Genomic DNA, 288,358 nt, shown 5'->3' on the forward strand with positions numbered 1-288,358 from the left:
ACACTCTGCTTCTGGCTTGGGATTTGCATAGAACCACACTCTGCCACAGACCCAGGAGGACTTTCAGGAGCCAATCTGGGTCTTAGCTGGTCTGCCCAAGGGATGGGGGAGGGGTCAATGTTGAGAAGTGACTGTGTCCACCTGGGCACTCTGCACAGCGCAAGAGCCCTGTGCCCTGAACAGGCTGGTAAATGTGATTCAGGTGTGTCAGATGTCCACCTTTCTCAAGAGAGGAAACCTAGGCTTTCGCATGAAATCTACAGGCCACTAGTTTGCAAGCCCTGTGCTAGACTCCACAAATATCATTCCGGTCTTTCATGGTTTTTAAATAATTAAGAACATACCATGGTAAAAATAAACATTAGTGGGAGTTCTGCTTCCATTTAGGTTTTAGAAAACTATAAAGAATATCACTCTTATCCTAAGATGGTGAAAAAAAAATCTACAGTCATAGGTTTTCTTAAGTCCTTCAGAGGATTAAGGAAACCTCTTAACCAAATTCTAAAAAGTGACATACCAAGAAGAGAAAGGACATGCAAACTGCTTCACCTTTGGCAGAGCACTGGAGAAAAGGTGCCTGCCACAGAGTGGATGAGAAGAAATCAGCTAAGTGTTCCACTAATTCCTAAAGGTTGAGTTGGGGCTCATTGATCAGTTTAGAGTAACTGGGAGGCTGTGATGGTTAATTTTATGTGTCAGCTGAACTAGGCACAATATCCAGGTCAACTAATATTCTGGGTGTTTCTGTGAAGGCAATTTTCAGATGAGATTAACTTTAAAAATTAGTAGACTTTGAGGAAGGGAGATTACCCTCCATCAAGTGGGTGGGCCTTATCCAACTTGTTGAAGACCTTAAGAAAAAAAGACAGACTTCCTTTGAGGAAGAGGAGGTTCTCTGCCAGCAGACTGCCAACTGTAGACTAGCTGCTTAAGTCTTAAAAGATCAATGATTTAGATACACGCATTTCTCTGGAGAACCCTGACTAATACAGAGCCCCCAATTCAAGGGGAGTTTGCATTCCCTTGCAAGATCTCCATGGGTGCCCACTGGGTGCTCAAAGAAATATTGGGGACAGGACAGCATCCCGGAAAAAGCCCCCGGTGGTCGTGGTACATTGTAGGGAGTGACGGACTGCTGCTGGTCTCCATCAACTGACTCTTCTCTCATTAAAGCACAAAGGCATTAAGCCTGGGGGTGGAGGGGGGCATCAGATTCTCCTACACCAATGGTGAGAAGAGCAGTAGAAGCCAAACCTATTTGCATCTGGGGCCAGGCAAGGACCTATCCTGCTCACCCTCAGATCCCAGCAAACCTCTGTGGCTTCAGGGGCAAGTGTAGAAGCAAAAGCTGTTAGTCCTGGGGATGGGTAAGGTGAGGGTGAGACTGGGTTCTTGGGTTCAAGAACCTGCACCAACGTAAAGCAGAGGTGGACAGCCACTGGGAGGGAATCAGGAAACTCTCGCCTGCCCGGGGCCACTGTAGGGTAGGAGGGCATTTTTACACCCTCCAGCTGCTAGTGTGGATGCCTAGGCCTGAGGGGTGTGGTGTGGGGCATGAGAGCTTTGATTATGGACACCTGGGCCCAAAGAGCACAGGCTCATACCTGTGCCTAGAGGAGGGGATAAAGGCAGCAGGGGCAGCGTGGCGAGGAGCGCCACTCTGAGGCGAGACCAGGAGACAGAAAGCTAGAGAAAAGCTAGAATAAGAGAACAAAGATTCATGGGGGTTGGGGAGTTTGGTTGCTGCCAGGAGGCCCTTGCCTGCCTGGTCTGGCTGCTGCTCGGCCTGGCTCTCCGGGCCGCCAAAGATACAGGTAGTTTGGCTACCATGGCGGAGAGCAGAGGAGAAGGCAAGGAACGCTGAAAGGGTCCGACCCTGGGAGCAGACACACAGATGGTGGCTGATACTGGACCAGAGGATCAAGGGCTACCTCTCCCTCCACCACAGGCCAGCGATTACAGAAAGGTAAGAGCTGGAGAGAAACTTCTTGGTATTGCAAATGGGCCAGGGCTGTTGAAAACCAATGGTAGAGCAGGAATCCTGAGAAAAGCTCTCCAGGAACCCACTCCCCATGTTAACCACAAAGTAATGGCACTGTCTGGTGCACTGCAGATAGTGCTAGCAACAGTTAAACCAGCTCAACTATTGATTAGCTGAACTCAACTTCCCATAAGAATAGCCTAATAGTAGCCTAGTAGAAGCAGAGGCATAACTGTTTCCAGGCATAAGTACTATTTACTCCAGTCTCTACTGGCTTCTACACATAATGTCCCACATTCAATAACAAATTATGACAACTGAAAAAGAAGAGACAAATGAGAGATGAGAAAGGCTTTTCATTAAGATAAAGCATGACAGAACCAGATCTGAGAAATAAAGATCTACAAGACAGACACTTCTGGGTAACAGGTTAAAGATATTGTGGAAAAGGTATAAAACATATATGAAAGTATGGGAAATTTTGGCAGATGGATGGGAAACAGTAAAAAGGAAATATGAGAGATTGAAAAAATGCATTGTCAAAGATGAAGAATTCTTGTTATAGGATCATTTGGTCAAAATTAATAAAGATAACAAACTACAGATCCAAGAAGCTCAGAGAACCTCAAGCAGCATAAATACAGCCAACACACACACACAAAATCAAATAAAATCCCCCTTTCTATTTATCAGAACCAATCTGCTAAAAATCAGAGTTTCTTTCAAGAGAACATCTGAAAGGCAGCCCGAGGAAAGAAGGAAATATTTACTAGCTAGAAGAAGAAAGGGGTGACAGCAAATGTCTTATCAATAAGTATAGAACAATGGGGGGATTTTTTTTTTAAGTGCGGGAGGGGAAAAAGACTCAACTAGAATTCTAGATTAGGTGCAAATATCTTTTAAAAATTGAGATGACGTAGACTTTTTCAGACTAATAGAAACCAAATGAGTTCAATCTCTGTAAACCATATTAAATGAAATGTAAAGGAATTTCTTTGGCAGGGAAAGTAGGATACGAGTGGAAATTTGGACATATGCAAAGGAAGGAAGAGCAATAAAGTGATAAAAATGAGAGTAAATACAAAAGACATTTTCCTTTTTATTTTTATTTCAAAGGAAAATTATAAAAAGTAGCAATGTATTATGGGATTTATAATACATAAAATGAAAATGTATGACAATAGTACCACAGAGATTGTGAGAAGTAGAGATGTACTATTGTCAAGTTCTCAAACTATATATCAACATTATATAATTTCAAGGTACACTATAATAAGTTCAGGATCTATATAGCAAACCATAGAGCAACCACTTAAAAAAGTCATAACTAATAAGCCAATAATGGGGATAAAATAGATTGATAAAAATAGTTAATCTAAAGATGGCTGGAAAAAAAAGAATAAGGACTAAGTGGGACAAATAGAAAATGAATAGTAAGACATTAGGTTTATATCCAACCATATCAATAATTAAATATAAATGATTCAATATATAATTAAATATAAATGATTAAATATATAATTAAATATAAATGTTTAAATATAATTGATTGAATAATTAAATATAAATGATCTAATTTACTGACCTCAGCTCAAATCTTGCCTGCTGCCTGTTTTGGTAAAATAAGTTTTATTGGAATAAGTCACGCCCATTAATGTATATAATGTCTATGGTTTCTTTCTCAGTGCAATGGTAGAGTTGAGCAGTTGCAAGGAAGGCTTGCAAAGACTAAAATAATTTCTATTTGGTCCTTTATAGCAAAAGTTTGCCAACCTTTTGTATAAACAACCAAATTAAAAGGCAATGATTGTCAGATTGGTCAAAGAAAGTCAATTTTTTGTTATCTATAAGAAATATACTTTCAGTATAAAAATACCAATTGATTAAAAATAAATGGATGATTAAAAATAAATGGATTAAAAAATGACACCAAGCAAACAGTAATCAAAAGAAAGCAGTCCTAGGAGAGGAAAGTCTTATGGAAACTGGATATCCACAGACAAAACAATGACTATGAATCTCTCACCAAATACAAAATGAACTCAAAATAAACAAAAACCTAAGTATAAACTCTAAAATTCCTAAACGTATTAAGTGAAATGTAAAGTGTATCTTGGAGACAATGGAATTGGCAGTGATTTCTTAAATACGACACCAAAAGCTTAGGCAACAAATGAAAAAAATAATAAATTGCACTTTATCAAAATTAAAAACATTTGTGCTTTCAAGGACACTATCAAGAGAATGAAAAGATAGCTCATGCACTGGGGAAAATCCTATGCAAATCATATATCTCATATAAAATTTTTTAAACCACATCTGCAAACCACATATCTGATAAGGGGTTAGTATTTAGAATATGGGAAGAACTTCTAAAATTCTGCAACCACCACCAAAAAAACACAATTCAAAAATAAGCAAAGGATTTGAATTGTTCTTTTTGCCAAAGAAGATATAAAAAAGGTCAGTAAGCACATGGAAATATGCTCCATAACATTAGTCTTCAGAGAAATGAAAATCAAAACTACAATGAGATAACGATTTATACCCAATAGGATGGCTATTATTAAATAAGTAGGGCCTCCCCGGTGGTGCAACGGGTTAAGACAAAACCTATGAAGCTGTCCACAGCCACTGCAGCATGAGTTTGAACCCCAGCCAGGGAGCTACCCACATGGCACAGCAGACCTCTCCTGACTCGCTCGCTGCTCCCCTCAGCGGTGTGCTTCGGTCAGTCTGCCTGTTCTGTTCCCCACTCTGTCTCTGGTGAATTCTCTCACCCTCCACATCTCTGGTCTGTACCCCAGCTCTTGTATGCATAAAAAAATAAATCTTTAAAAAAAGTAAAAATAAATAAGTAAATAAATAACAGAAAGCAAGTGTTGGTGAGGATATGGAGAAACTGAAACGCTGTGCTTTGCTGTTGGGAATGTAAAATGTGCAATTCCTATGCAAAAACAGTTTGGTGGTTCCACAAATACATAAACATAGAATTACTATGTGACTCAGCAACCTACTCCTAGATATACACTCAAAAGAACTGAAAACAGGGACTCAAACAGATCCTTATGCCCCAATTTTTATAGAATATTATTCACACTAACTAAAAGGTGGAAACAACCCAAGTGTCCCTAGACTGATGAATGGATAAACAAAATATGGTATGTACTTTAAAATATTTAAAATGGTAAACTTCATGTTATGTGTATTTTACCACCATGAAAATAAAACAAAAGCTGAACTGGCTATATATATTAATTTTAGATGAAGTAGACTTCAGTACACTTAAGCGATCCCTTCCTGCCCCCCCTCCCAACAGCTTATGGTCAAAGTTCATATCCAGACACACAAGACCCTTGAAAGTCGGTCCTTGCCAACCATTCCAGCAGCATCTCTTACCAGAGTAAGGGATTAGCCATTCTGAAATACAGAATGGTGTCAACTATGTTATGTTGTGTCTTGCCTCTGACTTTTTTGAGCCTGCTGGTTCTTCTGCTTGGGAAGTCCTTTACTCACTCTTCACTTTTCCTTAGGGATAAAGATGGAAATTACTTCTTTCTCGGACCCTTCCCTAACTAGTCCCAACCCCCATCCCAGACTTCAAGGAGCTGCTCTTTCCTCCACAGCTCCTTGGGTCTTCCATGCTGTGTTGTGACAAGTGATTTCCTTTCCTGCCTCCTCCACTATTCCCGAGTTCCTTGAGATCCAGGATACTAGATCTCATGCTTTATATGCCTAGTGCCTGGTATGGTGGCTGGCATAGTACACAATAAATATTTGTCCAGTGAGTGGAATTCTGTAACAGTGCTCATGAAAGCACTTAGAAGAACCCAAAGACGGATGTCTCCCTCTTTATCACACTGGTCATTTTCAACTTTTTCCCCTATTGTCTGGTTTATCTGTACACGAGGCACCATGTTAAAGCATCCCCCTAACTGATAAATAATATTATCCTGTGAGTGTTAAACTAGTGAAAGCCACACTCAAGGGATGTGAATAAATGTCTGCAAATGTCATCCTAGGAAACAGGATGTAGCAGCGCCTGGAAATCTAATCAAGGCATGACGGAATGCGGAGGAGAGCTGTAACCTAATCAATGGCCTTAACAGCTGAAGAAAGAATATGTGAGCAGAAGGGGGGTGGTCTGTAGGGAGTGCTGAAAAGTAGAGCCAAGGAACAAACATTTGTCATTATGTCTCCAGCCCTGTCAAGGGAAAGAGTTGTTTTTTGACCATTAGACACAAATATGCAGTCCACCGTTCATCCCTATGGATACTAAGAACTCATCCAATTCCTTTCCTTTGTTCTGATTTCATGCTCACAAACAACCTCTTGATTGTAATTTGGCTTTCCATGTAGATTTTCCAACGGGAGAGAATGCGCTGACCAGTCAACATGAACATCTGGTCCACTTGGCAACGAGTGTCCTCTTTGTATATGAATGTATTGGTGTTCTGGTTTATACATCAGTCAGTTCCTACACCCCAGGGGCAGCAGAGGTGCTCATTCTCCCAGCCCTCACTGAGACAGCCAGCGAGGTCCCGTTCCCTTTGTTTGCACCCTCACTCCAGCCGAGGACAAAGTGTCACGAGTCAGCCATAGCTCCTCTAGGTTTGAGCACATCTTGCTTTGGACTTTTATCTTCCTTGTGGAGGAAAAGGGTTTTCGACCCACATTGGTGCTGATGGGCAGGGTCTTGCCTCCAACTTTCTCTCCTCTTCAGAAATCTGTTCCCTGCTAATGATACAGTTCTCATCTTCCTATACTGCATTTCCTTGTGTTTATTTACTTTAGTAATCATTTCCAAAGGTTAGGTTTAAGAAAAATACTCAGAGAATATGGTTAGAGACTAGATGGGTCTGACCAGAGCTCGGAAAGGAATGGAAGAAGGAAGAGACCAGCATTTACCTGGTTGAGCTAGTCTTGCTCAAACGGATACTTGGATAGTTTCAATAGGCCCTAAGACCTCAGCTAATGACTTTGGTAGTCCAATGGGTGTTCTGTGGGGTGCTCTGTCTCAAAGATTGCTTTGAGTTCTGGGGAGCATTAGGGGCTACATTGATGGGATTGCTGATAGGCAATGCCAAATGGACCTTGAGTATTTTGGAGAGAGGCCTTGAGTATGTTTTCAGACTAAAAGGAAGATTTACAGAACGGAGAGGGAAAAAAGATGGTGTTGGTGAACTCTAAGACAAAAAAAAAAAAAAAAACCCACACAAATGTGTAATTAAATGGAATTGTTTCCTAAATTTTGAGTTGTTTACTGCTGGCTGACTGCTAGTGCATAGAAATATAACTGATTTAGGAATAGAAATTCAACTGATCTTGTAGCCTGCAATCTTGCTGAACTCACATTTGTTAGAGCTAATAGTATGTGTGTGTGTGTGTGTGTGTGTGTTTATTCTTTAGAATTTGCTATATACAACATCATGACATCTACAAATATAGTGTTTTTTTTTTAATTTTTTCCTTTCCAATCTAGATATCTTTTTTTTTTCTTGTTTAATCTCCCTGGCTAGAACCGCCAATACAATATTGAATAGAAATATCAAGAGCAGAAAACTTTGTCTTGTTCCTGAACTTAGGCAGGGAAGCTTTCAGTCATTCACTATTACTTTGTCAGCTGTGGGGTTTTGTAGCTACACATGTCAAATTGAAGACTTTCCTTCTATTTATAGCTTCTTGAGGTTTCTTTTTTTTTTTAAATAGGGGTGTTTGTCAAATGCTTTTTTTTTGTCTATTGACATGATAAGTGGTATTGTGATTTATTCTATTAACATTACTACTTTGATTTTCATATGTTGAACCAACCATGCATTCTAGTCATAGTATATACTCCTCATATGTTGCTAGATTCAGTTTCTGATATTTTATTGAGGATTTTGTGTCTATATTCATAAGCAATATTGGTATTAGTTTTAATTTCTTGTAATATTTGGTTTTGGTGTCAGAAATAGCTGCCTTGTAGAATGAAGTGGGAAATATACCTTTTTCATCTGTCTTTTGCCACAGTTTGTGAATTATAGTAATTAAAAAAAAATATTTGGTAGAATTCACTGGGGAGCCATCTTATTCTGGCTTTTTTGTGCAGGATGTTTGATTATTTCAAAGTCGTGATTAACTCAATCAAGGTTTTGATTAATTCACTCTCTTTGGTATAGGTCTATTCAATTATTTTTTCTTGAGTCAGTTTGATAATTTATGTCTTTCTAGTAATTTGTGCCTTTCATCAAATGTATTGGCCTCTGATTGTTCACAGACTTTCCTTACCAACCTTTTTTGTTTCTATTAGATCACAAGTGCGATCCCCTCTTTCGTTCCTGATTTTAATAATTTGAATATTCTTTATTTTCTTTATCAGTCTAGTTAACATTTTGTCAATTTTTTTGAACTTCTCAAATAATCAGCTTTTTTAAAAAGATTTATTTATTTGTTTGTTTGTTTGTTTATTTTATTTATACAAGCACTGGGTACAGTCAGAAGCATGGCAGGGTGAGAGAATTCACCAGAGCCAGAGCGGGGAGCAGAGCAGGCAGAAGGACCAAAGTACACTGCTGAGGGGAGCAGCGGGTGGCAGGAGAGGTCTGCGCGCCATGTGGGACCCTCCTCTGGTGGCCTGGGAGCAGCCGGGGATCGAACCGGTGCTACAGAGGGTGCGGGCTTCGCAGCCCAGCGCTCAACTGCTGCGCCACTGGGGAGGTCGACAAAGAATCAACTTCTAGTTTCACAATTTTCTCTATTGTTTTTTATTCTCTGTTTCATTTATTTCAGCTTTACTCTTTACTACTTTTGCTTTGTGTTTGTTTTGGGTTAAGATTGTTCTTCTTTGCTAGTTTCTTAATATAGGAGTTACATTATTGAAATGAAAACTTTCTTTCTAAATACCACTATTTACAGCTATACATTTTCACAAGAGCACTGCATTCATTGCATCCCATAAGGTTTGGTATATTGTGTTTTTATTTTCCTTCATTTTAAAGTATTTGTTAAGTTCTCATGTGACATTTTCTTTGCCTGGTGGATATTTAAGAATGTGTCATTTAATTTCTGAGGATTTGTTAATTCTCCAAATCTTCTTTGCTTAGCAATTCCTAATTTCAGTCTATTTTGGTCTGGGAACACAATTTGTATGATTTCAGTCTTTTAAAATTTATTAAGATTTGTTCTATGATATAACTTATAGTCTATCTTGGGGAAAGTTCCATGTACACTTAAAAGGATGTATATTCTGATATTGTTGGATAGTGTGTTCTATAGCTGTCATATTAAGTTGGTAAATAGTGTTAAGTCTTCTATTTCCTTGCTTAATCTATTTGTTTTGCCCATTATTGAAAGTGGGTTAGTGAAGTTTCCAACTACTATTGTTGGTTGATGGTATCTCTGAGATTCTTTAAATTTTCCTTCATTCTTTTGTCTTCCTGTCCCTCAGACTGAATAATTCAACTAAACTATTTCAAGTTTGCAAATTATTTCTTCTGCCTACTCAAATCTGTTTTAGAGTCCCTCTAGTGATTTTTTAAAATTTCTATAATTTCCAACTACATAATTTCTGTTTTTTAAAAATACATAGTATCTATCTTTTTACTGATATTTTATATTTGACAAGACATTATTATCATACTTTAGTTTTTTAGACATGGTTCCCTTTCATTCTTTGAACATTTTTATAGTAGTGAATTTAAATCTTTTTCCTTTCAATCCAATGTCTGGGCTTTCTCAGGGAGTTTCCACTGATTGTTTTTTCTCCCTGTGTATTAACCATATGTTCTTATTTTCACGTCTCATAATTTTTGTTGAAATTGATCATTTAAAATAATTAACTATGGTAATCTGAAATTCATACTGGCAATCTGGCTCTCCCCTCCTCAGGGTGTGCTGTTGTTTTCTGGCTTAGTGACTTTTCTGAACAAATTCAAAGTTTGTGCTTTTTGTTACATATAATCTTTGAAGTCTCTGCTCTGCTAGCTTCGTGGCCAGCTATAATAGGACAGATATTTCCTGAAATTATTGGAACCAATAAGACATCTCCCAGTCCTTGTAAGGGAGTTCAGTGTGTTTTGGGGAACTTTTGCAACACTCAGCTAAACGGCTGAAAATTCTTCCCTAACCCTCACTTCCTGCTTGCACAGAAGCTCAAGGTTAGTACAAGTGAGTTCTTAAGGTCTTTGCTGACTCTGCACATACCCTTTGACATGAATGAAGTCCCACATACACATGTGGCCTTCTAGATTCCCACAAATATGTAAATATTTTAAAAGTCCCTAGGGAAATTTCATTCCCAGATTTTCCCCTGAAGCTTTTTGGTTAGTCTATTATGTGCCCTGATTATTAACCACTGACTCAGGTGTGAGTTTAAACAATTATCTCTAATTGTTTTTGACAAATGTCCTGGGGTAAGTGTGTTTGTGTTTTTTTTTTTTTTTTTTGCACTGGATGAATCCTGAGCCAGTCAAATAAAGCCAGTTTGCAAGTGGAGTTTTCTAGCAAGTAGGGGCTTCCCGATAGGTCAGATAATGATGATTCTTTATGAATAGGGCTTTGAAGGAGCTCCAACTCTATTCTACCCCTCTGTGGCTGCCAGGATGCTGGTTTTCACTGTAATTGTGGGTTGTTGGTTTTCGAGACTACTATGAAGTCGGAAAGGGGTGCATGGGAATAAGGCAAGTTAAATTGTCACAAAACATAGGTCTTACTGAGATTCCACTGTTTTGGGGTGTTTGGTTGTTTTTTTTTTTTTTTTAAACAAGTGCTCTTCAGATTTCTATAAGCCTTTGTGTAAACTCTGGGAAAAGTTGGTTCTGATTTTTGCCAGTTTTTTCATTGCTTTTATGGAAGAGAGGATTTGGAGGTTCTTAGTTTACTATTTTTGCTAACATAATTCAATAGTAGTAATTTCTTGGTAATGGGTATGTAGTGTTTTATTTTGTAGTTTGGTTTGTCTGTACTTTCTAATTTTCCATAATATGTATGTGATAGGGCTGCACTAAGTTGTTTATATAAAGAAAAAGAAATCTAAAGCCCATGAAGATTTAGTTGCCAACTCAGTGAATTTGGTTATTTAGATTAGGGATCATAAGTTAAGAACTTTATGTTCATTTAACTCTTCCTTATTGTTTTGGTCAGTTATCATTGTCAATTTACCTCTAATACTAGAAATAAAGTCTTTAAAAGGAGTCTGCCCCAGAGAATGGTGTGGTGATTGTAGCTCTCCTGTTTGTTTTGAGAGAGAGAACTCCTTGGGACAGAGAGTCATTGTTAGAGTGATCACATGTCCTCCTTTTCTTTGGATAATCCCAGTTTATACCTGTTGTCAAAGTGTAATAATTAATAGCACCCACTTGTTGCACTCTCAAAAGTGTTCTAGTTTGGATGATACATTTTATGACCACCCCAATAATTGACTGCAGCAGGAGAAAAAGCCAGCAGATGACTCTGAATACTGCCAGGACAGAAAACATGGGGAGCCAATCTGGTACCAAAAATGGAACTGGGGATAAACAACTGAAAGATTTGTGTGTGACTCGCCAACATAAGCATAGAGATTTCCACACAGTTTTTCAGATATCTCTTGGATCCCCATCTTAAGTGACTTCTTAATTCAAGCTGATTCCTACTGAGTTACAAAGCATTCACTAGATCCTTCTCTCACCTGTTTCTAGCTAGTAGAGCAATTCAGGCCCACTTTCTGCAGACATTTCTTATTTGGGGAGAGTCCCTGGGGAGAGCAGTCATTCTCTGTTTGCGCTTCTTGAGCCAACATATAGCTTGGGGTTCGTGGTGCCCAGCTAGTTGGTGAAGGAAATCTTGTACCATGGCCCTCCTGGTGTGGGTAGCCTGGCTGAAGCTTCTTTGGAAGTGCAGGAAAAGAGACGCAAGTTGAACAGCAAAAACCTAGGTAAGTAATCAGGTTTGGAAGCACAGAAGCTGAATTCTACTGCCTAGAAAGCAAGAGCAGGTTCCTGGGATTCAGAGTGGCTGTTAATTACAAAAGCTGGCTGTGGCGAAGAGCCACCTCTGGATGCCTTTGATTTAAGGGTACACAGTGCCTTTCACAGATTCTTGAGTTTTTTGGCGAGGTGTATCAGTCAGGAATTCTCCTTGTTTGGGGCAAATACCTGGTTGTCGCTCATTGAGAAAATACAAGAAATCCCAGAATTCATTGTGATTGCCACTGCAATGTAAACCCTTTCTACGAAAGGAATCTTGTCAACAAAGTAGTCAGGAAGCAACAGTGCTGACGTCATCCAAATGTCCACTCTGACGATCACAACAATCGCCAGGGCATGGCCTAAGGTGTTGATAAAGCAGAGCTGGTGATTAGGCGTGGGGCAAGTTGGCAGGTGGGGCTAAACCATTTGCATAATGTTAACTCATCTGGACAAGATTCAGCTGGAGGGAGAATTGTTTAAAAGGTATTCTTAGAGGGGGGCCTCCCCGGTGGCGCAGCGGTTGAGCGCTGGGTTGCGAAGCTGCCGGCGGCCTCTGCAGTGCCGGTTCGATCCCCGGCTGCTCCCCGGCCACCGGAGGAGGGTCCCACATGGCGCGCAGACCTCCCCTGCCGCCCGCTGCTCCCCTCAGCAGTGTACTTCGGTCCTTCTGCCTGCTCTGCTCCCCGCTCTGGCTCTGGTGAATTCTCTCACCCTCCCGTGCTTCTGACTGTACCCAGTGCATGTATAAACAAAGAAACAAACAAATAAATAAATAAAAAAACATGCCTCTATAAAAAAAAAAAAAGGTATTCTTAGAGTAGCTACAAAATTGTCTGCCTCATGCTTTTTTCTCATATGTTCCGTTACTATATTGTATATCATCAGTTGATTTTCATGTCAGCCAATCTCTGTTATTGGGATAAACTCCTCTTGGTCATGATGGTTTATCACTTTTATGTATTGCTGCATTCAATTTATTAACATTTTGTCTGTTTATATATATCTATGTTTGTGTTTATATATATATATATATTTTTTTTTTTTTTTCTCCCTCAGGAGGGATAGTGGCCTAGAGTTTTTCTTGTAATGTATTTGGTTTCAGTATCAGGGTATTTCTGGTCTCATAAAATGAGTTGGAAAGTGTTCCCTCTATTTTCTGAACATTTATGGAAGCTTGGTATGATTTCTTTCTTAAATGTTTAACACAAACCACTGGAAACCATCTGGACCTCTAGTTTTCCTTGTGGGAATTTTTTCTTATATTCCACTTTTACTGAGTTGTAGTGTACATACAGTAAAATGCCTCAATTTTAAGCATACAATTTCATGAATTTTGACAAATGTATGTATTCATGTAGCCATACCTATGATCAAGTTCGTTACCCTTAAATGCCTCCCTATACCCCAGTCCAAGTAATACACATTTTCCTTGTCCTAGGCTATCCCTGATCTGCTTTCGGTCCCTATAGATTAGATTGACATTTTCTAGAATGTCATTTAAATAAAATCTTAGGGCACAGCTGTTATTCATCATTCTGCTTTTTGAGATTTATTTCATTTTTATTGCTGAGTATGGATATACCATAATTTATGTATCTATTCACCTGTCATTGACATTTGGGTTGTTTTTAGATTTTAACTATTATGAGAAAAGCTGCTGTGAATATTCATGTACAAACGTGTATATACAATTGCTAGGTCATAGAATAAGGGTATTTTCAACTTTTTAACGAATTGCCAAACTTTTTAAAAATGGTTGTCCGTTTCACATTCCTACCCACAATTTAGGAGCTCCAGTTTCTCCACATTTTCTCCAGCACTTAGAACTATGAATTTTTAAAATTGTAATCCAGTGGGTCTGTAGTGGTAAATTATTGTACTTTTAGTATGCCTTTCCCTGATGAGTAATTATATTGTATATCTTTTCATATGCTGATTGGCTAATTATATATCTTATTTTGTGAAGATGTTTTCAAATCCTTGGTTCAGTTTAAAATTGGGTAGTTTGTTTTCTTGAGTTGTAAGGAAGTTGTATGCTTTGTAGAAAATCTCTATTCTGGATACAAAGCCTTTGGTATTTGTGTTGTGAATATTTGCTTTTGGGGGTTGTCAATTGTTGTAAATTATATTTTTCAAGTATTTTTCCCCATTTCATCTGGGTTGTGAAATTTATTACATAAAATTCCTCATAATATTATTTTATCTTTTTAATGTCTATAGAATCTGTGGTGATTAAACCTTTCCATTCTTGGTAGAGATGTGTGTTCTTTACTCATGGAATAATCTAAGTAAGGGTTTCTCAGTTTTGTTGATCCTTTCTAAGAAGATATCCTTTAACTTTGTTAATTACTTGATTATCTCTTTTCTCTTTTGTTACTTTATGAGCTTTCATTTTCTCATTCTAGTTTAAGATGGAAGCTTCAATCCTTGGCTTCAAATATTTCTCTTTTCCACAGGGTATACATTTCCCTATAAGCACCACCTTGGCTACAACCAAGAAATTGTAACATTTTGTTACCATTCACTTGAAAATATTTACTCATTCCCTTGTCATTTTAACTTTGATCCATGTATGATTTATGTTTGTTGTTTAATTTCCCTATCTTTGGGGTTATAGACATGACCATATGGGAAGAAAGTTAAACTCCCCCCATTGATATTTGATTTAGTGTTAAATATCTTTGCTCCTTATTTACTGCCAGCCTGTGTTTGTTCCTCCTGCAGCATCCTCATAAAGGTCACCATCCTCGGGCCCTGAAGCTCATGCGCTCTCTTGCTGTCTTTTTTTTTTTTTAATGACACTTTAATGAAAAGGAGCTTTAATACAATTAGTAAACAACACAGGAAAGGGAAAGAATATAGTTTCTAAATCAAAAAAGGACCCAAAGTTACCCATCCCCTTGGGTAAAAGTCTACCCAAACAGGATTGGCCCAAAGCAAGGGCCCCCAAGCCTGCCACAAGTCTAAAGCACCTTCCAGTGGGGACCCACAGAAAAGGATCAGAAACAACCAGACAAGTCTGGAAGGAAAAGAGCAAAATCAAAATCCAGATAAGAGCTGCCATTGTCACCTCCCCACATGTCTCTCACCCACATCTGTTTCAACCAGTCCTCAACCGAAAGGCAAGTGCAGTTTCTAAGGTCTCTCTGCTCCATGTGCCTCCTCCAGGTCTTCTTCTGGCTCTCCATCCTGCTTCCTTCCTTCTCCAGTCTCTTCTGCAGCTTCTTCTCTTCTCTTTAGCTCCGCCCTCCTTTGGGTGGTACAGGAAACCTGGAACCTCCCCCTTTCCTGGGGATCACCCTATTTCATATGTACATCAACAGGATGTGTGTAGGTCATCAGCATTTACCTGAGAAACATAGACTAGTGACTTAACAACCAGTGGTAATAAGCTAAGCTAATAGGTCAAGGTCGTTGTTTCTGTTTAAAGCGGGATGGACTGTCACCCTCACTTTCATTTTAAATTGATGCTGCATAAACCCTCAACATTGTCATCATTCTTTTCCTAAGTAAAAGAATGTTTGTTTCTTTTTTAATTGCAGATTATAAATCCAGAAGTCTTATTTAGGAAAGTGGAAAAATAATATTTCCGTTTAGAAGGAAGAAAGGAAAAGAGAATGAAACCTAAAATCTAGAAATTAAGGCAAGCATGCCTGTGCTTAACTCCAGAAAACATGCAAAATATACATTCTTTTTTTTTTTTTTTGGTGTGTAAAAGCTTTTTATTTATTTATTCATTTTATTATTTAAATTTTATTTTTATATTCTATGTGGGAACCTCTTTCAACTCTTACCCTTTTTAAATGATTGTACACTCACTATTCATTCTCTTTTTATTCTGGACTTTCTCCCAGAGAGAGCAATCCTCCCCAGCACTCACTTTGGGACTACTGCTTCTATGTGAGTAATTAATGTGACTTCTACCAAAGGGTTCCTGTCATATTGATATCCAAACATAAAACTGGAGCATCTCCATACCATGATGGAATTCCTATAACAGGGGTTTTACTGAGTTTTAATTTATTGCCTTTGCAGTCAGGTAATATACTTTGTATGATTTCCATCCTTTTACATTTATTGAAATCGTTCTATGGCCCAATATATAGTTTATGGTGAGGAAAATTCAACTTAACTGATACCTAGATTTCAGCCCATGATACCCTGACTACACAACCCATTAAGGTTCCTATGTTAACCATGTTAGCCTGCGAAGCCAAGCCAGACTTCTAATGTACAGAATGTGAACTAATACAGGGATGCTATTTTAAGTCACCACAAAGCTAGATAAAGAAGAAATAGAACACCTAAACAGACCAATTACAAGCATTGAAATTGAAATAGCAACCAAAATCCTCCCCCAAAATAAAAGCCCTGAACCAGATGGCTTCACAAATGAATTCTACCAAAGGTTCAGAAATGAACTAGTGCCTATCCTACACAAACTCAAAAATTTGAGAAAGAAGGAATACTGCAAAGTACATTTTATGAAGCCAACATAATACTAATACCAAAACCAAAAAAAGATAACACAAAAGAGAAAACTATAAAAAAAAATCAAATGCCTAGGAATAAATCTAACAAAGGAGGTTTCTTTCTTATACAAAGAAAATTATAAAACATTGTTAAAAGAAATAGAAGACACAAAGAAATGGAAAGACATCCCCTGTTCATGGATTAGAAGAACTAACATTATTAAAATGGTCATCCTACTGAAAGCAATTTATAGATTCAATGCAATCCCAATAAAAATCTCAATGGCATTCTTCAAACAAATATAACAAATATTGATGAAATTCATATGGAGGCAAAAAAAACATCAAAAAGCCAAAACTCACCTGATTGAAAAGGAGAATGGAGTCATCACTCTCCCAGACTTCAAACTATACTACAAAGCCATATTAAATATAACAGTATGGTACTGGAACAAAAACAGACACACAGACTAATGGAATCAAATAGAAAACCCAGAAATAAAGCCACAAATATATGAATAACTAATCTTTGACAAAGGAGCAAAGAATATGCAATGGAACAAGGACAGTTTGTTCAATAAATGATGCTGAGAAAAACTGGACCACCACATGCAAAAAAAATGAAACTAGATTACTACTTTACATCACGCACAAAAAAACCCCTCAAAATGGATAAAAGAATTGAATGTAAGACCTGAAACCATAAAATATATAGAATAAAATATAGGCAAAACATCTCATGACATATAACTTAGTAACATCTTCAAAGACTCATCCCCCAAAGCAAAGAAAATGAAGGAAAAGACAAACAGCTGGGATTACATCAAACTAAACAGCTTCTGTACAGCAAAAGAGACATTAACTAAAACAAAGAGACAGCCTACTGACTGGGAGAAAATTTTTGCACTCCATACAATTGATAAGGGGCTGATCACAGATATCTACAAAGAGCTCACACATTTCAACAAAAACAAAGTAAACAATCCAGTCAAAAATGGGCAGAAGAAGAGACACTTCTCCAAAGAGGAAATGCAATTGGCCAATAGGTATATAAAAAATGCTCAACATCATTTATAATTGGAAATACAAATCAAAATCACAAAGAGATACCACATCACACCAGTGAGAATGGCACATATTAAACTAGCAACAACAAATGTTGGAGAGGATGTGGAGAAAAAGGAACTCTTCTACACTGCTGGTAGGAATGCAAATTGGTCCAATCACTATGGAAAGTTGTGTGGAGGTTTCTGAAACTACTAAAAAATAGAGTTACCATATGACCCATATATAGAAGAAAATATAGGCACTCTATCCAAAGGACACAAAAACATTAGTTCAGAAGGATACCTGCACCCCTTTATTGCAGCACTATTTACAATAGGTAAGATATGGAAACAACCCAAATGCCCAAAAATAGATGACTAGATCAAGGAGATGTGTTATATATACACAGTGGACTACTATTCAGTAATCAAAAAAGATAAATTCATGCCATTTGCAGCCACTTGGATGGAGCTGGAAGGGATTATGATCAGTGAAATAAGTCAGAAGGAAAAAAAAATATCGGATGGTTTCACTTATAGGAAGAATATAGGGGAAACAAATAGGGATCAGGAAAAAATTAATAAATAAAAACCAACAATTAACAGGTAACTATAAATTAAGAGACATTCCGCATGGAGGAGGGAGGGAGAGGGATTAAAACAGGGAAGGGAAGAGCACAAGGAACTATGGGTGACCCGAGAACAATGGGGTTCACCTCTGTGCAGGCAAAAATCCATATATAACTTTTGACTATTTCAAAGATAAACTACTAATAGCTAGTCTTACTAATAACATAAAGAGTCAACACTATTTTGTATATTTTGTGTATTATATACTGTATTCTTCTAATAAAAGAAGAAAGCCAATTATAAGGAGGAAGGGAAAATACATTTATAGTATTGAACTACTTATTGACACCACAAATGTACATCATCTGTTTACAAGAAAATTACTGCATAAGTGGACCCATGTGATTCAAACCCATGTTCTTCAAGGGTCAGCTATAGATTCTTTTCTTTGGCCTTAAGTTAGCTTCCAATCAAAATGAACTTTCTAGGGCCTCCCGGGTGGCGCAGCGGTTGAGCGCTGGGCTGCAAAGCTGCCCGCAGCCTCTGCAGCGCCAGTTCAATCCCCGGCTGCCAGCGAGGGTCCCACATGGCGTGCAGACCTCTCCTGCCGCGCCCACTGCTCCCCTCAGCAGTGTACTTCGGTCCTTCTGCCTGTTCTGCTCCCCGCTCTGGCTCTGGTGAATTCTCTCACCCTCTCATGCTTTTGACTACCCAGTGCTTGTATAAATAAAATAAAAATAAATCTTAAAAAAAAATGAACTTTCCAAAGCTACTTAGGTCAGTTCCTTTTCTCCCCACAAACTTAATTGTGTTTATATCACACAGTTATAATCCAGTTAGATTTATTGTTACTCTTACATTCCATCCTAGGATTCCTCCAACATCCTTGTTAATCTACATCTATAATTACCTTATAACTATTATTGTCTTATAGTAGTAAATCTTGAAATCAGATCATGTGTTCTTTCAAATTGTTTGACTATTCTGGGCCTCCCTGGTGGCGCAGCGGTTGAGCCCTGGGTTGCAAAGCTGCCCGGCAACCTCTGCAACGCAGGTTCGATCCCCATCCCAGGTGAGGGTCCCACATGGCGCGAAGACCTCTCCTGCTACCTGCTGCTCCCCTCAGCAGTGTACTTTGTCACTATGCCTATTCTACTCTCCGCTCTGGCTCTGGTGAATTCTCACCCTCTGATGTACCCGCGCCTCTGACTGTACCTGTATAAATAAATAAATCTTTAAAAAAAGCATTGTTTGACTATTCTAATTCTTTTTGACTTCACATGTGAGTTTTAGAATAAGCTAATTGAAATCTACAAAAAAAGTTAACTGAGATCTTGATTGAGGTTGCACTAAGTCTACAGACCATATTTTGTAGAATAAACGTCTTTATAGTCTTGCATCTTCCAATCCATAAGCATGTTATCTTTCTATTTGTTTAGATTAAAAAAAAAACTTTCATCAACATTTTTAGGTTTCCACATACAGATCTTACACATATGTTGTTAGATTTATACCTAAGTGCTTTTGGGAGGGTTGCTGATGTTTTGAATTACATTGTTCTGTTTTAATTTCAGGTTCTAATTGTTCATTTATTGCACAGAAACATAATTGACTTCTGTATACCAGCGGTGTATCTTGTAACCTTGCTAAACCCATGTATTAGTTCTTAAAATGTTCAAGAACAATATTGAATATAAATAGTAAAGAGGATACCCTTGACTTGTTCCAGATTTTAGAAGGAACACATTCAATTTCTCACACTTAGGTATATGATGTTAGGGGGCCTTGTAGATACTGTTCATTAGGTCTAAGAAGCTTCCTTCTATTTCTGGTTTCTTGAGGATTTTTTATTGTGAATCAGTGTTGAATGTGGTTACAACTTTTTCTGTGTCTACTAATAGTCATGATTTATTCATTTAGTCTATTAATAGGGTGAATCATACTGATTTTTCCCCAACTTTATTGAGATGTTATTGACCTAATATTTTCAAGTTTAAGTGTGATGGTTAGATACATTGTAAAATAGTTGCCACAATGGTGAGGTAACATCTCCATCCCTTCACATAATTATAACTCATGTGTGTGTCTAATCCCTTAAAACTTCAAATGTATGACACAGTATTGATAATTATAGCCACCATTATATTGATTATTGAATGTTGATCCAGTCTTGCAGTCATAAAATGAGCCCACTTAGTACTTATCTTTTTTTACATATTGATGAATTCAACTTGCTAATATTTTCATTGGGATTTTTGTGCCTAATTCATGAGAGAGATTAGTCTATAATTTTCTTTTCTTGTGATGCCTTTGTCTGGTAGTGTGGTGTCAAAAAATAAGTTGCAAAGTGTTCCTTTTGTATTTTGTGTAATAGAGTATACAGAGTATTATTTCCTGCTTAAATATTTAATAGAAATCACAGTGAAGTCCTCTTTACATAGACTTTTGGGGGGATTTTTAATTATAAATTTAATTTCTTTAGTAGAGATAGGATTATCAGAACTATTCTTTCCTTCTACAGTGAGTTTTGATAATGGGGGGTTAGAGATCTGTTATTGTTATTCTTTTAATATCAATGAGAGCTCTTCTTTTATTCCTACTATTAGTAATTTTCATCTTTTCTCTTTTTTCTTGATCCATCATACTAATGTTTCATTCTTAAGAGAGGGAGTATTCAGGGATCACCAGTGTGCCTAAAAAAAATCATGGTGGTCAATGAACTAAGCACTGGCCCAGAGATATATGAGTTTTGTTTTTTTTTTTTAAATGATTTTTATTTTTATTTATACAGGAGCTGGGGTACAGCCCAGAGTTGCAGGAGGGTGAGAGGATTCACCAGAGACAGAGTGGGGAACAGAACAGGCAGATGGACCAAAGGCACTGCTGAGGGGAGCAGCGGGCGAGACAGGAGAGGTCTGCTGCGCCATGTGGGTATCTCCCTGGCCAGCCGGGAATCGAACCGGCGCTGCAGAGTCTGTGGACAGCTTCACAGCGTGATGCTCAACCCACTGCGCCATCGGGGAGGCCCGATATATGAGATTTTTGACTCAATGAAAACTGAATTTCTTGGTATCAGGAAGACTAGTTCTATTGATCCTCTAGGGATGTCTATAGCCAGGTGGCTGGTCAATTTATGTTCAAGCATCATTCCTTGACAACCTGAGATACTTTAGTTGCACCAAAAGGCACATCTCTTTACACATAGGTCTGGAATACTTGCATAGTAAGGGATTAATTAATGATTCAAGGTCCTGGGATCTTGCTTAAAAGCTCATTCTTCGAGATAGTTTTTAAAAATTGGTTCTTAGGGAACATTGATAAATAAATCTGTAGCCATAGTTATCAGGAGAAAAAGACAAATTACCAATATCAGGAATGAAAGAAAGGATGTCATTACAACTCCCACAGACATTAAAAGGATAATAACATGTAAGGGGGGAAAAAAAGCTTGCCAATGAATTTGAAAATGATACAGAAAAGCAAAGCTCACTCAAGGGGAAATAGGTAACCTGAATAGTTCTATTTCTATAAAAACAACTGAATATATAGGTTAAAAATCTCTCTCCCTCACAAAATAAATTAACCAACAATGAGTCTCACCAACTCAAGATAGTTTCACTGATGAATTCCACCAACAATTTAAGGGAGAAAAATACTAATTCTCTATAAATTTTGCCAGAAAATAGAAGAGAAAGAAACACTTCCCAACTGACCTGGTAAAGTCTTCATTATTTTGATAACAGAACTGGACAAAGACATAATAAGAAAAGAAAACCAATATTTTTCATGAACATAGTCACAACAATTCTTAACAGAAGTTTAGCAAATCAAACCCAAATCAGATCATATATTCTCAGTATTTACTTGAGACCCATGTCTGCCCAAACCCTTGTATTTGAAACAACCCGAATGTCCATCTACAGATGACTAGATCAAAGGATAATGAATATAGTGGAGTCTACATAATGGGATACTATTCAATAAAAAAGGAACAAAGTATCAAAACACAGGACTGGATCTCAAAATCATCATATTGAGTGAAAGAGGTCATTCAAAAAGAGTGCATGTTGCACAGCTCCACGTATATAAACTTCTAGAAAAGTCTAACCTATAGTGAGTGAAACTTGATCAGTGATTGCTCAGGATGGCTAGGAGGAGCTGGGGGAAGGGAAAGATAAACAGATTACAAAGCAGTGGGAGGAAATTTGGGGGGTGATGGATTATGGTGATATTTCATTTCAGGGGTCTATCACATGACAAAATTTGTGAAATGATATACTTTAAATATTTGTAGCTTATTGTACATCAGTAATATCCCCAATGAAGCTGTTTAAAACTCACACACAAAAGAAGAGAAAAATAGAAAAGAAAAAAAGAGGGAGGGTGAGGAAAACCTTGAACTACACTTGATCTCTGGCAGTCCTCTACCTCTGGCTCACCCACTTGCCTCGTTATTCTTGAATTTCTTAGTGCCTTAATCCTCCCTCATTTTGACTCTATCTTGGCTTTTATTTCCTATCGCTGTGTCAGCAGTTCAAGGGGGACAAACTTGGAGTATTTTCCCTTCTTAAGCCCCTGTTTTGTTCTTAGTTTGTCTTCCGTCATTTGCAAAACTAAGACCATTTCTGGAGCAACAGTTTTTGTTCCCTTTATGGTCCTGTACATATAGCCACTGTCCCCATAGACTGAGGCCCTTGCACTGCTGCTCTACAAAATCAAAAACTTGATGGTAGCAAGAATTGGCAATCTGTTTATATTTTTGTGTCTCCTTGAGTTTTTAGCCTCAAAAGTCCATCCTTGGATTACAGAAACAAGAAGACAGTCTCACCTCTGAAGATGGTCCAAACTCTTACATCCAAGACTTTGGACACCATCTCTTTTTTTGGGGGGGGGGGGTGTAGAGAAAAGGAGGGAGAAGACCTCTTGTCCTTCCTATTCAATTTTCTTTCTTTTTCCAGGAATCATTTTAACCAATTCCACAGCCTCCAGCTGCTTCATCTTGAGAGCAGAGTGCTACACTAATAGCAGGCAGTCCTCCCAATGCAATTTATGGCTTCACAGCTCTGAAAATTACAGTCATTTACAGTTTCTCCATTAGTGCCCTGACCCCATCCAGCTATGTCTGCATGTTTTTGGTTCCTGATGTCTAAAGCTTCTTGTTGCTTTACTACCTGATCTCTCCGAGCTGAAAATGTTCCTTTTCCATTTCCTGGGAGCCTTCTGATCTACATGCCTGCTCAATATTAAAAGCTTAGGGTCACCTTTGTTGTTGTTTTCTGTTCTTGCATTTGCTAATTCTTCCATTACAAACTTGTAGTTTTCCTGAGTTCTTTCTCCACTAGGGAGAGATGATCAGTGAATTCTTACTCATCCCAAAGTCCTGTTACTTAAACTATTCTGTCCACCTCTCTTTTATGAACTGGGTCATTTGGCTTGGGGGGTTGATTTACTTACTTTATTGGTTTGCTTATTATTTACATAACTATATAGTTTTGGGAGGACAACTTCACCCCTCCATATCTGCATATGCTACACTTACCCTGCACCAAAGCTCCAGTGCACATACCCTTCCCTCCCCCAACCCCGCCACCCTCCCAGAGCTGGATAACTGTTTAAAATCTCTCCCACCATCAGTCCAAGACTAATGTCAAATCCAGGCATGGCTTCTGGGACTGCCTTTCTGAAAGTCTTACCCATTTATCTACTGGTCTCTAGCAGGCTTAAACTCAGCAGTCACTCAAGGCAAGTCAGGGACACTTTAGTAGGGTTGTTCTTAAACTTTAGTGTGCACAGTGATCACGTGGAGGGTTTGTTGAAGTGTAAATTGCTGGACTCCATCTCCAGAGTTGTAATTCTAAGAGTACAGGGATTGACCAGGTGATGCTGGTCATGGGACCGGCATGAGAAATACTGATTCAGTCCATTGTGAGCAAGTGTTTATGGGCCTCCTGGTATATTATCCCACTGCCCCTATTCTACTTCCCCTTGTTGGCTACAATTGTTAGCTCCCTAGCTCTCTGTCATGTGCATCCCGGGTTGTGTTCCCCAATTTCCCATTACTTTAAGCCTATTTGACTTATCTTGTTGGCTCTTGTTCCAGGAAACCCCTCCTTTGGCTCCAGCCTCCTGGGGTTCTATGTTGAGTACCAAAACCCTTAGCCACTTTGCAGGGCATGTCCTTACCCACTTTTACCAAGTCCTAACGTGGCCTCTTTGTTGTCATTGGCCAAAGCGTTTCTCTTCACTCATTGCCTTGCCTTGAAACTAGCCAATATCTGTGAGTTTTGTGCCATAAGCTTTGGACTTCTCTCTCTCAAATCAGCCACCTTAAGTTAATATCAGAGGCACCAAGGAGAATCCCTGAACTTATTTTGATTATTATTTCTCTATCAGAGACTCTCTGAGAGCACCCTATGGGACAGGGTGTAGGAAAAAAGACAAGCATATCCCAGTTTCTGCCCCAAACAAATTTCTGGTCCCCCTCTATTAAATCTCTTGAGTGAGCGATCACCCATCCGCACCTAGAAACAATAAAGTAATGTCCTTTTTTCCTGTTTTCATTTTTCAAAGCTGTTAAATCCATATTTGTCCTGTTAAGTACATTTCTTTTACATAGTCTAGTCTGGTTTCTAAGATTTCAACTAAGGAGTACCTTTTTCCTTCTGTCTCCCTTAAGCCCCTGTTATTTTCCTATTTGCCATTTCTAAACTAAGACTGTCTCCAGGGCAACAGTCTGCTGCTTACCAGTGTGTCCTCAGCTCTTGCCCCCCTTGGTGAAGGCCCCACCATTCTCTATGTGCAAATTGGATTTCTAGAACCTAGTGCTCCAGGTACAGGTTGATAGGTTTGTTTTTCCTTTTTCTTTTTTTGGCCTTTGGGTTTGTAATTATTTAATTTCTTTATCCACCTCAGACCAAAAATCTATAGTGCCAATTTAATTCTCCCATTCCACTCCACCCCCACCCCCCCGCTTGTTTCTTGTCATCTAAATCCACCATGATAGTCAACATTATTGATTTAGACTTCCGGAAGCCCCCGGCCTAGGAGAGGCTGGAGTGGCAGTGTCCTCAGATAGCCTGTGGTCAGGCTATTGAAGTCCTGCTGATTATCCTGAGCTGGTCTTTTTTAAAAATTGAGATATAATTGACATATAATATTGAGTAAGTTTAAGGCACACTTGTAGGTTTGATCCATTTCTATATGATTACGCAGTAGCACTAGCTAATCCCTCTATCTTTCATGTCGTCCCAGAATGTATGAAGGGAGGGACCCATCCTGTCCGTCACCGGTTCCCAGTTCCTCAGAATGACGTGCTGGGTGCTAATGTTTTTTTCTGCCTTGTGATGAAAAAAAAAGAAATAATAAGAACAAGTGCCAGCTAATGGTCTTTTCTGGGAAAGGGCTGTCATTTCCATTTTGTCTTTCTCACTTTTCTGGTGTTAAAATGTCTTTTTATTTTTATGACCCTTTGTTGATCTTCTACATTTTATTAAACCTGTGAACTCAAAACCACTAGGCTCTATCTCTCTTCTCCACCAATTTTCAAACTAAAAGCTGGCTTGCAAGAGCTCGTTATTTGGAGATGAACTTCCCCTGACCCCAGAAATGAATCTGCCTCTCCGAGAACACTAGTTTTCTTCTCCTACCAAGAGACACTAATTTAGACCCCGAGCCAGGGCAGGATCCCATACTTTCCACATGAGATGTTACCGAGGAATGCAGCTGTTCTTAGGGTTTGTGTGAACCTTGGTCCCTAATGCATATACTTACAGCAATCCTGCCAACCCCTCCAGATGTTAGCCCTGTTCTCAAACCCCAAATCCTTCAATTCTGAATCCTTGCCTGGTTTCCTCTTCTGGCAAAGTGTCTGGATACTGTAAAAATCCCAAGAATATCCCTTATCCCCAGCCCTTATTCCTTAAGGAAATACTTCTCAAAATTTCCCACCAAAGCATTTCTAATGGCAAAGAAGATTGAATTCACATGAGTGAGAGGCAGCCTCAAAAAATAGTTGCAAGCAAGAAATTTGCATTGTATCTCCAAAATTTAAACAATCTTTGCATTCTACGTCATGATACATTCCTACTTGTAGTAATATAAAAGTGTTTGTCATTACTGACCATCTAGCAAATTGACCTGGTCCTACAAAAGTGCAGGTGCTGCTTGGATTCAGTGCCATGAGGGTTTCAGTCACCCGAGTGCCCCAGGGCCAGCAGGGAAAGGTCTAACCCACCCACAGCTTGATCTGAAAAGCCCTTCTCGTCCTTGTCAATATCCTATGCCATTCCCCTCAAGGCACTACACAAATCCCCTACAAGCCTGATCTTACCTCTATCTTTTTTCTACAAATGATCTTCTATTTTGACAATGAAAGGATCCTCTTTGGATGGCATCTTCCTTAGCTCCTCACCATCCATCTCAGACAATGTTGGTGTGTGCATGTGCCTTAGCTTGTGCTGCCATAACCAATATCACAGACTGGGTGGCTTAACAGCAGTTTATTCTTGTGGTTCTGAAGGGTGGGAATTCCAAGATGAAGGTGCAGGCAGACCTAATATCTGGTGAGGGCCTCTTTCTTGTGTAAATACCCAGTATCAGAGTAATTGATTCAGATAGTAAGAATACATGCATAAGAAATAGCTTAACTGTTTTCCAAAGAGGTTATTTCACTTTGCATTCTCATCAACAATGTGTGAGTGTTTCAGTTGTTCTATATCCTTGCTGACACTTGGTAATATCAATATTTTGACTTTTAGTCACTTTATTGGGTCCGAATAGTATTTCATGAATTTTACTTTATTTCCCTAATGATGAATGATGTTAAGTGTTTTTTCGTGTGCTTGTCTGCCATTCATATCTTCTTTGGTGAAGATATATGTGTGTTCAAATCTCTTGTGCATTTTGAATTTTTTTTTTGTCTACTTATTGAGTTGTAGGATTCTTTATATGTAGTAGATGTATACGTATGGTACATATACATTGCAGATATGCCATATATAGGATATATGTTATATGTTTTTAGGTTACATGTATAGTATGAATACTTTTAAGTCTGTGACTATCCTTTTAATTTTGAATACAATGTGTTTTGAGAAAAAAAGGTTTTGATTTTGATGAAGTGCAATTTCATCATTTTTCTGGTTATATTTTATATTTCTAGGTCCTAGTTAAGAAATCTTTGCCTAACCAAAGCCCACAAGGACTTTTCTTCTAGAACTATTATAATTAGAGCACTTAACAGCATAGTCAAGATGTTCTTTAATGTTTTTAATGTAGCCTATGATTCATTTTGAATTACATTTTGTAAATAATGTGAGGTAACAATCCAGGTCCTCCCTCACCCCCACCCCTACGTGTGTGTGTGTGTGTGTGTGTGTGTGTGTATGTGTATGAATCTCCAATAGTTCCAGGACTATTTTCCAAAAATATTATCCTTTCACTACTGAATTGTCCTGGCAAATTTGTTGAAAATCACATGGTGATACATGTGGTCTATTTCTAGACTCTCTACTCTGTTACATTGCTCTACATACCTATTTTTACACCTACATCATCTTGAGTAATCATTATATAGCTTTATGGTAAGTCCTGAAATAAGATAGTCTCATTCTCTGCCTTGTTCCTTATTTAAAAATTGTTTTGGGGCCTTCCCAGTGGCGCAGCGGTTGAGAGCTGGGTTGCGAAGCTGCCCGCAGACTCTGCAGCACTGGTTCGATCCCCAGCTGCTCCCCAGCCACCGGAGGGGGGTCCCACATGGTGCGCAGACCTCTCCTGCCGCCTGCTGCTCCCTCAGCGGTGTACTTCGGTCCTTCTGCCTGCTCTGCTCCCCGCTCTGGCTCTGGTGAATTCTCTCACCGCCCCCCACATTTCTGACTGTACCCAGTGCTTGTATAAATAAATAAATCTTTAAAAAAAATAAAAATTGTTTTGGCTATTCTAAGTCCTTTGCATTTGCGTATAAACTTTGGAGTGAACTTGCTATTTTCTATAAAATGTCTGCTCAGATTTTCATTTTGATTGCATCAAATCTATAAATCAATTTGGAGAGAACTATTTTAACAAAATCGCGTCTTCTAATCCATGAATATAGCTATTTAACTCTTTAATCTTTCTCAGTAATAACTTTCAATGTACACGTCTTGTAATATTTTAACTTATTCCCAAGTAGTTCATGTTTTTGGATGTTGCTAATATTATTTAAAAATTCAATTTCTTATTGTTCATTGATAGTAGATACACATCGATTTTGTGTATTAGCCTTGTAATTTATAATCTTACTGAACTCACTTCTTGGTACTGGTAGTTTTATGTAGATTCTTTAGGATTCTCAACATACACAATGATGTTGTATATTAAAAGAGGCAGTTTTAATCACTTCTTTTTAATATGTATGACATTTATTTTCTTGCATTATTTTGTTGAATAGGATCTCCAGGAGGATGCTAAATAGAAATGTAGACAGCAGACCTCTTTGCCTATTCCATATATTAGGAGGGAGGGGAATAAGAATAATGTTAGTTGGAAGTTTTTCATAGATGTCCTTTTTTGGGTTGAGGCAGTTTCCTTCTACTCTTGGTTTGCTGAATTTTTTAAGAATGGGGTTTAAGGGCCTCCCCGGTGGTACAGTGGTTGAGCGCTGGGTTGCGAAGCTGCCCACAGACTCTGAAGCACTGGTTCCATCCCCGGTCACCGGGTAAGGGTCCCACATGGCTCGCAGACCTCTCCTGCCGCCCACTGTTCCCCTTGGCAATGTACTTCGTCAGTCTGCCTGCTGTGCTCCCCGCTGTGACTCTGGTGAATTTTCTCACCCACCCGCGCTTCTGACTGTACACAGTGCTTGTATAAATAAACAAATAAATCTTAAAAAAAAAAAAAAGAATGGGGTTTGAATTTTGCCAAATGCTTTTTGCATTTATTGAGGTATTTGTTAAAGTTTGTTAATGTGGTGAGTTACATTGATTTTTGAGTGTTAAAACATTTTTACATTCCTGGGATAAACCCCAGTTATTCATGATGTGTCATTCTCTTATATACTGTTAGATTCAATTTACAAAAAATTTGTTCAGAATTTCTGCATCTATGTTCATGAGGATTTTGATATATAGTTTTTGGTTAATGTCTTTGTCTGGTTTTAGCAACAAAATAATGACTTCTTAAAGGGACTTCCAAAATGTCCCCTTCTCTTATATTTCTATAATCTTTTATAAAACTATGATTATTTTTTCTTGAACCAGTGAAGTTACCTAGACTTGAAATTTCCTTTGTGAGAAGATTTTTTAAAATAAAGAGTCTAATGTATTTGGTAGATGTAGAGATATTCAGTTTCTTTTTTAAGTGAGCTTTGGTCATTTTTATTTTTCAAGGAATTTATTTCATTGAAATTGTTGGATTTATTGGCAAAACATTGTCCATAATATTCCCCCTTTATCCATTTAATATCTAATATCCATTTAATATCTCCTTTTTTATTTCTGATATTATAAATTTCACATTCTTCTTCTTTTCCTTGATTACTCTGACTAGAGCTTTATTAACTTTATTGATCCTTTCAAAGAATTAGCTTTTATTTTTATTGATTTTCTCTATTTTCTGTTTTCTATTTCATTGATTTTGTGATTTATTATTTTGCACTGTATTTATTTTGGATTTACTCTGGTTTTTGTTTTTAGTTTCTTAAGGTGAAAAATTAGATTTTTGATCGAGACATTTCTACTTGTTTAATAAAATCATTTATTGTTAAACATTTCCTTCTAAGCACAGTTTTGGCTATATTCCAGAAATTTTGATATGTTTTCTTTTTATTTCCATTCAGTTAAAATATTTAATAATTTCTCTTGTGACATGTTATTTGAACTATGGACTATTTAAAAGTATTCTGTTTAATTTCTGAATATTTGGGGATTTTCATGTCTTTTTGTTATTGCCTTATTAATTCCATTGTGGTTAGAGAGTATATGTCATATGAATTCAATCCTTTTATATTAGTGAGACCTGTTTTGTGATCTAGAATATGATCCATTTTGGCGAACTTTCCATGTTCAGTTGAAAGACTATGAATTCTACTTTCATTATGTGGCATTACTTTAAATGACAATTAGTTCAAGTTGATTGATAGTGTTCAAAGGTTTCATATTCTGATTTTGCCTATTTCTTGTATAAATTATTGAGGGAGAAGTATTAAAATCCCCAGTTATAATGAATTGCCCCTTTTTTCATTGTGAAATTCTTTATCTATGATAATATTGCTTATATAAAAAGTCTTACGTAAAAATTGGCGTATACATAAGACAACTTCATTTTTATATGAAACTTTCTTGGTATACATATTTTTAAATAAATAACCAAGAGACATACTTTGCATGCCATATAATTCACTTATTTAAAATATACATCAGTTGCTCCTAGTTTATCCAGAGTTGTGTAATCATCATCATCACAATCAATATTTCCCACCCAAAATCCTATACTCATTAGCAGTCACACCTATTCCTTCCTTAACTTTTTCCTCAACCCTAGACAACCAGAATATGTACTCTACTTAGCACAGAGAGTACTTTACTTTCTGTCTCTATAGGATTTGCTTATTCTGGACAGTCTGTAGAAATAGAATCATGTGGTTTGTGAGCTCTGGTTCTGGTTTATTTCACTTACCATAATGTTTTCAAGTTGATTCATGTTATATCACATGATAGTATTTCAATCCTTTTTATTGCTGAATAATGTTTCATTGTATGCATATGCTACATTTTATTTAACCACCCATCAGTTAATGGACATTTGGGATACTTGTGTGAAGTCAGTGGATTTGTATTGAAGGTCTTGGCACTATGTTTTGGGATAGAGACAGTAGGAATGAGGTAGAGTGGATACGAAAGGAAAGCAAATCCTTCTATGGTTCTTGAACCACTATCTTTTTCTTCCTTTTTTGAAAATGAACCAGCTAAAAATGATGAGTAAATCAAGGATCTGACTTTATTCATAGCCCAGTCTCCCCAATTTAATACCTTGTTACATTCCCTACTGTTCAGACCACAGAAGGGAAAGTCTCTGAAATATCAGCATAAGTTCAATGAAAACTTTTCAAATAAATAATTTCATTCAACTGAAGAATTTCCAGCAGATGAAAGAGCATAGTTTGGCATCCAGGACACCCGCACCAGTCTGTCTTTTAGCTGCTACCAAAAACAAGGGAATGTTTCATTTGGAAGTGTTCCTAGTTCTTATTTTAAGGTAAAACTTTACTCTTATGCAAACTTTAGGGTTTCTAATATTATCTCAAAGTTAACTGTGGAAACCACTGATCCTACAATGTAGAAAACAAGGGCCAGCACAGTGCTATCTGGTAGACCCAGACCAGGGACATCTGAATTTGATTTTTACTGTACCTTTGGTGCTAAAGACTCCTGCTTCCTATACAGCTGGTGCCGACACAGTGAAGAAAGAGAAATTATCTCACAGGCCTGGGAGAATGAGACTCTCCAGGAGAGCTATGAGTAGAGTTGGAGTCCCACAGAGCACAACAGAGCCTTGCCCAGCAGCCCTTGTGATAAACCAAAGACTGCAATTTCCCATGGTGGAGAAAGGAGGAAGGGGGGGGAGGGGCTGTGCATTCTTTCAACAGCAGCAGCTGATAAGGGGTATAATAAGAAGTTTTAAATCCGGGTTTTACAACTCATCCTTGCTCTTCTTGGCTGGTTCAGACTCACTCTCTTCGCCCCTTATCTGGACTATACCAATAGCTTCCAAAACCAATGCCGCCTCTTTCCAGGGCCTTATTTTCCTCCAGTCCTTCTCCCCAATATGGAAAGACATCACTTTATACCCTACTCTCCCTTAAGTCATAAACGCCATGTTTACTTATAGTGGTGGGAAATATAAACTGAAAATATCCCTCCGGCTACCCCTCCACTTTCTCTCCCTCGTTGCTTGCATTTGTGGCCAGACAGGAAACAAGTGAGGGAATCTAAGGATTTAAGGGAATAGAGATTAAAGATAACTTTTTCCTAAAGGCATTCAACTTTTAATTTAAAACAAAAGACAATCAAAAAGCCTCCAATAAATCTCCCTGCAGGCCAAAGTTTTCTTTTGGCTGTCAACTTCCCACACCTGGATCTTTCCTGGCATTTTTCACACATATACAAATATATCAGCAGTGCAAATACACATATAGATATTTAGATATGTGGTACATGGATGTTTTTATGTAATTAGCATTATATATGTAGCTATGAATTTTGCTTTTTCATATACAGTGAGAAGCTTTACATGTGATATGGCCTCATAACCAATACTCTGTAGATGGACATATGTAGCTTGTTTTCAATTAAAACATTTTCCCCAAACAATGCAGCATTGTTTATTCCTGGATACATGTAAGGGAGTATACACATAGGATAAATTTGCCAAAATGGAATCTGGGGGTCAATTTTGATAGCTGTTGCCAAAATGCCCTCCAAAAAAAGTTGTATCTATTTAACTCTAGCAACAGTGTTCCTCTGTTTCATTTTCAACTTTTTTTTTTTCCTGCATATGTCTCATTAGTTATTCCCATCAGAATAGCTGCCCTCATTTCACTGGTCCAGAGTGGACTACCCACAGAAAGTTTCTCTACTCTGTTTATTGAAGAGCGGGAGGAACATAAATATGTTTTGCCTACATATAAACTTAATGGCCTGTGGCAAAGAATGTAGACTTTTAAGCAGCGTTCCATGTCGTTTGGCTTGAGAAACACTGTGTTAGTGTGCTAGACTGCTGGCATGGGTTTGGAGGGAAAAGGTGGGCCTTCTTGGGCTAAGTCTGCCAAGTTGGACAACAGCCTCGGCTGCCTAGCCCTTCCCTCTTGCTCAATGCACCTATCTTCAAGTCTGTGCCCAAATGCTTCTCTTCTCTAGGGAGGGACCGGAGTCTGGGGGATGGAAATATGCCTTCCCCTCCTGGAGTCTTGATTACCCCAGTTCCACTCCTGGGTGAGGCTGGGTCACCCCACCATAAACTTCAGTCACCTCTTCCCCACTCCTCCATGCTCTCATATCATCTTAGTGAAAGTCTTGCTCTTTTGCCCAATGTCCGAGGCCCCCATTTTTGTGCCAGAAACAGAAGAATGCTTGAAATTATGAGGAAACTCGAACTATCAGTGGTTCTAAGAAATAGAGATTTCAGCAGTGAAAGATTTGCTGACAAAATATTTATACAGAAATTAGGTAATTTTTGCTCTGGTTCTAGCAACTCGTTCTTGCCTCTGTCATCTGACCTCTAATGCCATCTTGTTTTCCTAGATCTCTGGGGACTCCCATAGACCTTTGTTCACAGCTGCATTGTTCCTCTATCACATTGCTTGCTATCAGTTTATGTGTTACCTCTGCACTGGATTGAGGCTATTGAAGTTCTTAACAACAAGAACAATAGCAGTAATCTAGTGCTTCCTATGTGCCAGGTACTCTTCTAGATGCTTTACCCATAGTAACTCATTTAGACCACTCACACCTTTTGCAATTTCTTGGTATCGGCACCCTTTGAACATTCTGTAGGGACACTTTTAATTTCTATTTCTTTTCCCATATATCCAGAAAGGGTTTTTAAAAATCTTATTATTGGTTTACATCAGTCCCTTAGCATAACTATTCATAACATACAATAAGAACAGATTATAAGAATAGATTATACAGAATAATTGCAGGATTGTCTTCTCATTCAAGGCAGTTATTTGACCTTCTATATCATTCATTTAAATTAGAACACTATTTCTATCCACTAAAGTCAAAGAGCTATGTGTTTTCTCTTAAAAAAATAAATTAACCCTGTAAAAATGAATTGTTCTTAAAAATGATCTGTGATTTTTTCAAATATTACTTTATTTCAATAAACCTTTTCAATGAATGAACTTGAACAGATAAACCTGGGTTCAAATCCTGGTTCCCAACGTACCCACTCTGCAGCTTTGGGCAAGCTCCATCCTGGACAGCCTCAGTTTTCTCATTGGTAACATTAGGATAGTAATAGTTCTTTTACAAGTAGATCTAGCATCAGAATTAATATGATGCAGGAGTCTGACCTAGAGTCTGGCACATAGTGAGCAACAAATGTGTGCTTCATTCATTCTTATCATCATTATAAAACACTAGATTGGCACAAGGGACTCAGAAATGAGTAAGAATCTGTCCCTGTCCTCAAGGAATTCAGTAATGTGGTAGGAGAGACAAGATTAATAGCAAACATCATCAAAGTAACGATGATAAGGGCAACTGTTGAAGTGTGTAAAAGGGCTGAGATGGCCCAGAGGAGGGAGTGATTATTCCTGTAGGAAGGCTTCAGGGAAGGTTTGCAAGAGGATATAATAACTAAGTTGAGTCTTGAGAAATTATTTTCTTAGGAAGCCAAGTGGGGAAGAATATAGGTAGGAGGAGAAAAGAATGTAGCAAAAGGGAAGAGGGACGTGGTGTTTCAGGGGTAATTACAAGGAGTTAATGTTTGGTCAGATTATGTAGTTTTGAGGGTGGTAAGGGAGAAAATTCTAGAGGAAAGCAAGGACCAGCTTTTGAATTGTTTTTCATGCCAAGCCAAAAAAGTTGAATTTAGCATTGCCAACATCGAGTCAGCAAAGAGTTCTAAAAAGCAAAGAGAAGTAATCATATTGGCATTTTAGAAAAAAATCACCTTGGCAGGTGTGTGAGTGATGGGTGAGACAGATGTGATGGTGGGAGCTGGACACCAATTAGGAGGTAGTAGTCCACGTGAGAAATAGTGAGGCCTACACCAGGGAGTGAGAATGAAAGGGGGCAAGATGAATGCTAGAGTCACTTGGGAGGTAACTTGACAAGGAGAGGGAACTAGGGCCCTTGTTGGGATCTGCAGCCGAGACTGCTGGATCCTTAGCCTCATTCCTTTATGCCACACGCGTTAGTGACTGTGCACGGGAGCCTGGAGCACATGGCAATGCTATTAACCAGACAGAATATAGGAGGAAGCACACTCTCTGGGAAAGACACGTCAGTTTCTAGCGCGGACAGGAGATAGAAAAAGAGTAGTGAATTAAATTTAGCCCTTGCTGAGTAAGAAATGTGTGTGGGCCTTCATGTCAAGGTGAACTGAAGACAGGTGAATATGTGGTCCTGGAGTTTGGAGTAGAGGCTTGGGGGGGAGATAGAGATTTGGGGGCCTTTAGGGTACCTATGAATTTCAGACAATGGCTCAACTAGGAAGAATCACTAAAGATTTCTCTATAGTTAAAAACATCAAAACATCCCTACTTTTCCTTTAGTTTCCTCACATGGAAGTACTCCGATTAGACGGTATACAATTAATTGTATTCTTCATTCCATTGCTCGCCCTTCGCGAAGACGCGGCCTGCCATTTCACACCCTTTGCGATAGGTGGCGCTGACGCCCGGCAGGGAGAAGGCGGCAGCACATGTTGGGCGAGGCGCAGAGGTGGCGACGCTCTAGCCCAAAGCTGGGTAGTCGGTGGCTCCGTCGGGTCGTCCCTGGGGACTGGGGTCAGGCCAGAAGAAGCGCATGCGCCCCTGGTTTCCCCCAACATGGAGTCTTGTACCCCTGGTCTTACCTGAACCAGGTAAGAGGCGGCTCCTCACCCTTCCAGCCCAGCTGAAGGATGGGTCTGGCCGCCTGGACGTGTCCGGATAGTGGGTGTGCGCCTCGCGCCAATCCTGGGGGCCAAGCCTGGAGTGCTGGTGGCCCGGGAGGGCGTGAGGTGATGCTGAGGCGTTCAGGGGTACGCTGGGGTTTGTGGGTGGCCACACGCGGTGTGTGCGCCCCTGGCGGGCCACTTGGGTGAGACTGTCACTCACCACCTCCCAGAACCTTGGGGTCAGTGGAGAACCCCCAAGTCACCCAACCTTCGCAGCAGGCTTGACTCCCCTCTCGCCCCGACCCCACAATGTTCAGCGTGCAGCTGGCCAGGAGCCCCGGCAGGGAGTCCAGAGGCTGCGCGGTCCCTCTGGGGGGAAGCGTGGTGGTGAGGACCGAGGGCCTCAGGGCCCTAATGTGGTGGGGTGGGGCAGCGGGTGGCACGTGGGGCGCTGCTGGGGTTCATTCAGTGGGAGCTGAAACAGCAAGTTGGGGGTGACGCCAAGCAAATGCTGTGGGACCCGCTTTGGGGTGTGGGCGCTGGAGGCCCTGGGTGGGGGTGGGGGGAGGCCAGCTGAAGAAGGTGTGAGGTGATGATAACCATCAAGGAAAAGCGAAACACCTGCTCGTTGGTTGCCTCACCCAGGCTGGAAGAATGATGTGGAAAGTAGTTTGGAAAAAAAAAAAAAAAGGATTGAGTCGTGTGCGGTCGTCCTTTCTTCCCCAGGCGCCTAGGAAATTGCTTGTCTGTCTGAAAGAAAGTAACTGTTTCCTTAGAAAATCGTGGTGAGCGAAAGATGAGATAATAAAACCTGAAAGGGTAAAGGGCTAGAAAATGTGAGATGTGACTTTGTTTCCAATCCTTCAACGTAATTATCTGTGTAAGTGGAGGAGATGCTCTCGGTGTGCAACTGTGGGATTAATACCAGTGTAATGAAGGCTCCGTGGGGTGTGGCCAGTAATGCAGAGGGTGACTTGATGGAGACAGTCATCTCTCCATCGTGTAGGTTCATTTAATCTAGTTAGTGTCTTATCCCACCTGGACTTTTTGCAATGGGAAACTTACCCAAAAATGAACCTGAGGAAGAAAGATACCAGTCACTTTTGGAATATGTTGGTTACATTTGGATGAGAGGGAAGTTGATGTGATTGTATTGACAGTTTCTTCCATTTGTCTTGCCCTTCACATAAAGCAGCATGTTGGACAAAGACCTCTGAGACCAACCTGGGGGTGTATTTCACCCCGCAATAGAGGCGTTGCCTTGACCAAGTCCCAGTACCGCTCTGAGCCATAGTTTCTATGAGATGGAAAATGACCTTGAAGGTTATTCTGCAGTCACATATCCAGAGCTTGCATACCTGCCACTGAGTTACCCAGCCCCTGGTGACAGGGAACTTATCACATCCCAAAATGACTGAGCCACCCAGTCTTGAGACAGCCCCGACCCTTAGAAAGTTCTTTATGTTGAATCGACATCTGTTTCTCTACAACTTGCACTCGTTGGAGCCATACAGAACAAAATGTCTAATGCTGCTTCCACAAATATTTGAGGACTGCTAACACATTTCCTTCTTCCACTCACTCCACAAGGCTTCTTTTCTTCCAACTAAACATGCTCCGTTATTTTAAACAGGGAGGCAGTGTGGGGTAGTGGAAAGAACGCCAGCTTTGGAGCCAGACACATCTGCGTTCAGTTCCCAGCCCCTTCACATACTAATACTTCATGCTCTGAGCTGCTGTATCTTTCTCTGAAAAATGTCGATGGAAGTACTCATCTAGTTGAGTTATTATGAGGATTAGGGATAAATTGGGTGAAGATCCATGCTACAGTAGGAGCTTAAACATGAGAGCTGTTGTACCTTCAAGTGACATAATTTGCAATGCAGTCTGGTTGATGTTCTCTGAACAAGTTCCTGTTTGTTGATAGGTCTCTTAATTTCTGCTCTGTAGAACAGATAAAAATGCCTTTGCTGAGGTCTAACTAACAGAATCGAGTAGAATTAGCTTATTCTGGGTGTTTTTCTAATTACAATCTCCTATGGCTTTGGGAGCATTATCGCAATGACTCACTGTCAACTTTTAAAAACCAAAAACTGCATTGCAGATTATGTCAAATCTCTAACACACATTGCCATTCAATCAGCTTTCTCCCAATTTGAACTTTTTAGTTTATTTGAATCTATATTTATGGCTTTTGAAAGTGGCATTCCCAGATCTGTACTAGTGTCTCCATAAATACCCGTGTATTTCTCACATTCTGGGTCTCAAATCGCGGTTATAAAAATACGATTATTGAACTCATGGTTCCAGCCCTGTGGGTCTCATCTTGCTGTTGTACATCATCTAGCTAATAAATGCAGAGCGCTCTATGCAAATTTTTGCACAAATCTGAGGTCTTATTATGTGGGACTATCTTAGAATTGGAATGTGACAGGAATGTGTGATAAGCTACCCGTTGAGGAAATACACTGCTGCATGCGATGTCGGTCAAGTGTGCAGCCTGTATCCGAGAGCTGAAAGGGTGTACTGAGAGCAAGCCAGAGGCAGACTTTAGATTTATGTACGGTTACATGTTTTCTCAGGCGTTCCAAGTGTTTTATACCTTGGACCAGATTCTCCCCCGGTGGAGGAAGCTGCTATGTGGAAGAAAGTCAGGCACATTTAGAAAATCCATTAACTCTTTGGCTCCTGGGGCATTATCCACTAGCATTTTCTCCCTCGACTGTTGAAAGCAAATACCTGGCTCTAGCTAAGCTGACCCCTCGTAGTATCCTCTGTGTTTTTCAAACTGTTTCTGGGCTGGAGGGTCCTCTAAACGAAGCCGTTCTCTGCTAACCCAGTTCTTGGTTTCAAATCTATCTCAACCTCAATCCCTTCTCCAAGGAGATTTTTCCTAGTGGCTCTGTCAAGGAGGGTTTCTCTCGAGTGTTAGTATTCCTCAGGTCTTCAAGAGCTCCCCTTGGACACTGCCTCCCCCCTCGCAAGGGCCTCTGGTCCTGCCTGCCCATTTGTTTCATGTGGGCCGACATGTCCATGGCTTTCAGAACCAGATCCTTTGCGCACACACAGTCCGTTACGTACAAAATCGCTTTCACCTTAGATGCTGGTGCCTCAGGCCTAGTGAGTGCAGAGCTGTTTGCAAGACTCATAGGTTCCATTGACAATAAATGTGAAAATACGTATAACGCAAAGGTTGTTCTTGTCGTTAGTTGAAATAGAAATGTCTTTACTTCATTGAAAGGACCTATTTAAGTTTTTGCTAATTTATTCAGTTCTTGAAAGGTGGCAGTGGTTAGTTTAAATAGGTAATCCTCCACTTATAAAAAGACTCATTAAAATTTTGTGAAGTAACCAATTTAGGCCATAAAGAATTTAATTCCATCCGTGGCTTCTCGTTTTCTTTAGGAAAAATTCCAAACTCCTTAGGATGAAATAGGCTTTCTAGCCTTTTTTTTTTTTGCCTGTCTGCACCCCAGCCCAAAAGACTTGCAGCTTCGCCCAAGGTTGTGCGGTCCTGAGCCTCTAGTGCTTTGCAAGTGCCCTCGCCTCTGGTTGGAATGCGCTTTGTCTCTCTGGTAAATGTCTATTCATCATTCAAGACAACCCTTCCCCCCTCCCCTTAATTACTTCCTCCCCTGTGTGCCCTCAAATTCTTGTACTTATTCATGCAGTATTTATTAGGGGCCAGCTTTGTGGCCGGCACGGTGGCGGGCTCTGGGGACACAAAAGGTGAATAATACTTGGGCCCGGTCTTTGAGGTCCTTACACACTAGGGCGGTGGGGGTGGGGGGAGCCTACCGATCATAAGAAATTAAAGGGAAATTTGGAGCAGCGTCAGTTTTTGTCTGTCTTTCCCACCCTATGACCAGCATCTTTCTGTAAGGCGGGTACCTTCCCCATTCGCTGTCAGAACACTGTAGGTGCCAATAGGTGCTAAATAAACATTTGTTTCGTGGCTCCACGTATCGGACCAGTAGAAGTTACCCTGGATCGTGCCACCTGCTTTGATGACACACCTGTTTTCCAAAGTCTGGTCGGCGATCCTCGGCTCCCGGCCGCGGTGTGCGATGCCGGGCGGGTGCGGCTGAACCCGCTTTTTGCGAACCGTGCCGGCCTGCGCGGGGCTGCGGCCGTAGGCGAGGCCTGCAGCGCCCCCGCTGGACGCGGCCGGCACTGCTTGGGCTGCCTGGGCGGCCGCGCGTTCCTCCGAATTTCGATTCCAAGCCAGAAAAAGGAGCGATTCTCTACACTTTTCTTGTCAAAGGCACGATGGATGTCTCGGAAAGGACGGTGGAGGAAGAAATCCCTTCCCCTTCCCAGTACTCCCGGGGTCCTTGCACTGTGGTTCACGCCTGCATGAATGCAGGGGGGGTGTCGTCTCTCCTTGGGGTGCGGGTTCCCCCCTGCGCGGGTGGGCTCTTGGCCCCGCGCGGGCCCGGGCGTGCGGCCCGCGCCTGCTGCCGCGCAGGGGCCGTGCTCGTGCCGCGCGGCCGGCCGGCGGGAGCCCAGACTTCCCAAAAGTTTTGCCTTTTTGGCCTCACGACGGCGGCCCCACGACGCTGCGGGTCAGCCTGGGGGTCTGACCGGCCGGGCGCCGCGTTCCCGGGCGCTTAGTTGTGGCTCTGGGGGTTCGGCTGTGGCGGCCGGGGTGCGGGCGTGCGGGACCGCGGTCCGAGGCGCGCTCCGCTCAGACCCCGCGCCCACTGCTCGGGGTCCGGCCGCCGCCTCGGGCTGGGGTGGGGAGGCCGTGGAAAGTCTGGGGGTGTGCTGGGACCTCACGGGGCGGCCGTGGGCAGTCTGGGGGTGTGCTGGGACCTCACGGGGCGGCCGTGGGCAGTCTGGGGGTGTGCTGGGACCTCGCGGGGCGGCCGTGGGCAGTCTGGGGGTGTGCTGGGACCTCGCGGGGCGGCCGTGGGCAGTCAGGGGGTGTGCTGGGACCTCGCGGGGAGGCCGTGGGCAGTCAGGGGGTGTGCTGGGACCTCGCGGGGAGGCCGTGGGCAGTCTGGGGGTGTGCTGGGACCTCGCGGGGAGGCCGTGGGCAGTCAGGGGGTGTGCTGGGACCTCGGGGAGGCCGTGGGCAGTCTGGGGGTGTGCTGGGACCTCGCGGGGCGGCCGTGGGCAGTCTGGGGGTGTGCTGGGACCTCGCGGGGCGGCCGTGGGCAATCTGGGGGTGTGCTGGGACCTCGCGGGGAGGCCATGGGCAATCTGGGGGTGTGCTGGGACCTCAGGGGGAGGCCGTGGGCATTTTGGGGGGATGTGCTGGGACCTCGCGGGGCGGCCGTGGGCATTCTGGGGGGATGTGCTGGGACCTCAGGGGGAGGCCGTGGGCAGTCTGGGGGGTGTGCTGGGACCTCAGGGGGAGGCCGTGGGCAGTCTGGGGGGTGTGCTGGGACCTCAGGGGGTCTGGCTTTTTTCCTGCGGCAACTCGCCAGGGCAGGGTTTCTGCAGCACCTGGGCCTCGGAGTTGGGGGGGGGTCCCGAGTTGGGCAGCTGTGTGCTGGTGGGCATGGACACCCCTGAAGGTGCCCGCTGGAGGAGTTGCGGCAAAGAGGGGCGCCCCTGCCCCACAGCGGCTGCAGGGCTGCAGGGCTGCAGGGGGGGGGTGCGGGGAGGGGTGGCGACTGCGGCAGGAGGGGCACTGCGGCGAGGTGGGCGGGTCAGGGGCGGGGCCCGGGTGGGCTCTAAAAGTCGGTGCCCACTGGCTCTGCGCTGCCGCGGCGACGAGCATCCTCGCGCACCTCCGCCGGCGGCGCCTCCTCTGCGGCAGCCGCGCCTCGGCCGTGCCGCAGCGCCCGCCCGCCCGCCCGCCGCTCTCTGCTGCCGCGGCCGGCGCCCTCGCGGCCGCCCCGTGCTGCGCTGCCCGGCCTCGCGCCGCGGGCCCGTGCTCGGTGCGTGCGGACGGCATGGGATAGGACCCGCCATGGTGCGCCGAGATCGCCTCCGCAGGTGGGTGCGCGGCCGCGCGGGGGTGTGGCAGCCGGGGCGGCTCCGCGCTGGGCGCGGGCTCGGCGGCCGCGGTGCCCCGGCGGGAGCTCGGACTCCGCCGCGGAGGAGACCCCCGCGGGGTGGGGGTGCCGTCTCGGGGAGGTGTGCAGTAAAATGGTCAGAACTCGGGGTCTCCCGGACTCGGAATTTCCAGACCCAGGTATTGTTTGGATAGGATTTAGGATTTTTAGACCCCGGCGTCGTCCTGCCACAATTTAGGAATTACGGAGCCGAGTTTCACCTTGGTGTGATTTAGGATCTTCATGCCCAAATATCTCCCTGGCGCGATACAGGTTTCTAGACCCCGCATCGCATTGGTGCAATTTAGGGTTTCAAGACCTGGGTATTGCGGGGCGGTGGCGCAGATTTAGGATTTCTAGATCCGGGGATTGCCCTGCAGCAATTTAGGGTTTGAAGACCCTTGAATCACCGTGGCGTGAGTTACCTATCGCGAAGGTGTAACTAGAGCCCGCAGTCCCCTATTGCCGAGGCTTAAGTATTTTTGAGATTTCAGTAGCAATCCAAGCGAGAATGGCATTGTGACCAGACTGTCATAATGTTACACATGAATTGATTGTATTGGTGTATGACTAGTTTTTAGTCTCGTGGCGATACCGTAAAGTGGATTGGTTCGGTGGTATAAAAAAGTGTTTTTCTTTCCTATTTACAAGACGAAGAAATCAAGGCTCAGAAAGGTTGATTGATTTCCAGAAGCTTTGTTACTGGGGTTTGCTAAATTTACTCGACTCATGGCTCATCAAATAATGGAGATTTTGGTAAAAAATATTTAATCTGTTTGCCTACTGATTGCCAGATTGCTGCCTTATTAAAAAAAAAAACCTTAAATGTCATTAGGGACATTTTTAATGAGGTAATTAGGACAGAAAACGGTTTCCTGAGGGATTGCCGCCTTGCTTTCTTAGAGTAAAAGAGAAGGAAGACGCGGAGGGTGGGGTGTCTCCGAGCAGAGTGTGTACGCTGTTCCCCAGCCTGGAAGGGTGGGGGGAGCCACTTTTGCTTGCTCCTTTACTGGCCCCTCCCTGGCTCTCTGCTGAGTCATTGCAGATACCCCGCCGCTGGAGCCCGCGAATGAATGAGAAGCCTGGGGAGCACGGAGTGATGAAATGGCATGGTGAAAATGTGTGAGCTGACATACAGCACAGAGCTCTGAGAAAATAATGCGTTTTTCATCCCATTTTACAGAGATACTGGGGTGTAGCCAGCTACGGTTGTGGGGTAACAATTTTGATAATATGATCATGTCGGGGTACTTTTTAAAATCATTTTTGATATCTTGAAGGTAGAGCCAAATCATCTGGTCTGTCTTATGGAGGCGTACTTTGGAGGAAGGAAAAAAGACTGCGGTAGAAAAAAAATAGGCAAGGCTGCTGAGATTCCTTAAGGGATATTGTTATCTTAACACTGTGGGGGTGTGGGTTTGAGAGTTATAAGAAATTTTTTGTGTGTGTGTGACTTGTGTTAATTTGTGATGGGTAGGATTGTGGCCAGGTTATGGAGAGAACTTCCATCTTTCCCTGGTGACCATCAGGACTCATAAGCTAGAAAGAAGGAACTGTTTCTAATTCTTATTTAGCACTTGACTTTGTGGATAAATTTGACCTGGACCTTTGAAGTCCTGGACAAGGGAGGGTTGGGTGTGCAAACACGTTTTTCCTAAAGACACAATTCCCAGATGGTGGGTATGAGATCTGCCTTATTTTTGGGGGGTGTAGGGGGAGTCCTAAGAAATTAAATAAATGGGCAGAGTCTGCTAAGAGAAGCAGAAATACAATCTGTTGCCCTAACCCCTCAAGAAATTAGAAATTCAGGGTCACGACAAAGCTTCCTATGTGGAAAATACATTGTACTTGCTTCTTTTACAGACTCCGCCCTGAGCAGTTTCTCAGCAAAATGCAGATAGTGGTACAACATGGGACTTCACTTGGGCCAGAGGGTTGATAAATATTTTAAAAATCAAGAGCAGCATTCTGCTTAAGGGCATGTTACTAAATAAATATGGTCTTAAAAAAATTCCTGGTTAAAGAAAAATTTATAAATATTTTACTGATGGGGACTGGCAAGTAGGTGATAAAAGTTTTTAGAGTGAAGATGAAGTAATTTTCTTCCTTAGGAAAACCTTGCTGAAAGTCCCGAGAAGGTACATAATACTTCAGTAACTTTCCTTTGACTTTTCGTAAAAACCTCTTTAGCACATGGGGAGGGGGCTGAGCAGTTAAAGTGGGATAAGCGAGGGGAAGTTTACAGATTAACATATTTTTTTCTCTTAAAATTAGAATGGCAAGCAGGTATGGTGTTGCCGTAGCAGGCAGAGGCGCACTGTCTTCTTTCATGTTCATTTCGAGGGCAAGGTAGTGGCCACATGGCATGGAAACTGCTACCCTAGGATACCAGTGAGGGACTCAAGGAAGTATGGACAGTGTCACCTGATGGCTTACCCTAGTCTCTGATTTTCCCACAGGATGAGGGAGTGGTGGGTCCAGGTGGGGTTACTGGCTGTGCCCCTGCTTGCGGCCTACCTGCACATCCCACCCCCCCAGCTTTCCCCTGCTCTTCACTCCTGGAAGTCGTCAGGCAAATTTTTCACCTACAAGGGACTGCGCATCTTCTACCAAGGTAAGAGCGGGAACTTCCTGTGCATATAGGTCTTAACAGTTCCACTGAGGCTCTTGTTTTGTGTCCATTGGGCTCTGTTGCCTCTCAGCGATGGAGGGGAGAAACCACATTTTCTATACCACGTGCTTGATAGCACAGAAATTTAAAGAAAACTTCTGGAAGGGTGGGGGTGGTAGAATTGAGATTCTAGTCTCTATGGAACGCTCGTATTATTTTTCCCTCTAGACTGATCTTACTGATACTGGTTTCCTCTTTTGAGCGCCTCTAGTGTCAGGAAACAGAAACACTGGATAGAGCTGTTGTGTCACACACACACACACACACACACACCCATCCCTGATTTCATTTTACTGTTTAATATAAAATTTGTTATTTGTATAACTTTATGTGCTCAAAACTTTATACCTTTGTATGCATTAATTTGCTAATGATAAGTACTGTTCTGATTGTTACTTATTAATTACCATGTGCTAGGCATTGAATTATATTTTCAGCTTTCGTTATTTCATTTACTTTTTACAACAGTGCTTGGAGATAGGTGCCACTGACCTTCTTTTATAGGTGAAACTGAGAAACAAGATTGAAAGAGTTCTTTTGAGCGGGGGTCAAGAGCAATAACGAAAAATGTTTGTCATAAACCGTTTTTCATTATTGCTCCTGACCGCCTCTCATTTGCTATATTCAATTAGGTAAGTATACGGCTTTATTTATATTGGTCATTTAGATTGTCTCTAATTTTTCAGTGTTTATCAAAGGGAAATTTTGATGCATGTGTTAATTTTTTCCTTGTGTTTTCAAGCTATACTTTTAGTTAACAGAATTTTATTTGCATGACTTCTCAACTGAGACTTCTAGGCTTAAGTATATTACATATTACTAGAATTGCTTCTAATTATAAACTATTTTTACAAGACATTCAAATTCTCACACCACTGGCAGTATATGAATGTGTTAGCTTTAATTTACTACTATTAACAAGGCATTTTACTGTTTAAATACTATATATAAAAGATGTTTATGCATTAAGAAATGTCCATGTTGATATTAACTTTTTTATAGTTGCTAGAATTTTACAATAGTTTGAGTATCATGCTTGTGATAGTGGATTGGGTATCCTGCGGGAATAGGTGCTAAACAAATAGTATCAAGTAAGGTGCTCATCAGTTAATATTTAGAGAGTTTTGTGAGGCCATTAACAATGAGATACATGGAAGGGATGACGCCAAGAGAAATAAATTAGGAGAAAGACAAATGCAGGATGGTCTCACGCGTGGGATACAGAGAAACCAAACAAAGGGACATTGAAAAGCAAACCAGTGATAAACCTTTGACATCTGACTGCAGAACTGAGGCAACCAGAGGGGAGGAGGGTGCAGGGGTGAAGATGGAGGAGGAAGGGGCCCAGTGGAACATGGTGGAGGATTATTGGGGAACTGGGGACGTGCAGGGTGTGAAAACATACATTTGTAGAGGTTTAAAACGAATCCTCAAAGCAGATATGATGTAAACTAAACTTCAATAAACATAATTTTAGGGGGGAAAGCAGTAAGATATAAATAATTTGATGCTTGTGACTATATTTTTTACTATAAAAATTTGCATATTAATACAGAACAAAGGAAGAATTGGGGAAATACTTTTTAAAGACCTAGGTCAAATACTTGAAAGGGCATTCAGGTATTTTCACATCAAGTGTGCTATTTACAATTTTCTAATATACAGATTAAAAGGGGAAAATACCTATTTTTACCTATAGCAATAAGCTTGCATTTTTAAAAAGATATATTTTAATTAGTTTGGGCATGGTTTCTTATTCTTTATATCAGGTTACTTAATTTTAATGTCATGTTATAGGGAGCTTAACTGAGCCTTCTGCTTCTTCCCAGACTCCGTGGGTGTGGTTGGAAGTCCGGAGATAGTTGTGCTCCTACATGGGTTTCCGACATCCAGCTATGATTGGTACAAGGTAATGAAATCGGATTTCTGAGTCCTACTAGGTTTTTAAAAGTCCCAAATCAAGGATTTTGTTATTAGCACTGGAAGGCTTCAGCGTATTTGGATTGCTTAATAAAATAAGATTAAATATAGAACTGTTTCTCATTTACTCTGAGGAAGTAAAAAAAAACTCTGGCAGTATGGGAAGGCTCATTGCCAAGTTAAAAATGCTGGAGTTCCTCCCTCAAGAGAGATTGTTAGAAATGAAGCACTTTCCAAGAGGATCGTCTGAGGGCCTGTGGTAGTATCATCAAGTTTTCCCTCTATTGACATCTGTTAAGCCGAGATAGGGATGAAACTCCTGTACTGCTGGAGGTCAGAAAGGGAGGGGCAGGATCAGAAAGTCCAAATCATACCTTTCTTTCTTATAGATTTGGGAAGGTCTGACCCTGAGATTTCACCGAGTGATTGCCCTCGACTTTTTAGGCTTTGGCTTCAGTGACAAACCGGTAAGCAGCGTGTTGAGGGGCGGGAGTGCACTAGGACGGAAAGGTCAGTGACAGATCTGCACTCACGACTTCACTCTGGGCGCTCTTTCTCTTAGAGACCTCATCACTACTCCATATTCGAGCAGGCCAGCATCGTGGAGGCACTTTTGCGGCATCTGGGGCTCCAGAACCGCAGGATCAACCTTTTGTCTCACGACTATGGCGATATCGTTGCCCAGGAGCTGCTCTATAGGTCAGTGGAGACACAGACTTCTGTACTTTCCCAGTGTCACTAGGTTTCAGACTCTGGGAAAAGTTCTTTTTCTGGGTTCTTTCTAACCCTTTCCCTCCTGGGAATTTGTCGTCAGCTGCTACATTAAGTCCGCTCAGTTAGATGTATTTTCCTCCCATTTCTAGGTTCAAGCAGAATCGATCTGGTCGGCTTACCATAAAGAGTCTCTGTCTGTCTAATGGAGGTAATTGCTTTGGCGGTGGGTGGAAAGTGAGGTGTGGCCTGGCAGGGCTGTGTTTAGATATCACAGTGACATCTAAATGGTAATCTGATGTTATGGCAAGCTGACACAATTAAATGAGGGATCTTTACCTTTTTTGTGCCAAGAACGACTTTGGTGGTTTGATGCGATTTATTGACCCTTTCTCAGAATGTTTTTAAATATAGAAAAAGAAATAGGATTACAAAGCAATTTAATTATATTGACTATAGTTAATAAAAAGCATTTACAGTAATATGTGCTGGGTTTTTTAATGCATCACATAGCAAGATCTAGTGGTGGGTCTAGTAACAACTAGGATGAGGAGCAGTGAGGAGTGTACATGCTATTTCTCAGTACCTGCAACAGCTGCAGAGGGTCATTACTGCAAGTAGGTGCTGTGAAGCCACAGGTGCTTCTAATACTATTGTGATTTGTTTTTTAAACTTGTAATTGAGGTAGAACCAAGTCTCAATTAGAAATTAATAGCCTTGATTAGACTTTTTGGAGAGACATGTGTCTTTTCCTTTGTGTGCCACTGGGCCTGGTTTCTAAGTCCACGATTATCCAACTGTCCCCTGAATACCTTAAGGGCAGATCAGGAGAAGAATCTGTTCATCTATTACTAATGCTCATGGCTCTCTCTCATGGACCCCAGAGAAAAGGGAAATCTCTAGGGTTGTTTGTGTTGTTTTTTTTTTTTTTTTTTTAAAAACCTACACTTAAATCTCTGGTTTCTTTTGCCACCTGAATCATAACAACACTTTGTGTTCTAAGGAATGGGAGGAAATGCTCAGGGGACCGATCTATCGCCTAGTCGTCAGCATTATGGACAGCCAAGCATATTATCAGGAAAGCAGGTCCCAGTGGGATGTAATTTGACCTGTTAAATACAGAATTCCCTAGAGACACAATTAGATGACTCTACTAAGTTTCTCTAATTCTGATTTTGGCAGTAAAGGCCCCAAAGTGATAGTGAATAGGATGAAAAATTTCTGATAATCGGCCCGTTTGGTCTAACTTGTTGACAAATGTATAACGTAAATCTCTTCTCCTACAGGGATATTTCCTGAGACTCACCGTCCTCTCCTTCTCCAAAAGGTTGGCTACTCCACTGACTAGGTCTTTCATTTCTAAGATTAATACATAAATATTGCTGGGACCTTTACATAAAGGCCATATCATCTATAATGGACCTCTCATAAATTTAAAGCAGTTAATTTTTCCCCTCTTATGAAAATAAAGCCATAGAGATGGCACCCTAGATATACCCTTATTTCTGACAAGAGATCAATAGATATCTGGAGAAATAGTTTTGTGTCATCAGCAGGGTTTTTGAACAAACTGGGACCCTAAAGTTGAATATCTCAGTTAAAAGTCTTAAGAGGTTTAGTAAAATGTAAAAATGTAATCTTACTGCCAGTTAAAATAGGTGTGTGTCTTCCATGAGAGAAGAATGTGGGAAGGTAGAACAGAACTAGAAGTGAAGTCAGCGACCAAACCAATTTTGTAGAAGATTTGGCTAAACTCCATTTTTAGTTGCTAGTATAAAATATTTGGTCCTGGTTAGTTTCTTCGTTCTCTGGATTGATTTTTACTTATTTGCCCACAGCTTCTCAAAGATGGAGGCGTGCTGTCACCCATCCTCACTCGATTGATGAATTTCTTTGTATTCTCTCGAGGGTAAGTCATTATCAAAAACTAATTCACCATATCCTGGTGACAAAGTCTTAAAAACAAAAAAAGTTCCTGCCATTAAAATTCATAGTCAAATCCTAGGGTTTGAAGCAAAGGTGTTGGCCATTTGCCAGGGAAGTAGTAGAAGGAATTCAAGAATCAGTTATGGGTCAGACTGCATGACCTCTGAGGTTCCAGTCATATTTGACATTCTGAATTCTTCTCACACTTATCTTTCTGCTTTTTTGGACTTTCAGTCTCACCCCAGTCTTTGGGCCATACACCCGGCCCTCTGAGAGTGAGCTGTGGGACATGTGGGCAGGGATACGCAACAATGATGGGAACTTAGTCATCGACAGGTAAGAAATAATCCTTTGATTTGGTTTTCAGAGAGGCTCTTTTTGAAAAGTGGGCAAAGATGTGCGATTTCTTGTTCTATTCCTTCCTGACATGCCAAAAAAATCATGCTCTACACTTTCTAAGGAGCTGGAAATCATTTTGCTTTGACATATGTTGCAAAATTATATTTTCAAGTTGTTATATTTTTAAGTTGACTGTTGAACGTTTAAAAACTAGCCTGTATCTGTCATAAATGGAACTGGCAAGTTCTACCTTCCCACTTCTAACTCCTTATTCCCCTCAAGATACATTATTTAAAAAAAAAACACTTTTTTGGGGGCCTCCCTGGTGGCATAGGGGGTTAATAAGTCTCAGCACAATGAAGCTATTGGCAGCTACTGCAGCACAAGTTCTATCCCCGGCCAGGGAGCTAACCCACATATGGCACAGCAGACCTCTCCTGTCTCACCCGCTGCTACCCTCAGTATATCTCAGTAGATCCTCCTGTTCTGCTCCTCTCTCTCTGGTGAATCTTCTCACACACACCCACTTCCCGCCACACCTCTGTCCTATACCCCAGTTCTTAGATGCATAGATAAATCTTTTAAAAAAAAAAATTTCTCTTTAAAACTGTAAATAATCATTTCAAAGAGGTTCACAAAAAATAACTGTCCTGGAGATGTCAGGCAGAATTATTAGGACATCTCTAAAGTCCTAAATGTGGGTTTAAGTTCTAAAATGTGGGTATCTTTCACTGTAGGAAAAGGAATTTTCCATTTTATCTGTGGTCAGATGAAATAGAGAGAATGGAGTTTTGTGCTTATAAACCTCTACACTGAGAATATGTATTACACCTTTTCAGCCTCAGATCTAGTTAGCAGGTGGAGCCACAGTTGGAACCTTAGACCCCGGCTTTAGTCACCTACAATTCAAACTAACTACCAGCCTTCTAGATCTTATTCCTTGCTTAACAAGCACAAAGCAGCATCAATTATTAGGCTGATAGCAGGCATGATCACTGCCATAACTACATGATGGGGGTCAACAGAAATGGGTAAGTGGGCCATTTCCAGTAATATCTAGATTAAGAAAACATACTGTGCTCTTATGGCTCCTTCAGGGTTTAGTATCCCTGTAACAATAAAAGAAGTTTTTCTTCTGCTGACTATGTGTCCCTCATAGTCTCTTACAGTACATCAATCAAAGGAAGAAGTTTAGAAGACGCTGGGTGGGAGCTCTTGCCTCTGTAACTATTCCCAGTGAGTATTTTTATGTTACATCTTGATTAAGGGAAAACAGAGGGACTATGGGGTTAAAATAATTGTCAGATTTAGCAAAGAAAAAAAAGGATACCCAGCTAAAGTTGAATTTTAAGGAATAAGTGTGTAATATTTGGGACATAATTGTAATCATCTGAAATTCAAGTTTAACTGGGTGTCCTTTAGTTAATCTGGAAACCCTGTTTACAACATCTGGAACACCAGTGATATGTGTTGCAAAGTATACAGAATATTGAGAGATTATTGCAAGGGTAGTTGGTATCACTCACTCTGAGGGGCTGCCACATTAAATGCTGAATTTCTGGATCAAAAGGCTTTTCAGATTACTAATCAAGAGGCTGCCCATTTGTCTCTTCATTCTCATGGTTTTGAAAAAATCAGTGCAGTACTCTCACACATAATAGTTAATGCTCAGGAAATTACTGGTTGATTTTAAAATGCCAAGGGTCAATTATAACTGAAGAAAGAGACTTTTAAAATGACATCCTGAATTTAGAGGAAGCGGTGCTTAGTCCTTTTGGTCCAGGGCACAAAAGACCTGGGAGGGACTGAAGGGTTATATATAGGAGAAAATGACCCAAATGGATTACATTTTTTACTTATTCCTGGACCTTCCTTATAACCTACTTACTGAAAGAAGCTAGGTTGTCTGTCATTAAAAAATCCTTCTTTTGGGAAGGGTTGAATAGGTATGAGAGCTAGTAGTAATTCATTCCTCTCTATTTCCTAGTTCATTTTATCTATGGGCCCTTGGATCCCGTGAATCCCTATCCAGAGTTTTTGGAGCTGTACAGGTGAGTCTCCCTTGGGGGGGGGGGGTCTTTGTTTCGTTAGTGGTGAACAACACTGTTGTTCTAGCCACTGTATCTGACCTCACTGATGTTCATCCAGGCAACATAATAAGTTGAATCGGGGAATCTTACGCTTATGTAATATCAAGATAGTCAGTTATACACTATCTTGATTCGTATAACCTGTTTTCACTGTTGTAGCTACTACATATTCCTAGGTGTACAGGTAAGAAAAAGATACCATGTGAACCAAGGAATGGAGGTGGATGTATTTTAAGAAATGCTTGCTTTAATCTGATTGTAACATGCCAACTCATTGACCTCAGTTGAGCAGACTGCAAGGAGAGACTGAGAAAAGCTCACTGTGGAAAAGTGCCTTCTCTTGGTGATTATTTTCTCTAGGTACTCGGAAGGTGTCGGAATATGAAATCTTGACTGTCACGTAAGAATGTTCCATACCTTCACATGGCCTAGCAGAAACAACCCAGTAGTCACTAGCTTACATTTTAAACAGAATACCCTTTCTCATCTTCTCAGGTTAAGGAAGGTCTTTTCTTAACTTGCTTTGACAGTGAGTTGTTCGATGCTTCATGTTACTCTAAGGAGCTGGAAATCATTTTGCTTTGACATATGTTGCAAAATTATATTTTCAAGTTGTTATATTTTTAAGTTGACTGTTGAATTATGAACGTTTAAAAACTAGCCTATATCTGTCATAAATGGAACTGGCAAGTTTATCTGCCTAAGATACAATTCCATGGTAGAAGGTGAATAAGGTCTTTGTTGGTTCCTTCCAGTGTGGTATGTCTACAGGGGCATTTACTGGGGCTGCCCACTGGCTTACATCCCTCCCCCTCCCTCCAGCCTCAAGTTCACCTCCATGCTGTTCTCTTCCACTAGGAAAACGCTGCCGCGGTCCACAGTGTCGATTCTGGATGACCACATTAGCCACTATCCACAGCTAGAGGATCCCATGGGCTTCTTGAATGCATATATGGGCTTCATCAACTCCTTCTGAGCTGGAAAGAGTAGTTTCCCTGTATTACCTCCCCTACTCCCTTATCTGTTGTATATTCCACTTAGGAAGAAATGCCCAAGAGAGGTCCTGGCCCCAAACACTATTCTCTCACAAGTCCACCTGACTTATATTGGTGAACATGTAGTTAAAAAAAAGCCAGCAAAGCTCCGACAAAGGGTGACCTAATAGTCTACACCCCATTCCTTTGACATCTGATCAAGCATATAGACTTGCCTTTGTCTTTGTGTTATTAGGAAATTCTGATGGGCACGTTACTGATGCAGAAAGGTAGACATTCTTTTGCATAAAAGATTTTTAACATTTCTATGGGCCTTTCTGAAATATTTAAAAATGCTGATTTCTGGCCCATCCCAAATTGGAATCACATAAAGAATGAGGAAAGGGTGCCTCCTTACCTCTCCTTTGATTGGCTCCAAGGGCACATGCTGCTTTTTAAAGTTCTTTAATACAGCTTCAAGTGAGAGTCTCCCTTGTCATAATTTTGGATTTAGTTTCATCAGCTGCTTCTAACTATAGACATTTTGTTAGTTTAAATAATGTAGTATTCTGAGTATGCTTTAAGGCTATTAACCTACAACATTATATATATTTTTTATAAGGCTACTAAACCAGCAGACACTTATTCTGGCAGAACAGTGAACTTTCTTAAACATGCTAAATTTCTGAATAAATCAAACTAAATCCAAATTATTTGCAGAATTTCCTAAAATCACAGGACATTAAGGACCAATAGTATCTGTGCCAGAGATTTACTGTTATTAGCTGGGAAGACCAATTCTAACAGCAAATAACAGTCTGACTTCTTCATACCTCAGTGCTTAGAAGCATGTCCCTCCTGAGCTGGAGGGGAGGGGATCGTTGTATAGTCCAAGTTTCCATGCTGAATGTACATTGACTCCTTTTATGATGACTGCTTAATTTCTCATTGGTTAACCCAAAGAGGCTTCCTGTAGCTCAGCAATTCCTGTACTTCACAGACAGGAAAGTTCCAGAAACTTTTTAGAAAAAAATTCTGAAAGATCTATAAGCATATGGTGCTGAATACTTTTTTTTAAGCCACAATTTCATTGTCTTAGTCAAAACAGGATTATTAAGTGATTATTTTAAATTCTTTTTTTTATTAGCAACTTCAACAACTGAAACTGGAATAAGTGTTTATTTTCTATTAATAAAAATGAATTTTCACAAAAGTGGACTCTGGCTTCCCCTCCCCCACCACCCCTCTGGGATAAAACTTTTCCAACATTGCTAGGAGCTTTCAGAGACACATAAAATTAAAGCATGTAATGAAGTTAAGCAGCTGGGGTATAGAATAGTATTTGCTTTTCAAGAGCACTCAAAGCTGTACTATCATACCAATGATGACCAAGTGTAATTAAAAGAAAAAAAGGGAGGGGGAAGAGACATGCAGAAGGACAGACATTTGCTTGATCTGCTGGCTCAGGGCCAAACATTTAATTTGCTTCTCCAAAGTCATTAATCTTTAAAAGTATGATTCTGGGAAATTCATGCCACTAGCCTAAAAGCCCACTGATAGTGACGTGTACACCAACTTCACCTTGCCCAGTAAAAACTTAACCAACAGAAGCCAAGATAACATCTACAGGTGTTCCCTCTTTGCTTCTGACAGTCACTTGCATGGTCACTCCATCTGCTAAGGCCAGCCTGGACCTCACCAATAAATCATAGCCACCTCTGTATACACCTGAGGAAAAAGTGACGAAAGCCATATTAAGAATTCAAAACATGCGCTGAATAACGAGATTTATCATACTCCACCTGCATCTCCTTTCTGTGACCATAGAGATTTGTATTTATAGTAGGAGTTGAATCCTACATATAAAGTCTAAATAAGCTTTGATTTTCCATGCTATCAGGGGTATAAAAGGTAATACTGATTTGGAGTACTCAAATTGGGGATGTAATCGCAGAGATTTAGTTAAGTTTTTTTTTTAGGCCAAATATATACCTAAAAGAGCAAATTTTAAAAGCCAAAGCAAATTTTGACAGTGATTAAGATTATAACCAATGTAAATGGGACAGTGGGACAGGAGCAGGGCACTAAATTTTGCAACAAAATAAAGGGGAAATCTGATGGAAGTTGCTTACCTGCAAGATAGAGGGAATGGGAATTCTTGTTCTCAGGTACTTTGTCTGACCTCTCACATGGTTGCATGCCCAGAAATGTGATGATGTTGTTGACAGCTTCTGTGTTGAGAAGATTGATATACATATCAGAAAAGGTCAGTGTAGGGATATGCCTCTGCTGGGAGTGGAGGTGGCTAGTGTGGGAGTGAGGGAGGTTACTGGACTAGAACTAGTCCAATTGGATGATGAGGACAAGGGTGTTAGTCTTTTAAGTGAAATGATTTATAAAGTACTTAAAAGAACAGGACATTTTTCTGGAATAACAGATACGCCTATTAGCTTTTATACTGCTGCTAGGCAATACATTGATAGTAAAATTGTTCTCACCTTCAAGAGTTTTGGTGGAACTGAGGGCAAAGGTCTCTTCTTTCTCAAAGGTATCTCCCACCTCTTCCCAAGCAGCAGCAAAGTTAGGCTTCAGTACTTTCTGAATGTGATCAGACACAGTCACTTCAAGATCTTCCAGCTAGTGGGTAACAAGCAGGGGTAAGTAAATGAAAGTTCTTTTAGTATAGAACAAAGGAGTTAATTAGTGTGATGATCATTAAGTGCTTTTGCAAGCACTTAGGAAAAACTACCAAACCACAAAACTTATACTACTATTAAGTTCTGTGGTCTGGATAAATTTAATGATGCAGGCCTTAGCAAAAACCTAGGAAAATAGGGCATCTGGCAAGAGCCAATTTCAGGTAACATATATAGCCCTGGGGTACAAAGTAGTCACGTGGTCATACCTCACCACCTAATTCAAGCCATACAGGGCTTATTTAGCATTCCCTAATGGGTTGATACAAATCAACCTGTTTTTTAACTTCCCTATATTCTGTGAAGGTTTTTCAACCCATAATATGGCTTTAGCCATATTATTTTAGCTAACTAAAAACTGAACAAAACCCCCCCAGACCCAATACTTAAATTGACCCATCTTAATGAAAATCATGTAGATATTTTTCTTTCTTAATTATCCCTATAATAAAGACATTAAAAAGGGTGAGTTTTGACCTCAACTCTTTTTAGCATGACATAGGCCCAATACTGAGGAAGATTTGTTCAGGTCCTCAGTTGTAATCTGCTTGAGAAGCATAATGCCCCCATGAGTTCATGTCAGATGTCCTAAAAAAAAGTTCTCTCCATGAAAAAGTCACTCAATGGTGTAAGAGTATCAAAGTGAGTCTCTGTGCAGGGGAGACTTACCACGTATTCATCATCATAACCCTCCTCAGCTGGAACCCCAGTGTCAGGGTCGCAGTCCCGAACAGTAAACTTCATAGTGCAGCTAAATGTGCTTGCAACTAGAAGAGAGAGCAGACAAGCCTGTGTCAGTGGGCAGTGCAAGCAGAGTTTCCATCAGTAATGCAGGAGATCCACTCTGCACTTGGCACTGTGTTCAATATTGTCAAATGAAACGCAGAGGCTCTGGTTTCTAGGGTAATGCTTCTCAAAGCACTCGCTAAGTATGATTGTAAAAGTAATCGCCACTGTGGATTAGACTAGTACAGAAAAGATAGCATGGGCACAACTCTGTTTTTGTATTCATATAAAGCAAACAGAGGAAATGCTTTTGGCAGTTTTTTTCCTATGCCTGTGAAATGAGTTTATGTATTGAAAAATGTAAGAAACACTACTTTAGGAGCTGACAAGCAAAAAATCCATCAGCAAATACAATCTTTAGATTGTGGGCTGACAGCGGGTGTTCAGATCACCAAAAGAAACTTAGTTAACTTGCAACCTACAGTGAGTAGGTCAGTAATGAGATTCTAGTATTGGTTGAGTCAGTGTCATAAAGTGGAAAAAATGGGCAATTATGTTTTAAGATGACTGGTAGAAATGAAATGGAAAGAAGGGGCACATTTTGGAATGTGAAGTCTTCATGACAATAGCATCTTCTGAACTCTCTGAAGAGGATTTATTAAGCATGGATGAGGAAAAGAAATTTAGGCTCTAATCCATGGTCTTAAAAGGCCTATATGCTCAAAAAATAATAAAAATGAGGGAACTGAGTTATTAAGGAGGATAAAAAAGCTGAGGTAAGGATAGATTCAGATGTAAAGCCATATATGATGGTTTGGGTTCTAAGACTGTTCACTCTTAACTTTATATTCCCTCTATCCATCTAAACATGTAAAAGGTGTTAATACCTGTTGACATTACATGTAAAGGTGTAAACTAATGTGCCAGATCCTTAGATATAAAAAGATGGCTGGCACATAACTGTATTTCCAAGAGCTGGCTGTCTAGCAGCTAAGTAAGAGTGAGTGTGCATGACCTACCTATATACTTACATTAAAGAACCTATGGCACTGCCATAGGCTTAATAGAGGCCACAGTTTTAATAGGGGCCTGTGTGGGGGTGCACACTTAACAGCACGGGACCATCTTAAAACTTTAAAAAAGGATGTAATAGTTTATTTGGATCTCAAACAATGTGAAAGAACTTTATAGCAAGCAGAAGCGAACAAGCCAAAGGAAGAGGACAGAAAGGCCAAAGGGGGAGCTGGAAACAGTAAGAGTTACATGCCCATGTGCAAGTAATAAGAGAATTTATTTAGGAACAAATTGAAATACTTTGTATTTCAAATGAAGAAGACTAGATATTTTCCAGAAGTTTCTGGAAATGAGACAGTCAAGAGACTGAACCATGGGACTGATAAGACCACCTAGTGAAAGCCAACATGGGGGAATCCTATGAAGAACAGCTCAGAACTTAGAGCAAATGAGCTGAATGGAGTGTGCTGAAAACAGATGAGGGTTCACCTATTTAGGAAAATGTACTTACCAAGACTGCAATATCTGTTTCAGTGCTATAGGGGGTATGGCTAAATTAAGATAGGGTTTCCTGCAGGAGAAAGGGAGAAGAAAGAAGGAAGTGAAAGTTAATACAATCCCAGAATGGGTCAGTTGAGGTGTTTTGGTTTGTTTAATGAAGAGAAATGGCATTTAGTAGGGAGAGTGGTCATGATCAAATAAGAATGGAGAGGCAGGATAGATATTAAGTGATAGATTATATGAACCCGAGTTTGGTTTTGACTAAGCAGAAGGACATAGGCAAGTGGGAAGAAAAATGAGGAGAAATAATGAGGAGCAATCGTAGATGTCACAGACTAGGGCAAACTGATTGAATTTAATGTATAAAACAGGTACTTGAGTGTAAACGTGATACAGATTAAGGAAACAGGAATGATATTAGTAGAAATTTTGGGGGCAAATTTTTAACTGAATAGTTTGGTTGATGAGACAAGAGGTTACAGGGAATCTGCAGTAGCACCAGTAGGGGAGGGCTATTCATGGTATCCGAGAGAAAACGGCTAGCTTGGGCAATGAGAAAACCTGGTAAAAGGGGCCTTTTCATGGCAAGAGAACAAAACTGAATCCATTGCCATGATATAAAAATGAGAGCTTCATGACATAGCATGGTAAAAAACCAAAGGAAGTAAGAGGAGAATGCCCTGAACATTAACAGTGTTCTTAGAAATGAGGCTTATTTTGTATTAACTGAAAATGAGAATGGTGCTGGAACTAGATAAGGAGAGAGATGTGTGAATCAGACTGGCATGCAGGATGCACAGCGTAGAAGATGGCAGGATGGGAAATTAGGTAGCTCTCACCCACTGGAGGGGAGGCTATGACTAAATAAGAAATAGGCTTATTAGGAGCTTCCAGAAAGTGTTGTTGGAATAAAGAACTGGACATGGTCAATAGGGCAAAGATTAGAAAGAGGGTAAAAGGGGTGAATCTGAAACATCAGCTGATGTTGCAGCAGTCCATACAGGTCTGGACCCAGCGGAGAAGGAGTGGATCCAGTGCAGGGTGGAGGAAATCCAGGAATAAGACAGCCGTGAGTGCCAAAAAGTGAGGAGTGTGTGCTTACCAGGAAAGAGGGTTAAAGCAATGGGAGAGCTTGGCCTGTGGCAAGAGGGATACTGAAGAACAGGTGGTTTTCTAGGACTGATGTGTGTTAGGGGAGGGGAGGGGTAAACTAGGTGGGAAAGGAAAAAAGGTACAGAAAAACAAGATTAAAATTGTCCTGAGATGAAAAGGAGTCACTAAGGAATGACAGACAGGAACTGACAGGATAAGATGCATTCCTGGGCCATCCTACTCATGATGGAGTAAGAAAGAAAAGAGACTAAAGGCAAAGAACAGGAAATGACCTTAGGATGGACGGCTATAAAGCGGGGCAGGTGTGGAATCAGATCTAGAATGGGAATCCTATCAGAGCTCAAAGCGGATCTATTTGGTCACATGTTATATATAAAGACTTGCAATGAGGATTATATAGAAATGGGAGGAGCAAGGATTCAAGTACAAATTGTCAGTACACTAGCTCTTGATGCAATAATTTGGGTGACAGGAAAGTTTATGAGGAATCCTATTATGAATGCTGATAAAAAGCTATTGCTCACATCTTTTGAGATAAGACTTGGCTTACTAGAGGGTGTTTGTCCAGAGAGTAGAATATTTTATTAGATGGGTAATGGGTGAAGATGATGAGGAAAGTACATCTGAAGAGAAGTTTCTGCACCTTTCTGTTGATATCACAGGTGAAAGAATGCCTGACAAGGAGGGATATAGGTTATTGCATAGTGGCCCATCAAAGCTGGCTGCCCTTAGAAGTTATCGGCTATGTGAAGGTTGGCTGAAAGTGGCATTTTCTAGGGCAAATGGTATGAAGATATCATGGAGGGAGAAAGAAAAGAAGATGGATGCTAAACCTGAAAGTGGAGAGATGGCAGGATGGATTTAAGCTGGTGTGCAGACTAGAAAGTGTGGGTAGGGAAGGGCATCAGAGAGGCCAGGATGAGGAACAGTGGGAAACAGCAGGTGCATATTAAGTGGAGAGAGATGAGTTAAGCTAGGTTACACCTGAAGGAGGACAGAGAATGGCAAGAGGAAGGGGCTAAATAAGAATCGGTGTTATGAGGAGTGTCCTGGGGGAGGTCCACGTGAATGATATGTGAAACAAGTATGACCAATAGAAGGAAAGGTTAAAAAGTCAAATAAACAGGATGGATCTGAGCCATGGTCAGTGATGAGATTCCTATGAAAACCTGGAGTGATTGAGAGTGCAGTTGTATTTAGAGTGAAGGAGACAAGATGAAAAAAATATACTGAGTCCATGAGAAATGGTCTAAAGGATGGTAGCTGGAAAAAACAACTGTGTGTATAACACCGATGTTTTTCTAGGATCAACCAAGGAAAGAGTGGGAAAGCCCAGTGAGGAGATGGGGCTGTTTCAAGATTGGCAGGTACTGACTGGCAGGAGGAAGGTGGCACCACACTTGTGCCAGGTATGGTGGTTAGAGGAGAGATGATGCAGTGGAGTATGACAGTGGAGCAGCATGGGCTGCTGGGATGAGGACTGGAGCTTCTCAGAATGGGAATCCTCTAAGGCCTTGGAGATGGGTCTATATGGTCAAATGGCCTTAATGCAGGATTTTGAAAAAGCAGTAGATGCAATGGGAGAAGAACAGGGCCTGAAAAATAAAGACAAGTTTTGGTGGGAAGTGTTAATTGGAGAGTTAAAAGGGGTTGGACTAGATGAACACTGAATAAAGCCAGGGCAGCAATCTTAAAGACACGAGGATTAATTTTTGAGCTCTTGTAGCACGGCTGATGTAGGAAAGGAGTGACTAGAGGTCATGGTGGGAACCCAAATCTAGAGTAAAACTTCATTTGGTATTTCCATGTACAGACGGTTGATGAAATTATAGGATAATTAAGCCATGGGAGGGCAAACCACCAATGAGAGGAAGTGCACACCACGCAGTGTCTCATTAAGGTCACTTGTAGAATTTACTCTGTCATGTGAAGATTTTCTGGAAATGAGAAACAGCAACTGGGGAGAGAATCTGGCTAAGAAGTGTTGCTCAGAGGAGACCAAGTCCACTGGAGAAGAGTGTAGACAACACCTGAAAGGGAGGCTGAAGAAAGGTAGCATTTTGGGGAGCAGGGGGCAAGACAGGTAACAAGGGAAGAGCAACACTGCAGCCAACCCTAGATTAAAAGGTCATTTGAGAATGGCAGGTATTAACTGCAGGGAGAAGGCCAAAAAAGTGGAAGATGAGCTAGAGCTAAGGACACCGTCTAGACTAGAGGCTCTGAGTAGGAGCACGCTGATAACACAACCACACACAGAGCAAAGATCCCCAGAATGGGAGAGCCTGTCAGAGGTAGGAATGAGTCTAAACTGGTAAAATTTGTTGGGCCTGAGTCAAGACTGCAGTGAATAGTAGGGAAAGAAAGACAGGCCTGGGAAGGAATGGTAGTCAAAAGTAGATTCACTCTTGATGCCTTGCTTGGAAAATTTTAAAGGGCTTTGATGGAGGGGTACATTTAGAGCAATGCTTCCATAAAGGTCCCTATCAGCAGCACCTAGGAATTTGTTAGAAATATAAATTTTTGAGCCCCACCAGACCTACTGCATCAGAAATGTGGGGTGTGACCCAGCAGTTTGCATTCTAACAAAATGCAGTTTGAAAACTGCTTTAGACAAAGGTAGATTTAGAGTGATTCTGATGAAAAGCCTTTGCTAGCAGCTTCTTGTATTAGGACTAACTGAAAATTTGAAGTAGTTGAGTCGACTTGTGTGGAAGGGTAGCAGATGAGGAGGGACAGGCTAGTCAGGGAAGGGCACACGAGTCAGGCAAGAGCAGGGAACCCATGGGTGGCAAATGCAAGAATGCTGGGGCAGGGACACAGGACCTTTGGGCAGGAGAGTGATTTTATGTTGATTCAGGTCACAACCACTGGAAGAGAGGAGAGAGAAAGTGGCTAAATAATGACCGAAGTTATAAGGGGGACTGTTCACGGAGCTTGGTGGAGGGAATTGGAGTGAGAGGCTCTGTAGGATGAACCTGAAATCTGTCCACAAAGTCTGGACAGTGAGTGCTGAATATGAGGTGTTTGTGACAGTCTGGAAGTGTTTACTGAATCTGTAGGAATCTCTAAAGTGATGGAGGAATGCTGAATATTAGTTTTTATAATGCAAAATAAGAAAAATGAGTAAAATAGCAAAGTTAAAATTGCTGCCAGATAAGAAGGTATTTAATATCAACATAGTAACGGGAGGAGTATGGCATCAAACGTGGGCCAGAGGTTATGATGGAAAAGTAAAAAGACAGGTTGGATGCTATGGAAGGTAACAGCCTGTGTAAAGAGCAGGAAAATGGTCTTGAGGGAGGTGAGGAGTGGAGCAAACCTCACAAAGGCCACGCATTCATCACGATGGAAGGTTAAGATAGACCAGTCGTGTCCAAAGGGCAGTTATAAAGAAAGCCATGTTAGAGGGATGTTAAAGATATATTCAGGGATTAAGGAAACAAGTAAGGAATGTGTAAGAAACATTAGCAAGGAAGAAAGCAAAAGGTGGAGGTTAGAAACAAAATAAGGAGAGGGGCTGTGTGAACGAGGCTAGGGTGCAGAACATACCATGTAGAAAAACAATATGGAGGCATTTTAAAGAGGGCTAAATGGGAACATTAGAAAGTGGGATTTGAAGATTTGTCAGAGTTGTATATCAACAAAGGGAGAGTGGGCATAAATGAAATGAAGAACTGGGGTTTGAGGTTTCTCTGTTGGAAACAATGTGAGGGAGTATGGACAATACAGTGAAAGGAAAGAGACAGGATAAGTGGGATGGATAGGAAAGACAGGCCAGCGGCAGGAATCCTGACAGTCTGCGCTGCGCCTGGTGCAAATGGACAGCAGTGAATGTTGGGCCCAGGGGAGATGGCGGTGGGCTGAGCAGTGAGTACCAGTGTGGGCGCCTGGGTAAGCCAGGCACCCGGATAAGAGTGTGAAGTAGATAAGCAGAATTAGTAGACTGGCTCTTAATGGCATGGATAGAAATTTAATTAGAAACTTGGTTAATAGGACAGTTTAAGGGAGTTTGATTAAGATGAATTCTCCTGAAATAATACTGCTACTAACCTTAAAATACACCAGTATTGAAAAAGGTAGGGAACCCGGGCTAGTGGTTTGTCTGTAAAGATTATTTGTATTCTTTCAGAGTTACTGGGGATCATGAGAAAGTAATAAACCTCAGGAGAAAAAGGCTTTCTCCATTGCTATGATTTAGTGACGGTGGCTGAAATGGCTACTTAGTATATGGCGGAGCATAATGAAGTAAGAAAGAAGGGATGGGAGCACTGCATGGATCAGAGAAGGGTTCTGAGTAGCCAGAATGGTAAAAAGACAAAGTATGGCTTAAAAAGACCTGAAAGGGGGAATTGGTCAGGTCTCTATAGACCCTAAATGGTTAAAATGTTTGGTTGTTAGAGATTGTAATGAGTGGTGTCTACAATGAAATAGAAAAGGCCTGCATATGATTAGAAGTCAGAGTAAACTAGGTCTTGAAGTCTTGATGGGGGAGAAATTAGGAATATTATATGTATATTTTAAACCCTCAAAGATGGAATTACATGTTATTTATGGATATATATTAAAATTATAAAAATACATATGAGATTATGTGCCAAAATGATGTAGTGATTTTCTTTTAGGGCAGAGTAGGTAAATGATTCTAAAGTAGCACAAAGAAGTCTCAGTCATATGTGCCACACTTTAGTTCTTTTAAAAATATCAAATACAGATACAGTTAATATATGAGGAAGTGGAGTAGTGGGTATATGACTTTGGGGGGTGGATGGAAAAACTGAATTACTTAGTTGATATGAAAGATTAGAGAGGAAGATTAGGATGAATCTTGATAAAGTCATTAACAGCACTCCAAAAGACATTGGTTGTCCAACTGGAGCGTGTGGGTGGGTAGTTTATCTGGTAAGAGGATGATCTCTATTTGATAAGAAGAGAGTATCATTGAGGGCATATACCTCAAGAGAAGAATGTACCCATCACCAGATTAAAGAATCTAAACATATTGTAGATGTTAATACTAATGACAGCAAATAATCAAAGGAAATCAGGAAGAACTTGCTGGAATATGTTAAAGTTTGCTCAGAAATTAAAGTATCATGTTAGAACTGGCTGCAAATGACAGGAACTGTTGAGGTATGTATTTTTAAAAAAGAGAGAGAAAAGGGAAAATTTGAGAAAATTTGAGGCTGAAATCCCAGTAAGGAGAGGGAGTATCGAATCGAGGCTGTGTTGCAGAATATGCAGTTTGCAAAATATTCAACAAGGAAAGGGCATCCGGGGCCCAGGGAGAACACCGAAAGAAGCCAGAAGTGGAAGCTCAGGGAAGAGTTGTGTGTTAAGCCAGATACCATCAGTGGAGGAGAGAGGCAAGAATGTGGCCAAATTTTAGAATAGGGAGTATGTTGTGTATGTTGTGTTGTTGCCAAGAAAGCTATGTTGCAAGGATCTGAAGCAGTCGGTGCAGGCTGACCTAGAGGTTAGAGAGGGGATACACGCGATGGACTTAAAATGGGTCACAGCAGAAATCCTAAGCAAGTCCAGACTGAATGGAGGGTGGAGACGGATTTACTACAAAGGGTAGAATACAGAAAGACAGAAAGTAGAAGAAGGCAGGCTTGTAATGTTGAATGTCCAAATGTACATATCCAGAAGAGACTATTACAGTCCCGGGAATGATACAGCTTAAAGAAGGGATGTTGGAGGAAATGTAGGAAGATTGCAGTAAGAGGAGAAAGGGGGTAAAAAGGGGGACTAGAAGAGCAATATTCAAGTTGCTAGCAGGTAGAAAGACATTTGAATTGTCAACAGACACTGGTGGGAGAAATGGCTGTTGTTCCACACTGGGACAAAGATCATGGTGGAATAAAATGGAAATAGGGTGGCCAGCAGCAACAAGGCATTGCGTGAAGTAGATAGCCGTTCTGAGTAGATGGAATGGCAACGCCTGATGGATCAGGTGTGAATGAAAGAAACACAGCAGTGTCACATGTCAGAATGTGTGTACAACTGGGGAGGATCCAGGGCCTGAAAAAGAATAGGAGTTGGGAAGGCTGGCTCTTGTAGTCTGAGTGAGAAATTTATAACTAAAGTGACTGCTTCCTATGGAAGGGTAAAAGGTAATTAAACTCTGATATCAAGCCATTGGTGGAAACCTTAAAAACATCACCACTCAACTTTTCGAAGGTGTAGGTGCTTTTTCTGTTGAACAAATGAGTGTATTTGAAGAGTGGTTGGGATCACGGTGAGGTAAACCTTAAAAGAACAGTTCTACAGTCTTCGATAATAATGGAGTCAGTGGGTGTAAGAATGTTTAAGATCTGGCAAGGCGAATATTTAAAGAGGATTATGGCCCATAAGTATAGTGTTATATTTTCTGAGAAGTTAAGGAATCGTGTTAAGACTGGATGAATGTAACAGAGCAACTGAAAAGAGCACTTTAAAAAAAAAAAGGCAGAAAGGGGACGGGAGAAGGTGCTGGACGGAGAGGGGATGCAGGATCTAGCTGGGTTTGGATATGGAGGTGGCAGGTATCACTGAGACCAGCCATGTGCTCACATTATTTAAATACTGATTACCATAAATGTTTTTATCTATATATCACCATGTGTTTTGGAAACTTGGTATAGTAAGTCAGCATTTTTGTGCTAGCAAAAGCAGGCTGCACACAAATCTGTTTGGGTAGTGTATGCTTGCTGTAGTCACAGCTCTTCTACAGATAGGTCTGCTTCCTGTGTGCAAGGCTTTAAAACGTGGGCGTTACTCCTGTTACCTTCTCTACAAAATGTGTGGAACAACTCAAGCAACTCACCAATTGGTAAGTAAAAGTTTCCAAAAAGTTCCTTATTTATACACGTTATTTAAGAAATGTATATGCATTTCTTATTTATCTTGATCACAGTTACTGTCCCTTGCAGTGTGAGAGGAGAATGCAGCCACAGAATTATGGCATGGGACCATTTTCTACTATATGTGAACATGAACACTAAGGAATTATATGTTTGAAATGATGTAATTCTTGAAAATGATTACGTTATCAGAAATACTAAAAAGGATTTATGACTGTTTTTGTAATGGCTGAGAAAAAATGTGGGATTTTTTTTAAAGGGAGATGAGTAGGAAAGCAAAATTTACTTGTAGATGGCAAAAAGAGATTTGGAACTATAATTTTATCTAGTGGCATATAGAAAACTATAGATTATATAAAGAAGTTAAAAAGTGCTGTATGGAGTAGATATTTCAGAGTAACTAGAGTGAAAACTGAGTGAAATAGCTTTAGGGTGAGGAGACACACAAATACAAGGGTAGGAGAAGTAGTTCATGTATCAAGGAAATGGACATCGGACCGAACACGGCAAGAGTGAGGCAGGACGGACGCAGGTCAGGAGACCGCTGTTGCCACAGACGGGATGTTACAGAGTCCAGTGGACAGATTCAGTTGTGCATTTAATACAGTTCCAGACAAAGGATAGAAAAAGGTTAAGAAGTAGAGAGGAATTCAGGGGCCATGAAATGGAACTGAGTAGTACATATCTGATCTGTAGGCTTCTCACGTCCTTAGAGGATGGTGCTGGAAAAATTATGGATGGGAGCCAGAAGCAATAAGGGGTTTTAATATGGCAGAGAGAAAGATGGGTAGGAGTGGTATGGTCAACTTACGGCAGTATGTAAATCTGACAAAAATAAAATATTAAAAAAAAAAAGAAATATTGATGAAATGAGATAGAAACAAAGCTAAGAAGGAGGGGGTTCAGAGTATGTACATTTTTTCATAGCTGAGTTCATGATGGTTAGGCTTCCACACAGTGATTCTTCCCGGGGTGGGGGGGGGGTGGTTTTCACCCGAGGGGGGGCTGTGGGCATGGGCCCCAGGGAGGCCTGTCAGCACATCTGAGGGAGGAGCAGTGCTCTGCTCAGGACAAAACCAAACCAAAAAACCTCAAAAAGAAAACACAAAAACACGCCTGAAAGATGCTGCTGACAGGCCGCCCTGGGGGTCATGCACCTCGGGGGAGAATCACTGGGTGGAAGGGGGGTTCAGGTGGGCAGAGGGAGGGGCGAAGCAAGAGCGATGAGCTGAGCTGGGGCGGATGGAGGATGAGAGTCGAGACTGTGAGACGTGGGGACCCAGGACCAGGCAGACAGCGAGCAAATGGATGTAGCCGAGAAGGCAGGGGCGGGGTGGGGGTGGGGCGCAGCATCATTGGGTGGGAGTGGAGTCCACTTGGTGGTCCAGGAGCAGAGGACGCTTCAGGAGGGAGGCTGAGGTGGGAGAGCTGGGTGAAAAGAAGATGGGCTGTGAAGGCTGTGAGCACAGAGCAGAGAGGGGTGTCCGTGTCTTGGAAGGAAGTTCGGAGGGGGTGAGACGACACTCAAGAGGAGCGTCTGGGAGAAAGGACTGCAAGGAGGGAGGAGAAAATAATGTGCAAAAAGCATACCCAGAGCTCTGTGCAGGTAGAGACTGCAGGTGAGGGGTCTAGGTGCGGGCAGAAGGCACGTGGGCTGTGGTGAAAGGAAAAAAGGAAGAGGAAGAGGCTCCCAAGTGCTGTGTCATAGGGTGTGATACAAAAGGGTCTGAATGTAACATGAAAGTCTCAGGGAGTGACGCTGTCAAGGCGAGAAGGAGCCACAACCTGGGTCCACAAAGGCAAGAATATGGGTGTTGCGTGGGTAGTGCAGATTCAGTACAGTAAGTCTGAGGCAAAGATGACTGCGCTGGGTTAAGGGGTACGTGGGGATCAAGAGGGGAGCTTGAAGCAGAGAAGACGGCTAAGTCCAGGGAATGACATGGTGCCGGCTGAAAGCCTGCTGCCTGACTCAAGGAGGACAGTCTTTCCTGCGTGCACTGTGGATTAGCAGGGGAGGAGAGACTGAAATCAAGTCCAGAAGGTGGGAGAGTAGATGAGTGAGGGGTGGGGTGGATTACCAGGCCCCAGGAAGGAGAAACAGAAGTGATGGAGACCAGGGAAAGAGGCGAGGAGGAAATGATGGGCATGGGTACTCTGGGCAGAGACTCCACTTAAAGGAAGGTCAGCAGGGCAAAGCTGAGGAAGAGAACTTAGGAGGGAGGGGGCGGTCAGTGTCAGCAGGAGGATCAGATCAGCAGGAGCCAATGGTTTGGGAGAGAACTTGGCAGGAGAGAAGATGAACAGAGCTTGAGCTGAGAGGTCATAGGAGGGAGCACACACCTGTGGAGCAGGGGCGGGAACAGGATGAGGGAGAGGGAGTGGCAGACATAAAGAAGGGGCAGAGCAGGGCCATAGATATTGCCACAGTGTCAGAATCATAACTTGTGGGGTGCAAGAGTGATTTGGAGGGGGACATGAGCAGAATGATATAGTGAGTTTGGGAGTTGGGCCATGTGGAGTGTCAAAGTAAATAAACATGGGGGGCAGTGTGGTGGTTCCCAGAGGAGAGGGCCGGGCCATGCAGAGCGGGTGTGCCGCGATCCAGGGGGAAGTGTGGGGGCAAGCAGAGGAAGGCTTGAGGGGAGAGCGAGGCCAGGGGGTCAGGCTGGGCTTCCACACAGTGATTCTCCCCGGGGTGGGGGGGGGTGGTTTTCACCCGAGGGGGGGCTGTGGGCATGGGCCCCAGGGAGGCCTGTCAGCACATCTGAGGGAGGAGCAGTGCTCTGCTCAGGACAAAACCAAACCAAAAAACCTCAAAAAGAAAACACAAAAACACGCCTGAAAGATGCTGCTGACAGGCCGCCCTGGGGGTCATGCACCTCGGGGGAGAATCACTGGGTGGAAGGGGGTTCAGTTGGGCAGAGGGAGGGGAGAAGCAAGAGCGATGAGCTGAGCTGGGGCGGATGGAGGATGAGAGTCGAGACTGTGAGACGTGGGGACCCAGGACCAGGCAGACAGCGAGCAAATGGATGTAGCCGAGAAGGCGGGGGGCGGGGTGGGGGTGGAGTCCACTTGGTGGCCCTGGAGCGGAGGACACTTTAGGAGGGAGGCTGAGGTGGCAGCAAGAGCGAAAGGAAGTTGTGCGCCTGTGAGCAGAGAGCAGCGCTAGGACATCCACGCCAGGAGGAGGGCGCTGGGCAGGGAGGACACTGAGCGGCCGTGCCGGAAGGAGGCGAGAGCCGGAGGGGGCGGCGGTGGACGGCAGCCCCTGGGCTCCATGCAGCTGGGAATGGATGGTTTAAGGAGAGGGGTTGCCAGTGTGGGGACACAGGGGTGACAGGGCAAACACGCCGCAGTGAAAGCAAGAAGGTAGGAGGCCCAGAGGAAGAGGGTCCCCAAGCGGGTGTCAGAAGGGGACCCAAGGGATGTGAACGTGAAGGCTCGCAGGGGCGATGTTGGCAGGGGCCGGGGAGCCAGAGTCTGGGTCATGAGCAGGGCGGCGGGGCAGCTTGTGCAGGTCGGCACAGCAAGTGAAGGCGAGGGTGAGGGGCTGAGCGGTGCGGGGGCATCAGGAAGGGAGTGCAGGCAGAACAGCTGCTGGGGCCTGCTGGACGATTAAGACGGTGGCCGAAGGAATATGAGTTAGGACGGTTCCTTTGCTCTCTAGGCTGTAGTCAGCACTGTAGGAGAGGTGGTGAGAACAGGTGAGAAGTATCCAACAGGTAGAGAAGTCTGGCGAGGAGAAGGTGGTACAGTAGGGAGGAGGCCATGGACCCGCTGGCTGAGCAGCTCTTTGTGAAGAGCCGGAATGTAGCTGCCTACTGGAGGCAGCAATAGAGGGAGTGGACTTGGGTAATCCAGGAACTTTGCTCTCAAATGCGGGCTGAAGGCATCAGAAGCCCCACCATGGGGAAAGAGGCATCATGGGTAAGGCAAGTGAGAAATGGGAGGGGTGGCCCAGGTGAGGAAGGAGAGGAGGGGCAGCTCGCAACCTGGAGTTGGCCCTGTCCGGGAAGAGTCTGGGAAGAATGTCACTGCAAAACAATGAAAGGTCAGAGGGAAGCCCTGTCTTCTTTGAAACAGAGGCCCCAGAACAGTGGGGTCCTTATGACTGCACCGTGGTAACAGTGTACTTCAGTGCAGGGTGCGGATGGAAGGTGGCAGGCTGGGAAGGCAACGTGAAGCAGAAGGCAAGATGGTACCCGAAGTGGGTCCCAGGGCACCAGGTGGTTGGAGTCGGATGGGATTGAATGAGGACGCAGAGGGAGTCTGGGAGATGAGATCAGGAGAAAAGAGAGCAGGGGTTACCCTGATTGAATCCACAACCACTGTGGAAAGACAGCTGGGGCAGCCCTGAAAAGGGGGTACTCGGGGTATGAATGTGGCCCGGTGGCCTGCAAATGGACAGAAGCACTGAGGAGGGGGGAAGCTTCTAAGCTAGTGAGAGTCTCGTGTGGGTGGCCCAGGGCGCCACGCACAGCAGAGGAGAGGCCGGCAGCCCTTCCGCCTGGGGACGCGGCAGGCCTTGGGGCAGGTGGGATGGCAGGCAGTGTGGAGGCCTGTGGTCAAGGCAGAGCACAGCTGAACAGAGATGCCATGATGAGGGCATGTGAAGTCCTGGGGCCTCAGGCAAAAGTAGAGAAAAGGGCAGTGTTGCATGTTACCCCCGCCGGGACTCAGGAGGGACTCGTGTGGATGGAGTCTGGGGCATGAGAGCAGATATACACAGAAATGGTGGTGATGGGACTGGGAACTGTGGTAGAGGTGACATTTTGTAAGGATCGGGGATCACAGCTTCTGGTTTTTCAGGGGGACTGAAAGGGAGGGGGAGGCTCAAGTACCCTGGGGCTATGTCACAGGGAGGGAAGGGAGCTCTAAAGCCAGCAACTGTCTAGTACAAGACGTCGGTGGGCAGAAAAGGAGTACACAGGAGAGCGCAAGGCCAGGGTGGTGGGACGGGAGGGGAGGGAGCTCTTGTTGTGGAGGCGTGGATGCTGTAGACACAGAGGAGGCAGAGCAGAAAGGGAGACAGTGAGGCAGTCTCAACTCTGTGCTTGTCATGAGGGTTGTGGGACTAAGCGGGGTGGGGGCAAAGTGGGGATCTAGACGGTCTCAGCCAGAGATGGGAGAAGGGAAGGGTCATGGCCAAGGGAGACGCAAGGAGCAAGAGCAGAAGGAATGACAGCAAGAGCAGCTTTCAGGAAAGGCAGTGGCAGAACTGTGGCGGGACCAGATGAGTGAGGGCCAGCGGTTTTGGGAGAGAACTCGGCAGGGTAAGGAGCTGGACAGAGCATGAGCTGAGAGACAGGAGGGAGCACACACCTGTGCAGCAGGGATGACCACTAGGAGCATGGAGAGGCGGGGGGCCCAGCAAAGAGGCACTTTCCCTGGGCCCAGAAGGAGAGGGAGAGGTGTGCCTGAGAAAGGTCACAGGAGGGCTGTCAAGATGGGGCCTTGATGCAGCTGATGGCTGGCAGGCTGTGTTCTAGAGACTGACAGGGTGATGGGAGGTAATCGGGGAAGGGCTCTGCGGGGACCGTGTGTCACTGTCTGGGGGGGGGAAGCTAGGGAGAGGGACAGTGACAGGCGCTAAGGAGGACAGAGGAGGACCAAATGTTGTCACCACGCCTGAAAGTCATACAGTGGGAGGAGGAGTTTGGGTGGGAGTTTGAAAGAACAGGCTCTAGTGCACAGAGGGTTTGGGGCACGTGGGGTGGAAAGGGTATACACGTGGGGGGCAGTGTGGTGGTTCCCAGAGGAGAGGGCCGGGCCATGCAGAGCGGGTGTGCCGCGATCCAGGGGGAAGTGTGGGGGCAAGCAGAGGAAGGCTAGAGGCCTGAGGGGAGAGCGAGGCCAGGGGGTCAGGCTGGGCTTCCACACAGTGATTCTCTCCGGGGTGGGGGGGGGTGGTTTTCACCCAAGGGGGGGCTGTGGGCATGGGCCCCAGGGAGGCCTGTCAGCACATCTGAGGGAGGAGCAGTGCTCTGCTCAGGACAAAACCAAACCAAAAAAACCTTAAAAAGAAAACACAAAAACACGCCTGAAAGATGCTGCTGACAGGCCGCCCTGGGGGTCATGCACCTCGGGGGAGAATCACTGGGTGGAAGGGGGTTCAGCTGGGCAGAGGGAGGGGAGAAGCAAGAGCGATGAGCTGAGCTGGGGCGGATGGACGATGAGAGTCGAGACTGTGAGACGTGGGGACCCAGGACCAGGTAGACAGCGAGCAAATGGATGTAGCCGAGAAGGCGGGGGGTGGGGCAGGGTGGGGTGGGGCGCAGCATCATTGGGTGGGAGTGGAGTCCACTTGGTGGTCCAGGAGCAGAGGACGCTTGAGGAGGGAGGCTGAGGTGGGAGAGCTGGGTGAAAAGAACATGGGCTGTAAGGATGTGAGCACAGAGCAGAGAGGGGTGTCCGTGTCTTGGAAGGAAGGGTGGAGGGGGTGAGACGAGGCTCAAGGGGAGCATCTGGGAGAGAGGACGGCAAGGAGGAGCAGAAACTGGGGAAGTATGGTGAAGAATGCTAAGGAAGAAGTGAATGTGGAACACCCCGTCACTTTGCCCTGAAAAGTAAGCCAAGGGAGTGTGGATGCTCACCCCGGAAGAGGTACATAGTGTGGGCAAGGCTAACAGGTAACTTGGGACAGGTGATCTGAATCCCAGAAAGGATGAGGTTGTAGGGGAACAGCCCCTTGAAACAACCCTATCTTTGAAAAAGGGCATGGCAAGACAATGAAAAGTCAGAGAAATAAAAGCTGTCTCCAAAACGGTAGGGTGCTGACAGTCGATTCAGTCCACGGATTTAGTGCTATGGGCAGGTCAAAGGGCAGAGGTCAAGAACCACACCACCGATAGTCCCAGGGCTCCAGGTGGCAGAGGAAGTTGGACAGGATTTTTAAGGAGAAGCAGAGGGTGTCCAGAAGATGAGCGTGGGAGAAAAGAGGGAAAACGGGCCAAGCCAGCCTGACCCAGTGGGGAGAGAAACGGTGCTCAGACAACCCTGAGAAGAGGGTCCCCGGGGTGCAAGTTGGGTCATGGGAGTTGATGGGGAAAGCAAGGGACAGGTAGCAACCAAGGGGAGTGAGCCCTGGGGTAGTGAAGGCCCCGCTGTGGATGTGTAAAGGGAGCATCACGGAAAAGCGGCAGTGGCCGAGGAGCTCCCTATCTGGGGACACCGGCAGACCCTCAGTGGGAGGGTAGGTGGCATGAGGGGTGTAAAGGTGACAAGGTACAGCCAAAATGCTCTTGTAGGGCATCTGAAGACCCGAGGTCTTGGAGAAAGAAAGGAAATGGGCCACAGTGACGGAGGTCACAGCAAGGACGTGGGCAGCGTTGCTCATCAGCACTGGCCTGCAGAGAGACCACGGTGGTCACTCAGGGACTGGATGGGCGCGTGTGGAGGGAGTCCAGGGTGTGCCCAGCAAGTATGCTTAGAAGCGGTGGAGCAGCAGGCAGGACGAAAGGCAGAGGTAACATTCTGCAACTATCAGAAAGGGTGTCTTGACTTAAAGTTAGAGTGAAGAGGACGGGAGGTCAGACATACAAGGCTAACGTGAAGGGAGCCTACAGGGAAGGCAGTGGCAGGTCCTAAAGATTGACAACTCATGCTTTCAGGAAAGAACGTGGCCTAGCCAGGGAGACAGAGCAGGAGCTGAGACAGGTCACAGGAGGGAGCACACACCTGTGGAGCAGGGGTGACCGTGGGACTCAGTCCCAGTTAGGAGCGTGGAGCAGTGTAGGCCAGAAGAGGCAGGAGGGAGAGGTGTGCCTGAAGGAGGGTCACAGGAGGGCCGTCAAGACGGGGCCTTGATGCACCTGATGGCTGGCAGGGTGTGTTCCAGAGACTGGCAGGGTGAAGGGGGCACCTGGGGAGGACGGAGAGGAGTGTGGCAGGGACAGGCTGGACTTGAGCAAAAGGAGCGCACGGAAGCAGCAAGCGGCACCGCGGGAACACTGGCAATCTCGGGGGTGCCGACGTGGCAGGGCAGGTGGCCGGGGCCAGCAGCCTAGAGGAGCAGCAGGGGGAGGGAAGGAGAGCAGGAGGGATGGCAGGGAAGAGGCGGTGTCCTACACCTTGACTGCGGTGGCCGGGCTGTGGCAGCACTTTGGATCCGCCAGGCGGGGAGGGGGCGGAAGAGGCGGGCCAGGTGGGGGACTGGGGGGAGCGGCCGACTGGGAGAACAGGAGGGGAGGGCTGGGTCGGGAACGGTGGGCAGGGGCGGGGTGGGGAGAGATGAGCGGGCTGGGATGAGATGGCCGAGAACCCTCTCCTTTACCTGAGCATGAACTGAACTCGTACAAGTCCCCTGTGGGGGTGATGGCGACAGGCTGAGGAGAGGGTCGGGAGGACCAGAGTCCACCCCAATGAGGCGGCGAGAGTAGCTGTGGGAAGGGTCTGCTTGGCAGCAATGCAGAGGGCCCTGAGGACCACATGGGCGGGGCTCTACGGTGGGGTGGGGGTGGGGGGCGGACCCAGGAGAGGGACTAGGCAGCGCCAGAAAGACCACAGTAGGAACAGGGATAGTGTCACAATGTCTGAGAGTCAGAGAGAGTGGGGGTGGGGGTTTGGGTTCTAATGCTGAGAGGGTTTGGGGCCTAATGCAGAGAGGGTCTGGGGCATGTGGGGTGGAAAGGGTATACACGTGGGGGGCAGCGTGGTGGTTCCCAGAGGAGAGGGCCGGGCCATGCAGAGCGGGTGTGCCGCGATCCAGGGGGAAGTGTGGGGGCAAGCAGAGGAAGGCTAGAGGCCTGAGGGGAGAGCGAGGCCAGGGGGTCAGCTGGGCTTCCACACAGTGATTCTCCCCGGGGTGGGGGGGGTGGTTTTCACCCAAGGGGGGGCTGTGGGCATGGGCCCCAGGGAGGCCTGTCAGCACATCTGAGGGAGGAGCAGTGCTCTGCTCAGGACAAAACCAAACCAAAAAACCTCAAAAAGAAAACACAAAAACACGCCTGAAAGATGCTGCTGACAGGCCGCCCTGGGGGTCATGCACCTTGGGGGAGAATCACTGGGTGGAAGGGGGTTCAGCTGGGCAGAGGGAGGGGAGAAGCAAGAGCGATGAGCTGAGCTGGGGCGGATGGACGATGAGAGTCGAGACTGTGAGACGTGGGGACCCAGGACCAGGCAGACAGCGAGCAAATGGATGTAGCCGAGAAGGCAGGGGCGGGGTGGGCGTGGGGCGCAGCATCATTGGGTGGGAGTGGAGTCCACTAGGTGGCCCTGAGCAGTGGACAATTGAGGAAAGAGGCAGAGATGGGAGAGGTTGGCGCGGCAAACAAAAGGAAAATGGTCGCATGATGTGAGCCCAGAATGGGTGATGGGGAGAGACCTGGCCGAAAGGAAGGAAGCGGAGCGAAGGTGGGCAGGTGGCAGGACGGCGCTCTGCAGGGGAAGCTGGGTGTTATGGTCTCAGGGGAGGGGTTAGCAGCAAGTTGATCAAAGAGATGGCAGAGAGGAATGTGATTTTCTTAAAGGAAAAATGTAGGAGAACCGACAAATAAGCTCCCTGAGAGCTTTGCCAGAATAACATGAAACCGAAAGGTACAAATGGAAGAAAGTTCACAGGAAGCAGTGTGGGAAGCCGGGAGGAAGCCACAGCCTGGCAGCATGGGACGGAGCAGGGTAGGTAGAGCAGATTCAATATTCTGTGTCTGAAACAACCAGGACGTTGTTGGCTAAACTAGGGCTCAGTATGAGGAAGGGCACAGACATCTAGAAGGCCACGCATTCCAGCCATATGTTTGAGATTGTAGTTGAAACACTGTCAGGAGGCTCTGGGAGGACATGTTCTCTGCTATGACAGCAGGAAAGAAGGCAGCTGGAGAGAAGGTGAAATGATGCCCAAGGGGTAGATCACACGAGAAGTGCTGGCCAGGTGGAGAGAACAGACAAAAACATCGGCTAGGTAGAGAGAGCAGCTCAGGCACTTCCAGCTCAGGAGGGCTTGTGGGGAAGATGGGAAATTGCATCAAGACAAGTTGGCAAGGACTGGGGAAGGAATGGATTTGGGAATTCGCAAAAGCAGGCCAAAGGTGTGAGGACACCTGCTGTGGAGAAAGAGCACACCCAAGGGTAAAGCAACCTCGGGATTTGGGGGAAGGTAGGTGGAGGCCAGGATGATGAGGTGGCTGGGGCGGGGCGTGGTGGCAGCTCTGGCAGCACTGCTAAGAAAGTCATGGCAAGATGATGAAGGTCTAGACAGAAGAAAATGGTATCTCCAAAATGGTGAACCCAGAAAGGTGGGGTGCCCAGGGAAGACTCAGACAACAGAGATTCCGTGGGGCAGGCTGTGTGTGGAGGGCGGACAGAGGTACGTAGGCGCAGGGTGAAGAACCAGACCACCGAGTCTTCCCCAGGGGAAGGCAGGATGGAGGGAGAGGAGGCAGAGGCCTCTGGAAGTTCAGAGCAGCGAAGAGCAGAGGACAGGCCAGCCCTGGTCCAGCCACATGGTGGAGAGACAGTGGGGCGGCAGGCAGCCCAGAGGGGTCGTCGGGGTTGAGGTGGTCAGGGGAGGAGGTGGGAAGAGGAAGAACAGGCAGCACGAGAGAGGGATGGAGCCTGTAGGGCTCAGCACCAGCGGGTGAGGGGTGCCACTGGCAAGTGGGATGGCCCGCAGAGCATGTCTGCGATTCGAGGAGGCAATAGAGGCGGCGGGTGCGGCGTGGAGGCAGGTGGCAGCGGGCGAGCACAGCAGAGGCCAGGGCAGCTGTAGCGCAGGCCTCATGAGGAAGGGGGGCAAGCGCCACAGTGCCGGGCAGCGCTGCACATTGCCGTGGAATCTCAGGGACTGCGTGCAGGCAGCGGACACGCTGAGGAGTGGTCAGCGTGCGTAGGGACCAGAGCAGAGGTGACGTTTCTCAAGGGGCAAGAATGTGAGCTGCTGCCGTCCGCGGGTTGGAGAGAGGCTGCGTGGGGGGCTCCGGGGTGGGGCGGGCATGTGCACGGTGCAGCAGGGTCATAGGTGGGATGCGTGCCACAGGCCCAGTGCAGAGCAGTGTGAGCAGGAGAGGGGAAGAGGGGGAGGGGCAGAGGGGGAAAGGCAGGGGGGAAGGCGGGGTGGGGAGGGTGGTTGTTCCAGTGGTCACCAGGCGAGGCCGAAAAGGAGGTGAAGGAAGGGGACTAAATCTGCTTGTAGGTGCCGTGAGGGAAAGTGACCAAGAGGGCAAGAAGGCAAAGGGGGAGTGTGGATGGTCTCAGCCAGGAGCGGAAAGGTAAGACCACAGGCAGGGCCTCAGATGCATCCCAGGGCTCAGCGAGGGGAAGGAAAGGCGTGGCGACCAGTGAGGAGGAAGAGGCAGTGGAGGGGAACTGGGTATTAAGTCCTGTGGAGAAATACTGGACTTATAGGTGACAGGAAGGTCAGATGGGACAGGGTTAAAAAAAAAGGGGGGGGGGAGCCTAAAGGGAAGTCAGTGGCCATCATCAGTGGCAGGACCTGATCTGTGGTTTCGGGAAGGAAGCGGCGCGGCGAGGTGGCGGACAGAGCGCGCGCGGTGAGAGCAGGTCCCCGGAGGAAGCAGCTCTTATGGAAAAGGACCACCCCGGGCGGCAGTCACAGGCATCAGGGAGGCTGGCGACGCTGGACCCTAGAGAGGGGCAGGCCCTCTTCCTGGCCAGAGGAGGAAAGAAGGAAAAGGAGCAGCGGGACTGGAGTCCTGGGGGAGGATGCCAAAAGGCGCCTGGTCCAGGAGGATGGGGGGGCACTTCCCAGAGCCAGGCGCGGTGCCGGCAGACACACAGGGCAGGATGGGGAGGACCACGGGCTCAGGAGACAGGCTGGACGGCAGTAGGGTGGCATGGAGGGGGGGGGGCGGAGTGAGGATACCAGAAGTGCCAGGAAGAAGCACATCCTAGAGTCCAGGCCCACTGCCTGGAGCAGCAAGCCCGTGAGAAGGGAGAAAGACCAGGAAAGGGGACAAGCAGCGGGCAGGGAGCAGCGGCACTTCATGGTAGTGTGTAGCAAGGGTGGAACTTTTTGGCCAGGCTCTTTACTACGGATCCGGCGGGTTTAGGGTGGGAGGCGGGGATTGGGTGGGGGTTGGGCATGGGTTGGGGGTGGGGGTCGGGTTTAACTGGGAGAATGGGAGGGTAGGGTTGGGATCCATGGGTTGGGGATGGGGTGGGGTGGGGGGAGATGAGCCAAGCTCCAGGCACTGAAAACGATCTTTTCTAACTGATGTTGTAGACGGAGACACACGCTGTGGGGTGATGGCCCAGGTTAAGGAGCGGGAGGGGAGGACCACTGAATCCACCCAGAGGTGCTACAGGAAAGGTAGACGGAACGCGGAGGGCCTGGAGGCCATGTAGGCAAGGCTCCGGGGGTGACGGTGTCTCAGATCTGGCAGCAGAAGTGGTACCTAAGGGAGGAAGACTGCGGCAAGCGCGAGAAAGACCATAGCAGGACCACGGATAGTGTGATGATGCCTGAGAGTTAGAGGGCGGGGGCAGGAGGGGCTTTTAAGGGGGACGGAGAAGAACAATAGTCTAATGCAGAGGGGGGGTTGGGGCATGTGGGGTGGAAAGGGTATACACGTGGGGGGCAGCGTGGTGGTTCCCAGAGGAGAGGGCCGGGCCATGCAGAGCGGGTGTGCCGCGATCCAGGGGGAAGTGTGGGGGCAAGCAGAGGAAGGCTAGAGGCCTGAGGGGAGAGCGAGGCCAGGGGGTCAGCTGGGCTTCCACACAGTGATTCTCCCCGGGGTGGGGGGGGTGGTTTTCACCCGAGGGGGGCTGTGGGCATGGGCCCCAGGGAGGCCTGTCAGCACATCTGAGGGAGGAGCAGTGCTCTGCTCAGGACAAAACCAAACCAAAAAACCTCAAAAAGAAAACACAAAAACACGCCTGAAAGATGCTGCTGACAGGCCGCCCTGGGGGTCATGCACCTCGGGGGAGAATCACTGGGTGGAAGGGGGTTCAGCTGGGCAGAGGGAGGGGAGAAGCAAGAGCTGTGAGCTGAGTTGGGGCGGATGGAGGATGAGAGTCGAGACTGTGAGACGTGGGGACCCAGGACCAGGCAGACAGCGAGCAAATGGATGTAGCCGAGAAGGCGGGGGGCGGGGCGGGGCGGGGTGGGGCGCAGCATCATTGGGTGGGAGTGGAGTCCACTTGGTGGTCCAGGAGCAGAGGACGCTTGAGGAGGGAGGCTGAGGTGGGAGAGCTGGGTGAAAAGAACATGGGCTGTAAGGATGTGAGCACAGAGCAGAGAGGGGTGTCCATGTCTTGGAAGGAGGGCGGAGGGGGTGAGACGAGGCTCAAGGGGAGCGTCTGGGAGAGAGGACGGCAAGGAGGGAGAAGGAGGTGCAAAAGGCAGCACCAAGAGCTCTGGGCAGGTGGAGACTGAGTGTGTGGCAGGGTCATGGTGCCGGGTCCAGAGGGACGGCACAAGGCAAGAGTGCTGTGGAGAAGGGAAACACTTGAAGAATCAGAGGAAGAGGCTCCTGAGAAGTGTGTCAGAGAAGTGCTCCACCCAGGGGCCTGAATGGAAACAGACTCACAGGGGCAGTGATGGTGGGGACCAGGAGGAGACCACAGCAGAGACGGGCGGGTAGAGCGCAGATTCAGCACAGTGTGTCTGAAGCAGAGATGGCTGAATTAGATCGAGTTCTTGGTGCGACTCAAGAAGGGAGCTCGCAGCAGAGATGACTACCGAGCCCCGCTCGGTGAGCACGGACAGTAGCTGGAAGCACAGCAGGTGACTGAGGAGGACAGTGGAGAAGCAGAGCAGGAGAGATGAAGGGAAGTGTCCCAGGAGATGGGGGATCAGGAGAGCAATGCTGACTAGGTAAGGGGGTGGGGTCAAAAAGCTGGTTGGGGGTGTACGAGAGGGTGCTGGCGCAGAAGCAGGGTCTTAGAGCTGAGAATGGGGAGAAAAGACAGAGGGAGGGGTCAAGCCAGGTTCATTCTGCTTGGTGTGGACAGAATGAAAGAGGGTGTCTGGCTGACATGAGTAGGTAGTCCTCAGGGTTTTTGCTGGTCAGGAGAGGCATGGGAAAAGCAGGGATAGGGGCATGGACAGCAGAAGAGAGGTTCATAAAGCAAGTGGCTCAGAAAAGCAGAGGAGATGCGCAGAGCCGCCACCCCGGGAACATTACAGATCTAGGGACCAGGAGGGTGCAGTGTGGAGAACAGACAAGAGAGGCTGCTCGGGGCAGAGCAGAGTGTTTGAAGTCCCAGGGCCTCCGGAGGTGAAAGAAGGGTCACGGTGCCTGGGGCGAGAGAGGGAATGGGGCAGCGCTGCGCACGGATGCAGACCCCATACAGAGACCGCTGACGTCTCCACAGGGACCTGGGATGACTCGTCATCATGTGGATGGGGTCCAGTGAGTGGGTGGAAATATGCTTAGAAATGGGGGTCAGCAGGCAGGAATGACATTGACAACCATCGGGGATGAAGTTTCTGCTCTTCCAGGGGGACTGGAAAGGATGGTCCCAAGTGCAGCAGTAAAATTCCACACAGGGAGCGAGTTGGGACTCCCAGACCAGTAGGATTTCATAGGTTTAGTCTGAGATGTAGGATGGGCAGCCAGGACCACGGAGGAGATCAAAAGGTGGGTGGCAGGCCTGTTTGGTGGGCTAATTTCAGGGAGACTTGATGTGGTGGACTGCAGAGGAAACGGGGTGGGCGGCTCGGAGAGTGAGAGCACGGGTTACGGGTGCTGCTGGTGCAGTGCAGGTGTGGCCAAGAGGGAAGGAGCGCAAAGGTTGGGTCTGACCAGGAGGGGGGTGGGGGTGGGGCAAGTCACAGCTCTCTGGGCAGAAATGCAAGCAGTGGAGGTCAGGGCAGGAAGGACGAGGTGGGACTGACTGAAGTCCTGTGGGCAGAGTCTTGATTTAAAGAAGGGCTGAGGAAGGAAGATGAGACCAGGCAAGACCAAAGGAAAGTTAGTAAAGAGAAGGCAGTAGCTAGAGTTAGCACAAGGACGGAACGAGTGACAGCAGAGTGTTTCTGGAGAGAATGTGGCACAGCCAGGCAGTGGAAGAGCATGCGCTGTGAGACCAGGAGGAGCACATCCCCTGTGGAGAAGGGATGATGGTATGTGACTGCATGACAGGCATGAGGATGCTTGGAGGTGACTGGGCCCTAGAGAAGAGGCGGCACTCACGGAGAAAGGGAAGTAAGGCTCTGAGAGAGGGAAAGTCATGTGAGGGACTGTGAAAATGGCGCCTTGATGCAGCATGATGGTGGGGCCACCTCCCAGAGTCAAACAAGGTGATGGAGGAGCCCCGGCAGGGATGGAGGTGGCTGCACTGTGGAAGGGGGATGAGATGGTCACCTATGGGGTAGCAGAGTGGGAATTCGAGCAGGTGTCAGAGGCGCCAGCAGGGAGAGAAGCGAGAGCAGCGGGAGCCTGGGGGAGGCACGGGGGGCAGGAAGCGGCTAGCAGTGTGGCAGGGAGTAGTGGGACTTTCACCTCTTTGAGTGTTTTGACAAGAACAGAACTTCATTCAGGCTCGTTACTGTGGATCTGGCTGGATGGGGCAGGGGTGGAGACTTCGTGAGTTGGTTTGACTGGGAGAGCAGGAGGGCGAGGTTAGGGTCAGTGGTGGGCGTGGAGTGGGGGAGATGAGCCGGCTGACCATCACCGACAGACTGAGTTTGTGGAACAGTTAATGCACGTCTGCTGCTGGCGTACTGGCTACAGATTGAGGAGAGGGTGGGGAACCACTGAATTTACCCAAAGCATGCAAAAAGAATAGCTGCAGAAAAGGTGGGGTGCAGAGGTCTGGTTGGCAGGAAGGCAGAGGGCAGTGAGGATCATAACTGTGAGGCTCGGGAGGCAGCTGGAGTCACTCTCTGAGAGGCAGGGTGACTAGAGAACGGGCACGGGCAGGCACTGGGAGTTATCACAGTGCATGACAGCCCCAGGGTGGGGCAGGAGGGTCTGGGTGGCGCTGAAGGAACAGTGCTCTAGGAGAGGTGTTCCGCCGGGGAAGAGCAGGCCATGGCATCTGGAAATGTGGGCAAGATCAAAGAGTCGAGAGGCTCGGGAAATGCACCACACCAAGAAAGGGATGGCAGAGAGCACAAAGGAGTTGTGGATGTGAGGAATTCAGTAACTTTACCTCCATAGTGGGTCAGGGGTGTGAGGAAGCCCACCCTAAAGAAATAACGTGGTGTAGGTAAGGCAAGCAAGGCTCGAGGAGAGGTGATGTGAGCTCCAAGGAGCACGAAGTATCAGAGAGCAGACCCTTGAAAGTGTGGGGGACAACTTTGTCATTGAAGGAAGGTGGTAGGAAGATAAAATGTCAGAAAGAAGCAAAGACAGCCTAAAAAACTAGGGTACTTAGGGGTGAGTTCAGAGGGAGATGGAGCCAGTGGAGCGCATTGGGGATGAAAAGCTGGCCTGGCAGGGGCATAAGGGACAGGAGGCAAGGACACGTGGGTCACATGGCTCCAGAAGGCCTGGGAAGTAGTACAGGGTGCTGAAGAGGAAGCAGGGGTATATGGAGGATGAGCACATAGGAGATGGGGGTGGGGCTGAGCTGGGTTCATTTGCACTCAGCATGGACAGAGAGAAACTGGGACCCACGTCAGCTCTGAGAAGGTAGGCCTCGGGGTGGTGTTGGATCAGGGGAGTCCGCAGCAGTGGGCATGAAGAGGTGAGAGAAGTTCAACTATGTGGGTGTCAAGGTGGGTGGTTAAAGAGGGGCACTGCTTGCCGACTTCCAAAGGGGAGAAGTTGCCGGATCCTAGGGCGTAGGAGGCGTTGCTATGTGTGGTGTAGCGGTCAGGTGGGAGAGGCAGAGCATAGCAGACAAAGCAGAGCTGATATGCAATAGCCTGAATGTTTAAGGGCTCAAGGGTAGGATAAGGTGAGCCCGAAATGGCTGAGGAGATACACAAGGAACAGGGCGGTCTTGCTCATGAGCAGAGAACCATGGGCAAGTCACCTCTGGGACTCAGGGGGACTCGTGGATGGAGTCCAAGGCGTGGGCGCAGATATGCTTAGACATGGCGGTGGGGAGGCAGGAGCCAACGCGGAGGTGTCATTTTGTGACTATTAGGGAGTGGATACTCTGGTCTTTCAGCGGGGCTGGAAAGGCTGAGGGTGTCTATCAGGGGTGGAGAAACTGCACAAAGGAAAGGCGGGAGGGAAGTAGCTTCTCCCGACACAGTGGAGTGTGCTGTGTCTAATCCGGCGATTACATAGGCAGAAAAAGGTGACAGGAGGAAAGATCAAGAGGTGGTGGGGCAGATGTGGGCGGCTCCAGGTCAGGGAGGCCTGATCTGGTGGGCATCAGGAGAGGGAAGGCAGAACGAGGTTTAGAACGAGTGAGGGGTATTAAATCCCAAGTGGGTGTTGTGAGGAGCAAGTGACCGAGAGGGTAGAGATCCAAGGGCAGACTTGGATGGTTTCAACTAGGAGCTGGAAGGCACAGGGCAGAGGTCGCAGGTAGAGGTGTCAAATGGGGCCTTGATTCAACATGATGGTGGGGTTGCCTCCTAGCCAGAGGGGGCAGGGTGCATCCCAGGGCTTGTGGAAGGAGACCTGGAGGGAGGGGATGCCGGGGGAGGAGAAGAGCAGCAGTAGGATGGGCTATAACTCCCACAGATAGAGTCCTACGGGAAGGGCAGAGAGGAAGGTCAGTTGGGGCAGGCCAAGGGGAAGGGATCTAAAGCGGAGGCTAGACAGTCAGCCAAGGGCTGAACGAGTGGCAGGACTGTGTAAGGAGAGGTGTGGCATAGTGAGGGGATAGAAAGAGCTTGAGCTATGAGAGGTCGTCACAGGAGGGCGCCCATCGATGGACGTGATGACTGCACATAACTCAGTGGCAGGCAGGACGGAGCTCTGAGATGCTTGGGTCCTGGCGACGGCACTGGATCTCCTTGGGGGAAGGAGAAGATGGGAAGAAAAGGTATCCCCTGAGGAAAGGTCACAGGTAGAGACGTCAAATGGGGCTTTGATTCGACATGATGGTGGGGTCGCCCCCCAGACAGGCGAGGTAATGGGAGGCAACCAGGGGAAAACGGAGAGTGGAACATTGTGGAAGGAGAGAGTCTGGAAATCAGCAGGGAACCCGGAGAAGAAGAAGGTGGCGGAAGGAGAATCCTGAAAAAGAGCAGAAGTGCTGCCTGCCAGGAGGGTGTGCAGCGCGTCTGGGCCAGCCCCATAACTGGGCTTTGGGACAGGGAGCATGAACAGAAAGGGCAGCTTGCAGTGGGAGAGGGGGGTTGTGCCCCACAGCCTTGAATGTTGCAGCAAGGGTAGCCTCGTTGCTGTGGTTCGGATGGCTGGAGAACAAGGTTGCCAGACAGGTGTGGGTCTGGTTGGACAGGCTGTAGAGAAGGACGGGTGAGGGCAGCGGGTTGGGGACAGTGTGCAGACATGAACCAAGCTCCGGGCACACAGAAAACCATCTTTGAGCACAGAGACTGATTCCAGACATCCAGGGTCAAGGGTGAGGACAGGGTGGGAGGACCACTGACTCCACCTAGAGAGGACAGGAGGGCAGTCACAGGAAAAGTGGACCAAAAAAAATCTGGTTGGCAGGAATGCAGGGGGCCTGGGGGGGCCCGTGTCACTGTCTGAGAGGAGGGGGGGTAGCCTAGGGAGAGGGAGAGTGACAGGCGCTAAGGAGGACAGAGGAGGACCAAATGTCGTCACCATGTCTGAAAGTCATACAGTGGGAGGAGGGGTTTGGGTGGGAGTTTGAAAGAACAGGCTCTAGTGCAGAGAGGGTCTGGGGCACGTGGGGTGGAAAGGGTATACACGTGGGGGCAGTGTGGTGGTTCGCGAGAAAGACCATAGCAGGACCATAGATAGTGTGATGATGCCTGAGAGTTAGAGGGCGGGGGCAGGAGGGGCTTTTAAGGGGGACGGAGAAGATCAATACTCTAATGCAGAGTGGGGGTTGGGGCATGTGGGGTGGAAAGGGTATACACGTGGGGGGCAGTGTGGTGGTTCCCAGAGGAGAGGGCCAGGCCATGCAGAGCGGGTGTGCCGCGATCCAGGGGGAAGTGTGGGGGCAAGCAGAGGAAGGCTAGAGGCTTGAGGGGAGAGCGAGGCCAGGGGGTCAGCTGGGCTTCCACACAGTGATTCTCCCCGGGGTGGGGGGGGGTGGTTTTCACCCGAGGGGGGCTGTGGGCATGGGCCCCAGGGAGGCCTGTCAGCACATCTGAGGGAGGAGCAGTGCTCTGCTCAGGACAAAACCAAACCAAAAAACCTCAAAAAGAAAACACAAAAACACGCCTGAAAGATGCTGCTGACAGGCCGCCCTGGGGGTCATGCACCTCGGGGGAGAATCACTGGGTGGAAGGGGGTTCAGCTGGGCGGGGAGGGGGAGAAGCAAGAGCTGTGAGCTGAGTTGGGGCGGATGGAGGATGAGAGTCGAGACTGTGAGACGTGGGGACCCAGGACCAGGCAGACAGCGAGCAAATGGATGTAGCCGAGAAGGCGGGGGGCGGGGTGGGGGTGGGGCGCAGCATCATTGGGTGGGAGTGGAGTCCACTTGGTGGTCCAGGAGCAGAGGACGCTTGAGGAGGGAGGCTGAGGTGGGAGAGCTGGGTGAAAAGAACATGGGCTGTAAGGATGTGAGCACAGAGCAGAGGGGGTGTCCGTGTCTTGGAAGGAGGGCGGAGGGGGTGAGATGAGGCTCAAGGGGAGCGTCTGGCAAAGTGTGGATCACGAAGGAGGGAGAAGCAGCGAAGAAAGCAGGATTCAGGCTTTATGTAGGTGGAGACGGAGTATGATATTCTCCTGTGTGTGACTGGCAGGCTGGGGACAAGTGGGAGGGCAGAAGAGCTGTCGTGAAAGGAAAAAGTGGGAGTCCTAGAGGAAGCCGCCACCTGAGAAGTGAGTCGGAGCAGGTGTGCTCAGGGGAGGCGCAGAGGCTCTCGGGGAGCGGCAGTGGCAGGGGCGAGGAAACTTAGGCTGAGTTCACAGACAGGAGGGTGCAGTACAGAGTGTGAAGGAGAGAGGGCCGTAACGGGTGCGCCTCGGCTGGGGGAGCAAGCAGGGAGCACGCACCAAAGACGACAGACGGCAGAACCCAGCAGGGTGATCACAAATGGTAGCTGAGAGAGGTCCCGGGGTCACATAGGTCAGCTCCTTGCTCTGTGTGCAGCAGAGACTCGGCAGAGGAGAAGATGAAATGGAAGGCAGTGGGGAGTGTGGTAGGAGAGGAGGGCCAGTGGGCAACGGGCAGAAAATGACGTCTTACGGTTCGACCAGATCTACTTATGGAGAGGACAGGGAGCTGCAGCAGGGCAAGCCAGGGATAGCAAAGCAGGCCCAACCTGGAGCAGGTGCGCCTAAGTCAGGAGCTTTGCCCCTAAGTGGGCTAAGGTCACGACGAAGGCAGGGAGGGTGCAGGTCAGGCAAGCCAGGCAGGAGGCGGCCAGAGGGAAGGTGTTAGAGGAAATGCCCCTTTCGACACTGGATGCAGCCTTGTCAGTCAAGAAGGGCCTGGCAAATGAAAGATCTAAAAGCTGCAAAGAGAATCTTTGGCAGACTCGTGAGCCGTGAAAGGTAGGGTGCATCAGGGTGGACACGGACAGGGGATGGACAGTGTAGCATGCTGGGGATGAAGCTGGCAATAGGGGGAGGAGAAAGGCATAAGGAGCATGAGGGAAGGCCATCGCTGTCGTGGCCCGTGGCTCCAGGTGGCAGGGGAAGGAGAACAGGATATGGGAGAGGAGGCAGAGGGTCTCTGGACGATGAGTGGAGAAAAGACAGGGTGGGCCAAGTCAGTTCTCTGGTGTCGTGTGCACAAAGACAGGGAGCAGCCTTGAGAAAGTGGTGCGCAGAGCTGGTGAGTCAGGGAGCCAATGGGACAAGGGACAGCGGGCACTGAAAAGGAGAGACGCTTCTGAAGCAGCACTGGGCTCAGGAGGGTGGGCGCCAGCAACAGCTGAGGCTGTGCGCGGAATTCCCTGGGGATGGTGGCAGATGGAGAGGCAGGGCAGCATTTGTGCTGGGGTGGAGGGTCCGGGGGTAGAGGTAGAGCAGCTGAGAAGAGCAAAGTGGAGATGGGATAACCTGGACATAAAGACCTGGAGCCTCAGGAGAAAGTGGGGGAAGAGCCACAGTGACTGGGGAGAGAGGGGCAAAGGGGGTGACACACAGACATGGACTCCACACAGAAGCCACAGGCAGGTCACCCTAGCCACTGGGGACCACTCATGTGGATGGAGTCCAGATGTGGGTAGCAGATATGCTTGGAAGAGGTGCAGTCAGAAGGTCCAAACATCGTGGTACACGGACTTCAGTTCTTCCAGGGAGGCTGGAGAGGGTGGGGGCCTAGCGTGCAGTGAAGAAGAGGAAGCAGGGGCTCAAGGGTCTAGACTGAATACAGCACTGAGTAAAGGCGCACAGAAGCAGCAAGGGCTGGAGGGAGGACATGCTCTGGGGAGGTACAGCAGCTCTCGTTTGGGGAGGCTTGTCCCAGCGGACAACAGAGGAGACGAGGCGGAATGGGATGGAGAGAAGGGCGCTGTGCGGGCCCAGGAGGGAAGGGAAGGGCGTGCGTGTCCAGTGCAGCCTGCGGGTACAGTCACCTTCCAAGATGGGCAGGGCGATGGGGAGCACTCAGGGAAGATGGAGCGTGGAATCTGGGGGTCGACAGACAGGCTGGACAGCTATAGGGGGAGCATGGAGAAGACGCAGGTGGCAGCACAGGAGTCCTGACAGATCTCAGAGCCGGTGAGGGAAGGTGAGGGAAGGCCAGAGCGTTAGGGCCAGCCACCGCGGGCAGCGGGGGCCGGGGCGGCGGGGGGGGGGGGGGAGGAAGGAAAGAGGGTGGTTACCAGTGGGTGGGAAATGGTTGTGCAGCGTTGAATGCTGTGACTAGGGGAGAGCTTTTGAGTCAGGCTCTTTACCACAGATGCAGGGGGAAGCATGGAAGCAGGGGCAGGGTTGGAATAGGGTGTGGGGTAGGGTGGGGTTGGATTGGATGGTTTGCATAGGAGGGTTGGGTTGTACCTGTTAGGGGTAGGGTGGGGAAACATGAGTCAGTTCATCATCGCCAAGAGAAAACCCTTTCCTTTACCAGAGCATAGGGAGCAAATACACACACCTAGGGACGGGTGACGACTACCGGCTGGGGAGAGGGCGGAGCACCGATTCCACGCAGAACAGATGGAGAGTAGCTGCAGGACAAGTAGATAATGATGGTCTGGTTGGCAGGAATGCAGAGGGCCTTGGGGGACCCGTGTCCCTGTCTGAGAGGAGGGGGGGTAGCCTAGGGAGAGGGAGAGTGACAGGCGCTAAGGAGGACAGAGGAGGACCAAATGTCGTCACCATGTCTGAAAGTCATACAGTGGGAGGAGGGGTTTGGGTGGGAGTTTGAAAGAACAGGCTCTAGTGCAGAGAGGGTCTGGGGCACGTGGGTGGAAAGGGTATACACGTGGGGGCAGTGTGGTGGTTCGCGAGAAAGACCATAGCAGGACCACGGATAGTGTGATGATGCCTGAGAGTTAGAGGGCGGGGGCAGGAGGGGCTTTTAAGGGGGACGGAGAAGAACAATACTCTAATGCAGAGTGGGGGTTGGGGCATGTGGGGTATCCAAGGGTATACACGTGGGGGGCAGTGTGGTGGTTCCCAGAGGAGAGGGCCGGGCCATGCAGAGCGGGTGTGCCGCGATCCAGGGGGAAGTGTGGGGGCAAGCAGAGGAAGGCTAGAGGCCTGAGGGGAGAGCAGGCCAGGGGGTCAGCTGGGCTTCCACACAGTGATTCTCCCCGGGGTGGGGGGGGGGTGGTTTTCACCCGAGGGGGGGCTGTGGGCATGGGCCCCAGGGAGGCCTGTCAGCACATCTGAGGGAGGAGCAGTGCTCTGCTCAGGACAAAACCAAACCAAAAAACCTCAAAAAGAAAACACAAAAACACGCCTGAAAGATGCTGCTGACAGGCCGCCCTGGGGGTCATGCACCTCGGGGGAGAATCACTGGGTGGAAGGGGGGTTCAGCTGGGCAGAGGGAGGGGGGGAAGCAAGAGCTGTGAGCTGAGCTGGGGCGGATGGAGGATGAGAGTCGAGACTGTGAGACGTGGGGACCCAGGACCAGGCAGACAGCGAGCAAATGGATGTAGCCGAGAAGGCGGGGGGGCGGGGTGGGGGTGGAGTCCACTTGGTGGCCCTGGAGCGGAGGACACTTTAGGAGGGAGGCTGAGGTGGCAGCAAGAGCGAAAGGAAGTTGTGCGCCTGTGAGCAGAGAGCAGCGCTAGGACATCCACGCCAGGAGGAGGGCGCTGGGCAGGGAGGACACTGAGCGGCCGTGCCGGAAGGAGGCGAGGGCCGGAGGGGGCGGCGGTGGACGGCAGCCCCTGGGCTCCATGCAGCTGGGAATGGATGGTTTAAGGAGAGGGGTTGCCAGTGTGGGGACACAGGGGTGACAGGGCAAACACGCCGCAGTGAAAGCAAGAAGGTAGGAGGCCCAGAGGAAGAGGGTCCCCAAGCGGGTGTCAGAAGGGGACCCAAGGGATGTGAACGTGAAGGCTCGCAGGGGCGATGTTGGCAGGGGCCGGGGAGCCAGAGTCTGGGTCATGAGCAGGGCGGCGGGGCAGCGTGTGAAGGGGAGGACGAGGGGCTGAGCAGTGCAGGGGCATCAGGATGGAGCGCAGGCAGGATGGCTGCTGGGGCCTGCTGGATGAGCGCAGCTAGAAGGTGACAGTATGGGGGGGCTCAGGTGGGACAGCGGAGCAGCAGCAGCACAGGTGAGAAGTGAAGGGGCCCGGGGCAGGTCAGGTGGCAGCTGGCACCGCCAGGAGCCTATGGTAGTAGGATGGGATGCTGCAGAGAAGGCAGAGGGTGTCGGGGAGAGATGAGCAAGGGAAAAGAGGATGGACTGAGCCAGTGGCCATCTGTACCCATGTGGGGAAGGAAGAATGACCCCAGGCCACCCTGTGAAAGGGGTTCTGGGGCTGAAGGTGGGTCAGAGGAATTTTGGGGACAAAAAATGAGTGCAGGAGGCACGGGCAAGAAGCGAGAAGCTCAAGAACTAGCAACCGTCTCAGGGTGGGTGGGTGAAGGGGACCTGGCAGGGCAGAGGGGAGAGTCCTGGTGTGGGGACGCGAGAGCTTAGCGGGAGGAGGGCTGGCGCGTGTCGTGTGCGGGTCAGCCGTAGAGGCAGAGCAGCGCTGAACAGAGCTGACGCCCAGGCCCGAGGCGAGTGGGGCGAGGGCCACGGTGACTGGGGCGAGGGGGAGGAAGTGGGCGGCACTGCACATTGACACGGGTGGTCACATGGACGGAGTCTTGGGGGTGGGTAGCAGGTATGCTTAGAAAGGGCGAGGAACCTCCCAGAAAAAATGCAGAGCTGTTGTTTCATGAGGATCAAGGATGTGTATTTCTATTCCTTCGGGGGGCTGGAAAAGGGAGGGAGTCCCGCATCCAGGCAAAGTGCGCGGGTGATGGGAAGAAAGGGCAACTCCCAGGCTGCGGTGTCACGGGTCTAGTGCAAGAGTCACAGACGGAGAGATCAAGTGGGGGTGGCCAGGCACGCAGGGGGGTGGCGGGAAGATCCAGTTCACCGGGTGGACCTCACAGGTGGCAACACAGAGGATGGCAAGAGTGATGTCAGACTGCAAGCGGTGCTGCCAAGAGGGACAGCGTAAACATGGGGTTGGGGCAGTCTCAGCCAGGGGCAGAGGGCAGTGGGAAGGAGAAATGGGAGCACCGTGGACGAGGAGAAGGAAGAGGCAGGACTGGCTGTAGGTCAGTGGGCAGGATGTTGATTTAAAGTGAGGGCAAAGAGGAGGAAAGGCAGTGGACAGAGTCATGGAAGGACGAGAGGAGAGCCAGCCGCAGTCAGGGGAGACAACTGGCCTGGGAAGGAAATGGACAGAGCAGGAGCTGAGACAGGTCACAGGAGGGAGCACACACCTGTGGAGCAGGGGTGACCGTGGGACTCAGTCCCAGTTAGGAGCGTGGAGCAGTGTAGGCCAGAAGAGGCAGGAGGGAGAGGTGTGCCTGAAGGAGGGTCACAGGAGGGCCGTCAAGACGGGGCCTTGATGCACCTGATGGCTGGCAGGGTGTGTTCCAGAGACTGGCAGGGTGAAGGGGGCACCTGGGGAGGACGGAGAGGAGTGTGGCAGGGACGGCTGGACTTGAGCAAAAGGAGCGCACGGAAGCAGCAAGCGGCACCGCGGGAACACTGGCAATCTCGGGGGTGCCGACGTGGCAGGGCAGGTGGCCGGGGCCAGCAGCCTAGAGGAGCAGCAGGGGGAGGGAAGGAGAGCAGGAGGGATGGCAGGGAAGAGGCGGTGTCCTACACCTTGACTGCGGTGGCCGGGCTGTGGCAGCACTTTGGATCCGCCAGGCGGGGAGGGGGCGGAAGAGGCGGGCCAGGTGGGGGACTGGGGGGAGCGGCCGACTGGGAGAACAGGAGGGGAGGGCTGGGTCGGGAACGGTGGGCAGGGGCGGGGTGGGGAGAGATGAGCGGGCTGGGATGAGATGGCCGAGAACCCTCTCCTTTACCTGAGCATGAACTGAACTCGTACAAGTCCCCTGTGGGGGTGATGGCGACAGGCTGAGGAGAGGGTCGGGAGGACCAGAGTCCACCCCAATGAGGCGGCGAGAGTAGCTGTGGGAAGGGTCTGCTTGGCAGCAATGCAGAGGGCCCTGAGGACCACATGGGCGGGGCTCTACGGTGGGGTGGGGGTGGGGGGCGGACCCAGGAGAGGGACTAGGCAGCGCCAGAAAGACCACAGTAGGAACAGGGATAGTGTCACAATGTCTGAGAGTCAGAGAGAGTGGGGGTGGGGGTTTGGGTTCTAATGCAGAGAGGGTCTGGGGCATGTGGGGTGGAAAGGGTATACACGTGGGGGGCAGCGTGGTGGTTCCCAGAGGAGAGGGCCGGGCCATGCAGAGCGGGTGTGCCGCGATCCAGGGGCAAGTGTGGGGGCAAGCAGAGGAAGGCTAGAGGCTTGAGGGGAGAGCGAGGCCAGGGGGTCAGCTGGGCTTCCACACAGTGATTCTCCCCGGGGTGGGGGGGGGTGGTTTTCACCCAAGGGGGGGCTGTGGGCATGGGCCCCAGGGAGGCCTGTCAGCACATCTGAGGGAGGAGCAGTGCTCTGCTCAGGACAAAACCAAACCAAAAAACCTCAAAAAGAAAACACAAAAACACGCCTGAAAGATGCTGCTGACAGGCCGCCCTGGGGGTCATGCACCTCGGGGGAGAATCACTGGGTGGAAGGGGGTTCAGCTGGGCGGGGAGGGGGAGAAGCAAGAGCTGTGAGCTGAGTTGGGGCGGATGGAGGATGAGAGTCGAGACTGTGAGACGTGGGGACCCAGGACCAGGCAGACAGCGAGCAAATGGATGTAGCCGAGAAGGCGGGGGGCGGGGTGGGGGTGGGGCGCAGCATCATTGGGTGGGAGTGGAGTCCACTTGGTGGTCCAGGAGCAGAGGACACTTGAGGAGGGAGAAGTCAGTTTGGCATGCAGGTGAAAGGTGGTTTGGGGTGTGGTAACAGAAAGCAGGGAGAGAGTATCTTCCCTGAAAGGAAGGGCCAGATGTGATGGAGGGGACAGGCTAGGTCATCTCGGAGAGCGCGGACACCAGGGTGGGAGGAAAAGCAGTAATGGGGTGGGCCGTGTCTGAGTGTGATGGGGAGAGGGTGGGGTGGGGAGGCTCAGGATGTGAGGGTGGGCAAAAAACACCAGCGCCCAGTGCAAGGAAGAAGGTAGGAGTGTCAGAGCCAGATGGTCCAGAAGGGATGCATCAGAACAGGGTAAGAAGGAACGTGAATGAACATGAAAGCTCACGGGGTGACCCTGGCCGGGGTTAGGCGGAAACCGTAGTCTAAGTCCCAGGGACATGACAGGGTGGGTGCACAGTGTGTGTGGATGCAAGACAGTGTGTGAGGTGATCATGGAAGTGGTTTGAGCAATGAGGGGGATGGGGAGGGCGGGGAGGGCAGAGCAATGCGGACTGCCGAGTCCAGCTGGACCGTCACAGACAGACGGTGAAAGCGTGGCCGGTGGCTCAGGCAGGACAGTTCTTTGCTATTCACACAGCAGAGCATAGCACAGCTGAGAAGGGGCCCAGAGGCAAATGATGTAGCAGTGTGGGATGGCTGGGAGCCTGTGGCAGAGGAGGTGGTGGGGAGGTAGGATGTGGTGGTAAGGAGGAAGCGGAGGGTGTCTGGAAGAGGTGAGTGGGAGGAAAGATGGAGGATGAACTGCAACCACTGTGGAAAGACAGTGTCTTAGGCTACCCTAAGAAGGTTGTCCGACGGGCGTGAGTTCGTTTAGGGGAGTCCATGGGAAGAGAGGCACAGGGGCACAAAGTGGGGAGCTAAGTTTGTGATCTTGCAAGTGTTCACCAGAGAAAAGTCAGTATGGCCTCATGCTCCCAGTTTGGCAGGTCAGCAGATCCTAGGCAACGTGAGGGGGTAACATTTGTGATGGAGGTGAGAGGTGAGGAACAGAGAGAACAGTAGAAAGTGTGTTGTGTCTATATGGGAAGCACACTCTTCTATGTGGAGATAAGCTGTCCAATATTTGTGAGGAGAGACCACTGAATAGCCAGTTATTAATTATGGGCAGTACATTCAATCAGTTGCATCTGAATGAAATGTATTTAGTTCCGGCCTATCTGCAAACTACAGAGAGTGACATAGTGTTTATGTGTTTAATGTTTTTCCAATGGAAATGAGCAGAGAAAAAATGGAAGAAGTATTGAAAATGAAAATGGAATCAAGGTACCTGTACAGGTATTAAATCACTCACAGAATTATTGAAGAATGTCATTGTGATTACAATCCCTAGATGTGTTAAACTTGATCACGGTAATGAAATCAAGTGGGAGAAGTATATTTACAAGATCGTCAGGGAAATTGGTAGCTGCCTAAAGACTCATTTTCAGGTAATCACTTCAAAATGGGTAGATTCAGGAGAATAAATTGCAATGCAGAGATAAATTCATAAAATGTGGCCTAAAGGGAGAGCACAGGCCATACTCCTTGAGACACCTGTACTTCGGTGAGCAGCGGTGCCAGTGTGCCGAGAGGACGGGGGTTCTGAGTAGTGAGCAGTCAAGGAAGAAGGTCACGCATGCTGACAGCTGAATCCATCTAAAGGTCAGACACAATGTAAAACAAGCCTGGGTAGTACAGACAACGTGGTTTTTCTAAGATGGAAAGAGGAAATGAGTAGATATACCATGTTTACACTGTGGAAATAAAGGTGGAAATAAAGATACCCACAATCTTTATGGTATGGATGAAGGTGTGAAAAGAGCACATCAAAGAGGATAAAAAGACAGGTTAAAATAAAAGACAGGTTAAAATAAGTATAAAGAGAATGTTATAAATTTTAGTACGCTTAAGGAAAAGGCAGATTGGTTACAAAATGAATGAGCAAGTCAAAAAGAAGGTGTCAAATTAGAAATCTTGGTTAATGTTGTAATGGGTCAGATGGAGGAGGAGTGATTTAAGGCTAGACTGATTCAAATTCTGGTATAAAAGCAGGGGAGCTGGGGGTTAAATAGTTATGTTCTACCAGTCCTGCTTGTTTTGGTATTTGAATAAATTTCAGATTATGTGCTCATTAGCTTAGAAGAATTCGAGTTTTATCAAGGGTCATTAATATGGATCCCACTGAGTGGCTCCAGTAAGTCAAAGTAAAAAACTCTGAGATCAATTCTACTTAACTGAAGTTTATATATAGAATGATTTAATGTAGAATGGCAGGTGCTAATATGGTTTATATTGCACGACAACAGAATAGCTACAGAGAAGAGTTCAGTCCATCAGAAGCCAATGGTAACTTAAGATGGAACTAAGGAAGTATAGATAACAAGCTGAGAAATGAAGTCCTCATGAAAGAATTATGAAGAGTTATATGGGGCAGCAGCCCTAATGAAAAACAGAAAAGAAACTCATTACAATATATGTGCTATTAAACTTGATCATAGTATGGATATTTTCCTTTGAAGACTTTTTGAGTGAGTACCTTAAATTTGTTGAAGTGGTTTGAGATAAGAAATAATGATGCACTAAGGCCTGATAGTCCAGTAATGAAGCAGTAGAGGGATTAGAGTGATCCTGAATAGGTCATTGAACAAAAAGGATTACAGAGTAAAACGGATTACAGAGTTCCAAAGTGGAAAAATTTGGTAAATGTTGCATATATAATATACATCATTACTAGTGCAACAAATATTCAGCGGAAAGAAAGCTGTGGAATGAGAAAGGATGCCAAGAAAGAATATGGCCTAGAAGGCTTTTCTAAAGATGTTTGAGTATAGGAGTAATTATCAAAGGACAGAAGATAGTAAGTGGAACTAACTGGATTGAGCCTTATGAGGGTCACTTACTACTCTTTCCACAAATTGTCCGTGATTTGAAGGGAGGAGTTAAGGTAATGTCTTGATGTTGTCTCAAAGGAATGTTTTTTCAGATGATTTTGTACACTTACAAGAGTGAGTGGGGAAGTTAAAGATACAAGAAAGTTATGTTAATTGCTAGAACAACTTGTTGGAGGAGGATGGAGGATGTGTCTTCTAAACGGTAGAAGACTTGATTTTAAAGAGGACAAAAAGAAAGTCGGTAGTTTCAAAATGGAAATAGTAATAGCTTCCATCTATTGAGTATTTCCTACGTGTCTGGCACCATTTCATTACATGCTAAGAAATTCAAAAAGGCTTATGGAAATCAAATAATTTGTCCAAGATTACAAAGTCAATATGTAGCAAGTTAAAATCCAAATCCCAATTTGTCTTCAAAACCTGTATTCCTTTCTTTCATGCTATACAGTTTTCACGTTGAAGACACAATCTATCATTTTTATATTCTTCTGTGATTATAAGGAAAATTTATTTTCTGAGATAAGTAGAGGTGATGTATAGATCTTCAAGTGATTGGTAGAAGTTGAAATACTTGTGATGGGAAAAAGGAGGGGTGAATACAGAATTCCTACCCCGAACTCTGCCCTGGTACTTTACGCTGGTCACTGTACAGCTGAGACAGTGAATTGGCCATGCATTTAAAATTTCAGAATTTCTGACAAAGACTAAAGAATAGAAAGGAGTTTTTAAGCAGGTAGAGGATGAATCAAATATAAATTGGCTACTAACAAAATTTTAAAAGTCTTAAATGTTGAGACAAAATTCCCTTTCTTTTCTCCAAGACACAGTCACAAGAATTTATAACTAAGTTTTTAGCACCAATCAGCAAATCGTTTAACAGAAAACTCTTCAGATGCCAATTTAATCAAGAGTCCGTAGCCAGCAGACCAAAGGGTAGAACCTCTGGGCTAATTTGTAAGATCTATGTTTTTAAAAGAAATTAACTCCTTAGTCAAGAAAACCTCCCTCTACTTCCTCCCTTGGTAGAAATGTTGTTTTCTGTTGTTTTCTCTTGTACTGTATGTAATTTCTGTAATTTCAATATTGTTGGTTTATGTATTTTGATGTTGTAAAATTGTATTCAGTGTATTCTGGTAAGACCACTCCCTGGGGTGTGAGGCACCTGAGTTACCAGTTATCCAAGTGAATCTGGGAAAATGGGAGGAGCTAGTATTCTCAATTGGGAAGAGCTTGATATTTCAATGGGTTCAGCATTTTGCTTCCCTCTAAAATTAAGTGCTGAAGTCATGGCATCTCTTAAAAAAATAGAAGCTTACTAAGAAGTACAATAGGGAGGGGAATTTTGAAACAAAAAGATTTGGCTACTGGGTTAAAAATGACAAAGTGCAGAGTACCCAAGAATGAGGATAGAAGCCACGGCTAGATTAAGACTGGGCCCACATACTGGTTTAGAACAAGGGTGGGGGGAAAACGAGCATATTTTAAGAGTATATAGCCCACTTAATTATTGGCTGGTGGACTTAATACAGATCCAACCAGAGGGAAACAGACCAGGAAAGAACGTGAAGCTAAAAGTAAATGGAAATTAGAAACCTCATAAAAGGGTAAAGGGGGTAATTAAAGATTGAAGGCGAGGGCCTAATGCTATGAGAAAAATTGGAGGTCACATAGGAAAGTGCCTTCCTACCCAGGGAGTCATGGGCCCAGGGTGGCTGCAGAATAGAAGCGCAGGTCCACCCAGGGCCAGAGGGAACAACCTGGGATTCAGACCCAGCACCGGTGCCAACTTGAATCTACCTCGTGCTAGAGTGAGTAGCCTGGTCTATCATCCAACACAGGTTGAGCTTGGGCAGGAACTCCCCAAACCAACATCTCAAAGGGGAGTTAGGAGAGGGGCAAAAAGAAGGCATGTTAAGCCCCAAATGTAACTGAATGATGACCAGGGATAACTATTTTACTAGTACTTTTACGATTTCTTGTAACTCTGTAACTTCCCCAATATTTGTTAAGTTTGTTAACGCTCATCTGTTTTCTCCTGTACTAGTAGTAAAAATTGTTTTTCCTGTACTGGTAATAAAATTGTTCAGAATATAAATATTCTACGTGTGCTTATTTTTGTAAACCCCTGGCAACAGTTGTGAATACTCTGCAGAGAATATGGGAAGAGAACTCAGGTGAGAAAATGGGGAAAAGAAATCAAGTACAAGTACTTGACATTCACAAGCTACATGTCAGAAAGCCTCAAATGCAGCTATTGTGCTAGGCACTGATACTCCCTCACAGGGCTCCCACAAACCCTGCCCTCACAAAGACCGCCCAGGTAAAGAAGCAAATCAACAAGCAACTATAAATCAGAGACACTATGGGGGGGGGGTGCAACTGTATGGGGAATATAACCAAAATGAAAATGCATACATTGTGCGAAAATGAAAAATGATGTAAGAATTATATAAAATAAAATATTAAAAAAAAAAGAAGCAAATTACAAAGCCTTTCTCAACTGTGGGTATACAAATGTTGAGTAAGCCACTCATCACGCTGAGACATATGCTCTGCTCGTGCTATAGAAATGTCAAAAATGGTATTTTTTAAGTGCCATGGATCTACTAAATAAAATACCTTTAAAATGCCCTGGAAAAAAAACATCAGGAAGAAAGAGACCATGATCATTACAGGAAATACAAGTATACGACCTCTCACTCTGGCAACACAAAGCCTTAGTTCCTTTTGAGCTACTACTGTATACTTTCACTTTCTCTTTTAAGATAATGTCCAGTGAATTTTACTCAGATTTAGTTATAAAATTAACATTTCTGTAATAACTAATTTTATAAATATAAATGAAAATATAAATAGAGCATCATTATCATGACATTCAATTTTAGAAAAGAACCATATTCCTGAACCCCAAACATTTGTTCCAGTACTTTTAAGATCTCAAGTGATAATGCATTCTTAACTGTGTAAGTTAACTCTTCCCTCCTCTGGGTTAGTACCTGCTGTCGCATCATCATCAGGCAAACGAACAAGAGTGTAACATATTCCTGGTTGATTGTAAGTCAGGCTGGGGATGGGGATACAACACAGCACTTCATAGGAATCAGATGGTTCCACCTGCACTGTCACTTTCTCCAGCAGCTGGTCGTTGAGAGTATTGGTACAGTCAAACTGAAAAAAGTCAGCAAGCAGAAAAATCAGGAAGGAAAAGAACTGTTTTCTAGTAGGTGCTTCTTTCTATTCATAACCCACAATTCAGTTCTGGAGCCTCCTGTAACTTCCCTCTATAAAACAGCACTGCCAGTCTCCTAAGTCTGTCATTGAGGCAACAGTGATACAGTGAGATCTTTTTGTTATATTTTTCATCAATTATTTTCTCTTTCCTGAGATCTAGTTCTACCAAACAAGATGGTAGAAGTCTGATAGTTGTCGAGAATCAAATGGAAATCCAAGTTCTTGGAACAACCTACTTAATTTATCCTGATGTTAAGTGATGATTATTTTTATATCCTTTCAGAATTAGTTTTATATCCTCCAATATTTTAACCATCAAAAGCTACCAATCATATGAAGACATCGCTATAGCTACAGAGTTAGGAAAAAACCAAAATGCTGCTAAGTTAGTTCCCTATAAAGGGATGAGAAGCACAAGCTAAAAGGTAATCAAATCACTGACTCCCATTATATGAAGGCCCTGCAGGAGCCAGTGACGGCACATCTCTCACCTGGAACACAATGTGATTTGTAAACATATGCTTGACACAACGCACAAAATACTCTGTCTCTGCTTCTGTAAGTTGAACAGGCTCAGAAGACTTGAACAAGGGTCCTAGATTCATAAACTCAGGAATGGCGGCCAATTGTTCTATCAAGGAAAAAGGAAAGAAGTTAGAAAGTAAAATAAGAAAAACATTTCTCTGGATGTTTAAAATGTTTTAAGATTCCGTAGCCTTACTAATAGTTGAACATGCAATCAATGTGTCCCTGAGTTTTAGTAAAATCATCTTTAAAGTAAGAGTCTATATATGGGATTACTAAAAATAAATAAGAAAATTAATTCCTAATTTCTTAGAGATTGCAGAACTTGTTAAACAAGAATCAGAGTAAGAACAACATCCCAGTTAGTAAGTCAGCAATCAGAAAGACCCATGGACTCTGCAGAGAGGAGGTGATAAGTATTGGATGGTCTCACATATGTGGAATATAGAGAAACAGAACAAAGGGTCGAGAAAAAGTTAAGACTCGCAGGCTGACCATAGATCGCAGCGAGGAAGGGGGATTGAGGGGGTCACATCAGGGGAGGGAAGAACACAAGGGAATATGGTGATGGTTCTTGGGTGATTTGGTGGTGGGAGAACTATGAGGACTACAACAATAAAAAATAAAAAATTTCAAAAAAAAAAAAAAAGACACATGGACTCTAGACAGCCCCTGCAAGGGGTAACCTATGACAATACATTGTATATAGTAACAATATAATGACAATATCATGTATATAAGCCAAACAGATTTCATGTACTGAGAATCAAATGGAATAAAAGCAGTGAAACACATTTACACTTATAATGCCTACAGCACAAGACTATTACACCTGCCCATCAAAACATACCTTGGAAAATGTCTTGCCTGGAAGGAGCCAACTTCTCAGGCTTAGTAGTCACAAGTGTGATTTCTACAAAGACAGATGTGAGCAATCAAGTGAGCTTCCCTTCTACTATTTTATTTTTATTATTATTTTTTATTTATACAAGAGCTGGGGTAAAGGCCAGATGTGTGGGAGGGTGACAGGATCCACCAGAGATACAGCGGGGAGTAGAACAGGCAGACTGATGAATACACCGCTGAGGGGAGCAGAGGGCGAGACAGTAGAGGTCTGCTGCGCCATGTGGGACCCTTGCTGGCCAGCCGGGATTGAACCTGCACTGCAGAGACTGTGAACAGCTTCAAAGTGCAGGACTCAACCACCTGCACCAGCAGGGAGGCCCTCCCTTCCACTATTAAGCTAAAAATGCAGACGGAAAGGGATACGTGCCAAAACTCCTAGCAGATATATGTGGAGTAATCGCTGTATCATACCAACAGGTTTTCTGTCACATATTTGGGAGGGGACTCAAAATGCATCAACTGAGCATAAAGTTTGTGAGATTATAACGCCCTCCCAATTATAGAATTCGCTTTAAATGGACCAGGACATATTAAAAAAAGAATTACTCGTAATTGGAAGAACAACTCATGGAACAAATCTGATGATTCAAATAGGAAAAATTACTTGTATCAACAGAAAAACTAAAAATGTTGAAAGTTAGGGCCTCCCCGGTGGCGCAGCGGTTGAGCGCTGGGCTGTGAAGCTGCCGGCAGGCTCTGCAGCGCTGGTTCGATCCCCAGCCACCAGCGAGGGTCCCACATGGCACGCAGACCTCTCCTGCCGCGCCCACTGCTCCCCTCAGCAGTGTACTTCATCAGTCTACCTGTTCTGCTCCCCACTCTGGCTCTACTGGATTCTCTCACCCTCCCACACTTCTGACTGTACCCAGTGCTTGTATAAATAAATAAAATCTTTTAAAAAAAATGTTGAAAGTTAAGCATGTTGAATGTTGAAATTTTCATTCACAGTTCTAACCATTAAACACTGATTCCTTTTTTTAAAGTTAGATATTCTTTCGGAATATGTTTTATGACCTTGTCCCATACATTCTTTCAAGAAAACTCCAATAGCAAAATTAACTAAGAACTTGCCAATTTCAAAAAAATAAAAAAAGGAGGTGACTGTACAACTACAACTACAAATGCTGCAACACTTAGCACACAAAAAACAATAAATTTCAATCTAGGTCACATTCTATAGTCTTGCTTTTGTACCAAAAGTAGGGAAAAAGTTTAAGCCCAAATATAAAAATAGCATCCATTTTAGTTTTAAGAGACATAGACATAAGGGGTGACAAACAAAAACATTAGCGAAAATATGCTAGGTAGTGTATTTCACTGGTATAAAACTACTCATGAATAAACAAGAGATAAACATTCCCATTACCTGCTTTCTGTTCAAAGACAGGCGCCATAGCAAGAGGAACTGATTTCATGTCAAAGGGTTTTTCTGAAGGCTCCAGTGTGTACTGGTGTAAGGCTTTTTCCATGCCTGGTACCGAGACTGTCAGACCTATAAAACAGGGAAATCTTGGTATTGTAACTTCCTGTCAATCCTAGGATTCAGGTAGGACTTGATCTGTAATATTGACCTAGGCTTTTTGAAGGAAGAGAAAAACATAACCACAGGCCTTATAACCTAACTAATTAAAAACAGGTTTTATTTTATAAAACTGCCTTATGTTTTCATCCAAGGAAGCATGGGAGCAGAGCATAAAAATTTTCAACAAAGTGGAAGTACCTTGCAGAGAAGAAAGCAACTTAGCCATGTGGGAACAATGATAACTTAAGAAGGGGGAAAAGGGAAACTATGCAGAGGAGCTCACGGACAATGAAGAACAGGCAGTATATTTTGGCCCTTACATACTTTTGAACTGAAGTGCATTCAAAAACAAAAACCAAGTAAATATTCTGCTTATGAGTTCAGTTCGTATTCAAAACATCACAAGATAGGCTACCAAGACCCCATGTGAGGAACATAAGTGTATCTCTCTACGTTCTGTGCTGTCACTGACCATTGAAGATATATGTAGCATTCAGGGCCATCTGCCTCTGCTGTAGCACATTCAGATAGAAGGTAGCTCTGTCCCGCACCTCATCATCAGTATCCATCATACACCTGTCCGGGACAGAGATCAGGTATGTCACAGCAGCCTAGAGATTTCCAACAGACTAGCCAGCCTACCTAAAGGACCAATTCAGGCTATCTGACCCGACTCCACCTTTATAAAACTATCAATAGCTTAAAATTTCCACAAATCTTGGGTTTGTTTTGAATTAGTAAAGAAGCAGTATTATAATTCAGAAGTACTATGTAAATAAGCATTAACATAATGAGGAAGAACACAGTAACATGAGAGAGGAGTTTGGAGTCTGCAATCTGTAAACACATGACCCTGGTAAAGGCTCAGACTTCTTCATAATTAAGAAATAGAAATATTTTGCTTTCCAAGGATACTGAAGCATTCAGAATTCAGACACTGTAACTACTCAGTCGGCAATCTGTTTTATTTAAACCAGCCACCCTTGGGCTTGTCATTTTTCTGCTTCAGTTACAAGAGGTAATCACAGAGTGTTTGCTAAGGCGAGTCTCCTCATCAAGTCGGGAGAAATGGAGACCGTGAAAAGCTGATACACAGTGACTACATGCTCCAGTGACTTACGGTGACACTGGCCCCTCTTATACAAACTGAGGCAAATGTGTTTAACTCCCTTTCTCAAAGTCATACAAGAAAAACTCAAAGTCAAATTTTACATATAGTTGGCACACACACAATTACTGCAAAGAGGTAAAAAATGCCATTTGCCTCTGACTTGCTCCAGCAGCTCTACTGTTAGACCCTGGAGTGCATTTTGATATGGACAATGAAGAATTTCCTATTCAGCCATATGGAGTTTTTATTTTAAAATAAGAAGAAAGAGAGGAAAGAAAAAGACATTACCTCTGTAAGAGTACAAGGATGCTTGGGAGGAGATTCTCATTCTGAGCCCCAAATTTAGCCAAAGCACTCACAGCAGCTATAATGAAACATCAAATGAGACAACATATAAATAGTGATTTCTCGGAGTTAAACAATAATCACCTCCCCTCCCCAAAATCAGAGTGGCTTCCCCACATTAGTGGGAAGAAGCGCTCTTTTTTTTTTTTTTCCATTGTGTTTCCTGATCTAGCTTTGATCCGTGTAAGCATAACCAGAATTCTTTAGGCCCAACAGAAAATCCTCTTTGCATTAAGGGGAAAAATCAAGTATCTCCTCATGTCTTCCATGAGCTCTCCTCCACCCTAACCATACGGATTGGATATATAACCAACCTCTAATCTCAAATGACCAGCCCAACTATTAAAAAGAAACTCCATTATTAAAATTCACTTCATTCAATAAAGATTTACTGCTCACCTAACTTTTGTCAGGAATTCTGCTAGCTGCTGTGGTTAAAAAGTTAAAACACAAAGCCCTAGATCCCAACGAGTTGTACTGTAGTGGGGAAGACATGCAAGAGGTAATTACGACATAGCCTAGTCTGTAATGGTCTTCTATAACCAGGACTACATGTGAATAGAGAGAAAATAACTTAAATCAGAATTAGTAGAGAAGACACTTATAGCTTGAGGTAAAGTTTGAAGAATAAGCTGGGCTACCCAGAGGGAATGGGCAGGAAGAGAGAGTAACAAGTCCAGAAAAGAGAGCACAGTCAAGCACTGGACCCAGACACAGCTGAGTGCATATGAAGCTCATGACTTGTGCTGGAGACGCAGAGGAGATAACATGGTAATGGTTTAATCTCAAAATTATTAAAGGATGTTAAATACAGGATAAGTCTGTGTATTTGAAAGGCCATTTTTATGGCAGAGTGTGAAGAACAGACTGAAGATACCGGATACGACTAGAGTCAGATGAGCCGGGCATCTGAAATGGATGAGAGCTTCAAGTAGCACCATGAAAAGAGAAAAAAGAATGAAGAATATTAAGGAAACAGAATTGCTAGAACATTGCCAAAGGACAGATGGGGGTTATTAAGCTGCATGTTTGTCCTCACAACTGATTGGATGATAAAGGTGAGGACTTCAGTGTGGGTTAGCTTGAATTCCTCACTGAACATGCAGTGCCTCAGCCATATATGCTGGGCACACAAGTGCAGAAAGGGACGTGTCTGCAAGGTCACAGCATGTCAATGGAGCCTTGAAAATGACCACCAGGAAGAAAACAACTCCCTAGGGAAAACTTATTTTTAAGGACTGGGGTAGGAAAAGGAGTTCTATAAATGAGGCAGAGAAGTGATGAAAACATGCAGGCTTCTGTGTACACTGAGGTGAGAGAGTTTCATGAAGGGTTTTGTGAACAGGACATCAAACTGACTGAGTGGTGAATAAAGATAAAAACATTAAAAGTGTCTAACTTGATTTTCTAACTAGCCTACAGGTAATTTAAAAAATAGTATCAGAACATTTTAAAGAGAGCACTAGATTGTAGAGAAAATGGAAAATAAATTCGTGGAGGCAGCTAGCTGGTAACTGGCTACTTGGAGTTTATCTAACAGGGAAAACATAACTAGTAGCTAGTGAGAGACAATGAAGCAAAGGAGGCTCACACAGGTGAGATCACCTAACTTGTTAAGGGCGAGGAATGATTACAGACAAGTGAAAACAAATTCCTAAAACCTGGTTAAAAGGTCACTTAAAAACATATGGACAGATGCACACACACAAATGCCCCCTGCATTATGGCTGTAGCTGATGATGTCACCAGGTGTTCCTGTCACCTCAAAGCAAGGGGCATTTGCCTCTAACACATGGCAGGAGTCAGGGTAGAAGAGTCCACAAGCAAACCTCACAACTTCACTTTTCCATTTCATTGCTAGCCCCTGGAGTCAAGTATGCAAGAGACCAGCAGTCACAGCATGACCAGCGCGCCCTCCACTCACCAGCCCTCACAGCCTCATTCTCCAACACGACCCTATTAAAAATGAAGCGGATGTATTTGGAGGGGACAGGTGTCCTCGGGCCCTCTTTGCCCAGCAAGTGTAGAATCTTAGTAGCCAGAACAGTGTGTTCACAGTCCTCGATGAATTCACACAGGTGGGCGAGGCCCGCTTCCTTGCTCTCGGGGTTCTCCTCCACAATGCTGATGATGCAGTCCACGATGGCCCGCTTGTATTCGAAGCCTCCCTGAGAAAGAGGAGACTGCTGTTCACTCTGAGGACACTTCTGAAGGAGGTGTTTACACACCAAGTTGCATGCTTATGGTATTCAGATTTCATTTCCCACCTCTTAAAGAGATAAAAGGTTTTTTTTCCCCTCCAAAGTGGGAAAGCCGATGCAACTGCATGTTTAGAAATGGTAAGACAGCAACTAGAATGAAGCATACTATCTGACAACCATCCTGAGAAAATCTGCTTAAAATACCATGGTACTTATTGAGAACCACAGGCGTTTAGGACAACTTCTGTGATTAACAAGCAGTCTACCTACATCGTCTCGGAGCATGTTGGAGAGGAAGGCCATCATGACGCCGTGCTTCCGGGGGTATTTCTGGCAGAGAGCACTGATTGCCTGTACGACCACCACCTGTAAAAAAACGCAGAGAGACCATGCATCTTTATAACGTTAGCTGCTGAAGCATGCTTTCCCTCTCATTTGCCACCAATGAAGAAGGTGCTGATATAGTCACCTAAGATGACAAAATGGTACTTTATGAAAGATAAGCAAGGCTAGCTCAGGGAAAATTTATAAAACCAATGTACAATCAAGTTCATTCAAGAGACCCTATTCCTTTGCTCCAAGCAAATAAGCACATAAATTTCTTAAACTGAACATTAAAGATAGCAAGTTGTAACAGACTGATTTCTACAGGACTTACTTCACAAAATGGTTTCTAAGGGAATTTGACCACAACTCTAAAGACAGGGTGAAGAAGTGAGGCAGGTGCGAGATTGTACCATACTTGCAAGCGAACAAGCAAGCCTTTCACAATTCCATGGATGCCAGTAGAAAACATGAGATTTGAGATCAGAGATGAAAACGTAAATTGTTCACAGTAATAGCAGTAGCTTGAGTATCAGTATTTGGAAGCCAGATTCCTGAGCCCCAAATCCCACAGGGCAATGTGAAAGGGCCAGGAAGGCGGCATCATAGAAGAATCCTGAGGTGTAGAATATTTTACAACTTGAATATTTTACAATGGTCAGTGAACACGATTGTCCTCTGTTCTAAGGGAAGCATTATCTTTACTAGAGGGACAGTAAGCAGATTTACTGTGTTCTCTAGAGGGAGCACTAGTTGTATTTCCAGGGCTGTATAGAAACCTGCTCTTTAGAGGGAGACACTATCTTTTAAGCCTGGAAGATCCCGTAGTTTGCAAAGGGCGCAAAGATCCTGTAGTTTGCAAAGGGATAGTGGGAAACCAAAGGCAGTTAGTGCAGCATTTGCCAGATGTGCAGAAATGCAAGCAGCTCATGGAGAATTGGGAATTCTATCCCAACAGCCAGACAGTTCCAAATCTATGCACATCATTTCACAGCACAGAATACACAGGAAGAGGGCCAGGTGTTTTTTTTAATGCAGCAATGATACCCAAACCTGACAAAGATACACAAATAGAGTATTTACAACAATAAATTTGTGAATATGAGAAAGGAAAAAGACAAATATCAGATGGTCTCATTCAGATGTGGAACAGAGAGAAACAATACAAAGAGCCAGACAACACCAAACCACAATAAGCCCTAGAAATGACTGCAGAACTAAGAGTACCAAATGGGAGGAGAAGGTGAGGAAATTAGGCAGGAGGGGGCACAATGGACTATGGTGGAAGAACATACATCTGAAGAGGTGTGAGCCCGTATTTCTGAATCAACTGGTCTTGTAAACTATTATTACCTCCAAAATATCATAAAATAAAAAATTCTAAGTAATAAGTAACAGATGCCAATGCTACTATAGTAAGAAAACACACCATTGATGAAATGGAATTTATACCAAGAATGCAAGAATGGTTCAACATTAGAAAATTAATACAATTTGTAATATTAAAGATTCTAAGGAGAATGATGACTGCATCCATTAAGTGCTGGAAAAAGGTTTTGATAAATGCCAATATTTATTTCTAACTAAAATTCATAAAGAAGTAAAATAGGAATGAATACTTCCATTTTACACACATCCCTCAATCTTACTGCCAGCATATTATTTAATGGGGAATTCCAAGACGTTCTCACTAAGGTCAGAAACAATATAAGAATACCACTACCTCTACCATTATTTAACATTCCCAATGCAAACAGACAGAAAATAGAGGAATAACAATTGGAAAATAAATTACAAAACTCTTTATTTACAAAGGATGTGACAGTATACCTGGAAACCACCGTGAACCAATAATAAAACTGAAAACAATGTTACCAGGTAGAAGATATAAAGATAACATGCACAAATAATACTATTCTTATGCATGATTGATGACTAGTTAGAGGATATAGTGGGTGAAAAAAATCATTAAGGAAAAGCATTTAAAAACCATTCAAAACTAATATAATACAAAGTATTATTGAAAAGCACAAAAGTGACTTGAACAAATTAAAAGGCTTCCCTTGTTTTTCGTTAGGATGTCTCAACATCATTCATATACCTGTTCTCCCCTAAATAAACATAAATTTTATGTGACCCCAATAAAAATGCCAACACAATCTTTTCTTCTTTCACTTAAATTACTTGCAAGTCAATGAGATTTTTTAACGAAGCTGACCAAGTTAATACAAAAAAATTAATGAAGAAAAATAAATATGTAGAATTATCTAGGAAGACAATAATAAAAAGCAATGAAAGGGGACTAACAGATTTTAATACATGCTACAAAGCTTCTATCTTTAAAATACTGTGGATTGGGGCCTCCCTGGTAGTGCCAGCGCTTAAGACACAATCTATGAAGCTATTCTCAGCCACTGCAGCACGAGTTCAATCCCCGGCCAGGGAGCTACCTACATGGCACAGCAGACCTCTCCTGATTCACCCGCTCCTCCCCTCAGCAGTGTATTTCACTCAGTCTTCCTGTTCAGTCCCCCATTCTGTCCCTGGTGAATCCTCCCACCCCCATACCTCTGTCTCTAAATCCACCTGTACCCCAGTTCTTGTATGCATAAATAAATAAATCTTAAAAAATATATAAAATAAAATACTGTGGATTGATGTAAGAATAAAGACAATAATAGAACAGAAGGTTCAGAAATAGACCCAAGTCCTTACGAATCTTCAGTACATAAAGATGACACTACATAAAGATGACATCTCAACTCACTGGGGCAAAAAAAAAAAATCATTTTAAATAAAAATTTCAGAGGCAACTGGATAGTCATTGTAAAAGGATAAAATTATATCTATTTCTCGCACCATACATAACAATAAAACCCGATGGATCAGAGGTCTAAATGTAAAACACGGAACTGCACATGTAATAGAAGAAAAGAGGAATGAATTCTTATTCATGATTTGGATTCAATAATCTGAAGGGAAAGACTTTCTAACTCTTACTTAAAAGTAATAAAACTGTAATAAAACAAGATTAACCAACTTGGCTACATAAAAATAAACTTTGGCATGACAAAGACTTAGTCAAGAGACAAAAAACAAACTGGGAAATTTATTGTAATATATTTTACTAACACCCCGAACATACAAAAATCTTTCAATTACTGAGTAAACAAAAGACCAACAATCCTATAGAAAATAGGAAAAAGACATTAATAAAGGTACTAAATGACCCTTAAAAGATTAAAATATGCTTAAGTATCCTCATAATAAGAAAAACACAAAACTAAAAACTACGTTGAGATACCCTTTCTCACCTACCATGGGCAAAACTTCAAAATACAATATAAATTCTATTGGGGAGACTATGAGGAAACTGTCACTCTTATACACTGCTAGTAAAATTTGGTATTCTCCTCAAAACTACATATTTATTTACTCTTCAACCAGGCATATAGACTTGTAGGAATTTACCGAGGGTATACCTCCAAGATACACAAAACATATGCACAAGATTATCTACTGTAGCAGGATTGGTAAATGCAAAATATTGCAAGCAGCTGAAATGTCCACGCACAGATCTGTTCAATAAAATATACTACAAAATGACCTTCATAAATCTCGCATAGTGTTTCAAAAGATTCAAAATATCCACTTGAATGTACAGGCTAAGTTTGTTTTAAAAGTCTAGATATACATTAAGTAAACAGTAAGTAATATTTCTTAACTGAGAAATAAAAAGGAATAAGATCTACTTTAATTTCTCTAAAATTTATTGATCTTTTGCTTTTTGCTGTCACATTCTCACCAGTTCTATTTAACTCTGTACTGAAGTCCTAGCCATTTTAATAAGACAAGAAAAAAAAAAGGCATTGGATAGGAAATCAGCAATTAAAACTGTCTATTCACTGATATGATAGATCATCCTAAGGAACATATACAACAACTATTAGAATGAGCTACAAATCATGGGAAAGCTTTTAAGAAGTATTTTTAACATACTAGTAGCAAACAATGAAATAGAAATTTTAATGAAAGAATTTTTAGAAGTATAAAATATTTAGATAGAAATTTAACAAGAAGACATGCAAGACATCTAGACTGAACGCCACAAAACATTATTCAGAGAAATTAAAGATGACCTAAATAAAAGGAGAGGTATGCCGAATTCATGGCGAAAATGTCATGTATCCCCAAACTAATTTGGGAAGATTCAACCCCACTCATAATCCTAGTAGGCTTTGTTTTATAAAAATTATTACTTGGTTCTAAACTTTATATGGAAATGCAAAGAAATCAGAATATTCAAAATGAAGGACAATGATGGAAACCACCCTACTTGACATTTAAGAGGGACCATAAAGCTACATCAATCAATAGTGTGGTATTGGCATAGGACTGACAAATTGATCAGTGGAATATAAGGAGCCCAGAAACACCCTACAATTATATTGTTATCTGTTTTTCAGACAATGCCAAAGCACTCCAATGATGAAAGGAAGTCTTTTCAAGAAATTGTGGTGGGATGACTGAACATCACTATGAAAAGAGACAACTTATTGCATACAAATAATTCAAATTGAATCATAGACCAAAATGTGAAAACTAAATTCATAAAATATTTAGAATAAAACAGGAAAATATATTTATGACTTGGAGGTAGACAAAAATTTCTTAGACAAGGACACAGAAAGTGCTAATAGAGAAAGAAAAAAATTGATAAATTAGACTTACTAAAAAATGTAAAGCTTCTGCTCATGAAAAGACACTGTTAAGAGGCAAGCCACAGACTTGATCATATTTCAACTCTCACCTTGAACTCATCTGAAATTTCAGACACAAAAGAAGATATCTGCTTCATGAGCCTGTCCACGCTGCTCTCACTGCCTGTCTTGAGGAGTGTAGTAATGGCCAAGGTGGCAATGCTCCTGTTTGAGTCGGTGATCAAGTTTTCTAAGTCCAGATTGCAGGCAGTGACAGCAGAAGGGTGTTTCATAGCCACCTGGTGGGAGGACAAGGAAAAAAAATTAAGCAAATTGCTACTGATGAAGGACAGGACTTTAAAAAACAAAGTAGAAATTGGAAATTTTAATTAAGGTTAGTAACTTTTTAAATTCTAAATGGGACAACACAGGTTAAAACTAATTGTTTCAAGAACATTCCAATTAACAAAATACAATGTATCTCATTTGATAAATGATTACCTGCCTTAGTATAGCACAGCACTTTCTCTTCTAGGTTTCTATAACTTTGAGAACAATATCACAGTCTGTATTTTATTACAGTTGACCTCTTTTTCCAGTAGTTCATGGGTACGAGTGTATCTATTCTACTACATGTTAGGATCTCTAATAATGGGATTTAGCGTGGCAAACATTGCTCAACAAAGATTAGTAACTTGACACTTAAACACTTATGTAAATACAAATTTCATCAAGCAAACACAAACCAAACTGGATTACTCATGGTTACTAAAACGTGTCTGTCATTCTCCAGCTTCTTTGCTTTTAATTTTTTTCATGTCTTTGATATCCCAGTATTTAGATTATAGAACCCTTATCCACAATTTAAAATATCTGAAAACTCAGCAAAGTACACAATTATAATGAAGGAAGTATAAATGAAGGAATAAAATACAATTCAAATTGTTCTTCTATGACTTCTAATCTTTCCTCTAATTATTCATACAATTTATAATTGATCACATACTGTTTTATGACAAGTATCCTATACATTAAACTTGTATAATTTTTAAGATTTATTCTGTTTTTGTATGATAGACCTATGCTGTTAACTGATAGCCACATGTGACTAAATATTTGAAATGTGGATAGTCCAAATTATGATATTCTGTAAATATATATACTGGATGCCACACAGTATGAAAAATATATATTTAATAGTTTTATATTGATGTAACATTTCATATATACCAGGGCAAATAAAATTTGTTAGAATTAATTTCACCTTAAAATATTGTAAACATAATTACCTTAAAATTTGAAATTACATATACAACACACGTTGTCAGCACTGCTCAAAGTGATAGTCACTAAACATGTATGACTACTGAACACAGGAAATGTGACTGAGGAGCTGAATTTTAATTTTAGTATATTTTTAAATTGAGGTTCAATTGATATATAACACATTAGTTTTAGGTGTACAACATAATGATTCATGATTTGTATATATTGTAAATGATCACCATATGTAGAAACACCATATGTGTCACCATACACGGTCACAAGACATTTTTCTGTTGTGATGAGAACTTTTTAAGATCTACTCTCTTAACTTCTCTGAAGAGGAAATGCAAATGGCCAACAGGCATATGAAAAAATGTTCAACATCACTTGTAATCAGGGAAATGCAAATCAAAACTACCATGAGATACCATCTCACACCAGTGAGAATGGCACATATTAAAAAAACTAGCAACAACATATGTTGGCGAGGGTGTGGAGAAAAAAGAACTCTTCTGCACTGTTGGTAGGAGTGCAAACTGGTCCAACCACTATGGAGAGCTGTGTGGAGATTTCTGGACCTACTAAACAAAGAGCTCCCATATGATCCAGCAATTCCACTCCTAGGTATTTACCCAAAGGACACAGAAACATCAATTCCAAAGAGCACCTGCACCCCTATGTTTATAGCAGCACTATTTACAATAGCTAAGCTTTGGAAACAGCCCAAATGCCCAAAAATAGATGACTGGATCAAGAAGATGTGGTACATATACACCATGGAATATTACTCAGCATTCAAAAAAGATAAACACATGCAATTTGCAGCAACATGGATGGCGCTGGAAGGGATCATGCTCAGCGAAATAAGCCAGAAAGAAAAAGAAAAATACCGGATGGTCTCACTCATAGCAGGAATCTAGAAAACTTAAATAAGGGACCAGGAAAATGAATAACTGTAAGAAAGTGAAAATCAGGCCTCCCCGGTGGCACACCGGTTGAGCGCTGGGTTGCGAAGCTGCCCACAGCCTCTGCAGCGGCGGTTCGATCCCCGGCTGCTCCCTGGCCACCGGAGGAGGGTCCCACATGGCGCACAGACCTCTCCTGCCGCCCGCTGCTCCCCTCAGCAGTGTATTTCATCAGTCTGCCTGTTCTGTTCCCCGCTCTGGCTCTGGTGAATCCTCTCACCCTCCCGCGCTTCTGACTGTACCCAGTGCTTGTATAAATAAATAAACAAATCTTTAAAAAAAAAAAAAAAGTGAAAATCAAAATCAACAAAAAACTATGAACCAGAGACACTTTTTGGGGTGTGGGGGGCGGGAGGGGAGGGATTGGGGTCAGAATGGGGGTGTTGCAATTTTATGGGGATATTAAAAAAAAAGATCTACTCTCTTAGCAAGTTTCAAATACACAATATAGTATTATTATTATTATTATTTTTAGATTTATTTATACATACAAGCACTGGGTACAGTCAGAAGCGCGGGAGGGTGAGAGAATTCACCAGAGCCAGAGCGGGGAGCAGAGCAGGCAGAAGGACCGAAGTACACTGCTGAGGGGAGCAGCGGGCGGCAGGAGAGGTCTGCGCACCACGTGGGACCCTCCTCTGGTGGCCGGGGAGCAGCTGGGGATCGAACCGGCGCTGCAGAGGCTGCAGGCAGCTTCGCAACCCGGCGCTCAACCGCTGCACCACCAGGGAGGCCCAGAAATTTAACATTTTATTTATTTATTTATTTATTTATTTATTTATTTATTTATTTATTTTATAGTTCTCTATTTTTTTTTTAAAGATTTATTTATTTGTTTATGCAAGCACTGGGGTACAGTCAGAAGCACGGGAGGGTGAGAGAATTCACCAGAGCCAGAGTGGGGAACAGAACAGACAGACTGACGAAGTATACTGCTGAGGGGAGCAGCGGGCGGCAGGAGAGGTCTGCGTGCCATGTGGGACCCTCGTCCGGCGGCAGGGGATCGAACCAGCGCTGCAGAGGCTGCGGGCAGCTTCGCAACCCAGCGTTCAACCGCTGCACCACGGGGGAGGCCCCATAATATAGTATTATTAACTACAGCCCCCCCCCATAGTTGTACATGACTGTACATTACCTCCCCACAGCATATTTTTGTAACAAAAAGTCTGTACCTTTTGACTCCCTTCACCCATTTGCTAACCCCTCCACCTCCAGCAACTACACGTTATCTATGAGCTTGCTTTTTCAGGGGAGTCTTTTTTTTTTTAAGCTTCCACATGTGGGATTGTATGGTATTTGTCTTTCTCTGTCTGACTTATTTCACTTAGCATAATGCCCTCAATATCCATCCATGTTGTTGCAAATGGTAAGGTTTAGCTTTTTTATAGCTGAATATTCTACTGCATGTATACCACCTTTTCTTTATTCATCAATGGACACTTAGATTGTTTCCATTTCTTAGCTACTATAAATAATGCTTCAGTGAACATGGGTGAGCATGAGTTTTTTCAAGCTATTGTTTTTTTTTTTCTCCCTGCCAGAAATACCCAGAAATGGAATTGCTGGGTTATATGGTAATTCCATTTTTAACTTTTTGCGGAACCTCCATACTGATTTTCCATAGTGGTTGTACCAATTTACATTCCCATCAACAGGGCACAAGGGTTCCCATTTCTCCACATCCTTGCCAACACTTGTTATTTCTTGCATTTTTTGGTAATAGCCATTCTAACAGATCTCATTGTGATTTTGATTTGCATTTTCCTGATGATTAGTGTAGTGATACTGAGCATTTTTTCCTACCTGTTGGCCACCTATATATCTTATTTGGGACAAGGTCTCTATTCAGATCCTCTGCCCTTTTTCAACCAGATTGTTTTTTATCCATTAAGGTGTGTGAGTTCTTTATATAATTTTTAGTATTAACACCCTTATCAGATATATGATTGGCAAATTTCTTTCATTCTGTAGGCTGCCTTTTCATTGTGTTGATAGTTCCTGTCCTGGGTAGAAACTTTTTAGTTTGATACAGTCAAACTTTTGTTCTTGCTGCTTTTGTTTTTGGTGTCAAATCCATAAAACCTTTTCCCAGACCAATATCAAGGAGCTAACTGCCTTATGTCTTAAGGCTTTGGGTCTTATATTCAAGTCTTTAATTCATTTTGAATTAATTTTTGTGCATGGTGTTAAAACAGTAGTCCAGTTTTACCAATACTGTTTGCTGAGGAGTCTGTCCTCTCCTCATTGTATATTCTTGGTTCCTTTGTTATGAATTAATTGACCATATGTGTGGGGTTATGTGTGGACTCGCTATTCTGTTCCATTGACCTGTGTGTCTGTTTTTATACCAGTGCTTTACTGTGTTGGTTACTATCGTTCTGTAATATAGTTTGAAATTAAAGTAAATAATCCAGCTTTATTTGTTCTCAAAATTGCTTTGGCAGTTCCTTTGTGGTTCCATACAAAGTTTAGGGTTATTTCTTCTTAATTTTAATTAACTTAAATAGAAATAGACACTTATGAGGAATGGCCATCATACTGGACAGTGTAGCTCTTGACTTAAAAGTGCTTACAAGTTAGAAATGAAGTTGAATAATAGTAAAAATGACCACAACTAAGACCACAAATACAAGAGAGGTATTACAGAAATGAAGCCCATAAATTGTATCTACTAACCTTAGTGATAAAGTCAAATACTCCAAATTTAATGTTTCATATCTAAACACTGTTATAAGTCAATACTTAGAAATGGATACCTACCTTGTTCAAAGTTCTCACAGCTGCATATCTCAGAGCTGGCTTAGGAGAGCTACAGAAAAGTTGAAGAACTAGGAAAGAAAATAGATCACTGCCTATAACTCATTTCATTAAATAGTAAATACATGAAAACATAGTATACATAAAAGAATTATATTTAAAATATGCATTCGATCACAGCATCAAAAATTCGCATGAAAAATGTATCTTCAAAAAATAGAAATGCACTTTTTGTTGAGCTATAAAAATTTTCAATAAAGCAGTTTATTATTTTTTCTTAATGATTATACCACTAATACTTAAATATAAATGGTAGAAATATTTATACTTATAAGAGCAAATGGGCTTTGTAAACATTAGGAACCAGAGGCATTAAAGTTACTTGTCTTGTAAGTAAAAAAATTTTAATGTTTTATATGGGGAAATGGTAACCAGAAAAAAAAATTTTAAAAAGCTAAAGTAAATCTACATTATCAGAATGCAAAGTCTATCTATACACAGAGCTAAGGTTCAAAAATCACTCTTGCTATCTATGCTGCAGACCTACGGAATTTAAACAAAAACATAAGAATATAAGCAAAAGCCAGATCTCAAATAAACAACGAACCTGAAACAGCAGGTGCCAGCTCCCTTGCAGTACAGTTAGGAAGATGGATGATAGCTGAAGCAGCTTCATAAATAACCATTTCATGTTTATTTCTCAAGCAGCTTTCAATGAAATCAAAGAGTGGACTTTCATGGCTGCCAATAAATATACATAGGCCATCACTTAGATATCAGGAAAAAAACAGACGCAATGTGTACAGTGGTTAAAACCACAGACAGATTGAGAAGCTCTTTTGGAATTATGGATGAATGTCTTCTGAAAAATCCACTCCTCCATAATAGCAATGTGAACACCAGAAAAAATTGTCAGAATCAACTTTTTCATCACTTTAGGAGTTAAAGGCTTGCAACAATCCTATGAATGTTTATTCAAGAAAAAGAGCTGAATCTTTCTAAAGACTGTAAGCTTTCTGATGTTTTAACTTGCTCTTTTACCATCCCTCTTCCCAGTTTCATGGTAGACTTGGAAACCAGCATTCTCAGAACCACAGTAGCTTGGAAAGCCAGCAAGCGAACAGCCAGGGAGCAGGCAGAAGGGTGTAGAGCTCCCTAAAAGTTTTACCCTAAGAGAATTATCACCATTTGACCTTACTGGTGCTTTCTAGACAAGTCCCATTCATGAAACTAATTTTTATTTCATCTGACTTAAAGATTCAAAATGAAGAAAGCCCTAGCCCCAGGGAGTTTGTTCCTCCAAATCAGTGGCAATTATTTAAAGGTGCAGTCACCAGAGGCAATAATTCCAGTTGCAGCAAACAAGAGGCTGGCTCAAAAACGTAAAAGGAAAATCTGAGGACTAAGATGTCTATAGGCAACTTTGACTACTTCTGACTTATTCCTGGGGATCTTTTAAACTATCATGAGCGTGTAAAAAGTCTGTGCAAGTGCCAGGAAAGACCAGACAGAGCACAATTTTTTGGCTATGTTTGACTTCCAGAGTCTGCCCAAACAGCAAGTGAAGTGTAAGGCAGATTGCAAACCACCAGAACACGGAAAGCATGACCCAACTCACAAAAAAACGCTGCAAAAGCATGGAAGACATATTAGTTTAAAGCATTTAAGAAAATTTATTATTTAACAATTCAGCTAACCAAGCAGACTTCAGGGGTCACACATGACAATGACTAACAACTAAAGAATTAGTCCCAGAAAGTCACCAAACAAATGACAACAAATAGCAACAGTAACAAATTCTGAGAATGCGGGAGGGGAAATCTGATTACCAGAATTACCAGATCTTATTAAATAACCATTTTGACAAAAAATTATGACACACAAGTACTATAGCCCAGACTTAGGGGGAAAAAAGGAGTCCACAGAAATTATTCCTGAGGAAGCCCAGATGTTTTCAAAGACAAAAATCAACTAATATAAATATGGTCAAAGAAAAGGAAACCATGTATAAAGAATTAAAGCAAAGTATAACAATCATGCCTCACCAAGCAGAAACTGTCAATAAAGTGACAGAAATGTTTTTTTAAAAAGAACAAAATAGAGGGCCTCCCCGGTGGCGCAGCGGTTGAGCGCTGGGTTGCGAAGCTGCCCGCGGCCTCTGCGGCGCCGGTTCGATCCCTGGCTGCTCCCCGGCCACCAGAGGAGGGTCCCACATGGCGCGCAGACCTCTCCTGCCGCCCGCTGCTCCCCTCAGCAGTGTACTTCGGTCCTTCTGCCTGCTCTGCTCCCCGCTCTGGCTCTGGTGATTCTCTCACCCTCCCGCGCTTCTGACTGTACCCAGTGCATGTATAAACCAAACAAACAAATAATAAATAAATAAATAAATAAGACAAGACATGCCTCTAGAAAATTTAAAAAAAAAAAAAAAAAAAAAAATGTTAAAAAAAAAAAGAACAAAATAGAGGGGACTCCCTAGTGGTGCAAGGAGTTAATAAGCACAGCACTATGAAGCAACCCGTAGCCTCTGCAGCACAAGTTCGATCCCCAGCCGGCCAGGGAGAAACCCACATGGCGCAGCAGACCTCTCCTGACTCGCCGGCTGCTCCCCTCAGCAGTGTACCTCAGTCAATCTGTCTGTTTTGTTCCCCACTCTGTCTCTGGTGACTCCTCTCAGCCCCCTGCACCTCTGGCCTGTACCCCCCTGCTCCTGTATGCATAAATAAATAAATCTTTTTTTTAAAAAAGGGAACAAAATAGAATTCTAGATTTGAAAAGCAGTGTAACTGGAATGAAAAATTCACAAGAGTACTTCAAAAGCAGATTTGCATTAGCAGCAGAAAGGACAAGGCCTTGGAGATCTGCAGAATATAATCAAATGTACCAACATTTGTATAATAGGAGCCCCGGAAGGAAAAGTGAGAGAGAGAAGACAAAGGGGCAAAGGGAATATTTAAAGAAACACAGTCAGGCTTTGCTTAATGACAGGTGCCTCTTCCGAGAACTGTGTTATCAGGCAATTTCACTGTTGCGCAGATGTCAGAGAGTGCGATTACACAAACCTAGAGGGAACTGCCCATGACACACTCAGTCTACACAGTATGCCCTACTGGGATCATAGGTGGTATGTCCTTGACAAAAATTTTGCTGATTGACACATGACTGTCATGGCCAAAAACCTCCCAAATTTGATGAAAAATATTAATCCAGGCACCCAAGAAGCTCAACTAATCCCAAGCAAGATACCACAGTCAAACCGCTGAAAACATAAGACAGAGAGAAAATCTTAACAGCAGTTAGATGAAAAACCACTTGTTTTCCAGGGGAGCGTCAATACAATGAATGACTAACTGCAGGTGAAACAATGGGAGAGAGAAGGCCCTAGAATGCCAGATTCAAGATGCTGAAATAAAAAGTCAAGAACTCTTTATCCCAGCAAAACTAGACTTCAAAAATGAAGGTTTAAATTCATTCCCAGATAAGCAGTGACTAAGAGAATGCATTGCAAATGATGCAATTTACAAAAAAATATTAAAGGATGTTCTTTAGAGAGAAAGATTGGCTTCCCACAGTAACATGAATAACTAAGGAGAAATAAAAAACATTATAAATGGCTAAATATGTGAGCTGATGTAAAAGAGTATGTCGATTTTTTCCTCTTAATTACTTTAAAGGACATAAAATTATAACACTATATTACTGGATTTATAACATATGTAATATACATGAAAATAATAGACCAAATAAACATGTGACTGCTTAACAATATTGAAATTTCAAAGAACATGATATATATGCATTTATTTAGATCATACTATAACATTTCATAACTTTCTGTGTAAAGATGTACATAATTGTTGGTAGATTTATTCCTAAGGCTTTGATTATAATACAATAATAGATGGAAGCATTTTTTCCAAATTTGTAGCTTTGATGGGCTGCTGGAATATGGACATAAAATTGATTTTGGATATTAACCTATCTAGCAACCTTGGTAAATTCACATTTTTGTTCTAATATATAATTTTAACATCTTCTATATACACAATCATGTCCTCTGCAAAGATAGTTTTATATCCTCTTTCAAATCTTTAGATATTTTTTCCTGACTTACTGCACCAAGCTGGACATACAGTAATGTTACTAAAAAGGATGATTAGCAGACATCCTGGTCTTATTACTATCTCAGGGGAAAACCACTTACAGTTCACTGTAAGTATAAAGTTTACTGGAGATTTTCTTGCACATTACCAGAATATTAATGTACCTTTATACTCCTGCTTTAAAAGAATTTAATCATGAATTGCCATTGAAATTTTATCAACTGCTTTTTTCTTGTATCCATTAAGGCATTAAGTATTTTATGCTTTAAGGCCTCCCTGGTGGCACAAGGGGTTAAGCACCCCACTATGAAGCAATCCACAGCCTCTGAGTTTGATCCCCAGCCAGCCAGAGAGTGCCCCACATGGCGAAGCAGACCTCTCCTGTCTCACCTGCTGCTCTCCTCAGCAGTGTATGTCAGTCAGTCTGCCTGTTCTGTTCCCCACTCTGTCTCTGGTGAATCCTCACCCCCCGCATCTCTGGCCTGTACCTCAGATCTTGTATGCATAAATAAAACAAATCTTAAAAAAAAAATTTCATGCTTTAGTTCTCAAATGAGGTATGGTTTTTTGAATGGTAGATTAATCTTGCACTGGTAGAATATGCACTGATAAATACTTGCTCACTATTTCTTCATGTCTTTTTTTGTTTCTATCTCTCATGACTGTCTATAAATTCAATGATGTGTCAAGTGACAGTTTACTTAATATTTATCTATAGTTCTTTGAGACTTTTTTCTTTAATTTGGTCTCTGTGTTCTTTAAATTGTTTTCTTTTAGTTTATCTTCAAATTTACTGACTCTAAATTTACTGACTCTAAATTTACAGCCATCTCCAATCTGTGGCTAAGCCCATCCAGCAAATTATCCAATTCAGTTAATTATTATACATGGGGCAGGTAGAATGTGTCCCTGCTCAAAAATTTTTTCCATGCCTTTATCCATGGAAGCATAGAATGAGTATGTTACACTATGTGACACAGATCAACCCCAGCCTGGATGTTGGGACTTTATTAGCAAGCCTCCAAAATTGCATATGCCAATTCTTTGTATTAAGTGTCTTTAAATATCTGTCTCTTGGGTTATGCTTATCTGGCTGGATTTTGACTGATATAAAACTTTTAAACTCAAGAGTTTTTCTTCTGTTCCTTTCTATACTTTCCATTTCTCCTATTCATTAACAATTTTTCATTAAAGTCTAACAAATTTATAACAGATGCTTTGGAAACTTTTGACAATTTTGATGTCATGGTCAGTTTCTACTGATTGCTTTTTCTCTTAACTACTGATCATATTTCTTTGCACTTCTAGCAAATCTCACCCAGTATAGCTTCTGTCTGGTAGATATCAACTTTTTTCCTTTTTCTGTCTGCTTTTTACCACTCACCATACTTTAAAATAGCTGTGAGTTTTTTCTTGTTTGGGAAGGCCAAGTTTTCCACTAATGGTATAATCATTATTTGTAGGAAGGCTAATTTGACCAAACTACTCCACCAGTACTAGGTAGGAAACTCACCTAAATGTTTACTATTTCATTTTACCTTTCCATTGACACTATTTTCCCTAGGTTTTTTTTTTTTTTTAGTAGTTACTGAAGATATTACAATATTCACCTTTATATTATCAAAGTCTATGATAAATAATGTAATGCTACTTTACAAATTTGTGGTTCTATTATCTCCCTAATGCATTTTTTTTTAAGATTTATTTTATTTATTTATACAAGCACTGGGTACAGTCAGAAGCGCGGGAGGGTGAGAGAATTCACCAGAGCCAGAGTGGGGAACAGAACAGGCAGACTTGACGAAACACACTGCTGAGGGGAGCAGCGGGCGCAGCAGGAGAGGTCTGTCGCGCCATGTGGGACCCACGCTGGCGGCCAGGGATTGAACCGGCGCTGCAGAGGCTGCAGGCAGCTTTGCAGCCCAGCACTCAACCACTGCGCCACCAGGGGAGGCCCTCCCTAATGCACTTTAAATAAAGAAATCATTGAATGCAGTACTTCAGCATTCTTTTTTTATTTTTATTTTTTAAGATTTATTTATTTATTTATACAAGCACTGGGTACAGTCAGAAGCCGCAGGAGGGTGAGAGAATTCACCAGAGCCAGAGCAGGGAACAGAACAGGCAGAAGAACTGAAGCACACTGCTGAGGGGAGCAGCGGGCAGCAGGAGAGGTCTGGGCACCATGTGGGACCCTTGCCCAGCGGCCGGGGATCAAACCGCCGCTGCAAGGGCTGCAGGCAGCTTCGCAGCCCAGTGCTCAACCACTGCACCACCAGGGGAGGCCCAGCATTCTTTTTTTAAATAGAAAAGATTATTAGTGCCATGTCTAGCATTCACATTTAATTATTATATATCCTGTGACCTGTAAGTATTTTCTGTTCAATTAGCAGTTTGTTATTGGATTATTGCCAATAATAATCTATCAGACATATACCAGAGCATACATTAGAGTTTTAAAAAGTAAGTGTGTTACTTGGAATCCAATGTTTGTTTTAATTGTGAAAACATCAAATCCATGTCAAATCAGCTCTACCCAAAAAATATTCATAAAGAAAATAAACTCTGCAGTGTATTAACCAGCAAATGGAAAAATTCTTGGGATTAGGTCAAGACACTTACCCCTCTTCGTTTTCTTTTAGTAAGCGACTGGCAATTCGGATCAGCATGCAGTAGGCAAATTGTGATTTCAGACCAGATTTAGTAAATTTATTCAGCATCTTAGACACAGCAAGGCGATCATTCTTTTTAAGATGATATAGGACTCCCAATGCATGGTACTAAAGAACATGAAAAAGAAGGCAATATACAGAACGCTGAGTAGAAGGCAGACAAAATGTACAGCAAAACAGAACTGCATAGATTTCTAATAAAAAGATACCATGTCAAATGTATACAAACATAAGTATTTTTTCACATACAGCCAAGACTCTTTAAGGATGAGTTTCTAATTGACCCCTAAATGTTGTAAATTCAGATTGGACAAGTATCAAAGAGGTGACAACCAATCTGCATATGATTCTAGCAGGTTCAACATCACTTGCTACAACCTTAATTCAAAGGCTCTCAGTCCAAAGCTTCACCAGAGCTAAAGGTCTGTTTTAGTGGCTTTAAGTCAACTCCAGCCATGTTAGTTGTTACAGGATTAATCCGCTAAAGTAGGCTTAAGGAGTATAATTATCATGGCACTTTGTGCAGAAACACAATGATCGGAGTTAGGAGGGTGAGAATATTTCCCAAGGGAAAAATTACTACTCTATTTCTTCATAACAGAATATGTTACCACAAGCAGCTATAAACACTGAGAGGGGAAAAATAAGTACCCTCTCAAATACAAATGGGGTACTTTATATAAAATTGCCAGTTAAGAAATTAATCTTGTTCCTTTTAATAAGGAATCGGCTAATGAATATCCAAAGATCTCTCCAACAAAATGATTTTAAAGGTCACAAAGTAAAAATTACTTTTCAGTTTTTATGTCTAGTATAATCAAGACTGTAAATGTGGAATTGGACCTCTTTCACAAATTATTTTTCAAATAAATGGCTAAATGCATTGTGAAAACTTCTGGAATAAACATCTCAAACTGCCACTGAATAGAACAATCTTTCCCAAATATTCTTAGAGGGGATCATCTAGATTCTACAGACACTAGTAGGCCTGTGACAGTAATCATAATTAGTGGGGTAATAGGCACTAGTAGGTTGCTCAATATGCCAAAGAATTTTCCTTAATTAATGCTGATCTGGGAATCAATAAATAAATTGACCCTAAAACATTGACTTAAAGATTATCATAAGAACATAACCTTGTGTGAAAAAAATGACAGTACCTGGACCATAATATTATCACTTGAAGCAGCTTCTTGGGCCTCATTGACCCATCGCTTAACCACATCATAGCTTATCTTCATCATGTGCTAAATACAGAAAAAATTGAGAACAGATAATGCATGGTCACCAGAAGTTTAGAAACATTAGTTTTATTGAAACCCACTAACAGATATTTGCAAAAGAAACAACTAATGCTGTGGCTTTATAAGTTTATTTCACATCTGAGGCAACTAATAAACCAGAAATACTTTCTCCAAGATCCCTTTGCAAATGTAAATACCTGTTTGGGGGGAGGTATGTAAAGAAGTAGTGAGAAGGAAAAGACAGGAAGACAGGGATGGAGAGTTAATAGACTGGTATCTAAATAATGTTAACATTATAGGTCTTCCAGGAAACTCACCTGGAAGAAAAAAAAAAAGAGTACCAATATATATATATATACACACCCAGCTGTAAAACTGGACCAATTATACTCCAGAACCAAGAACTCTAATAATTTAGATTATCTACCCCAGTCACACATTAACAATCAATTTTAATCAAATACATTGTGATACACTGTAATGAATAAATTTTAGTTTGGTGGAAAACATATTACTAAAAGAAAGACCACTTCTGGGGAGGAAATTTAAAAGTAGGACAAGAGACTTTTAATTGAAGGACACAACTATAGACACAGGGCATCAGTAAAAAGCAGAGGACAAAGAGCAAGAGATAGAAACCTAGGTCATACAGGAAGATTTAAAGAAAAAGCTCAACCCTCAGTTTCTTCCCTGTCCCCCACCCCTACTGTGTGTACAACAGAATATTCTGATTACCAAATCTTTTCAAACATGAAAATGTCACGATTTTAACTTCCTGTTCAGATAAAGTAATACAGATGTATACATTTTTTAAATGTCTCAAGTATGAGTAGAAAAACAGTGATTGTTTTTCCGACTAGAAACTGTATCATGCACAGGAGCCAGCTACTTGATCACTTACTAAGGAAGAGACCAGGGCTGAACTGGATACACTGGACACTTTATCCACAATGGCCTGCTTCATGTATCTTTCAATGGCCTGCAACATTGTTCCCTAGAAATATCCATAAAGAAAAAAGCTATTGAAGCAACATTTTCATGCAAAATGACCATTTCAAAATAATTTACATAAAGTCTTATTTGTTTCAGTGCAAATATTTACAATGCATTAAAAAGACTATCATATAATAATCACATCCCATAAGGCAAAACCACGACGACAACCAAGCACAAGCTTCAAGGAAGAACACACAAGAGTTTATGTAAGAAAGAAAAATAACTGTTAAAATAAATTGTCTCAACATAGAGAATCCCCATCTGGGGGAAATAAACAGTATAGACAACCAATCAGGGATGTTATAAAAGAAACCACTACACAGGGATAGAAGCAGATTTTGAAGTCCTGAAGTTACTTCTACATGAAGGGCATGTATTTTATGTTTCCCAGAGAGTCCCGTAAATCAAATATAATCCGATTATTTTAGAAATATTAGAAATCAAATGTGGAATAACATACTCAGCCCTCAATATAAAATTCTCTGAAAATAAAGTTCCTTTTCACTTGAGATGGAAAAGTCCAGCAATGGGAAGGTGATATCAGATGTGTAAACAGACCAAGATCAAAGGACGAAGTCTTATTGCCAGCCATGGCATCGTCCATTCTTAAGCTATCAATTAAATGTTAAACGCATAACAAAATAGATGAGCAGCAAAAAATATGAAACCATTTTTAAATTATTATTAAACCATTTCTATTACTCCTTTTAGGATCCAGATTTACACTGTTCAATCTTCAAAACGATAAAATTACAAATATATACATAAAACATATCCAAGCATAAATAGAACTAAAATATGATTCAATTTGCTTGGCAATGCAAATGTCCTTGGTTTTTAAATGCCATTCATTTTAACCTTTCCTACTCAAGAGTCCTGAGAAAGGGACAGCCTCACATATAGTACAGCCTCACCCCTTCGGATGCAGCAGACTAAGTCAAGGTTAAATACATGACTCAGACCTAGGTTGCTGGGTAACAGCTAACCAGATTCTCTCTTAAATATTTGAGGAAGGGGACTTGAGTCCGGTAAGTAACGGATCGTAATAATGAATATCTGAGAAATCTTGCCACTGAGTTCCACAGAGGTGCTCTATTGCATGGTCTGGCACCTGCTTTTAAGCTGTACATCAAATTTTGAAAAATCTACATCCTGTAAAAGTTATTTTTAAAGCTAAATTTGAATGGGCTTTTGTTCCTGCAAGCAATGAGCCCTGGCTATGACGAAAGTCCATGGGGTGAACACAGAAAAATAGACTAATTAAAATACACAAAAGGACGCAATAATCTGAAGGAAAAAAGCCTGGAGCCATAAAGTGGTCACGTGGTCACGTTTCTCTCCTGTTGAAGAGTCACAAGGTTAGACCAGGGAATCCTGCAAGTTTTACATGGCCACTACAACGTCCCCTTTGAGATCCCACAGTAAAACAAAAACAACTTACATCAGTGATTCTGCAGAGCGCCCTTATGGCTGGGCCTCGGTACACGTCTTCCTTTCCAGTCATGTCCTTAGTCAGACTAAGAAAAAGCAAATCAGTTAATGTGAGAGCAGTTAGAGTAAATCTTATCCCCTGTCAAGGCCACCCCTAGCTAATTCCAACTGTCCCATTATCTTTTTTTTTAAGATTTATTTATTTTATACAAGCACTTGGTATAGTCAGAAGCGCAGGAGGGTGAGAGAATTCACCAGAGCCAGAGCGGGGAACAGAAAAGACAGACTGACGAAATACACTGCTGAGGGGAGCAGCGGGCACAGCAGGAGAGGTCTGCGCGCCATGTGGGACCCTTGCTGGCAGCCGGGAATCAAACCAGCGCAGCAGAGGCTGCGGGCAGCTTCGCAGCCCAGAGCTCAACCGCTGCGCCACCAGGGGAGGCCCCCCATAATTATCTTAATGCAGCTATTGATCAATGAACATCTACTATCTTCTTTGTATAAATATTAAAACTATAGGGCAAAAGACCATCCCGATTCTAAAGATATAACAATGAGCAGAACAAAGTCTTTGCTTCCAAGAAGCTTATATTCTAGTAGAGTTAATTGTCACCAGAATAAAATATATAATTTCAAAAACTTAATTGATACAAAAATAGACAATGATAGAGCCCTAGACCCTAATTTAAAAAACTCATCAGACTAAACATATCCTAAAAGAAACAGGCGAAAATGACAAACTCATGAGCTCTCTCTCAGGTATGGCTTCCTAAAATGACAACTGTCAATGCCTTCATATCCTATGAACTTCAAAAATAGGCAGAGGGATGTGTAATGGGCAACAGAATTTCCTGTTCATACTTTAAAGAGTTTTTATTTTATTCACCCTTTTGCCCTCTCTTGTCATCTGTGCATTTATACTACCCCCAAACTATTTCTATTTTGTCAATTTTAAAAATAATTCATTCACATGAGTACATTTTAAGAATATTACAAAATGTAAAGTGTAAGTCTCCTCTTACGTAACTTAGTATGTAGTGTCACTCAACTAAAGACAACCATTGTAGATAGATAGCATCACTTAAATTTTCTTAAGGAATTTTAACACATATTTACAACCAGAGACTTATTAAAAGGCAAGTCAATGGCTCTCTAGTCTTGTGGCACCTTTCTTTTTACTTCATTTGAGAATCTTTCCATATCTGCAGATAGTCTTAAAATTTTTAGATATTTATCTATATATTCTTATATATCTAAAATAGCTTTTTAATATTGGCACCAGTTTCCACTGTTAGGGTGTACATAATTTATTATGCAGGTTCTTTCACAAATATTTGCATTTATCCCATAAGATAAAAAATTGAAGCCTGACAAGTTTTGTTCTTATAAGGCCTCTCCTGTAGGTTCATAGATGGCATGCAGGCAGTCATGGACAATATATAAGCAAAGAGATGTGGCTCTGTTCCAATAAAACTTTATTTACAAAATGAGGCAGCAGTTTTTTGGCCACGGGTCAGTTTGGCAACTGCTCAGTACTGTACTTCTGTCTTAGCTTGTGCTGCCCTGACACTATGTATAGGAATGTCAAGGAATGTGCTTGGGGGTGTCCCTCTGCGAGGGGATAGGGAAATGAATAGAGAAAATTAACACACAGAATTTTCCTGGAGTGGGTTACTGCCATAGGCAACTGCTTATTTAATGCCTGTGGCAGTTAAATGAGGAGCCCTATGACATACATCTCAGAGCCAGAGTAAAAAACTTAACTCTTAGCCCCTGCCTGAGAATTAACCCTCCAGTATGAACGCCCCCGTTTTTTTAAACCGAGTGGTAATTTATATACAATAAAAATGCATAGCTTAAGTGTTCAGTTGGGTGAGTTCGGTAACTGCGATCACCTCTGTAATCTCCACCCATAGTAAAATACTAAATGTCTCCATCACCTCAAAAAATTCCTTTGTGCCCACTTTCAAACAGTTTCCTCACCCATTAGACTTCAGTTTTCTCTCACCTTAGATAAGTCTGGGCAAGTTTTAGCATGTATATGAAAAGAATCATCCCGAATGTCTTCTTTTGTGTCAGCTTTCTGTTATTCCAACATAATGTTTAAGAAGTTTATCCCTGTTGTTATCTGAGTCAGCACTGTTCCTTTTTATTGCCGAGTAGTAGTCCACAGATTTGTTTTTCTACTTTGTTAATGTTATCACCAAAGCTACTACGAAATGTTTGGACAGTGTTTTCTTGACCACATAATTACATTGTTCTTGGGTAAATAGCCAGCAATGAAATTACCAGTTGCAAGGTGGGTATATGTTTAACTTTATAAGAAGCTGCTAGGCTTTTTCCAAGGCACTCAGAACATTCTACATTCAAACCGAAAATGTTGAAGAGTTTTAACTATTGCACAGCTTGGTATAGGAGCAGGCCCTGGTCTCATCTGGCTTGTTTTAACCATACTCTAATGGTATGAATGATATCCCATTGAGGTTTTGTTTCCCCGCGACTAATAATTATTAAGAACCTTTCCATGGGCTTACTGGTTGTTCATACTCTTCTGTGAAATATCTGCCGTCAGGTTTTAATATCCCGTTTCTTACCAAGCTACACAACTGTGTAACAGTTTTCCATTCTTGCTATAACAAATGACAAGTGGTGGCTTAAAACAACAAAAAATTATCTTACTGTTCTGTGGGTTACAAGTCCAACAAATACCTCACTAGGCTAAAATCACTGTCAGCTGGGTTGCATTCATCTCACAGACGAAACGCATTATCCCATCTCAAGACCCACCCCCACCTCCAAAATTTCAACACATTATAGCACCAACTCAAAGTCCAAAAACTCCAAGTCACACTGCAGGGAAAATGGAGTTAACCAGGCTCTTTTTTGCCTTTTGCCACTGGCCTCTAAGGCTGCCACCTGCGGCCTTGCTTTCCTCCAGGATTTCATGGCCCACACGTGGTACTGTGTTGTGAGGGGGCGCCTGGGAGCATGAGCACAGGGCACACTGCCTGTAATCATGGACACCCACCCAAGAAGCTGAAGGGCATGAGCCCAGCGCACCTGTAAGTACCGGCACCGGGGCGAGAACACGGAGATCACTAAGAGCGAGAGAGGCCAGAGGTTACTCGGGAGATGCAGGGGCTGGGGGAGTTGATTGCATGCCTGCCTCCCTGCCTGTTGGTCTGCCTAAGTGCATTAAAGGCCTGTCAAATGTACGAGGGCTCCAATATTCCTTCATTTGCTCGCACGAATCCACAATGAGCCTGCGTGCCTGCCCTGCTCCTGACTGCCCCGACACCCACCCACTCAAAAGTCCCAGTCTTACCAAGTGATCTAAACAAGGCATGGGTGAGACTCTGGGTATAATCTATCTAGAAAATAAATTCTTGCTCCCAAAATACAAACTGGGGACTACCACAGGATAGCAGTTACAGAATCCCCATTCAAAAGAAAGAAAATTGAAGGGAAAAAAGTCACTAAGCAATTTTGAAGTCCAGCCAGGCACAGTAGAAATGGTTCAAGTCCTGGGCAGAAATTTCTATAGTTCTCAGCTCCACCCTGCACCTCTGCCCTCACAGCCAAATTATGAGCTTGCTCCTCTGTCCTTAGGGCCAAACTTCCTTTCACAAAGCAGTACAGACTTAAAGTCTTAGTTTCCTGCCCGTAGAAATTTCAGGTTCTGACAGCCTTTCACCGCCCCCCGCCCACCCAGCCCAGTCTGGTAATGTTTCCGCTGAAATGACTCTCAGGACCCTTGAGGAGTGGCTGGGGACTCCAGCAGACAACAAACAACAGTCCTCCCTAGGTAATCCCATCTCTAGTTGTGGCTTCTGCTTGGATGCTGAGGGAGTCTACCCAGTCACACCCTTGTGTCTTCAGTGCTGTTCTGAGTGAATAAACTGACCTCTTGCTCTTTCTAAGGTTTTAGCAAAAGGCGGTATAGTGACTCCTGTAACTTTTTCCCCAGAGCATGCTTTCCAAACAGTGAAGCTCTTGATGGTAGTGTCCGCTGCCATTTTGAGCAGCTGAGAATTTTTAAAATCGGGAACTCCTGGTTCTTGTTTACAGGTCTCTCCTCAAGTCACTCCCCTACTCTCAAATTTTACAAGTAGCAAAAACAGACCAGGTCACATCGCGACACTGCTTGGAAAGTTCTTCAGTTAAAATCCAAGTTCACTGCTTATAAATACTACTTTCACGTAACTGTAACAAGTCCACCCAGTTTTCTGACACAACAGAACAAGGGTCCAAGAGTCCCCCTTTCCTCCAGTCTCTAACATTCCCCTCACTTTCTTCTGTACTCTCCCCAGCCTCAATGTCCACATTTCTCCCAAAACTGTTTGCCACAATGAGTGTCCTGAGGTGATGTTTTCTCTAACCTGCCCCCCACTTCCTTCCGAGTCCAGTACTCATTAGTATCTAATGTCTGTTCAAGGCAATGAAGGCTTTTCTGTTGTGTGCCTCAAAATTCCCTTAGCATTTGCTCATTGCCTGATTTACAAAGCAATTTCCACCTTTTTAAGTATGTTACAGCAGCACCCAATTTCCAGGTACAAATCTGTAGGGTTTTTTTTTTTTGCCAGCTTTACTGAGAATTAATATGTAACACAGTAAGGTTGAGGCATACAGTGTATTGATTTGATGCACAAATATTGCAAAATGTGTTCACTTTCCATTTGCTGCTGTAACAAATTTCCATAAACCTAGAGGCTTAAGACCACATTTCTTTATCTTAAATGTCTGTAAATGACAAATCCAACAGAGGTCTCGCTAGACTAAAATCAAGATGTCAGCGGGGGGGGGGGGGCCCTCCCTGGTGGCGCAGGGGTTAAGACGCAACCCACGAAGCAATCCGCAGCCACCGCAGCAGAAGTTCGATTCCCGACCGGCCAGGGAGAAACCCACACGGTGGGACAGACCTCTTCTGTCTCGCCCGCTGCTCCCCTCAGCAGTGTACTTCGGTCCGTCTGCCTGTTCTATTCCCCACTCTGTCTCTGGTGAATCCTCTCACACACACACCCCCCCCCCCGTGCATCTCTGGCCTGTACCCCAATTCTTGTAGAAAAATAAATAAATCTTAAAAAAAAAAAAGATGTCAGCAGGGTCATATTCCTTTCTGGAGGATGTAGGAGTGAATAATTTTCTTACCTTTTTCAACTTCTAGAGGCCACCCTGGGCTCACGGTCCCCTCCACCTATCTCCAAATCCACCAACAACACTTCTCTCTGTTCCTGCTTCCGCCATCACATCTCTTTACTGACCCTTCTCTGTTGCCCTCTTCCACTTTTAAAGACTCCTATCTTTATATTGGGCCCACCTGGAAAATCCAGGCTCCCTCCTCTGCTGAACAGCAACTTTACTACCCGATACTCACAGGTTCCAGCAATTAGGACAGGGCGATGGGGCAGGAGGATAATATTATGCTGCCTACAATAGCTACGAAAGTCAACTAGAAAATGTACTTAAAATGATCTAGAAGCAAACCATAACCAAGATGTCCTAACAGGACTCAGGGAAGTATAAACAGCTAAACAAACAAACACCTTCAATTAGTACCTGACTAATCTATTTTTAATGTTTCCAATATTTGATGAATCCAGCAATCTAAGTGAAGATTTTCTGTTTCTTGGCAGGCACCGTTAGCTAATTCAAAACCCATTTTTAACTCCTTCTCCATTGTCTGTCCCTAATACTTGGACAATAAAAGCTAAATACTCACTTTCCTGGCCTCCTAAGGATAGTCATATAACACCACTCTGCCAAATGAAATCTAAAAGTTGCCTTGGGAAAAGCTATTGCATACCTGATAAAAGAGGCAGATGGCGCTGGCCTTTCCTGGCCCCCTTCCCAGCACCCCTCCCACCTTGAATGGTAGATTGCCAGTAATTTAGGCATCTATTTTGCAAAAATGTGAGGATGTCCAAAAGAATTCAAGAGATGCTAGTCCCAGAGCTGTTAAGCTACTGAACCAACACCAGTTACACGATGCCTATTTTCATTTCAGTGACTATTTGCATCTGGCTATGTTGTTTTCAGCTGAAAACGTTACCAATTGAAATTACATTCAACACAACTGCTAGTTAAACAGAAGTCCCCTCCTCCAGAATTTGTTTTGCCATACAAATACCAGATTCACCTGAGTTATAATTAATAATTAAAGTAGCAACTTTTTAAGAAATAACATTTGCTATATATTTTAGAACTCAAGTTATACATACTCATTCTAGGATATTTGGGAATTATCACAATTTTAAAGAAAACAGTAACAATCCAAACACCCAGAGAAAACCTCCTGTAATGTATCAGTGTATTTCCATCCATATATTTTTATGCACATATGAAAATTAAAGGTATTTAAAGTGATAATATGTTGAATACAGACTTGGATACAACTCCCATTGAACACTGTATTGAGATTTTTAAAAGATTAAAATATTTCATGATTATAACATGGTTAACTAAATAATTATAACAATGACAAGTCTTTATCCTTTTTTTAGTGTAGACAGTATTGTAAAGAACATCATTTTATACAAATCTTTCTGTGCTGAATATTTTGAGCACAGATCTATAGATGAGGTATTAATGGGTGAAAGGGATAAACCCTTTCAAATATTCCACAAATACTGCCAAGTACTTTGCGGAAAAAATGAATCTATTTATTTTTCTACCCTCCTTTTCCAAGAATGTCAGTCTCCCTTGCAAGTATTGGCTGCTGTACCTTTTTTGCCAATTTGGTGGGTAAAAACATTGTAATTCATTTTTGAATTTTTAATTTGCACTTTTGGCTACTAGTGAGAAGAACTATTTAAAGATTTTTAGATTCTTTACATTGGTTATTTTAGGAATTATCACTTGGAAAATTTTAAGTATATGAATTCTTCACATACGATAAATGCTAGCCTCTTGATGTATTGCAAGTATTTTATTGCAGTTTATTATTTTCTTCTTAGTTTTGTTTATGTATCTTTATGAGCATTTTAAAATGTAACCACTATTCTTTGTGATGTCTTTCTTTGCTTTATCAGGTAAGGATAGTTTTCACGAAATAATAATCACATTTAAGAAAAGAAAAACTCAAGATATTATATTCTTTTAAAATCCTATTGAATTTTCAAAAAAGTAACTTTAATATAGAAATAAAACAATAAATATGCTACTAAATATATAAAGAGCCCACCATAGGTTTTGACCATTCACATACCTGCTTGTGACAATTATCACATCTTCAGAGATGTTAGCCATTTCTTTGATGGTAAGGTAACACATTCTTCTCAATGTTTGCTGAAAAATTATTTATAAAATGCAACAGATTATTCAAAAGAAAATGAGTTTTTAACTACTTGAATAATCCAGAGACATATTTAGAAAGTTAATCTTTAAGTTTCTCATCTACCCAAGAATTTTTTTACTATCTAGATGAAAAAATACGCAGAATACTACTATTTCCTAAACATAAGTTACTGATTCACTGACACTGGAAAACACCCAGATGAAAACTCAAAAGTTTAGCTATTATATAGGTCTCCCGCAGAGAGATGCAAACTTGGGACTCTGACAGCGTGAGTAGAAAGACATAGGTTTCTAACACGCTGAAGTCTTGTCCTGGAAAATATAATTTTTGGAAAATATATTTTTAAATCTTTTTTTTAAAAAAAAGGATTGGAAAGATGTGCAAACTGCATTTTTCCTTAGTTCCATAAGTACAGATAATGAACTTTAAAGTATTATGATTGTGTAACTAACTTCCAATTTCAATGATCAAGTTTCTAGATGGATAGCTGGATGCAAAATAATTGTTAACAGTAATAAAGCTTCTTTATCCTTCCCTCCTCATATACTATGGGCAATGGTACCTCTTGCCTATCCAGCCTCATTGTCTATCAAGTAACTTCAAATTTCTTATAAGCAGTGAGACCTGAATATGTCAGACCCAACTCCAGAGTCCAAGTGGGACCCATCTCCAGAACCCAAGTGGTAGAGAAAATCATCTGAGAAAACCATGTAAAAGTGTGGAGCAGATGATACTTATACAAAGCTACAAAGACGGAAAAAACAACAACAACAGAAAATGAGTCAAAACTTCAGAGCTAAAATAATTCCTTTCCTCACCCCTCAATAAAAAGTCTACCATGAAAAATTAGCTAAAGCACAAAACATACGGGTTCAATATTATTGGCCATCAGGAAAATACAAATTAAAACCACATATCAGATTATTACCTCACACCCACCAAAAATGGCTAAAATCAGAAAGAGTGACAGTATAAAGAGTTGGCAAAGATGTATTCCTAACCACTAAAATATAGTGCCTAAATAAATACACTAATTAAAATATGAGCAAAGTTAATGTGAATATGTAGCCAAGGGCAAAAATGAAGGGAAATTCACTGGTGCCAAAAATGAAAAAAAAAAAGCAACTCACAGTCACTCAGAGCCAGAGTCTTACCAGCATGGGAAAAGGTATTTGAGTCAAGGAAGAAAAGATCCTAAAAGACAGGTTCTTCAGCCATAAGGAATATTATTCTATATAATAACTCAGTAGGGAGTGAAAAGTAAAAAAAAAAAAAAAAAAAAAGGTAAATAGTAACAAATATCATGTATTGGTGAAAGAGTAGACAAACAATTTAATAGAACATAATAGAAACCCCAGAAATACACCCACATTAACATAATCAAACTGCTCTTGGGCAAAGGAGCCAAGGTCACAAAATGGAGCAAAGACAGTCTCTTCAGCCAAAGGTGCTGGAACAACCGAACATCCATATGCAGCAGAAAGACCTTGCACCTTGCACAAAAATTAACTCAAAATGGACCATAAAACTAAATGTAAAATGCAAACTATAAAACTGCTAGAAGATAGCATAAGAGAAAATCTAGATGACACTGGGTATGCAGATCACATTTTAGATATAACACCAAAGGCATGAGACATAAAATAAAAAAGTTAAAACTGGACTTTAAAATGTTAAATTTGGGCCTCCCTGGTGGTGCAACGGTTGAGCGCTGGGTTGCTAAGCTGCCCGCAGCCTCTGCAGCACCGGTTCGATCCCTGGCAACCTGCGAGGGTCCCACATGGCGCTCAGACCTCTCCTGGCGCCCGCTGCTCCCCTCAGCAGTATACTTCGTCAGTCTGTCTGTTCTGTTCCCCACTCTGGCTCTGGTGAATTCTCTCACCCTCCCGTTCTTCTGACTGTACCCCAGTGCTTGCATAAACAAATAAATAAATCTTTAAAAAAAAAAAAAGTAGAGAACTATAAAATAAATAAATAAATAAATAAATAAATAGAGAAATAAATAGAGAAATAGATAAAATGTTAAATTTCTGCTCCGTATAAAACAGTATCAAAAGGATGAGGAGAAAAGTCACAGACTGGGAGAAAATATTCACAGGGCACATAGTTGATAAACAATTGTTCTCCAAAATATATTTTAAAAACCCTTAGAACTCAAAACATAGAAAAATAACCTGATCAAAAGTTGGGCCAATGAACAGCTATCCCATGCAGATGGTGTCCACATATAAAGATGCTCCGTGTGACATGTCATCAGGGAAGGGTCAATTGAAATAAGACACTAGAATAGCTCAAATCTGGAATACTTACACCACCAAAGATTGGTCAGGGACAGTATCTTCCGATAGGACAGTGTTGGAAGGAGAGGAGCTGTGTTTGGCATCCTCATGAATACATTCTCTCTGCCCATTTCTTCAGCCTGTGGCTTTACTACCTGATTGCCTTTTTGAGATCGACAATCGTAAAGTAATTATAAGAAATAAGAACTACAAAATTTCAAGAAAAAAACAGCACAAGGGAAAATCTTTGTGATCCTGAATTAGGCAAAGATGTCTATGATTCACATCAAAATACAATCCCCGCTGGCTACAGAGATACCCACATGGCATAGCAGACCTCTCTTGTCTCGCCCACGGCGCCCCTCAGCAGTGTATTTCATCAGTCTGCCTGTTCTGTTCCCCGCTCTGTCTCTGGTGAATCCTCTCACCCCCCTGCACATCTGGCCTGTACCCTGGCTCTTGTATAAGTAAAATAAATCTTTAAAAAAAAGAATGAGCAAAATATATGAAGAGATCTCTCATCACGGAATACATATGAACGGTAAAAAGCACATGAAAAGATGTCTGAGATCATTAGCAATTAGGAACGCGCATAATAAATGTACAAAGGATACCACTACATATCTTCTAAAATGGCAAAAATTAGAAACCAAGAAAAGATAATCCTAAGTGCTGGTATTGTTCCAGGAGCATCCCAAGCAACTAGACCATCCATACAGTGCAGCCAGGGACTGGACAGTCACTTAGGAAGTGATGTTGTTTCCTACAATGTTAAATAAACACACATCTATCAGGATCCAGCAATCCCACTCTAAGGTATTTACCCAAGGGAAATAATAGCTATTGATATGCTCAAAAATTTGTACATAAATGTTTATAGTAACTCTATTTAGAAATACACAAAACTGGCAACAAACCAAATATCCTTCACCTGGTGAACAGATAAATAAACTGAGGTCTAGCCATACAATGGAATTCTCAATGAAATAAAAAGGTGTAAACTACTGATACAAACAATGGCCTGGGCAAATCTCAGAATGCATTGTGCTAGCTGGCTGATAAGATCTGAAGGCTTCACACAGCAAGGATACCATTTTTTCCTGGAAAGGCAAAACTATAAGTAAAGAAAAGACATCTATGGCTGCCGCAGGCTGAGGCTGGGAGGAAAAGATAATACGAAAAGGCATGAGGGCATTTTCTGGAGTGATGGAAACTTCCTAAATCTCGATTGCACAGGTGGTACTACTACTATATGTATTTGTCATAATTCACAACATGCTAATTTTTAAAATAGAAAAAATGTGGTAATTAAATGAAAAGGCAAGCCACAGACTGGGAGGAGATATTCCAAACTACCTATTTGAATAAAAAGCTTGTATCCAGAAACATAACATTTACAACAGAGGGGGAAGAAAAGACAATCTGACTTTAAAAAAAGTAAAAGATTTGAACAGACAGTATAGCAATAAGATATACAGATGAGGGTCTCCCTGGTGACGCAGGTGGTTGAGCAACACACTGTAAAGCTGTCCACAGCCTCTGCAGCACGGGTTTGATCCCGGCGGGCCAGCGAGAATCCCACATGGCGAAGCAGACCTCTCCTGTCTCGCCTGCTGCTCCCCTCAGCAGTGTATTTCGTCAGTCTGCCTGTTCTGCTCCCCACTCTATCTCTGGTGAATCCTTTCACCCTCCTATGCATCTGGCCTGTACCCCTGTTCTTGTATAAATAAATAAATCTTAAAAAAAAAAAAGATATACAGATGAAATATAACCACATATTTGTTTAATGTATTCTTAATACTTTCATCATTAAGGAAACGTAAATCAAAACATGACACTTCCATATATTAACAAAAAAAAAAAGAAAGAAAGAAAACACAGGCCCATACAAATCCTTGTACGGAATTTTTTTTTTTAAAGATTTATTTATTCATTTATTTGTTTATTTATACAAGCACTGGGTACACTCAGAAGCGCGGGAGGGTGAGAGAATTCACCAGAGCCAGAGCGGGGAGCAGAGCGGGCAGAGGACTGAAGTACACTGCTAAGGGAAGCAGCGGTTGGCAGGAGAGGTCTGCGCGCCATGTGGGACCCTCCTCCAGCGACCGGGGAGCAGCCAGGGAGCAGCTGGGGATCGAACCGGCGCTGCAGAGGCCATGCACAGCTTCGTAGCCCAGCGCTCAACTGCTGCACCACCGGGGAGGCCCATATGGAATATTTTTAACAGCTGTGTTTCCATAGATGGAGACAACTCAATTATCCACTAACTTCTGAAAGGATAAACAGACACTCTCCATACTATGGAATACTACTCAGCAATAACAATGAACAAACTACTGCCACACACATAAACTTGGGTCAACCCCAAAGCTATAAACTAAGTGAAAGAAGTAAGACATACAAATCATAAAAGACTATGTACTGAAAGATTAAATTTAAATGAAAATCTAGAAAATGCAAAGCTCTGTTGTTAGAAAGCAGATCAATGACTGCCAGATGCTAAGGGTTGGAGGAGGAGAGGATCACTAAGGACAGTGCAGGCACATTCTGGGAAGAGGTAAAATTTCTCTATCATGGCTCTGGTGGTGGTTCCATGACTATAGACACTGGTCAAAACTTACTCAATTGTACCCTTAAAATCTGTCATGTATTTATGCTCAATAAAGCTTATTTTCACAAAAAGACTAAATCAATTTAAAACCCACAAATCCGAAGAAGGAGCATAAACAAGCAAAGACTACGAACAATTCACAGAAGAGGAAAGTAAAATGGCCATTAAACATATGAAAAGGTTTTCAATTTCAGCAGTGATCATCACAATGCAAATTAAAACCACAAACACATGCCATTTAACAGTCTTCCAAATGGCAAATATTTAGGTTTGATAATAAATTATTAAGAATAGGCAAAGGATTTGGAGCTATGTCTCCGTAAACTGGTACAATCCACCTAAAGACCATTTTGACAAGATCAAATAACTAGTATTATCTAGAAATTTCACTTGCAGGTATTTTCCCCAGAAAATTTCTCACTAAGTGCACAAGAAGACACATACATAAACATTACATGAACTATCATTTGTAATAGCAAATAAGTAGAAGGAACTCATATCTACCAATGGGAGAATGAATAAATAATGGGAATATTATATATGCACACACTGTGATTCCACAGCAGTGAAACTGAATAAAGTACTGTAGCAAGTGCACAGATCTCAAAAACAGATTGTTTTAAACCGTGAAACAACATGATGATGTTGTCATTTATATCTTAAAACACAAAAATACTGAGTATAGATTATGAATACAAACATGTAATATATACAGCTACTTCTTCGGTCACTACAAAAACCCTGAAGTAGCTGTATGTATTACATGTTTGTGTCCATGATCTATAAATCCTGGTCATTACTCACTTGGACACTTACTGCCATGCAGTGGGTGACACCTAATCTGATTCCATCTTCGTCCTTCTGCAAATTCCAAATCCCTCCTTTCTGTTCTCTGGCACTTTGATCAGCAAAAGCTCTAATATCCTTAAACTTTCCGCTGAGTGTTCCCGTCTTTTCTCTAACTGAAGCCTGGCTCTCCACTGAGGACGCCCCTGTGGTCTTCTCCAGGGGTGACTGTTTTCTCTCCTACAACGTTCATACCCCCAGACCAAGAGGCAGGAAAGCTGTCCAAGCTGATCCTCATCTGCCTTTTCAGGATCGCTGTTCCAATCTCTTTCACTACATTGCTTTCTTTCCCTAAGAAACTGCTTTAGACTGTACCACCTGCCAACATTATGACTGCACATATAGACCCCAGGTTATTCCCCTTATTTCAGAAAAACACTATCTCTAATAGTATCCCCAAATAATTATCAGTGATTTTAATATCTACACACAATATTCCTAAAACTCTGACCTCTCCTACTCCATTCCTTGACCTCTCCTACTCCAATAACCCTCTCTTCCTACTGCGACTTCCCACTTCCATTGTCACAACCTGTATCAATAACAGTATCCCTGCTGCAAGTTTATTTACAAATCTTCTACTCGCCAATCATCACTCCTGGCTCCAACATCTTCTTTACGCCATCATGATCCTATCAACCTTTGATCTATTGATCCTATCAACCTTTCAATTGTGGCAATCAGTCCCTATTTTTTTTTAAAGATTTATTTATTTATTTATTCGTTTATACAAGCACTGGGTACAGTCAGAAGCACTGGAGGGTGAGAGAATTCACCAAAGCCAGAGCAGGGAACAGAACAGGCAGACTGACGAAGTACACTGCTGAGAGGAGGAGTGGGTGGCAGGAGAGGTCTGCGTGCCATGTGGGACCCTCGCCTGGCGGCTGGGGATCGAACTGGCGCTGCAGAGGCTGCAGGCAGCTTCACAACCCAGCACTCAACCGCTATGCCACCGGGGAGGCCCTCAGTCCCTATTCTTTCTTGCCTCCTAACCAAACAACCTGTAGCTAGAAGAAAAAAATAACATTCTCCTTTCTACCTGGCTTACTTTAAATCTATTACCACTAACTTCAAGGAGTTATTCATCCTGTCCAATAATCCTGTATTTCCCTAATCTATTTCCTAAAAACTGTTCCATGCCTTCTTTTCTTAAATCAACCTCTGTGCTAGACGTCTGTCCTCCTTCTGTGTCTTCCCTGCTCTGCACCTCCTCCCCATACCATGACCTCAATCTCTGAACAGCTGTGACCGCAGGTCCACCACCAGACACAGGCCACAAATTCACAGCCACGAGGAGACAGTCTCCCATGACTTTTATAACAGTTCCTCTCTGCTCCCACTAGCTAGCAGACTATCTTCGTAGTCTATTTCCTTTCATAAATAATTCTATAATAACATAGTAGTTTTGCTTCCCTGATTGAACCCACAATTTTCGGTTTAGGGAGTAATGAAAGGAAAACAGGACTTTGAGGATAGGAATGAGTAGTTGCTTAGTTGACCTGATAAAAGGCATTAATTATCATTTCCAGTGGTAAATGGACACTGGCAATTCATGGCATGCAGTGACAAAATACTTAAATTATCCTTTATAGACAAGTATAACCAAGGACCTGTAGAAGGTATGGCTTTAGGTAACCAAGCACTTGCTGCTATAGAACATTTCAGTAAAAATGAGTTGTATCTGGACTAGTTTGTTACAGCAAAGTGCACTGGAGAACTTGGTAAAGAAAATAAACTCACAAGTGAAGATCCAGGGTGAGGAACTAGTAATCCCCAAAATGCCTTAGTAGAAAGTCTTAAGTCATATGGACACAAGGCTGAGAGTTCTGAAAAGCATATCCTGTAGATGGTTGAATTAAATGCAAATTCAATTTAGATTCTTGCAGGTTATCTTATGTTAAAGTTGGGGTCCTGATTGAGAAGGAGCAGGGCCCTGAAAACTGGAATGGGAGAAAATGGGAGAGTCTGCTGAAGCTGAGTTGTGAACACCTAAACTCCTCCACATCTCCTTTGCAAGTGAAAGCAGTCCTACCTCCCTAGCTGAGGGTATTAATCGCCAGCTGACTGAAAATGTGGCATCCAGAAACAGCGGCCTTACAGGGGGACTGCTGATATTCCCAAAGACCTACTCCTGAAACCTGTCATTATCTAGACATATCATCAGACTCAAACCCCAGAATATCTTGGGCACCAGGCACAGAGCATGACCTGTGATGATATGCAATATATATCAAAAGAACTTCAAGATTTTGTCAATTTATGCTAACAGAAAGCTGGAAAATCTATATTCCAGAGTCCCCTTCCCTACATGGCTATGACTTAGAGCTGGATGAAAGAGAAATATGTGCCACATTTGGAAGACAGCAGTACGGCAGCAGTGGTTATGCTCTGAAAGTCGGGGTGGTCTATGGTAATGAGAACCAGATGCAGAGGTGCTGGCGGCTTCAGCGGGTCCACACTCTGCTTTCTCCCTGCCCCATGTGCTCTTCTGCACTCTGCACCAGGCTCTTCTGCTCAACTGCTGCCCTGCTGACCAACAGCAAGTCCAGGGCTACCAGAAACTTGACCAGGAACGTAGGGACGTCGTAGCGATGTCCACACACTTCTACACTAGTGCATCCTTGCAGTGAATGTCACACCGGAAACTGGATATTAACAATTTTTATGACTGCATGATAGATCTGTGGGTGAACAGCTCTATATGACACATTTTCACGTGTTCTTTAATGAGTATTTATAAACTTTATGAAGACAAGTAATTTTAAACTTTCGAAGCAACCTTCCTTAATTTAGAACACACTAGGTACCTCCAGGAAAATCAGAAAAAGTAGCCTTCTCAGCCTGAAAGAATTAGAAAAAGAAAAAGAAAAAGACTTACATCATTAGATTGAAACAATCGAGTCATTGCAAAGAAGGCTTCTGTGGCTTCTGTAGTTCCAAAGTGTTCACCCTAAATAAAATTGAAAACAATTTCTTAAAGTCACCTTAATGATTTTTTCTTTATTTTTGCAAAAAAATTTTAGCACTCTCTGTAAACATTTTGTCTCTTCATTATTTTTCTGACTTTTAATTTATAAAATGGCATAGCTATTTAGCTGTCTCTTATTTTAAATAAGTTAAAATCACACACCAAGCTACAACAGGTCTAGAATGTCCTCTACCCCACAGCTTCTCGGCCTTTTGGCTAAGATCAAGTGTAGAATGTTCTCTAGCCTTTTAGCATAAACTATTTTAATTTCCCTGAAGAACTGTGATTTACAAGAAGGTAGAAAATAATAGCAAGTGATCAGAATATTATTGCTATGCTGACTAATATAGAGATCATACCTTATACATTTCCATAGCCCAGTGCCCAGCACAAAGCATGCCATGTCACAGGAATGTAATAAACATCTAACTGTAAAGAATTAATCATTAGGGGGGCCTCCCTGCTGGCGCAAGGGGTTAAGCATCACATTATGGAGCAATCCACAGCCTCTGCAGCACGAGTTCGATCCCCGGCCGGCCAGAGAGAAACCCAATTGGTGAGGCAGACCTCTCCTGTCTCACCCGCTGCTCCCCTCAGCAGTGTGTTTCAGTCATTCTGCCTGTTCTGCTCCCCACAATGTCTCTGGTGAGTCCTCTCACTGCCCCAGCATCTCTGACCTGTGCCCCAGCAATTGTATGCATAAATGGATAGATCTTTAAAAAAACAATAATTATTAGGAATCTTAAAAAAAAAAAATAGCAAAAAAGGGACCAAGCAAAAAGGGCAGGAACCACATTAGTCACATAAAGTAAGGCTTAAAGGGCTGCTAGGAGATCTCAAAATACTGGCTCACGTCCCTAAAAACCATGCTTTGGACCAGAATTTTAATATGCTTAACAAATCAATCTGCAGAACTTGCCAAAATGCAGATTCTGATTCAGTGGTTCTGGGAGGAAGCCTGGGGACATTATGCAATTCTCACCAGTTCTTAGTGATGTGAATGCTACTAATCTGGTAACCATGTTTTTTTGATTAGCAATGTATTAGGTAACCCGTTTCACTAATATCTAAACACCGCAAATATTCCTAACAGGCTACTTGGAACATTACCATTTTTTTAATAATTTCTTCATTAAAAGCAACCTTATATATCAATCACTTTTCAGAGACTCAGATTTCACATAGAATATAGCTGGTCTTCAATCTATTTGTCATGAGGATAAAAAGATTTTTCAGTCACTTTAATCAGAGTATCCAATTTGTTAATCAGCAAGAGATTTTGCTCTTTCACAAATATTTACTGAATACATAGAAGTCCATATACTTTTCAGTCATACTGATAAACGTAGTCCTCATTCTTTGACTCGAAATCCAGAAAACACAGCTATATCAAGTCTGGTGGGAATCTTAAAAAGCATTTTTCCACAAAGCTCTACCAAATGGTAGGAAAGATAAAACTAAGGTTCCCAAACATGTTTATGTAGCTGACTATGTTTATTTATCAGACTGTGCTGGTAATTTCCTTATCAAGATAATGAAATACATCAGCATGAGTTGCCCATCACCGAGGTGTTGCCCAATATACTCCACACCAACTTCAATTTCTATAAACTCTACTCATATAATGGATTTAGTCAATTTGACACAGTGGGTGCTATGAAAAGTTGAATCAAACTAACTTTGCCATAAATGTTTCTAATATGCTGCCACAAAAGGATATCATGTTGTGAACTGACATATCTCTTTTACAAGTAAGCACTTGTTGCTCAGTCTCTAGTTGCAAACTACAAAAGTCTGTAAATCTCTGGATGATGTGCTCAGTTATGAAACATAGTAAAAAGCAAATATCCCGGAAAAATTCAAACTGTAAACCACAGTTTTCTTAGCACCATCTATAAACCAGGTGGTGTGCATGTGTGTGTTTGATTGCATGTGAATCTAAAATACAAAATCACATTTCTAAGGCCTGAAACATTTCATAAGATTTTGTAGTCTGAAGCAAAACAAAAACTCCACAAGATAAAATTAGCAAACAGAATTTATGTTCCCTTAGGACAAATAGCTTTGTTGGGTTTGTCTGCTATATATCCAGCACCTACAATATAGCAGGTGTGTAAGAAATATTTACTGAATGGCCGAATGAAAGCAATTCCTGAATGCTGACTATGTGTCCAACGCTGTAAGCTTCACATGCATTATCTCATTTAATAATTACAACTTTATAAAACAGGTGTATAATCCTGTTTATACAAAAGGACAAAAAGGCACAAAACAATAACGGCCAGAATCGTTATCATCAGTAATAGTAGAGTAGGGATAATAAATATAAAACTTAAATATCAAAATCAAGGCTGCACACTTATATTGTTCATTCCCCTACACAGGCACCAAAAGGGTAAAATAATATCTATCTGGAATTTATCGAAGACTTTATATTTTTGGAAGGACATAAAGACCTTTGAACAAATCTATGAACATATAACTAATACTTCTTAAATTCAAATCAGTGCTGAGCATCTCCTATGTGCTTAGCTGGTTTAGTACTCAGGAATGAAAACAAAGTACATGTCATGGTCCATGTCCTCAAGAAGTTTTACATATCATTGTGTTAATCAAACATAGTAGCTTTTAAAATTAAGTGAACTAAAAATATAATTGTATTTTCCAGGAAGTACTTCGCTGAATGTTATGTCTGTCTTATCCAGGATATATAATCTGAGGAAAATCAAAACAATTTACCTGGTTCAGTAAGTAAAGAATCTTTGTAAGAATATGCAAACATCTTCTCGGGTTGATGGGTGTTTCATTGAATAAACGAGCCTATGGAAACAAAAGACACTGTTCTACATAATGTTTAAGTATTTTCTACCTTGTCTAACATAGATTATGGAAAACTGACTTTAATCTATAAAGTATCCAAAGAGTGTTAGCAACTTATAGTTTCAACTTAATATGGTATATAAATTAATAGATGTGGCCGTGATTTCCTAATCTATACTCTAACTCATTTGCTTATGCCTACCTTGTCTAACATAGATTACGGAAAATTGACTTTAATATATAAAATAATTTTCATAAAATAAATATGAAAATTACTTAATCAAAATATCCAAATAGTGTTAGCAACTTAGAGTTTCAACTTCAACTTCATGGGCTTTATCTGTTAAGCATCACAATATTCATCTACATCACTGGAATACAAGAAGCTTAATATCTATAACTGTCTTCAATAGCCTTGTACTATACACCTCTCTTGGCATTTTATTTAAAATTTTCAACGTGACCGAGCCTGTGCATTTTTGCATTTCTGTGAACTCTAGACTCTCCTATAAGTAACCCCTCTTCCTTTCCCCTCAAGCCTATGATTTCTGAACTCAGTTCCATTCCTTAATTCTTACTTTGGACCACATCATCTCAGGGGCTCTCTGCCTACCTTCTAAAATGGAAGAGAGAACACAATATACTTCCAAGCCATACCTCCTGTAAGACAGCGCTCTTCTCCAGATGCCGAAAGGGATTGGAGCCACTACCTACATTATAAAACAAAAAATGTCCTTTAAAGTAGAGGCCTACACAAATTTATTGACTTGGCACAGAAGGGTACTGAATGCTGGGCAAATCCTAAGTGAGGGAACCCCTTGGCTATCACAGTGATAATCATCACTAAAATCCCTGTCAGTTGAACCAAACCATTTTGATTCTGGCACCAGCGCTGTCAGAGTCTAAGACCCTGTAAGATCCTGGACTTCAGTTTTGCAGGAACCCGGTCCTAAATGAGTGTCTTCGTCCCCTGCCCCCCTTTACATGTTACAAGCATCATCTGTCGTGTCCACAGAACGAAGAATAAGACGATCATGGCAGGGCCTTTTGGATTTCCATAAAGGCAATCACTACCTGATGTGTTTCTAACATTTCCTAAGAGGCAGAAACTCACAACTTAGCAGAGAATCACCAAGCTGGGAGGCGCCGTGGAGGTTCGCTAAGCCAACCCCCTACCACACCTTGTGAGAGCAGCGATGAAACATGGAGAAATTTTGTTTTAAGGTCTCTTGGCATCGTCTCCACCTGCTCTGGACCAAAGCTGGGTGTCAGCCGGGCACGCGCTGTCGGATGCCCGAGGGTTAACCGAGCTAGGGCCCTGCAAGGGGCGGGCTCGGGCCCCGGGAACCGGCCAGAGCCCAGGCCCCCCCGGGCAGACCCCGGGGCTCCTACACGCGCTGTCCCGGCGCCCCCGACCCGCTCTGGGCCTAGCGCGCCCGGCGCCCCCGCCTCGCCGCGCGCCCCCGCCCTCCGCCACCTGCCGCGGGCGCGCCTCCTGCGCGGGCAGCCCACCCCGGCGAGCCCGGCGGGGGCTGCTGAGGGGCCGCGCCGCCAGCGGGTGGGGAGGGGGAGGGGGCGGGGGCGGGGGCGGGGCGGGGCGGGGCGGGGGCGGGGCCGGCCCGAGGCGGCGCGCGGGCGCGCGCGACCCGAGGGGCGGCTCGGCCCGGGGGGAGGGGCCAGGGGCCGGCCCCGGCAGGCGCGGGGCGGAGGGAGGGGCGGGCCGCAGCGCCGGCCCCGGGCACACCGGCGCCCACGCCCCCGGGCCCGCAGTCCCCGAAGCAGGTGGCGGCGGGCGGGAGGGGGCCCCGCGGCTGAGGGTGGGCGTCAGAAGCCCCGCGCGTACCAGACTCCTCGTCCTTCTTGTCGAATTTTTTAATCATCTTGGACGACTTCCCAGCGCCCAGACCCACCGCAACCGTCCCAGGCGCCGCGGCCGGCGAGCGGAAGAGGCGGCAGGAAGGCCGGCCCCGCGCCCCGGCGCCGGTTGGGCCGCCGCCCCGTCACTCGGGGGGAAGGCCCGCCCTCCCGGCCGCGGCGGCCGCCCCGGCCCCCCGGGGGCGCGGCCACGCCCCCCGCTCCTCCCCCGGCGGCTCGGACGCGGGGCGGGCGGGGCGCCCCGGAGCTGCGGGCCGACCCTGCGACCCCGGGTCCCCGCCGCGGTCGGCCCGGCCGCCCCCCACCCCCCGCCCGCCCCCGACCGGCACCCACGCCCGGGGCAGGCACAATGTGGCTTTATTTGGCTGGCGCGCCCCGGAGGCGACTGCGGCGGGGCCCTCAGGCCCTGGAGACCGAGGCGGAGGCCTGAAGGGTGTCCTCAAAGGCAGTGGCTTTCCTCACGCTCCACTGCGGGGCCCGGCCGTGGCGGAAGGCGCTCTCCCCGGGCGCCGGCCTGGTGGGGGCCTCTTCCTGCAGCGAGGAGAGAGTTAGGGGTTCCCACCCCTTGGGGGCCGGCTTGTCACTCTCCGTCCTCCTGGAAACTGACAGAAACAGGGCACGTTGGTGACTGAATCCCAGAGGGTCTAGAGAGACAGTGTGAGGCCTAAAGACCTACTTGGAGGTGTAACAGGGTGGTCCAGGGGGCCAGAAAACTGACCTGAGGGTAGATTTTGGAGCCCCGGCCCCCATTCCCAAACTGCTTTGTAATTTTGGATTCCTTCCCTTTGTCAAAAGCCAAACTCTTGAAACTTACTGGCAGTTTAGAGCTATGTCTATAGCAACCTCCTCTTTCACGTGATTCCACCTGTAACATGTTGACACTCGTGTAACTTACAAGGAAAAGGCTGTTCACTTGTATGTTCCCTTCCTTTCAGCCTTTTCCTAAAGTGTATGATGGTGTCCAGTTCTCTTGTCTGAGTGTAACTGTTAAGGGAAATGATGTCCTGAGCTAATTCCACACAGGCTTTGTGGACTCCACCCCGACTCCAGACCAAAGCCATCAAGACACTGGGAACTCCAAATCCCATCACCACCAAAGGGAAGGTGGCTGGGACCTGAGGGTGGAGTTAAGCAGCCAGGTTGGGTATAAAACCAGACACGTGGGTCTTAGGGGGCCTCTTTTGGCTCTCCGCTAGCTCCGGCTCTCTGGCAGCTCTCAGAGTGCCATTGGGTTTCCAGGTCGGTGGGTCAGGTAGGACACATTTAAGACTTTATTTCCCTATTTTCTCCCTGAGTTATACATTTTCTCATTTCCCCTTCCCTTGTAAATAAACCTTTTATGAACCTTTTGTGTGTGCCTGCAGTGGAGTATTCATAAGTTCCTTTTAAGCGCACAGGTGAGGACCCACAGCCAGGGAACCCGTTTTATATCGGGGCTGCCCTGTTACATAACGAAGAAACTGTTTTCTGTCCTCACTTTATCCAGATTCCCTCAGCCTGTTCTTTGGAAGCTGCCATTGTGGAATCTTCTTACTTCCGTCCCTCCCCACTTCTTGGCTGTGTGAGGCCATGTAAGTCTCCCTAGAATCTGTTTCCTTTGCCCTACTGCTGTCACCTTAGCTCAGGTGCTAATATTTGTCTCCTAACCAGCCTTCATGAGCCCCCTCCAAACCAATCTCCATGTAATCTTTCTTATTTCGATGCCCTGTAAACAGGGCAAAGGAGGGTTGGCTAGCAATCTCTTTTGCCTGAAATGATGATGGAGGAAAAGAAAAAAACTGAAAAGGAGGTGAAGACCAGAAACCTGGCTCACAAGGAGGTGGGGGTAGAAGAGATTAGCATAACCATCCCCACAGTTGGGGAAACTAGTATCCTGAGGCGTGGACACCTAGATTACAAAGCATTAACATCCAAGCAGGTCTCTGACTGCTGTCTAGAGGACCGGCCCAAGGGTAAAGATATGGAGATTGAGCCCAACAGACCCCAAAGGTAAAGATATGGAGATTGAGCCCATTGTAGAATCTCCGGTCCCTTTCAGATTCCATATAGTTATACAAAATTAGCAACCAACTGACGACTCACAAGGAGTGACCCCTCCCAAACAGAAGAAGACTATATCAGTTCAGTCTCTGCAGAGGCTCCGGCAGCACTCCGTCTGCCCACCTGTGGCTATGAAGTTACCTCTTTTCACCAACTCTTTCCCTCTGCAGGGCAATAGCCTTCCTGCCTGCCTGTGACTGGTCAAGGCTACCCGCCTGCAACCACGCAGGCCTCTCTTAGCAAACCTGTCCCTTCTGGGGCAGCTCTTCCTGCCTGCTTGTATGTAAGCAAGTGTACTTTACTTTTTTGTCCCTTTTCCTAATAAATATGCCTTTTAAATATAACGACCATCTCTGTCTCGTGGACAAACTCGCTGCTTGCCGCTGAAAGGGAAGCTCTGGTGAAATCTTTCCCAGGTGAACCCAGTGAAAGGTCCTTGCAGGAGGCCTGAATGCAAAAGCCTGCCAGGAAGCCCACCTGGGGGGCAGGAATGCGGATACCTGCCTGGAGGACTCAGACAATGAGCCTCCTCCCTCCCCCTACGAAGTCTCTTCAGACAAAGAACCTCTACCTGCCCCACGAACCCAACTTCCCACCTGACCCCTCCTTACCCTATAAAACCCTGCTTCCCCCTGACAACGTGCGCGGCTTCACTGACCCCCACCTTGGGTGTGTGAGGTCCGCCCGGGGTGCAATAAACTTTCCCTGCCAGAAATGTAGCCTGGCTCTCCTTTTCTTTACCGAGCCGAACCTTTCACCCAAGGACCCCCAAGCCAAACCCACAGACTCCAAAAGGACAACAATGACATTGTTTCAAGTTCACTGCAGATCCTATCTTTGTTTAGGAAAAGCCCATAACACGCCCTTTAGATACATTGGTAAAAGTAAGTATCCACTGATTCTTCTTGTCTGGAAACTGTAAATTCACCATGAATTTAATGACTGTTGCTGACTAAGATATTAAGTGTTCTGTTTAAAAAAATGTGCCTTGGGTGTATCCTTAACAGGTATTAACCTTGAAATATTAGGGAAGTTCTAATTGACACTGAATTCTAGGGAAAGTCTTTCCCCCTATATGGATTTAAATTGACCTGTTGATACCCTATGTATGGCATCACTAAAGATTTAACTCTGACTTTATTATTAACTATTATATTTGTTTTATCTGGCTTGCGAAGATCAAACTTCATTTTCAGGTGGAGTTTACCTTGAAGGGAATGGAAGTTCCTACTTATTTATTCTGGAGCTGTAAATAAACAGGCTTTGGAGAAGGAAAAGATCCTCTTCCCCTTCTTTGGGTTAAGGATATTGGAAACCTAGGTAGTGAGCATGTTGGTAATGTTAGGGGGAAAAGGCTGTCCTAAAGCTAATTCCATACAGGCTTTGTGGACTCCACCCCCAGCCCAGGCCAAAGCCAAAGACACTGGGAACTCCAAATCCCATCACCACCAAAGGAAAGGTGGCTGGGACCTGAGGGTGGGGTTAAGCAGCCAGGTGTGGTATAAAGCCTGACACTGGGCTTGGAGGGGATCCCCCATTTTGACTCTCCACCAGCTCACAGCTTCCGGCCAGCTCGGAGAGTGACTTTGGGCTTCCAGGTCTGCGGATCAGGTAGGACACATTAAAGACTTTATTTCCCTATTTTCTCCCTGAGTTGTACATTTTCCTTATTTCCTTGTCCCTTGTAAATAAACCTTTTATTAACCTTTTGTGTGTGCTGTAGTGGAGTATTCATAAGTCCCTTGTAAGCACGCGGGTGAGGACCCACAGCCAGGCAACCCGTTCAATATCGGGGCTGCCCTATAACAGCTAGTCAAAAGATTTCCAAGAATGCGCGAAATTCTGGGGGCCTGCTGGGAAGCTTGTAGAAACCAAGGCTGGGTTTGAAGTTGAGCCTTAAAAGGAGCCCTTTTTAAGGCAAGATAAAGTGCTCACTGCTGTTCTTGAGCCTTTCTCCACAACTATGAAGTTTTAACATCAGCACTTGATTTTAGCTGGATACAGGAGTTCAGAGAGGCAGTAGGTGGGTGTGAGGAGGGTACACTGTGAGCTCACACCTTGGGAACTGGTGTTTCGATTGAGGATGGCTGGCAAAGGTATGAAGCAATCACTAGGCTGGACTTGTAGAACTGGTAAGTATACTTTGGGAAGATTCAGAAATTGCTTGGCTATAAAAATCCCATAGGAAAAATGAACCTTATCTTGAGACCATAAACTGGTCTGGGGACCAAATCATTCATAATTCTAATTCACAAATGTGTATTCAGTGATCTGAAATCTTTCAGTGGGTCCCAACTGCCTGCAGGATGAAAGCCCTTTTTTATGTAATACATAAGACCTGTTGTGACCTGGCCCATCTGCCTCAAACACTGAAAATGCTATTATTTTTGCTCAAAAGTGTCCAACATAAGTTTTTAAAAATGATAATTTTTGAGAAGCATCCCACTGTGCCCTCTTCCATACAACCTTATCCCAAATCCCTTCTACATCATGTCCTGCCTCCCCCCCAAAGAGACTTTGTGACTTCTGACATACATAGACTTTGGTCCTTCTAGAACAGTTTTCCTCAAGGTGTGATATGCCTACCATTGGGTTGTTTTAGGTGATATATGAATATTAAAAATATATATATTAATTTGATTAAATGTCAGAAAAAACAATTAGTATATCAAACCCTTGATACCAAGGAAATAGTATTTAGGACAAGATCAAAGGAAAAGATTAAGTAAACAGTAGGGCAAATAAGACATTGATATGGCAAAAATGATTAAAATGGTAAGTGATATTATTTGGGGAAAACACTGCTAGAACTTTCTTGAAATTTTAGGATTTAAACAGGACTAAAAGTTCAGTACTGCTTGGGCCTCCATGGGTGTTAAGCTTTTATGCTATAAGGAAGACTCATCTCCAGAACAACCATGGGAGATGCCAAGTTGCCCTTGTCTCTCCTCCCCATAGTTTGTCCCTCCTGCCTGCATATCAGTCCTACCCGCCACTGCTGTGCAAGAGAAGTGCTTACCATCTTTCCTCATGTCTCTCTTGAAGACTGGAGCAAAGTTGAGGTGAGGGTACATTTTTTTCTGTTTCCTCAAAGCGTAGAGCTTAGAGTACTTCCCTTCACTCCTGAAATCTTTGCTAGTGGAAAACCTTAACAAAGAAAGTTCATTAAGTAGATCGTAGGACAGGGCTTTAATGGAACTAATCAGAAGTCAGTTACATCTCAGATCTCGGGGAAGAGGAGATAATGCTTGAGGGTACAAAGTGTACACTGGTACAAAGTGGGAGTATTACTCAATGGCCAGGGATGCTTCTAGAACCTAGCATTGCACACCTTTGAAGGAATGCCAGAATCTCCTCTCCAATCTCCGAAACAGAGGCTCTTGCTATAGCTAACATCCAATAAAAATCCATAGCACACTACTCCTATAACACAGTCCTTAACACACTCTAAGAGAAAAAAGTATATGGCTGGTTCCATAAAGCATGGATTTTTGGGTACTTCTCTTGAAAGTCAATGTCAGTGAAAACCCACAGTTTTGCATTACTGTTTTTCTTTTGGGAGTAAATAAGGTTGAGGTCACGTAGGGAAGCCGTTTCTTACTATACAGTGGTATACATTCCCTACAACCAAAGAGTGTTTGTTAAATCATTGAAAAGAGATGGCAACATGAATAAGGAAAAGGTAGGAAGAAAAAATAGTACAAGAGCCAGGACTTCACCTATACCATTGTTCCTGTTTGGATGTAGAATCCTCCTGCAGTGTCACAAGGAAGACAGGTTTAAGCCCAGCCTTTAACCTTTTTTTATGGGGCATCAGAGGTAGGCAGAAATTCTTGATGGGATGATGATAATTTTCCTGTAGCAGAAGGAAGAAGAGCAAGTGAGGGAGTACACTGAATCCCTAGGGACTTGAAGGTTGGCCTACGCTCTAAAGACCCAAAATTGATGCAGCAAAGCCCATCAAAGAGTAGGGACTCAAAAATCAAAAGAAGAGGAAACTATTCATTCCCTGCATGGCTATTTGCCACTTCATTGTCAGATGTCTTGTCCAAACCTCGGTTACTTTCCTAGGTGGTTGAATTTGTCCATTGGCCCACTGAAGTGAATGGCAGGGGAATTTACCCAATTTTGAGAAGAATTCAGAGAATTGCTGAGAGAACCAAACATTTGAAAATAAATTGGGAAATGGATCCACGGGATGCTACCTTCCTTTCTTGGAGATAGCTGTCTCATCCATTTTCCATTTCCTGCCTGCAGTAAGATGTCCACAGAATGGTATGTTTTGTGAGGTAATAATTTCATCATGACTAAGGCCATGGAATCCAAGACTTTCAGAAAGGATCTTAAAGGTCATCCAGCTTACCATTCATCTGACACTCGTATCCCTCCACAATACCACAGTATCACTCCCAAATGGTCAATTTCCCTACACTGAGAAACCCAGACCTATTTCATCTTTGTCAGTTAAATGGCTTATCTCCCGGTAGCTTCGACAGTGCAAACAGAGCAAATCTATGCCTCTTCCACAGAGTGCTTTAAAACTTGAAGAAATCCATCATGACCCTGCTTAGCTCACTCTCCATTCCAGGCTCAACATTTTGAGTTGTTCTTCACATGACATAGCTTTGGGTTCCTTATTCTGATTAATCTCAGTCGGCACTCATTTGAGAAAATTACAATTTATACTCTTCCTAACATGGTAATCTGAAATGACAAAAACATGCTAGCCGGATCAACTGTAGCATACAGCCCGTCATCCCATTAAAGTCTCTATTAAATGCCATTACTTTTGCTGAGAGCAAAGTTCCCTTAGCACACTATCTACAATCATCACACACACCTATCATGCCCCATTCCCTTATCCTGCTTCGTTGTGGACTTATCACACTATACATTATCTATGTGACCTGGAACACTTGCTTCTTTATGGTCTACTTCACTAGAATTCAACTTCATCCAGGCAAAGACTTAACGTTGTCATTGATATATTCCTACCACTCATAACAGTGCCTGACCTGTAATATTGGTAAATATTAGCAGACAATAATTAGCAGACAATAAATCTTGGTAAAATGAAAGAAAGAATAAATGAAGGACCAGATGAATTTACATGCTAAGCTTTTTCTCTCAGAATTTCAAAACCTCTTTTTAAAATGCTTGCTGCAAAATCATGCCTTTCTAATCCTACGGCATTCTCTGTAATCTCTTCCAGTTTTGAGGAGTAGGAACCCATTTGAGTTTCCTCAACAAACAGGTTTTACCATAAGAACATATGTGCCTAGGGGCTAAGACACAGCAATCTGGCCACAAAAACTGCAGAACCCTTAGTAGAACAAGACCTCATAACAGGAAGACAGGAATGGAAAAGTTCTGTGAGTTCCAAGACAGCATGAGCTAAGGACCATCACTGCATGAGAGGGTGTATCTTGTCCAGGATTATCTTTAACATGTCTCTCCTTTCTTCCCCTCAGGGTCCCTCTCTCTCTACCACATTCACTCTTTAGCTCTACTCTGCAACTTTTTTCTGCTTTCCTATAATTCCAGCCCTCCCTTACTCTACTTCTATGGTCCCTACACTACCTCGTTCCTCAAGGTTTGCTTTCTCTATGGAACCTCTGTTTCCCTTTAGCTTTCATTCCCACTGCACAATCATTTCCAATTCAGATACCTGGAAAGATGAACCTGATTTGCTTACGGATCTGGGGTGTTGGTAGATTAGTCGGTTTTAGCTTAAGTTTTAACATGGTTTGGGGGTTCCAATCTACAGCACAGCTCACTATTTTGCTACACCGGACCTGGCAACCTCTGGACCCAGAGGAGTAGAGGATTGAGTGTAGACTCTTTTAGGGCATCCTTCTCTTTACAAACTCCGGCAGGGTCCATTTCATTTAGAAGAACTCTGAGGATAGCAATCACTGCAATAGAGGCCTCCCTGGTGATGCAAAGGGTTAAGTCGCAGCACTAGGAAGCTATCTGCAGCCGCTGCAGCACAGCTTTGATCCCCGGCCAGGGAGCTACCCACATTGTGCAGCAGACTCTCCTGTCTCACCTGCTGCTCCCCTCAGCAGTGTATTTCAGTAGATCTGCCTGTTCTATTCTTCACTCTGTCTCTGGTGAATCCTCTCACCCCCTGCACCTCTGGCCTATACTGCAGCTCTTATATGCATAAATAAATCAATCTTTAAAAAAAATCACTGCAATAGACATACCTGATCCATTCTACAACTTTCCTGGTACAAAAAAACAATCACTGCATAGACATGCCTGGTCATAGCAAAAGAATGGTGCTTTTGCATAAGATCTTAAGCCCAGAAAAGATGGTCACATTTATCTACCAAGAAAAGGAGGGGAAGCATTATGAATATTAAAAAGCATCCTAGTCCCATACAATTACCATACAATAGCCCCATACAATTATGTGGAGCCAGTCTTTGACACTCAGAGTCTTAACTCTATTGATAACTTTGGCTAGTACCACATATTGCACATGAATATGGTCAGGTCCTCCCTGATATGAAGATTCACAAAGTGCCAGCTGTTAGAAGGAAGCTCTTCTTGTACCAAGGTTGCTTGATAGTTTTGTATGTCCCCTGCTACCTTGAGCAGAACAATCAATCTTGGCATGGCATTCACCCCCCACTCAGTATATATTGTCCACTACCATACCAGTTTATATTACCCACTATCCACTGCCACTGGTACAACAGTGCCCTTCAAAGGGCACAAATTCAGAGACAAACTCAGAGAAATTAAGAGATCATGGACAATGAATTAGGTAACTAGCTCCTTTGTTGTACACCATTGGATATCAGCATTTTATTTCCCATTTAGAGAGGAATCTTGTACTGCCATCCACCTAGTAACTAAGGAAATAATAATTCCAAGTTCACATTTTATTCTAAGCGTTTCTCTTGGGTAGTTCTACTTCCAGCATCAAATTTCTATCATCATTAGATTCTCTTGTTTATACTTCCACTTACTTAATTTCTTCTTGTTATATGAAGCCCTCTCTCAAGGCTGTCAAGATCTTTTTTAGATCCTGATTTCCTAAATTTCTCTTAAATTGATTTTCTTCAAGTCCTCTGCAGTTCAATTCTTTAGTACCTCTCACTTGACTTGGGTGGTGATGTCAGAACTAATGCTTCTGATTTTTGTCACTGATTTTCTGTCGCTTCTGATTTTCTTTCCTTCCACTTATCGCTCAAATTCCAAAACGGTGTTTTCTAAAATGCAAATTTGATCACATCCTCTTATCGTCTGCCATTTATTCCTGTACATCTCTCTGGATGGGCTCCACTTTCTCATATCCTCATGCCTTTGTCCTTCCCTCTGATTAGAATAGTCACCTTTTCTTTCATCAGGGGTGACCTCTCCTGTAAAGCCCCCCTAACTATTCCCTCTCCCCCAACAGAGATACTGTTCTCTACTGTATATTATTTCTGCATCTTGTATGTTCTTTTATCATTCATATATCCCGATATCATTCCTTTCATATATCTCATTTCTTGCTCTCTTAGATTCCAAGTTCCTTCAAGATAGAAACCGCCCTATAATCATCTTTATATTTTAGTTCTCATCTTAGTTTGTATAAAGTACTGTTCATAGAATTGAATTAAAATTAGTGTATAATAGAGCCCCAAATGTATAGCTATTGTGATAATAAATTCTCTGCCCTTTCCTTCTCTTGACATTGAAAAACAATGGGTATAAAGCAAAACCCTTTATTCTTTTCTCATTGAGATATTCATTTCTGTTCCTGAGTCCTCATTTCCTGATTTATTCTTTACTGATTTACATTCAACTAGAAAGCCAGTGGCTACTTTACTCATTGTTAATTACAAACTAGATATCTCTGGCCAAAAAGGGAAGAAAATTCTGGTGAAGATCCTTTTTTTCTCCATGCAATGACATTCCATGATCCAGGTTTGGATAGCTGATTCTAGAAATTTCCCAGGATCTCCAGATTCTGTATTGTGAAGCATATGGCCAAGATTAAGAGAGAGAAGATTGGCTTCTGGATACCCTTTTCCATGTGTGGTTAGCTCCCTTCTCCCAGCTAACTCCTCATTCTTTAGGGCCCCTTTCTTAGGGTGCCAGGGAGCTACCCCATGCTCCCCCCCACCCCGCCCCAGGTGCCATTACCTTGAGCAGTAACTCCTGGGGAAAGTAGCTGGGTGTGATGTCCCTTCCTTGTTGGTCAAATGGGGAGGGAGGTGGGTTGTTGGTCAAAATCAGTAAAGTCTTATCCCGATCAAAATCTGACACTTTTAACATGAAGCTTTTGATTTTCTGATTTTGAATCAGGAATCTCTGCAGTGCTGTGGGCTTCAACGGTTCATAGTAGTGGCTCTGAGCAGACAGAGAAGTTTCCAGAGACAAAGGGATTAGATCAAGAGAAGACTTAACAAATCAGTTGGCTAATCTTTTGCCTATATAGGGTATGGACAGAGGCTGGTCAGGGCTGGACAAATCTGCTCTGAGATTTGTTTCACAGAAAATGCTCAATTCTCTGCCCTGTCCTTCCTCTCAGAGTGTTCCTCACCAATAGACTAGGGGGTTAGAGAAGTAAGCTGAAAAGGTTAACACAATAAAAGCAACAAAATGACTGGATTCTTCTGGAAAAGTGTAACATAATGTCCATCATAGAGCGGCAAACAGAAGCTTCCATGTTAACCCTAAAATGTTCTCTCCACTCCTTCCTCTGAGGCTGAGGGAAGAAAATGCCAGAGGCCCAGTCTCCTTGCTAGAAGAGCATTGAGGGGGCCAATACCATCTTCCCACCCACCAAGGTTTCTCCACAGGCACAACCAGATTACCATACAATAAGCACAATGTTCAAAAGGAAATAGTCACAAAAGACAGTCACCTGAGAGGTGACAGGAAAGAGGCAGTCCAACTACTTTTGCTTTTCTGTCAATAAAGGAAGGCAGAGAATTTGCGAGAGAAGGAACAGAATACTTGTAGATTATGTTTTCTCAACTTAAAAACTGGTATCAGCTGCAGGGACACCATATTACCAGTTCTCCCTCCTCCCCCTGACCCTGGTCCCAGCACTGCCTCCAGCATTGTGTCCCAGGGAGCTCTGCCCCCATCCTAGGAACAGGCACAGTACCAGAAGCTGGTGGCAATAGGTGGCATCTGGGATACACTGCAGTCGGTCTCATCCCTGCTGCTGAAAAGAACAGGATTGGGGGGAATATTTTTTTCTACCTACCAAATTTGGGTGGATTGTGTAATTCTGCAGGTTCTTTAGAACAAATTTTGATTGCCCAACTGCATCAATAATCTAGAGACAATAATCAAAATTAGTCTTTCAAGTTGCATCTTTCCTAGACAATATTCATTCCTTATCTCCCCTGAATCTCACTAAAAACTGGTCTTTAATCTAAATGAAGTGAGGACCAACCGCCCAGCAGGGAGAGCTAGGTTTTGCAACATCCCACAGGGGAGCTTGCACAGAGAAATGTGGACCAGCTTAGGAAGCAGGTAAGGCTGTTAGGAGGTAAAGGAGACAAAGACAGCGTGAAAGTTCAAATGGGAACACTTCACTGGGGTCACACGTCTTCTGCCTTTTCCATTTCTAAAGGAGTGAATGAGATCAAGTGACACTCACCCTGGAGGACAGCTTTTAAGGAAAAAGAAGTACCGAAACGGGCAATAACCTAAGGGTCATGCGTGGCAAGAGAATTGGGAATTGCTTCCAACTGAGCTGGGAGTGGACAGGGTCACAAGTGTGGGGAGAAACATGGCTGCATCTTACATCTTTTGGTATATTTGCAGCATATGATTCTTCCAGAAATGTTGCCAAAAAAGAAAAAAAAACTGAATTTTTGGTAACATTCTAACACTTTGCATCTTTCTGCTGGTAGCAGTGCCAGTAACTGGTGGATTATCTGGGTGTCAAGTGTGTCGGCAGAGTTCTTGGGCTCTTCTATTGCCTTTTCCTTTTGTTGCCCCAGCTCTAAGCAGGCCCTAGGTTACTGAAGGATGAATCAAAGGGGTGAGAACACAAGGAAATGTAAGCTCTGATGACTTCCTTTGGATGTGGCATAATCAGAAATCAGAAAAAGGGGAGGGGAGCACAATCCTGTATTTGGATTAGCATTTCTAAAAATGGCACTGCCCCCAAGGAGGTGATATAGTTAAATGGGGCATAAAGAAGAGGGTGAAGACAACTAGAAGGTGAAGGGAGAAAAGAGAAGTTGTAAGAAATGGACAAAACTATGACTTGAGGGCTGCTGTTATTATCCTCTAGGAAGAAAATGCCCAGAGTTGGGGTGGGTGGCGGTGGGGGAGACCAGGAGGAGGACCAGTAGCAGCCCACCATACATTCCTTCACGGAAAGTAAAATGAAACATGGGGCAAATCCAAAGACAGAATAATTTAATTTGTAATACTTTTTGGAAAACTGAAGTTCCTTTGTTCAATACAAAAATACATCATGAGAAAGCTGTCTCACAGGTATGACATATATATTTAGTATCACAGAAATCTAGGAAAATTTTATTTAGGAGAGAGATGGGAAGATTTTTCTTTTTCGGGTTTTTAAAAATAAATTTTAGGAGGAAAAGCTCTAGGGAAATGTTTTACCTCCTGGATTTTTCCAGGGTATTGTATCTCTGTTACAATTTAATCTCCAGCAGTTGGCAAAGCTAATTAAGAGTGTCCAAATTGGAATATGTTTTTAGTTTTGTTATGTTGGGTTGCATTCCCTCTGGCCGATAAAATACAAGTTGACCTGGGAAATCCACTTGAATATGATAAACCTAGGGAAATAGGTCTGCTGCAAGACATAGTCAAAAAATCTAGGTAAGTCAGGGTATTTATGCATCCCCTTACATCCTAAGATAGGTTTCTGATCCCCAGATTTCAAATCCTTACTGTTGTTGTGTCACTGCCTCTTATCTTCTCTATGTCTCTATTTCCCTTTCAAAACTTAGCTAAATTAATCTTGTACTCTAATAAATATTGACGGTTTTTGTTCTTCAATAGAAAGTTGGTGAGGCGCTGTTCATAAAAGCCATCTAAACAATTCCGAAAAAGATGACAAATGAACATTTGCTTACTTCATCATTGTCAACAACTGGGCTAGAAGTTCCTGGAGTTTTTGACTTTTCATAATGAATCCTGAAAAAGAGGCAGAGCATCCAATTATATCTTCTCATTCAGAGTCTCCCACTCCTCGTTCTCAATCTCCCTCAACAATGTTTGGAAGCCTCACTTAAAAAAACCCAATTTAGGAGACACTAATTGAAAATGCAAGGGAGTAAAGAATAGAATTTATCATCTACATGAATCCCGGAGAAAAGCAAAACCTCAGTTTGAAGAGTTCAGCAAGTAGAACCTCTTGGAGATGTGATGCAATCGATGAGTTGATTTCTTCTAAGGTAGGGGTTTTATAACACTCAAGAAGTGCTCAAGTAGCCCACTTTAGGAAATTCTTTTGGGCAGTTGAACCTTCATTATCCCTTTAAAGACCACCTAAATATTTTGAGTGCCCACCTGCCTACTCTTCTCCAAATGGAAATAGCACTCATGATTAGACAATGATTCCATGAGAAGGAATATAGTTAGTAGAACTTCACAACTATATTTCTAACTTTAATGATCATTCTGGGTATCACTGTCTCCCTCGTTTTCCTTAACACATGTAAATTTCTCTTCCTAAAGACAGGATAGTAAAAATTATCATGGATAGCAAATAGTTTTATACTCTACTTTTATTTACTCTCCCAAGATACCAGTTCCCTTTGGGGGAAAAAAGGGGAGAAAGTGTAGAAAATGTAATATTTAGTAATAAAGTATTTTTGGTTCCTTGATTGGTGCTCATCAGTAAGGTCAGGTGAATGATGAGACAGTCTGATTCTTCCTTGGAAATTGGTCCACCTGGGGGTTAAACTAACTCAAGTAAGATCCTACAATTACCTCAACTAGACCTCCCTCTTTTAAAAATGGGGGTGATAGTGTAAGGACTAAAATAAGAAATGTAGAAGTAACCAGACAATATCATTGGTAGGTCAACTGGCTATATAGCATGGCACAAATAATCTCCATTCCAAGATCAAATCCCATGCCAGTATGGCTATTATCCATCTATTGCTGGCTACCAGCTACACCATTGAATAAGGCTAGAGGTCTTAAAAAATAGCCCGAAGGGGACAAATCAAAATAAATTCATCCCCATGTAACATCTTAAAGTTGGTACCATTTTGATATGTTCTATTCCATTATCTAATAATAATATAGTCCTTATTGTGGCACTTTTCTGAAAGGCAGCACAGGATTTAAATTTAAGGCATAGAACTCAATGAAAAAATACCTTTTTTTCAGCCCAGCAGTGCCCACCTTGGACTGCTGGTGCTTTTCTTTTGGCGAAAAGTATTCTTACTGCTACATGAACCACAGATCCAAATATGGTTTTTGATCTGAGGACAGTGAGTCAATTAAAACATTTTTAATGAGGGTCTACTCTGTGACCAGAACTGTCCAAAGCATTATGGGCTACAAACTAAGTTCATATAAGATGGTATTTATGACATAGTTGGGCAAGCAAGACTACTCACTTGAGATGTGTCTGTCGGCGCATTGCTATTCACTATTAAGCATCCAACCTGAGGCAAATATTCACCCAGAGGCCACGTTCTGTGCCTCTAAACTGTCCACATTCCTCAGGGGTTCAATTCACTCCAAACATTCTTTTCTTAGCACACGTTGTGTGCCCAGCCCCGTTCCTGATCCTGTATGAGAAACAAGAGAAGACTGATGAGAAGGTGCTATTGTGAATGCAATAAATGCACAAGACATGATGACCTCTCCCCTCAAAAACCTAGTTTAGTTGGTAAATAGGGGGAGTGACTGTTAAATTAAACAATATGTCAAATTCATGTTCATATGTTAGGTGAATGACTTCATCTCTCTCTTTTTTTTAATTTTCCTGGATTTTTTTAAAAGACTTATTTTTTTATTTATACAAGAACCGAGGCACAGATCAGAGGCATGGGAGGGTGAGAGAATTCACCAGAGACAGAGTGGGGAGCAGAACAGGCAGACGGACCGAAGACATTGCTGAGGAGAGCAGTGGGTGAGACAGGAGAGGTCAGCCACGCCATGTGGGAATCTCCCTGGCCATCCAGGAATCGAACCAGCGCTGCAGAGGATGTGGACAGCTTCACAGCACGGCGCTCAGCCTGCTGCGCCACTGGGGAGACCCACTTCATCTCTTGATGCCTCAATTTTCTCATTTATTAAAAAAAAAAATGATTTAAAGGCGACATACTACTTCATGATATTGGTGAGATTTACCTTCATAAAGACCTGCAATAAAATTAACCCACTTGTCAGTCATGGCAGAAAGTTGGAGAAGCAGCTGTCTTTCAATTTACCTTCCCTCTCAATATCATCATGTTCACCCATAGAGTCAATCTGAGAAACTGGGAAATCAATGAAGAGAGGAGTGCAGGGAGTTGCTACACATTTTTATATAGGCAATTAAAAATGGAAAACAAAAGATGATGTAGAATCCATTAGAGATGAGAGATGTCAGTGAGACTTGGAGGTATGTTTCCTGAGGATATGGAACTTAGCTGGTTCTTACAGGATGGTGTGTGATATAGCCTAACTGGAACATTTGTTTCTATTGTTGTTTTAAGTAGTCAGAAATCGAAGGGGATAGATAGGATGGGATCAAATTATGGGGACCTTGACAGTTAAGTAAAACTTTGATAAGGTCTTTCAGCCCAAGCATCTTTAAAGTCAGTAGGTTTGGAGGAGATCTGTGCTAGCAGTATTAATAGATTATTTAGGACTTATGATTATCTGGAATTTGTGATTAAACTGAGCTAAACGCATATGGTTCACTTCAAGCTTTTCCCCTTTTTTCATCTTTAATTTTTCTGGAATCAGGAATCCAGTTCATGCATTTAATGAAACTAAAATAAGTAGGAGCTATCACATTGGCGGTGCAGTCTTATGTTGCTAGCCCATAACCCAGAAATAAAAAACAAACAAAAAAATACCACCAAACACAAAATCTACATTCAGAATAACAGTGGGAAGATCTGGTGTACAATACCTGCAAGGACACCAGGCAATCTTAGTTCAGGGAGGAAGAGGAAATTCCTTGACCTGGAAAGTTTTCATTTTAAAAATGTCAAGTATTCCTTTCTTCATTCTAGAGGACAGAGTCAATTTGTGAGGTACAGGCAATCTAGAACACTAAGTGTTCTACGTTGGAGAATGAAAAGCACAGACACACTACAAAATCTGCCACAATCTACTCCAATTTTTTCCTAATCTATGGCGTTCCTACACACACTGATCTTTTCACCATTTTACCACCATTTAAACGACTTCTACTTTAGCCAATGTTTTCACCCCACTCTGCAAACACAGTGAGCATGTCTCCCATATTTCCCATACTTAAAATACTCTCTCCAACCTCTTCAAATCATTTCAATATTTTTCTTTACATGACTACTCAGGACTTTCTGAAATCAAGCAATCCAGAGCGGATGACCCAGCTGGTGGATCCTCATCCAAACTTTTATGACTGCAAAAGGAGACACATGAAGTGAAACAACAGTAGCAGAATCTACCCAGGGAGTGAGAAAAAAAGGAAGGGGAGAGGGAAGAAAGGTGTGTGGGGGGAGAAGAGAAGAAAGAGAGAGAGAGAGAGAGAGAGAGAGAGAGAGAGAGAGAGAATTCAAGCCAACGCCATACATAGCAAGCTGGTGTCTTCTCCACAGACTTCCCTCTTTATCAGCAGTTTAGCTGCCAGAAGCCCCAGCAGCTTGAATGCCCCAAAGCCCAGTATTTTCAACTCCCGAAGCCCCACAGTTTAATTGACCAAAAGCCTCAGCAGTTAACTGCCAAAAACCTCAGCTTTACCCCTATTTCCCATCAGCCTTGGCGCAGGGGGTGGAGCTTGAAAGGCTCCACCTTCTATTATTGAGTTGGCTGTGAGCACCACCCACTGGCTCAGGGTTGTGCCTTTCAGTTCCTCACACATTTCTGCTTCAGAAAAAACTTTCCAGATCAATCCAACCCAAAGTAGAGCCTACAAGCATTGTTTTGGGGGCATACAATTATATAGTCTCTTAGTACACAGTAGTTCTATTTATATTTTTCTAATATGCAGGTGCTGCCTGCCTCCTAGACAGTAAACTTGAAAGTGGAGCTGTGAATGATATATACACATGTATATCTATATATAGGTATATATTATAAATATAAATAAAATACCAAATGTGTATTTATATTTAAATGAATTGTATATACATATTTTTCCCTCTCAATGCTTTGCATAGTATTTCAATATATTAATGAACATTTATAATGTGTTAGGTTCTGTCCCAGCTAATGGAAACAAAAAATAAGTCAGATGTAGCCTCAACCTCATGGAGCTCGCAATTTAACCAGGAAGAGAGACAAAGAAAGAGTTGAATGCAACAGATTGCAATGCCTATATCAGAGATAAGTTCAGGATATTATCAGAGCAAAGAAGAAGAGCACTTACCCCAGATGAAAATAGTGTGGGAGAGACTAGGGACTGACATCTAAACTGAGCCTGGGTAAAGAGAAGAGAACATGGCATTTGAGAGTGGGGGTGCAGTGCAGCAATAACATGAGAATAGAACAAAGCATGGCTGCAAACAACTAGCAGTATTCCTGGAACCTAAGATTTAACAGAAAAGTAACAAGAGGTGAGACTAGAAAGGTAGCCAGGATCCAATTCTAGAATAAAGTCCCTGAGAGGTTATGTTATGTACAATGAAGAGCTGCCCAGGGATTTTAAGTAGGGTGATACATGGAAAGTATATTTTAGAAATATGAAAATGGTGGCAGTGTGAATTGTAGTTTGGAAAGATGCAGAGGCCTTTGAGAAGTTTATGGAAGTGTACTGAGGAAGGGTTAAGAGATATAAGGATCTGTGGTACAAAGTTGTACTCCTTACCCCTACCTTTTAGCCGTGGATGGCTTATTTGAGGATTGCTAGCCAGAGTCTTTCTACTAGGAATCTGAAGGTTTGATGAATGTATCCAGAGAGGAACGATGATTGTAGCTGAGTTATACATGCAGTGTCCTGAGCAGAAAGGCTGAGCTCCCCTGTTGAGGTCCCCAGAGCTTTTCCAGATCTGGTCCTCCTGGAAACATGGTTATGCAGTTCCCCCTTCAATTCTGTTAGCTTTCCCAGGAGTCTTGCAAGTAAATTCCTCTTTTTTACTTAAATAAAAGAGTTCATTTCTGTTGTTTTCAACCAAAAGGTCTATACTGATACAGGCTCTGGATGCGAGGCAGTGGCAGAAATGAAGACTAAAGAAGGTTATGTGAAAGACATCAGAGAAGTAGATGAATGGAATTTGGTAAACAATTGGAATCCTGATCTAATGGTAAGATCACATTTTTTGCTTGGTTTCTCAGTGAACGGAGATACAATTTACTGTGCAAATTAATATACAAATTAATATATTTCAGTGCGGTCTGGATGCTAGAAGCAAGATCTCACACATGCACACTCAGTACACACTACAGAAGCCAACCAGCAGAGACGCACTTGCATTTCTGATGGAGGTGATGCTACTTTGCTGCCCCAAGGAAGGAAGGAGGCTCCTCTTTGCCCAGCAAGAGCTCAGGACCTAGCCACACCCTAACTCAGCAAATGCAAAGCCACTATACCTTGAACTCCTAGTTTCCTTCCGTGGACTCTTCATTTATATCAGTGCCCCTAAAATCTACACAAGAACATTCCTCCTTTGGTTCTGGGGAACATTCCTCCTTTGGTTCTCCATGTTTTGCCAGGACAGAGCACTTTCCAAATTGCCTTTTCTCGTTGTTTCTGAATACATCCATTTTACTGGTGAAATGACTAACTGCATATTTGAGGTCAATAGTATCAAATTTAAGAATAAAGGAGATGGAGCAAGTTTGGGGGATGAATGGTAGATTTTGGTGTTGGTTGGTTGAACATGTGATGCATGTAAAGACAGTGTCTATTCAATGGTTTAAAATACGGATCTGGAGCTCAGGAGAGAGAGATTTGGGATCTCCACATTCATTTTGAAATCAGCTTCCAGGATATGTATTAGTTGAAGTCTTTGGAGCAGAAGAAATGGTTAGCTGAAAAGAAACCAATACATAAGACAGAGCTGCCTTTGCAACACCAAAGGCAGCGCATCATCAGTGGGTGGTAGAAAGGACACTGAAAAGGAACGGCCAGAAGTTGGAAAAGGACCAGAGAAAACTAGTTACAGAAATCAGGGGCAGACAAAAAGGGAGGCGAGCATCTACCTTAAGGCATCTAAACTGCAAGTTTTGAGGGTGTAGGCATGCCTGGAGCTACTGCAGGCTCAGTTCCTGGTCCCAGGTTATCTAAAAGTTATGCTTCTACCATACGTAGTCTACTAAGTGTGCAGTAGCATTATGTCTGAAAGAACACTGGACGCACCTTAATTAAATGTGGCACAGAGACACGGAGGAAGCCCACGAGGTGGGAAAAATGGCGCCAATAAACTTGCTTCACACAGGGATGACACAAACCCTCAATTTGCACAAAATACATTTCATTGTGTAATGATAAAAGGCACAATAAAGTAGGGAAACCCTGTATAGAAAAAGATTTTAAAACTCACAAAAATCATTCAGGTTAATAAATAAGCTAATGCTACCAATTATAAAGCAGATAAATCTAGAATAAAAAAATCCACTGGGTCAGGATTGACTTGAACAAACAGAATGATGTGAGAGAACAATGGGAATGGGTAACACTTTCCCCCATTGATTGTCATCTTTCTCTGTCATGGGGAGCTACAGCTACCTACACTCGGATTGACCATTCCTTTCTGTTATACTTGGGAGTTGATATATCATAGGACTCTTGCCCTCATTCCTTCACCTCCACAACTTTCCACACCCAGATGGAAACTTCACACCCCAGGGAACAGCTGGGTAGTGAGGATGGAGTAGGAGGTCAGCTTGGTGCATTCTGGGAAAAGTGGCCTTAGGCCCAGAGCTGTAAGCTAAGGCGCAAGGAGGGATGACTCTCTGTGGAATCATTTTCTTCCTCACCTTCTCTTTCTAATTGCTTATGAAACTGAAATGTCTCCCCTCTTTAAAGTATTGCTATGATGGTATCTATTCTCTCCTTCTGCAATGAAAACGTAGGGTGCTGGAGTGCTAAGCAAGGGTAATGTGTACCATCACAGACACTTCCTTCCTCAGACAACCGGGCAGCAAGATGTGGAGAGTCCTGTGTGAGGGGGAGGCTAGTAGCTTATCACTAAAGACATGTATTAGGAAGCCAACCATAGTCTCCAAACTAACTTCTAGAGAAAGAAAATGATCTTTTGAACTTACCTGACCCGAGCATTTTTTTTACTAATTGTGTCGGAACCTGTGGAAGGTGGGGCTGTGCTTGGTGCCTCCAATACTTGAGCCTCCTGGCTTCAGCTAATGCTGCTGACGCAGCTCTAATGTTCTATATGGTTCCTGTGCCAGAGACTCAGGAAATAAGGGTTTCAAAAAGTTACTCCTTAGCAGAGGAAAAAGCAAAAACTCTGCTAGAGAATGAATTCTGAACAGGCAGCTTTGCCTAGCAACCTGCTTTGCCTCCGTGCGAACAGCGCTTGTAAATTCATTCATCTCATCTGTTGACCAATACTAAATCTGAACAGAACTATTATTTAGAGATGAATGACTGGAAAATGATTTTCAGAGCTAATAAATTTTATGAGGAGGAGAATGTGGAAGCAATAATACCACTCTGGCATAAATAGGGAGCTGAGAAAGACTGCCAGAAACGGAGAAATAAAAGGAACGGCATGAAATTGGGAATCTGGGAAATTCAAGGCCATGAAATTTGTTTGTGGATCAATTAAATATGGGGAGGAATTTACTCACAGGAGTGGAAGTTGACTCTCCATGTAGACATTTGTTCAATTCAGCACTGGAGTGTCAGGGATCTGGAGATTAAAGGAGAAACAAAATGAAGGAAAAATGATGAGGTTTTTTTTTTAATATACAAGATGGACAGTAAGAGGTCATCTCAGGGAAACACTTGAGACTCTCCAGTGCATGACAATATGGCAAATTTCTAAATGTTTCACGTTTGTTGGGATGATGCCTACAGCCCCACCAACTGACACGTGTTGGTCTCTCGTCTTCTAGTCTTTCTCCTCATCCTGCTTAATAGAATCAGAAAACAATGCAGTAGATTCTTATTTTTTAAACCCAAGCATCAAAGATTCACTTGTAAGAATGATTTAGGAAATAAATGAAATTGTTCAGATGCCTCTTTCCAAGAAAGAAAATGGCTGTTAATGTTACAGAATTCTACCCCACCAGAAGGGAGCCTGCTAAACTCTTAGTACCTTCCTATCACATTTAGAACAAAACTCAAACTCCTTGCCGTACTATACAAGACCCTTGTGATTCTCTCTGCTCCCTTCCAACTTCACCTCCTGTTAGTCTCCACCCTGTCAGTGAGTCCTACTGAACTTCTTGCTATCCCTCAAATATACTAGAATCATTCCACTCCAGTGCTTTTATTAATTCTATTCCCAGAAACACTTTTCATCAATATAATTTACTCCTTCACTTATAATTTACTCCTTCTTATAATTTACTCCTTCACTTCACTCATTTTTCTGCTCAAGTGTCACCTCAGAGGAGAAGCCTTCCTTACCCATTGGACATAGAAACTCTCTGCCAATCATATTCTGTGCTTTCATTATTATTCAAAGGTTTTAGATTTACCTAAATTTCTAGATTTTTTATTTATTACTTTTTTCCTGCTGGAGAATGCACACTGTGATGTGACAAGGATTTTTCAGACTTGGATCATTACTATATGCCCTGTGCCTGCAACAGCAACACTGGACACATGAGACATTCAATAAACATTTGTTGATTGAATGTGTCACTGAAAACTCAACTGGAAAGTTCCATGCAGACTATGTGAGAGTTTTGGGTTCAATTTACTAGAGCTAGGCATTGTCGGTGGTACTAAACAGCCATCCCAATCTTTCACTTCAGCTTGTTCTTGAAGAAGATATACAAGGTGGAACCTGCCTCGAGGGATTTCCATGGCTGACCCACAGCCTCTCTGTTCTGCACTCTGAATTTGGCCCTGCTATAACTATTAGTTATAACCCAATCATATCTGAGAATGCCATAGTAGTGTAGCAATGACTAGATGAAGAAAAGGAGACCTCTACTCAGGAAAAGAATGAATCCCAAGTCAAAACTTAAAATTCACTCTAGGGAGTCTGAGTTCAGTAAGCCCTTATTTGTGGTGTCAGGCTGGCTCAGACATAGTAGGTTCAGCAGGCAATGGACCTACTGAGTGTCTCAAATGAAGATAGAACGGAATTGAGAATATTTGCTTTAGAAATTACAGAAGACAAACTAGGGGACACAACTGATGAATGAAAATGTACTGATACTCGCGAATGCATGAGATCTGAAATGTCAAAAGTAGTCTTTCTAGGAAGGTGGATCTGATTTTCTATCTGCACCTAACTGCTTGTGCATTTGAGGACAAGGTGAGGAAAGGATTGGGAAGATGTTTTGATGAAAGTAGGTCGGGGGAAATGACTGGGTCCCGGGGAGTTTAATGGAAGAGGAGAAGTATGATCACAGGGAACAATTTGGAATTATACCCCGAGAAGGCACCTAGATGCAGGAAATTACTGCAAGTCGCCCTCTGATGGTAACAAATAGAAAGACACTGATGAGAACAGGTGAGGGACTTCTCATTGATAATTCCCAGATATAAAATCTTTGGGATGGGACAATTCAGGAATTTTGAGCTTGGGGGCTGTTTAAATATGTTTTTTAAAAGTTACTGATTTTCACTTGAGGAAACCAATACAGCTAAACAGATAGTGGGAAACAGATCAAATGTGTAGTTATTGCATTGCTACATGTGTTCAAATTCTTAATTTGAGATGTGAAAAATAGCCCCCAAAGAGTGACTAAAACAATATTTGACCTTTGTGTAATTGGAGCTGCAAGGACTCTAGAGAGCAGGAGAATTCAATTTCTCCAAAACCTTTCCTCTTGACCTCTTATATATCCAGACATCTTTGAGTGGTTACTAACATGCTGGCAGTTGGAGTAGGAACTAGCCTTCCTTCCTCCTTCCTACCACACATTCTTAACAAAAACAGGCTTTAACCTTTACCTGAGACTCTGTCCTCTGTGGAGAACAACAAGTTTCTAAAGTTGGCCCACAATTCCCCTCTGAGGATCTGGGAGATTATGGGGTGGTCTATGAGCACTTTGGGGCAATTTCATAACGTGATTTATAAAAAGAAAAAATGTACTTTGTCAGATTAAACCCTTAGCCTAATCAAAATCTCAATTAATGTAAGGGAAAGTATCCAAATGTGGAAGAGAAATGCATCATCCTATTCAAAAACTGGTCAGATACTTCAGTACATACAATTAAAACACTCAATGAAACTACTTTTTAAATATTAGGAAACATTTGTATACCTTTTTATGATCTAATTTAGTGAATTTAACATGTTCCCTAGGAAAAAAATACAATATATAATTTCACTGAAGGGCTTATTAATAGTAAATAAGACACTGAGGAAGAAAATATCAGTAAATCTGATGACACAGTAAGAAAAACTCTCCAAACTGAAGCATATAGAGAACAATGCCTGAGAAAAATGAAAAAATTCTCTGTGACCCACAGGCCAATATCATGTGCTCTAATCTATGTGTAATCAGGGGTCGTGGGAAAGGGAAGGGTGTGGAATTTGAAGAGAAGAGGCCAAAAAGTTTCCAAATTTGAAAAAATATCAATGAATGATTCCAAAGGCGCAACAAACCCAAAGCTGGATAACTAAAAAGAAATATTATGCTCAGATTTCTGAAATACCAGTGAAAAAGCAAGTGAGCAGGTTGAGTCTGGGATAAGGAGAAATGCTATTCGTGCAACTTTTCTCTAAGTTTTAAACTCTCTCAAAATGAATGGTTCCCAGGAAAACAAGATGGTGTCAAACACTGATCAACAAAAGGAAGCGTGGTAGAGGAGAACGCAAAGGCCGTCTTCCTTTTTAACTCCTGCTATTCAGGAGGATGGTACATTTTTCTCTTCACTTTGTAAAAATTGTATGTTGAAATTAGAAGGGTAATTACTAAAAGAATACACAGATAGACACTACAAAATGTCTTGCTTGTCAATATTGTGAATATATCCTAGCTTTTAAAAACCAATATTGCAGAAGTGTATCTTTCCACAGAAATGTTTTTCATCTGTTGTTTACCTAAGAAAAAATTTATATTCATGCCCCCATATGTATTTTAAAGATGCACAAGTAGTAATTTGATTAACATTGCTAATACAATTAGTAGAATGACGAAGTCATGTGTGGCCACTTTACAAAGCACAAATATTGACAAAGGAATATGAATTTCAGATGTTGCTGGTGCTGAGAAACCAAATTATTGCATCAGATCAAATGTTTAACAATTATATTAATTGCTTCTGGTCAAAAAGCAATTTTAAAGCATTTTTCTTCATAACATGATGATTTATTAATGATTTATGTAGGTGATTTTGAAAAATGATTGGGAAATTTTTGTTGACATATAACCCATTGTAATGCTTATATTTAAAAATGATAGGAAATACATTCCTGCTTAGCATTTTTTATACAGAATACCTGGCTTTCAGGAAAGGATTACTGACTCAAGTAGGAGATATGTGAAAACAAATTTACAATTTTCAAATAAATACAAGGAAGTAGGAAAAACTGAGGCAATATAAGAAACGAAAAAGTATGTAAATCAAGACACAAATATAGTAAATTGCAGACACAAAATAAGATAAAAACACATCCAGATAAATCACTATTTAGAAAAAACATAAATGAACTAAGCTCACCTATGATATATATATATATATATATATATATACACACACACACACACACACACACACATACACACACACACACAACCGCAGGTTAGATTTTTAAATGTAACCATATAGCATTTACTTAGACACAAATAAAATATCACAGGAATGGCAGGACAAAGAAATGTAGTGCGAGGAGAGTGCTCTGCTCACTCTTTTTCATATTTTTTAAAATCTCCACCTCTGTCTACTTTGCCTCCTATGCCATTACGTCCCTATGTTACAGCTCATCTCCAAGAGTCTTACTCTCCAAAACAGAGCCACTAACTTCTGCTTAGGGATGCCAGGTGAATCAAGGCAGTTACTGGATAATTTGGCAATATAAAAAATACTAGAAGGTCTTTGCTTTCATTGGGTAGAGATGACAAAACATCTTCACCAACTTGCTGCAGTGTGTCAGACATTTACCTGTAGTGCTGGCTCTTTTAGGAACTGAAATGTGAAGGGAGGGGAGAGGGAATTTCCTCCAGATTGAGTCTGAATATCCTCTAACTCCAGCCTTTATCTTCTTCAAGAATTCCCAGCAATAGCCACCCCATACCCCATCAAAATAAAAGCCAGCAGGGCATCCCCGGTGGCGCAGCGGTTGAGCGCTGGGTTGTGAAACTGCCCACAGCCTCTGCAGCGCCGGTTCGATCCCCAGCTGCTCCCTGGCCACCGGAGGAGGGTCCCACATAGCGGGCAGACCTCCCCTGCCGCCCGCTGCTCCTCTCAGCAGTGTACTTCGCTCCTTCTGCCTGCTCTGCTCCCTGCTCTAACTCTGGTGAATTCTCTCACCCTCCCAGGCTTCTGACTGTACCCAGTGCTTGTATAAATAAATAAATAAATAAATCTTTAAGTAAATAAATAAATAAATAAATAAATAAAAGCCAGCAGCCAATCCCATCCTACTCTCTTACCCTTTTGACCACATTCCCTTGAGGGATCTGTTGTCCCTCAGCAATCTAATCACTAATTGTAAGTGTCCTCTTCTCTAGGTTTTGATAAGATCACAGCTTCCATATTGTTTTCCCAGCTTTAGGGATGATAGTGTCTTCCTAAAGCTCTTAATCTCTAGTAACCAAAGTCACCCTTTCCTGCCTATTCTATGATTCAATAACTGTGTAACCAATTCCTTTATTATTAAATAATTTTCATTTAAAAAATTGGGTATGGTTTCCACTTTTCCAATTAGACTTTGATTGATACAAAGACCTTGATCCTCTTAACATCCCAAAGAAAATTATGCTTGCCCAGGAAGTGCCCTAAAAGGCCAAATACTTGCAGGTTAAGAAGTGGAAGATACGAAGGCTTTTACATCAATGTATCTTCTAAGGAGTCTGTTTGGAAGAACTCTCCCAAGTATAGGACTGGACTGCCTTAAACTAAAATAAGACAAAATACGTGGAGGCAACAAACAACACATTTAACTACATTGCACTGAGAAGTTCAACAGGTGACTCTTGGAAAACCCCCAAATTTGAATGAAGCCAAGCAAGAAAATTTTCAGGCTGCCAACAAGCAGTTGTCACTTGGCTCTAAAAATTCAGTAAAGCCAATGATGCTATAAGGTCAGGATGATGAAAAGCGCCCGTATGAAGCCTTGGTAACAGGAACACATTAGGATCCTAGGAGTTGGGGGGTAGGGAGAGAAAAATCCAGGTCTTTGTGAGCAAATTCCTACCCACCTTATGGGCTCATGTTATAATTTCTTTGGGGTATATATCCAAAACCAAAAATGCTGCATTGTAAGATATGCACATATCCTTCTACTTTAATTTGTCCAAGAACGCTAGAAATGCTCTCCAAATGAATTCCTCAGTTTATTTTCCTACAGTCGTCCATGGGGTTCCTGTATACTCACATCTTGCTGCAGACACTATTTTGCCTGAAACTCACAGACCCCTTTTTCTGCCTCTGTGGGTCCATGTCCCAGTTTCTGTGTGATCTGCTTCTGGTTGATCCTAAGATCTTTTTTAGAGAATTGCCCTTGAGTTTTTGGAGTCACTGAGTCCAGAGATTAGGAAGTGCCTGATTGCAGTAGAAATATGAAAGCGCAGTCTTTACCCCTTTAAATGATTCAGACTGAGGTGTAATTTCCTCTCCAGAACTCCCCCACAGGATCAGGTTGAGGCTAGGACTCTGTCTGAAATAAAGACTTGATTGATTTCTTCTGTTTTTCTGTCCTTTGTCCCATACTCCCTTACCAGTTTATCCTGGAATGATTTCCTTAATAAATCACTTGCAAATGAATCCACATTTCAAGGTCAGCTTCTGGGGAATATGATCTAAAACATACCCCACTCTCACACATGTATGATTCAATTTTCTAATTTTTTCCTACTTAGTAAATGTGAATATCTCACTGTTGTTTAAATTTGCATTTCTCTGATTATTAATGTATGAGCACTTCTTCATAGCTGTATCCACTTTGAGTTTCTTCTACAAATGTTGGTTTATACCTTTTACCCACTGTTTTATTAAGGTTGCTATTTTTTTCCTCATTCATTTGCAAGATTTTTTTTTTTTTGGCATATGCTAGTATCAGTGCATTGTTGGTTTTAATGAATACAACGGCTCATCTTTTTTTTTTTTTTAAAGATTTATTTATTTATTTTATACAAGTACTGGGTACAGTCAGAAGCGCGGGAGGGTGAGAGAATTCACCAGAGTCAGAGCGGAGAATAGAGCAGGCAGACTGACGAAGTACAATGCTGAGGGGAGCAGCAGACGGCAGGAGAGGTCTGCGCACCATGTGGGACCCTCCTCCGGTGGCCGGGGAGCAGCCGGGGATCGAACCGGCGCTGCAGAGGCTGCGGGCAGCTTCGCAACCCAGCGCTCAACCGCTGCGCCACCAGGGAGGCCCTCATCTATTTTTTTTTTTAATTTATTTATTTATTCAAGCACCAGGTACAGTCAGAAGCATGGGAGAGTGAGAGAATTCACCAGAGCCAGAATGGGAACAGAACAGGCAGACTGACGAAATACACTGCTGAGAGGAGCAGCGGGTGGCAGGAGAGGTCTGCGCGCCATGTAGGACCCTTGCCCATGGCGGGGGATCGAACTGGCGTTGCAGAGGCTGCGGGCAGCTTCGCAGCCCAGCGCTCAACTGCTGTGTCACTGGGGGAGGCCCACAAGGGCTCATCTTTAATTCTATTATCTGTTAATGTTTTTTCCTGGATATATAGCCATTTTTTTAGTGCTTCCATGAACAATTTTTTTATTGACCATTTTAAATTGAACAATTCAGTGACATGTAATTCATTCATAATGTTGTACAACCACCATCTCAATTTAGTTCCAAAACATTTCCATCATGCCAGAGTCAAACCACTTATGCATTAAGGAGTTCACTACTCTCCATCCTTCTAATCCTCGAGCCTTGGCATCCACCAAGTCTGCTCTTTCTCTGTGAACTTTCCACTTCTGGATATTTCATAAAAATAGCATCACACCAAATGTAATCTTTTGTGCCAAACTTCTTTCACTTAGCATAATGTTTTGAAGCTTCAACCATGTTATAGTATGTGTCACTACTTCATTTTTAAAATGGCTGACTATTCCACTGTGTGGGTATACTACCATTTCTTTCACTGATGGACAGTGGAGCTGTTTCCATCTTTTAGCCATTATGAACAGTACTCCTATGAACATACATGTGCATGCACTTGTTGGAACACCTGGTTTTAATTGGGAGGGGGGGGGTATATACCTCGGAGTGGAATTGTGGGTCAAGTGGTAATTCTATGTTTAACTTTTCAAAGAACCACAAACTATTTTCCACAGTGGCTAAATCATTTTACATTCCCACCAGCAATGTGTGAGGGTTCTACTTTCTTCACATATATGCCAGTATTTGTTATTTTCCATTTTAAAAGTTTGTGGTAATTCTAGTGGGTATGAAGTGGTATCTCACTGTGGTTTGGGAAAGCTTTCATTTGATGTCATCAAATTCATCATTTTGCATTGTGGTTTGTGTTTTCTCAGTTTTGTTTAAAAGCCCGTGCCTGCTCTGAGGACACAGATATTCTCTGAATTTTTCTTCTATGACTTTTCTCCCCCACATTTAAATCTTTCACCCATCAGGACTCCCCCTTAGTATTTGATGTTAGTAGGATCCAGTTTTTATTTCTCAGCCTAGTGATGATGCTAGGTAGTAGTCTGGTTTATATCGTTCCACATAGTTAACTAGTTTCCTCACTATCATCTACTAAAAATAAACAAACAAAAACCAGTCTTTGTTTCTCAATGGAATTTTGGTGATTTCTTTAGTATACACTAAATTCTTATACCTAAATGGTTGTCTCTAAATTCTCTACTGCATTGGTCTATTTGTTCTGTAGGCAAAATTTGTTAATATCAGGCATTAAGAGACACATTTTGTTAATATAATGTCAGGCAAATTGTATGTCTATACTCTTCTTTTTTTAAAGCTTGATGTTTTAAAAATTTACTTTTACTCATATTTAAGAGTCAGGTTATCATCTTCCTCAAAATGTACAATTAGAACTTTGAGTGGGATTACTTAAAATTATAGATCAATTTAGGACAAGATTATAATATAAATTTATACTATATAAAAGCATAAAATTTTATATAATAATCTTTATATCCTTTATGAACTTTTTCCTTTTAAAAATAAGTTATATTCTTAAATTTTATTATTTAAGAGGGTAAAATCCTATTTATTTAGATGTTCTTTATATCCTTTATTAAATTTTTAAAGTTTTCATCTAGAAGTTTTATATTGAATTCAATTTATTCCTAGCTACTTAAGAGTCCTTGTTGCTATCTGAATAGTGTTTTATTCTTATCACATTTTCTAGCTGGTTATTACTGGTTTAGAGAAATTAGTTGTAATGGTTTGTTGATTCCAGATCAACAATGATATCATCTGCAGATAAGAGCAGTTTTATCACCACCCTCCCAATTCTTTCAGTCACTTAAAGCTTTTCTTTCTTTTTAAAGTTGATCAGGACCTAGAATGTAAATAATAACAGAGATGGGACCACCTTATATCTTGCTTCTCATGTCAAGTTTCTACATTATGATTTCTATTTTTGACATATAAACTCTCAAGTGAGAATTCACCTTCTATTCCTATCTTCATGAAATGTTTTTATATTCTACCATAAATTTATAAAAAATCAAATGTTTTGCTGTCTAGTAATATACTTTTTTTCTATACTTTTTCCTTTAGTTTATTGATATTTGGGATTTTGTTGGTAGATTTCTTATGTATACTTCTTTCTTACATAGACCTCAATCTATGAGATAAATTTTAATTGATCAAGATTGGAGGATTGATAACAATGAGATTTTGGAAATAGGTTTTCAATTTCTTCTGTCTTAAGAAACCTTATCTCGGTCCCACTTCATCCTCCAGCTAAAGTCTCCTTTCTCTCCTTTCCTTTATAGAAAATTCTTTGAAAGTTTTGCTTATACTTAGTATCGCCAATATTTCTCTCCCCATTTTTCTTGATTCCCCGTCAACTTGGCTTACATTCTCAACATTTTAGTAAAACTGCTCTTACAAATATTATCTGCATTACTTCTTCCAATGGTATTTATGTCTAAATCTAATCAACTGATCAGTAGCACTTACTCAGAGTTGATACCCTCTCCTTGGTTTCCAGGGCAACTTAATTTAATGTCAAATGTATATTTAAATCTTCCTCCTCTCTGTTACGACCCAGACTAATATACCCACCTATCATTTTCACATCTTTACTTGGTTGTCAAACATGTCCAGAACTGAACTCCTTATAACCATGCAATGTAATACACACAACTCTTACTTCTTGAAATCCTTCCTGTCTCAATTAATAGCAATTACTTTTTTTTTCAAGTAGTCAAAAATCCTTAGCTTTCTCCCTTTCTCTTTTTTTAAACATTTATTTATTTATGCATAGAAGAACTGGGGTGTAGGCCAGAGGTGTGGGGGGTGAGAGGATTCACCAGAGACAGAGTGGGGAGCAGAAGAGGCAGATCTTCCGAAATATACTGTTGAGAGGAGTGAAACAGGAGAGGTCTGCTGTGCCATGTGCTGTTCCATCCTGGCCAGGGATGGAACTCAGGCCCTAGCAGTGATAATGCTGAGACTTAACCCTTTGTGCCACCAGGGAGGCCCCTCTCCCTTTCTCTTATATCCACATCCAGTCCTTCAGCAAATCCTGTTCCCTTTACCATCCACTACTCCTGCTACCACCGTGCTCTAAGCCATCATTGTCCCTTGACTGGATTATAACAATATCCTCCTACCCAGTCTCCTCTTCACCTTGCTTCTTATTCTCATGTCAGCCTAGCTCAACACAGCAATCTGAACAATGAGCTAAGCACATGTCAGATTATGCTGCTCCTCTGCTGAAGACCCTCTAATCATTTCCCATCTCACTCAGAGTAAAAGCCAAATTTCAGGCTACGTTCTACAAAGTCTTAGATGTAATGGCCTTTACCTACTTCCCCCAGCCCATCCCCTCTCTGATAGTATTTTTTAATGTTATCTCTTCATACTGTTCCTCTTGCTCTGTCCACTTCACCCACTAGCCTGTCCCTGAACATACATCTGAGAGCCTTCTCATATGCTATTCCTTATGCATGGCTTGCTTTTCCTGGATATTGACAGGCTCACTTGCTGATCTCTTTTAGGTCTTCCCTGAAGCCCTTTTTAACATCTTATTTCTAGATTCCTCCCTGCTTAATGTCTTCATTATTATTTGTGAGCATCTAACAGGCTATATACTTTATGTATTTTTTGAGCTCCATGACATTCAACTTTTGTCCATTTTTTGACTGCTCTCTCCCCAACATCCAGAAGAGGGTTTGGTGTATAGTAGGTGCATCTGACAAACAATATTAGGAGAAATGTGTGCTGGACATCTGCTGCATCCCTCTCCAGATCCACTCTTTAATTGTTTCCGCTCTGCCCTAGAAGACTGGCCTATTTGCTTTGCATGTTTTGCCCTCTGATTTCAGGTTAGGTTTGGTAAGTAGGAACCTCAGAGGAAGACAACAAGGAAGGAGACTGAAATCCAACTATTTATTCCCCTGACTCTCTCCCTGTTGGGTTATGTTAAGTGGATGGCACAGCACTCCTCTTGGTGGCCCTCTTCACATGACTTCACCCCATGGGTCTCAGAAATTTCTCCTTTCTCTCTGAGATGGGATCTGCTGGTCTAGGTGTGGAAATAGCACTGGAGTACTATGCTTACTAGACCTTAGTAAATAACCCTCATTACCTCTTGAAATAATTTGTGTGTACCCATTGTTTCTGCTGGGACCAGAATGATACTGAATGACTGAATGAATGAATGGAATGCATGTCTCAGAATGAACCCAGGGTATAAGAATATCTTGTCCCAGGTGACTGTTGCCAAAAGACTCCTCTACAGAGAAGGCTGAGCTACCAGGCAGAAGGACCTGCCCTGTAGATGTCAGTTGGTCTCTTTCCCGACACTAGAGTTTGTTTCATGGACTCACAAGATAAAATAATGGCAGATTTGGAGTTAATGAACATTTTTCCTTCTCCATCATCTACCTGTGAGCAGCAATGACCCCTGAGCCCTCACAGTGAATGATAACACCAAGGCCCTTTACCATGGATAGCACTGCTTTTTTTCCCACGTTGTGATAAACACTACTCTGGATAGGAATTTGTTTTCCTTGCCTATCCTTCCTTTGCCATTAGCACAGATTTGGACTTATTGTTGATTCATTAACACCATTTGTGATATAATTTGTTTTGCACTAAGAAATTTATCATAAGGGAAATGGAAGAAAAGGTGATTGAGCTCTGGGATCTGCTGGTTTCACCAGGTACTGCATCAACCGGAAGCCAGTGAGCAGAAGGTGTCTGAAGGCTCAGTCTGGGGGTCAACTGGGAGACAACACTTGAAAGATCAGGATGCTGGATGTGGCATGTGGCCAACAGAGAGGGCTGTTTTTCCCAGAATACAGGGGCCAGGAGATATATTGGAGTAGAATTCTTATATCACACAGGGTTTTTATTCCCCTCTCCACTACTTGGGCTTTGCTTGCCTAAAGCTCTTAATACCTAAGGAAGGAACACATCTACCATAGATCCACAATGGTCCCATTGCATGACAAGCTCAGGCAACTACCTGGCCATTTTGGGCTCCTACCACTCTGAAAAAAGAGTAAAATGAGGTTATGATGTTGGCTGGTGTGCATTTGATTCCTGATAAGACTGCTGCTTTACAAGGATGGTAAATATAGAAGGAGCAGTATAAATGGAATCCAGGGGTTTTGGGAGGGGGAGGAGACAAATGGCTAGATGTGTAATGTCTTAGAGAAGAAGCTCAACTATTGATTGCATAAAATGAAGATTTTCCCCTAGTGACTGCTATTACCTTTTGAAAAGCCATTTGAAAATTTCCTTCCTGTCAATTCTGTAGTTTTTTCAGTAACTTTCATTTATTAAAAGTCATTCTCAGCTCTTACAGCCCCTTGTCATTTATTCCAGAACTTAAATCTTATATAGGATTTTAAATCACCACCCAAGCCCCTTAGTCACCCTAGTTTCGAGTAGCTTATAGTGGCAGGAGGCAGCCTGCCTCCTATTCTTTTCGTAGGTATGTGAAAAACAAGCCTTTATCCTGTGGGTTAACAGTAGTGTAAAAATAACAAAATGTTCCTCATCAGAGCTGAAAAGAAAACTCTGGACAACGTGACACTGCATTTACCTGTATGATGCCCAACTTCCCTTCTTTCCCTAGCTCCTGTCCACATCAGCCCCCCAGACAGCCTCTCGTGGTCCACGAAGTTCTTCTTTTCAGTCATTTGATATTTCATACCTATAGTTAGTTGTGATTTATTCTTGGTTACTATAATTCGAAGATAATACTTGTATAAAAGATTGTTTGCCCCCACTCTCCCTGCTCCCTAACAACTGCTCCCATAATTTCATTACTTTCTTTTTTCTCTCAAATTTTATTGACTTCTCAGTTGTCCACATAACTATATAATTGGGGGGGGGTATGACTTCACACCTCCATATGTGCATCCTCCACCAAAGCTCTGGGGCCAATGCCCTATCACCTTCCTTCTCCCACTCCCCAACCCCTCTGGTCACCGGTCTATTTCTCACAGAGTCTAATTATTTCTGCTGGGCTTGGATTCTGGCTCTCATCCTTCCCTCCCTGGCACTTGCCCTCTGATGATGGAGTGGAGAACAGGAACAGCAGAGTTGGAAATTGTCTTCCTACATCTCTGGCTCATTGTATATGGCAGTAATGTGGACAAAGTGGTAGTTTCTAGAAGCTCCACTGAGAGCAAATTTACTGTTAAGCTTTCCTTTGGGGTACCCTCTAAACAAGGGTCCTCACGACACATTCCTGCTCTTGAGTCACCCCACCGCTGCAGTGGTGGTCTCATCAAACTCTCAGGCCCATAGGAATTTGGGGGTATCCACATCAGTTCCTCCCAGGCACCGGGAACTCGGTGAGAAGTAATCCTGGCTTCCTCTCTTCCTTATTAGCCCTCCCCTACCATCACACCTCCATGTTTTCCTCCTGATCTCAAAGCACAGGACCAGCTCCTTGGGGGTCCTCTGTCTGAGGCTGGAGTACCAGCAGCCAGAGGCCCATGCAGGACACTGCTAGGCAGCCTCAGGAAAATTATTTGTGAGGAATTACTATGTTAAAATGGGTCTTTCTCTTTTTGACCAAAAGCCCACTTCCAAAGTTAATTCATTTACTAAAAAAATGCAATTTTTCTCAAAGCAGGTCCAGTTCTAGGGTCAGATCGGCATGGGCTGCCCCTTGACAAGCTCTAGATGGGCTCTCTTGGCGCCTGTCTCCTGATGTCCAGTCAGTGCACCTCTGAGACGTGCTGACACTGTCATGAAGCCTCTTGCTGCTTGGTTTTCAGAAACATGGACAATCTGATATCCTCAACTGTGTACCTCAGGGGAACAAGCCCAGCCCTGGAAAGCGATCCAGGAAGGCATGTCAGCATCTGGTTCTATTTTATGCCAATTCTCAAGGTGATGTGCTATGCCAAGAAAAATTATTTAACCCACTCCCTACACATTATTCTGCTTAAATCAGTACCTGACAGGTGACAGAAGGCCTTAATTTCTCTTCTTTCCCTAATGATTTCACTGTGGGGGAGGTTGTTTATGCCCTGGGAATGACTAATTTCTCTATCTTCTATACTAAGCACTTCCAAGCAGATACACAAATCGATTTCTTTAAAATGATACACTACATTCTCATCAGATGATATGTCAGAGAACAACACCTTTGAATGGAGTGTTACTTGCCTAGTGGCTCATAAGCTGATTCTAGGCCTCCAGGCATACCCTCATAGGTGACTTTTGGAGGTCCTCCTCTGTGTCCCCTGAGAGTCACCTGAGGTCTTTCTCAGGCTAATCTTATCCCCACACAGAAGAGCATGAGGGTGAGAGTGACGTTTGTCACCCAGGAATCTTCACAGTCAGCCTCAGGATTGTAATGAGACCCCAGAGCATTTACAAAGACCTGAGGATGTTCAATTCTAGACTCATTTCTTCTGATTTGATGGACATTCCTGATAAGGACTATGTCATTGTTACTTCCTTATTCTTGATTTTGAGGATTTCACATTGCAATTGCTGATAGTGATGGTTTTGAAGTTATTGGCAAAATTTGTCTCCACTAAAGTGGTGAGCTAGCAAACGATTCAGGAAAAAAGAGGCATGTTTGTATAAATTATATTTGTGTCTGTGCTATGCACACCTGTATGTAGACTCAGGTGCACACATAGTGAGAGGTGAATAATGCAAATGTGATGAATTCGATTTTTTGTGATTTGAGAAATGTTCACATTTGTAGAATCACTGCTAAGTGTATATGGCTATTTTGTGTACTATTATTTCAGCTTCTAAAATTATTTCTAAAAGTTAAGAAATATATAAATACACAGATATGGTGTGATTAAGAAATTTAAAAATTACATCCCACAATATTAGTACCATTTATCACCAGAATGTGGGATTACAAGACAGTCTTTCTCTCTCCTTTTGGTCCATGTTTCTTAATGTTCTACAATGGAGATGTGTTGTTCTTGGTATGAAGTAAGGATAAAACAGTGTTAAAATGATAAATTAGTAAAAGATAAATTTTTCGAAGTTGATCTAATTGACCATGTTAACCACATGCTCGCGCTGCTCATCCTAGGAAGTGCAAGTTACACACAGAATTCTATAATGTGTGGTTTAGATCTCCAATTTTGAGTGAATAAAAGATATTTTGTTCTGTGGTCTAAATATTTTTTTAAAGGCATTCCTCTGGTCCTCCAAAGTTACTGATATTTTTCCAGATAGCTTTTTGACACCCTTCCAAATCTACTCCCCACCTTTCCCTGTTCTTCATCCTCAGAAACGTCACCCAGTTAAAATAGTCTCTTATTCTCTGACTTCCAATTAGGTTTGGCCAATGGTGGGCAGTACGAGAAGATCCATTAGAGGGGGAGAGTGAGATCGAGGTGATTTTTTTCTTGCATTCCGTCCTGGTAGGCTTCATCCCCTTTATCTCAAGAAAGGTTCAGGGAGGTGGCCCTTTCACAAGCCCACACTATGGAACTGAGCCCCTTAGATACTTGCTGAGTGTCCCACGGACAGATGCACTACACAGAACTCCCCAGGCACTTGGACACCCTCACTGGGTGAAACACTTTCTGTGATCATTGGTTTAATGTATCCACTTAACTGTGTCATGAGGTGCCCAGTCGTTTCACCCCCTGACCACCCCCACCCCGACTCCTCCCTGATTTAAAGGGAACTCCTTCTGCCTGACAGCCTTCCACCTGGGACATCATTTCTTCCTCCTGCCTTTAGACTTGAATTGAAAACACCAGCTATTTCTTAGTCTTCAACTACAGTCTTGGGGCTTGTCAGCCTTTATAATTGCATGAACCAATTCCTTATATGAGGTTTCTTTTTATATACAAATATATGTAAGATAGCTATTACCCTCCCACTCACGGTACTGCGAAATCCTACTTCATTGCACGCCGTGATGTCTGTGCCCCCATCTTTGGTAATCAGGGTCTCTTTTCCCTGCTGCCTCTTTTCAGCCGTGGGTATGAGACAAGGGCATCTACTGAACTTCCTCTCAGACTATTCCAGCACCCAGACTATCCCATGGCGAAAGAGTGAGTTCTGTCACCACCAGCTCTCGGGCCCATGGGGTGCTGCCTCTTGCCCACATGGAAAACACCCATGTGATCACCTGCTCTTGGCTCAGTTTCCCCTATTGTTCCCCTCAGTTTCCCCTACTGCTCCCCTACTGTTTCCCCTCTGTATGTCAGTCCAGTTCAAAGGGGAAACGGGGTGCTTTATGTGTTTGTGACTCTTGCCCCTCAGATTGTGTAGCTAAGTAACCTCCAAGCCTTGCAGGCAGGAGCCCCCAGCCCCTTACCTGTCAGAAACGCCATCTCCATCCTCCTGTCTTTATGTTTGCACTGGTCTACAGACAGTTGTGCTTTTTTCTTGAGCTCTAAAGGCCAAGTACCTTTAAGAAAAAGTTACTTAAAGTTAAAGAAATGTGAGCTCCCTCTTCCTGAAGACACCTGTGTAAACCACCCATTGAAAAGTCCTGAATCCCAGCTCAGAGTCTGGGTTTGGGTTCCTGAAAGCCTCCCACCTTCCTCCACAGGAAAAATAAATAAATAAAGGTCACAGTTAAAGGCACAGGCAGCACTGACTGGGACTCAGAGGAAGGATCGGCTACTCGTAACATACAACTTAGAGAAAACCTGAAAAATAAGAGAAATTCCCTCTTTCCTCCTTCCTCTCCCCCTGCTTGTTATTTGTTTAGGAGAGAGTGGGGGGCGGGGGAAGATGGTGGTGTTTGACCTTCACAGCAGTGATTCGTGGATGCAGTTTCCAAGAGGACCCGGATGCTACTGTCTGTGAAAAACAAATAGCATGCAAGTCATCGGCTGGCTTGCCAGTCTTGCCAAATGCAGTACTTCAAATTGTAAAGGTAATTTGAGCGATTATAAATATGTAAGACACTCACTATAGCATTATCAAACATTTGAGAGAATCAAAGAATTGAATGTCTGCCCCCATGTACTTGTAACATACCCATGTTTTTCACATGGGGCAGTAGTTGACCATGGTATGTGGGAGACTAAAGCTTGGGCGGTGGACACCGGCCAATATGAAGATAAAAGAATTACTTCGGCCTGCTCATAGGTGGTCATCATGAGGTCAACAGGATAGTTTGACAGGTTCTGTCCTGATCATTCTAACTGCTCATTCCTCCATTTCCAGGCTTCCTTGCAGCTAGGGTTGGTTATGCGGCCCAGTTCTAGTCCATAAGGGGCGGAAGAGAGTGTCACCCATCTCTTTGGGTGGGTCAGAACAATTCAGGAAAGTCCTGCATTTCTGGTAAAAGGAAGAGAAGTCACTTGTGTCCATCTCCCGTTCTGCAGGAACATGAGCCAGATGCCTGAACCTGACCTGATTGTTTTGTGTTCATGAGGTGGCATGGCAAGAAATACTGACCCTCCCAGCACAGAGGCACCAAACACCTATCAGCAGGTGCTGTGCTCCGATCTGTTTTATAAGGGGGGAAAGCCCTCATTTGGTTAAGTTATAGTAAGTCACTATTCATGTTACTTGCAGTTCAAAGCATTTATATCCAATACAGGTGCTGACCTAATAGGTGCTTTAGGAAAATAAAAATTTTTAACATATGTATCTTCTACACCAGGGAGATAGAAGCTTCTATTATCTCCTCTTTCAAGGGTCTAAATTCTAAGTTGGCTCCCTAAGACAATCAATAGGACTAAGTACTCATGGGAACTGGGTGGGAGACTGTCATCCCTTCTTTCATGAGGTAGAGTTGGAAATATAAAATACTGGCATACAGGCCTCCCTGGTCTCAGCGCTGTCAAGCTAACCCCAGTGACTACAGCATGAGTTTGATCCCCGGCCAGGGAGCTGACCCACATGGCGAAGCAGAGCTCTCCTGTCTCGCCCGCTGCTCCCCTCAGCAGTGTGTTTCAGTCAGTCTGCCTGTTCTGCTCCCCACTCTGTCTCTGGTGAACCCTCTCACTCCCTGCACCTCTGGCCTACACCCCAGTTCTTGTATGCATAAATAAGTAAAAATAGATCTTAAAAAAATAAACTGGCATACAATAAAAATCAGACTTGACTTTCCTGCTCAACCAATAATATGAAAAGGAACTAACACATGATTTTCCTTGACCCTCATAGGGAATACTCTCCTAAGTGTACCCTCAGGATTAAAGGGGCCTACATGAAATTGGGTTGTGGGGTGGAAGGCTTAAAGCACAAGGGCTGTGAATTTGGTGTTCTGGGTAATATCATGTGCCAACCTACCACTCCCTAGCAAGGAAGTTCCTGTGTCTCTGCCGCAGAAAACACAGAAGATGCTGAGACCCTTTTGCCCTAGACCTGTGCCACTACTATGAGGAGCTAAGGAGTCTGATAAGGACCCCAGGGGACCATCACCGTGACACTATCATCCCAAACCCATTGTTATGACCCACTGTTATTATCTATGACCCAACCCCGTTTGTGTTAGCTACACAAATACTTGGGAAGATGAGGAGGAAGATGCAATTTCTAGGACTCCAGAATAAAAGCCACCTCTATCATAGGAACTACATGAGGACGGGCCAGGCTCTGAATACAATCACAGTACCCCTGAGTGGGGTTGAGCACATGTTTGGTCTCCTGGGCAATAAGGCAAGAGTGGCTGCTGTTAGGACAGTCCCATGAGCTAATGGCCAGCATGTCACCAAAATGGACTAGAAGAAGGCATCTGTTTCAGTTATCCCAGCTTTAAAGGCGACAAAAAAAGCACCCACTCAGCCTGAAAAATAGTGCGGAGAAACCAAGAGATATTGGCAATCCAGGGAAAAGGGCAGATATGATTTAAATTCAGAACTTAACACCTCAAAACTTTTGGTGGATGTTTTCCTCTTGCCATCCAAACTGGAAATTTATCAGGGAAGTTAAATGACCCAGCAGAGATTTTATACCCGTAGTTGAGGGGTTACTGTAACATGGAGTAGGCCTTACAGTAGGAATAATTCTGAATGTCCACCTGCTTCTAAGATGACATGTCCATGCTCCTAGACAACATCAACCCCTCCACGCAGGCTCCGGGTCTCAGTGCCCTGGCCTCCTCAAGGATCTCTCTCTTGAAATTCTCCCTCCCTCTGTCTTGCATTAACAACATTTATTCCCTCTTGGATTATTTTCATTAGCATATAAACAGGCTGGGTGCTTTCTTCCATTAAAGAAAAAAAAATCACTTTTCTTGACCCTGTTTTTTAAAAACCGCTTTCCACTCCATGTTTTTCCTCCCCTTTGCAGAAAAATGACTCAAAATAATGCTCTATATTCATAGTCTCCAGTTTCTTTTCTATTCTTTTTTTTTTTTAAAGATTTATTTATTTGTTTGTTTGTACATGCACTGGGTATAGTCAGAAACGCAGGAGGGTGAGAGAATTCACCAGAGCCAGAGCAGGGAGCAGAGCAGGCAGAAGGACCGAAGTACACTGCTGAGGGGAGCAGCGGGCGGCAGGAGAGGTCTGCGCTGCCACGCGGTACCCTCCTCCCGTGGCTGGGGAGCAGCAGGGGATCGAACTGGGCCACAGAGGCTTCAGGCAGCTTTGCAACCCAGCACTCAACTGCTGCGCCACCGGGGAGGCCCTTTTTTTCTATTCTTTCCCAAATCCTCTGCCACCTAGTGTTTACTCCTGCCACAGCCACAGCAGCTCTCAGCAAAGTCATCCATGGCCTCCAAGGAGGCTGGAGTCAATGGCAGCTCCCAGCCTTCATGCCACTTGACTGGCATGGACATCTGACCCAGGAAGCACCTCCTTTTGGGATATACTTTCATTACTAGCCTGACCCCTGGGACATCATGCTTTTGTCTTCCTGTCTCACTGCTCACACCTCCTCAGTCTCATCTGCTGGTCCTCCTCACCTCCCTCGGTTCATGGTGGAGAACCCCAGAGCTCAGACTTCATCATTCTCTCTGTTTACTCTGTCATTGACCTGATTCAGACTAAATGCTTTAAATATGTCAACTTTCAATCTTTATCCCTAGTCCAGACCTCGCTCCCAAACTCCAGACTTACTTCACTGCCTATTCAAATGTTCTACTGGGACATCTGATCTATATCTTAAACTCAACCTGTCCCAGACAAAACACTTGTTGTTCCCCTAAAACCTACCCCAGTCCTGCCCCCGCTTCTAGCCTCCCTTAACTCTGCTGATGGCAACTCCATCCTCCCAGCTGCTCAGGCCAAAGAACTTTGACTCTTCCACCTCTCTCACTTGCCATAGTCAATTGTTAAGGAGAGTCCACTGGCTTTTCCTTCAAAATATATCAGTCTGATCACTTCTCTCCAAGTCCTGTATCATCGGTCTGGTCCAAACACCATTATCACTTATCTAGATTAGTGAAATTGTCTCTGTCTTTGTTTAAGCCTCTCAAACACAACAGTTAAATAATCCCTTTAAACATAAGGCAGAGCATATCACACTTCAGCTCAAAATCCTCAGCAACCCTCTGTTTCACATCAAGAAGTTAGTCATGGGGCCTCCTCTGGTGCCGCAGCGGTTGAGCACTGGGCTGTGAAGCTGCCCGCAGCCTCTGCAGCACCGGTTTGATCCCCGGCAGCCAGGCGAGGGTCCCACATGGCACGCAGACCTCTCCTGCCGTGCCCGCTGCTCCCCTCAGCAGTGTACTTCATCAGTCTGCTTGTTCTGCTCCCCGCTCTGGCTCTGGTGAATTCTCTCACCCTCCCGAGCTTATGACTGTACCCAGTGCTTGTATAAATAAATAAATAAATAAATAAATAAATAAATAAATAAATAAATCTTAAAAAAAAAAGTTAGTCATGACAGTGGCCTGTAAGGGCCACAAGGTCTGGCTCCTCCCCTTTCTTCTAACAGTAAATCTGCTCCAGCAATGCTGTCTCTGTTGTGTTTCTTGATCTCAACTCCTCAGGTTGTTTCTGCCTGTACACTTGTAAACCCAGATATCTCCAAGCTCATTCCCACACCTCCTTCAAGTCCTTACTCTATTTTGAGGACGCAGCACAATGCTCCAGGAAGCCTACCCATATAACCCGATTTATTACCTCAACCTAACCCCTCTGATCCCACTCAGCCAGTGGCTACTTTTTATTCAGTCCCTATCTTTTATTATCTAACAAACTCTATAATTTACTTATTTTTTATATCCCTCCTGCCTGAAATAGAACATGGTCTTTATTTTATTCACTAAGATATCTCAAGTGCCATTTACCAGTGCCTGACATATTGTAAGTGCTCAATAAATATTTGTTGAAATGTAAGTCTTGGCCCTGGGGCTATGAGGTAGAAGCCACGCCTACACAGCCCCAGAGGACAGTCTTCAGCATCGCCTCCGTGCTGCTGGATGGTCTCCAGTCCAATCCATTGCTGACCCCTGCTGGAACCCACTGACCAATTTGCTGTCCTTCTCCCGACAGGATGTGTGGACTAGTAGGGTGAGAGGATGCAGCTGACCTTTGTCATCTGTGTGTGCCATACACACCCTGCTTAAAGCAATAATAACTACAATCCTCCCTGTCCCTTAGGCTTTTCCTGATTCTAGGGGTCTGCAGAAGACAGGCTAACTTCCTTTTGTTTTATTTATATTTGCTAAGTGTGTTTTCTTGTAAGGACCCAATGACTTAGGGGTGGGGGAATAAGATGCAGGGAGGAGGGGGACCCTGCTCTTAGTTCCGCCTTCAGAACAAATCTTTAGTCAGATTGAAAACTGATATGAGGGAGGTAAGGTTTAGAAAATATTAATGTGATTTTTTTTTCTTTTCTCCAGTGTGACCACGCCCTTTCAAACCAGAGGACCCCATCTGCCTCAGAGAACATTATGATCATGAAAGCAGACATGCAAAGGTAAATAATGAACTGAGTTCAGCTTTTGGAGCCCAGAAATGACAGCAGTTTTGAAAGCTTTGTTGGGAAAGAAAGGGAAGCTCCAAATCCCAACTGCTCTTAAGTATGAAGAACAAAGCATGCAGCCTACACAAACACATTTTCTAAAATCAATAGGCAAAGCAAATATGGAGCATGAAGGTGGAAGTTGCCTTCTACAGAGAGAGGAAGTGAAGTGATTTTCCAGTTGGAAGAACCAAAGAGTGGGGACAGGTCAGAGGAATTGAAACTAGACTTACCTGGAGCTTAGATCCTTGAGAAGGAACCATCGGTCCCTCATTCCTCGGGGCCTTGGCCCAGAATAGAGAAGTCAGACCCAACATCAAGAAGGCAGAGAAGTTGCAAAGCATCAGAACTTCTGGGCTGATTCCCTCCCACACCAGGTTGAATGTGGCGCTAGGTCAACGAGGTGCCATCAAGAGTTGTCATGAAATGGCTGAGAGATGTCTACCCAAATGGACCTATGTCCGCACCCCAGTGCCCTGTGACTTTGATGTGGTGTAGAGGGGAACCAGAATGTGTTTCATGCCATGGTGAGGGCTGTAGGAATGCTAAGAGAATGTAGGGTCCGGAAAAGGTCTGCATTTGGAAGAAGAAAGTCACATCCAACAGAGTTGTCACAGCAGAGGCAACAGCAGACTCCAGCAGTGATGGAAAGAGCAGAACCCCAAAAGCAGCAGATGGGATGTACTGTAACGCCCAGAAAGGCCACACAGCATGGAAAGGGAGTGAGGGCCCACAGAACAGTACAGCACACAGCCCCAAAATCGCTTCCCTTTCTGCCATCGTGAGGATCTATAAGCTCCAGGCATTCAAAATCCAAAGTGGGAAGGAAGGGGGAGACCATGCGAGGAGGCAGCCCTGGAGAGAGTTTGACAAGTTAAAGATTTTCCTGTCATGAACAGGAGTGGGAGCTTGTTGGAAAGCTGCAATTAGCTACCAATAATCAATAATACTGGAGACTACCATCCCGTAAATGTTTATATGCTCTTGACTGTTGTCTTTCCTTCCCCATTACTAAACTAGAACATTTTGAAAGGGGAATAAACCCTCTGGTCAAGCTCTGGATCACCTATTCTGAAAAATGAGGACAAGGAGAGGAGAAAGGAAGAGATGAGAAAGGAAGTGCTGCAAAAGGGGGGAATTATTTTCCTGGGAGAATTTAGAATTAGCTCAGTCCCTATGTGACTTAACTGTTGCTGGTACTCCCTCCCTCCCCACCCCTACAATGAGCTTGGGTGGGAGGGATAAGAGGCAGGGAGGAGGGGGACCCTGCTCTTAGTTCCACCTTCAGAACAAATCTTCAGTCAGATTGAAAACTGGTATGAGGGAGGTAAGGCTTAGAAATGAGTGTGGGTCTCTACATTCCCAGTGGGGAGTGGGAGAAGAAACTCTTGTCTTAGTCCCAGAATAGATACTAGAATTCCTAAACTGACACCCCTAATAATTAAGGACCTTTGGTCATACGGACAAAAAGGTCCTTAATTATTTTAGATGTGTAGTATCTTTTTTCTCCATATAAAAAAAAATCTACCTTTGTCTCATCAGTGTTTCAATCTTTCATTTTTATTTTGATTCTGAAAGAAAGTTCATCATACCTGCTTGCTTTATTTACCTGGTCTATCATTTTCTACCATCTACTTTTGTTCTTTGCCTGCTTTTAATTAATTTTTAGGTTTTTAAAAACTTACACAAGCATAGTTTCCTTTTAAAAGAGTAAGAGCATTATATATGGGGCTAACGACCCACTGACATTCTCAATCCTGATCTTTTCTTTAAATTGCCTGTTACTATCTATTTACCACTTTAGGGGGCCTCCCTCACTCAAATTTTTGGTTCTTATGTTGGATATTGATCTTATACCTGTTAAATGAGTGTTTCTTTGTATTGCATTTTGTTTAGGTTTTCAGCTGCAAAACATTTTAGAATTTGGATGCATTCATATCTTTTCCCTTTAAATTTTTATTTAAAAAAATTATGTGTTCTAAACAATGTCTTCTTTATCCAAAGATGACAGATCTCTAGTCTTTTTGACTTTCTACAGCTTAACTATGTTTATGTCTTTACCATCTGGAATTTATTTTTCCGAAAGCTTTGAGAGAGAAAGTAATGTTGTATTTTACACTGTAATGTTTTGCTTTTGTTCATGAAGAGCTAATTGTCTCAGCATTCACTGCTCAGCCTGTCTTTCCCCACTGATCTGAAGTGCCATCTCCCTTAAATGCCAAATTCTTCCTTAGTCACAGATCTATTTTGAGTTCCTTATTCAATCCCATTTTTCTATTCATCTATTCCTGTACTATGCCACACTATTTTAATGGCCATAGCTTTGTAATATTTTAGTATTTGGTAAAGCAATTCTCCCTCCTCCTCCTGCCTTCCCCTATGCTCTTCTGTAATATTTCTTTGAAAAAGTTTCATGAAAAATATTTTTGGGGTTTTGATTGGGGAATGACATTAAATATATAAATTTGAGAAAAGGACTGGCATTTTTACAGTATTGAGTTTTACTAACCACTGTGTCTCTACTTAGTCATATTTTCTTTGATATCATTTAGTAGACGTTTTATAGTCTTGTCTATAGGTTCTTTATATACTTCTCTGCTGGTGTATATGAAATCACCTAGTCTATTCCATTTTCTAATTAGTAATTGCTGGCATATAAGAAAGTCATTGATTTTCCTCCTTCAATTGATGCATTGAATTACACTGACACATCTCTACTATTGAATTAATCTTGCATTCTGAGATAAACTTCCTATCATGGTGCATTATTCCCATCATTCACTGCTGAGTTAGAATTTCTAATATTTTACTCATGGCTTGTGCACCTATATTTATAGGTAAAGTGGTAATTTTTTTTTTACCATGTTTTGGTAGGAGGGCTGCTTTAGCTATATAAATTGAAGAATTTTCTATGATTTGGAACAATTTATAAAAGATGGAAGTTACCTATTTCTTGAATTTAGAGAATTTCCTGTACAACCACCAAGACCTAGTGCTTTTTGACAACCATTTCTATTTCAGATTATCTACATCTTCTTAGGTCATAGTGAAATTTTATATTTTCCTGTAAGATTATCCATATATTTTCCAACTCTATTGCAGTAAGTTGTTTGTTATTCTCTTATAATTTATTAAGGTATTATTAAGGTTTTGTGTCCTTTTTTATTTTTGATAATTTTTTGTGCCTTCTTTTTTCTTAATCATACTTTCCAAAGAAATCTATCTTCATTAGGCCTTTAAAAAGAGTTTTATTCAACTCTACTCATTTTTTCCCCATTTAATTAATTTCTGTTTTTATCTGTAGCAGAGTTTTTCAACCATTTTCATTACCATTCCTGTAAGAGACTTACAGGCAATTTTTTTTTGGCCTAATCACTCCCCCACACCTACACAAACAACTTAAACCACCCATTTGGCATACATACTAGCTTTTTGAAAGGTCAAAACCATCATAATATCATAATAGCAAAAATACCAGTTTCTGTTCCTATTAGAGATAGTACTGAAAATGCATGGTCCATAATAATTTCTCTTTGTTTCTTCAGGTTTTGTTTTCCATTTCTTTTGAAGCTGAAAACTTACTTCATACCCTTTCAGTTTTTTATTTTTTAAACACAAATTTAAGAACATAAACTATACTTCCTCTCCCAGTGCTGTCTGCCTATATCAAAGAAGTTTTGCTATGTAGTGCTTTTGGTTTTCAATCAGTTCTAAAGTATCATAATTGCCTCTCTTATTGGTGTTATGTAGAGGTTTGCTTTTCCATTTCCCAATGCATGGGTTTTAGTTATATTTTTGTTGCATTTTTATGTTATTACCTACCTGGATATTGTTAAGACTCACTTTCTACTTTTACCAGATGATCAACAGGATTGCCTGTAATCTTCCAACATTAAGCTTGATGTTTACAGTAAGCTTTGGTGGATATTTTTTTTCACTCATTTAAGTAATTATCTTACTAGTTTGCAAAGGCGTTTTTAAATTAAATCACAAATAAGTGTTGAGCTTTAATAAACACTTATTTTGAAGGCCACTGAAATATGCCTTTCCCTTCCTGATATCTATTGTTTACTTTGATTTCTTTTATAGCTCATCTACCTTACATTTTCTCTTAGAAACCTAACTCTACATTCTCCAAACCATATTTGGATTCCTATTTACAATGTTATCACTGAGATGAAGCTAAAAAAGTTGGAAATACTATCTACATTTCCTGTAACCATCAGCACTGAAGAAGCGATTTCTCATCACTTTCTATGCAGATTCAGGCAGGTAGCTGTCAATATAACCATGGATCTGAGATTCCTGGTGGAGGTGGACCTTTCTGTTTTCTTTGAGAGCTTGCTTCCATTCTTATATCTGCTCAGGTTCCAACCACTTCCTCTAACTTAATAATGACTAAACCACCACCCTCTTTTATGATTGCATCTTCAAGATCGCTTGATTCCTAGTCTTATTTTCCCAGTTGTACTGTCCTTTAAGAACACAAACATTCTTCTGAAGAAATCCTTTTCTTCTTCCAACTCAACCTGTCTTCCTTTATTCATTCTTCAACCTCTACTTCCATTTTACTTTAATATATAGATACATATTAATAGATAGTCAATATATATGAAACTAATATAATATGAAATGGGCACAGCCCATTTCAATACTCTTGCTACTCTCTGGGATATGATAGCATTCTTTCTTTCTATCTCAAACCCCTATATAACAAACATTTGTATTCTTCTTTTTGTATTTATGATTAAAATCCTCCATTCCTCCATGATGAAACACTTAACTTGAGTCCCTGTCAAGGTAGTCAGTAGATCTGGCACCATCTTGGAATAGAAATACAAAGAACTCTGTAAACCCCATGTGAATTAAAGAACTTGACATCTCCTATAGGTCTTTCCTTGGCCCTATAAAAAAATGCAATTCAAATCAACATAAAGGGGACCAAACTGGGTGAAAGTGATCTACTCTCTTGCTAATCTCCAGGACAATTTAAGGGCTAGGATCTTCCAAACTGGTTTTTAAGGATGTATGGAACTTACACCTTTGCATCATGTCTGCCATTCTGGCTGAGGATAAAGACAGCATAGTCTTTTCTACTCTTCCTTCTCTTCTATAGCAAACCTGACTCAACTTTTTCTATGTGAACCAAAATCAGTCACAATGGTTTTGCAATTGACTTCTGTAAATCCCCATGTTCAGCACTTCTAAAACAACAGTGACTTTCTGTGGATACCATAAGCTGCTAGCACATAAAAAAGGTCAAAGAACTGAAAGACCCAAGATTACTAAAACACTAAAGATATATGTCCTGGTTCCCCAGATGCCCCATCTCCACACATCTTGTTTTTGTCTCTTAATACCTGTCAGAGTACCTATTATTTCTCAAGATTTAAAGCTAACATGTATTTTCATGGGTTGAATCTTAAGAGAGAAAATTAGTTATATGCTTCCCCTCAAGCAACCGAATAATGATAAAGGAACTAGGCTAATGAGAACCCAAATATAAATATTTTGTTGATAAAGCTATCTCTGGCCAAAATTAAGTTTTCAAATACCATCCTTCCACTGTTCCTCTTACCCTCCTAATTCCTGGTCTTGGAGTGATCCTCCCAAAAGAACAATACACAAAGAAAACACTTACCTGGAGAGTGGCCAGGGGCATGGCTACCCCAAATGTAGAGACAGAAAGAGGTGCTCTTCAGACCCTCCTGTGGAAGGCAGGCTGGGCGTCAGCAGATGTGCTTACCATTTGAAAGCAGGATCTGAATGGAGTGCATACACGTGACAGGCAAAGAGGTACAAAAGAGAGAAGAGAGGAGAGAGAGAGAGAGAGAGAGAGAGAGAGAGAGAAAAGAGAGAGAGTATGTGTACACAATGACCTTCTTCCTTATGTATCCATCAGTGAACACAATTTCTTTTGGGGTGAAGATGTACAAGACCAAAAATGACATTCTAATATGATTCCTAACTTGGAGAAGAACAGGGAAAAAGGGACAAATGACAGATTCTTGTCCCCCAATGTTGGGGGCAGAGCCTGTACTCTTTACCCCCTCCCAAGGAGATAAGGGATCCTATTCTCTCACTCCCAAGGTCTGATCTAGAACACATTCTCAGCTTCCAAACCAGATTTCAGGAAGAGATCTATTAATAGAGTTGGTTACTAGGTCATTTTTACATCAGAACTCAGGATGGCAGGTGTGGTGCCAGGAACCAGAGTCTCAAGCTGACCCCGCCAATTCCCAGACACATTCATTTCTGAGTTCTACCTAATAAATAAAACAAGACAAAGAATACCAATAAAGGTAGGAAGCCTCTTCCAAAGTATTTCATTAATAACTGCTCCTCCAGAGTGGCCTAGCTACTGGAGTGAAAGGGGTAACAACACTAGAGTAAGAAAGACTAGCCTAGAAATCTTGCATCCATAAACTGCCTACTCTGGTGTTCTGAGTGTATCCTTCCCCACCACCCAGAGATCTAGGAGGAGTTATTGACAGACACACCACATTTAGATTGTCAGAGGTCATTCCCAGACGAAAGTATCCAAAGTAGAAGAACCCAAATAAGGACACTACTTGGGAGTTTGAGAATCAAAAGATATTTATCAAAGGGTGGATAAGCCAAGCTTTGTTGAGCCCAATTCCAGAATGGTCAGTGGAAGTCTCTCTCCTGTTAGCTTCGTTGGTCCAACCTAGCAAATGCCAGATCTTCTACTGAAGTGAACAAAGGGAACTCATAGTCCTCAGTGGTGCCCGCAGTGCCCTTCCTATCCAGTCCCAGCTGAGGAGACAAAAGGAACAAAAGAGAAACTCTTCCCATGACCAAAACCCAGCTCCACAATTGGGGGCTGCTTCTTCCCATATGTAATTCAAGGAGAGTTCCCTTGCTTTAATTAGTTCACACCAGGAAACACTGAACCTCTTCAGAGTCACAGGCCACACCATTTGGGTCCTTCCTAAAGACCTTTCCCTCAGTTATAAACACTCGGCAGAGACTAATGCCAGGTTCACATCACTCACTCTCTCAAGGAAGCTGAAATTCCCAGGGCCAGAAAAAAATAGAATTGGCATTGAAAATTAATCTACCATGTTACAAGATAAAGTCTCTCCTGAAGATGCCAAAGAGTCATTCCCACTTTAAGTCCTCAGGGTGTTGAAGGAGAGAATAGACTCAACCTTCTAAGAAAAGGGCTTTTTGGGTCAAACACAGCAAGCAAAGGACTCACAAGGGACTACACATTTTAAGAACACAAAAGTGATAGGAATAGGGGACAGGGGCCCAGTTACAGGAAGGGAGAGTGAAGGGGGAACTAGCCTAATAAGGCCCAGAGAGAGGAGGTGGGGTAACCAAGTATGAGGGAAAGGGCTGCTTAGAAGGCAAGGTACACAAATTCTAATCCTAGTTCTTCCCAGCAGTTCAGCATGTGATTTTAAGCTTATCTAGTTTCAGTGTCTTGATCTGCAAAATAGGGAAAAGCATTTTGTTTAACTGGATGCCTGGTGTGGTCCTTTGAGAGATATAGCCTCCACAAGTATGACTGATGATTATAAGATACTCAGGAGGGGACCAAAGGGGACCTCACCAGAGCAGAAAATACATTTTAGCCCCATCTCTAGTGGGTTACATATATACACATTCACACAAACGTAAGCAAAGTGGCTGATGATTTCATCCATAGCAGCAGAGATAGGATAGAACAAAATAAATATTATTGATACTTGGTTCCTGCATGGGAGAGGGGCAGAGAGGGGAATAAGCTGAAGGGACTCCAAGGTGAGGGGAGAAGAGTCATCCTAACTGATAGTAACTTTCACCTTGCAGTCTCTTTCCCAAATCCAGCCAGCTCCTTGGAAGAAGCCACACTCACCTTCCTCTCCCCGCCCCACTGACTCATCTGTTGCAGAAACAAAAATGCACAGATTTCCCCCCCCCCCCAAAGAGAAATAACCCTCTAATTAGCCATTAAGAAACAGACAGAAACTACCACACCTGAGATTACTTGGATGGGGCAGCTGGGACCATATGCCTCTATTTCCCTGAATGTTTCTGAAAAGTTTTGTTTTGGACCAATATCACCCAAAGTCACTTGAGTTTACCTACCAGGTGAAGGGGGAACTAGCCTAGACCACCCTTTTACTTCTGGCGCATTTATGGTTCTTTCCATTTATTCTTAACTAATCTCATAGTCAGAGTAAGCCAGTAAGTTACTGTCCCTAAGTAGGCGTCCACATGGGAAAAAAGGCCACCAAGTCAGTGCAGGGTACCAAACCATGCAACAGGACCTCAAACAGACTCACATCACTCCCAGCCACCAAGAAGCACCTCCCAGCCAGACAGCTACATGGATTCTTACATGGTCTTTCCTAGCAGAGGTAGCTGGGGCAACTGGGGAGTGGAGGACCTCAACCTCCAATCAACCTGGGATCCCTGTGCATTTTTCCCTGTTTAAAATATACTAAAAATAAATTAGTAAACATTGCTGTTTACAGAAATAGAAATCATTTCTGTTTCCAAAGGCCTCTCACCATCCCAGTCTTGGACACTTCCAAGACTGCCACCCCTGACAACCTCTGCAAGGTCCGCCTCAGCGGGCGGGCAAAACACCAGAGTCCTTTGAGACTGGGAGCTCCTCAAGCACCTGAGAATTCCAGTTTCACATCTCTGGTTCCAGAGAACGGAGAATCTTCAGGACTCTGGAGAGTAGCAGGGGAGGGGTTCATCCCTTCTCATCATTCCTGGGGGCTGTCTCCAGGCAACTCTCCCTTTTAGGATGATATGTGTTGTAAGAACTCCTGCTATTTTCGGACCCTCGGTCCCTCCCCAGGGTCCAACGCGCCTGCCTGCAACCACCCTCAGAGCAGAGGAACCAGTCTGTGCCTTGAACTAATGACTCTGGGAAAGAGGGATGGGCAGCGAGAAGGCAGGGACCACGGCCTGGGAGATCGTCCTTGAGGGGACGACTAAAAGCAACGACCATCAGACAGGCAGGCGGTGAAGCTGGGCACCAGGATCTGAAGGGAGCCGGTGGTGTCCACCAGGTTGGCAGGTGGCGGGTCGACGCGAGGTGGCGGGTCGATGCGGGGAGTGCGACGGCGCCCCCTGTACTCGATCATGTCGGGGTGGTAGGCCGGGTGGCGGCGGGCGTGCTTGGTCAGGTGGTCGCTCCGGGAGAACTGCTTGGGGCAGAGGGGGCAGGAGAAGCGCTTCTCGCCTGTGTGCGTCCTGTAGTGGCGGGCCAGCTCGTCGGAGCGGGTGAACTTCTTGTCGCAGTCGAGCCAGTCGCAGGAGAAAGGGCGCTCACCCGTGTGGGTGCGCTGGTGGGACTTCAGATGCGACGACTTGTAATAAGCTTTGTTGCAGCCCGGGAAGGGGCAGCGGTGGCGCTTGGCAGCAGGTGTCACCGGCCTCCGACGGGGTCCCGGGCCTGTGGCGGGGGCGGGGCCCGCCCCTGGGGCCGCGCAGGGGACCGCGCCGGGGTCGGCAGGCGCTCCGGGGACGGCTGGTGCGCCGGGGACCGCCTGCGCGCCGGAGGAGTGCGCGGGCCCGGAGACTTCGGCTGCGCTGGAGACCGGGGCCGGCTCCGCACACTGGGTCGGCCCGGAGCACCGGGTTGGGTCGGCGGAGCCGGACGAAGCGCGCAGAGCTTCCCCCGAGTTCCCCCCGAAGCCCTCCCCAGAGCCGCCGCGCAAGTCAGCCAAGACGCTTGCAGCCAGCAGGTGGGGCGCGGCGCCGCCCGCGCCGGGGCTAGGGGCGGGGACCTGGGGGAGCGGGGGGACCGACGCGGGCCCCGGTGGCCCCGGACCCGGCAGAGCGGACTCCAGCGGCGCCGCACCCACCTCCGAGCCGGCGGCTCCGCCCGCGCCCTCGGGGTCCGGCGGGCGGCGGTGAACCACGGCGCCCGCGGACATGGACACCAAGCACTCAGCGGCGAAGTAGTCCAGGCACGCCACGGCCGCCGACATGCTGGCCCGGCCGGGCTGCCGGCGAGCGCCGTCCGAGCGCGGCCGGCTGCGGGCGAGAGAGTTCTCGGGAGCGTCCGTCCCGCAGCCTCGGAGCGAGAAGCAGGAGGCCCGGTGCGCGCCGCCCGCCGCCCGCCGCCGCCGCCGCCCGCGCGGAGCCCGCCCCGCCTGACGCGCCCCTGACGCACCGGAGCCCGCGGGGGCGGCGGGACCCGCCCCGGCCCGCAGGACACCCCCTCGGAACGCGCGGCCCGCCGGGCTAAGTCATTTTTAACAGCCTAAGAAATTATCTTGTCTTCGCGTTCTTGCCTCTGCTGGTGAGCCAGGTAATTTTAATAAAGAGAAAACTCCCCGATCGTAACTTCTGGGCAGCCTGCCGGCCTCGCCCCCCCGCACCCGCTGGTCCTCAGCCAGCTGGGTGTCCGGCGGAGTCCGAGAAACTTTTTTTTTTTAAGGGGAAAAAAACAATGCTAATACCTGACCTGTCTTTCGATTCCTAATTGCGATCGTTGGCGAAGCGGGCTGCAACTGCATTTCACTTCTGCCCACCGCTTGCAGACCCAAATTAAAAATATCCGCAAATCTGCATCCGAAAAAGTTTGCTCATTTACCAATTCCACCGTTCATCCAGGATCGGTAGCAATTCCCTCAATAGAGCCACTACGTAGCCATTAATTAATAGCATTTTGAACCAGAAACATTTTTAACCTTGAAAAAGCAAAGAAGCCTCTCATGGTTGAAATTGAAACTTAAAATCCTTTGAGCAACAATTTAACTATTCAACTAACGAAAGAAAAATGCATGTTTAAACTGCATTAACCTGTCACAGGCATGCAAACAAATTTCCACGCTGAAATATAAATTATAGAGTAGCAGCGAGATAAACACATTAAAATGGACTCCCACAATTTTAATAATAGAAAGTCACGTTTCCAATTAGGCAACATCTTTGATTTTTCCTTTGACAAAAATTAAAAATAAGAAAATGCAGCAAATGGTATAGAATTGCTCATAGGGTGCTTTGTGATTGTGGAGGTTTCTCTTTTTATGTTATCAGATGTATGGGTGATTTTGTCTTAGCATTTCATCATAGCTTTCATTTTTTCCCTCCTTTTTATTAAAAAAAAATTAAAAACGCATAGAAAAGCAAACAGGATAATTTCTAAAAATAATCCTATCACTGTTTTGTGGCATAGAAGCTTTACTTTTACATCAGTGAGTTCTGTGCATTTTAATTGTAATTCTGCAGTACTTTTCCTTTTCTTTGAAAATTAAAAAAAATACCTGTATGTCAAGAATAAGATACACTCATGTATTTACTCCCTAGAATAATCTAACGTGAAATATTTGTCATATGGGCTTTAGATTTTTTTATTTATATTATAAAAATTATAGATAATGCTGAATATCACTTTATTTCCCTCCCAGACTCATTTTCCTTTCTCCCTCCTTACTTCCCTAGGTAATCAGCATTTCAAAGTGTGTAACCTTAGAGCATTTGATATTATTTCTTTATTTCCTAATCACCTATGTATTTGTGTAAATGCATATATCCATGCTTATGTGTTTTAATTTTTCTTTATAAATGGTAAAGTGCAGATATCATTTTAATTTATTCTTTACCTTCAATGTGATTGAGAACTACCCATGTTGATACCTACAGAATCTACTTTGTTCATTTTCAGCAGTTTTATAATATTTTCAGCTTTATTATTTTTATGGAGATGCTATCCTAAAGCAGGTAATTATTGTAAAGCCTCTTGCCTCAAAACTTCAGACTATTGACTCATGTAATGTACACATATTAAAATTCTATCAGAATTCTTTACTAGCTGCTTTTTTTCAATTTACAGAAAATGTAAAGATATTTTTTTTTAATGCAGAGAGAATCATGAGAACCCATGTATCTCATGTAATTGGGAAATGTTAACATTTTGTCATATCTGTTGCAGATCTATTTTTAAAATTTGAACTATTCCACATTTCTGATAGAATTGAAGTCCCTTTTTTTTTTTACTCCTCCCCCAAACTATCTCTACCCTCTTCTCCAGAGGCAAACATCATGAAATTGGCATTAAGTTTCCAGTCTAAGTTTTATACTTTTACTACATAAAACCCCAAAAAATACAGAATGTTGCTTTGTTTGATTTAAATGTACAGTGTAGTGTTTGCACATATTTTGTGACTTGTTTTTCCCCTTCATGGTATGTTCTTATTCTTTCTCTCCATGTTGATAAAAATAAATCTGGTTCATTCATTTTAATTACTATATTGTAGATTCACGCATATAAATGTGCCCCATTTATTCATTCCCCTATTGATGAATATTTAAGGTGCTGCCAATATTTTGGTATTAGGGGCAATGCTAATAGGAACATATGTGTACATGTGTCCTTTGCACGTATGTGAGAATTTCTCTGTGTATCTACCTGGATGGGAAATTGCTAGGTTACACACACTTTTATTAGAGACTGCCAAATGGTCCTCTAATTCACACCCCCATCAGCAGTGTCTGAGAGTTCTTGTTTCCCTCACATGACCTTCAACACTTTCTAGATTTAGACTTTTCTTATTTGTGACCATGTGATTTTTTTAAAAACCCAGTATATCTCATTGTTTATTTGAATTTCCCTCGCTGCAAGTGAGGGCGAACATTTCATATATGGATTGGTTATTAAGGTTTCCGAGCCTGTGATTTGTTTTTTCATAGTCCCCATCCATTTTTCTAATGGTCTGTGTTGTTTTCATTTTTTTCACCTGATTTGTAGGAGTTCATATAGTGTGTAAACATTATATACAATATGGCCAGTCTGTGGTTCCTCTTTTAACTGCTTTTGATATCTTCTGCATTTAAAATGTAGTCATTTTCACTGATCTTTCTCGAGGTCTTGTGTCATTCATGTCTTATTAAAAGGAATATCTCCATACCTGATGGCATGAAAATATAGCCTCCTAGGTGTTTTTTCCTTAATGTTTTAAAGTTTTGCTTTCTACACTTGTAAAATGGATTCAGCGGGGGCTTTTTTTTTTTTTTTTTTTTTGAGCGGTGCCAAGTAGGGATTTAATTTTATTTCTCCCTCCCCTTGAGAAAAAGCTATTGTCCTGACCTGACTTAAAAGAAAGTTTTATTTCCCCATCAATGCGCCATGCCACCCTGACTGTGAGTTAAATTTCCATATATTCATGGCTATGTGCCTTCTCTGTCCCTTCCCACTTATCAAACCAAGTTGGAGCCAGTGCCACACTGTTGTTTGTTTGTTTTTTTTGTTTGTTTGTTTTTTTGTGGGACCCTCGCTGGCAGCCAGGGAATGAACCGGCGCTGCAGAGGCTGCGGGCAGCCTCACAGCCCAGCGCTTAACCGCTGCGCCACCAGGGGAGGCCCAATACCACACTGTTTTAATTATTACAGCTTTATAACACGTCTCCATGTCTGACGGGCATTTCTCCCCTTTGCTCATTGGCTATCTTGAACTTCTGTCTTCTTCCATGCTAACTTTAGTATCAGTTTATCAAGTTCCATTGAAAAGCCTTTTGGAATTTTGTTGATTTAAATTTATAGGCTACATTTTGGGAGAGATGACATCTTCATATAATCGAGTCATCCAATCCATTAATATTTTCCTGATTTCGTAGTATCCTTTGATAATGTTTTATAACTTGTTGATAAAATCCTTGTACTGCTTTGTCAGATGTAGTCTGAGGTACCTTACAGCTTTTGTTGCTGTTATATTTGGGATCCTTTTTCTATTAGATTGTTTTAATTGGTTTTTGCTGCTGTTTGGAAATGTTATTGATTTTGGAATAATCTTGTTTTGGCAAACATGCTGAACTTTCTTATTAGTTAAGTAGTTTATTTACAGATTTTCTTGCATTGTCACGGAGATAATCATATTATTTGTAAATAACACTCTTTCTACCTTTCCCCCTTTTCTTATCTCAGTGAGCTGGGACCTCCAACATCACATCACAGGGTGGGAGCAAAGCATTGTTCTCCTATTTCTATCTCATTAAGTGTGTTTCTTATGTGTCATCATTATTTATATTTGTTGTAAGTTTTTGTTAGAAACTCTTTATTAGATCAAGTTGTCCTCTTCCAGCCCAGATGAGTTTAAAATAGGAATATTTAAAACCATGAAATGAACATTGAATTTTACTAAATGCTTTTTCAAAACTATTGAGATGATGATAGGTTTGTCTTTGATATGTTAATGTAACAAGTCACCTTGATAGCTTTTTCTAATGTGGATTTACCCTTGCATTCTTTGAGATAAACTTTGTTTTGACCTGATATACTGTTGTGTTTGTTTTGTTTTGTTTTTTTTATATATTACCTCATGCTTTTTTTACCTTAGTATCTATGTTCACAAGTGATCTGGCTTGTGATTTTCTTTTCTTGCACTGCATTAGTTCATGTTAGGTATCAGGCTCCTAGTACCCCCATAAAATGCACTTAGAAGTGTCACTTTGTCTATTTTTTTGCAGCAGTTTGTACAAGTATTATTGAATAGTTGGTAAATGTTACCTGTAAAATCATCATATTTAAAAGTTCAACTCAAATTCTCTAATGTTAGTTTATTGGGGCTTTTTATTTTTCTTGAGTGAATTTTGGTAATTCACATTTTTTTTTAAATCAGAAATCACATTTAAGCCTCTAAGTTTTGTATATAGTTCACAACAGCCCCTTATTATTTAAAAATTCTGTAACTATATCATCCTACTTTTTAGTTCTGATACTATATATTTGTGAATTTTGTAGTTTTCTTTTTTTGTCTTAACAGAGATTTGTCAGCTTTTAGACAAGCCTTTGTAGGTTTGATACAGACTTTTCAAATCGCCAGCATTTATTGATCCTATTTGTTTCTTTCAAAATATACACATTTGGTTAACTTCTGTATTCATTTTTCATTAACCTCTCACACCTTTGTTGAGCTTAACATGTTATTCCTTTTTTAAAAAAATAGCTTTTCAAGTTAAATACTTAATATGTCTATTCCCAATCTTTCTTTTTTTTTTTTTAATAAACATAGGGCTCTACATTACCCTTGCTTTATCTGTAGACTGTTAGTTTTCAAAATATTACTTTCATTGTTATTCAGTTCTAAATACTTCGGAATTTCACTGTGGTTTTTAAACACTAAATTTTCAGAAGGGTGCTTTCTCTGGATGACAGGGCACTGCCTATCAACAGTGCAGAAAAAAGGTAATATTTACTTTTATGTAGGTGATTACCTAAGAGAAGCTCTCATGGAAATAAAGAAGGCACCTCTGTGTTTAAGATAAGTAGTACCAGAAGCACAAGTAATTTCAAAGCGCTGGTACTATGACCTGGAAACATTATTTGGCTAGAGAGTGTTCTACCCTAGTGCTAACAAATGGTTCTAGATATTTCATTCATTCAACCAGTTCACACGATGGCCTTCACTATAGGGAGCATTCGTCTGAGAATTGGACCAGTGAACCAAAACACCAATATGGTTCTTATATTGAAAAAATGGGCTGGCTGATGCTCCAGAGGCTGGGAGCTGTAATGTGAACCCTGGTTTGGAAGCTGTGGAAGCAATGCTTCCATTTCCAGTGGAGGGCACCCAGTGCCTAGCTGCTGAGAAGGACCTCCTGCGAGATCATTCTGGCTGAGGGGAGGCAGAATTGAAGCAAACTGCAGAGGGGAGTGCCCATGTTACATAGATAGCTCCTCAGGGAAGGGAGGGGAGGTTTCTTATTGTTTATTGTGGTTGCTAGGGATCAAGGGGTTCTGTGGAGAATGGACAGGGTGTCAGTTGTTCAGATTGATGACAAGACTTTGCAGTCTGTACAGCTCAGATTCTATCACTTAGCTATTCTGTAGACCATGCCTTGTTGGGTAACTTCTGTGGCACTGACTCTGGAAGTATAAATGGGGAATGTTTAGAAGAGCAAAGAAAACTTAGTGCAATTTCTCAACGAAGTGTCTATAATGGCCTTTAAGTAAGTGCTACCAAAATCTCTCTCTTAAACCCATTCAGCAGTTTCAGGGGCAACATCAAAGTGATGTTCTAGAAAGCCTTGAGAGGTTTACCTGTCTATCCCTTTGGTCACAAGTGGCTCAGAGGAGGCACACAGTAGGCCTTCTATGAATACACGGGGAGTGAATGAATAGGAACACATACCCTGGCAGATCAGTATCACTATTCCTGGATGACTGCCAACCTCAAATAGTCAACATTCTCAGAAACACTGTAGACCTGTTTACATCTGTGTCAGTCTCCTTTCTGCCTTCTGCCTGTCTATCCACAGGAGTCTAGACCCATTATCTCTTGCTTCCTCAGGACCCCCCAATTCAAAACATATCTTCTCTTCTCTCTCCAATATCTTCTGTCTCTCCTTTTCTAAGAATATTCTGATTCAGCACTTAAAAATGGGCTAATATCTCCAGTTCCCAAAAGATCCCTCTCACTTGACTCTCCATCCTCTAACTACAGCTGCTTGGTCACCGTCCCCTTGAAAGCCCAATTTCTTGAGCTGACCATATCTCTGTCACTCTTTTCTTACAACATCCCCCTCCCCGACTTATTATTAAAACCACTCCAATATTAAGCCTTCATGTTGCTACGGAAATTCTTTTTTGTTAAAATCCACACTGATGCACAACATGTAAGTGTATTGAGTACCACTGAACTACGTAGCAAAGTGACTAAAATGGTGAATTTTATGTAGACGTTATCACAATTAAAAAAATCTCTTCTTTGAAAAAGCAGGGGGAAAAGGTCAAGAATGAGCTCCAGGTTGCTAAATTCAGTCCTTAAATTACTAGAATTCTCAGAGCGGGAAGTTGAGTAATCTTTGAACCATTCTCCTCTTTTCGCTTCCCTAACACTACATTCTTTTAGTGACACTATACTCTTTTCTATTTTTCTAACTTTTCCTTCTCAATCTTAACTGCTCATTTCTCCTTTCATCTAATATTTAGAATGTAAATTTTACAGTAATCAATGCTTTCCTTCATCAAGCCTACCTACTTGCTTTAGGCAACTTTTAACATCTTTTATGGCTTCAGTTTACCAAATTAGAATCTTTATCCCAGACTTATTTTCCAGGGGTGTCAGGAAGTTTTATATCCATCTGACCTCTTGATAACACCCACTCCTCCTGAGATGTCTCAAACTTGATATATTCAGTAGTTGAATTCTTGGTTGTTAGCCCCAAATTTACTTTTCCTGCATTTTTTTCCTGTCTCAATAAACAGCACTTTCAATCATCCTATTTTTTAAGTCAGGGAATTGGGGGGTCATTTTTGATACTTCCCTCTTCATCAGTCCTTCATATTTATCTTTAAATATCTCACTAATTAAATATCTCTACCTTCAAAATAAACCTCACTAGATACACTTTTATCATTTTCTTGCCAATACCCTAATTCAAATCACCACCAACATTCAGCCAATGTAATGTCTTTTGGCGTTCTAGCTATGAGGAGGTGGACATCTTTGGGGAACCGTGATTCTGCCAACATGAGACTGAAGCAGAGTTAAGTGAAGGAACAAGATGGCAGGAGACCTTGGCAGGAGATGAGCAAGTTCAGGGATGTGGGCAGGTGGAAGGTGGGCACAGAAGGGCTTTGTAAACCAATGTAAAGAATGAGATAAGTCTTAATGAGGATTTTGAGCAGTAACGTGACCCCAGTTGTTTTTTAGAGATTGTCTTTGGGTGCTGTATGAAGAGACTAGGGAGAGTGGGCAAGACCAGAAGCAGGAGACTGGCTAATAAGCCACTGCAGAAATCCCAGCAAAATGATGGCACTTTAGACAGCAGGAGCCATGCAGATGTGCTGTGTCTGGGTGTCCTTTGCTTATTGTGCGGAGGGGCTGCTCGCTGCTGTTAGGCATAGGTAAGGACTCATGAATGACTTCAAGAACTTCAGCCTAGTAAGGGGTAAAATATCCTTTTTTATTTGAGATGAGGGAGACTTTAGAAACAGCAGGGCATAGGTGGTAGAAAAATGGCAGTTTGGTTTTGGTGACTTTGAGGGGCTGTTTACACATCTAAGTGGAGATGCTGTGAATAGATGCTTGGATCTATGAACCTGCTGCTTTTGCTGTTTGAAGTTTGGCTTGCATCCCTGGCTGAGCAACAGGATGAAAGGATTTTCTAAATAATCACTATTTTCATATGTGTGTTCCTGGAAGACAGGAACGCTAAGTCTTTAGAGTTTCTCAAAATGCCATATTTGTTATTTGTTTAATAACTTTTTAACAATGATAAGACATTAAGTAGTTTTCAATCTAATATTTTGGTATTAAACTAAAAAAATAAAATATTTTCTATTTTATATAACCTAATCATTTAAATCCAATGTTTTAAATTCAATTTCAGTTCTTGATAAACCCCCATGTACTTAGCTGTTAGGTTTCATTTCTATCCAGCTGAACTTCTTTCACGTTACACCCGGGCTCATGTTAATTTACAAGTCTATGTTAAGTATACATGACCTTATGAAAAACAGGTGAGCCTTTATTTGACTCATTTCAAATACTTTTCAGTGCCTGGAGTGTTATGGGCTTTAAAAAATAACCATCGACAGGAAGAGTTAGCACATAGTAAATAATCAGTAAATATTTTTACATAATGAGACAGAGAGCAGAGGCCAACTGAGGTGTCTATATTAAAACAGAAAAAAAGTGGGTGATAGAAGGTTCTGCAGTACAATGACCCAATAGTTCAGCAATATGTGTGGACTCTAAAAGGCAGAGTCAAAACCCAGCCTAGGACGTTAGACCCGCTCCTATCACCTGGAGAGAATATAAGTTGGGGGCAGTAAGTTGTAGAAATGACAAAGTGTACCCCCTAAGATTCTGAAATTTCACATTTTGGTACATACATTAGAAAGACTCTTATCCTTGGCTCCAGGAGACAGTTACAGATATGTTCAGCATAATATTTGCAAGCAAATTTGGGGGCTATCTAAATATTCATAAAAATGCAAGGCAGTACTATAGAGGAGTGAAAATAAATGATGAACCCAAACTAGTTCAATCATACATAATGTTTTTTGGCTCAGGAGACACAGAAGGAAAAAATCCCCAAGATTTTTGAAGAATGTGTCTAATAATGATAATAGTTACAGAAAGCTTAAATTCATGGGAATTATCACAAAAATCAGTGTGCTAGAGTTGCTGACAGCACTAACTATGCAGCCAGACAATCAGTCCTAGTTCCATCACTTAGCTGGTCACCAATTATGTGACCCTGATGAAGTTATTTCTCCTTTATGAAAAGGGGATAATAATAGTGCTCACTTCATTGAACTTTAGTGAGAAATTAACCAGTTAATATATGTAAAGTGATTAGCCATGTAGGAAGCACTATTTTAGTTATTATATATGGCTTGTTTATCCATAAGATAGCCACATGTTAAAAGCATAATCCATTAATGGATTATTTGGGGGCAATAGTATCTCTGGTGCAGGAGGAAAGAGGATGGCATTTCATTTAGTGTTTTGTTTTTTAAAAGCTAAAGTATAAATAAGGCAAATGACTGGATTTGTCAACATGCATGGTGGGCACACTCCTATCTGCTGTATTATTCTCTGTACTTTTCTGTGTGCTGGAAATACTTCCTTTTTGAAAATGCCAGCACAGAGCTGGTACACGACATGTCTGCTAGGTGAAGGAGGGATTGGGAAGTGGTATGGATTTGGGAAGCAGCCCAAGCAACATCCACTTGGACTTCCCTTCACTTGCTTTCTGGCCCTTGAGGAGGGAACTACGGGCTCCGTGGTCACCAGGTGGGCCAGCGTCTCCAGCACAATGGCCAGAGGGAGACAATGGAGCAAAGTTCTGAGGGAAAATTACTTTGAGCTGAGAATTCTATACTCAGGTGAACACGTCATTCAAGTGCGAGAGCAAAAATAAAAACACACTCAGAAATGTCAGGGTCTAGAAAATACACCACTCCAGTATCCTCTTTGAAAGAGTAAACAATGTATTTCAGCGATATAAGAAGTGACTCAAAAGAGGAATTCGTGAGGGATGTGAAATCTAGTGACAAACTTGTGGTGAAATGTAAAAATTACTCCTGATTCAGGAGAGTGGAGAAGGGCAGGGGGAGAGAGAGAGACAGATAGAGAGAGACAGAGAGAGAGAGAGAGACAGACAGACAGACAGACAGACAGAGGGAGAGAATGAACTAACAGCCTGGAGTTAAAATCCTCAGTGGTCTTTACTTGGGAAGGAGCAGGGGCAAAGGAGAAAAGCAAAAGCATCAACAGGTTCTTGACTTGTTGGGGTGGAACTAGTTACATTGAGTAATTGAAGGTATTGATTTTATAAAGCAAGTTTAAGTGTGTGCTTAAAAAGTAAGGAGTAAGCACTAGAAAAATTGGGAGTTTCTAATCATTGAAAGAAAAAAAAAACCAGAAAACTTCAGCAATCCATCAAAGGGAAAAGGAGAAAAAAAGGAGAGTCAATAACGACGTGTATAAAGAGTACACACAAAATAAGATGCAAAAATTAGTCCAGTGTCAATAATCACGATGTGAAGATTAACCCCATGACAAGACAGGGCCCTTCAGCTTAGAAAAGGCCCCCAAGCCCTGAAGAGTTAGGTGCTGTCTACCCAAAACACCTAAAAGAAAGCAACCCAGGAAGTGAAAGTTAAATAGAAACAGATGTAACAGAGAAAGTCAAATTAATGCGTCCAGTGGAAAATAGGTAAGAATATGGAAGGTTCCAATACATTGTTAAAAAGCATTATACTGAAGAAATAATGGACTATATATGTTCAGTTTTAAAATGTGCATGGAATATTTACAAAGGGAATTTCAATAGAATCTATAAAGTAGAAATTTCACAACCTACATTTGCTGACCACATGCATAAAATTATTGAACAAAAAATAGTAAAAATGACAGACAAAAATTCTATCCTCTTGAAAACAAGAAAACACACTTCCAATTAACTTGGATTAAAGAGGAATTAAAATTGAAATTACAAACTACTTAGAAGTGAACAAATGAACACACTACATTTCAAGATCTGTGAGTGCTGCCAAAGTGGTGCAAATGGAAAGATTTACAGTTTTGAGTGCTTGTAGAAAACAGAAATTGTGAAAATAAACAAACTGAGCATTCGAGTCAAGAGCTAGAAAAAGAACAGGAAATAAACCCAAAGAAATAACAGGAAAAAGAATAAGAATAAAGTAGAAATTAATGAAATAATTGCTAAAATCAATTACTCCTTTGTGAAGACTAATAAAATAGATGAATGCTTAATGAATCTAATTAAGAAAAAAGAAGATATAAATAACATAAGGAACAGGAAATGTGGAAGAATGAATGATTGCTATGTACAACTTTAAGTAAATGTAATTAAAAACTTAGATGAAAATGATCCATAGAAGTTCAAATCACCAAAGCTGGTTCTATTGGAAAGAGAAAAACCTAAAAACCATCTTAAAAAATGGAAAAATAATTAAAAGTCTACTTAAAAAATCAAAGCACCAAACCCAAGTAGTTTTGCAAGCTAGAGCTACCAAAATTAAGGAACAGATATTCCTCATTTTATAGAAATGCTTCTGATCCAGAAAATAGACTGAAATCTTTCCAATTCATCCAAGAAGTGGAAAATAACCTTGTTCTGAAATAGGACTAAGACAAAACTAAAAAAAAAAAAAGTTCATTCACTTATGACAGTAAGTCCTATTGATAAATTTCTAAATAAATCATTGGCATATCAAATCTAGCAGGGTATTTAAAAAAATATTACATCATGCCCAAATTGAGTTGATCCCAGTAGAGGAAGAGTAGTTGGAAAGTAGAAAATACATGAAAAGAATTCATTGTATTCTCTTAATAGAATACAAGATGATTATATCGCAATAGGTCCCAAAAGTAGTTGATAAAATGCAACACGTATTCCTAGTTTAAGAAGAAAATTTTCATTAAAAAAAGGAAAATTCCAGAGAAATGTCCTATATTTGAAAATGCATCTCTTCCAATAATCTACCACAAAAAATCATGAAATACTTGAAGCATTCCTATTAAAATAAGGTAGAAGTAGATCACTAGCATTTAGCATTGAACCAGGTGTCCCACTCAGTGCAATAATGGAAAAAAGCCAGAAATAACATGTCTGAAATATTTGTGTATTTCTATATGAAACACAGATACAAAACTCACTTTTGGCAGATGATATTTTCATCCTCCTGAAAAGATACAAGTGTCCCAGAAACTTTAGAACTAGGAAGATAAAGATCTTCATGACAGAAAGTATATGACAGAATTGAAGCTCACAAAGGCTGAACAAAGTTCTAAGACATATTGGCTTAGAATGGTATGTATTATTGCCCCAAATTTACAGACTTACAGCTATCCCAGACAAAGTATTACTTGGTTTCTGTGTGGAATTGGCAAGTTGATTCAAATTTATCTGGAAGAGAAAAATGGCAGGAATGACATTTTTATAGCCTGTACTGAAACATATTGATAAGCAATCAACTCAGTGTGGATTGGCATAAGAATAGATCGATAAATTGATGGAACAAAAGAGATGTTCCACAAAGAGCTATTTGTCAGAGTTCGATATATAATGAAAGTGACATTTCAAGTGAGTAGGGAAATGATAGACACTTTATTAAAAAGTGTTCAACAATTAGGTAATCATCTGGGGAAAATAAATTTCAATGACTTCCACATACAATATAAAAAATTAATTCTAGCCTCCTTAGAGATCTAAGCATAAAACTGAAGTTGCTGGGATAACATGAACAGACATAAAGTGCGTATTTGATAGAATTCAAGATCTAGTCATGATTAACAACTCTGCAAACTAGCAATAGAAAGGAATGTCTTTAACTTGATAAAGGGCATCAACAGAAAAAAGATGAAAGACCAAGTGATCTTCCTTAGCCTGGAAACAGACCCAGGCTGCTCACTTTCCCCTTTCTGTTCAGCATGGCCGTGAAGGTCTTAGCGAGGGCAGTGTGGCAAGGAAAGTATAAAAAATCACAAATTAAAAATCAAAATTAAAAACAGCATTTTTTACCCCTTGAAACAGCACCATTTAACACCCCCAAACATGAGCTGTGTGGTATACACGGAACAAAATGTGCATTAGTGTCCTTAAAGCCGTAACACAGTGAGGAGGGAGCAAATGCCTCCATGAATGGCGAGACCTACTGTCCCAGGGGCTCGCAGACTCCACACTCTGAAGACATCCATTCTCCCAAAACTGATGCCATATTCAGTGGGATCCTAATTAAGATGTCAGTAGGGCTATTATTTTTGTTAGATAGATCTGAAATTGATATGGAAAGACAAAAGAGCTAAAATAACTGAAGTGATTTTGGTAAGGAGAACAAGGTTGGAGGACCCGCACAATCTGATTTCAAGAGTTATTATACAACTACAGTGATTAGGACACTGCCGTCTTGGTGAAAAGACAGATGCAGGATTAGTGGAATAGAAGAGAGATTCAAGAAATAGAACAAAATGGCCAAATGGTTTTGAGAAAGGTGCAAAAACCACTCAGTGGAGAAAGGCAGGCTCTTCGTGGTGAGCTCCGACACGTGGTATGCAGATGCAAGAGCTGAGCCTCAGTTCAGACCTTTCCTGTTGTACAAGGTGATCACAGAATGGGCCACAGGCAGAAGTGTAAAATCCAAAAGATAAAAACTTCTAGGAAAAAAGATCTTTGTGAACTTACACTAGGCAAAAAAAAAAAAATTTCATACAATTCCAAAAACTTGATCCATGACAGAAACGAAACTATAAATTGAACTTAATGAAAATTAAAAAATTCTCTACAAATGACACTGTTAAAAGAATGAGAAAATAATTTACAGCCTAGGAGGACTATGTGCAAGTTATACATTGGATAAAGGACTTGTAGTAGAAAGACATACAGAACTTTAAAAATGCAACACTAAAAAACATTGAAAACGCTATTTTAAAAATGAACAAAAGATTTGAACACGCACTTGATGAAACAAAATGTATGGATGGCAAACAGGTTTGTGGAAACTTGCTCAACATAATTAGCTGTTAGAGATACACACTTGAAACCACAATGAAGTACCAATATACTCTTCTTAGAATGTTTTTTAAAAACTTGACAGTACTGGGCCTCCCTGGAGGCGCAAGGACTTAAGACACAACCTGTGAAGCTGTCCACAGCCTCTGCAGCACGAGTTCGATCCCGGGCCAGCCAGGGAGCTACCCACTTGGCGCAGCAGACCGCTCCTGTCTCGCCCGCTGCTCCCCTCAGCAGTGTATTTCAGTCAGTCTGCCTGTTCTGTTCCCCACTCTGTCTCTGGTGAATCCTCTCACCCCCACACCTCTGGCCTGTACTCCAGTTCTTGTATGCATAAATAAATCTTAAAAAAAAAAAAAACAAACCAAAAACTTGACAAAACTGAGTCCAGAGCAATAGAGGAATGCAAAATAATATAGTCACTTTGGAAAACATTTTGATAACTTACATAGTTAAATATTACATGAGGCATCAATTCCTCTCCTAGAGTTTGCATTCATCAAAAAAATTATGTGAGTTTTCACAATGGTTTTATTTGTAATAGCTAAAATCCAGGCGCAGCCCAGGAGCCCTTACCCTGGACAATGGATGAACAAACTGACATTTCCACACAATGGGATACTATTCAACAATGAAAGAATAAACTGCAAATACAACACTGATGAATCCTGTGCACATTGTGTTAAGTGAAAGAAGTCAAATGAAAGGATATACTTGAGGATTCCATTTATATGAAACAGCCACTGAAAACAGATCGGTACTCGCCGCGGGTGGGATGATGGAAGAACATCACCACGGATTTGCCGTGGAGGTCACATGGCTGAATGAATCTGTTAAAACTCAGAGTAGTGGGCCTCCCTGGTGGCGCGAGGGGTTAAGCATCACACTATGAAGCAGTCCAAAGCCTCTGCACCATGAGTTCGCTCCCCAGCCGGCCAGGGAGCAACCCACATGGCGCAGCAGACCTCTGTCTCGCCCGCTGCTCCCCTCAGCAGTGTATTTCAGTCAATCTGCCTGTTCTGTTCCCCACTCTGTCTCTGGTGGATCCTCTCTCCTGTCACCCCCTGCATCTCTGGCCTGTGCCCTAGCTGTTGTATGCATGGATGAATAAATCTGTAAAAAAAAAAAAAAAAACAACTCAGAGTGGTATGATACAAGGAGAGAACTTTATGTAAATTTTTTAGATGCAAATTAAAAAACTGAAAAAAAATTTAGACTTTATAATTTGTGCAGTAGACAAGGAAGACATGAAATCTGCAAGTTACAATGTTGAAAAGACTCACAGATTTGATTACTATGAAAGGCTAACCTGAACCTCAGTGCAGACCTTTCACCTTAGATAAAATTAACTCAAATCAGGACCAAACTCAATTAGGACAAATGTCACTAGAAAGAAATCCAAAAGTCAGGTTCAGTGACCATAACAGACAAAAGGATTAAGATCCATAATACAGAGAGTGCCTCCAAATGAATATGAAAAAAGATAAATAATATAACAGACAACTGGGCAAAGTACATCAAGTTCAAGGTAAAATAAAGGGAATTCACACAAAGAACCAAATGATCAATAAACAGAAAGGGTCACAGCCCCACCATCATAGGGTGGGAAAAAAAAATCATTTCCAGCCAGCAGACAGGCAACTTTTTGAGACTTGTTAAAACCTAGCTCTGCTAAGGATGTGAGGCCTCAGGTGCTCCGTGGAGGTTCTAGGCGTTTATAACTGGTACAACCTTTGTGAAGGGTAACTTGACCATAGTTATCAAAACCTTAAATGTGTATCTATTTTGATTTAGTAATTTCAATTCTATGTATTAACACTGTAGAAAAACAGGTACAGGTACAGAAAGATATACACATATACACAATATTTTTTTTTAATTAAAGCATTGTTTGGAATGGTCAAGAATAGGAACGAATTTAAACATCTATTGACTGAGAAGCAGTTACATAAATCAGGTAAATATCTATCATGCACTGTGATGACAAATGATAGGTATGTAATGGCTGACATGGTGCTATGGGGTTTTTCCCCAAAGATGTGCCTTATGTGAAAAAAGCAATTACTCATCCATGCATATTGATCCTGCAAATCTGTACATACACACACATACAGAAAAGATTTATTTGTACACACATAAACATACACAGAAAAAGATTTAAATAAATACACATCAAAAGTGAGGGCTGTGGTTGTCTGTGGGAGGGCAATGATATTGGAGAAATTTGCTTTGGCAAATTTACATGCTTTGGTCTTATTTCACCTTCTAAAATGCAAATGTATTTATTATGTTTTACTTACATAATTTTTAATTCATAAACTATAGTTCAAATATATGAGTGCATTTTAAAATAAATAAGCTCTGGTATAAAAACAGTATGTCACTTCAAAATTATGAGTGGGGATAAAATGAACTTTATTACTACAGCAACAAAAAAACCCAGAGCATTAAAAATAGAAATCATAAATGAACAGAACAAAGACCAGGTATAACTTTTACTTACATAGAAGTAAATGGTTTTAAAATCCTGTTCAAAAGAGGGGCCTCCTCAGTGGTGCAGCAGGTTGAGCGCAGCGCTGTGAGGCTGTCCGGTGTCCGCAGCCTTTACAGCACAGGTTCGATTCCCGGCTGGCCAGGGAGCAACCCACATGGCACGGTAGACCTCTCCTGTCTCACCCGCTGCTCCCCTCAGCAGTGCTTTTGGTCCGTCTACCTGTTCTGCTCCCCACTCTGTCTCTGGTCAATACTCTCACCCTCCTGTGCCGCTAGCCTGTACCCCAGCTCTTGTATAAATAAAATAAATCTTTAAAAGAAATCCTGATCAAAAGATAAAAGACTCTCAGTTTAAGTGGGATAAAAAGAAATAGAGCCATCGGCTGTTTATAAAATGAATCTATATGATGTATATATAAAACACACAAAATAAAAATGACAGAGTAGGCTGAAAAGTTATGGATGGGCAAAAATATCAGCGACAAAAGCAACTAAAAGGAACCCACCCATATGTGCTAATATTAAAATCATACAAAAGAGGATTCAGGACCAGACTATTCAATGGAACAAATGAAAAAACTTATACTGATTTTAAAAAAATGCACTATCAAGGCAGTGCAGTCAAGAAGAACATAAATGTCTCCAAATAAAGACATTTATTCTGGTTTTATGATGCTACATATTTATATACGATGAAGCTCTACATGGACAATATGTTGCTAATATAGGAAAATATACAATGACATGAGATTTGGTTACAGAGAGAAATTATGAATGGAAAAACACATGGTCTACTGTAAATCCTATATGATCTGGAGTTTGCTTTAAATTTCTATTAAAAAATTGAGGAAAAGGGCTGGGTGGACCAGCTGTCCTATGCAGGTGGAGGAAGCACAGGCATGCTGACACGGCCCTACAGGTGGACACTCGGCCACAGCAAGGGAAGAACACAGGGCATTCAGCCTGGGAGTGGACAGCTCCATCTTTAACCCGGCTTAGCTGGTATTTCTCTTCCCTTTGCCTTTCAGCGTTCTGACCGTCTAGATTTCTTGATTCCCTTCACAGGGCTGCCTGGCGATGGCTTGGAATCCCTTTCCCTAAGACTAATAACTAACCATAGGGAACCAGCATCAATCACTTCCCCTGTGATTTATGGGATTTTGGCATTTGGCTTCATTATGGATGTTTCAAGATTTCCCAAGAGAGGTGCCCAGCTATTGGAAGACCCAGCAGACCTGGAGGAATTTGGTGATCGTGGATAGTGTTATACATCACAAGGTGACCAAATTCACAGACCAAGAGGATGTCTTTGAGGACAAATAACTAACTGGGTTAACCTCTGAGGTTCTTTAGAAGGCTGGGAAGCCTTACTCTCTGTCTCTTCTAAAATGCCTTCATTGCTTCTCAGGGGGACAGGGTTGCTGTGATGCTGGGAAGGGAATAAGCTAGGAGAAATTTGAGAAAACACTGCAAGGCAGAAGCAATTGTCATCCTGTGCCAGCTGAGGCCCACAGCTCCTCTGGACAAAGCTTGAGGTGGCACCCCGGAGCATCATGAAGACAGAAGACATCTCTAGCTCTTTCTCTGAATTACCTTGAAGCCATTTAAAAGATGTCCTAGAACTGGTAGTACCAGTGGGGACAGGGGATTGAAGTTGCTGATGGAGGAAGACACTGGACACTGATGGAGGTCCTTCTTTATGCCCTCGGAAGAAACAGCTGTGGGAACACTAGTTCCCAAACTATGGTCCGAGTAAAGTGTGTGGGAAACAGAAAAAGTAAATCTTTGCAACAGTGGCATAATTCGAGGGGCAGAGAGTGGGAATCTACTACTCAGGGCTACAGTTGCATGGTTAATTGGAATGAAGTATTAATTCTTTGCGCATAAAGGAACAAAATGGAGACATGTGAATGAGCCATAAGAGTTCCACGGACTGGAAATTTCCCTTAGCCAGCACTCGTGGAAATGCTGATGGTCTCACCAACACCCACTCCCCAAGGAGTTGGGGCCTTAGAACTAGCCATTTTTAGGAAGTTCTCAGGTTGATGGTGGTTCTGGAGACTGCTGGTCTGGGGACCACACTGGAGAACCCCTGACTGAGAGCCCCTGAGAGCATGTCAGAAAGCTCCAGGGACCCTTTCTTAATTCCCAAACCCTAGGAGCAGCGTAGGAAAGGCCTTTCTGGTGCAGGCATCCCTAGCGACCAGCCCCCTTTTAAATAGTGAAATGGGGGAGACAGACAGGCTACCCAGACGACCACCTCAGTGGTGCCACCCCGTCCCAGCGATCAGGTCTGATCCTTCATCTCCCAGGCGCAGCAGAGCCACCGACAGTGGGATGCAGTAAAGGAAATACTATCTAAATAAGCTACATTTTTATAAAATTGCTCCAAGCCCCTCCCAGCATCCTGGGGACATTCCAATGATCTCCTCAGGACCCAGGCTAGTTTCCAAGGGCTAATTTCTCAGGGTCACCCTTGGTTCTGATCTCCTCACGGTCTCTGGCTGGCCCGTCCTTTCTGTTGCACATGACCAGAATGTGGGTCTCGACCCCCTTTTTCATCACCCAAATACCACTCACAGGAGATGCCCACGTGATGCTGAGTCAGCAGACATGTGTGGCCTGGCGGGCTCAACAGGGCCCCCTCCCTGGTAGTGACACCCACATCTGCACGGAAGGTGCATCCCTCCCTCACACAGACAGGTGCAGTGGGGGGCGGTGCACAGGGGTCCACCCCATGGCCAGAGTGGGCAACCTCCTCTCTGAATCTTCAACATGTCCTTGAATCCTTTGCCCCCATCCCCATCTACCAGAAAGTCCTGCTCTTTTACAACCAGCCCATTCTTGCATGTGAATTAAAAAGAAAAAGCCACACACGGGCCTCCCTGGTGGTGCAGCGGTTGAGCGCTGGGTTGTGAAGCTGCCTGCAACCTCTGCAGCACCGGTTCGATCCCCGGCTGCTCCCCGGCCACCAGAGGAGGGTCCCACACGGCGCACAGACCTCTCCTGCCGCCCGCTGCTCCCCTCAGCAGTGTACTTCGGCCCTCTGCCTGCTCTGCTCCCCGCTCTGGCTCTGGTGAATTCTCTCGCCCTCCCGCGCTTCTGACTGTGCCCAGTGCTTGTGTAAATAAATAAATTAATTTAAAAAAGAAAAGAAAAGAAAAAGCCACAGCCACAGCCTGAGGTTTGGGATCTGGAAGAGGTTTATAGTACAGCAAGGCAAACGACTTGAGATGAAATATTAGAGAGCCTTGTTGATCTTTGGAAGCGCCTGTTGATTTTTTCTGACAACTCTGCCCCAGGACGTTTCTCTGTCCACATTTCCAGCACACCAGTCACCTCTTTCTCCCTGTCCTCACCTCCTCCCAGCTGCTCTGTCCTCGCCCTTCATTTGCTCCCTGTCTCCTCAGAGCCGAGCCCTCACTCTGCAGCACCCCGTTCAGCCAGCCTCGCGGGGTGTCAACTCCCACTCCCCGACCCTAGATGGTCCATCAGGGTCTTCTCAAGGAACACAAGCCCCTCTGCTGTTCAAACAACACCTTTCCCTGGCCCTGCGTCAAGCTGAATGCCCACTGTGTATCAGCTACACGTGACGGCCACGTCACCTGACGGAGCAAATAACTACGCGATGAATGCTCGATGAGCCAACAAAAACAAGCCAAGGGAGGCCTGATTTATAAGCCATGAGAACAATTTGTTAATTTTAATGTAGAAACTGACAAATGGATGGGGGCTGCCAAACTAAGACCTTGTTTTCATGCCGTCCACAAGTGAGGACTTTTTTTAAAAAGATTTTTAACAGGTTGTAAAACAAAAAGAAGACTCGAGTTCAGAAAACCTATGTGACTCAACAAGCCTCAAATATTTACTACCTGGCTCTTTTTCAGAAAAAGTTGGCTGACCTCTGGACGAGAATACTCTTGAAAGAAGGTGCATGTGACTAAAACGGAATACCCCTCAGGAATTAGGTCAATGTTGGATGGTTTTATTTGGGGATTATCTATTTGGGCCAGGAAGATCTTTCTGCCCATCATTTTTTTTATTTATTTGTTGTTTTTTTTTTTGTTTATACAAGCACTGTGTACAGTCAGAAGCGCGGGAGGGTGAGAGAATTCACCAGAGCCAGAGCAGGGAGCAGAGCAGGCAGAAGGACCCAAGTACACTGCTGAGGGGAGCAGCGGGCGGCAGGAGGGGTCTGCGCGCCATGTGGGACCCTCCTCAGGTGGCTGGGGAGCAGCCGGGGATCGAACCAGCGCCACGGAGGCCTCGGGCAGGTTCGCAACCCAGCGCTCAACTGCTGCGCCACCGGGGAGGCCCTCTGCCCATCATTTTAGATGGCTGCTTCTATGGAAAATGGGAGACAGGGGTGTTCTGTGATTGCTGTGGTATGGTGGGAGCAGAGAGGTGTGTGTGTTGGGGGGGAGCTATTCCCACCTTTTAGAGGACTCAGGAGTTGGGGTTCACTGGGCCTCCATCATCGTCATCAGGGCAACAGTGGCAGAGGGTTCAGGGCTTATAGATTTCCAGGAGTAAGAGGTTGTGTCGGCATGTGGGAGAGGTGGTCCTGGCAGTGGTGGGTTTCCCTGATGTCTGTCAGTTCAGCAGGAGACATGGCCTGGGGTGAGCAGGCGTGGAAACTGACCCAGCTTGGGGAACATCTGAATCCCTGCTTTCCTGAATGTCACAGGTTACCTGATTCTTAGACCAGTGGACGCCACCCTCTTCTTCAGACCCTGTCTTCCCAGGCTTCTCCCTCTAAAATCACCTCACCTCAGTGTCGACCTCCCTCTCCATGGGTTCCTCTTGCTTGCTTAATTTTTCTCCTTAGTACTTATCACTATCCAGCTACATCATTTAACTCTCTCCTTAATTACCATTTGTCTCCTCCACTAGCATGGAAGCCCTAGGAGAAAGCAGGGATTTGGGGGTGGGGGATGTTTAGTTCACTGCTTTAACTACAGTGCTTTCAACAAGCCTGGCACTTAGCAGATGCTTAATAAATATGTGCTGATTGAACTCAATGAATGCTGTTTTCTTAAGCGTATCTCGGGAGAAAAGACCCCTGGAAAGTCTTAATTCCTGTTCATTTGGTCATGAAGAGAATTAAGTCCTCCAACTTGAACATTAGAGGAAATGTAATTTTATTTTGTATGCTGAACTAAAAAAGCTTATTAATACTAATTCACCAGTACATTTCTTCCTCAACAAAATGTTTACATAGAATGCTAATTTATTAGCAGAAGGTTACTCAATGAAATGAACAAAGGAAACTGTGAAATCATGGCAACTGGTGTTACCAAGCTACAGGTAGTCTGACGGTCATACATATGACGGGAACATGATTTTCGGGCACTTGTTGAATGTGTTACTGTATTTTCTGCATTTACTGTGCACCAGGTACTATCCAAGCATTTTTCATATATTATCTCATTTAATCCTCCTAAGAATCCTATGAGTCGGTTCTAATCATCATCCCCATTTTGCATATGGAGAAGGTGACTTATTCAAGGTTGCACAAATTAGTGGTGGTTCTGGGATTTGAACTCTGGTAGCTGCCGGCCCCTCTAAGGCATGGGCACTCCTGCCTTTCTCTCTACCCTGTCCATATCACAGCCCTTATAACATAGCAGCTCTCTCATTAACTGGATCCCCACTTTTTAATTTTTTTTTCTTAACATCAAACACATTCCAGTTCCGCCTTCCTCCTCTGGCGGCTCCTTGTCCCCACCTTGAATGGATTTGTCTGCCCCTCAAGTCTCATCAGCAACAGCCTGTCATGTGTGAATTCTAATTGTCCCTTATAAAAGTAGCTACGACTTCAATTCTAAAAATGTCACATTTAAATGTATCAGGAAAGGTTTTCTTTTATAACTTCCATAATAGAAGTTCTATAACTTCTGAGCATGTTCATATAATCACCACATTATTTTTGTATTTTGTACATTTTGAATTTTGCACATTAGATTTCTTAGTGTGGCTTATGATTTAAGAGAGAAGGTAACCTTTTAATTTAATTAATTAAATAAATATATTTGCTTACTTTTACAGACTAGAACTGGCTAATAAGAGAGAAATGAGCTGAAACATGAGCGTGTTATGGGGGTAAGATTACAGACACAGGGTACAATTTAATAAGCAATAAAACTACTTTTGATCAGTGCCAGACTGGACCAGATGCAAAGTACAATGAACTTGGATAAGGTGGGATATCTACTCATAGAAGAAAGATCACGCTTTAGGCTTGGTTTAAATTCAGTCCCCCTAAGTGGGCTTGATAATGCCTTCTGGATGGTTTCTCAGATTTTAACAATGCTTTAAAAAAAAAAAAAAAATCGTAATAAAATGCCAAAAATGATCTTGGTGGAGATGTGGTTCCCCCTAGTGGTTATAATAGGAGTTGCAAGTTTTCTTATTTGAATTTTTCTTTGATTGCTTATTCATTTAGTCACCAAATACTTACAGAGGACCTGCTATATATAAGGTTCTGTATTAAGGATGCAGAAATAGAAAACACAGATTTATAGAACACTCACAAGGCTAGGAGAAAGCCAAAGAATTATGATAGACTATATCTGCAACAGTGAAAACAACAAAATGAAGCCACCTAGCCTCTATCAGGAAGGATTGGGTTAATTTAGGGAAAACTTCCTGAGGAGTAAGGATGTGAACAGGGTTTTTATAAAATGAACATTTTTATTTTTTCTAATATCAACATGTATTAATTGTCTATAATATAGGAACTTAGAGGAGCTAAAAGGAATTACCCATTATTCCATCACCCAAAGACAACAACTTACATTTTGCTATGTCTGCTCTAAGCCCTTTGTATGTGTAATTTTTAACAGATTACACTGCTTATATTTTGTGACCTGCTACAGTGCAAATGTAATTGCCATTTGTAATCTACCGTTAAACAAGTTAACATACTTTGAAATTTTTCTTAACTAAATATACTAATGCAATATTAGTACTATTTCCCCACTTTTAACAGATGAATTTTAGAATAATTTTGTTCAGTTTTTTAAAATCCCACTGGTATTTAGATAGTAGTAAATATATGGATTTATTTGGGGGAGAGTTTATGTCTTTATAATATTAAATTAAATCTAGAAATACTGCAACTCTTTCCATTTCTTTGAAGCTGCTTTTATGTTCCTTCAATTAAATTTTATAATTTTCATCATTAGAGTCCAACACTTCAACTTAAAGGTTTATTTCTAGGTATTTTATATTTGTATTGCTTTGGCAACTGAATTTTTCTCAACTGATTGCTTTTCTATTATGGGTGTTGGCACAGGAACGCAACTGATTTTTGATGGCATTGCAACCTTACTGACACCTGAATTCTAATCTTTTTTTTAGTTGATGCCTTTGGATTTCCATAGGAACAATCACACCATCTGAATAGACCATTTTACCACCACCTCCCAGTAACCAGTGTTCTTTTATTTTTTTCTATTGATTGAGAGGGACATTTATAACTATATTCCCTCTATTTCTAGTTTTCTGAGAGATTTTATCATGGGTGGGCGCTGAATTTTGCCAAAATTTTGTTATGCTTAAACTGATAGGATTATGCAAATTTTCCTCTCTAATCTGCTAATATGGTGGATTATATTGATTGATTTTCAATTATTGAACCAATCTTGCAGCCTTGAAATAAACTACTTGGTCATGGTGTATAATTACCTTTATATGTGATTGAATCACATTTGCTGATACTTAAAAGTTTTGCATCTATATTCATGTAAGATGTTTGTGAATTTCATCTACGTGTAGATTTCTAACCACCATCACAATAAAAAAATAGAATTATTTCATTACCAAAAGGTGCCGGCTGCACTCCTTTTATTTACAGTCATTTTTCTTAGAATTTTTTTTTTATAAGAATTTTCAATTCTGCCACTCAACAGTAAGTCTTGGAGATGTACTCATGTTAGTACACGTACTTTATTTAAATGCCGCGCAGTGCTTTATAAATATGCATTGATACATTTAACCATCCTTCTACTGATGGACTTTTAAATTATTTCCATTTTTCCACCATTTTGGACTCTGCTGCAGTGAACACCCTAATACAGGCCTCCTCGTGCAGGTGTGTCTGCAGGAGTGAGGGAGAAGAGTGTAACTGAGTTTTTGTGACAAACCCGTCTTAGATTTCAATACAGAATAGCACACGATGTCTCTGAGTGTCCACACTGATTTAAAATCCCACCAGCAATGAAGGAAGGAAAAGCACATGGATGAGAATAAATTTAAAATGTCCACAATGAAGAAGATAAATTTTAAATAGGATTGTTAGGGTGGATCTCATGAGAAGATGGAATCTGAGCACAGACCTGAGAAAGGAAATATTTGGATTCCAGGAAGCAGGAACAGCCAGTGCAAAGGCCCTGAGGTAGCAATCTGAGTGTGCTCATCTGCTTGGGGAACCCTCAGGGGGCCATAGTGGGTGGGGTAGAGGGAGTGGTGCTGACTGGAGGGAGATGAGGTCAGACAGTAACAGGGGAAGGTGCAGATTATAAAGTACCTTGGATGCCAGGTAAGGCTTTTGAGCAAAGTGGAAGAATTCGAGGCAAGGTTTTGAACAAAGGATGATGTGACCTGACTGCGTTTAGACAAATAAATTTAACTACTGAAACATAATTTAGATATAATAAAAGGATTCTACTTTTCACTTTAAATGACATTTACTATTGAGCTTTCATTCTATTTTTACCTTCAAAAAGGAACCCTTGTACATCTGAAGAACTATCAACCTGCAGCCCTAAGTCATACAGTGCTGCAAAACGGGGCCACCTCAGTTAAAAAAAAAAAAAAGATACAAAAAATCTTCCACTTAAAAACAATTTTATCTTTTGAAATAAGTCAGAAGGAAAAAGAAAAGTATCAGATGGTTTCACTTATGGGAGGAATAAAGGGGAGCCAAATAAGACATTAGAGGGAAAAAATAAAATAAAAACAAACAGACAATTATAAAGCAGGGACATCCTGCAGGGGAGCAGGTGGGAGAGGGATCAGAGGGAGGGAGGGAGGAGCACAGGGGACTGAGGTGATGGTGCACAGGTGCCTTGGGGAAGGAAATTCTATGGGGACTACACCTGAGGGGGTGGGGGGAGCAAATATTGTTTAAAAATGAATGATGTAAAAATATATAAATAAAAAGAAAATTAAAAAAACAATTTCACTTTTATTCTTATTTACTTATTTGACCTGCACAATTAAAATTTAATGAAATCTAGAAAGACTATGCTCTCTTATTTTTCTACCTGCCTCCGGTATTATAAACTATACCATCTGGGAGCTGTCCAAAAAGACAGAGATGTGGGTTTTTTGTTTGCCTGAATGTCCAGTATCAAAATGGTAAAATTATCAGTTGCCTGTTATCTTACAGGATCAAAACAAAGTGGCTGTTCTAACAAGCTAACCCAACTCTGATGCTCACATATCAGCTTGCTACACCCTGCAGATCAAAGACATCCATTTAACTGTGCAGCTGGATGAGTTTTCAGTGGCTACATGATTTACCTGAATTCAAACATGGACACAGAGGCTCTATTTCAGTTTCTTTTGAAAAATAATACTTTAAGCCAATGCATGATGAAAAGAAATAATTTTATAATTGTATAGTGCCTCGGGAAGATGTGCAGGAGGTGGTGGGGAGAGAAATTCCGAGAAACCATCTACAAATTAGGAAGTAGGGAGCACTATGGAAAACCAATCACTTGCCAATATAGAAACTACTGGAACAAGGGCTTGAGAAGTAGGAATTTTTGAAATAAAGCCTAGGGCTGCCTTTAAACTTCTTTACCAGAGAGCTTACTCCTATAACAGCTCCAGCAGGTTCTCAGAAGCTGCTTTTAATGAAACTTAGTCGCACTCCCTTCATATTACATGGCAGTTTTTATTCTTGGACGTTTGTGCCTAGTGCATGTTCCTGTGTGGCCCCCAGAGATCATAATGTCCAGGACCTAGTCTGCGGTTTCCAGTCCTAATGCAGTGGCACAGAGAACTGGGGAGCAGAGGCCCCACAAGAGAGCGGCATGGGTAAGCCATGGGCATGGGCACCCACATAGCCCAACATTCTAGAGATCACCGGTTAGTCTGGCTCTTACTCTTGCTCTCTACCGAAATTTTAGGGAGAAAAAAGCCTTCTAGTTTCTAATTTAATTCCTTTTTTTTCATTAACTTTTCTGATGAAAGAACAAATGCATTTCCATTATGCAAAATGCAGACATCACAATAAGACTAATAACCCCCATAGTACCCCCAAGATAACCTGCACAGTTTGATGGATGTCCCCCTGTGCCCTTATTACCTGCTGTGTTTACTCATTAGAATTATTCATCTATTTTGACAAAAATAAGATCCTTCATAGGACGGCAATCACCCCCCACCACCCCAACATGTTTTGGGCATTCTTGTAGAGACCTGGCTGTTTCTTCTGCAGGGATGCTTGCAACGATGCTGGGCATCCCGCGAATGGTTCATCTGCAGGGAGAGCTCACTCCCCCCCCCCCCCCCCCCCCGTGTTGCAGTTTCCACTCCCAGGCGTGACACTATGAAGGATGCCACCCCTCAGTAGGCGCCATTTATCTGAATGGTGAAAGTAGTGACATGAGGAGGAGAAAGGGGCGTAAATGACCCCACCTTCCAGGGTTGGGGTGATGGGCTGCAGGAGACAAGTCCTGGCGGGCGACTCTTGGAAAGCGGAGGAGGGAGTAGAAAGCCCACCTGTGGCCCCACATTTCAGCCCCTTCTCCAGGGAACTCAGTGTGGGCTTTTCCTTTTCACAGCAAAAATAATCCTTACACACTGTGAAAAATATACTGGTTGGCACCCGGGAGGGAGGACGGGGCGGGGGGGGGGGGAGGGGGAAGGGTGTGGTCCTGGCTGTGGGGGGGGGGGGCAAGTGAGGTATGAGCTCCTGCGGAGGGGAGAGGTTGTCTCCCAACATTCTACAGTCACGTCAATGTAACTATATACAGTTAGGGGGAAAAAAATGACTTTTGACTTGCTTTGGCCTTAAAAAAATAAAAAAATTGGGGCCTCCCCGGTGGTGCAGTGGTTGAACGCTGGGTTGCGAAGCTGCCCGCAGCCTCTGCAGCGCCGGTTCGATCCCTGGCTGCTCCCCGGCCACCAGAGGAGGGTCCCACATGGCGCGACAGACCTCTCCTGCCGCCCGCTGCTCCCCTCAGCAGTGTACTTCGTCAGTCTGCCTGCTCTGCTCCCCGCTCTGGCTCTGGTGAATTCTCTCACCCTCCCAAGCTTCTGACTATACCCAGTGCATGTATAAACAAACAAACAAACAAATAAATAAATAAAAAACTTGCCTCTATTAAAAATAAATAAATAAATAAAAATGAAAAAATTGCCCCTCAAGAAGGAAAAAGAACAGTATTATTTTGCACCCCTCTCAACCACTACACTGCCCCTGCTCCCCGCTAATGGACATTTATGTTTTGCTTCTGCACATTTTGCTTTTGCCCACGTGGACTTCGGACACCTGGGCACACCTGGGCAGCTACAGGAACAACTTGTCTGGAAGCAGCTCTGTGTAGATCCTTGATCTGGGTCTGTAAGAGAAGCTTGAGGATCCACACCAAGGACGTTGAGCTGGAGCTGTTGCAGGAGTAAGCTCTCTGGCGAAGATGTTTAAAGGCTGCCAGAGGCTTTATTTCAAAAATTTCTACTTCTTAAGCCCTTGTTCTGGTAGTTTTTCATTTAAGATTTATTTTATTTATTTATGTATACAAGAACTGGGGCATAAGCCAGAGATGTGGGTGGTGACAGGATTTACCAGAGAGAGTGGGGAACAGAACAGGCAGATGTACTGAAATACACTGCTGGGGGTGGGGGAGCAGTGGACAAGACAGGAGAGGTCTGCTGCGCCATGTGGGTAGCTCCCTGGCTGGGGATCCAACTCATGCCATAGTGACTGGAAATAGCTTGATAATGCTGACACTTAACCCCAGTGCCACCAGGGAGGGAGGCCCCTGTTCCAATAGTTTCTATATTGGCTACTGATTGGTTTTCCATAGTGCACCCCACTTCCTAATTTGTGGATGGCGTTACCAGAATTTCTCTTCCCACCGCCTCCCGTGCATCTTCCCAAGGCACTCTACAATTATAAAAATCTATCATTTCTTTTCATCATGCATTAGCTTGAAGTGTTTTCCAAAAGAAACCAAAATAATCTCTTAGTGTCTCAAGGGCATCCTTCCATTGGGCAGCTGCAGAGTTTGGCATAGTTTGAAAATGTTTTCTGATTGTTATATTTCCTACTTTAAAACCAGAGCAAACTCAGAGTTTTGGAAGGGAGAACACAGTAGGGGGTGCCACTTGGAACTGAAGCAAGACCATTGGGATGGGGGGTGTTTGTGTGTGTGACACACAGCCTGAGGCCAAGTCCCTAGAAGCACTTTGGGACAAAGAAGGCTAATATCCTAATATCCTTCTACTCTGGGAATTGCTTCCTGCTTTATTTGTTTGTTTTTTAAGGGTTTCCTTTCATTTTCTCTGTTCTCTCCTTAGACTATCGCTTCTCACGAATATGCTCAGTGAAATAAATCAGAAGGAAAAAGAAAAATATCGGATGGTTTCACTTAGAGGAGGAATATAGGGGAACCAAATAAGGGATCAAGGGGAAAAATAATAACAATAAAAAAACACAACACAACAAAAATAAACAGACAACTATAAATCAGAGACATTCTGGGGGGCAGGGAGGGAGAGGGATCAAAATGAGGGCAGAAGAGCACAAGGGACTGTGGTGATGGTGCCCGGGTGCACTGGTGGTGGAAATCTATGGGGACTACACCTGAGAAAAGAAAGCAAACACTGTAAAAAAAAAAAAAAAAAGAACAATGATGTAAAATATATATAAATAAGTATAAAAAAAGAATATTGCTTCTCAAATGTGGGTCTCTCTAACTTATTTTAACTCCTTTTATTGGTTTTCCTCTCACATGTTCCAAACCATTGGCTTTTTGTTTACTTTAAAATTTCTTGATTGCATTTCCAGGTTTTATTGATTTTTTTTTCCACTTTGACAAACACATTTTTATTTACTGAATGTTCTCTGATGGCCCTTTCTGACAGAGTCCTGTTTGGGTTGGAGGGATCAAATATCCCTACATCTCCCTGATGATGCTAGAATTCCTGCTCCAATTCTAGGCTATTTGCTTTGTTATTTGGGACTTATTAGGGACTTTTTTTCCCGTTAATTCTGGTCTTGCTCTTTCACATTCTGTATCTTCCTCAAAATTGGTCAAGATTCTTGCTTGGTTGTCCATTTTGTCCAGAAATTTCCAAGACAGGAGTCTCTTTCTAGCTCTAAAACTTGTAACATCTGCACTGATAGCCAAAAATGTTTGCATGAGTTCTGACCCCTTGAAGTACACTGTTCTCTCAATGCCTCTAGCAATGTATTTAACATACTCAGGACCAAGCACTTAGTGACCACTGGTGGTATGAGGAGGTGAGGGTCAAGATTAGCAGATGGAAGCAGTCTGGGTGGCCTGCAGCAGCCTCCTCTACCCAGACCCCTGATATCAGTCATTTTTCATTGCTGGTAGTTCCTGAAAAACATACCTGGTTCATTTGCATTCTAGATGACAGCGCTCCCTCAGCTTTAAATACGTCAATTCATTTGGAGTCTGGTAAGATGATTTTTATAATATGAAGATGGGGACTTTTAAGTCCAAAGCACCAAGGAGGGAATAAGGTTTTGTAAGAAGGTGAAGTGAGGAAGCTGTGATAGTGCATGAATACCTCTGTAGTCTCATTACGCTGGAGGTCACGAATTGTATTCTTAGTAGGACTTGATGTGGAGGGAAGAAAGAGTAAGAAAGTAGGAGAGTGAGTCCTAAGTATGAGACACCAGCACAGTCACAGCAGCAATTTACACTCAGCTAATTGGGATTTCTTTATCCAGGATAATTCTAAATGGTAATTTCCTTCACCTGGATTATTAGATTCAGGCAAATCTGTTTACATCTGGAAGCCTTTGGAAGCACAAACCTTTAATTACTCTGTAACTGCACGTATTACTTACAATAAAAATATATATAAACCAGTAATCCTTGTTTTACTTTTAAAACACAACTAAGTCTAAAATGATTAAGAATCTTAATCTGGCAAGTGAAACTGGATGAATGCCAAGGCTTTAGATCTGAGGGAAAAGGAGATTTAAGGTGAGAAACACTCCAGGCTTTAATGACACAAAGCTCCCTGTTGTAGTAAAAAAAAAAGATAAAAAAAAAATTCTAAATCATGGTGTTAACACTTTTGTAACCAGTGAGAGTGTGCATGTATGTCTGTTCTGTAATCATGATGCTATTCTGTACCTGACCTTAAAAGGCTTTAAGATATTTAAGGAATGTGATATTTAAGACTTGTGAACAACTGAAATTACAATCAACATTTAAATGCCTGGGGAACTTTCTTGTGTTCATTTAAAAAGATTTATTATTAAGTGAATAAACACTTAGAGGAATTTCCAATGTTTATACACTAGACTTTGTAGGATAATAAAATGGCTATTAGATAAAGTGCTACTAATAAAGTGCATTCTGCTTTGGAAGCTCACTCTCATTACACTCTTTCTCTTACATTATTTTGCTCTAAGCAGAGAATTCCATGGATCCGGGGGGCCAAGACCAAATGACAGTGACAGACTTTTTCTCATTATAAAATCGTTTGGATGATGATTCTCTCTACCCCACTTTGCTCCCAGCCCCCTCCCTGCCTTCTGAGATGGCAGTTTCTTTACTCTGTTTGGGACTCTAGAAAAGTGTCCAGAAATGGGTCCAGAAATGTGTTAATATTCTAGCTAGGAATCCACCAAACAGAGTAAGATAATGAACATGTTGTCACTTTATTTCTCATCGCCAAAGGAAAATAAACTCCCCAAATGCAAACTATTCTAGATAGAAAAATTATAAAGTAAGATTAATAGGATTTTATTTTGAATTCAGAAAGATGCCATGTACTTAAAGTAAATTAAATTCGAGATGAGAGGAGACACATGGGCTTCCACCCTGACAGTAATAAAGAAGACACTAGGGCCTCCCTGGTGGCGCAAGGGCTAAAGGCTGCTATCAAGCTGTCACCAGTCACTGCAGCACAAGTTTGATCCCCAGCCAGCCAGGGAGCATCCCACATGGCGCAGCAGACCTCTCCTGACTCACCCGCTGCTCCCCTCAGCAGTGTATTTCAGTAGATCCCTCTGTTCTGCTCCCCACTCTCTCTGGTGAATCCTCTCACCCTCCCTACACCTCTGGCTACACCTCTGTACCCCAGTTCTTGTATGCATAAATAAATAAATCTTGAAAAAAAACAACAACAAAGAAGACAGTAATTGACACTTTGGGACCCTTGCTCTATGCAGATTTTATTTTGGATTTAGTCTAAGCCTAGTGGGGTGGGCTTTTGAAAAAGGGGGAAAGCTGCTCTGATTTATGCAGACCTGGACCTTCTACCCGTTCAGCGTACAAAATGTCGTTTATGCTTTAAACATCTATTCACCTGTTATCAAAGTTCGATAAAACAGTACGATATTAGGATTAAACATAAGTAAGAAAGTGTCAAATAGAAACTTCACTGTCAGGGAGCCCCAGAGTTCACAGGAGAGTCAGCTGTAAGAAAAGGTCACTAAGGAGTTAAAGAGCCAACTCTTCTATCTCAGGCATAATTTTATTTAGGTAATCATGGCCTTCATAGCCCAGGATAGAAAGCAGCTGGCATTATGCCCGGAACTTGCCAAGATTTCACGTATTAGGAAAAATTACGGTTTAGGTTAATTTGGGGCCTTGGCTGGTTGCCATAGCGTATGTAGCTTCTGAACTGAGAAAGTGCGGGAGGAGGAGCTGGTTTTGCTCCACTTCTTTCGTTCCATAACAGGAGCATGCAAGAAGCTAAAGGGATGATAGTAATCGCAGAGAAAGCACATATCATTAAAATGAGTCAAAATCAGGACCTGGGGCACCGGGTATGGGAAGGGCCTAGGCAAGCTGCAAGAGGCACTTACACAGAGGAGCAGAGGGGGTGCCCGAAAGGGGGAAGATGCTGGCTCAGGGGCGAGTGGAGTGGGTTGGAGTTGGCTCAGCGCTACTCGTGGAGGTGAGGCCAAGTGTCCTCAAAGAGGCTTCCTCTCCCGGAGAAAGTTTTAAAAGGCCTAGACTGTAATCCACAGACTCCGAGGGCGGTGTCCCACCTGTGCTGCCTGGGTACACGAAACGAAAGCTTCCAGTACTATCAGCCTTACACAAAGAGTTCATTTGGTTCAGTTACACCCTGGAAATCATACAGGCAGGGGCCACCCCAGCAAATCCTAAAATATAAATTTTAGCTTCATAGAAATTTATGTGACAAGCTGCCTGCCTGGTTCATAGGTTCATAAATTTTAGTTCAGAGGTCCATGTGACAAGCTGCCTGCCTGGTCCGCCTGTGTTTTTATAGAGAGATTTAGACAGACAGACAACTCTAGAAAGGGTGGGAAGCTTCCCCAGTAATACTGTAACATTTGTCTCTTTCACACAAGGAGTTCTAGTGGCTCCACATGCTTGCTAGCCTCTGGGTGCCTTGATTCATCTACTCCCTTCACCTTGCTCACACCTCCACAGTGTTCCAATCACTAAGGTCTCTTCACTGAGAGTAAATTATTTCTGTTGGGATCCTGCCCTGATATGCTCATATTAAGTCCTTCATTTGAATTTTATACTGTGAATGCAGTTCTAACAGCAGTTGCTCTGGCGTCTAACTACCATGCCCATTTGGGGAGATTTATTTAAAGTCTTTCATGGCATGGGTCACAGGCAGTCCCTCCAGATGATGGCTTCTGTGTTGCTCTAATGCAATCTGGTGAATATTAGTCCTTTTTAGTACAATGAAACCTAATTCTATAATATTGACATTGAAAGAAAATTTTAAAAATTGATGAGATCTAAAAATAAAACACACAAGCTAATTCTGCAGCCAAGGCAATGGCCTTCAGTTCTTTCTTTCTTTCATTTGCAATGGAAGAAAAGAATCAGGCCCCAGCACTGGGGGGAAAAAAATCACAGAACTGTGGGGACCCAAATTTTGGTGTGCATCAGAGTCCCCTAAATTGTTCCCTATTAGGACAGTGACTCTGGATCCCAACTCAGAATCTCTGACTCAGTATGTTGTATAGTATGAAACATATTTGGTGTGTCTTAGTTCATGGCACAGAGCTTCCCCAAACCTTAACACTTCCCAAATGACAGAGTGTCTTTTGTTATTCATAAGCCGTGTCAACCACGATGCAGAATTCCAGTTGAGTTAGTTATAGCTGGGGTGTTACAATTGTATGTCACAGCGGAACTATTACAGCTCTTGCTCTACGACTCAAGTATTACAGGGTAAGTGTCAACAGCGCAAATATTATAGTGTTTCTTTATTGAGGGTTTTAGGACTGAAGTGTAGGGGATAGTCTCAAGTACTTTATGCACGAACATCCCCATGAGGCGTGTGCTTATGTAGGCAGCAGGGGCCACTATATGCAAATGATGGTTTCATCAGTGCAGTTCTGATTGGTGGAAAATTTATCAAGCAGTGATTGGTCAAATTTCAGTCCTGGGTGTGGCTGTGGCTTATTGCTGTGGTTTCATTTACCTCAGCTGTGGCGATGTTTGTGCATGACCCTGAAGAGTCTCCAAACTGGTTGTTACCCACACTCTGGATAGCAACTCATGTTGCTTTTATTGATTAGCAGCACACCAGAGATATCCTCAATAGATGAGAGGGTAGAGCCCTACACAGCCTCAGGACTTGGTTGGTCACTAGAAAGAGAAAATGATTACAAGGTTGGAACTTTCAGCGCCAACCACTGACCTCTAGGAAGAGGGAGAATTGGAGGTCAGGGTCTATAAAACCCCTTGAACAAGATTTTAAGAGCTTTCAGGTTGGTGAGTGCACCTGCATGGGAGAGTGGTGTACCCCAACTCCACCAGGACAGGAGCTCCTGCACACGGGGCTCTTCCAGACCTCCCTTAGGTTCCTTTTTGCTGTTCATGTGTATCCTACATAACAAATAGTTTATATTTGTTATATATGTGTGTGTGTGTGTGTGTGTGTGTGTGTATTCCTTGAGTTTTTGTGAGTTATTCTAGCAAATTATTAAACTCAAGGAGGGGGTTTTGGGAACCCCAATGTGACTGGTCCAGGTAACAACTTGGACTCTGATTAGCATAAGTGGAGGCAGTCTTGTGGAAGTGAGTCTTTAATCTGTGGGGTTAAATGTATAGGACACCTAGTAGCTGTTTGCTGAGAATTAGAGAATTGCTTGGGGGTGTTGAAAAACTCAACAGAAGTGGGTAGGGTCTGAGACTCTGCATTCCCCACAACTTCCAAGGGGGTGCAGATGCTGCTGGTGTAAGGACACACTTTGAGAATCACCGTAGTAAATAATCAGGATGATATGACAGGTGGCTATCTGGCCTTTTGATGTTTCTCCATCCTACATTCTATACTGGCATTTCTTGTTACTTATGAGAAAAGTTAAAAATGAGCTTAAAAAGCATTTGTTCATCCTAAATATTAAGCACCTTTTTTCAAGACTATTATCTCCATGTCTTATTTCATGTGAATGTAAAGAATCCTGGGCGGGTAGCTGTGGAAATGCCTCGGGATCTTTCCTAAATTTACTAGTGGGTCTTATTCAACTCCCCAAAGTAGCAACTGTATATCTAATTTCCAGATATATAGATGCAATTTCCTATAAACAAGCTAATTTGTTTATAGTTACAGAGACCTATTTGATTTAATTCCTCATTGAGATAGTCTGTTTCTACTGTCAGAGAGAATAGGTCACACAGTAAGTCAAATAAATAAATTTCAGTGTATAACAATTTTTATAATTTCCTGCCTTCAAACTGCTGGAAAAATGAAGACATAGTATTTCACAGAAAAAGTGGCTATGCTGTTACGACACATGATGAACTTGTGTGAAAATAAGATAGTTATAAATTTGGAGGCGTCTTTTTTATTAGGGCAAAAATCAACCATTCTTTTCCTAAGGTGGGCTTAAGTCCACACTACAGTTACTCATGTCGCTCCTTAATTGTACTCTGGTTGGGGTGCCTGGGGCCAGATTTATTTGTTTAAAAATAAAACATTGCTTTAAATTGTCAGCCCTCCAGAATAACTTGTGGTGGCCCCTGGCAGGTGGGAAGGCAGTCCTGAGACACACGGGTGAGCCAGGTATGAGAAACCACCTCAGCAGAAATGGACCTCCATTTCAGGGCAGGCAACTCAGCACTTTTGACTGGAAACAAACTGTTCCAAACGCCATCCCCCACAACTTGACTTGAGATGAGGTTTTTTTCCCCTCACACTTTAAATGCAGCCACTATGCTCATAGTTCAGACAGATTATCCAAATTCTCCTTGATGTGATTATTAGCTAGTTGCCCTTCTACACAGAAAAAAACATCTGCTTACATGTTTGAAATCAACTCATTTTGGTAGGGTGTGCTTCCCCTGCTGAGCACTTACAAATGTGCCTGCAGGAAAAAAAAGGCTTCTCGTAAATGGAACAAAAAGAAGAAAAATGATGTGGAAATTTCACTGCCGCCTGGCATTCTATTTATATCCAGGCTGAGCAAGTTTATGAAATACATAGGGCCAGATTAAAGGTTGAGTTTGAATTGGCATGACCTGAATGCAGTCATTTTGCTGGTGTCGAAAAGTCCAATCGGTATCACCTAGCTCTGATATATGGAAATGTTTACATGAAGTTTTTGACCCTTAAAGATACTAGTATTACACTGCTGATGTTGATATTCAAGGGGAAAATAGGATTATCCATAAAACAAGTCTCTGGAATCTTCTCACCGAAGGCAGGCATTTCCAGCTCTTTTAAGTAAATTGGAAATGTATCTGCAAAGCTGAGGGCAGTCTGGTTTGTGTTATAATCAGGGCCAGTGCCAGGCCAATCCTTCTAAAATTTTTCAATTCTGTGGTCAAGGAGAATTGCTCCCAACACACATTTCTGTTAACAGTATCGAGATAGATGCCTTCTGGAAGAGTCTACTTGGGTATATCTGGTGAAGAATTTATATACCGCTATATCCATTTAAACTACAAAGTATCCCACTACCCCCCACCTCCTGCTTTAAAAAAAAAAATAAAAGCATGTACTTGTACATTTCAAGTAGTATTGGGTTGGTAGGTCCTGGTAGTTTTTTGTTTGTTTGTTTTTAAAGATTTATTTTATTTATTTATGCATATAAGAGCTGGGGTATAGGCCAGAGGTGTAGGGGGGTTGAGTGGATTCATCCGAGACAGTGGGGAATAGAACAGGCAGACTGACTGAAATACACTGCTGAGGGGAGCAGCGGGCGAGACAGGAGAGGTCTGCTGTGCCATGTGGGTCACCTCCCTGGGCAGGGATGGAACTCGTGCTGCAGTGGCTGCCTATAGCTTGATAGTGCTGAGACTTAACCCCTTGCACCACCAGGGAGGTCCCAGTCCTGGTCATTTTTAATAAGCATGCTTGTTTCATATGAGTAATGGATATGAGAGAAAGTCATTTAAATGGTACATTATACTTGCAGAGAGAGAGTGTGTGTGCGTGCGTGTGTGTATGTGTGTGTGTGTGTGTGTGTGTGTGTGAGAGAGAGAGAGAGAGAGAGAGAGAGAGAGAGAGAGAGAGAGAGAGAGAGAGGGATCTACTTATATACCTATATCTAGAGAGTGATTTATTGTCGAAAACTGGTTCCTCCATTATGGAGGTGAGAGGTCCCATGTTCTGCATCTCCAGGCTGAAGGCCCAGGAAGGCTAATGGGATAATTTCCATCAGATCCAAAGACCTAAGAACTAGCAGACCAGGTTGTAAAATCCAGTGCCTTCCTTCAGAGCAAGAGATAACCACTGTCCCAGCTCAGCTGGCAGGCGGCAGGAAACAGAGGTGAGCTCTTCCTTCCTCTGCCTTTTGTTCTATTCTGGCTCTCAGAGGACTGGATGCTACCCACCCACACTGGGGAGGGCAATTTACCACCCTCCTTACTGAGAACACAGATTCAAATGCTAATTTCATCTGGAAACACTCTCGCAGACCCAGAGTGATGTCTAATCTGGACCCTCATGGCACACTCAAGTTGATGCAAAATTAATCATCCAACTGTTTTTCAAAATGAAATAAAGTGATTCCCACATAAAAAGAGCCCGAGACATCTGATATTAGACCCAGTTTGCACTAATAGAAATCCTGAATTGAAAAGAAATGACACCAAACAGAAACGCGATCCAAAAAAGGAATCACAGAAAGTGATACATTTGTGGATAAATAGAAATAATTTTATGACTTTTTTCTCCTTTTCTTCTTATAAGATTGCTTAAAGCAATAATTAACACTATACTGTTGAGTTTATTACACAGATGTAATGGTGCATTTATATGCTCTATCTACATATGTTACCACAATGCTCTTTATTGTATATGAAAGAGCCCCCAAATATTGAGGTAAAAATGGACAGACTTGAAAGAAAAATGGGTAGTTCAACAATTATAGATGACACTAGTCACCTCTTCATTGATAGAACTAGACAGAAAATTGGCAAAGATATAGAACATCGGAACAATACTATTAACCAACCTGACATTTTACATAACACTCCACACAACAGCTGACTTCAAAGATACAGCAAGAATTCACACCACTCAACGGAAAGAAAACAATCCATCAAAAAATGGCAAGGGAGCTGAATAGGCAGTTATTAAAAGCCACAGAGATGCCCAACAGGCACACGAGAAAATGTTCATCATCACTTGTGATCAGGGAAATGCAAATCAAACCTACAATGAGACATCACCTGACCACTGTGAGACTGGCCCATGTCAGAAAGACCAAAAACAACAGCTGCTGGTGAGGCTGTGGAGAAGAGGTCGCTTTTACACTGTGGGTGGGAAGTAGACTGGTCCTATGGGAAGCAGTATAGACATTTCCCAAAGATTAAAAGTGGTTCTACTGTATGACCCAGCACTTCTACTTCCAGGCATCATCTGAAGAACACAAGTGGATGAATCCAAAGGGAAACTTTTGCTCCCATATTCACTGCAGCACTGTTTACAACAGCCAAGTCATGCAAACAACCCAAGGGCCCCAAAACAGATGAGAGGGTCAAGAAGATATAATATATACACATAAGGAAATACTACTCAGCCGTTTACTGCAACATGGAGCTGGAAGGGATTATGTTCACTGAAGTAAGTCAGAAATAGAAAGACAAATACAAGATGGTATCGCTTATATGTGGAATACAGAAAAATCAGGCAAAGGGTCAGATACACCCACACTCAAAATCTAGTCTTTGAAAACACAATAGAGACATTCAGAGGGGGAGGGGTGAGCATGAGGTGGGGAGGGAGTTGCATGGACTGTGGGGGGCTCTGGGTGGTGGGAGCACCATGCTAACATCACTGGAAATGAGGAGGGACCCTGTACTTGCAAATTACAAATAATGACGGAAGCCAATGGTACAGGATCAGTTTTTGTCTCAGTGGCGTCACTTTATTTTAGCACTTTCAAAAGATATTTATTTCAATCAAGTATCAAGGTACTTACATATAATTTTTTAAATTTTCCCCTCACCTCCTCAAGGCTGGCTCCGGGACTAGGTGGCTTCAACAGCCAAGTGTCCTCACAGCGCCAGCGGCGGGAAGTCTGAGAACAGCACCAGTTCGACCAGGTTCTGATGGGGACCTCCCCCTCTGGCCTGCAGACGGCCGTCAGCTCACCATGTCCTCATGTGGTGTACTCAGAGAGCAAGTTCTCTGGTCTCTCTCACAAGGGCACCAACCCCTTCCTAAAGGTGCACCCTTCATGCCCTCATCTAAGCCCAAGTCTCCCCAAATGTTTCATCCCCAAACACCACCTCCTTGGAGATAAGACTTCAACATATGAATGGGAAGCACAGTTCAGTACACAGCATTATGCTTCTGTGCCCCCAAATTCATGTCTTCATCTGCAAAACGCAGTCATTACATCCTAAGAGCCTCAGCTATCTTACACCTCATTCTGGCTCAAGTCTGCAGCCCAAAGCTGCATCTAAATATCACTCAAGGGCCTCCCTGGTGGTGCCAGGGTTAAAGTCTCAGTGCTACCAAGCTATCACCAGCCACTGAGGCATGAGTTTGATCCCCAGCCAGGGAGCTGACCCACATGGCACAGCAGACCTCTCCTGTCTTGCCTGCTGCTCCCCTCAGCAGCGTATTTCAGTCAGTCTGCCTGTTCTGCTCCCCACTCTGTCTCTGGTGAGTCCTCTCATGCCCCACACCTCTGGCCTGCACCCTAGTTCTTGTATGCACAAATAAAGATAAATCTTAAAAAAAAAATATCACTCGGAATCACTTATGGGTAAGAGTGGAGGCATAATTCACACTCAATGAAAATTCCTCTAGCTGTGAACCTATGAGACCAGACAAATCACACACTCCAAGATGCAGCAATGGGATGGGCAGAGGACAATTCCCATTCCAACACGGGAATGTCCCAAATTGAGTCCCTAACCTATCAAGGTGAATTCCATCAGAGCTGCAGGTTCAGGAATAATTCTCTAGGCTGAGTGGGATGGCAGCTTCATTCCCAAGGCTTCTGGGAACGGCCCTGCCCAAGTGGTTCTCTGCAGAGTCTTACCCCCAGCCCCCGGTTCTGCCAGGGCAGGGGCCCACCCTGTGAATCTGAGGAGGTGACCTGGCCCCTGCAACCCAGGCCTCTGCTCTCTGGGCCTGTGTGGGAGCAGCTCTAACTGTCTCTGGACCGTCTTTAGGATCTGTCTTCTTTTTTCTTGACTGCACATCTGCAGCCCAGTGGCACTAAGGTCCTGTCTTGTGGAATCCAAGAGGTTGGCAGCCTCCTTTCACTCTGTTCCACTTTCTCCATCCCCTTTAGTTAACCTGGCAGGGTGTCTGCTGATGTGACCCCAGATGCACTCCCAGACTCAGCACCACGGCTGCCCATGTCCAGCTGTCAGCCCCCAAGTTATATCCATGGCCTCTCTGTCAAGTGGTGGTTCAGCCTCCTGCCTTGTGTTCTTTTCAAAATGAGGGTGGTTTTTTGTTTTGTTTTTTGCTGTTTGCAATACAGGCAGAGAGAATTTCCCAAATCCCCAAGTGTGGTTCTATAGCGCTTACCAACTTCTTTGCCTTCATCTCTTTTCAATTTTACTACATGTAGTTAGGAGGAAGCAAGCCAGTCATTCAATACCTGGCTCAGAAATTTCCTCAGCTAGGGTGTGGAGAAAAAGAACTCTCCTGCACTGCTGGTGGGAGTGCAAACTGGTCCAACCACTATGGAGAGCTGTGTGGAGATTTCTCGACCTGCTAAAGATGGAGCTTCCATAAGACCCAGCAATTCCACTCCTAAGTATTTGCCCAGAGGACACAGAATCATTAATTCCAAAGGGCACCTGCACCCCTATGTTTACAGTAGCACTGTTTATAATAGCTAAGCTTTGGAAACAACCCAAATGCCCAAAAACAGTTGACTGGATCAAGAAGATGTGGTACATATACACCATGAAATATTACTCAGCAATCAAAAAAGATAAACTCATGCCATTTGCAGCAACATGGATGGAGCTGGAAGGGATCATGCTCAGCGAAATAAGTCAGAAAGAAAAAGAAAAATACCGGATGGTCTCACTCATAGCAGGAATCTAGAAAACCTAAATAAGGGACCAGGAAAAAGACTAATTATAATAAAGTAAATATGAAAATCAACAAGCAACTATAAACCAGAAACACACTATAGGGGGGAGAGAAGGAGGGATTAGGGTCAAAATAAGGGGGGTGGGAATTGTATGGGGACTACAACCAAGATGAAAATGCATACATTATGCAAAAATGAAAAATGATGTAAAAAATATGTAAAATTAAAAAAAAATAAAAAATTAAATTAAAAAATGAGATGTTAGTAAATGATATTTATTTTTTTTTTAAGTTTCTTTTTTTCTTTTTTTTTGGTTTATTTATTTATTTATACAAGCACTTGGTACAGTCAGAAGCACGGGAGGGTGAGAGAATCCACCAGAGCCAGAGCGGGGAGCAGAGCCGGCAGAAGGACCGAAGTACACTGCTGAGGGGAGCAGCGGGCGGCAGGAGAGGCCTGCGCGCCATGTGGGACCCTCCTCCGGTGGCCGGGGAGCAGCCGGGGATCGAACCGGCGCCGCAGAGGCCGCAGGCAGCTTCGCAACCCAGCGCTCAACCGCTGCGCCACCGGGGAGGCCCAGTAAATGATATTTAAAAAAAAAAGAAATTTCCTCAGCTAAATATCTAGTTTCATGGCTCACAAGTTACACCTTCCACCAGACACAACACTGTGCAGCCAGGGCTTTTGTTCTGCTTTATAACAAGGATCCTTTTCCAGTTCCCAACAGTGTCTCCATCTGGGGCCGCACCAGAATTGCCCTCCACGCACTTACTGGGGCACAGCCCCCCGCCTCCACCCCGTCACTCACATCCAAAGTCACGTCCACAACTGTCAAGTGTGTGTTACAGCAGCACCCACTTCTTGGTACCAAAACCTGACTCGTCAGCTGGGCTGCCATGACAAAATACCACCCTCTGGATGGCTGAGCAACAGACATTTATTTTCTCATGTTTCTGGAGCCTGGCAGTGTGAAGTCAGGGTGCCCGTGCCGTGGGCTCCAGGCGAGGACACCTGCCCTGGTTTGCAGAAAGTCTCCTCCCTGTGTGCACCCCTGTGGCGGAGCGAGCAGGCAAGTCCTCTGTCTCTCTTCCCAGAGTGTGCGAATCCATTCACACGGGGTCTACTTTCATGACCTTGCTTAAACCTGGCGACCTCCAAAAGCCTCACCTCTGGATACCCTCACACCAGGGGTGGGGGCTTCCACCCTGGAATTCGGGAGGACACAGCCAGTCTGTGACGGCCCCAAGGCAGAGAAGCAGAAGCACGGGGCAGACCCGCGGTGGGCTCTGCTAACACGGCCTGGTCGGGGCAGGATTTCCCCAGATAGCCTGCAGTTTCTGACGTAGAGAGGGCATCTGCGTGGTATCGTCCATACTCACAACTGATGTGCCGGCACTGTGAACGGGCTCGTGGCCTCACCGGGTATCCTGCTGTCTCGCTCAGTGCTTTTGTTCCAACTCTACATTTTTTATTTATTTATTTTTTTTAAATAATAAATTTTATTTTTATATTCCCCACACAATTGCAACCCCCCCATTTTGACCCCAATCCCTCCCCTCCTGCCCCCCACCCCCCCAAAAGTGTCTCTGGTTCATAGTTTTTTTGTTGATTTTGATTTTCACTTTCTTATAGTTATTCATTTTCCTGGTCCCTTATTTAAGTTTTCTAGATTCCTGCTATGAGTGAGACCATCCGGTATTTTTCTTTTTCTTTCTGGCTTATTTCGCTGAGCATGATCCCTTCCAGCGCCATCCATGTTGCTGCAAATTGCATGTGTTTATCTTTTTTGAATGCTGAGTAATATTCCATGGTGTATATGGACCACATCTTCTTGATCCAGTCATCTATTTTTGGGCATTTGGGTTGTTTCCAAAGCTTAGCTATTGTAAACAGTGCTGCTATAAACATAGGGGTGCAGGTGCTCTTTGGAATTGATGTTTCTGTGTCCTTTGGGTAAATACCTAGGCCAACTCCACATTTTTGACCCCAGGATCACCACCGCTGCTTTCTCACTGTGCTGTCTGCCTGCTCTCCCTGCAGCAGCTCTCCAGCTGCAGCCATTCTGAACCCACCGGCGCAGGCACAGCCCCTGAGCACAGCAAAGAGCAAGGCTCTGCTTTGTGGCTCCACCTGGAATTTTCTTTTGATGAGTTCCATTAACATGTATTACAATGAATGACAGGCTTATTCCATGATCTATTTTAATATTTACTGTGCATTTTGTTTTATTTCACATGCTACTTTGTATGATTTCTTTAAAAAAAATTTGATATTCAGAAAATTTAAAAAATGAGTTTAGTTCTCTGCATCATGTTCCCTGTGTGTCCCCAAGTCCCCCACTTATATACAGATACCAGTCACACTGGATTAGTGGCACCCTGTTCCAGCAGGATCTCATTTTACCTAAGTATCTGCAATGACCCTACTTCCAAATAAGGTTGCATTCTGAGGTACTGGGGGGTTAGGACTCCAGCACATGCATTTTGGGGAGAGACATACTCAACACACATTCCCCCTGCCTTTAGATCTGCCTCAATGCTGTCCTTGGAGTCTTCAAGCTAATGGGTTTCTACCCAGGTTTTAGGCTGCCTCCTACTGCTTCTCCTCCGAGTGTCAATCCTCTTGCAGTTTCTGCTTCCCGTTGGTTGATCTCCAGCGCCTCCAAGTGGTTGTTTTTATAATCAGCCTGGAATTTATCGTTATTTGAGACGGTTTGGTCCAAAGAAACTCTTTCATCATTTTACTGCCAAGACTCTTGTTTTACATTTTCCTGGATTTTGTTTGTGCTATTCCTGTTCCAGGTTTTTGAATTTGTGACTCTTTGTATTTTTCATATCTGCAAATGTTTAAGAATGCTTAATGCACATTATTGTGCACCTGTCTCCTGCTTTGTTTTTGGGAAGGAATTTTTATCAGCTAATATATTTTCATTTTTATTTCATATTTCCTCTATATATTTGCTTTGTTTGGATGACAGCTGTAATTTCCTGGAAATGTCCCATTTTCTCATGGATGAGCAATAACAGGCAAGAATAACAGATTTTCGAGTTTCCTGTAGTTTGCAGTTCAAGAGTGGCCTCTTGTGGTGATTTAGAAAATTGTAGTTTCTTTACTAATTACACTATTTGGGTGACAGGCTAGTGTCTTTTTTTGTTGTTGTAGTCCTACTAGTTATTACTTTTAATTAAAAAATATGCTTAACTTCCTGAGATGCTAATGCTTTATTTCTTACTGTGTGTGGCAGCCGCAAGGGTGTACTTAGAAAAAATGCAATGAGCTTATACTTACAATGTGTGCATGCTTATATATGCACATGACACATTAATAAAAAGCTAAAATACACTTAAGCCTTTAATTTTCTAATGACTAGTGCTATGGAACAATATTAGTTTGTGCAAATTATCTTCTACTTTCCACTTTTGTTATGACCTAACTACTGTTTTTGTTCTTCTGTTACTCAAAATTTTCCTTTGCACATATGCCTAAAAAGTTATTTTGTAAATATTCTTAATGACATCTGGCAGTTACTTGTTTTCAAATCATCCCATGCTCACTGCCTGTCATTTCCAATTCTTTAACTTGATTCATCTTGCTGGTTGCTGAAGTACAACATCAAATAATTTTTAGTGGGAAATAGCCTTCATCAAGGAGCAATCCTTCATAGTTTTACCAACCAGTACAATCTTGCATATTTAAGAATGTCTTTCTAGTGCTTCAAAGAAGAAAAATCTGCCCTCAAGCATTTCCCCTCAAAACTCGTCAGGGAATGTTCTCTTATTTTCTGACACCACATCTTGGGGCAGAATATGAAGCCAATCTGGTTTTTAAAAATTCCATTGTCTAATTTCCTGATACTAGTGTATAAAAATACAATTAACTTTTTAATATTGACCTTAAATCAGCAACCTTGCTAATACATTTATTTTTTAATTAATTAGATTTTAACTGAGGTAATATTGGGGTACCCCCATCAGGTATCACCACCATAGTGTACCCAGCACCCACTTACCCATTTTCTACCACCACAGGCCACAATGCTTCCTCCCCTCTTTGCTCTTTCCCCTCCCCACCCCTCCTCCTTCAAATGCATTTATTGAGCACAAAAGTTTATCTGTTGGTTCCTTCAGTTTTATATCTACAAAATACTGTCACCTCCGAGTTGTGAAGATTTATAAATTCAACCTGCTAGCTCTCCAGTCAGACTCCAGCCATTGCTTTACTGTGAAAGAGCAAACTTCCTCAGAGAACCACCGGGGTAATTGTGAAGGCCACCTTGCTGCATTCCCCTTGCTTTTGTCTGGCCTCTCATATCCTGCCTGTCACAAGTATTGTTACACCAGGTCTTAAACGTACATTATGCATCTTTTATAGTTGTTTCCAGCAGGAGAATTCATCTGGTGTTTGCCATTCCATTATGACGGGGCCCGAAGTACTGCCTGCCTTTCGCCTGGTTTGTAAATTTTATTTTCTGTTCACACGCTTATTGGATTCATCTTTTATCCTTAAATCTTAGCATTAGCCAAAAAAATAGGTATGGGGCCTCCCTGGTGGCACAAGGGGTTGGGCGCCGTACTATGGGGTGGTCTGCAGCCTCTGCGGCACGAGTTTGATCCCCAGCAGGCCGGGGAGCTGCCCACATGGCGCAGCAGACCTCTCCTGTCTCGCCCACTGCTCCCCTCAGCAGTGTATTTTGGTCGGTCTGCCTGTTCTGCTCCCTGTTCTGTCTCTGGTGAATCCTCTCACCCCCTGCATCTCTGGTCTGTGTCCCAGCTCTTGTGTGCATGAATGAATGAATCTTTAAAAAAAAAAATAGGTATGGGGTTGATTGCATTTCATTTATTGTTTCATGGGAGTCTTTTTGATACACAGCTTTGGATAATTGGTTCCATCAAACATTTTCCCACTTATTTTGTTTACCAGTTAATGAAATAGTAACAATCAAGGATGTACCTTCGTAGTTGCATCCCTAAGCCCAACATCTCCCTGTCTGTGCTACCTGGGATGGATGGATAACCCCTCCACTGTGCCCACGTTCGCCGCCCCCGCCCCGGGTGAATAACCATTTGATGTCCTGCATCATTAATTTCTTCCTCACTATTGGGTCGTTGTCAGCAAACAAGTCCCAGGAAGAAATGTAACCTCCCTTCACAACGTGTCTAATCAAAGTTCCGTCCCATTTATGTTCCCCTTTACAGGGAAACTTATCATGAGATTTCCCTTTATTCTCTTTCTTCAGTTTCTTCCACACGTTCCTTGATCCTTTCAATTGTTTTTTCCCTGCAGAACGCCACAGAAACTTTCCTTGTCGAATCTCTTAACAGCCTCCATTTGTCAAATGTTATCATTGCTTTTATATCTCAATCTCTCAGCAATATTCAAGACACATCTGGACTGAGTGACCATACACTTGCCTGATTTTCTTCTATCTTCCCATCTTTTTATTTATTTTTAAGATGTATTTATTTTTGTACAAGAGCTGGGGTACAGGCCAGAGGCAAGGGAGGGTGAGAGAATTCACCAGAGACAGAGCAGGGAACAGAACAGGCAGACTGATGAAATACACTGCTGAGGGGAGCAGCAGGTGAGTCAGGAGAGGTCTGCTGTGCCATGTGGGTTGCTCCCTGGCCGGCCGGGAATTGAACCCACGCTGCAGAGGCTGTGGACAGCTTCACAGCACTGCACTCAACCTGCTGTGCCACTGGGAAGGCCCTCTTCTCATCTTTTTAAAAATCTGTTTTCTCCCTAGAAAATCGAACCTAATTCTCTGACTTAAGTGTCATTTATTTGCTAGTGAGACACACACACACACACACACACACACACACACCACTTTCACACCCCTCTTCAGCTCTGGGTAGCACCCTGAGAGATGGGGCTGTCTGTCCAGTGGTGTATTTGACAAGTACACACGAATATCTAACAGATATACAAACAGGCACAGAAAAAAGTTCCATTTCTTCTCTTTAAGCCTGTTAATCCTTTGTTTCTCCCCATTTCAGTCAATGGTCCTACCACGTACTCAGCTGATGAACAAAAAACAGTAAGAATCATCTGCGATCCTCCCCTTTACTTGAATCCCAGTGTCCTGCCCTCCTGCAAGTCCTGCTGGACACGCCAGCCAAACACACCCACACATTTCTGCTCTGTTTGGCCACTACACCGCAGTTTGGCACCATCATCTCTCACCATTGCTAGTTCTCTAACTGGGCTCCGTGTTTCCATGCTTGTCCTCAACGACACGGCCTCTACCACAGCAGCAAGCATTACCCTTCAAAATGTGATCTGTATCACGTGACATCAGATCGCATCATATCCTGTCATGTCATGTCACATCTTATCACCCACCAGTGGCTGCCTTGGAATGACATCAGATCGCATCATATCCTGTCATGTCATGTCACTTCTTATCACCCACCAGTGGCTGCCTTGGAATATAGTTCAGGTTCTGCAGCGCAGTCTATACTTTATACACACTCTGGCCCAAGCACAAAGCTCCAGAAAGGACCATCCCACCAGGTGCCCAGAAGGTGAGCGGCCATCGGCTGTCACTCCTTATCATACCATTCTGTTTACACAGCATTTTTCTAACTATGAAATAGATCGTGAAGAATGAACATCCACTGAGGGAGTGACACTATCATCGCAGCAGCAAGACTTCTGTCCATTTTATTCAACAACAAAATAAATGCTTTGCTGCAGTTGTGGGATCTGGCAGCAGACCTCCAGGACCAGGGATCTGGCTCCAGGACCCGGAGCAACCTCGCCTACCTGTGTGTCCAGACAGACAGGCATGGGCTGCAGCATGAAGGGAGCCAGGGAACCCCCTAGACCCCTCTCACTGCAGTAGGAGAAAAAAAATTGAGCGTGCTGACCTGAATGAAGTAGAATTTGGAGAAGTCCAGCCTTGTCGAGGGGAGATTCCAGCACACCGTTCTAGAGGGAAACATCGGTTTGGTCACAACAGAAGATGCAGTAAGGGAAATGTTCCTGGTTCCGCAAACCATCCCCCACCTCCTCAGGAAACGCTGCACAGAATCCATACATCCAACGGCATCACCTCATCCCGTAGGGGAAGTGACAGGAGTGTCTTCTGTCCCAGGTGCTTGGGATGTGGCTCCTTTCCAACAGCACCCCTCACCCAGGTTGAGAGAGGTTAACCCCAAGACCTTAGAAACCCCTCTGTAATATGTTCTTTCCTCCCCAAAGAGTTAAAACCATCCTAACGTTCAGGTTAATACCACTCATGCTTCAATTTCTAGTTTACCACCAAAGCATGAATCCTTATTTATTTCTGGCTGTTTCGGCTTTCTATAAATGACCATATGGATTTGGATTTGCTCTTCTTAATAAATGCAAGGTTTGTAAGGTTTATCTAGATTGATGAAAGTAGTTATTTAAATGTATCGATTTTAACATTTACATATATTGTGTTATTCCAGTTTCAGGCTTTTATAAACATGGCTTCTATCCATATCCTACTATGTTATCTTGTGGGAATAAAATTGTTCGGTTATTGGCTAATTGCATATGTAGCTTTAGTAGATTGTCATATTGTTTTTAAAACCGTGAACTCCCAATGAGATGGGTTCCCACTGCCTTACTTTGGGTATTGTACTTTTTAGTTCTTGCCAATATGGTAGGCTTGTGGTGGTCTCATTTTGGTTTTGTTTTGGTAACTAATGAGCTTGGCCCCCTTTACATGTTTCCTGCTCACTGAGTGCAGAGCATCATTTTATACTCGTGGCCCCAGCAGGAATATTACAAGCCCCCAATCATTCCATGTCACGGCTCAATTTGGACAATAAACTATGTGGCGCCCTACTGGGGGGGGGGTCCCTTTACTGACCCGGGAATCTTCTGGCTCTTTAGCATTAAGGAGGGTGCTCATGTGCTTAAGAGGCTCTGAGGGAAGAACAACTTGGGGTGGATACAGAGGCTGGCGAGAAAAACAAGTCAGATGGAAAGAAAACTTTTTGAAGTGCGGTTACTCAGTGCGACTCAGGATGACCATGTTCAAAATAATGTGAGCCGGAGCCTTCCAGCCGGTACCAGCAGATGTTCTTGATCAATATAATCCAGCAGTTAAAGTGGAAGAATGTGTTCACTTGTTTCTCAGAAATGACTCAAGTCACAGCCATTATTTGAAAGCTGGTCACAGGAGATACAACCACTCACTTCCCCCTCAGTCTGTAATAATTCTCTTTAGAATTGGCAAGTCAAACCAAACAGTACTTTTCTCACTTCAAGATGATTTTGACAAGTTTCCTTCTCTTTTTAAAGACTTCAATGTAATGATGCTATTCAACCACTTCCACGCACAAATAATGCATCATCCCCTAATCCATGCAGGAAACGCGGTAATATCTTTGTTATAAATACAGTGAGGGGTGGCCTGTATTTGCTGAAATACTTTATGATGGTCTTCTAGTCTTTTCCCTCAAAGAAACCCGGAGAAAGATTTTTTTTGTAGCTTTATAAATGGAATTGGGGAGGCCCAAAGAGGCCCCTGGTCATTAAGGAAGGGCAGCAGTGTAGACCCAGAACAAGAGTCTAATGTTTAGCCCAGTTCATTCCCCAGCAAAGCAAGTCTCCTTCTAAGTAAGAGCCGAGGGAGTCACTTGGGCACACTCATCCAATTATTTTCTTGCTTAGAATAGTCTCTGGCCATCATTTCAAATACGAGATATTTCAACATTCCAAGCTCATCTCATGTTTAACTGCTGGAACAACATTCTCCCTGGACAAGCTTGAAAAATGTTATTTTTTTCCCGTCTGGAAAGTTCCCTAACAGATGAAAGAATTTCCTTCTAAATCTACCTAAAACTGAAATAGTTCTGAAGAGTCCCCACCTATGGAAAGAGACCAAATGTGGGAAGTTTCAGCTTTGTTTCTTGAATTACAAGTGACTCCTAGACAGGGGTTCATCTTACGGACATTTGGCAAACACACAGTTGACCCTTGAACAATGCAAGGGTTTGGGGTACTGATCCCTGAAAATGGCTGAATATCCTCCTGAAAATCCTCCTGTAACTTTTGATTCCCCCAAAACTTTTCTATGGCCTGTCGATGAAAACCTCACTGATAACAATTAACAGTTGGTTAACATATTTTGTGCTATCATTACATAATATATCCTTGCAATAAAGCCAAAGCAAATGCTAAAATCACAAGGAACATGTGTTTACACTACTACACTGCATTTGTCAATACTGGGTTTATCTTTTTACAAGAACATCCACCCATATAATTGGAGCTGCACTGTTCAAACCAGTGTTGTTCGAAGATCCACTGTAATAGTAGCTGCTCCAGAAAATGCTCTGATTCGCTACTTACCAGGAGACTGCTGCTCAGTGGGCAAGCTGCCCCAACAGTGGCGTCTTCCACAGGTGCCATCCCTCATGAGCCGCACCCAGCTCTTCAGATGGCTCATAATTTAAACACTGCAAGGCCACCAATGAGCCCATCACCAGTTTGGTGTTCTCCTTCCCCAAGTTCTATACTGAGAGCCACATCTATCAGATTTGGGGTGATGGGGGTGGGCTGTCCAGTAGGGTAGCCACTGGCCACATGTGAATTTTTACTTTTTTTAAAAGATTATTTATGCATACAAGAGCTGGGCTACAGGCCAGAGATGAGGGGTGGGGGGTGAGAGGATTCACCAGAGACAGAGTAGGGAGCAGAACAGGCAGACTGACTGAAACACACTGCTGAGGGGAGCAGCGGGCGAGACCGAAGAGGTCTGCTGCACCATGTAGGTTTCTCCCTGGCCAGCCAGGGAGTGAACTCGTGCTGCAGAGGCTGCGGATTGCTTCATAGTGTGGTGCTCAACCCTTTGCGCCACCAGGGAGGCCCGGCTTTTTACATTTTAATTCCTTAAAAATTCAGTTTCTCAGTCTCACTGGCGACACTTCAAGTTCCCTGGTAGCCTCAGGTGGCTAGGGGCCGCCATATTGACCGAGAAGATAGGAAGGGTCCCGATCTCTGTGGGAAGCTGAACAGTGCTGCGTGGTGTTGCAGTGAGAAGACTTCCCAAGGAATTTTGTTTCTGTCATGTGATCTACCTCCTATTACTCTTCCTCAGGGCTGCGGGGCCCCTTGTTTGTCTCTACAGTCCTCCAGCTCCACAGAAAGCCTGTTCATACTCAGGAATTCACAGGTGTATTAGGGAGGAAGTGTTTGGGCAGTGGCTTTTGAACAGGATGATGGAGTCAACCTCACGAGTGCAAGGTACATATAGCACAGCGGACTCTGTAGCTCTTGATCCTTCGTCACCTATCTATGTCCTGCCAGCTGGTCTCATTGATGTGTTCCCAGTTACAGGTAATATGGGGACATTACTTACATGCCCTGCCCTGAGGCATGCCACACTCCTCACACTCCCCAGGCTGACCTCTTTCATGTCTCACTTCTTTGTTGCATCTCCTGGCCAAACCCTAGGCATCTGTGGCTACCTTCTCTCTGGATTAGCTGCTCACTATATGTACTTAACAGGGCAGAACAAAAACTTGCCATTTCTGAAGAAAGAAGCAAGGCAGTAAATGGACAGGGTAGAACAAGATGAGGCAGGATCACAAGGCAAAAGCAGGATGCTCATAACAAAGACCGTTTTACAATTAGAACCACACTTGTTCATTCTATTGGAATTTACTGGCTATCGGCACACGTGGGTGTAGATTGCAGGCTTTGCATGAATGATCTCTCTTCATTCCCCCTGCTTCTTATCTGATGACTTCCTTTAGCAAAGTTCAATGTCATGAATATACATGAAGAGCACACTGATGTGTTTGCTTGAACATGAGTATTTGACCAGTTCTTCCATCTAGAAATACATATTTTGCATAAAACAGGTGCAATATGCATTAAGTTCATGGGTTAGGAGTCCTTGGTCACTATGTAAATCAGGGTTTTCAGAGACTCAGAATCAACAGAACGAGTGTGAGCAGGTGAGGCACAAAGTAGGGGTTGGAGAGAGGAGGCCAGAGGGAGGGAGGGAGAAAAGGAAACAGAGCAGGCCCTCAAATGCTGTCCTTCATTCAACGCTATTTCCTTATTATGCTGAAGAAAAAAAATCCTGGCTAATGTTGAATGAAATGTCTTAGCTGCTTTCATAAAGGTTGCTTCACTTACAGTTACAATTTGTTCCTTGGCATTTCACCCATTTGCCCATCCCTCGTGCCCTGGCAACCACCAATCTGTTCACATCTATGAGCTTGGTTAAAATTTTATTTCAAAACGAGATTATATGGTATTTGTCATTCTGGGTCTTCTTTCACTTAGCATAATGCCCTCAAGATCCATCCATGTTGCAAATGGAAAGATTTTGCTTCTTCAATAGCTCAATAATATTGCATTGACTATACACACACCAAAGGTTCTTTCTCCATCCACCAGGGACGGTCAGTTAGGTCCTTTTCATATACTTTTCAATGTCATGTCAAACATGGGGTTGCATGGAATTTTGTCAAGTCAGTGCTTCTGTTTTCTTCAAATAACCCAGAAGTGGGATCACAGTTCCATGTATTATTTGAGGTACCTCCACACTATTTTTCATGGTAGCTGCACCAGTGTACATTCCCAGCCACGGTACACAGCTTTGCTCTTCCTCACATTCCCAGCAACACTTGATTTCTTGTGTTTTTGACAACAGCCATTCTCACCAGTGGGAAGTGGCATCTGGTGGTTTTGATGCATTTCTTGATGATTAGTGGTGCTGACCACCATTGTGTCCTTTGTAAAAATGTCAATTCAGACCTTCTGTCCATTTTTTAATCAAATTGTTTTATTGTTGTTGTTGTTTTGCTATTGATTTGTATGGGTTCTTTATATGCTTTGGATATTAATCACTATCAGAGAGATTTGCAAACATTTCCCCCCACCCAGCTACTTGTTGATCGCTTCTTCTGCTGTGCAGAAGTCTTTTAGTTTGATATAGTGCCCCTTTGTCTTTGAACTAGAAAAATAATACTCTGGGCTCATTACAGAAATTTGGAAAATGTATATAATTATTAAGGAATCATTAAAAAATAAGAGCAATTTCACTATATATTTAGATTACTTGACAGATTAGTATGTATCTAATCTATTTTCTCTGCATACTTGTATATTTTTAGAAAAATTATTTAACAAGTAGTTTCTTCTCACATTGGTTCTTATTTTTGAAAATATTTAAATGGCTGTATGATGCATTCATTTATTTCCATGCATGTTTCCACTCATTTCACCCATTTTAGTGCCTTCATGTACACTGGCCAGTACACCACGATAAATCAGACAGACTGGAGTTGTGCCTTCATAAAGCTCTTCCCATTTTTTGGATATGTGGTTCTTTATTTAACCAGATGTTTATTCCCCTCAAAGAGAGCCCATTTAGCTGGGAGGAAGGTTATTCTGCCCTTTCCCTCTACCAGCTGCATACCTAGAATGTAATGTGATGGCTGGCACTCCAGCAGCCATCCTGGACCATGAGATAACTTAGAGGATCAAAATCAAATGCTGAATATAGGAATGTATAGGCAATCTGGGTCCCTGAACAAACTGTGGAGATAGTTTATAGACAGTTCAACTGCCTGTGTCTGGACTTTAATGTTTTAGTGTGAAACAAAAACAAGCTTTTAACCTGTTTAAGCCACTGTTACCGGTTTTCTGTTGCATGCAGCCCACTCATTACGTAATTGCTACAATGTTAATTTTTTTATGTCAAAAATATCACATTTTCTCATTACCACATTTTTTTTCTACAAAGCAGTATCTCTGAAATCAGTATCATCTTAAAATCCCTATGACAAACCTGATTATTTTTAGGTAATTCTCATAAAAGTCACCACTTGAAAGAGTAACAACTTTTAGTATATTTGAAGTGCTGTGCAAACATCACCGTGTAATTCCAGGACAGGGAACCTTGTACCTGGCAAGGAGTCACCTCACATCCTTCTCCTGGCTTCCAACCCTTGACAACCACTCATCTGCCTGGGGATCTGTCTGTGCCAGATATTTCACATAAATGGAATCATACATGTGACCTTGTATGTTTGGCTTGCTTCGCTTAGCATGATGTCAGGTTCATCCATATTTCAGAGCGGATCTGTTCATCTCACAGAGGAATGATACTCCATTGTATGAATATATATTTTGTTTCTACTTTTTTTTGCTGCAGACAACTTTTGTAATTTTTTAAGCATGTGTGTTCTTATGTCTCTTGAATATATACTGAAAAATGGATTTAGTGGGCCCCACAGTCACTTTTACGTTAAATTCTTTTTGAGGAACTGCCAAACTATTTTCCAAAGTGGCTCAGCCATTTCCTCCCCACCGGCAATTGTATCAGGGTCCAATTTCTCCACATCCTTGCAAACACTTAACCTGCCTTTAAGTCTAGTCATCTTATGGGTGTGAACCACATTTCATTTGTCCATATTCTAGCTGACAGACATTTGGATCATCTCCACCCGTTACTATTATGAATAACACAGCTATTAAGTTTTGTGTACTCATTTTTGTTTGAACATGTTTTCAATGCTCTTGGCTATATACCTAGAAGTGGAATTGCTGCATCATATGTGATTCTACATGCAAATTTTTGAAGAACCATTAAGTTGTTTTTTTTTTACAGTGGTTGTGCCACTTTACACTCATACCACAAATTCTGCTTATCTTTGTCAACAGTTTAAATGGCATATTTAACAATTCTTAGCATATATAATAGTGCATCCATCTTATAATCAGTGATGTCTTGGAGTCAATGAAATAGGATATGCAAATTTTCTTTGCACTCCGATTTCCTTTACTATTTTTATTTTGAAATTTATTCTTTTTTTTTTAAATAATAAATTTTATTTTTATATTCCCCCATACAATTGCAAACGCCCCATTCTGACCCCATCCCTCCCCTCCCGCCCCCCACCCACCAAAAAGTGTCTCTGGTTCATAGTTTTTTGTTGATTTTGATTTTCACTTTCTTATATTCATTTTCCTGGTCCCTTATTTAAGTTTTCTAGATTCCTGCTATGAGTGAGACCATCCAGTATTTTTCTTCTTCTTTTTGGCTTATTTCGCTGAGCATGATCCCTTCCAGCGCCATCCATGTTGCTGCAAATTGCATGTGTTTATCTTTTTTGAATGCTGAGTAATATTCCATGGTATATATGTACCACATCTTCTTGATCCAGTCATCTATTTTTGGGCATTTGGGCTGTTTCCAAAGCTTAGCTATTGTAAATAGTGCTGCTATAAACATAGAGGTGCAGGTGTTCTTTGGAATTGATGTTTCTGTGTCCTTTGGGTAAATACCTAGGAGTGGAATTGCTGGATCATATGGAAGCTCTATGTTTAGTAGGTCCAGAAATCTCCACACAGCTCTCCATAGTGGTTGGACCAGTTTGCACTCCCACCAACAGTGCAGAAGATTTCCTTTTTCTCCACACCCTCGCCAACATTTGTTGTTGCTAGTTTTTTTAATATGTGCCATTCTCACTGGTGTGAGATGGTATCTCATGGTAGTTTTGATTTGCATTTCCCTGATTACAAGTGATGTTGAACATTTTTTCATATGTCTGTTGACCATTTGCATTTCCTCTTCAGAGAAGTTTCTTTTTAGCTCTTCTGCCCATTTTTTGACTGGATTATTTTCTTTGTTGTTGCTGAGTCTCATCAGCTCTTTGCAGATTTTTGTGATCAGTCCTTTATCATTAGTGTTGGGTGCAAAAATGTTCTCCCAGTTGGTGGGGTTTCTCTTTGTTTTTGTTATTGTCTCTTTTGCTGTGCAGAAGCTCTTTAATTTGATGTAGTCCCAGCTGTTTATCTTTGCCTTCACTATCACTGCTTTGGGTGATGTGTCTGTAAAGATGTCTTTGATGTGCAAATCACGTAGTGTTTCGCCTATACTTCCTTCTATATATTTTATGGTTTCAGGTCTTATGTCTAGTTCTTTAATCCATTTTGAGTTGATTTTTGTGTATGGTGTGAGGTAGTGGTCAAGCTTCATTCTTTTGCATGTAGCGACCCAGTTTTCCCAGCACCATTTATTGAACAAACTTTCTTTGCTCCAATGCATAGTCTTTGCTCCTTTGTCAAAGATTAGTTGACCATAAATCTGTGGGTTTATTTCTGGATTTTCTATTCGATTCCATTTGTCTGTATGTCTGTTCTTGTTCCAATACCATGCAGTTTTGATGATTATGGCTTTGTAGTATAGTTCGAAGTCTGGGAGTGTGATGCCTCCATTTCCTTCTTTTTTCAGTAGAGCTTTGGCTATTCGGGGTTTTTGGTGATTCCATATGAATTTCATCAATAATTGTTCTATTTCTTTGAAGAATGACATTGAAATTTTGATTGGAATAGCATTGAATCGGTATATTGCTTTTGGTAGGATGGCCATTTTAATAATGTTTATTCTTCCAATCCATGAGCAGGGGATGTCTTTCCATTTCTTTGTGTCTTCTTCTATTTCTTTTAACAGTGTTTTATAGTTTTCTTTGTATAGGTCCTTTACCTCTTTTGTTAGATTTATTCCCAAATATTTGATTTTTTTTTTTGTTTCGATAATAAAAGGGATGGTTTTTTTGATTTCTTCTTCTTCAGATTTATTGTTTGTGTATAGGAAGGCTACTGACTTTTGCGTGTTGATTTTGTATCCTGCCACTTTACTGAATTGATTGATGAGTTGAATTAGTTTTTCTGTGGAGATTTTGGGGTTCTCTATGTATATTATCATATCATCTGCAAATAGTGATAGTTTGACTTCTTCTTTTCCTATTTGGATTCCTTGGATGTCTTTCTCTTGTCTTATTGCTCTGGCTAGGACTTCCAGTATTATATTGAAAAGCAGTGGTGAGAGTGGACATCCTTGTCTTGTTCCAGATCTTAATGGAATTGCTTTCAGCTTTTCACCATTGAGAATGATACTTATTATCTCATGACGAGCTGTTGGCTCGTCATAGATGGCCTTTATGATGTTGAGGTATGTTCCTTGTATCCCAAGAATTGAAATTTATTTTCAATGACATACCATTATTTTACCACCTTGTTTTCTTTTTCACAAGATAGGATGTCTCCTCTCATGTGGGATCACCAGTTTTTCCACCACCAAAGCATGCACAGTCCTCCACCATATTCCACTGTGCTCACTTCCCATTTCCTCCCCTCTTCCTTCCTCTCCCTCTCTGGATGCCTCAGCTTTATGGTCAATCTTCAAGAGCCGGTTTTAAATTTTTTTCTTTGTCTGATCCTTTGTTTGGTTTCCCTATATTCCACATATAAGTGACACCATCCAGTATTTATCTTTCTTCTTCTGGCTTATTTCACTTAAAATAATCCCTTCCAGCTCTCCCCCATGTTGCTGCAAATGGCATGAGTTTATCATTTTTTGATTGCTGAGTAATATTCCAATATGACTGTGCACACAGCATCTCTGGATCCACTCATCTGTTCTGGGGCATTTATGTTGTTTCCTTAACTTGACTATTGTAAACAGTACTGCTATGAGCATTTGATGACTTTTGCCAATCTGAAAGGTGTAATTCCACTACTGTCACATATAGTTGTCCCTCATTCTGAGATCCAGAACAATTTATAATTATACAATTGTTTAACATTTAACTCTGGTATTTATTTCTAGCTGACTGTAATACATACGAGTTATTGGAAGGCATCAAGGTCTTCCAAAATACTCGGCACCATTCCTGGCGTGTAAGTGCTCAAACAGCAGGTAGATATTGTCATCTCCAAAATTAGCTAATAGTCTTACTCCGAACTTAAAAGAAATGTTTAACTTCAATTTGGGGATTTAGGAACAGAAGCTGTGTGTAAGGTTGTCTTGGTTACTGCTGTATCTGGCTGCAGCTAACAGAGAACCACATTAACAGTGGCTTAGCCAAATTGGGGAATATTTCTTTCAAGAATATTTCTTTCAAGAAATGGAGGCAATAGTGCCACCCTGGGTGCAGGTTCCCATTGTATTTCTTTGCCATCCTTAGTCTGCAGGCTGTTCTTTTCATGCTTATTATCTCATGACTGCAAAAAGGCTGCTGCAATGCCAGGCTTATCATCGGCATTCAAGGCAAAAAGGAGCAGTGTGCCTGGACCAGGAACAAGAACTTTCATGTAAATAATGAGACTTTCGTTAGCGTTGCTGACCAGGCCCATCCCAGCCTCAACTCCTGCATAAGGGAACTATTTTTAATGGGGGACCATGTTTTCTCTCACTCTCTGAACATTATACTCTGTTAGGATAGGAAATGGGATGAAGGGGGAGACCCGAAATGTGGGTTTTTTTTTCATAATTGCATCAAACTGAGTGCTGGGAACTTATTCATAAAATTCCACTATGCAAAAATAAAATAAATAAAAACATCAAACGTAGTTTTCACTTCTGTCACTTTTCTGTTCATTTATACTGCCCACTAGTATCTAGGTTTCACTTGTCCCTTAATACTGAATCAAAAGTAAATTTGAACATTAGAACTTGACAATCTTTAAGAAAGCACATGCGATCTTACGATGGGTTTTCCAGGTATTACGTATAGGGCATGGGGCATCACATGAGTTTTTAAAAATATGATTTGTCATTCATAGTTTTGTGCTTATAAGACAAGTTTCTTTTAAAAGTGTATTATTAACCTAAGTCAAGCACGCTTCTTTCCAGTTGAAGACACTCAGCAACGTGCAGGTGGGACCAGTAAAGGGTGTGGTGCCTCAGACCATAGCCTGCAGGTGAGTCATGGGAATATGGTAAATTACACAGGAAGGTTGATATTTGAATAGGAAAGTAGGGCATGCTTTGGATTCCATAGAGATTAGACTTTACCATAAAAGCATCATCTGCTTTGAACTTGCAAGAAGAATAAAAAAGAAGTGAAGGTGATCTGGAAAAAAGCTCACAGGTGCTCAATGAACAGTAACTAACTAGTAAGTCCTGTGCTCGGAGCCTGATTTGCCCCTGTCATCACTGATCTGCTGCCCAGAACACCCTAGGAAGAGGTGAGGTGCAGTGTTGCCCCGTTAGACAGGCCGTGTGTGCACGGTATTCATTAACTGTGATTAATTGTGGTATTCATTAGCTGTGATTTTAGTTTTACACATCCTACTAGTATAGATCAGAGAGGCAATTAGTCATCTGCTCCTGTGTTTCATTGGACATTTTATATTCCCAAGTGGAAGGGTTTTACTAACTTTGCTGGATTCTAAATTTGAAACAAGAAAAAAAAAACAACCCAGAATGGACTGTTCCTATTTTTCCCACTGCTTCTCTCTCTACCTTATAGGACGTGTTGATGAAGTGTTCAATTTTACTAACTTTACTTCTATTTTTAATTACAAAATATTTTCTTCATTGTGATTTTCCCCTTAGGCCCTAGAAGCACAGACATCTATGGAAGTCAGATGAGAGGTCAAATCCTAGCGCTTCCACTTAACAGCTATGCAACCCCCAAGTGATTCAACCTCATTAAATCCCCATTTCTTAATCTGGAGAGGGACAGTGGTGTACTTGGCTCAGAGATACTGTGAGGACCACATCCGATTACAGAAAGTACCTGGCACCATTCCTGGTGTGTAAGTGCTCAAACAACAGGTAGATATTGTCATCTCCAATTTTTTATTTCACTTGGGTTTGCACATCCAAAATTAAAATGCTAGTTAGTAGGACTTGGAGGCTTCATTTGGTCTCTTTTTAAGAACGCATGTAATCTTGTAATGTAAGACACAGATTATTACCAAGAATGGAATTCTCACCCCAGCCATGACTGCTTCTGTGCTTGTGCATGTGGACTTGAAAGAGGGTGCTTGGAGCACTCACCTGCGTCAGGCAGCAGAGAGGACAGGAGACGTGACTTCCATGTCACTCCTGGCCACAGGGAGTGCTCATGCTCACGGGTGTGGTTCCATCCCCTGGCCAGGGCACCTGCCTTCTAGGTCTGTCTGCATTCACAGAGCTCCAGCTGTCCCCTCAGGAGGGCTACTAGGAGGAGCCAAGGGAAGATTCTGGAGCTAACAGGTCTTCCACAGCCCCCTACATTCTCTGCCTTGGAGTTCTCAGCTATTTGGGCAACAGCTAAGAGAAGCAATGGCTCTTATCCTTAGAAAAGGTTGAAAATCAACACAAAGAAAGAATTTATCTCCAAAGTCAAAAGGACTCCTAATGGGCTAAGTTTCAGATTGGGACCTAAGGCTGTAGATTCGGGTCCTGACCCAGGCAATACCTGAGGACAGAGGGTGTTTCAGAATGGAGATGGGCTTCCAGGGCCTTTTCACTGGCTGGGCTAAGCACTGGCTTAATGGCGGTCAAAATGGAGGAAGGAAGATTTTTTCAAAAGACTTTTTTTTTTTAAAGAGCAGTTTTAGGTTCACAATTTCAAGAAGAAGATTCAGAGATTTCCCAGAGTTAGCCTTTGTCCTCACGTATGCACAGCCACTCCTGTTATCAATATCCCCCGCTGGAGTGGTGGGTTTGTTACAACTGCGAACTCACATGGACATATCACGCAAAGTCCGTAACTTACCCTAATGTAAATTTGGACAACTGTTTAATGAGTGTATCCCCACTGCTATGTCATATGGGGATACATATGTCATATGAGTAACTGCTCTCTGCTCTAAAAATCCTGTGCTCCAGATCTTCATCACTATCCATCCACCCTGCCCCCAATCCCTAGAAACCATTTTATGGTCTCCAGTTTTGTCTTTTCCAGAATGTCACATAGGTATGACCATAGAGGATGTATTGTTTTCAGATTAGTTTCTTTCACTTATTAAAATAAAGTTTCCTCCATGATTTTTCTGATGGTTTGACAGATCATTTTTTTAGCAGTAAATAATGCTTTAGTATCTGGATGTAGCATGGTTTATCCACTCATTTAATGAAAGATATCTTGGTTGCTTCAAAATTTGGCAATTACAAATAAAGCTGCTATAAACATCTGTGAGCAGTTGTTGTGTGGAAAGTAAGTTTTCAAATCCTTTGGGTAAATACCAAGGAGTGAACTTGCAGTTTTTATAAACCACCAAGCTGTCTTCAAAAGTGGCTGCATGTACCATTTTGCATTCCAGTAGCGAGTGATAATTCCTGTTGCTCCACATCTGTGCCAGCATTTGGGGTTATCACTATTCTGAAGTTTGGTTATACTGGAGGATGTTAATGGTTATCTCGTTTAGAAGAAAGAATTCTTTAGGTGAATATTCCCTTTCTATTTTCTTTTTTAAATATTTTATTTATTTATGCATACAAGAGCTGGGGTTTAGGCCAGAGGTGCAGGGGTCGGGGTGAGAGGATTCACCAGAGACAAAGTGGGGAGCAGAACAGGCAGATCTACTGAAGTACACTGCTGAGGGGAGCAGCAGGCGAGACGAGAGGTCTGCTGTGCCATGTGGGTAGCTCCCTGGCTGGGGATTGAACTCGTGCTGCAGTGGCTGCCAATAGCTTGATAGTGCTGAGACCTAACCCTTTTTGCCTCCAGGGAGGTCCCACCCTTTGATTTTTCTTACAGTGTAGATGAAGTACAGAGTCGAATTTGTTATCTCTGGATCTGACCATGGTGCTGAATCCTCAGACCCTTTTTTTTTTTTTTTTGAACATTCAGCTCCCACAATGGCAGGAGATTCAAACTCCCAGAGTCGTGGGATGTCGTAAGTGATATGGGGAAGAAATCATGCTGCTCCTCCCTGCTGTAATTCTGCCAACCATGTATGTACACTATAGTATTTATCTACTCCCTTGAACTCCTTTTGAGGGATAGCACTTGGGAAGAATTTCTGACAACTTATGGATTAGGATGCTCCCAGTTCTGGAGCTCCATCTGAGTATGAGTAGGTTTTTTAATAGTTAGAAAATCAACTGGCATCAAAGTACACTGAATGTAGGTCAAGCATATTTCTCCCTCAATTTCTAGGGAATAATAACAGCTACTTTATAGTTTCTAAGACAACGGCCACAAAGAGATTTCTGTTCATCTGAGTGGGAGTTGCTGACATCCACGTGAGGCTGCTTTGTTGCCAATATCCAGCGATTTGTGTTTATATGAAGTTTTAAGTTCATTCTCCAGAGACAGAATCTATGGGGAGCAGCGCTTTTCACATCAATTCGACACAGAGGGGATACTTTGTGCGTGGCAGGTGCTGAGAATCTGAACGCTGACATCAAGTAGTTAGTGGTCTATTAGGTGAGAAAAACACCAATATCAGTGATTCTAATGCAGGCCAGAACATACTATGTGCTTAACAGAGATATGTGTTAGACGAATTATGATAGGACAGTGATCCACTCTGATTTGGCCCCTTAGTAGAGAAAGTTCTCCCAAGACCTAAGCTCTGAACTTGACCTTCTATACTCACCTTCCGTTTTGTACATTCCAATTCAAATATATCTGAACCTGTGAAGTCTGGTCAGTCATAAGCCTCTTTTTAGAGATGAATTCCACTTTGCTATGAGATCTCGGCCCTGACTTCTGGGATTCTTCTTGCCGGGAGCTTGGTTGGATTGCGACCGCCAACCAATCAGTGAGAGGAGAGTCACAGGCAGGTCGGGGCAAATGTACAGTCTGTTCCATGGACACAAGTCGCAGCTGCATCTCCACCATCTAGCTGCAGACGAACAAGGCATGGAGATTAGTGTGTGGAGGAGGCAGAAACAAAGCGATGTACAGAAGCATGTTTAGAAAGGACGAATCACATGGGCAGCCTTTCCTCGGCTGACCTGGAAGGCTGCTGGTCAGCAATACAGCCAGAGAGGCTTCTGTCGAATTCAACATGAGGTTCTCCTGTCTGGTCTTCCCAGATCCCTATGGCAGAACTTAAAATGTATTTCAGAGAGAACTCTGGCATGCTGGGCCAGGCATCAACCTTGTCCAGGAGGAGAGCATGAAAATATGGCGCTGGCAATCAGTGGACATGGCCTGAGGAGCAGAGTTTGGGGCATGTTCCAGGATAACTTCCCTTTCAGTGTCTGTAACATAGAGGTGCTCAGTAAACCTTTATTCAACACAATCACTGCTGAGATACTAAAGCACTGGGGATCGGTTTTTTGCCCATGTTGAACTCCAGAAGGCAAAGAACTACTAATTACATGTTCTGTAACAACGACCATAATCCTCCCATTCTACAGCACCAAGAAGCTCCAGCTGCAGGGAGGAGAGGTTCAAGCTCAGGAAATCTCACCCTGGGGCCTGGCGCCATCCCCACTGGCTACATCACCTTCAGATTTTAAAAAACAGGCCGGTGACCACAATCCCTCCTTCTCTCTATGGACTTTGCACTTTCACATTCAGGACATTTCAGTGAGGCACTGACCTCACCTTCCAGATAGGAAAAATGAGGCTAATTTATTCCCCACGTCCATCAGTGTGGCATGAGAACCCTTTCCAAGGTCATTTCAAAGTCGGTCATAGGTAGGGTCCCTCCAAGAATCTTACAACCGCTCCCTGTTTTCTTGTTGAAACTGTTTTCCTTTCACTTCCCAGTCTCCCGCCCCCCCTCACAACTCTATTTTTTGTTTGTTTTGCATGTGCAGGAAGTCAGTGAGTGAGCTAGGATTAGAACATGGCTCTCTATGCTATCCACACCTTATTCCTTTGTCCTTGTTCTTTGCCCTTGACCTTTCCTTCTGGCCTGTTCAGTCACAGGAAGGAAGCCTGAAGGGAGAGGCAACTGTTTTCATAGAAGAAAAATACCTCCTACAAAAGTATACCCAAGGGCTGGGCTTTTTTCTGAGACCAGTTCTGACAGCTAAGAAGGCTGGCGCCCAACTGGCACACGCCAGTACCTTTGTCCTGTCACCTCCTGCCACATCAAGCCCTTGGCACGGTCCTGGCTACCCAACCTCTGCCAGGCCTGCACCATCTTCTGCCCAACCCACTGCGGGTGGTGTCCAACATGTTTGGGGCTGATACAGATTGGTACAGGGCCACATGGTTTTTCCCATGGAGGCTGAATTTGTTGAAGCAGACCCATGGCCGTGCTGCCTCCTGCCTCTACTTTGACTTCCTCCTGACTTTTGTTAAGCAAGCTTCCTGGCCACCGACAGACCCCTCACCCCGCTCAGGTTCTGGCCCCTCATCTGGTCCCTGGCTCTCCCAAGTGCTAATCCTGAGACAGCAAGTCTGCACAGCCTGGCCCAAGCTTCCCCACCGCACCCACATTCCAGGGCTGTGCCAGCGCAGTTATCTATTGTTCCCACACCACGGGCAGGGTTGGCCACTGGGTACTAAGGCCACCTGGGTGGAACCAGCCTTTTCAAAGCTGGGTGCCTCCAAAGCAGTTGGCTACAGTTTGTTCTCTGGCCCTTAGAGGAAGAATAAATGAGGGGTGTGGATTCCAGAATTTCTCTAGAAGCAGATCATAAGAATTAAAAATCAATGCCAAAAAATCCTTCAATCAACTTAGTAACAAAACACAATTTTTATAGGGCTCTAATTTCTATTCTCAGAAAAACCAAAACCCAGTGCAAGGGCTTAGGTGGATAGAATAGATGCTAAGGCTTCTTCCTAAACCTCAGCCATCCATGAGACATAGCAGACAGTTATGAAAAGCCCATTTCAAGGTCTTTCATTTTGAAAGACATGGTGAGCTGGGGAAATACTCAGCCGACTCAACTCTAACAAAACAAATACACGCAAAGGAAAGCAGGTGAACAAAATCACGAAGGTGGCACCAGTTTGCAGGTGTGTGCCATCCATCCACTCAGACAATCCCACTGAGGCGCTACAGTTGAGGTAGCTGTAGCCTCGCCCATACAGCAAGACAACCAGAACCCCAAGGCCGACCCCATGCATCAGGTCTAGAACCAAAGGGCTGTAACTGGCATGTTGCTCTATTTCTTGCAATGTTGGCTGACTCCCTTTCCTTAAAACAATTCCTCCTGACCTTGGCAAAAGTGTCCTGTTCCTCTCATCTTTCTCAGCAATACAGAAAAGAGTTCTGTTGTCAGTCACTTACCTGCAGCCACCAGCAAGTCCCCTTGCTCCTTAGCCAGACTCAGTGTAACCCAGAATCCCAGGACTATGCTGATGGGTGGGTCTTTGGAAATAAGGATCAAGATGATGCAGGTTCAGGGGCCTCCCTAGTGGCTCAAGGGGTTAAGACGCAGCACTATGAAGCTATCTGCAGCCACTGCAGTACGAGTTCAATCCCCAGGCAGGGAGGTGACCCACATGGAGCAGCAGACCTCTCCTGTCTTACCCATTGCTCCCCTCAGCAGTGTATTTCAGTCAACCTGCCTATTCTGTTCCCCACTGTCTCTGGTGAATCCTCTCACCCACCCCTCCACATCTCTCTGGCCTCTATCCCAGTTCTTGCATGCATGCAGAAATAAATCTTTTAAAAAAAAAAAGATGACACAGGTTCATCTGGGTACATATGATGCTACTCCCTGGCCCATAGCTCCATCTGTTTGTGTTCTTGACATCATTATTCAAAAGTGTGCACTGAGGGAACACCATCAGGGAGACCACTGCTCCCTAGTACCAGCTGCCTGCTCTGCTTAGATTTCTCCCCGGACACTTTCTTCTTCTTCTTCTTTTTTTTTAAATTTATTTTTAATTTATTTTTTTTAATAGAGGCATGTTTTATTTATTTATTTATTTGTTTGTTTATACATGCACTGGGTACAGTCAGAAGCGCGGGAGGGTGAGAGAATTCACCAGAGCCAGAGCGGGGAGCAGAGCAGGCAGAAGGACTGAAGTACACTGCTGAGGGGAGCAGCGGGGGCAGGAGAGGTCTGCGCGCCATGTGGGACCCTCCTCCGGTGGCCGGGGAGCAGCCGGGGATCGAACCGGCGCCGCAGAGGCCGCGGGCAGCTTCGCAACCCAGCGCTCAACCACTGCGCCACTGGGGAGACCCTTCTTTTTTTTTTTTTTAAATGAAATAAAAAAAAGAGAGATCCCCAGCCAGGGAGCTACCCACATAGCGCAGCAGACCTCTCCAGACTTGCCTGCTGCTCCCCTCAGCAGTGCATTCCAGGAGATCTGCCTGTTCTCCCCACTCCGTCTCTGGTGAATTCTTTCACCTCCCCCTCTACCCCTGACCACTGCACCTCTGGTCTACACCCCAGATCTTGCATGCATGCAAAATGAATCTTTAAAAAAAAATGAAAAAAAGATGGTCTCAGAACCCCTTTAAACTAGGGGTTCTGAACTGGGGTTTCATGGAAGGCCTTGGGGCACCTGTGAACCTTCTAAAATATTGTATTTAATTGTATGTGTATGTGCATTTGTGCTATTCTTTTTAAGGGAGGGAGAACACAGCTTTCATTAAAGGACTATGGGACCAGCTGTTTTAGAGATCATGAAACTGGGGTCCTTAGAAGTGAGATGGCTGGAACCAGACCTGATTCACGTGGCTTTCAGCTTTTTGCACTACCCACTATTTATCTTAAGCATCTTAATAGACTTTCAGTTAAATACAGTGAACATCCAGTGAACATCCTCGTCTCTCCTCCTGAAATCCACATGATATTTGCCGGTCATATATCAAAGGAATAAAGTAAGTATGACCCAACAAGGACAAAGAGAATGCCAGCAGAGAGCAGCAGCTGAAAGCTGTCAACGAAACCTTGGTGAATGGATAAATCTGTAATAAATACTTAGCACAGCCACAAAAGCCAAAGCCTAAGACTCCAGAGGAGTGGGCCTGCCAAAAGTTACCTGATATCTCTGCAGAGAGGCTCAGGGATCAGCCGAGAGGTGCAGTTACCCCTGAAGGGGAGGGACTGACTGGGTTTTCTTAAGTTTCCCTCCTCCCCAAGTTTCACTGAGTGTGAACAGAAGCTCTGGGCTCGGGGGTACTGGGCACAGCCAAGGTAGGGCTCATTGCCTTACTAAAGAGTCTGAGTAACGAAACTCCCACTGTCTTTGCTCAATTCATCGTCCAGAATCTGCCAGTCAGGCTCAACCTCCGTGCTCGGTTGCCTACTGTCAGCCCCAACCGGCCCCCTGCCTGCCCGGAGCCCCTTTCCAGCCATGCTTTCAGGGTCCAGCTTGCAGGGAGAGGAGCTGTGTTAAGATTTGAGATCACGACTAAAATGAAAGGCAAGATCCCAAGTATCAGTTGGCAGGATCCAGACCTCTCCCCACAAACTCTCTCTCTGCAACCCCCTTTTGGTGTGAAGGACTCAGACATTCCAAGACCTCCAGCTTCTCCTCTCCAGCAGGGCAGGCTCAAGTCTGCAGGGATCACCTCACCACTCCCTGGCCGCATTCCCTATGGTCACTCTCTCAGCTACCTCCTCCCTAACTCCTACAGCACACGTGGGGGTCCTAACATCTGTATTCAATGTGTTATTCTTATACAGAGTGTGTGGTTCTGCTGGACTGAACCTAACTGATACACCTCAGCGGAGACTAAGACTCATTCCTGGTGAAGCCGACCAGACCGAGGGAAAAATCCAAAAACCTTATCAATAATGACACTGAGAGTCCTCATTGAAGCAACTGAATCGCCTTCCAATCCCCCTGCATTTGTTTTCTAATATATGCATTTATTACACATGATTAAAAACTTAGAAACCTAAAACAACACAGTCTTATTTCCTTACTCTTTGGCACTGCAGACATCTGATACAGGGTAAACTCCAAGCGCTGTAAGGAGGGGAGAGAGATGTGTGTCCTCACCTTTCCCAGCTTCTCCAGGCCGAATGCAGCTCCTGGCTCAGGGCTCTCTTCCTCCGTCTTCAAAGCCAGCAGAGTTGTATCTCTTTGACCTTTATCCCACCGCATCCTGCCACTGACTGCAGTGGGGGAGGGGGGAGGGCGCCATCTGCTTTTAAGGACAGAGCTGATTACAGTGGGCCCACCTGTGTCAGGCAGGCGCCTCGCCCCAGCTCAAGGGCCTTCACCTGTGTCACAACTACACCCCCCCGCCCCCCCCCCCCCGTGCCATGGAAGGGAACGTCCTGGACAGTCCAGGAAGACCAGACAGCTGAGCAAACTCTACCCGAAATAGGAGCCAAGAACTGGAGGAAACAGAAACCACACAGAAGCAGGCAACGTTAAAAAGGAGGGCAAGGATGTAACACCCTCATTTATGAGTCCTCAAGACAGAGAAAAATCCTAAAAAATAAAGACAAAGTGTATTAGCAGAAACAGTATTAAGTTTTGGAAATACAGAAGGGACTTTCCCAGAGTGTGGAACAAGATTAAAAAAAATGGAAAAGTGGTTCTAGAAAGAACGAATTACGAAAATGAGCAGAGGAACTTAGCTAAGAAATAACACAGAAATATATGCTGCACTTATGAGACATAGACCTCCAGAATGAAAGGGACACTAAATGCCTGGCTAACTGGATGAAAAAGGCCTCAACCATGGCACATTCTTATGAAATTGAAACAACACAAGATAGAAGCAAAATCTCCTAAGACTTCCCCGAGGAGAGGCCAGGCGTCAGCATCAGTTAAAACTTCTAGCCAATGCTGGGCGCTAGAAAACATCCAAGGGGAAAACTGCTTCCAACTGGGATTTCCAGAACTGATCAAATACAAGCAAAACGAAAAGTCTCAGAAAATTTCCACCCAGTCATCCTTTCTTAGGAAACCACTGAAGTGTGTGCACAGGAAGAGAGGGGACCGGGCGAGGAGACAGTGCAGTGTAAGGGCTCCTGGGGTCCAGGGATGGCAACCCAACCAGGAGCACTTGGGGAGTTTCCAGGATGACGAGGTCAAGCCAGGCCAGCGGCTGGGAGGTGGCTAGTGCAGGTCCCCAGCGCAGTCACCACAGGAAGACACAGGCCTGAGAAAGCAGAGCAACGGAATGGCTGTGTGCTGGGTCTGAACATGCCGGGAAGGAGCTACAAGTCTGCAGCGAAGACTGGGGTTTAACTGGTTAGCGCCTGGACAACCATGCACAAAAAAAAAAAAAAAAAATACTGAAGTTATTAATATCAGAATGTGAACAGCTTAACAAGAAAATGTAAAACCACGTGGCCATGCTGCCACCAGTATTTCTATAATTATCAACACTGAGTCTTGAATTCACTCAAACCCAGGCTATCACTAAACACAGCATTAGGTTTGTTTCTAGATAGGGGTATCTGTACTGGATTCATTTATTATTACTGCATAACAAATAACCCCAAAACTCAGCGCCTGAAAACATACTGTCCTGTCACTCTATGAGTCAAGACGCAGAACATTTTAAGTGCTGCTCTGGCTCAGCGTCCTCAGAGGCTGCATTCACCTCTAGTCTGTTGCAGGAGATCCATTTCCAGGCTCTTGGCAAGCCTCAGGTCCTCATGAGCTGTTGCTGAAGACCCGGGTCTTCAGCAGGAAGGCCTGCCAGAAGGGCCTCTGCGCTGGGCAATCCCTGGCATGGCAGACATGTGAGGGAGACCGAGAGACCCGGGCGGCAGGCGTGCCTACAACAGCATCAGTCTATTGTAACCTTGAACATGACAGCCCATCATTTTTGCTGAACTCTGTCTTTGGGAGGCAAGTCACTAGGTCCAGCCTACACCCCAGGGGAGGGCATTACACAGGGCATGCACCCCAGGAGGTGGGACCACCAGAGGGGCATTTTGGTGATTGCCTACCAAATGCTCAGGTGCACTGTGACGTGGGTCACAATGAGATGATCAGCACTGATTAGGCGCGTAGGCACTGGAATTCGATCTGGTTCATGCTCCTGCATGAAAAATTGATAGTTTCATGATCTTGGAAAAATGACCTACTTTGTTCTAATTTGTTCTTTCACCTGCAAAATGGGCTTGATGCTAGGCATGATTACTTCATAGGACTATTTTGAGAGTAAGATGCTTCCCAAATTCCTAACACAAAATGAGAACTCAGTGTTAGCTGCTATGGTTTATTGTCAAGATCACCACTTACTATCTGATTAGAATTCAAACTCTAATGTTTACAGGCTGTGAAATCCCAGACAAGTTACTTAACTTCTCTGTGCTTCTACTTCCTCATCTGTAGTGGGGAAGAAACATTACAGGCACACCTGGGAGAATACTGCAAATTCAGTTCCAGATCTCCAAAATAAGGCATCACAGATCACATAATTTTTCTTTGGCTTTCCAGTGCATATATAAAGTATGTCTACACGATACTATGTTCTCTTCAATGTACAGTAGCATTATGTCTAAAAACCAATGTACACACCTTCATAAAAAAGTTTGGCCAAAAAATGCAAACCATCATCTGAACCTTAAGCGAGTGCCTTTTGTGGGTCTTTGAAAAAATGCAGTATCTGTGAAGTGCCATAAAGGGAAGTTTAGTTAAACGAAGTGGCCTGCAGTCAGTTCCAGGGCTGTCTAGAGAGATCGCTGGTGGTCACTTGACTGGCGCTCAGCAGCTTGAAGTTTATTTTTAATGTGTTCAGTATGCTTAGTACAAATGTACTGCTGTTTTAAATTAGGGCTCATTTGTTTTTGTGTCTTTGCTGTTCTTTAAAATGGGAGTATCACTGATTTTATATTATAAAGCAACAACAATTAAAACAATGTGGTTTTGGAATAAAAACAGATACATGGATCAATGAAACAGAAAGCCCACAAATAAATCCATGTGTATATCAACACTTAAGTCATAATAAAGGAACCACAATCATACAATGGGGAAAGGAGTCTCTCTTACAAACTGGACAGCCATATGCAAAAGCGGGTGCTAGGGAGGTGGGAGGGTCCCATTTTGTAAAAAGAATGAAATTGGGTCACTCTAACTCCATGCATAAAAATAAATTCAGAATGGATTAAAGACATTTATAAGAACTGCAACAATAAAAGACACAGAAGGAAACACTTCCATGACATCAATTACAAAGATGCTTCTGGAGATTCAACCCCTATGGCAAGGGAAATAAAAGCAAAAATAAACAATTGGGATTACCTCAAATTAAAAAGCTTTTAGACAGTGAAAGAAAACTGGATTAAAAAGGCATCTGACAAAATGGGAGAAAATGTTACACAACTGTCAAGGGCGTGAGAGCCAAGATATAAAAAAATTCAACAGTAAAAAAACTGAATGACCCAGTTAACATACAGGCAGAGGCTCTCAATGGGCCATTCATCAAGCAGGAGAACCAAAAAGCCAACAAACACACGGCAACATGCTCATCAATGCTTTTAGGAGGAGAATGCAGATCAAACCCACATGGGTTATCATCTCACACCTGTGGGGATAGAACATATTGAAAAGACCCCAACAAGTGCTGGAGAGGATGTTACACTGTCGGTGGAAATGAAAACTGCCATTTTGAAAAGTGATCTGGATTTACCTTGGAAAACTGAAAACAGAAATACGGTATGATCCAGCACTCCCACTCTTGGCATCTATCTAAATAGCCAGTAACTTAAAAAAAGTGACATACTACTAACAAGAGGGCATGGACGCCACCTAAATTCCCATCACCAGAAGACTGGATCAAGAAGATGTGGTCTGTCCACACAATGCAGTATTATCCATAAAGAAAGACGAAATGTTGACATTTACAGCAAAATGGAGTTCAAGGGAATCAGCAACTTGGAATGACAAGGACAAATATTGGACATTTACATAGGGGATGACTGGACAAAACAAACAAGAGGTCTTCTGAAGGTGATGGAGAAAGTCTTTCTAAGACCTGTGTCTTAGAAAGAAAACTGGTGGCAACACATAACCTGGATTAAAGATGAAAGCCGAGGCCACCTTGGAGGCCAATGATGCTAAGGAGAAAGGGTGGATTGTAACAAGACAGCTGTAAAAAGAACAGCAGCCAGACTTGGTGAGTGCGGATGTGTCAAGAGGCACATCTCTGAGAGCAGGGAGACCTTGGGGGACAAAAGAACGGGTGTGGTTTACACATACTGAGACCAGTTGAGACTAGCAGCTTAAGTTATCTAGGAAAACAGGCAAAGACAGAGTTCTGGAAAAATATCTTGGTTAGAGCTCCAGTTTGGAGGGGAAATGCAGTGTATCTGGAACTGGGGTCTTAACACTAAGAAAAACAGCAGGTATGAAAGCAAAAGACAGAGTTTGGGGGCAATAGTAACCCCAGAAACAAAAGAAGCTAGCTAACCCTAATTTTCATTTGACTTTGCATGGTGGACAGAGCATTCTGGCTACAAACGCCAACCCTGAGGTGAGACAGGGTTGCCTGTATGTTAACTGGGTCATTCCGTTTTTTTACTGTTGAGTTTTTTTATATCTTGGCTCTCACGCCCTTGACAGTTGTGTAACATTTTCTCCCATTTTGTCAGATGCCTTTTTTAATTTAGTTTTCCTTCACTGTCTATAAGCTTTTTAATTTGGGGTAATCCCAATTGTTTATTTTTGCTTTTATTTCCCTTGCCCTAGGGGTTGAAGCTCCCAGACAAATTATAAGCAGAGGCTCCCAGGCAGCACAGAGTTTGAGCAGGGCAGGAAAGCAGGGGCTGCGCTGGGCAGGCAGGGTCCATGTTCCTCTCGTCAGCCCCTGCAGCTTCTCCAGGTCGGACAGAAAACAAAGAACAAGCCCTGGAGGTCCCCCAGGGTCCTCTCCGTTGCCGGGGATGTCCAGGGGAGATGGCAGGTGTCTCAGCAGAGTGACTGGTGGGAAGCGGCGGGAACACAGACCCCGGGATGGGAGTGGCTGAGCCAGACAGTTGTGCTGTTTCCACACTAACAACGTTGCTCGCTAAGAAGGTGTAACTTAGGGAAGCAGGCCAAATATAACCTCCGATTTCTTCTTGCTTTTTAAACCTGAAATGCATTGACTTAGCTTTGTCCCAGACACAAAAAGCTAGTTATCTGCACCCATTTTGCGCACATATTCGTTAGGTTGAATTTCCAGCTTGACTGAGCCTGGCAGAGCTTTTGAAATCAAAGGACCTGGTTGACTGTGGACCGAAGACTATCACCATCGGGCAGGAGAAGCAGTTACTCCCTCACTGTGCCTTACAATGATCTGAGACACTGGTTTTATATATCTTTTCAAGGTGTCTATCATTGAAACAAAAATCCCCCCAGATTCTGCAGGATTTTTCTACAACAAACCATTAGCTGTATGTTGTTAACCTTTTTTTTAAATCATATTTTTAAACGTTTTTATTTATATACCTTTTACGCATTTATTTTATTTTTTAAATTTATGTATATTTTACATCATTGTTTTAAACATTACAACGCATGTAATTCAGGACACTGACACTCCAGCACTAAAAGGAGAAAAACTTACCTTGGTATTTGTTTCCTTTTCTCATTCGTGGCCCCAGAGGTCACGAGCCTGTATTCCCTCTCTCATCAGCATCACAGTGCTCTTCCCCAATCATTATAACCGATTTCAGATGGTGCTAGAAAATTATATTGACTCTGAACACCAAAAGAAATCAGTCATCCTCTAAGGGGTCACGGGAGGACGTGATGGGTGGGAGAAGTCAAAGATGAACCAGTCCCTGACCCCAAGCAGATGGAGTCCGCTCTGTCACACACGCGGGCCCGAGGTCCTGCGATGTCTATCACAGAGTTAACCTGCTGGCACGTCACCGCTGCTGCTGCTGCTGCTGCTGCAGGGGAGGAGAGGACTAGCTGGAAGGCCAGCCTCCTTGCCTTCGCGTCCAGGTCCTGCGGGACTGCCCCCTTCATGCCTTTGGCTGCTGGCAGTGCAGTTGGTCTCCCCCAAGAACACTGATTTCAAATGGTGCTAGACAATCACTATTTAAATCTAAACCACCATATGAAACCAGCTTCCTGAAGAAGCTTTAGGATCGCCTTTGTCTTCAGAATGCGCTCTTGGGATAAACTCAGGACCACCTAGGAAGGAAGAGGGAAAGCCTGGCCGTGGCCAGTCACCCTGGGGGCTAACAGAGCTGCAGTGCATCTCATGTGGGCAAGCCTGGTGCTGGGGGCGGGGGCAGTGCCGTGACTCATTCCCGAGCTGCCCAGACAGAGGCTCAGTTTTATCATTTGGAGGCCACGGCATACCCTTGACTCCTGCTGGGGAGTCACGGAAATCTTGTACTTGGAAGGAGCAATGAACTCATTCTGGGGTGGACGTGCCCAGACACAGGATGACCGGAAAGTGGTGCTGAAGGACCTTACAGCAGACATAAGGAGAGTACAGGGCAAGGGAGTGGTCTAGTAGAAGTTGAAGAAAATACTGTCCCTAGCTTAGTACTTTCACTTTGAGAATCCTGGGGGCCCAAGGCAGACAACAGGACAGTGCAGGGGCGAAGTCATGTGCTGCTGATGCATGCTCAGATATGGAGGCTAGCTTTTTTCCCCCAGAATGGTTGCATATATAAACAAAAAATATTAGATTTACTTAAAGATTCTCCCCAGGCCTGAATTTCCACAGGCCTTTTCTCCTTCCCACATTGGCTCTCAGTACTGTCATATCAGGCGGACTATTGTCATTCCCTTTGTGCTCTGGGGCCCAAGAAAAAAAAAGTGACGAAAAAAGTCATGAAATATTTCAGACATATGTTATATTTGAGCAATAAAGGGAATTCCTAATCCCTGTATTCTACAGTTACTCATTTTCACTGTTTGCTTTAGCTACATGATCAATATAGAAGATACACGCATGTTTTGTTGAATCAACTGAAAATAAGCTGATAGCGAATCCCACTGCTCTGCTCTGCTCTCCTCGAGCATTTGAGGCTAAACAAATCAGGTCATCCCAAAAATTGAGGCCATTCCTGTGTAACCGGACAACACATTCAGGAGAGTTAAGAAAACAAACAATCCCTTAGCCATCTAGTTTCCAATTCACAGTCAGCTCTTCCCCACTTTCTCCAAAAAAAAAAACTTAGTTTTTTTGGTTTGCTTCACACTCAAATCTACTATTCACACTTGTACACTGAGTCTTATTCACTAAGACTCTTTGGTCTCTTTTAACCTTAAACACTTCCCCCACCTTTTTTGGGGGGGGGGGCACGTTATCACATAATAATGAAAACTGGGTTTTAATTCTGACCAAACTTCAGTTTCTTCTGACTTTTCTCCCATCACAGCCTCATTTACAGCCTCGCAGTGAGCGTGGGAAGAATGGTCTGCTCCAATGCATGCCTGTGGTCCACGATTACAAATGGGTTCAGCAAGAAGCTAATAAGTTGGGAGGGGCAGGTTTAGGTCTGATTTACATTCTTTACTCCATATGGGCTTGGCCAGCTATTTTTTTTAAGGCCCCAAAACTTATCCATCATCACAGCGAAGCATCCACAGCACGTGTCTGATGCGGCAAGGATGTTGTTTGTTTTGTTTTCCATCTCTGTAGATAAAGGAACAGAGCACCATGGGCTCCAGAGAAGTGTAGCCATCATGTAATCAAAGACACAATAGCTCATTGGCTGTAAAGAAATGCACATACTTTGTCAAGTGACAGGTAAATATTTCAATGGGAGGGCGAACAGAAGCATTTAAACCTGGAAAAGACGGAAGAATCACTGAAATTCACAACTACTCTGCTAGTTTTGTGATGACTTTGTGATAACCTGAATCCCTCCGGTTATGTTACTATAATTCAGAGCATCAGAGAGGGTATGCAGGACGCAGCCAGGGCACATCAGTCTGAAAAGCTAAGATCCAGAACACAAGGTCTGCTTGTTTTTTACAAAGGACTTTTGCCACCTAGAAATTTTGTTGAAATGACTGACAATGAATTGAACAAATAATTGTTCAAATAACGTCAACAATAGGGTAAATTTTCCTGGAAAAGCAAAGAAAAACAGAAAAGGATTCTTCCTTTTACTTACAACTGATAAGATCATATATCCTCATACATCAAGTCTACGTGACATCATGCAAGCACACTCATGCCCACACACATGTACCCACACTCTTCTGTTCCCTGAGCAGAGACAAACAGACAAGGTAAGTTTTCTGTCTGATCCTTTTACGTATACATCTCAAAAATTCAGAACAAAAGTGGTGTATTTTTTGCACCTATGTCTCTCCACATGAGCCCAGCATAACAAGGCATTTTCAGCAGACAAAGCATAAAAAGCACAGGGATAAGTGCGTTAGTAAACTTCCTTGGAGTTTTCAAGCCCTTGCCTGCAAACTGAGGCACTCAGGTGGTAAATACTATAAAGTGCTTTAAGCAAAACCCACTGAAATAAATCTCGGGATTGGGTGCGTTTTCATATAATCTCCTAAAGCCAGAGGCCAATTTCCAGAAAACAAACAGGTCTGCAGAGGAGACTGACTACAAAAATTAACAAGCTGAGGACCTCACGGTTCACCAGCAGGAAAATGGAAAAAGAAGCTGACGAGTCCTTCATTCTATTTCCAGGACATGCATAGGAAACCAGGGTTGTGGCTACTGGCTCTGCTCCCTTTAGTGAGTCTGTCAGTGACATTCAACTGAAAAGAGAAAATGCAGTGAGGATTAGCATGTTTCCATTCTTCCAATCTCCAACAATCAACCCGATTGTTCTGTGTTCTGGGGCAGGACACTGTAGGGCTGAATTTGTGTAACTTGGGTTGTTTCTATTTTAGCTATCGACACTGTCACGGTCCTGCAGCATGTGAGAGGAAGGTTCTTTTCTTCACAACTCTTTCTTGCAAACAGAGCATCCACTTAAAATTGTCCAGCTCTCCATCCCCCCCGCAGTAAAGTAAGCATCTTTCCAGAACAAGATCCCTCCCGAGTGTCCCTCAGCCCACGAGCCACAAGAACATGCTTTCATTCCACGTTGGCACCCAGTCTACATGGCCATCCTTGATGGTGTTTTCGAGCAAGCTGCTCTTCCTTGTATTTTTAATTCCAGATCTGATAGTAAAGTTGGAGCCTGAAATGTGAATCAATAAACCACCCCAGTAAGTCCTGTGTGGCAAAAGCGCAACAGTGGAAGTGCATTGTTCTCCCTGACGCGCGCGGCCAGTCTGTTCTTGCATGAGCAAACTGGATTAAGAGACTTCCCTTGGGGTTTGAGGATTTCACAAGGAGACTGTATCTCACTATGACACTTTTTAAAAACTGGCTTCAAAATGTTGCAGTCATCAGGACTCAACAGTCCTAACAAGCACTAAGCCAGACCTCAGATGCCACCGCATGCCAGGGCCGATCACCTGCTGCCCATCACTCTCGCCGGCTCCCCAGCTGGAGCCGATCTTTCTTACCAGAAGCAGGTGAACTGAGTGAGTCGTGGGGCCTGAGCTGTGCTTCTGCGTTGAAGATACCTATGGCACCTTGGGCAGACACTTCAAATTCTAAGCCTTAGTGTCCAGATACAAACTGTCCTCTGGCAGTGGCTGGTAGGGTCCTAGGTGGAAACAGCCACTAGTTTTAAAAATACTATACAATCGCTATTGTTTCATTTGCTACTAGTGTCTTTTCAGGGTGAAGGCCAAAATGAACTGGGGGCGGGGAATGGTACTCCGATAAACGGCAACAGCTTCTATTTTCTGAACACTCACTCACTGCCGGACACGGCGCTGTGTGAGTGCTTCTCATGTATTTACACACGCACACACAGATGGAGACTGGCGGGAGGGTTGGAGGACGTGGATCATTTCTGTAAATGCTTTAAATGCACTTTCTCTACTTTCACAACCACCTACCGAGGTTGGTGCGTGGTGTTACCTCTATTTCCCAGGGGAGGGAATGGAGATTGGGGGAGGGTAAAGACTCGTCCTGGGCCACAAAGCTTGGCAGGATCAGGATTCAAATGGTAGGATCAGGATTCAAACCCCATCTGCCTGACACCACGCCCAGTGTCTGCAGCTCAGCGCCTTAGGGACTTTATTAAGGCAAACCTTTGCCTGGCATGGGAGGTGCCCCGTGGGCACAGAGCTCTGGACATAAACTGGCTCTAAGTTTCAGGATTTCATCCAAAACCACAACAGCAAACCCTTAAAACCAGCTTTGCTCTTGATGAGCAGAAGCCGGACCAAACCCACCAAGAGGAAACAGCTTGGACACTGGCAGGGTTTGCTGAGCACCAGACCGTGGGAGACCAGGCCCCCGCCATGCTGATCTGCAGGGAGCTCTTCGGCAAACCTCAACTTCTCCAGAGCCTTGCTTGCCCATGGACGGTACTGGAGCGCGAGTCAAAAGCTCACGTGGCTCATCCAGCAGAGCATGTGCTGGATGACGACAATGCCAGAATCTGCCTCTAAATAAAGCTCAGGGGCTCACCCTCCTCAGTTTCCTGTTCTATAGGGCGGGAGGAGAGACGGTAAAATGTCAGGAGCCAGTGTGTGTGTGCTTCAGGCTCTGCACCTGGTTCCCTGCACAATCCTGGGTAAGCAACTTGACCTGAATGTCTCAGTCTCCTGCTCTGTAGAAGAGGATGATAATCTACTCACCCCACCAGACCAAATGAGATTTAAGTAAGACTGATAAGGCAAAGCAACTGGAACAACAAGCGCAATGGAAACAGTCAATATCTGGAGCTGCCGTGAAAGAAGGGACAGATCGCTGTCCTCCAGCACATGTGGGGCTGGCGCTGAGGGGCTGCCACGTAAACAAGAGGGCTCGCTGACCCCGCCCACAGGCGTTTTGCAAACCTTGACACATCCCAGAGTAGCTGACTGCAGTCGTATCTGATGCCTACCTACTAAATCTGCAAAGACACCTTTGTGTCTACAAATGGCATCTCCAACTGAAGTGCCTGAAACCACTATCTTTAATAATTTCTGCCTTCTTGGCCTCTGCCCATTCTAACTACCTGTACCCCTGCTTTTAAGCAGAGGTTCATGTTATAAAATCTTCTGGTGGTAAACCAGATGTTGAGTGTTTAAGAGAAAAGGAATAGTGATAAAACACTTATAATTATATATATATATATATTAAAAAATTTACCAGAGAACCGTCCAGGAACAAAATATAACTCAACTCTCTTGGGGCTGACTTACGCACACCAGCTTCTACTTACACCAGCCTTGTTGACAGATCTTCTCCAGGCACAGAAATCCTCAGGAGGCTTTGGTTCAGAAGATCAGCATCTGGAATTTAAATGACAGTAAGAACTCTGAGGAATCTCCCACAGTGAGAGAGAGGAAGTAAAAGTAAACTGTTTTCTTTCGTTACTCCACCCATGTCATAAGGAGATGAATTTTTTTTTTTTTTTAGAAAGAGAAATAAAAAGCATCTTCTTCCTCAAGACACAGCGGTTGGGCAAGTGCCTGTGCAGGGAGCTGGTGCGCATGCCCCGGGTTGGTGTCCTCTCTGCAGTGGTGTGGCCGCTGCTAAGCAAACTGCTCAGTGCCGTGAGGCTATGCGTGTCACAGACCAGCTAGGAGCCTTATGAAATGAAAGCCGACATGGCCTAAACCTATAGATTCGATCATGAAAGAAAGGCATGAAAGCAGCTGGCATGGAAGACAATTTTCAAAATTGATTTTGCAAACTCAGGCTGCAGCAGCACAGACTCCAGAAGGCCAGCAGAGGGCAGCACTAACCTGTCAGCACAACCTCTAACTGCTTCAGAAAGGGGTGGCGGGGTGCGATTAGAATTGAAAAGGCACGACATTCTGGTCTAACGTTAAAGCTACAATACACCTTTCGCTGCTTTCACCACGTCAAAGGAGAAGCTGAGAGGAAGCCCAGGTCCCATAGGTCTTGCTCCTGGAAACTGATGGTCCAAAGTAGTCAGACTTCGGTCTTTGGCCCTGGTGACCTGCCGCAGCCAGGGAGTCCTCCCAGACAGCACTCACAGGGGCTTCAGTATCAAAAGCTCCCAGTTCACTCCACCAGGGGCTGAGTGACTCAGCAGTATGATGAAGAGAAGCCTGCCCTCCAGTTAGCAGCTATGCAATTTCTAAGTTAATGATTACAACCCCATGGAGGAACTTAAACCTATGAGGCCACAGAGCGAGCCAAGCTTATCAGCAGATAGGGTGATACAGGGGTGCATCTGAACTGACCAGAGAAGAAAACGATCTGTGAGCACAGGTGAGAGAACTTTAAGTCGAGCATTACTGAGGACGCTCTTCCAGGGCTCTGTTTGTGCACTTGAAGCTGCTGTGATGTCGTGGGGAGATTCTTGAGGGTTGGGATTAACATTCGAGAGGATCTTAACCAGTAAGGGAAATGGTTGAGAAAAGTCACTGCTATATTCAATACTGTCCTACAGAAGAAAAATCAATCTACAAAATTCCAGCTGGCAAGTACAAGTGGGAAAGAGGAATCTATCAGTATAAACACGAAATCCAAACCGATGAGGATCCACTACATCACATGGGACCCTGGAAGACTTAAACACTAATTTTGAATAATGGCATAGTCCCCAAAATGGATCATGAAAGTGAGGCAAACATTCAGGACGCTGGTTAGCTGCTCCCTGGGATTGTCTCAGTATCTGGAATAGTTCATGAAGCGGCTGGGAAGCCCACCTTTGATTAACCATTTCCTGCAAAAGCATCCCATACAAGTAATACAGTAACATGTTTCTTTCTTTCACCCTCCCGGTCGCTCCTCTGGGAGCAACTGTAACCCCTGCACCTGCAGCCCCCGAGGTTTAGGTAGATGTGCATTATGTACAGGTGGGAAAACCACGAGAAGGTTTGATCAAGAAAACGGTAGGAACCCGTGAGAAGGCTTCTCAACTGCGAGGGTGCCCATGAGATTGACAGGTGCATCTCCAGCTCCCCATTGACATCGCTGCCTGCCCCCGTAAGTGCTGGAACCCTATGCTTTTTTCAGCAGCTCTGGGTGGTTGTAATGCAAGCACTGATGAGGGTGACGCCTGTAATAACCCTTTCAGAGAGGACAGAGGCATCCACAGCCCAGGCCCCAATGGGATCCCTGTGTTTTTTCAGGAGGGAGCCAAGGACCAACATACAACCCACCACCAGAACATCCCATCCAGAGGATCCTCCAAAGATCTTCTCAGACGTACCTCCTCACTTCTTGAACTTTTACAGTCTTAGAAGCTGACCTCGTGAACCCCTGCTTAGAATCCAATCTACCAATAGGATCTTTCCTTTATCTTTGTCTTTCCTCCTAAGCGCCAGTTACCCACGTTAATGCATTTATATGTTGCCTTTTTAATGACAATTACTAGTAAGTGATCTCTCACTTAACAGCCCATTTAAACTGTGAACAGAGAGCTGAGCAGCCTATGCTCTGGGATCACAATGATCCCGACTCAAATCCTTCCTCTGTCACTTGGCACACAGCATCAGAGAAGATATTTAGCCCTTTTTGGGTTTTAGATTCTTCATGTACACAGTGGAAATAACAGTAATGCTAACTCTCAGAGCTGTGAAAATATAACTAACCAACTTCAGTAAGACTCACAACATGTCCATAAATGCTAATCCCCCACCCACAGCACCAGAGCCTGGTAAGGGGGCGGTGCGACTGAAGTTTTGGGTAACATCTGCAGAAGCACATACGATCAAGTGTCATATATACCTGTGTGAGGGTGAACTGGCATCTGGGGCATCAGCGCTCAGGGCTGCAGGTCTGGGGCTTCTTGGGAGAGCAAGAGTTGCCCAAGGGATGTCCAAACAAGGAATCAAGGATCTGGGCAAGATCTAAAACTGGGATGGGGATGGTCCAATCACCCCCCGGCTATCGTCTCACATAGCGAGGTTCCAACGTGCCAGGCTGCAGGTGGCTCAAAAGACATGAGCGCAAACAGGGCAGATGAGTCCAGCTAAATAAACACATCCACAGGCGTTGACCAGGACTCTGGGGTAATACAGCATGTAACAGGGTGCACATGGGCAGTGCCAGTGCCTGTGACCTACACACCTGGAAGCCAGCTGCCTGTTGAGACAGTCACACCTGCCTGAGGATTAACCCACAACTATGACATAAGACCACAAGTCACTTCTCAACATGATCGATCAGCAAAGACAGACCTGTTAAAATCAATCAATCAATAGACACTCACTGATCGCGACCTCAGAGTCCTGCACTGATCTTCACGCTGGCAGAAAAACACCTAAGCAGATAAACACTGCGGGCACGCTGCCATGCAGCCTTGTCATCTGACTGTGGAATGGAGCCTGATATCTAGGGACAAATGACGTGTCTCATCAGTGTGGCATTTAGGATTTGAGGAGCTTGGGGTGGCTGACAAGTTGGGTGGCCCCGGTAGGTGGGAAAAGGGAGCGTCCCCAGGAGGCCAGGTGACACTGTGCGGTGCATAGTAGGGAGGTGAAGATCAGCAAGAATGGTGAAGTGTCACTGCCTCTGGTGAGCGGGGTTCTTTGGGGAGTCAGACTGCAGGGGACCTGGGTGAGGCAGAGCAGCAGGTGAGTGTGCGCTTGCTCAGGGATGTACTTACACAGGCTGAAGGGTGAGATCAGAGATGGCAGGCAGTGAGAAGAAACAGGTCTGCTGACACCTTCTACATGGGAGATACACATGAACAAGACACAGCCCCGCCCTCGTGGAGTCTGCAGGCCAGCAGGGGATTCAATGAGTAAAAGGGCAGTTATGACATTAGGAGAGGGGCTTCCCAGTGGGCATGGGGCCCACAGCTGGGGACCAGACTCTGACGTCATCATAAGCTTTCCCAAGGTTCTCCTAGTCTGTCGACAAGAAGAAATGGGGGGTGGGGAAGGAGAGGTTCAGTTCCTTCTGAGTTTCCCAGGGAAGCTGCGGAGATCCTTTCTCAGGATGCCTTAATGAACAGGGTACCCAGGTACCTTTGGTCTGGAAAGCAGTGTAGGTTGGAGACACAGAGCCAATTAAATGGTACCCTGTAAATTCCCTTCAGCTCAGCTCAAGTCCCATTCCCTGGCTCCATCTTCTATAAAAGGTCAAAGGCAGATGACCTTGTCCTGGGATCCAGAATCACACTCATCATGGAGGTGAAATAGCTAGACACCCACATGTCCAGCAGATTCAATCTCAGTGGCAGAGAGCACAGGGTTTGGGGGCAGCATACAAACCCTCTAGCCTGAGGTTATTCATAAGCCCCCAACCCAAGCAGCAGACAGCTAAGTGGGGCAAGGGTGCATCTGAGTCCCACTCAAATATGGAAACCTTAAGAAGAAAACAATGTACCTGCTTCCTATTCTACTTCCCAGCTTCTTATGCAGCTTTTTATTAGAATTTTACCAACAGCTTAAACTGGCAACCTTTGTTAAATGATCATTCTTTTCTAGGTAGACACAAATATAACAAAGCCAAAAAAATTAAAAAATAAAAAATCCAAGATAGATTTCAGCTAAACTGCCACCCCCACAGTGCTCCATCTGGCGTGGGCTTAGCAGAAGTGGCCCACTGTGGGCAGTGGATGAAGAGGCTCCACATCCAGGACCGCCAATGGGGCAGAGGCGCCTGAGGATAGCCAGACTTCCCTTTGCTAGCTCTAGCTCTTTTTAAAATAGCTTGAAATAATTGCCTGCTTTGAAAATGAGGTGGTGCGGGGTGATGGTTTAAACAATTTGCTATTTACCTCCAAAACCATGCTAGACGCTAAGCACAAATTGCTCTCTTCCAGGTATTTTCGTGGGCTGGGAGGAGGTGAAATGGCACTAATGTTATTAGGACTCAGTTCCTCCTAGGAAAGTATGTTGGAGACACTTCCCTTGATCCCTGGGCACATTTAGTTTACATTCGTGGGGGAGACACGCGATGGTGGTACCATTAATACAATGTGACAATGGTTGGTGACTTAAATGCCACCCAGAGGAAACAGAGCCAGATTTGCTCCCCACTAGGGCTCTCCTTAGATGAATCATTTCTGTCTGGTAGTTCAGGTTATTATTGTCTTCTTACAAATAAAGTCAATATTGTCTTTTTGGGAGCTTGGGAGAGACTGTTCTTCACTGTGAAGCCATTGTGGCTTCTGCTCTGTGGAGGCTGGAGGTAGCAGGAGACTCCTGACCTGGGTAGAGCTGGCCCAGCAAGGGTCACTGGTTCACACCTTAGCTTAGGGGAAACAGGTCTCGTCCCATGAGCTCCGAGAGGCCTTCGGGTCCTGCGGCAGCAGAAGATGCACAAAGAGCAGCGAGAGCTTGCCCTGAGCTCTCCTCCTGCAGTCTGCCCAGGCTCCCGCCTCCTCCTTACTCCCTTTTCCCCCTTTTAATCTATCCCTGAGACATACTTTCAAGCTTCCTGTTCTCCCAAATGTCACATTACTCTGGTCCCTGAAGAGTACAACATGTTCTTAGACCATTGCTCAACTCTTTGTCCCGTAGGGATAGATTTAAAGTTTTAGTAAGAATCACCATGGCATAAGCTAATTCTCCTCAAAGGAGGAGGAGAACAAAGGGGGAGGGGTCTATTGAGGCCCTTATCTTGGCATGTAGATAGAAATATTATTCTTTTTTCTGCCTGGGGAGTGCCATGCTGACAGAGGCGCTTCTTATGAATAATTAACAACTGATTTGTTTCATTTTGTAAAAAGCGAGGTTCTCTCTTCTGACCTAAGTGATTTTGTAAACATTCCTCAAAGGGCAGGCTGCTCCTCCTGGCCAGAACCTCCTCCAAGGTGTGGCCCGGGGCGGTGTGGTCAGAAGAGGGAGTGCAGGGCCCAGACCCAGGCCTGGCCCTGGCAGCCTCAAAATCCAGACCTGGGACTCTGGCTGATGAAGTCTCCTGCTTCAGTGTCCTCATGTCTGAATCCAGCAAGTGGTACTGGATGGTTTTTCCTTTTGCTCTAAAGTAAGACAACTTGAAAATATGGCATGAGGTGCCCGCTGGTTTCTGCTCTGGACCTCACCTAAGGCGCCTTAGTCACAAGCCCATGTGTGGGAAGTGACCTGCCAGAAGAGAAATGTTCTGAATCATTCGAAACCATTAAGAATGTTGGCTCTGACTTCAGAAGGGCAGGATAAACAAACCCGTGCCCGGGCGGGAACTGGCTTACTGGATGTCTCTGCCTTGTTAACTCATCAGGGCCTGAGAGCTTCCCGAGGACCTCCCGGAGGCTGCCGTGTTGGCTGCATGTGGTCCTGACGAGGGGTCCGTGGGCGGCTGGGCTGACCTCAGGCCTGACCTCACTGACCTCTGTGCCTGGTGACCAGGACTGGCCCTGTGCAGATTCTACCCAAAGACAAGTGAGTTCTTCCACCCCTACACAGGTCAAAGGTTAAAGAATAACAGCTTCCTCTTTTTCAAATCCTCTTTCGCCAACCCTCACTCCCAAATCCAGTGAGATTCTTTTGGCTGGCACGTATCCTAGAGTCAACTGACCTCCAGCTTCCAAGTGCGTTTCGATTCAGGCTCTACTGATCTGGAAACACCAAACTTGCAGGAATCGGGATGTGGTTCTGGCGTTGAGTAGAATCGGCCTCGACCCTTCTGCCTCAGAAAAACCCTTGAGAGCCTCTTTTTGTGTGCGTGGCTGATGTTTTATACATACAGTGCTCATGGAAAAGAAACAGAAAAATAAAGGAGTAAAGCCAACTTCCAAGGAACGGTTCACATTTGCAACTACATAGCTGAGTTCCACGGACTTGCGCAGACCCCTGTGGCCCCCGGGGGTCCCTCAGCCGGGGACGTGTCCCCAGAACTCAGGACAACACACCCAAGGGAAGGACGGGGTTCTGCCTTCGGGAGGCTCAGCTGTCTAGAACCAACTGGGGCACGTGATGTGTGAGGCAGAACAACATGAAAAAAATTCCACACTCAAAAAGCAAGTGGTGGGATGTTATTTGCTCCAATTCTGAAGGCGCGCAGTGGTGACGGGGTAGTTAACCGCACGGCATTTGCTTTCAGGCAACTGACTAATTGTCACCAGACTTTTTTATGGCCTTGTAAGAACCGAGTAAGCTGGTAGCATTTCCTAAGCGTGACTGTCCGGTTGTGAAAATGTCCGGACCTTTTGTTTTTTGAAAATGCTGATTAGCTGAAAGGGTGGGCAGGCGTTTGGAACCCCTGCAGCCTGCTGACCCAGGCCCACTTTCCCAGGCCAGGGAGGCCTCAGGGGTGCCTGGTTTTTTTTTTTTGTTTTTTTTTTTTTTGAGAGTGAGGTCATCTCTATTCATTGTGGAGTAAACAAGCCAGATTCCTTTTTTAAACCTCCTTTCAAAAGCAACACTGTTTTTATCTTCTGGGAATGAAGTAAAAGCATCCATGAGAGCACCCACGAATTAAAAAAAAACTGAAACAAACCAAAAAAAAAAAAAAAAACAAAAACCCCTAGACCTCACTGGCTCCTTCTTAGTGGCAGCTTAGTTACCTCTCCCCGTCGTTTTTCATGCCTTATGCTCTCCGAATTCACAGGGTCAGATTCTTCAAACAGCGTTTTCAAGTTCTCTTCATTCCCTTTTTAAAACTATCCATAAATGGACACTCGGGGTGCCTGAACTCAAACAAGCAAGGGCGAGAGCTACAATTGCGAGAAAATCTGAAGTGTTTGTGGAAGACACCAGTAAGGATTTCCTTCTTGGTTCTCCGACTGGCTCTATTTTGCTGTCTTATCATGCCAGGACCTCGAGATGTATAAAAGGACCCACTTTCCCTCTGCTCTCGCGCCGGGGCTGAGAGCCTTCCAGACCCGGGGCGCCCGCCCGGCCCAGCAGGGCACTGTTCCCAGGGCGGTGACTCAGCTCCAGAGGCCACCTGCTGCGCGGGTGCTGCCACCTTCCGGGTCATTACCAGTCACGAGGGAGAGGGGAGGGACAGATCTGAGTGGACCCAATGGATCCGCAGGTCAAGGGCAGCACCAGAAGGGAAGCCATTGTTTACAAAAGACCAAGTCTTAAAGGTGAGGTAGTCAGTGTACAGGGGCCTTGCACCTGGCTCCCAGCTTCTCAGCTAACAGGTGAGGCACAAAGGGGGAACAGCGCCACCCATGGGAATCTCTCTGAAACACCCTCTTGGATCAAGTCACCCTGGCTTTCCAAAGTAGCGAGTGGCGCCCACTACTTCCAAGATACCTGAGTGCTCTGGAAGCCTCTCCACCAATATGGCCCAGCCCTACCACGGGGCAGGCTCCACTTCCTGTACATGAATCTTGGCTCCAACTAAAACGAGTGGCCTCCAGGCCTGCTCTGCAGTTCCCTCCCTCTGGCTGCTTTGCGAGAAGGTTCTGGGGCTACATACTCTGGGCTGCTCCATCTGGGATTCTGTGCTCACTTGAAGTGCCCAAGACGGCCCATGCCCAGGTCTAGACCAGCTTGTGCTGTGAGCCTCCTGGACCATGTCCTGCACGCCCGCCTCTTCTGTACTCCTGTCTTAACAACTTCAAGTCAGCTGATGTTTACCGAGCCCTAGAATAGGTTAAGTCCTTTCAATCAGCAGCAGTCACTGAAGGGACATGTGCTGCGAGTCAGACACTGCGTCAGGTGTGGGGAACATAAAGGAAAGAGCAGGGTCCCCCTTGGGGGAGGGCGACGTGCTCGTGGGGCTCAGGAGGGAGTGGAGGGGCTCAGCAGCTCTCCATGGAATAACTGCAGAATCTTAAAGGGAGACTAGGGGGGACAAGGCAGGGAGGTAGGGAGGGGGCACTTTCAGGAACGTGGGCGTGAAATGAACAAAACGGTGCATTCTCTTCTGGAACACTGCAGCCTGGCTTCAGGGTGAGGGCGCACGGGGCTGGGGAAGGGGCCGGGTCTGATAACGAAGGGCTCGGCCAGTACCTACGACGACGTATGAAGCGCCCTGTCCTGTGAGAGAGGCAGCCGGCGGGAGCGCCCGGAACTGGGAGTTGTCCCGGTCAGTGGCACTTTCGCTGCTAACTTTATCTTGTTTAATCATCACCACATTCTTGAGCCACTTATTTGGCAATTAATCACACCCTGCCTTGTGACATGTTCATTTCTGCTATCTTGTTCCTTTAATGTCGCCTGCTTTTTTTCCCTCTCCCCAGCTGGACTATCAGCTCCTTGCAGGCACAGGACAGCATCTCCTGATGTTCCACAGTCACCAGACAGCAGAAGTTCCATAAAACACGTCATAACCACAAGGGCGGGCGTGGGCCGAGTGGGGGCTGGAAGAGCACCAGGAGAGGGTGTGGGGGGTGCTCTGGGGGTTGGGGGGTGGGCTTCTGCCCTCTGCTTAGTTGTCTCCTGAGCTCTATCACACTTGGGAGGAAAGCCTGGGGACTCAGGCCTCCACCTGCTTTGATTCTCCTTCCTTTATCCCGTCTAATAATCACCGAGCAACAGCTGCATGTCAGACGCGGTGCTAATTAGGCAGGGACACAGAGAGAGGAGTCTCAACCCTCAAGTCGCTTATGTCTCCTGGTTGTAGTGTGGTGTGTTGCGTTCCCGCGCATCCCTCCTCCTTCTCTCTATACCATGTTATGTTGTATTAATTATTTAATGTAAAGAGAGTGTTTCCTGGAGGAGGCGACACCTGGTGTGGTCTTAAGAATGTGCAGGTGTCTGTGGGTAGGACAGACAAGGAAGAGGCAAGGACACACGCAGAGTTGCAGTGTGGGGTGGAGGAGCTGGGCCTGGATCTTCTGCGAGATGCATGGGAACTTGGCAAAGGAGGTGCCATTAAAGGGCTTTAAGTCAGGGAAAGGCTATTGTCTTGACAATTTAGAGAGATCAGTGTGGAGGCTGAGTGGAGTTGCTTATTGGAAGGTAGTGAGTCTGGAGTCAAAGGGATGGGTAAGCCCTGAAGATGCAGAGAAAGGGAGACTGTGCAGAGAAAGGGAGACTGAGCGAAGTCTTTGTAAAAGATCTTTAAAATGAGGATGTTCACAGAAGAGCCAGCAAACGTCACATGCAGTGCCTGGTGCTGCCACAAGGTGGCAGCCTCACATAGCAGTCCAGCAACCAATCGCTCCAGGGCAAAGGGAGAGAATTTCCTGGTTTGAAAAGAATCAAAAACCAAAAAAAACCAAAAAACTGGGATACCTAGTTTTGACCACTAGAAGAGAGCCTTTTCAGGCTTTTTGAGCTAGCAATTCTCAGTAATAAAGAATACTCACTACCCTTGGCAATTGAATGTTTACAGGCATGATGTTATTTGGGTCAGAATATTTTAATAGCTACACACACTGGACCTCAAAAACAATTTCATCTATCATTCTCTGTTTAGTTCATTGCAAAGTAGATTTAAGAGATCATCTACTCAGGGTCTTTTTCTCGCACCCATTTGAGATGTGCCAGACTTTCAGCTTTGTGGCTATCTGCCCGCACCTTGGCGTTCTCTCCCAGACTGTCCCCTCGTCCCCAAGGCCCCTGACAGTCCTCAGGTCTCAAGCAGGGCAGGTCTCCTGCCCACAGGCAGCCTTAAAGTTGTGATTCTTAGTCCAAGAGTTTCTGGAACCACCCAAACTTAAGGGTTCTCCACCATGGTGGGCAGAACCACTGAGAAAAGGAGGAGACACAAGCCCTAAGCTTGCCCCCACACACACTTTTCTCCCACTGAAAACCTCTGCGGAAGCCAATTAAGGGAAAGCAGTATGAAAACTAGCCCTTTTCTTATCTCTTACAGGGTGACTTTAGAGGTGGCCAGCTGAGCTCTCAGAGGAGCACACTGAGCCAGAAACAACTGGTTGAACTAGAAAAACTTCAGGGCAAGTTTTCATCAAGGAGAACCAACTGGTAAGGGGGTTCGGTCTCTGGGACTGAGCATGGCAATGACCCTGGACAGTGTGAGCGAGCTGGCCAGCACTGCCCCTGGGGCTCACCAGACGGCCGGCTACCAGGCCTGCTTGCTCTACGTGGGGTCTTGTGGGGGGCACAGAGGAGCTGCCAACCTGACTCTGGCCGTGGTGGCACGTTCTCCAGAGCCCAATGACCCCCTCACTTCCTAGGTCCATCCACTTGCTCGAACCAGCCCTCTGGGGAACACACCCACCATTTATGTTTGCCACTGGCGGGACAAAGGGCCTGAAGGGCAGGTAACACATTACCACCTGGAGTGCAGTGGTGGGACCCATCCTTACTGTTCAACCCCCGCAGCAGCCATCTGAGGGGTCAGTTACCAGGAAGTGGGGCACACAGAGGAGAGATGTCCAGCCTCCAAAGTCCACGCCATGTGGCTCTCCATGCCACCCCTCGGTCACCACAGGGAAATCGACGTCGTCTGTTCTTACCACACACAAAGCTTTTAGTCTGATCACCGACTAGATCCCTTGCCTTTATCACTTCTCTCATGTTGTGCTTGTCTACAGCCTCCCTGAAGTCCTCGGTTGACCTAAGAGCATTGCTAGTGGTTCAAGCACCCTGAGAAGCTAATTGTGGGTGTCACACTGCTCTCAACGTGTGACTGGATCACCTCGACATAGGAAACG

The 288,358-nt window shown here is 43.2% G+C and overlaps 4 protein-coding genes across 7 annotated transcripts; 1 reads left to right on the forward strand and 3 right to left on the reverse strand.

Annotated features, from left to right (window-relative positions):
* Positions 1 to 41,501: 41,501 nt before the first annotated feature.
* MEST (mesoderm specific transcript) lies at positions 41,502 to 52,219 on the forward strand (the record flags this gene model as incomplete). 3 transcript variants are annotated; one of them, XM_084229704.1, is made up of 12 exons in its annotated part: positions 41,502 to 41,527; positions 44,046 to 44,200; positions 46,087 to 46,166; positions 46,567 to 46,644; positions 46,740 to 46,876; positions 47,041 to 47,099; positions 48,175 to 48,215; positions 48,727 to 48,797; positions 49,049 to 49,150; positions 50,313 to 50,389; positions 51,141 to 51,204; positions 52,102 to 52,219. In XM_084229704.1, 12 exons carry the CDS (start codon positions 41,502 to 41,504, stop codon positions 52,217 to 52,219), a joined length of 1,008 nt encoding a protein of 335 aa, XP_084085830.1. The 3 variants fall into 3 exon arrangements, with proteins under 3 accessions (XP_084085830.1, XP_084085831.1, XP_084085832.1); XM_084229705.1 differs by having other exon boundaries at positions 44,046 to 44,158; XM_084229706.1 differs by lacking the exons at positions 41,502 to 41,527; positions 49,049 to 49,150 and having other exon boundaries at positions 44,047 to 44,200.
* A 1,595-nt stretch (positions 52,220 to 53,814) lies between these two features.
* COPG2 (COPI coat complex subunit gamma 2) lies at positions 53,815 to 145,365 on the reverse strand (the record flags this gene model as incomplete). Of its 2 annotated transcripts, none has more annotated exons than XM_084229600.1 (24): positions 53,815 to 53,945; positions 54,350 to 54,448; positions 54,716 to 54,854; positions 55,583 to 55,680; positions 97,338 to 97,509; positions 98,064 to 98,203; positions 98,948 to 99,010; positions 100,370 to 100,495; positions 100,998 to 101,101; positions 101,925 to 102,000; positions 103,906 to 104,149; positions 104,453 to 104,548; positions 109,317 to 109,505; positions 114,198 to 114,265; positions 114,802 to 114,935; positions 120,917 to 121,074; positions 122,127 to 122,213; positions 123,112 to 123,204; positions 124,648 to 124,723; positions 131,842 to 131,921; positions 140,546 to 140,617; positions 143,375 to 143,455; positions 144,113 to 144,165; positions 145,299 to 145,365. In XM_084229600.1, the coding sequence occupies 24 exons, from the start codon at positions 145,333 to 145,335 to the stop codon at positions 53,815 to 53,817; spliced, it is 2,616 nt and encodes an 871-aa protein (XP_084085726.1). The 2 variants fall into 2 exon arrangements, with proteins under 2 accessions (XP_084085726.1, XP_084085725.1); XM_084229599.1 differs by having other exon boundaries at positions 54,350 to 54,445; positions 145,299 to 145,335.
* Positions 145,366 to 145,729: 364 nt separating this feature from the next.
* Positions 145,730 to 188,527, reverse strand: TSGA13 (testis specific 13; the record flags this gene model as incomplete). Its single annotated transcript, XM_084230644.1, has 7 exons — positions 145,730 to 145,932; positions 150,390 to 150,517; positions 151,090 to 151,226; positions 155,513 to 155,719; positions 156,585 to 156,656; positions 158,437 to 158,497; positions 188,487 to 188,527. 7 exons carry the CDS (start codon positions 188,525 to 188,527, stop codon positions 145,730 to 145,732), a joined length of 849 nt encoding a protein of 282 aa, XP_084086770.1.
* Positions 188,528 to 197,210: 8,683 nt separating this feature from the next.
* On the reverse strand, positions 197,211 to 198,348 carry KLF14 (KLF transcription factor 14; the record flags this gene model as incomplete). The annotated part of the gene is made up of 1 exon (XM_084230645.1): positions 197,211 to 198,348. Exon 1 carries the CDS (start codon positions 198,210 to 198,212, stop codon positions 197,211 to 197,213), a length of 1,002 nt encoding a protein of 333 aa, XP_084086771.1. The 5' UTR covers positions 198,213 to 198,348.
* Positions 198,349 to 288,358: the final 90,010 nt, after the last annotated feature.

The sequence above is a fragment of the Talpa europaea genome (assembly GCF_964194135.1).
Source record: "Talpa europaea genome assembly, chromosome: 3".
NCBI classification, from domain to species: Eukaryota; Metazoa; Chordata; class Mammalia; order Eulipotyphla; family Talpidae; genus Talpa; species Talpa europaea.